Source organism: Ochotona curzoniae, unplaced genomic scaffold (genome assembly GCF_017591425.1).
Source record: "Ochotona curzoniae isolate NIBS_2020 unplaced genomic scaffold, NIBS_Ocur_1.0 contig_3498, whole genome shotgun sequence".
In the NCBI taxonomy this organism is placed as follows: domain Eukaryota; kingdom Metazoa; phylum Chordata; class Mammalia; order Lagomorpha; family Ochotonidae; genus Ochotona; species Ochotona curzoniae.
In genome coordinates, this window is record NW_024465885.1 from 30,514,125 (window position 1) to 30,802,482 (window position 288,358).

A 288,358-nucleotide genomic window follows, 5' to 3' on the forward strand; every position below is an offset into this window, starting at 1 on the left:
GATTGAGTCTGTTGTTGCATTGATCCTCACTGTCCCAGTCCCCAGAACTACAAAAATATTAAAAATAAGAAATTCTGTTGGTTATGGTCTTTGGCACTTTGCTATAGCAGCTTGAACAGACTAAGCTATGCAGGAAACTAGAGGAAAACCAGGAATATGGACCAAAGAAAAACAAATACTCTTGATCCAAAAAGACTGTGGGAGGGGGCTCCAATCAATTCAACCTGCAGTTATGAAATGCGAACAGATTATCAGCAGTAGATCTCACGCAAGATCCCATACTGCAATCAGCAATGTTTTCATGATCAGTAGAAAAGAGTTTAAATCAGTAGGAAGTATATTGGGATAAATACAAAACCATTATTATTGCATTAATTGAAACACCAACACTCATTTCCTTGTTGTACCATCCGTTTTATTCCTTGTAAAATCCAACTTGTTCCTTTCTAATTTTGCCCGGATGATTTGAGTGGAATAGTCTCATTCTGATTGCAGAGTAGGGTAACTTTTTTGTTGTTGTTGATTTGTTTTGTGTTTGTTTGGTTGGTTGGTTGTTTGGTTGGTTCTCTTTTGGTTAGCAAGAGTAGCTTGTCCTCCAGGTGGCAGTGCCTGGGTCCAGGATGAAAATAGAATAGAGCCTGGAAAACCAGTCATTGGACCTACAAGGGGAATGGTAAGTTCTTAACAGTATCGTTTATTTGTAATGCAAACATATGTTCTTAACTTAAATGTGCTTAACTACATGACTATAGAGTGTGGAATTTTAATTCTGTGTATACAACACATACTGATCAAATCTTGGTAATTGGCATGTGTCACCTCAGAAATACACGTGTCTTCAATTTTGGAACATTTAAAACCCCATTAGCTATTTGGGAATATTTAGTCAATTATTGTTAACCTTAGTAGTCCTACTGTACTATTGAACATCAGAAGCTATTTCTCCTGAAGATTTCCCTCCTTTGTATTCTCTACTTCTTTTGAAATCAGCTTTAGCTCCTAAATATAAATGACAATATGTGATATATGTCTTTCTGTTACTGATTCATTTTAGTGTACTCTAGTTCAATCTATGCTGTTACAAATGGCAGAATTTACGTTCTCTTTTATGAAAACTATTCCAATCTATATAAACCACACACTTTGTGTGATAATGGACAACCAGTATTATTGTCTATTGTGAATAGGGAGGCCATGAACGTGAGTGCAAATCTTTTCAGTTGAATGATTCAAAATCCTAAGGATATAGGCCCAGCAATGGGATTGCTTGATAATGTGATATTTCTATTTCCACTCTTATGAGTGATCTCCATACATTTTTTATGGTCATAATTCACATTCACACCAACAGTGTATGAGTATTTTTTCCACATCCTCTGTAATTGATTTGCTATTTTTCTTTTTGATGTTAACCATTATAGCCAGGGTAAGATTATAGTTCCCTGTGGTTTTACTTTCTGTTCTAACTATTAGTGATTATTTGTTTTCTGTTGATCATTTCGTGTTTTGAGCAGTATCTTACATTCTGTGAACATGAGATCTCTTTTTATTAGAGATTTACTTTATTGCTTTGAAAAAGAAAGTTGAGGAGATAGAGAGCAAGAAAATGATATTTTCCATCTGCTGGTTCACTCCCCAAATGGGCACAATGTCTGTGGCAGGGCTAGGGAAAATCAGGAACTAGGAGCTCCATCCAGATTTCCCACATGTGCACAGGGGCCTGACAACTTGCGACATCCTACAGACAATAGCAGAATTGGATCGGAAATGGAGTAGTCATATCTCAAACTCATACCCATATGAGATGTAGGCATTGTGGATGGTGATTTAACAAGTCATGTGGTAGCTTTGTATCCTCTTCATATTATTACAACGGGGCTCAGTGCGGTAGCCTAGCAGCTAAATTCCTCACCATGCACGTGCCAGGATTCCATATGGGCAATGGTTCTAGTCCGAGCAGCCCCACTTCATATCCAGCTCTTCCTGTCTGTTTCTCCTCCTCTCTGTATATCTACTTTTCCAATAAGAATAAAAAGACGTATAAAAAACAAAAAATTATTACAACCCACTTTTTTTTTCATTTTGCATTATAGAGCTCATTTATTTCCTTGGTTAAAGTTATTCTCAGCTATTTTTTAAAGATTTAATTTATTTTTTATTGGAAAAGCAGATATAGAGAGAGGAGGAGCGACAGAGAGGAAGATATTCCATCCAATGACTCACTCCCAAAGAGGACAAAATGGCTAGAGTGTACCAATCAGAAGCCAGGAGCCAGGAGCCTCCTCTGGGTCTCCCACGCTGGTGCAGAGTTCCAAGGCTTTGAACTGTCCTCCACTGCTTTCCCAGGCCACAAGCAGGGAGCTGGATGGGAAGCAGGGCTGCCAGGGCTAGAACCACTGTTCCTATGGGATCCTGGCGCTTGCAAAGTGAGAACTTTAGTCACTTAAGCTATCATGCCAGGCCCTCCCAGCTGTATTTTAGAATTATCTTGCCTAGGAGCAATTTTTAAAATTCCTTACTTAGCATTTCTGTTACTGTGCTTTTAAAAACTAGTAGCAATTATTGTATGTTGATTTTATATCCTGAAACATTGGCTAGTTACAGCATTTTTTTGATTGAGTATTTAGATTTTCCTACTTATAAAATGATGCTATTTACAGTCAGGAATAATTTGAGCCCCTCCTTTTTATTTAAACTTGTTCCATAAAATTGTTCTGGCTGAAAGTTCCAACATCATGTTGAAATATACTAGTGAAAATAAAAAGCCTTTTGCTCCTGATTCTATGGAAAATGAGTTTAGCTTTTCCCATTCATTGCAATGTGTGTCACAGATTTGCCATATCAGTATAGCCCTTAATGTATTAAGGAAAATTCTTTCTACATCTATTTTAATGAAGATTTGTAATAAGTGAAAATAATTTTATGGAATTACTTTTGATGGTTTGTTGCGATTGCTCTATGGCTTTTATCTTTCATTTTGTTGACATGATACATGAGCATCAATTGGTTTGTGTGTCCTAAACCATTTTCTTGCCTGTCTCAGATAAATCCCACAGGATCACAGTGAGCGATTGCTTTTTCAGTGCTATTGGACTCAATTTTCCACTGTGTTGTTGGGAATTTTTGCATATATGTTCATTATGGATATTGTCTGCAGCCCTCTTTATTGTCTGTGGTGGGAAGTTGAGGCTGTTGTGTTTTGTGAGAGTAATTCCAGTGTCATGGAATGAGTTTGTAAGATACCTTACCTCTTTAAGATTTGGGGATAGTTTTAAAAGAAATGGCACTTGTTCTCTGAAAGTATGGAAAAATTTAGAATTGAAGCCACTCATACCTTCGTTTGTTGCATTTGTTGGGAGATTTCATTTTTATTTGGATCTGCTTACTTGTTCAACATTGGTAGATTCTGAAATTGTTTCAGCTTTTTTCCCCTTAAGTTTTACAGTTTGTTAGTAAATAGTTTTCCATAAAACTATCCCATAAAACTAATTTCTGTTGAATTAGCTTTAATGTCTCCCATTTCATCTCTGATTTTGTTTATTTGCATCCTTATATCCTTTCTTTTGAATAGTCTGGATAAAAATTTTGTGATATTTTCTTTTTAAAAATTATTATTAATTTACATGATATAGTTTTGTAGCTTACAAACTCTTCCCTCTGTCTCCTATTCCTCCCTTTCCATTCCACCTGTCCTTGACACACACCATTTTCCTCAAATGATTACAATCGCAAAGTCCTTCAGCAACATTCATCAGTCCAAAATTGTGTATCAAGTCATTGTAGTTATAGGTAATGATAGAAAATCTAGTATCAAACTGTCAAAGTATATTTAATAATTTGATTGGGAGTCTTCCTTTTGTTTGGGAGTAGAGGTGCACACATATTGCAGTATATCTTCACTTTTGTGCAATCTAGTCTCCATTATATAGTTCAGCTATGAGAGTCCATGTATATACATGTTTACCCGTGTTATCTATTTGCTTTGTGTTTTGCATGAAAGTTGCTTTGTGTCAGAAAGAACATTTGTCCTTTTGGAATTGTCATATTTCACTGAGCATGATGGTCTCCAGTTGGGACCCTTTTGCCATAAATGTCAGAATTTCATTTATTTTCATGGATGATTAATATTCCATTCAGTAGCTATACCACAGTTCCTTTATTTGTTCCTCTTTCAGCATGGTTGTTTCCAAGATTTTGCTATTGTGCATTGAGCTTCTGTAAATAAAGGGTTGCAGGTCACTTTCACATATGCAGATTTTACTTCCTTTGAATAGATTCCCAGAAGAATCTGGGTCATATGGTAGATCAAGTTTCAGTTGTCTTAGCACTGTTCATGCTGATTTCCATGGTGCCTACACTAACCTACACTCCCAGTAACAGTGGATTAGGGTATCTTGTTTGCGAAATTAAGTCAGTTTATGCTGTTGTCTCGGTGAGCTCTGTTACCTTGCTGAGTTTCTGTCTTGTTGATCTTTCCATTGATACTAGTTGGGGGACTTAAAGTCCCCTACTATTATGGTATTGGACTTTATTCTCCCTTTACCCATAAACATTTGTTTCATGTAGCTAGGTGCCTTGTTTTTTGGTGCCTAACATTTATAATTACTATTTTTCTTGTAGAACTGATTCCTTAATTGTTTTGTGATGTCCTTTATCATCTCTTTAATGCTTTTCACATCAAACCTATATTATCTGATACTAAAATGGCTTCACCAGCTTACTGTCCTTTACATTAACCTGGAATAACCTTGTCCATCTTTTCACTTTCAGTTTCCACATTTATTTGTTAATGAGATATGTCTCCTGTAGGCAACAGTTAGATGGGTCCTGCTTTTTGATCCAGTCTGTTAAACTTGGTCTTGATTGGTGAGCTTTAGACATTTAGACATTTAGACATTTAGGGTTAGTACTGACAGGTAGTGATTTGATTCTGTCATTTTAACATTGGATTTTTCATTATTTGTTTTAGATTTGACTTGGGTTTTATTATCTGTTCTCCATGTTTGCGTTTGGATTTAGTAATTGTTCCTGTTTTCTCTGTAGCACATCTACATTTTTTTAAGGACAGTTATTTTTTTTAAGATTTATTTTTATTATTTTTTTTATTGGAAAGGCAGATATACAGAGAGGAGAGACAGAGAGGAAGATCTTCCATCTGATGATTCACTCCCCAAGTGAGCGCAACAGCTGGTGCAATGCCGATCCGAAACCAGGAGCCTCTTCCAGGTCTCCCACGCGGGTGCAGGGTCCCAAAGCTTTGGGCCGTCCTCAACTGCTTTCCCGGGCCACAGGCAGGGAGCTGGAAGGGAAGTGGGGCTGCCGGGATAGAACCGGCGCCCATATGGGATCCTGGGCGTGCAAGGCGAGGACCTTAACCACTGTGCCACCGCGCCGGGGCCGGACAGATTTTAAGGACAGTTTTGGTACACTTGATCTTAACCAAAAGGCCAAGAAGCGACAAGACAGTTCTGGTAGATGCAAAATCTCAGTTTTCATTTACTTTGGAAGTATTTTATTTCATTTTCAAATATAAAGAAAAGCTTTAATGTGTATATTTTTCTGATCTGACTTTTATATTATCTGGAACATGACATTACATTCTATTCTGCCCTTTAGGGTTTCCTTTGAGCGGTCCTCGCTTAATCTTACTGAAATTCTTCCATGAATCAATTGACTTCTCAAGTTGCAAGTTTAAGGGGTTATTTTTGTTGTTGTGTTTTTTTTTAAGTTATATTGAAGAGAGGTTGATCATGATGTGAGTTCTACCCTGGTTTAGTGCAGATGCAGCTGGCACTTGCTGTTCCTCCTCCAGCCCATGCCATAGGCTTTGACGCAGAGCTCAAAATGACACCTAATATAATACTGATGCAGTCCTGGAACATTAAATCTACTCTGTTGCCACACCAGTTCAATAGACCCCCACAACTCTTCTGCTTGTTATGTGATTTTAAAAAAACCAGTGGGACACAGTTCTAAGGCTTAATTCACTTCCTTCATTTACAGTGTTCTTCCCTTCCCACCTGACCTCCAGTGGCTCTCCGATTGCCCCGGGCTACCTGTTCAGTGCAGAAATGCTCCATTGTCTGTTGATGCTAGATGGGAGGAGTCACAAGCATCCCTCTGTTGCCTACCCAGTTTTCAGGAATCCTGCCCTTTCTCCAAGCATTGTAAAATGTCGTCATTCTATTCAGGTGTTTTGTTCTTTCCTGTCATATTTTCATCATATTTTCAACAACTAATTGTTTGTCTGATCTTTTTTTTTTTTTGGTCCTGGTTTTGTTTATTTCTGCTCTGATCCTTGTTATTTATTTTACTCTGCTAGTTTTATATTCAGATTTTTTCTTGCTTTTCTGATGACTATAGCTTCTTCATGAGACTTTAAGTCTATTTTTTTTTATGTAGGCTCTCAGTTCTCAATGCTTTGTCTATTTGGTGGTTTCATTTTTCTTTGTTTCAAGAAAGGTTTAAGTTTTCCTTTTTATTTCTTAATTTACTCATTGGGTGTTCAAGAGGATGTTATTTTATTTCCATATGTTTATAGAATTTCCATAGTTCCTCTTGGTGTTGATTTTACTTTTGTTCCATGTGGTCAGAGAAGATACATGTTATAATTTCAGATTCTTTAAACTTGATGAAACATATTTTAAAGCCTAAATTTGGCCCATCTTAAATCCTATTCTCTGTGCTTATGAGAAAAAAAAATCATGATCTATAGTTGTTTGAGAAAATGTTGTGTTAATATCTAACAAGTTTGTTAGTTGGAAGAATAGTTTCTTTGTCAATATTTTGTATATATGATCTGTTCATTGATGAAAATAAGAAACAGGAGTAACCAAATGTTACTGTGTTAGAGTTTCTCTCTCCTCTTGGATGTAATAATGGTTTCTTTTTATGAATATCCTCCAGAACGCCATGGAGTGGGCAGGGGTTTGGTACAGTGATTAGGAAGCTGCTTGCAATGCCTATTTCCCATAATGCTGTATTCAGTGTCAACTCTGCTTCTGATTCCAGCTTCCTGTAAACCCACATACGGGAGGGCAAATGGTCATAACTGAAATGGTTGAGAAACTTCCAACCATGTGGGAGAAACAGATTGATTTCCCAGTTTTTGCTTTGAATTTTTTAAATTTATTTTTATTGGAAAGTCTGACATACAGAGAGGAGAGACAGAGAGGAAGATTTTCCATCCAATGATTCACTCCCCAAGTGCCACAATGGCTGGAACTGAGCTCATGCCAAGCCAGGAGCTCACAGCCTCTTTCAGGTCTCCCACGCGGGTACAGTGTCCATTGCAATACGTTGGACCATCCTCCACTTCTTTCCCAGGCCACAGGCAGGGAGCTGTCAGGACTAGAACTGGTGCCCATATGGGATCCTGGCACAGGCAAGGGAAGAGCTTTAGCCACTAGGCTATTGCTCTGGGTCTCCAGTTTTGCTTTTATAATGACTCAATTTCAGCTCTCACAGCCATTTACCATTAGAGGAGTAAACCAGTAGATTTTGGTATCTCTCCCTTTCAAATAAACAGACAGAAAGATTTTAAGTTCATGAAAATTAAATTGAAATAAGCCAGATTTTCATGGATTTTAAGGACTCATTGTATAATGATATAATTTTGGACACTATACATGGTATAATATATAAATATATATAATAGTGTATTGTATAATTGCAAGGACCCATTGTATAATTTTGTGCTTCAGCATTTAGTACATAAATGTTTATAAGTATTTTATTTTTTACTGAATGAGACAGGTGCATGAAAGAGTGAGGTTCATGCATAAAAAGGAGATCTACTCTCCTCTGTGTCTCTCTCTAAAGACCACAAGTACAGCGACTGGGCCAGGTGAAAGCCAGGAACCTAATTTGTATGAGGGTGTTGTGGGCTAAGGAGTTGATCAGCGCTTATTGTGCTGGGCAGGGACAGGAATTGGGTTTGTGATTAAAAACACCTAGACTAATTGAACTCATCTGTATCCAATTTCCTGGTTAAATTAGGACCGGGGCGGGGAAGAGTATATAACGAGATGTGAAAGAGCAATAAGAGGAGACGTTGCAGAGACTTTTACCATCACTGGTCTCCTGTCGGTGCTTCATCCCCAGACCATCGCCCTGTCCACATTACTGGCTTTGCCAGATGGGGCAAATGGGGCCTAACATGGGACGGCACAAAGGACAATCTGAAGGAGCCCTGGAATACAAAGGTAAGTTTAGAATTAAAAATTTTCAGGAGTGTAAGTGATTTCATCCTCAGACCTTCTCCCCATCCTGGGGCAGGAGGGATATTCTGAGGGACCCCAGAAACCTGGGAGCAAGCTAGAATTAAATATTTTGTAGGGGCAAAAGTAAAAGTTATCATGGGGCAAGAGCTCACTAAAGTGCAGATGATTAAGGGAGTCAGAGATCTGCTCCAGTCACAAGGCCGAAACTCAACTTAAGCCCTCACAGAAGTTTGTTGAAACTGTGACACATCCCCATGGTTTGATCTCTGTGTATCTACCTTTTTTCTCTGGCACTTGGTAAAAAATGCTTTATCATCCTCTCAGGGGTAACCCTTCTTTGTAAAATTATCCATAAGAAGGTACAGGGAGGCACAAGCCAGAGTAAGAAGACAGCGGGGACCCCAAACCAGGGTAAAGGAGAAGGAACCCCAGACCAGACAAAGTCTAGAGAAACTGCGTGAAGATTTGCAGGCCTCTACTTTTCTTTTTTTTTTCATTTAAGATTTGCTTATTTTTATGAGAGGAGGAGAGACAGAGAGGAAGATCTTCTGTCCAATGATTCACTCCCCAAGTGCTGCGCTGATCCAAAGTCAGGATTCAGGAACTTCTTTCTGGGTCTCCCATGCAGGTACAGTGCCCCAATGCTCTGGGCCGTCCTCCACTGCTTTCCCAGGCCACAAGCAGGGAGCTGGATGGGAAGTGGAGTTGCCGGGATTAGAAAAGGCGCCGATATGGGATCCCGGGGCGTGTTCAAGGTGATGACTTTAACCACTAGATCATGCTGCCAGGCCCAATTGCGGTCCTCTTCTAAGGAGGAGGAAGGGGAAAAGGATGGAAGTGAGTTTGCCGAGGATCCTCCACCTGTAGAGCATGTGCCCATAGAGTGTGTGTTGAGCAAAATCTCTTTTGGCCAGGCACGGAGCCCTCTGTGCCACCTGTGCCATTGGTGCCATTAAATCGGCACAGCTGTGACATTTACAGAAGCACCTTCAGCGTTTCTTCATTCGAGGCAAGATTAGCTATAGCCCCAGATAAAATACAACTTGTTTCTCCATTTAATTATTTGGGATTTCAACTTTTTCAAATTGTATTAAACCCCTCAAAATTTCCATAGACACAGGAAAGTTGCAAAGTCTTAATGATTTCCAAAAATCATTAAGTTTGAAACTTATTAATGCCTATTTGAACCTTTGTGTTATCTTAAAAGGTGACTCCTCTCCAGCATCCCCGAGGGTGCTGACTGCGGAGGGATGTCAGGCCCTACACAAGGTTGAGATGGCAATTGAACAAGCCCATTTGACCAGATTGATTAGAGTGCCCTGCTTTTATTGTTGTAGCATTCTCATATATGCCTAGGAGGGTATTTTACCAGCAGGGGCCTATTATATTGTGGGAACATTTGCACATCTCTACTGCTAAGACAATTGTGCTTTACTATTTGGCTACAGCAGAGTTGATACAGAAAGCCAGTAAGAGCAGCTTAAGACATTTTGGGAAGTTCCCAGATACTGTTGTCATTCCATACTCTCAAACAGTTTTTGTAGTTCCAAAATATGGAAGAGACCTGGGCAGTAGTTTTGAGCACTTTAAATGTTAATTTTGACAACCATTATCTGAAGGACCCCATTGTACAGTTTTTATTTTGCATCTTGCTATTTTTCTACTTATAACCTCTTTTCAACCATTGCCGGAAGTATTAACTGTTTTCACTGATGTGTTGTCTAATGGTTGGGTAGCTTTTGTAGTAGATGGCCAGGTTACCACCATCCCCACATCCATTGTCTCCACACAGGTTGTGGAATTGGTGGCAGTTCTTGCGGGCTTTCAAATATTTTCCATGCAGCCCTTTAATTTGTATACTGACACAGGGTATGGTGACTTTAGGACTACCTATAGCTACCACAGAGACTGAACAAATTTGCAGAAGACAGGCCAAGTTATGGAACAACAGAGCGTTATCAATGAACACGTGTGGGTGGGCATGCTTATGTTGTAACAGCAGGTTGATTTGTTGGCAGAGAAGCAGCAGATGCTGTGGGATATGGTCAGGGCTTCTTGTTCCCCATCATATGTCTTGATGTATGTAACACCTGTGCAAATGCAAAATGTTTCCCAAGCCCGGGAACTGCTGTCTGCTTATTGCTACTGAGCTAAAGATACTCCTAGCCATGGAACAGGGTTACCAGTCTCCCCAAATTTGGTTTGCACAGCTACAGCAGGCAATGCATTGAATGGCAGCCAGTGACAGGTAAGATGGACCGGGCACTGACCAACCTATGACAGAGACTCCATCATACTATGGAGACTCCTAATGTTGGGTAGGGCTGATGACCCAAGAGTCCACAATCTAAGACAGGCACATTCAAATCTACTTTAAAAGAAAAAAGGGGAATCTGTTGTGGGCTAAGGGGTTGATTAGTGCTCATTGGGCTGAGCAGGAACAGGAACTGGTTTTGTGGCTAACAACACCTTAGACTAATTGGACTTGCCTGTATCCAATTTCCTGGCTAAATTAGGACTTAGTGGGAAGAATATATAAGGAGAGGTGAAGGAGCAGTAAAGGAAGACTTTTGAGAGACTTCTACCATCACTGGTCTCCCGTCAGTGCTTCATCCCCAGACTCTCTCCCTGTCCACATTACTGACTCCATCAGATGGAGCAATGAAGGATCCCATATTAATGCAGGAATCCAAGTACTTGGTCATATTCTGGTTTCCCAGGTGCTTTGTCAGGTAATTGAACTGGAAGCAGAACAGACAGGACTTGAGTAGGAATTAAGATAGTTCCCAATACAGTGTTCCTCCCTTCCTCATAGTAGCCATCTCTTTGCCTCCTTAGCTAGGACCCCTTAAGCATTTTCTTTGTGGGTTGGTTTACTGATGATTCCCCTATTTATACTTGTCATGAAATTTTTAACTTTTCCTTTCCTTAACGATAGCTTTCCTGGGCATAGTGTCCTTAATTAAAATTATTATTTTTCTTTCATCATGTTAAACATCTTATGTTCTGTTTTGGCTTCTAAAGGCCTTTTGGATTGTGGAACTTAAATAAATGTATCTGCATACATTTTTTGGAATTTTTCCAGCAATTACTTTGTTGAATAGGTTTTACATAATTTTTGCATTCTGTTCTGCAACAATCTTGATTCAAGTGTTTACTTGCTTAACGATGTCCCATAAATCTTAATGCTTTCGAGCATTCTTTAAAAACATTTTTTTGTCTCTTTCTCTGGCTTTGCTATTTCAAGATGTGTCTTCAAACTCGTATATATTTTCTCCTTCTTGCTCAATGTTACCATTAAGTTCTACTTGTTGAATAATTTAGCTCTAACATATCTCATTGGTTCTTTTTTATCTCTACTGAATTTCTCATTTATATAAATTGTCTTCCTAATTTGGTTAAATTCCATCTGTATTAGCTTGTATTTTCCATGAAATGATTCATTTGATCAGACAGAAAATGTATTAATATTCTGTTTGTGAGTTGTGCCACAGAATCCCTTTTTCCTTAGGATTTATTGAATTGTGTATTTTTTTTCATTCTTCTGTGCCTCCTCACTTATTTTTGTGGATCTGGTGGGATCAACTGCCTCTTACTGGTTTTACAGAGCAGATTTTGTCATAAAAGATGTTCTGTTGACAATGTGTCCTAAGTTATTGGTTGTATATATTGGGTTGGATTTGATTCTGACTGGGTGCTTCAACGAGTTTTCAATCATCATTGGTGACATCCGAGGGTATTTCAGTGATGTAAGTGCAGGGATTGTGTGATTTCTACTACCAGCTGAGATGCATGGCCATTAACTACAGAAGACTTACTAGTCAGCTGTGATAATAGTATACATTGTGGGTACAGGGCCTCTGTCAGTCTTGGCAGATTAGATGAAGATAGGGTGACTCTGGTAGATCAAAATGACTTTGGCAAAGTGTGCTCAGAAGTGGAATGGGTTTCTGTTAGTTGTTGGGAGTCATACCGACCCAAGGAAAACACTGGTGTTTCTAGATGGGGGCACGTATGAGTGTCTGAGTGTTGTTTTAGGCAACTTAACATGATCACTAGAGCATAGCCTACGCATGCTCCCATGGACATAAGGTTAATGTGTAGGATCAAGCACATCCGTTTCAGTGCCTAAGAGAGCCAACAAGTATCTATTCAAAAGCCTTCTTAGCGAACCCCAGGAGGAAGGACAGTAATGAATGGTTGCTTCCCATTCTGCCTGGGCAGTAAGAGTTATTCATGAAATTCTGCTGTGATACTTCTCAAGATTGTGAGTTACTCTCAGTTAATTACATGTGTTCTTGGGCTTCTTTGAGTTCAATCATTGTAGCTGTCTGGATAAGGCTAATTGAGTATTTCTAGGCTATAAGGAGCCTGGGGGGCCCTATCTGTCTGCTTTCTGGGACAACAGTGGGTTGGGGAAAAAACTTTCAGGAATTTCCAGAGCAGCAGATGAATGGGAAGGATCACCTGTTTTCTGGGAATTTCTGAAGGCTGTCATGCAGAATGCACTGCCTGCTCTTCTTGGGGATGAGGGGAGAGTGGACAATGCCTCCAGCTGTTTTGTAGTGCTGGGTCATGTGAGTTCATTCCTGGAAAGCTAATCTGTGGCTTCAGAGGGTTTCATGTGGATAATGCCTCAAGGTAGCTTCATGCAATAAGAACCTGAGCTAGCAGGCTGGCTTCTGTCTCTAGGGCAATTCAGCAGTATAGTAATTTGGCAACTCTCCATATTGAACAAAGGGCTTATGTGGGCTGAAGACTTTCCCAGCAGTAAATACAAGAGGTGTCCATGTCATGAATGAAGACTTTTGGGGACACTCTACTTACCTCTCCTGTCTGAATATATTCCTTCTTTGGTTCAAGGTTAAATCTGAAGACACAGAATAGAAGATCATACATTGTCAATACCTTCTATTGCTGTAAGTCTACCATAACAGGCTACCTTATCGCTTTGGTGCACTACAATATCTAGGCATTTACCCACATTGCTGCCTCACTCATGCACAGGTGGGGACTAATTTTGTGGTGTTAGATTGGTGTAAGGGCGACGGTCGTTATTTGGCTTGCATGATTCCAGAAACACTGAGCATGGCTACTGCCCTGAGTATGAAGGCAATGGGCCTCTGCCCAATATGGAATTTACTATGATGAAAATGGCATTCCCTAGGAGTAGACAGAGTGGTCAGAGAATCTGGTCTAATGATTTTCCTTTAATTACTTAACTAATTAATTTAGGTTAAGCAGTCCTCAACATATAGGTTTTCTGCTATTCCTGGACTTAGAGGTTACCTGATATTCCTGAATTTTGTAACATCTTTGGTAAGTTAATTTTTCTCTCCAGTTGTTCAGGTAGGTTTAGTCCTTGTTCAATTGCAAAGTCTCACTTCTTTAATAAATATGTACTGCTAGAGTACAAAGAAATACTTGTTTAAAAAATTAATTTTATGGGCCCAGTGCATTAGCCTAGTGGTTAAAGTCCTCACCTTGAATGTGTCAGGATCCCACATGGGCATTGGTTCATGTCTGGGTGCTCTGCTTCCCATGCAGCTCAGTGTTTGTGGCCCGGGAAAGCAGTAGGACAGAACAAAACTTTGGGATCCTGCACCCGTGTAGGAGACCCAAAAAAAGCCTCTGGCCACTTGGGGAATGAATCAGTGGATGAAAGATCTTCCTCTGTCTCTTCTATCCATATATCTGACTTTACAATAAAAATAAACATATCTTTAGAAACGTTAATTTTCTTTTGTATATAAAATATGTACACATTTATTCCACATTATGTGGAAATATATTGACACCCCCCATGCTAATCTAATTCCTTGAATATCTTCCTCATTATTCCAGTAATTTTACAATGATCTTTTTCGTTTCACTTTGCTATCACACAAATGGAAGAAAAAAAGCAAAACACACACACACACACACACACAGTAATGAGAACTACTATTCCTCTAAACTATAGACAAAGATTGCAAACAATAATTAAATCTCAGTATGTTAATCTCACTAATAAGTACATTATTGTATTCTGTGTATTAATCATCACAGATTAGGGAAAACATAATTAATTCTTTTGGAAATTGGCTTATTTGATTACACATAATGGTCCATTTAGCTGAAAAAAAACCCAAAATTTCTAATTTTCTATAACTGAGTAATCGTGTGTTTGCCCGCATGCATGCATATCTCACATTTTCTGGCACTGTGGCACTGTAGCAGGTAAAGTCATGCCCTTGACATTGTGAGATCCATTAGAGAATACTTTCTTTGGTCATTACAAATTCACTGAGTGCAATTGCTGAGAAGCAATGACTCCTTTAGTGTGATTTCTGGACCAAAAGCATTAGCACCACCCAGAAAATTATCAATACACCAGCTCACACATTCAAATAGGAAATCTGAATGCAGCACTTAGAAATTTTTAAAAACTAAATGTCATTTTCAGATGATTTTGAAAGGTTTGGAAAGCATCTTATTGAGAAACCTGTTAAATTTTTTTTTATTTCAATATGTTTTCCAGAATTTGGTTAAATTTCTATTTCACTAGTTTGTTGTTGTTGTTGTTGTTTGTTGTTGTTTTGCCTTATAGGAAAGTAATTCTTAATGATACTTCCTTTCTGGATGAGTATTGTCAGTTTCTCCATTCCCTGACATCTTGAAAGATTGAAAAATCGGGCAAACCAGATTTTCACTAGTTATATGTCCTGGTCAAATTTGAAATTCTTGTACATACACATCTGCATGGTTTAGTCATGGGTTCACCTCTGATGAATGTATCTTCGGGCAGTTTTATTTTCTGAACATCACTGAGGACTACCTACACAAATCTACTTGTTGTAGTGTACCACATACCCAAGTTATGAGATGGCCCAAGTCCTTTCACTCCTATACCCCAGGAAACCATGAAGAACTCTTGGCTCCCAGGTTCAGACTGGTCCAGCTCTCATCAGTTGTTGGAAGAAACATATTTTTTTCTGTTTATTACATACTTGGTTCCCTTTTAACATTTACCTTCTTGGTAATATCAGACACTTATTAAAATAACATTTCCTGGATATTCAGCTATTGTTGACATTTTATAAAACATTTCTTACATTTGGCAAGTAGATATCATAACCCGCATGAAAAGGGTTTTTAACCTGATTTAATTATCTTACTTGAAAGTTGCAATTGGAGAGAAAAAGAGAGAAAGAGAAATAACAGAGGGAAAGATCTTCCTACCCAGAGCTGGACCAGTCTGAACTTGGGAACCAAGAGTTCGTCAGGGTTTCCCGGGGTACAGGAGTGCAAGGACTTGGGCCATCCTCTGCTGCTTTCTCAGACTGGTGTCCTGAAGCTGGGCGGTAAGTGGAGCAGCCAGGATATGAACCAGCACCCATGTGGCTGTCCAGCACCACAGACAGAGGATTCGCTTGTACTTTGCCAGGCCTTGGGGCTTATTTATCACACAGTAGTGAGGAGAGAAATAGAAGAGTAGGATATTTTGGGACACTTTTTCATCTTTCCCAATGTTCACTAGTTCTCTAGGTAGGAAATGATTCCGTTTTGAATCCTGAGTTGAAAAAACTATGACTAAAAAAATAAAACATTGGAGAGAGCATATCTTGATCCACATTCAGGAAAAACCTAAATGAGTTTGTATACCTTCCCCGATGCATGTCACAATCAAGAGAATTAAATACAGTGCTGCCATACATACATTTAGGTTAGGACATGATTAAGGCAGAATGGTTTTAAAAATTCAATAATTCATTTTTATAGATATTTTTCAGGTGGAGGTTTAAGTATTTTTCAAGATCATTGTGAACCTGTCTTGAATATTTTATGAAGTCATTTTTTGGATTATCAGATACTTTGATCTTTGATTTTTTAGTCTGAAAAGTTTTATATATTTATGAAACTTATAACTGTGAAGAATACAAACACTTTTGAGTGAGATGAAGCCGTATCTTAGCATTTCATTAAAGCTAAAGTAAATATTTTGGTTCTTATACAACAAGAGCATATTTCTCATTGTCACTTTTTAAAAATTATATTTTTTGGAAAGTCAGATATACAGAAAGGAGGAGGAAAGACCAGAAGATCTTCTGTCCAATGATTCACTCCCCAAGTGGCTGCAATGGCTAGTGCTGCACTGATCCGAAGCCAGGAAAGACAGGAACTTCTTTCCCGGTCTCCCATGCCAGTGCAAGGTCCCAGCGCTCTGGGCCGTCCTCAACTGCTTTCTCAGGCCACGAGCAGGGAGCTGGATGGGAAGTGGAGCTGCCGCGATTAGAACCTGTGCCCATATGGGATCCCAGTGTGTTCAAGGCGAGGACTTTAATGTCTATACTATCGTGCCAGGCCCCCATTGTCACTTTTTAACGTATGATATTACGCAGTCAGGCACCATAGAACATATTGTCAGTGACAGTCCACATACATGACAGGAAACATATGGTCTAGGTGTATAGTAGAGTTGTCCATTGGGCTTCTGAGATTTTGTTCTGAAATCTCCACAGGATGACAAAAATCACTTAATGCCTTTCTCAGAACACATCATTGTCATTTGATAGATAGTGAGTCATCTTTACCTTAAAATGAACTAAACCAAATTAATTTTATTCAGACGATGGAATGTGCACTTTCCTGAACAGTCATTAAGTATGGGAACTGTTCCTGATTTCAACTCACCATCTGGGTCCTTAGCCTTTGGGGAAATCTTTCCAGAATCCTTCTCCCGATAGAAATAAGTTTTATCCCTCTGCACTGATCTCTAAATTCCATGAAAGAGCTCTAAGCCTTATGGTTATTAGTAACTGTATTACAGGGCCTGGCAGATTGTTGATGCCCCCAAATTTATTGACTCAAATAAATGGAATTGAATTAATATTAATAATGGAATAATAGAATAATAATAATGGAAGTAAGTCACAAAACCAGTTAGAACTCAAAGTATTATTCCATCACAAATTTGACAAGACAATAAATACCTCAGAAATTTTGGTTTCTTGGCTTAGAGGCATAAAAACTGGAGCTAAAAAAGTAGCCCAGGGGGCTCATTTGCCATTTAGAACACTGGAATCCTATATGCAAGCACCAGTTTCAACCCAGACGCTCCATTTCTATTCCAGCTCCTACTAATGCAAATGAAAATGATGCCAGAACCTGGGCCCTGATCTCCATGTGAGAGACCCAGATGGAATTCCAACTCCTAACTTCAGTCTGGCCCAGCAGCAGCAATCACAGCCCATTTGGAGAATGAACCACAAGATAATGGCATCCTTTTTTTTTTCTCTTTTTTGTCACTCTACAATTCAAATAAATGATATTCCTCATTTAAAAGTTAAGTCATAGACATATAGAAAAGTAGCACTTTTACTATATCAAGTTCTCAAGAAATATTTGTACTTTAGGTAATAGATCCACTGAAGATATTCATAGATGCTGGAGGTAGGTGAGTGAAATAAAGTAGTCCAAGTATGTATGTAACTTTAAAGGCAGAAGGGAAGAGGATATTTTGTTACTAGCAATGGCAGATACCACCAGAGGAATACTCATTGTTCCTTTTGGGCACTTCCTAGGAAGCTTTGTAAAGACGCACTCACTGGGACAATCCTTTGGCATCTTTTTCTTTCATATGGATGTCTGCAGAGGAAATCATCTTGCAATCATGAGAATTGAAGACACATTTTCCATTTGGTTTCAATAGGAAATCAGAACAAATGTGGTCCTCGATGACACTGAGCCACGACACTAATTTCAGACATTCTATCCAGGGACTTGTTACATGAAACAAATAAGCCTCTTACTTTTTTAACTCAATATTTGTGGCAATATGCTAAAACTGAACACAGCCCTGATACATTTGCCCTCCCAACAAAAAGGGTAATGCATGACTTCATGTTGAAATTGAACTCGTACACCAGTAAACTCGCTCTACTGAGACAACTCTGTCTAATGCTCTGGTGCAACGACATTGCCTTTAGTAACTTGCAATGTCTGGTACTTTTGTCTCTTTGGCCTAGTGTTGAAAATTTCAAAAATGTTGTCTTGTAAATAGAGGAGTAATTGTGTTTTGGTTTTTCTTTTTGGACATCACTTGGTAAGTGCAGTTAGAATTCATATGCCTAGCTGTGTCAAGAATCAAATAAGCAACATACTTCACATACTATTTCTTTAATTAAATTTTATTTCTCACTGGGTGTGATGCATACTTCAGAAGCATGATGAATGAACATTTACAATTTGGTTATATCATGCTCTTTGTCCTATTTATATAATTTATTGTGTCCGTGGTTCTCAAATGGTGTGCTTCTGCAGATCTTCAGCAGAAAATGTTTCCCAGATGAACCACAATTTTTTCATTAATTTATATATTTTAGTTTTAAATAGAAACACATGCCTGTAACTGGAAGAGGAAACATCCCTCTTTTAATCTCAAAGGATTGTTTGGCCTTGACTAAATTGATTCATGCCCTTCTCTCTCTCCACCCTTATTTAAGTGAAAAAATGACAAACAGAATTCCTGTTGCACAAATTTAGCTGACTGAAAACTAAATGAGAACTGTTGACTATTTTTTTTTTAAAAAGATTCTTAAAATATAGGTTGATTTGAAATACAGTTACAGAGAGAAAAGCAGACAAGGGGTAAGAAGGAGAAAAATTTTAAAAACACACACACAAGGAAGGAGATATATCCTCTGGTTCAGTCCCCATTTAGTTACAATGGCCACAGCTGGTTGGATGGAAGAGATGAACCAGTGGGTCCGGGGCTAAAGCATGTAGGCCATTTTTATTTCTTCTCCCAGGTCATTAGCAAAGGAGCTGGCTCAGAAGTGCAGTAGCTAGGGCACAAACAGTTGCCCATATGAGATGCCTACATCACAGGCAACAGAAAAATCTATACAAAACAATGCCATCCTCTTTTAAAATTTTCTACAAGATATTTAAAACATTTTTTTTTCCTGACAAAAATTATATGGTGTGAGATTCAGATGCATCCCTAAGTGTCAAATTGGGAAATAATTTCATCTTCTTTTTAAAAGTTCTGTTTATTAACTTACAATATTAGATTTTAACAAGAAAAATAGTACAATTTGTATGTTGAAACAAATGTCACAATAATAAAATGTTATACAGAGGAGGACCTAGGTGTGGGATATGGGTATTCTTCATATCATGTCAAAATTACTTTTAGAAATTTAACACTATTCTGGAATAAGTTATTAGAAAAACAACCCAGAGTGAGTGAGAGAAAGTGAGAGGGGAAAGATTTTTCCAATTGCTAGTTCATGCGCCAAATGTCCACGGTATCCAGGGCTGTGCCATATAAAAGCCAGGTGGCAGGAATATAGTCTTATCTGTATGTCTAATTTGGATAGCAGGGACTCAAATTCTTGAGCCATAATTTACTAGTCCCCATGAGCATTATAGACAAATGGATTAAATGTAGAGGTGGGATGCTAAGTTCTAGGCATTCCAATATGGAATGAAGCCATTCCATAAAGAAGCAGAATATCCAATGCCACAAATGCTTGCCACTGGACTACAATTCCAAAGAAGGAAATAGTTATCTCTGCAGTGATGTTTGCCACATCTCTAGTTGCTGAAGTGCAGAAATAGAAACCAAGTCTGTAGCTATGGAACCAGAAGAAGAGGCTTAGAAGTGCTTTTCAAACAATGAAAAGATCTCTGTTAGATGTAGCTTCTATTGTATAGATTTTTCTCTTTTTATGAATTATAGCTTATAGTCTAAGTGCAGTATTTTCCAGGGGGATTTGTGTCTGTGTATGTTTATGGGCACACATCTTTGTATTGTATAATTCATTAGTTTTGTCTAATCAATGTGCTTCAAAAATGAGAAGAAACAGCTATCCCTTGAACATGAGGATTTAGCTTCCTTTCATATCTTTACCGTTTGCTTTATATTGTACATTTCTTCACCATGAAGTATGGACTCTAAAATCAAAACTGTATTTACTAGACTGCTCTGCACCTAAGTTTCTTTGTGATGTTAGGTTTGACCAATTAAATATACTACATTCATCCATAAACAATAGAACTGTAAGATAAAATTCATACAAATGATTAATTGTAGAGCTGAGGCTCCTAGCTTCAGAAAGCCTCAGCTCTTGGTGTTGCAGCCACTTGGGGAATGAACCAGCTCTCTCATGAGCGTGCAGAATCCCAAGGCTTTGAGCTGTCCTTCACTGCTTTCCCAGGCTGGCCACAGGAAGGGAGCTGGATGGGAAGTGGAGCAGCTGGGATATGACTCTGCATGTACAGGGGATCCTGGCGCATACTCGATGAGGACTTTAGCCACAAGGCTACTGTACTGAGGCCATTATGATAGTTTCTATCACACAGTTAATATATCTTCCTAAATGAAAAGCCACAAAACAAAATCAACAATAGGGAGAAAAATAGAAAATAAGAAACAAATTAAAATAAGCAAATAATAGAAAATAATATGCTACTGAATGACCAATATGTCACTGAAGAAATGAAAAATTAAAAAATACCTTCTTATAGAAGATGATGTGACTATATGACCTATGTGTCACTGAAGAAATTAACAAGAAATAAAAACACTTTTTTTAGAAGAAATGGGAATAAAAACCAAAATATCAGAACCCAGGAGATGTATCAAAAATAGTATTTAAAAGGACATTTATAATATCTCCCCTCCATTGTCCCCTGTGTGTTGTAGTAAAATAGTCTACCAAGTGTAGTCTTCACTCCAACTTTCTACTGTTGACATGGGTCATGACACTATTGGCACAGGCAGTGGTAGAAAGCTTAGTATTTGTTGCTCATTCTCAATGGAGATTGCATTGTATTAGTATAAACACGATATTTGTCTCTTTGGAATTCACTCGTTTCACTGAGCATAATGGTCTCCAATTGGGACCATTTGGTTGCAAATGGTAAAATTTCATTCTTGTTAGTAGCTGAATAGTATTCCTAGGATAGATGTACCACCGTTTCTCTAGCCAATCCTCCTTCAACTGGCATGTAGGTTGCTTCCATGTTTGGGGGATTGTTGATTGTGCTGCAATGAATGTCAAGGTGGAGGTTGCTGTATGTATCAGTTTGGAGTGGGAGTGCTGGGTCATGATTTTTTCTTTATAAGTGAAGAGGGATGGTACTATAAAAACTGAAAATTCACCATCCCTGTACACTTATTTTTTTTAAGGATTTTTTGTTTTTTTTTTGATTATAAAGTCAGATATACAGAGAGGAGGAGAGACAGAGAGGGAGATCTTCTGTCCAAATATTCACTCCCCAAATGGCTGCAGCGGCCTGTGCTTTAAGGAACTGAAGTCAGGATTCTCTTCTGGCTCTTCCACACAGGTGCAGGATCCCAAAGCTTTGGGCCGTCCTTGACTGCTTCCCAGGCCACAAGCAGGGAGCTGGATGGGAAGTGGGGCTGCCGGGATTAGAACCAGTACTCTTATGGGTTCCTGGAGTGTGAAAGGTGAGGACTTTAGCCACTAGGCCACCGTGCTGGGCCCCAACCATCCCTGTACACTTAAAAAATCCTCAACTTATGGAGAAGGCCACAATGCCAGGAACAACAGGCAATGTCTAAAAGCTGAGAAACATCCATGCTGGCAGCCAATGAAAGGCTTTGACCTGTTCCTAACCCTTAGGAGCTGAATTTTGTCAACAAAATCAAACTAAAAAAAAAAATTAAACTAAAAAAAAAATAATACTTTGAGCCTTGGACAAGATTTCAAACTTGACCATTATCTTGAGTTTGGTCAAGTGAGATGTGAGCAGAACACTTAGCTGTGCCAAGCCTAGACCTACAGAAATATGGTTAAATAGGAAGCCATTATTGAAAGCTGCTCAATATGTGCTAATTCATTAGACACCATTTGAAAATATACAAGTTACAATTGCTTTCCTTTTGATTGAGCATATTAGTTACCCCTTACTTTGTAACAATTCACTGATTCAGTATCTAGAAATAGGACATATTTATCATTTATAATTTCTGTGGGTCAGGAGTCTGGGGATGGCTTATATGCATTGTGTCATTTAGGGTTTCTCATAGGCCTGCAAACATGTTCTAATCTGAAATGCTCTTTGCCCATGGTCCACTTCCAACCTCACTTAATGTAACTATTGGCAGGATTCAGTTGCTTTTAGATTGTTTGGCACCATCAGATACTGGGTGGCTGAAAACCAGAACGTATCCTGAGTTTGCTGCCATGCGGGCCTCCCCAAGAGGGAGTTTACTCCGTAACTATGACTGAGAGTGTCTGCTAGCCAGATGGTGCAATCTGTAGTAATGTTACAACAAAAAGTACATCCCCCAAAATTTAGATATCTAGTTCAGAAAGAAGGTACTCCAAAAGAGACTATCACACGAGGTTGTAAATATCAGCAAGCTGTGAACACAGGGTTATTTTAGAAGCTATTTACCAGAGTGGATACCACTTCATTATGTGATTACATCAGATTCTTTTTTTGCCCATTCAACTGTACAGACATTTGTGTTCATTTGTGATTTGAGATATTTAGAAAAATGTGAAGTTACCACAGACATTCAATCCCAAATTGTGGTACACATTTGCTTCACTGGCAGGATGATACAGAAACCGCATAAGAAATTTCTCAATATTTCCAAATGATAGTTGCATTTTATACTCGAGAAACGTACAATAATATATCAGGATACCAATTATCTCCATAAGCACTTGATATTAGTATAACCATTGCACGGATGTGTGGGCAATCGCTCCCTGGGCCGCCTGCTATCTGGTGGTTATGGCTTACCTCCTATGACGTGAGGCCCAACTTCATGTGGAATGTGACCTCTGACATGAGTAGGAGGTCAAGGGGACTGCACGTGGAACGTGACCTGTGACTATCAATCACAGTGTCTGGTGGGTGGGGGTAGCTGCTGGAAGAAGCCCTCCTGCCCTCCCTTTCAGTAACCTTTAAAACCCTGGGATCTGCATTGAATAAACAGGCATTCCTCACCAGGTAATCTCCAGTGGTTCTCATGGCCAAAGAACACTGTCGCTTTACCCTAGGTGACCTTGGGGCCTGCTGGCAGGATTAAACTCCAAGATGGATGCATAAAGGCACTGATTATGGTTTCAATATTCTTTTCGCTGATGTTATGAACTGTGTTAATGATTACGTAACACATACTTGAGAATAACTAAGAAGAGAGGAGGTTTATTTTTGTTTATATTTTGGGTATTCACAGTATAATATCAGTTGGCCAACAGATGATACAATATATGCAGAGGGAGGATTTCATGGATATTAGCAAACAGAGAAAAACCAGCTACACCCAATTGTCCTTTATAACCAGTCCCAGATGACAGTGGCTTTCGAGGACATTCCCAGTGACCTTAAAGACTTTTTCTCCAGGTCCACTTTCTAGTGAACTGCGTTAAGTCTTCAGATTTAATACATGAAATCCACAAATCGTGGCAGAGACTATGTTAAGCATGATTTGATATATAAAGGGATCATTTCTATTTTTATGAAACATCTATTAAAAATATCTATTTGGCTTGCACTTTTTATTGTTAGTTTCCTATTACAAGTAATACATTATTTTTTTGTTTCTTACACTTTTATTTTTTTTAACTTTTTATTTTTTATTAGAGACCAATGTGGCTTGCGGTTTTCTTTTAAATTTTTTTGAAAGGCAGATTTTACAGAGAGGAAGAAACAGTCCTTTTATCTGTGAATTCACTCCACAAATGGCCGCAACATCCAAAGCTTGGCTGCTTAAAAACTGGGAGCCAGGAGCTTTTTCCTGGTGTCCCATATTGGTGCCTCAGCCCATGAACTTGGTCCATTCCTCACTGCTTTGCAAGGACATAAGAGATCTGGACCAAATTGGAGAAGCAAGAACACACACTGGTATCATATAGGATGCTGGCTATTGCAGAAGGAGGAGTAGCTGGTCCATATATCATTTTTAATGAAGAGTTCTTGTGGTTATACTCATAAGTGGTCTTTTATTTTTGTTAGCTTGGCTACACCAGAATGATGGTAAATAGAAGAATTAGGCATCGAAATGTTTTCCTTGTTTCTAAAGTTGAGAACAGAACGGTCTTTCATTCATTATGATGGAGTGATTTTATAGACAGAATTAAGATGCTCCATTGTCTCACAGACTTACTGAAATATTATTTCATAAGCAGATGATGAATTTTATCAAATGTTTTTTTCTGAAAAGATCTTACAGTTTTTCCTTACTCTCTTAATTTTTATTGTGATTAGTATTCAAATAAACTTGCACTCCTGGAAAATCTTATATGGTTGTGACAAATTCCCTTTAAAAAGACATATAGAATTCATTTTCTAATAACTGTTTGCAATTTTGCACTTAAATAAATGAGGGATATTTGTGCCATTCACATGTTATATTAGGAAAGGTTTTACTCACGGATCAAGTTCTGGAGTGGTTTGCATAGGGATAGGGTTGTTTCTCCTGAAATAATTCAAAGAATTCGTAACTGAAGCCATCTGATCTAGAGATTTTATTGTGACATTCTTTTACTTGATAGTTCCCACCCGTAGAGCCAAATTTTCCAGCACCATTTATTGAAGACTATCCTTTCTCCCTGGATTGCTTGTTGTTCACTTTTCAAAAATTCATTGGCTTTAGGTGTGTGGGTTCATGTCTACCATTTCTATTCTGTGCATTGATTTGCAAGTCTGTCTGTGTGCAAGTAAGAGGCAGTATTAATTTTAAGTTCCCTGTAGTATGTCTCAAGTCTTGTGATGTCTCTAGCTTTGTTTTTATTGCTTAATTTCTTTAGCTATTCCAGGTCGTTTATGTTTCCATATGAATTTTAACATCATTTTCCTTCTGGATCTAGGAAGAGTTCCAGAGATATTATGATTGTGATTACATTGAATCTGTAAATTGTTGTTGATAGTATGGATAGTTTAATTATGTTAGTTCTATCAATTCAAAAATGCGGTATATTTTTCCATGTTTTATTACCTTCTTCTATTTTTCTTTCATTTTGTGCGATTTTTCTTCCTTAAGATCCCTCATGTTCATCATTAAATATATTCCAAGTTATTTAAATATATTTTTCAGCTATTGTCAATGGAATTGATCCTACAAGGTCTTTCTCAGCCATGGAATTCTTTGTGTATAAAAAGGTTATTGAGCTTTGTGTGCTGATTCTATATCCTTCAACTTCATCAAACTCTAGTAACCTCTAGTGGCTTCAGAACAGTGTTTGTTTACTTATGCAGAGAATTACATCCTTTGCAACTAGGAATACCTTGACTTCCTCATTTTCAATGTGTAGCCATTTGATTTCTTTTTGTTGCATAATGACTCTGGCTAAAATTTCCAGGACTATAATGAATAATAGCAGTGAGAGTTGGCTCCTTAACTGATTCTGAATCTTAATGGAAATGTGTTACCCTTGCCCCATTTCCATTTTAATTAATGCACATCTTCTCAGATTTTCTACTTCTTTTGGAGTCTTTGAGTTCTTCTTACTTTTAATCTGTTAACTTTATTTAATAATAAAGTTTTTGGTTAATTATGATCATAATATTCATAAAATTGTCTTCTCTCGGTGGTAGTTAACTTTAAAACAATATTCCCTATTCCTTTCTGTCACTGTTAAATACATCTCCTTACTTTCAATCACTATATTTTTATTTGTATTTTTCCTCTGGTCAGAATTCATTCTAGATTTTGTATGACAAAGCTTCCGTACATTTTTAAATTGTGAACGTCATGTGTTCGCATGTTCATGTCTTTCTAGGACTTTCTGAGAGCATCTTTACACTTTGTGTTGTCTCACAGTTCAGTAAAATGATGAATTATTTTTATTGTTTCCTTCTGTTTCATTTTAGTGTACATTGGTAATCCTTTGATGTGAGCTTTTCTTGACAGATATTCTACTTTTCGTCCATAGACATTTCATCTTTCTAAATGGTTATTTTTTTATTGATTGATGTATTCTTAGGTAACTGGGAAAAACTAACAGCTATACAAACATTCACATTATTTAATTCCATCTTTATTAAATTACTTATTCTGATCTATTGTGTTTTTTTTTCTCGGATATATGTCTACTTTTCTTGATTTTAGCTCCCCTATTTTTTTTTTATTCTGATAATCTTTAAATAGTTGATTAGTTGATTAGAGCACAGAGGGTCAAGGACTACAGGAAAGTAAGCCCATTGTTTCCACATTATTATGTTTTTTTTTCTAGATCTGGAATAAGAGGAGAATAAAGTAGGAATCCCCACTCAGTCTCCCATGCATCTCAGGTCACTGATCTGGGGCATGCTCTGAGAGTCCTATTCAAGTGGTTTTGTTAGTCCAACAGTTCTGAATTGCTGCCAATCTTGTCATTCCAAACATGATTAAATTCCAGAATCCACTGGCTGACACAGTCTACCTAAGAGTATCTGTTTGCCCTGTTTTCACAGCCAACACATGCTGGCATAAATTTCGATTTGTTCTGTCTTCTTTCCTGTCATAGTACCAGCTGTCCTCCTCAGGTTCTGATGAACTGCCATATCCTCCATGTGCACCTGGTTATGCTGTCCACTGTTCCATCTGAACCTCTGAGGAGGCACAGCTTTGATATTTGCACTCTGTGGTCAGACCGTGGAACCTGCACTTCTCTTCATGGTTAGGGTTCTGATTTCAGCAGGTCTTTGAGGTCATTTCCTCAAAGAAATTTCATCTGAGCTGATCCCAGACCTGATTCCTATGCATACCAGTACAGGGTCCAGAATAGCCTGTCACCCCAATCAGCTTACACATATATTGTTGGTTGCAATTGCTGGGTCAGTTCTGTTTCCAGCCCTGTCTTCTACAAGAACCAATGGGTGTTGCAATCCAGTTTGATTCTGCCCAGCACACACTCAGCCCTCACATAAACCAGTGGGAGCTGCAGCCTAGTCAGAGCGACCCACAATAACACCCACCAGCCTGCACCCTGCCCTGGTTCCCGTGCTTGCCAGTATTTTCAGCAGACTGGTCCAGTCTGTTCCACATCCCATTCAGCTCTCTTACATGTCAGTGGACATTGAAGCCTAGTTCAACGCAACCAGCCACATTGTCCAGCTGATACACATGCTTGTGGGTGCCATTCCGTTCAGCCACACCTGCCCCAGTCCTGGTTTTCATGCTCTCCTGTGGGAGTAGTAACTCAAAAGGGAGGTGCCCATTGTTTCCATCCTGGCCCACTCCTGGATCACGTGCTTTCCAGGTGGTTCTGCAGTTTAGCTTAACAGAGTTAGCCTCCAGTGCCAGCAACTGCTGGATGTGCAAATTTCACATTGCTAACGGTCATTGGTTTTTGTCTTCCTTTATAGAATAGTGACCATTGTTCTTAGAAGGAAATTAAGATCCTTGCAGCTCATTTAACTATTTTTTGAGATAGGTTTTTGCTTGTGGTTGGATATGACTAATGTAGCCTTTACTCTGTATATGATGTAGTTTGCCTATGACACATGCCATTTGGAACATGTTTGTTAAATTTGGGGAGTAACCAGTGAGCTGTTTCTGTTTTGGCAGGAACAGACTGAAAGAATTCCCCACCCTGGGAGAGCTCTAAGAATTATTCAGGTTTCTAAACCTAGCCAATGTTTCACTGTTCTAGTGAAGTTGGTTCTGTACAAACACATCTTGATATTAAACTATGTCTCCACGGACCTTCATTAGCTTTTATGCTGTTCATTTGCTTCAATAGCATCATCTTCTTGGGATTTGGATTCATTACTTTCTCTTTTCTCAGACTTCCTAAATGCAAATCAGTTCTTGACTTGTTGAGACAGATATGATCTGCAGAAAATCGTGCTCCTTGGTCCAGAACATAATGCTTGGTACAATCTCAGAGCAGCACAGGACTCCCCACTTGTTTCCTTGCTCTCAGGAGTCCTATTCCTATGTAGGCTCTGGTCCAGTGCACACAAGCAAAAAATTAAATTATGATTTTGTGAAGTGTTTTATTTCTTATATAAAAAGGCAAATATAATTTATGTCATGCATACAGTTTTAGGAGACTAATGGTAATTCTAACTGTTAAAGGTAAGGAAGAAATTCTAATTTCAATTTCATTAAGGATCTAGAAACTCTCTACCTGACTCCTTCTCTTCCTCTTTTAACCCCCACCCCTTTGTAGCATATCATATTTACAGAGAAAGAGAAAGTAAGAAAGATCTCCCAGCTATTGGTTCATTCCCCAAGTGGCCACAGCAGCCTAACTTGAACTGATCTTAAGTCAGGAGCCAGAAGCTTCGTTGAGTTCTCCCACATGGGTGCAGGGTTCCAAAACTTTGCACCATCCTTCATTGCTTTTTCAGGCCACAAGCAGGGAGCTGGATGATAAGTGGAGCAGCTGGGAAATGAACTGGCACCCATAAGGGATCCCAGCGCTTGCAAGGTGAGTATTTATTCATGGAACCATTAAGCTTTCCCCCTTTCCCCATGCTCACCCCTCACTCCCGTTCCTAGTTTTGCCCTTTTTTCATCTCTTTATGTACTTCAAGTGCCATCATTCCTCCTGGTAAGAATGCTTAAAAAGCTTCTGTTTTCTAAAACTTCTTTCCCATGTTTGATTTTATTTTAATGGGTCTTGAGATACAATCATGGCACACTTATTGTTTTGGTTGCTGTTGTGTGGTATGGGGTTCTATGCAATGCTGGTCACTCAATGATTACTAGCTAATGCCAAAATGTGTTACTCAATGCTATTTTAGTATGTCTTATATCTTGTTAAAAGATAAAACAGGATATTTTCTACCTCTTTTCTTTCCAATGCATTTCTTCCATGTAATTGCTAAAATATGAACATTAGTGTACTGCAAAATTAAATACTGGAATTTTAACCCCTATGCTTACAGTATCAAGGGATGTGGTCTTTGAAACTAACAAGCCATGCAGCTCAGTTTGACACTTTTATGAAAGGGACACTGTATATGATTAGCGCCGATGTGAAACAGGTCCTAGAAGCCCTCACTGTGACAACACAGCAATTTACAACCATCTCTGAACCAGGATATGATCCTTCAATAGACAATTCTGCAAGCACCTTGCTCTTGGAATTACCAGCATAGAGCTGCATAAGTATCCATTCTTTATAAAGCTCTTAGTTTGTTGTAACCTGTTACATCAGCCTGGGAAGTTAAACTCACAGGTGGTAAGCAATTTAGGTTTTGAAAATATAGTAGTGGTTCTGAATTTACTATATGTCATCCATGTGGCACTAAAAACAGGAAGTAGTTTGCTTTATCTGTTATAAAAAAACATTATGAATTTGCATATTTAAATTTAGGGAAATTTACTCTTACATGCTACAGACCCAAAGTTTGAATCCAAGCTGTCAATAGGGTCTTTCTCACTCTGAAGGCACAAGGGGGATTTTCTTTCTTTTCTCTCTCAGTCTGGTAACCTCTGGCATTCCCTAAATGCATCTGCAAAGGAACATTTTTCTAAATAAGGTTATATTCTGAAGTTTCAGGTGACATATCTTTTGGAGGCAACAATTCAACCTACATAACATGAAATGAATGCAGTGTCATTGAATACTGTCTTATTGAATTTCATAGTAGAAGTTAAGAAGAGATGAAACTGAAACATCCAACTTTCCAGGATGCGATTATAATACCATGAAATAAAACATTTTTCTTTCCACGTGTTTTTTACTAGATTTCTTGTGCATGAGAACATACTTCATGCTTACAGCAGTTGTAAAAGAATGACAATATTCTCCCTCTGGGAGAGTTACTGTTTTTCAGAGTTATAAATCATACATTCACAAAGAGAGGGAGCGCGAGAAATGGAACTTGGCTTCAGAGAGCCAATCAAGAGATGCCCAAAGGCAGTAACTGAGCGGCTATAAAATGGAGGGGGTTCATCAAGTTAGAGACTGAAAGTTTTGGCCTTGGAAGGGGAAATGGGGAAGGTATTTGGGAACATGAGAAGCAAAAAGCAGGGAATTTCAGTTGAGTGCCCCATAGGAAAACTCTAAAAACATACAGACAAAAAAAAAAATTGCATACAAAAATATCTACAGAGGAAACATCAAAAAGTATGTAGAAACTAGAATTAAAAGATAAGTGCTTCCATACAAACTTCCTGTATTTGAAACCCATTATATGATTTTCTATCAACATTTTGAAGCCATTTGTAGGTATTGTTAACATTTCCAAATGAGTCATTTCTGGAAACAGAAAAATGATAATTGCAAATGTACTACACTTTTATAGTGATTGTAAGATGATTAAAGCAGCTTGACCACACAATCAGTAGAGTCGTGATGGGTTGTGCATTTTTAGTGCCCTTGCTGAGTCTTTTTCGCCACAAGTCACCAGATTGTTCATAACCAAGCATCTCCCACATCTGTAGGAAGCATTTCATAAAGTCCCACATCATGGTGTTTGACAAAAGTCAGAGGAGAAATATCTCAATACTGACCAGTTGTGACAAGAAAACATTTCCAAAACCATTATATTTAGAGGGGAAAAAAACAAAGTTTCATACTGGCCAGCAGTATCTGAAGTACCTTCTCTCCATTAAACAAGGAAAACAAAACAAAGAGTGACTGATAATTTTGCAGAACCCTTGTTGATCCATTTTTCCAACACCCAATATTATGTACTTCTCTCTATCGACCAATCCTTCTCTGAAAGGTAAGCAATAACAACAACAATAAAAAAAGACTCCTGGAGGACTGTGTTTCCATCTTCACTATCATAAAAGATAAGATCTCAGCCTACCAAAGAGCCTGTGGACAAAGAGAAAGCAGTAAGTGTGGACATCATCTTTGGATGTGAAGGGGAAAGGAGCTTATTCATTGAGGATAAGGAGTGTGACTAAATGAATCCTAGTCTTGGTGTGAATTTTAAAGAATCCAATAATTTTACCAAAGCTGCTGCAGTTATATGGCAAAGTTGAGACCTGTGGAATAAAATGTTTGGATTGGTGAATTAAATAATTGTCGATTGCATAAATTAAAACAAGGCTGTCAGTTTGTTTCTTAAAGGGAGCAGTTACCAAATGTTTTATGCTTCAGGGATCAGGATCTGTCACAAAGATGAAATTGACCAGTGGGGCAAGAAGGGAGCCATAAAACACTTGGGCATTGGGTGGTTTCATTCAGATAAGTTTCTGCAGACTACACATGGCCAGCTTCTGCTGTAAATTATTAACATAAGTTACCAGAATTGAGCCAAAGCATGATTTGGGAGAGTGGGAATTAAAATGACTTATCTTGGAATTTATTGTCAAAATGAAAAGTTAACCTCCAACCCACAAAGCATCTATTAATAAACATTTTCTGTAAAGAAGAGGTTTGCTGGCAAAATTTAGAAAGCATCAATGCAAATTCCATAGACCTTTGTTCAACTAGACTGCTCCATGTTCTACTTACTACACATTGTGAAACCAGCAGGGTACACAAGACGCAAAGCATGTTTATCTAGCAGAGAGAATGATTAAGGTGTCTTTCCTGAAGGTGTGAGCCTGAATTACTGCTTCTCATATGTGAATCGTAATGTGCCAACAGTTTCAATAAAATTGAAATTAGATCAGTAGTTTTCAAGTGGAGTTGATTTGTTCCCTTGAGAGCCATTTGGAAACATTTGGAGACATTTTTCTGTTGTAACTTAGGAGGAGCTGCTATTGGCATCTGGTATTTAGAAGGCAAAAGGGTGCTGCTGAATCCCACAATTCAGACAGTAACCCTTACAACAACGGCTCACCCGTCTCAAAAATGTCAACAGTGCTAATGTTGAGACATTCATACTAATGCTTTACCAAATTCACCCCTTAGTGAAACACAAAATAAAAATGAATTCTCTGAAAGAATCCTCAATGCTATCATGCACAAAAACGTTCGCAGAGAACAAGGCTTCCAAGCGGTTCACAGAAAGAACTTGTGAAAATATTTTGCTTCAGTAAATGAATGCAGGAAGTAAAGGAATGTCTCCTATTTTAAGATCTGAATGCAATATCCTTCAGAATATGATTTGAAATTCTTGCTTTGAAGGAGGTTTCTCTGAATTCAGTGTGTTTTGTAGTTTAATATCTCTAACCCTGACACTGGATCTAAAGTGCCAAAGTATTTCGTTTTTCTATTACATGATATAGTTTCAAATTACATCAAGGCTGAACAATTATTTACATGATTAATGCTGAGGATTGGGAATGGAAACAGAAAAGGCATAAAGCATATGTTAAAATAGAAGAATGCTTTTGTTGAGTAGGAAAGAGATTAGTTGGGGCTTAGAACTGCCTGAGAAATATGAGCTCTTCTGTTGAGAGAGCAGGAGCTGAGATGAAGCTGACACGGGGCTGGCAGAATTAGTTCAAAGTGTTTGGATCTGTTGTGGTGTGTCTGAATACAGAGTTACTTGGATGAAGTTAAATTCTAGAACTCTTGAGTCTGGGGAAAGAAGAACGGCTTTGTGCCAATATGGAGTTTCCACCAGTAGCAATGTTTGGTGGTTGTATCACTTGAGGTTATCCTAAATAATTAGAAGGTGTTGTAAAGCACAGAGAAGCATCCAGTTCTTCAAAGATTATGTGTTATGAGCTATGATGCCGACAATTGTCTTTCCACTGAAATAAAACAAGCTATAAAACAAGCTATACATATTATTTACAGAAACAAAATCTCTACTGCTGGATAATTTATTTAGTTAAATAAACTTATGATTTATAGATGTTTCAACATGGTATAGTTAGTTGCAATGCATGCTACAGCCTGTTTCTCGTTATTAACACCCTGCATTACACCAGTAATTCATTAATATGGTAGAATTGTCACATCTACTTACCAGTACTGATACATTCTTAGTAACTAGATTCCATCTTAATCAGATTTTCTTAGGTATTTCCTGAAATCTTTTCTGTTCCATAATTTCTTGCAAGATAGCACTTTGTTACTACATCTCCTTAAACAATGCTTGACTAGGGTAAATTTTCCAGACTCTTCTTGGTTTTAATGTTTTTTTGAGGATCACTGATCAAGTATGTTGAACAGGAAGTGACTTCCCTTTAATTGGCATTTTCTGAATTTTTTTTTTCATAACCAGACTGATATTGTGCATTTAAGAAGATAAGAAATCCAGTTTGAATTCTTAGAAATCATTTCCAGGCCACCTGATAACATAATGCTTGTTTGTTATTAACATCGAGCACTAAGTAAAGGCAATGCACGTCATCCAGTTTCAAAGTGAGTTTTATTTACATATTTAATAGCATTGTATAAAACATCTGGAAAATTTTGGGGGCTTTCCCCCCTTATTCCTTTAAGTCAGTATGTTGTTTTGAAAAGTATAGCCACACGTTAATAAGCAATGGGGATGTATCCTCAGAGGTGTGTCTTTACTTAATGTCATTCATACAGGAACTACATGGAGTCAATGTACACCAATACCAGATGTGCGAACATGGTACTAAAGCTACACGAAACAACGTTTTACAGGGAAATGTTGTAAAATAATCCTAAAATATAGTAAGTACATAAATCAGTAACATAGTTTATTGTCAAGTATTTTATTCCAGGTATTTGAATGTGCTATTTTTTTATGCAACCAATACTGCATATTTATTTAGAGTAGCATCTGTAGGAACAAATGATTAATGAGGCACTGTTATTACTTTATAGTGGCTAGGATTTTATGAGGGATATGTTTCATATGCCAATAAAACATACTTAAACGTCACAAAACCAAAACCAAACACAGGAAGAAGAAAAAAGAAAAACCTACAACACCATGAAGTTAAATAATATGCTACTGAATGACTAATGTATTGTTGAAGAAATGAAAAAGAAAATCAAGGACCTTCTTGAAGAAAACTATACTACTGCTTGATCTATGAGTGAGTGAATAATTTAATCAGAAGAAAGTGTTTTTGAACAGATGAAACTAAAAAAAAAAAAAATCCCATGAGATAGAGTTACCGCTATCTTTGTTGGTGAAGTGTGTCTCCTGCAGGCAACAAATAGATGGGTTTTATTTTTAAATCCAGTCTACTAATCTATGACGTGTTAAGGGGATGTATAGTAACTGTGTAATGGAGACTATCATACTTCATGCTGTTAATTTCTTTTTTTCTTCCTGTTGCTGATTTTGCTTTGTGGCTTTTCATTTAAGCGGATGTACAGTAATTGTGTAATGGAGACTATCCTATCCAGATGTGAGGATACAATGCAGTATGCATCTCTACTTCCAGATCAAAGATGGACTCCCAAAGAAACTGTTTACTATAACTTGACAATAGGATGCTTGACTCTCTGCCGATTATCCATGCCCACAATGATGGACATAGGACTGTGTATGAAGAACTATACTATAGCAATGATGCAGGGGAACTCAGCTAGGGGTGAGGGAATTGGGGAGGGGATAAGGGAAATCCCAGGGCCTATGGAACTGTATCATAAAATGATAATAAAAAGAAGTAAAATTAAAAAAAATTAAAAGCCAAGCTGATCTGGTAATTATAACATAAATATAATCTATACCATAATTCAAACTGCTTTAAAATATGATTTTAAAGTTAATATTGATTAGATATATGAATATAAAAGTATTAATTTCTGTAAGTTTTTTTTAAGATTTACTTACTTTTACTGGAAAGGAAGATTTACAGAGAAAGAAAGAGATACAGAGAGAAAGATCTTCCATCCACTGGTTCACTTCCCAAGTGAATGTAACAGCTGGGGCTGAGATGGTTCAAAGCCAGGAGCCAAGAGCTGCTTCATAGTTTGCAAAGCAAATGCAGGGTCCCAAAGATTTGGGCCATCCTCAACTGCTCTCCCAGGCCACAATCAGGGAGCTGGATGAGAAGTGGAGTAGCTGGGATACGAACCAGCACTTCTGTGGGATCCAGGCATGTTCAAGGGGAGGATTTAACCACTGAGCCATTATGCCAGACTCTTACATATAATAATTTTAAAATGGTTTCTACCATTTAGGCAAAGACACTTAAGTACATACTGGCATACTAATTCATGTCTGGAATTTAATTTTTGGTAAATGCTGCATTTGAGAGAATTGATTGAAATTTAAAAAAACATAGAAAATAATACTACATCATCAGAAAAAAAACTGCTATCTTAGCAAAGAAGACTTTAAATGACATGTAAAATATTCATATTTTGTACGTATCCTTTTGGGTTGAATACATTTTTCATCATGATGACTCCTATTTCAAAGTCAGAAGATTGACCATAAAATGCCTCCTGAAAATTATTTAGTAGTGGAAAAACTACTTTTGAAAAAGTAGTACATAAATATTCCTTAGAAGTTTTAAAAGTGATGTTGGTTTGATCTTGAAGCCTTTAGTTGTAGAAAATGGCTAAGCCACATGAACGTTAGCTAGCATCCAAAAGCAATAAATAAAATTTTTTTATCTTGGTTAGATTGTAGCTGTGCTTCTGCTTCAGCTCTTTACTCCATGAATTGATGATAGGAACAGTCTGGTTGTGTTTATTTACTGTCCCATCAATATATGCTTAATATGGGTATAGATAAAAATGAATCTATGGGAGATATAGGAAGTAACATTATCAATAACCTCAATTATATCCTTAATATTACTACACTCTTGTCTGAAATTAATGACCCAGAAATAGCTATAATAATAGACCTCTTATGTAAATTATGCTGTGACTTCATAAGGGATATAGTGTATATGTTGGAGCTTGTGAGCAGAGATGACTCCATCTTCCTAAACTACTGGTGAAATGGGGCCACCTCCACTATCACTCTTGTCAAGAAGCTCCAATGTACCTAAGCGCTCTCCTATCACTCCTGTTAAGAAGCTCTAATGTACGTGAGCATGTCATGAAAAACAAGTTATGGTAAAAATGATAAAAGAAGAAAATGTGTCTTGATAAATATGTAAAAAAACATGTTTTTCAGAACTAAGAGAAAGCAAGTGTTATTGATAACATGTAATAACCGATCAAAACATTGTGACAACTGCTTACTTGATCCACTGAATTGTATAAAACCCATGCCTTGGTTTCAGTCACTGAAGCCATCAGGCTTCCACTTGACAGGAGCCAAAGACCCAGCAGGTTCCCACTAGGCCAGAACCAAAGCCCAGCAGACTTCCATGAGACTGAAATCTGTGGCTTCCCCCGTCCTGTTTGGTGTGTGCTCACTTGAATAAATGCTCCATTGCGAGCATCCATTCTTTTGACTCGTGGCATTTGTTCGAGTAACCGGGCTCAGTGTTCACGACAATTGATCAAATACTGTCCTTTGAAAAATTTTCACATTTATTACAGAAATAAAATTATAGATGCTTTATACTTATAGATGCTCTACATTTTTAAAATGTAATGGAACTTTTCTTTGTAATCCTAAATTGGCATTATCCATTAGATAAACTGGAATGTTTGAATTGACTCTGTGTAACCTTTGTATTTCTCAAAAGTTCTTGGAAAACATTTCTAAAAGCAGTATGACTTTCCAATTGAATTAGAACTAAGCTCTCTTTAACAAAAAGATTTAGTTAATTCAAAAAAATTTTTTATTGGAAGGGCGGATATACAGAAAGGAGGAAAGACAGAGAGGAAGGTTTTCTGTCCGATGATTCACTTCCCAGGCAGTGTTAATGGCTGGAGTTGAGCCATTTCAAAACCAGGAGTCCACAGCCTCTTCCAGGTCTTCCAACGGGTGGGTGCAGGGTCCCAAGGCTTTGCGCTAACCTCAACTGCTTCCCCTAAGCCACAAGCAGGGAGTTGAATGGGAAGCAGGGCTGCCAGAATTAGAGTGAAAAAATTTAGAGTAATTGTTTAAATCCCTTAGTAATGAAAACTGTAGATTAATAAAGTTAGTAGAGTATTTTGAAGTTAATTTTTGGGGGGATGGGCTTGGTTGTTCTTAAAGACTCCCCAGAGAATCAAAATTGGTGTGGGGTCCATTGACAGTTTGTACGACAAATCAAGTGTCTGACCTTTGAAGAGTGTTTCTTAAGTCGATTTAAAAATTGTTATTAGCCACTGTGTGTTGCATATGATATAGCCAGATAATAGGGATATAACACAGACAAAATTCTATGTTTTTATAAAGCATTTTTTCTATTTGGATCAGCTAATAACTGTATATTTGCATATACATGCTATCTTTATATATGAGAGAGCATATATCAAGATAATCATTTCCCCAATTCCATGTTTTGCTATATGTACATTTGAGATTATCACATATAGACATAGGAAAATAGTTTTCTATTACCTGACTACCCAATCAAAAGTAGAATATATGTTACAGATATTTGGCTACTGCTTTTTTCAAGTTTGCATGCAATTGGGCCCGGCACAATAGCGACGGGCCTGGCACAATAGTGTAGTGGTTAAAGACCTTGCCTTGCACGTACTAGGATCCCATATGGGCAATGGTTCTAATCCCAGTGGTTCTGCTTCCCATCCAGCTCCCTGCTTGTGGCCTGGGAAAGCAGTGGAGGATGGCCCAAAGCCTTGGGACCCTGAACCCACATGGGAGACCGGGAAAGAATTTCCTGGCTCCTGGCTTCGGATTGGCTCAGCTCTAGCCATTGTGGTCACTTGGGGAGTGAACCATCGGATGGAAGACCTTCCTCTCTGTCTCTTCTCCTCTCTGTATATCTGTCTTTCCAATAAAAATAAATAAATCTTTAAAAAAAAGTTTCCATACAATTGAATCTTTCCTTATGCATGCTGATATTAACATGGGATCTTTTCCAGAGAAACTTGAGAATAAGCCAAAATGATATTTATAAATTGCTGTTTTCTGTGGCATCTACATACTGCACTTTTAAAAATTATTTTAATTATAACAAAACTATATGTATTTATATGTTTTTGATAAATGTTTCCATTTTGAGGCAGTTATGAGCAGAATTAAAACCTTTGCATTTGAAAGTTTAGTCCAGCCAGTAGGCCTTTTACTGCATAAACAGTAAATTTCTATAGACAGTGAATAACAAATTCATAAAATGGCATAAAATGCCTGATGGAGTTGGAGAATCCTCATTTTTTATCTAAAGAAACAAGATGGAGAAGTTTTCCGTTCTTTTCTTTTTGGAGCTAATATTCTTTAATTTAGGAGCTCTTTCCCTGCTTCTATGTAATTCTGGAAGGAAGTCAGTGTTCCTCTTCAGCATATCCCAGAACATAGGAGAACACACATGATATAACCTGAAATAATTCCAGCATTCCGTTTGACAGATACTGTGATCAGGACACACTGTGGCGAAGTGACTCAGACTAAAAGAAACTGGAATTCCTTCCTTGAATATCTGAATTCCTTATAAAAATTTAGCTTCCTTTTCCTTTGTGAGCTTTAAATATACAATTGCAGAGCCATCTGTCCAAGTTTCGTAACATATGGAAAAATCCACTCTGCCATGGGAAATGAGAACAAGAGGAAAAAGTGGAAATGAGAAAGAGGATCATGGATGTATACGTGCCTGGGAGAAGAGAGAGGAATGTACAGGGAAAACGGAATCACGGAAGACATTTATTGTTTAATTCTAATTCTATCACTTTGGTTTCTTTCCAGCTATAGAAACCAATAAAATATTTTTTAAAAACTGATTTTAAGGTCTGCAATATGAACAGATGGTATTTCCTAAAGTGGAAATTTGGCTAACATGAGGTGGGTTGAGTTAGAGAGATGACTTATTGTCTTGGAGAGAAAACTAGCAACTTTTTAATGCCCAAGAAGTGAGTTTACAAATTACCTATTGAAATTCTGGTTTTCACATTCTCAGCAAGGATGAAAGCATAGAACACTCACTGGCAAATACCAGAATTTTGCAGTTGCTTTAGATCCTTCCTAAAGGTCAGACCTTAAGCAACAAAAGCTCTCTTTTTAAGATTTGTTTATTATATTTTTATTTTAAAAGAAGAGCGAGAGAGAGAGGGAGAAACAGATCTTCCTTTCACTGGTTCACTCTCTAAGTGGCTACAACAGCTGGAGAGGGGTGATCCAAAATCAGGAGCCAAGAGCTACTTCCAGGCTTCCTCTGCAGGTGCAGTAGCCCAAGCACTTGGACCATCTTGAGATGCTTTCTCAGTCCAATAGCAAGGAGCTGAATCAGAACTAGAACATCTGGGGCAAGAACTGGCACCCATATGGGATGTTGGTTCGTCAGGCAGAGGCTCACCTACAATTGCCATGATGCTCGTCCCAGCACAATATTTTGTATATTCCTGCCTGTCCAAAATGGGAGGGGAAATGTATGCTTGTTATTTTATCAATCTAAGCTGATAAATCTCAATTCATATATTTTTTTCTTTTCCCTTAGGCAATGACATTTATACATTCTAGGGTGAGTGTGGTTTTATATTTGGGGAAAAAGTAAGGAGCCCTTATGGGATGATGACGTCTCAGGCAGAGGTTACTTATGCTATACTACACACATACTTCTTGATAATTTCTTATGTATGTAAACAGAAACTTGACAAACTACCAAAAAGTGAATCAAAATCTTTCAAACATTCAAGAATCGTACATTAGGGGCAACCCCCCAATAACTCCACCAGGTCCTGCAGTTTGCATGACAGATGAGGCTGGAGCAGGGCTAACCAGGTAGCTGCGTTCACCAGTACATGCGTTGGCTGGTGAGATGATGGACTGAGCTGTCTCTGCACTGGGTGGCATACAGAAGCCAAGTCCAAGGTCATGCTAGGTGAGGATTCTTGGGGACTTCCCATGGAGATGGCTGGACTCAAATGACTGCCCCCCATCCCTGGGTACTGATACAGTGTAACAGTGGAGAGTGGCTCCATCACTCCCCTGCTTGTTGGATACTGGAGAGGAAAAATCTGAAACATTTCTTCCACTCACCCTCCTCCACCCCTTTTCTCCTCCCTGATCTGAGACCCACATGGGTGTACATCCCTCTTAATTATGTGAACCATGTTAAAAATAAAATAAAATTGAATTTAAATGAATCCATATATTAACAGCTATAACGTTTTATTTGTATTTAATAAAATGTAGAAATAAGATGTGCTTTAGCATGGAACTGGACAAAGAAAATTAAAATATTCATAAAATGTAATTTAGCTCATTAATAAAAAGCAGCAAGTTACGAAAGAAAAAATATGAATAATATGCTTACATGCATTTTCACTTATTGAAAGAAGTCAGATCCAAAGTGTTACACATTGTGTCATTCCATTTGTATGACTTTTGGAAAAAGAACAAGCTATGAAGATGGAAAACAGATTAGTGCTTATGAGGCACTGGGGAATCAGGGAGTGGTTGATTACAAATGGTACACATAAGGTAATTTTTAGAGTGAAAGAAACTGCTCACTGTAGCTCTGGGTGGTGAAGTCTATATGCTTACACAGGTTTGCATCACCAGGGGTGAAACTTTTATAAAAGAAAAATAGCCTTTAAATTAACAAAAATGTCAGGGCATCCTGCCTGCAGATTGTAACAAATAAGCTTAACAATTGCAACTTCATTGCAAAGGCCAAGGAGAGGGAAAAACACTCAGATAAATACGTTTGGCTTGATATTTTAAAGATAGAGGCAAAAGGAAGTAAGCATAAAGTATATCTTGGTTGATAAAAATGTGTCTTCAAGAAGTAGGGGTTAATCATCTCACATGTCTGTCTCCATCTGTATCTCTACACACACACACACGCACACACCTGAATCAGACTAGTAAAGATGATAGAGGTGGACATGAGGTTTCTCAATAGTAGAAGGTTGCACATAAGAGGGGACAGGAAGAAGGCTAAGATTAACTTCATGATACTGGACGAAAATTGAAAATGTCAGTATGAAGCCATTTTAACTTCATTTGTATAATATATATATGTGTGCAAGATATATATAGGATTTATATGTATAGCAAAGAGATAAATGGATACTTATAGAAGCAATTGTAAATATGCATATGCTCCCAGGCTATTGCAAATACGTACATTACCTGACTCTGATGACAGTCTTAAAGCAAAGACTTGCCAGTAGTCACAAGCATCCTCAAAGCACAGTTCTAAGTTTATATATAATATTCTTTTGGGGGTGATTTATTGATGTATTTTTATTGGAAATCAGATTTACAGAAAGAAGGAGAGAATGAGGAAGACCTTTCATCTGCTGCTTCACTCTCCAAATTGCCACAAGAGCTAGGAAAGAGCCGAGCAGAAACCAGGAGCAAGAAGCTTCTTCTGGGTTTCTGACATGGGTGCAGGGTCTCAACGCTTTGGGCCGTCCTCTACTGCTCTTCCAGACCACAGGGACTGAGCTGGAAAGGAAATGGAGCAGCTGAGACCCGAATTGGTGCCCGTGTGGGATGCTGACACATGCAAAGATAGAATTTAGCCACTAGGCTACCTCACTGGATCCTATATATAATATTCTTCAATGAAACATAGCATTGATGACTTATTCTTAGGAAATTCAAGACAAGAATACAGCATCTTGCAGTACAAAAAGTATGGACATGCTCAAAATTGAAAAAGAAGGCGGCCTTATCAAATGATAAATGAGCTAAAATAAAATGATTCCGTGCAGAAAGCAACACAAAATTTAAGCTACAAATAACTAATGGAATATTTGATCATAATACCTAAATAACGGCAAATTTATTAGGAAATAGAGGCATAAACAATTCTACATTACAGAATTAAGAACATAAGATCTCCTTTTAGCAGATTAGGCTTCAATGTTTTCTCATCCCACACACCTGAGGGTGGGATGGAGTAAGTGTCTTGTTTTGCGAAAACTGGAAGGAGGAGAATAGCAAATTACAATGGAGAACTCCAGTTGGCGTTTCTTATCCACATGATAAACATTAATACTATGAATGATTTCGTGTGAATATCATTTAATATCAAACATGACATGATAAAAATGATGCATTCACTTTGCTAGAATTTTTTTTTTAAGTCACAGTCACTATGTCTTCATGAGAAAAGCATTTAAGCATCTCAGGACATAGTCACTGGGAACCTGCTATTTGAGAAAATCAGAATCAAGAATGACTGTGAAATACTCAAAGACCAGAGGAGACTTAGGAGACAGGCGGACTCAGTGCAGAGTGAAGCCTAGGGCTGGGTCCTTGAACACAAAGAAGACATTATAAAATTAAGGAAAATTTTATCGTCCAAATGAAGAATGAATTTTGTTTAAAAATTAACAAACACGCCAGTGCTACTATAAGCGCATCTTTTTCACAAACGTGTGGGAATGCAAATGTTAACTATCAGAGAAGTTAAGTTAGGGTTGCAGTGCATTTAAAAAATATAACTATAAAAAGTAAAACTATGTTGAGTATTCCAAAAAGCATTAGGAATTTATAACTTCCCACTTGGGGATTGCAAAGATGTTTCTGTTGGAAGATAAAAGTATATTTATCTGCTAAGCTTCTTCTTTTTCCATCATGAAAAACAAAGGCAAAATATATGTTTTCATCCTTTATGAGATTTCTTAATTTACATTTCAAATCTGAAGTCAGTAGAGACACAAAGGACTCACTGGCATTTTTACTGTCATAAGCACTAACAGATGCAGTCAGGGGGCCTTCCCAGTCACAGTCAGTGGGTGGTTTCAGTGTTTTTTTCCCAGCAAGATTTTCTTTGAGCAATGGTGGCAAATTATATATGACTTTATTAAGCATGTCACACTTTTTAATAAAACCACTACTTTTCATTAAATGTAAAATAATAGTACTTAAAGCACTAATGGTGTCATCTAGCCATCATAAAAACCACATTTTCTTATTTGCTATACAGATTACTTCACACTGTAAGAAGAGTTTGGAAAGTCTAAATGCAACATACATTATCTCTTATATGACATTTCTAAAAGTCAGAGTGTGGCAAAAATCAAATCCTCACACTGAAAGACTCAAATCACAAACCTGAAGAGAATTCAAGTAAAGTATTAGCAAGAAAATATTTTATGAAATGTTTGACAGGACAGAATGAATAGCTCCTCCACATACATTTGGGCAGTTGAGGCCCTGTGTTATAATCTCTTGTCTCTCTCACAGTGCTAGTTTAGTCAGATGCTCTTTAAATATGAGTAGTTGATGGGAGACAAATATTATCTAGGGAATATTATTATTTATGAGCAATAACAGGAATGATCTTCCAATTCTCATTTTTTGATACAATCGAAGAATGGCAAGTATGGACATGAAAATGCAATTACCAGGGAAGATGTATGATATAAAAGTGAAGATGCAGCTTCTTTGGATGCCTGTATCCCATATCACACTGCTGGCTTTGATTCCTCACTTCTCCTCCAATTCCAGATTTCTCGTAATGTGCACCCTGGGAACACAGATTGTGGCCAAAGTCTCAGTGTCCTGGCCACCCACATGGCCGACTTGGAGTGCATTCCTGGCTTCTGGCTTCAGTTGAACCCATCTCATCCATGTGAGACATTTAGAGAGGAAGGTAGTGGGTGGGCTCATTTTTCTTTGTCTGTCATCTTGCCTGCCATACCCCTCCCTGCCTCTCTCCCTTTTTCTCTATTCATCTGAAACACAAAATAAATATAAAGTGAGTGCATGAATAATTGTTCTTCAAGATAGTCCACCAAGTAAGAACATTGTGGTATATTTATGCAGGATATAAGAGTATGATGATATAATAAATTACCTTGTTTTTCTGCAGAAATCCGGCTGTTAAGTTTAAGCAAGTTAAAAAACAAAAATTTGGTTAATACTCCTGGTTTATAGTGAATACCCTTATTCATAAAGTAGTTAGAGTGTTTGATTAGAGACTGATGGAGTTTCTCCTCCTCCTCCGATTTAATCCCGAAATTTCTCCAAAGCAACAAAGATACAGATGAAGATGAAGAAGAATATGAAGAAGGGGGAGAGAAGAAAGAAAAGGCAAAGTTGGAAAATTCATTCGCAGCCAAACAAGAAGCTAACTTAAACCCTAAATTACACAGTGGAATGAAGGTCTACCCAACTCAATTGCCTTCCTAATGAAGTTTGTGAGTAAGATAGCTATTCATGGCTGCAGAGAAGCCAAGAAGAAATTCATGAAAAGCACATGCAAGCCATATTTGCAAGAAGCAACTCATGCCTGAAGCTGTTGGAGATGGGAGAAGCTTAATCATGAGGAAATCCACAGATACCAGTCTTGACTAGCTACGCCAATGGCAGCGATAATGGCAATGGCTAAGAGAACTCATTTGATTAAACAATCTGGATTAACAAGAATCTTTCTTCTTGCCTACCATGTGACTCTGGCCCTTGTCTGTTTAAAATCTCTGGAAGCATATAGCTTAGAGGAAAAGTACTCACTGTTGCTCTAGCAAGGTAAATAAAAATGAGGCAAAGAGAACACACACAATAGAAGGGCAATCTGAAAATTTACACTTACAAAATGATGCATATGTAGTTTAAGTAAAGATAATAAAAATTAACATATGTTGTATTTTAGCAGAAAAAATGATTGAAGTAAAATGTAAAGTAAATAAGTATAAATGTAAATTAAAATGGAAATAATTAATATTAAATGCTAACCAATGTCTTTGTTAATCCTGGAAAAACTAGAGAATAGTCAAGGCTCAGTAAGACCTAGAGACACCTAGAGACATGTTACTCGCTGGAATAAAATCAGCAAAAAACACTGAGCATTTAGGCATTCAGGAAACATTGTCAAAACTTTTTGGAGAAATTACTAGAACATCAACATCAGATGACTTGGATATGCAATAAGAATCAACAGCAAATGACTCATGCACAGCGTTAGGATAAGAAAATCAAGGCATATTTATGGAAAGGAATGTTAATGTTACAAACTTAACAAAGCCAAAGTTATGTAAGTAGTAACATTCCATCCAAAAAGAAAAGAACTAGACCTAGTTATGTAAGTAGACTGATCCTTTCCGTATTCTATGATTAAAAAAAAATCCAGAGATCATTTATCACTTCAAAGTCAAGTAATGAAATTATAAAACCAAAGATAAATAGTATGTTCAACTAAAATGAAACATTGGGAAAACAAAAGAGAAGAGAAAGAAATAAGGCAGTACAAAACTACAGCATTACCTAGTGTAGGAAATGAATAAACCCTACCTAAGATGGAAATCTGTCTGCGATCAAAATGTTAGCCAGTCACCGAGATGAATTGCCATGAAGTTAATGAAGCTCTTGCTTCTAGGCTCTTGATTGGCACAAACCTTTTCCTCACAATGTTGTGACTTCTGTTTTCATCATTCTAAAGAAGGTTTGAAAATTTCCTGCTTGATTTTATTTAACTTTTTTCTATTGTTTCAGGTGTTTCTTTGATTCAAGAAAACTTGAATCCACACTTGGGGTTAGGAATAAATATCATACACACACACGTGCAAAAGCAGAAACAAAAAGCAAACCTAAGAGTCAGAATGGCATGTGATTATTTGGAAAATTTTAGGGACAGAATAAGCACATATATGAGGAAAATCTATAATGAAATACACCATTTCAAAATAGAAATAGACTTCCCCCTTTATAAAATCACAAAAAATTATTTGGATAATTATAAATACTCATTCACATAGTGTATATAGAAGAATAATCTTAAGTCAGCTTATTTTTTTAAATATATTTATTTTTCTTGGAAAGGCAGACTTTACAGATAGAGAAGGAAATACAAAGAAAAAAAATCTTGCATGCATTGGCTCACTCCCAGGACAGCTGCAATGAGCAGAGCTGAGATGATCTGAAGCCAGGAACTTCCGAGTCTCCTACATCGGTGTAGGGTCCCAAGGTTATGGGCCAGCTTCCACTGCTTTTCCAGGACATAAGCAGGGAGCTAGATGGGAAGTGGAGCAGCTGGACATGAACCAGCCCACATCCGTGATCTGGTGCATTCAAGGGGAGGATTTAGCCACTAAGCCATTGTGCCAGTCTCAGCTTAATAAATAAAAAGAGAGAGAGAGAGAGAGAAGAAAAGTGATAGACAACATGTCGGAGAGAAATCAAAATTAGAAAGAAGTCTGGGGTAATATTTTAGTTCCACCGAAAATAAAATCCAAGAAACAAAGCACTGAAAACTAGAAAGCATATCATTAAATAATAATTTCTGTCATCAATTTGGATTGCTCTTACAAAATACTTTAGATTTGATGGGTTAAATGCAACAAAAATCACGTCTTGCAGTTGCAGTCACTGGAAACCCAAATTGAGGGGCAGATTTGGATTGTGTTGAGGGTCAATTATAGGGTTTTAACTGGAGTTCCCTCCTTGCATCTGGACAGCTGAAGAACAATAAACAGGACCCTGTACTCCATCGTTAGGATGTTTTACTCAATTAAAGGAGGTAACCATCTGTTGAATAACCTGCCACCAAATATTACCATTTGGAGTTATATCATCAACAAAGGAATTTAGAGGCAAGGGAACATAAACGTGCAGATCACAGCAATAAATACAAAAAACAGAATGATCATCTAACATCATCTATGCCTTGTATATCATTAATCATAAAAGGAAACATAAAATCCTTGAGCAAAATAATGTGGATAGAGGTTTGCATGGTAGCCTAGTGGCTTAAGCCCTCATCTTACACATGCTGGGACCCCATATGGGTGCCGGTCCTAATCTCAATTGGCCACTTCCCATCTAACTTTGTGATTGTGGCCTAAGAAAAAAGTTGAGCATGGCCCAAAATTTTGGGATCCTGCACCCACGTGGGAGACCTGAAAAGGCTGAGTTCCTGGCTTCAGATTAGCTCAGCTCCAGCCATTGCAGTCACTTGGGGTGTAAAATCTTCGGGTGTAAGATCTTCCTCTCCTGTCTCTCTTCCTCTCTATATGTTTGCCTTTCCAATAAAAATGAGTAAATCTTTTTAAAAAATTATGTGGATATATTAGTAATATTATATATTAATTATATATTATATAACAGTATATTATGAATAAGTAACTTACATTCACCCCAACATGTAAAAATCAAGATGGAATTCAAAATGATATATATATGCTTTAACAGAAAGAGTAATTTTGCATTTATCACGGAAGATTGATATTAACACACAAACATGTTCCTACATTTGTCATGGGCTAACATCAGAGTAATGAATGGATAGAGAGCTATGATTATTCTGAGGATCAAAGCTATTACAAGGAATCCTGACTTTGGGAGAAATTTGTCACCAATTTTTTAGATTCTCTCCAAATATGCAACTGAACTTTGTAGGAATGAGTATTACTATATATATATACATATATATAGTATATATACATATATATATATATACATCACATATATATATCATATATATATATACATATATATATGATACCTACATATAATGTTCTATATAAATAATAAAACCTCTGTGAATCTTGCTTTAAACAAAAATAAGCATGCCAATTGGAAATTATGAAAGACCCATCTAGATAAATAATGTCTGTTTTGTCTCATAAATAAAAACTTAAAAAAGAAAGAATTTATGCAGTCTGACCAGGTCTAGAACAAGACAGGTTGAGAGATTAAAGTTTTTTGCCATTAAAAAGGAAAACCTCAGTTTTTCTCCAGAGATTCTGAGTCTATTACTACAGAATTAGCAAAAGTTAGAAAATAAGAACTCAATAAAATCAGCAAGAAAACAACAGTTATGTCAGATACTGAATAATTTGAGAAAAAATATAAAACAAATATGAACAAAAACATTTAGGCTAACAAAATAGATGAAAATATCCAAGCATCAAGAAAATGTAATTGCCAAAACATATAGTTAGTTATGGAGACTGAGTAACAGTTTGCCAAATCCTTGATTTAATGTAGTTTAATGCTTACACGCAATCATTAAGTTAATGGTAAATATGGGATACAGCCTAATATTAAGCACATTTCAAAAAGCAACACAATGAAAAAAATCAAACATACTTTATAAACTGAATATATAGAAAAATCTTTTCGTTACAACTAGACAACATTTCCTTTCTGCTGTTTTCTTTCTAAGAGGAACTGGTAATAACCAGTTCAGAACTGCTCTTTGAGACTCAAATGCAAATGTCAGCGTTTGCTTGCTCTTGCCAAATTCATCTAAGAATTGTGCAAAGGTCGTTTTGACGTTTGCAATGAGATTAATGATAGACATGTATATTCTGGGCTATGATAACAACCACTATTGCCTGGTGCTATATTTTCAGGTTTTAAAAATGATTCATGATCAAGTTATCTGTCCTACAAATGTATTTGTTAGCAATGTACTATGTAAACATAACAGTTGATAGAATTTTTAATATAGACCTTTGTGTAGTGAGATTACATGGAAAAGGATAACACTTGTCTTCTGGACCTTTTTCCTATGGTTTTTCTGAGCAAACATGAGCTTGAGTAATTATCCAAACTTTTTCACCCAACATGAATGTCCTATTTAATTTAGACCCTAGGACAATAAGTAAAACAACATGTTTGCAGCCCATCTTAGTCATTTTATGAGTCATAACACAAATTGGTCAAATGGAATATCTCTAAATCAACAATACAATCAATGCAAACCATGGTACCTTCATATCTTCTCTAGAAATGCATCATTGAATTTTAAACAACTGCGCATTGAACATTATTTCCAAAAGTAGCACTATGATTACATCTTGGAACTCCAACACTAATTGGTTCTTGTAGAAGACAGAGCTGGAGACAGAACTGACCCAGCAATTGCAACCACCAACATATGTGTAAGCTGATTAGGGTGACAGCCAATGCCAGACCCTGTACTGACATTCACTCAAAAGAGTCAGTCCTGGGATCTCCTCAAAGTTTCTTTGGGGATCCATCCGACTGAACATGTTGATATCAGAACCCCAACCATGAAGAAAAGTGCAGATTGTGTGGCCTGACCATGGAGTGCATGTGTCAAAGCTCAGCCTCCTCAGAGGCACATGGAGGACATGGCAGTCCATTGGAACTTACAGATAATACCTGGTACAGGATGGAGAACAGAACAAATCTAAATCTACCACAGCCACGTGTTGGCAGGGAAAATCTGGGTAAACAGAGACTCTAAGGTGGACTATGTCAGCTAGTGGATTCTGGAGAGATTTCACTATGCATGGAATGGTGAGATTGGCAGCAATTCAGAACTGTTAAACTATCAAAACCTCACAAATAGTGCCCTTGGAGCATGCTCCACATTGGGGACCCTGGGATGGGTGGGAGGCTGAGTGGGACTTCTACCTTTATCTCACCCCTTACTCCAGATACAGAAAAATAATAATAATAATGATATTGATGATGATGTTGAAAATGGTCACACCCACTTTCCTGTAGCTCTTGAACCTTTGTGCCCTAATCAACTATGTAAAGATTACAATAATAATAATAACAACAAATAGACAATGGAACATAGCATTTTGGATTTTTTAATATGAAGAAAAATATTAAATGTTTAAAGAGATAAATGCATCTGTACTTATTAAACATAAGACAACATATATATGTGCACTGACACATCACATAATATCCTATAAGTATGTATACTTTTACATATCTGACAATATTTTCATAAAGAGATAAAAATCATCTTGTCATCTTGATGGAGTGATATATTTAGCTTTGGTCATAGGTACAGTAGCTGTGGCCTTGACATGTTAACAAGACATGACAGTGGCCCAAATGGTATTAAAGCCAAATTATTCTGATGATGAGATTTTGGTTTTTCCTGTCTACCTTTACTTTTCTTTCTTTGTTTTTTAATGTTTCTACCTACTTGGTGAGCACACCATCAGATACATATTAGTGAGTTCTTTTTGGCCCAGACTAAAATCATTTTCTATTCCTTGCAAATAAAATGCCTAGTGCTTTAGCATCTGAACAAAAACATCCATGATGAAGCTGATTTTGACTTTTTAGAAATAGGTTGAATTATGCTGTGATTCAGTTTGTCCTCCAAAGGTTCGTGTGTTGGAAGGTTGTTGCTACAGGGAAGTGGAATGAAATCTTCAGGTAGTGGGAAGAAGAGATGGGCAATGCAACCGGTCACAGCAGAGGATGACCCTGTGGAGGGATACCTGCAGGTCCCATGGCATAAGCGACTTCCCATATGGCTGGGTTGTGATTAAAGAGGAAGACAGTCTTCTCCACACTCTCCGGCTGTGTCTCACCTAAGTTTGCAACCCCCAAGAATCTGCCAAGTTGTGATGCAGCCAGAGGGCTTTTGTAAGAGCTGGTGCCTTGCTGCATGTTGGTCTTTCAGTCTCAAAAACTGAGAGTCAAATAAACATCTTTATTTTATAGACTACCCAGCCTCAGGTAATTTAATAAAGTAATAGAAAATGGACTAATACACATACAACAAATTTTCATTTTATTATCCTCATCCCTCCCATGTTTCCCATTTGTTGTTTTGCAAATTAATAAGGCAAAATTAAATGTACTGAGCATATATTGAGTTTGTACTTTCATTGTTGTGAAACTTACCTAACACAGAGGACACAGAGTAGAAGCCTGAGGATAGCAATTACCAGGATTAAACCCTTATCTAGTGTTCTCCAAATGCATTTCTTTGAGGCAAAATGAAAAAAGCTAGAATTTTTTTTCACTGTGTTGGTGAAGTCTTGGCCTCTGTCAAAATTAGCGCCTATGGGAAAAGATAAAATATGGAAACAATGGCAGAATGAAAAGTAGTAAAAATGGTATATGGAGGTATGTAGAAGTATATGCATGCAAGCCTTTTTCCAAGTATGATCTCTTTAATGTTTACATGTGATCCTTTTATAAATTATTCAGAAACATTTTTTTCTAAAATTCAGTTTTGTATTGTACAGCGGAATTGTTTGTTTTGAGGGAGAGGCAGTCCTGTACATTGCAGGATGTGGAACAAGGTCCTTTGGCTCTGACCACTACATGTCAGTTGCTTTTGGACACATTCATGTACAGACTCAAAAACAAACCATCAATGGCAAGCAAGTGTTTTCAGATCCAATGATTGTTGCCTTGCCTGGAATAGGGGAGCATGGAGGGAAATCAGCTCTGGTTGAGAACCACTAACTAGAGATGACAGATTCATCCAAAACGATTGTGCTCAAGTGTTACTTAAATTGAAAGACACATTGAATTTATCCAAATATAAAATTCAGGAAAATAGTACCCTTTGCTTTTGTCTTCTAGTTATTTATTTACAGGAATCTCCCCTGACAGTCAATGCTGGCAACAGAGTCACAATAATTAAATTCCAAATTGCATAATCACTCCTGTATTTTAGATATATTTAAATTAATCTTTGATGGGAAAAATAATCAGAAACTGAGTTTGAAAGACACCATTAATATATCCTAAAGTACAACTAGTAGCACCCATTTTCAGTCTTTCCTTTAAGTGTACTGAATGGGATGTCTTAGTATCAACCCAGTACAAATCTTCATGACGCTCAAGGCTGTGTTTGGCTGTAGAAATCTCATATAAATCCAAAATAACAGCCAAGGTTTTATGTGAAAACTCTCTAAATTGAAAAACCTATTGATTCTGTGGGAAGAATCAATGTTTTTCTTACATGAATTCAAGATCCTTCCTCACAGGATCTAATGTCATCAGAACAACAGCCAGAAGCCCTAAGTGGTCCTCAGAAACAGAAGAACAGTAAATTGCCTTCAGAACTCAGGAGGCAAGCTTTCTCTGGTCCTTACTTAGTTCCAACTTTGGACCCCTACCCTCTCTTGCATTGACCTATAGGGTCACGCTGGAGCCCTCCCCCAACAAAAAAATTAGATCAGATGGACAGAGACCAATAAGGAAAGCTTAGAACCAGACAGGGAACAGTCAGCTTGGACTCACATATACCTTACTAGGAAGGACACAAAGATTAGTTACTCCTCACTAAGGTATTGAAGATTTTGCTGCACAGCCCTCCTAAAACTGTTCTGCGCCTCAATTATTAACATATGCCTTGTTAGAGTTATAAGCCTGTTTGGACTATCCAGTAAAAATTTTTCATGCTTCAATACTATAAACTGCTAAATATAAACATGAAAATAGACACGAGACAGCTGAACAGTACCGTATAACCATTCTAAGGTGCATAGCAGCCAGTTGTGCATAAACTAAAATTGAAATGTCAATGAAGTAGTCACAGGATGTGGTTAAGAACTTGCATTTGCTAACATATTGGTCACTCAATACCATGTCAATTAACTCCATCATGTTGTAAATTGTTGTTGATGCTATGTTGTGGCTTTTCGTTTGATGGGATGATATTCTACTAACTCTACTTTCAAATTAAGGATGGTCTTCCCAAGAAACTGTTGAATTTATCTGGACAATAAGATGCTGGACTCTATGCATGGTACATGCTTGCAATGAATGAATCATGACTGGATTTGAACTGTGTTACTGCAACAATGTGGAAGAATTCTCCATGGGGGAATCCCAGAGCCTATTAAACTGTGTCATAAAATAACATTAAATTGTAAAAAATTCTTAAAAATTGATTAAATGATATGTCAGTTTATTTTTATAAGTTACAAGTTTGTTTCCCCTCTATCTGCCAAACTAGAGGGTATGGGTAAAGGAAATGAATGAAATATGGAGAAGAAAAAAGGATTACAAGGAAAGAAGAAAAAGAACTAAGAATGAAATTGTTGCTTGAAACAAATTTTCTCCTGCATAACTTTAAATCTTTAAATGCACGCATTAACTGTAAGTTGAATGATCATAATAATTAGATACACTGTATAGAGATTTTTACTTTAAGGAAACTAACAAATCAATAACATTTTTCTTACTAAGATATTTGGTGAACATTAAAGTTGGACTTGCTAACCTATATTGTCAACAGTTTTGTTACTTGGCTAAGACATGAAGATGGGGAATGAACTGTTCATGTAATTTTATAAGAATTGGTTTATTAGAGAAGTAAATTCCAAATGGTTGGTAAGGTTTAATGAAACTCAGTGCTTCTGGATTCAGCACAGGTCATAATTGAGTTTTTATTTGCCCTTCGATGACTTATGCAAAGCTCAATCCCTTAGCACAGTACATGCAAGGTGACATTTTTCAACAGTCTTACTTTTCAATTATGGATCTCTTGGAAAGCTAATGATTTCTATATTGTTAATACTGCCAACATTATGTCAGAACATTCAAGAACCTGTGATATTAAATACATTCATCTAAAAATATATGTTATTTCTGTTCAGTCGTGTGCAAACAATCTGGGTGAGGTGCCAGAATCACAGGGAAATTCTTTCCATAGATAAAAGCAGAATGAAACTTTGTTGAGAGCAGTTAAAAGCTTTTGTTTTGAGTGGTTTCCTGTAGTTTGAGGCCAACATTTTAAAGGATAATTACTGAAATCTCTCACTCAAAGTAAAAGTAAGATATTTTTCCATATTAGTCTTACTCTATGTAACTTAAGTAATCATCTTGAGTTTTAGAAATTCCATTCAAATTGGGTTTTTTTTGAGGAAATTGATTGATGATATTTAAAATGTCATGAGTGGCAATAAGATATTATGAAGCTGTAAGACCAAATATGTTCCATTATATAATTACTAAAACAAAGCTAGGATCATATTCTTAATCTTTGCTCTTCACAGTGAACTTTCATTTTACTGGTTAGGAGAGTAGGCAATTGTTCAATGTGATGAGTTCCAGATGTTTGCAGTGACAGTACACTGATAAAATGAATATGCAGACTAAAAAAGCAAACTCAAAACATATTATTCACAAAAGTCGAAGGAATAACAAATGTGATATTTAATCATATATTTAAGATATTACTCTTCAACAGTCTTATTTTATTTCTTATTTTTATTACCGAGTTCCATATGTCTTGCTTAATGTGTTTCTTTTAGACCTTAAATTATATTAATTCTTGTATTGCCATGTATTAAAATATATATTTCACAGAAAGAAACCTTATTTGGGAAGAAATTACAGTGCTTGCCACAATTAAGAAAAGTTTAGTTGCTGCTGATGTCTAAAGAGAGTGAAGTTGGGGTGCAGGATAAAAATCATGTAATAACAATTAAAATGAGAAACAAAAGTTTTATTATAAAAGAATCCCAAGAATAGCCTTTTTAAATAGTATAATCCTAACCTTCTAAATAGTATAATAATATTTATTTCTGAGGCAGTTAAGAAAAATATGTGTGCCAAAACAATATAACTCAGCATTTTATCACCAAAAACTAATGCCACAATACATTCTTCAAGACAATTATTTAATAGAATTTTTGTTAAGTTTTAGTAAATAGCCTCATTCTCTTTATAGCACCGAAGTACTAAGCAGCTCTTTTCCATTTATATAACATTCTATGGTACATTTGCTGTGTAGAATTTCCAAATAACATTAATAAAATACGATAGATAACAGTATTTGTACATAAAAGATAAAACCAAAGCAGAAAGAAGTTATTTTTTCCTTGGAAGCCAAGCTCTATAGTATTTGCACATATTGATCTGTTTTGCATTTTTGCAGTGAAAATGAGTGATGAAAGTACAAAATTAGAAATGAAGGCCTTTCTAAAGAAAAAGTCTCATTTGCCTCATTTATTACTATCTCAAAAAACGGGTAAAAGCAAATGAGCATACGAAAATGAGCAAAACATGTCAAAGTATTATGAGGAAGAATTTTTGTTCCTTTTTTTCTCAATCTAAAGAAAATCAAAGATTAGCTTTTAAATTTTTTGTTGTTGTTGTTACTGCAAAGTCAGATATACAGAGAGGAAGATCTTCCCTCTGATGATTTTCTACCCAAGTGACCACAATTGCCAGTGCTGTACCTATCCAAAGCCAGGAGCCAGAAACGTCCTCCAGGTCTCCCAAGTGGGTGCAGGGTCCCAAGGCTTTGGGCCATCCTCCACTGCTTTCCCAGGCCACAAGCAGGGAGCTGGATGGGAAGCAGAGCTTTCAGGATTAGAACCAGCGCCCATATGGGATCCCGGTGTGTGCAAGGCGAGGACTTTAGCAGCTAGGCCACCACGCCAGGCCCAAAGATTATTTTTTTTTTAAATAATCACAAATATGAGAAATGCTGTAAGTAATTGAGTTGATAAGTAATGCAATGGGCAATAGAAGTTTTGTAAAACATTAGAAATGTTTTCCTAGGAAGGGGACTTCTGGGAAAGGAATGCCAGGTGCACCTAAAGTTTTTCCTAAAATTTTCATGATTCTCAGTGGTAGCAGAGATTGGATTACAGCAAAAGCCCTAAATCCACTAAATAATGGAGCAATGCGGTAAATTTTGTTCCTTTTTTTGTCTTCTTTTAAATGGCTAACAACACCAATTTTGTACAACTTATGAACTGCTATTGAGGATAACTCAAAACAGGCCCGTAAAGTTATGGAGGCAATTTTTCCTTTGAATCAAGTTGCATGCTTAACTAATTTTCTGTTGCTGTGTAACAAATTCCATAACTTGAGCAGCATGAAACAGCATCCAATAATTTGCTTGCAGGTCTGCAAGTTCAGTTGTAGGAAATCGCATCTTTGGTGTTTCTACTGAAAATCTCAAAAGGCTAAAATCATGGAATCATCTCAGCTGTTTTCCTCCTTAGTACTTGACTACTTCTTGTAATCATTCATCTTTTGGGCAGAAAACAGTTTCCTACAGTTTGGGGATTGAGATTCTTGTTGACAACAAGACATCATTGGCAACTCAGAGGTGTGATCCAGGTGGCCAAGTGTTCCCTCTTATCTTCAAACCTAGTAATTCTTTCTCATCGAATGGCTCTCATCTGCAGACCTCTTTATCTTCAGCAGAATGTGTAATCTGAAAGATTCTATGCCTAGGTCTAAGTCAGTCAGGATCATCCCCCTCCCCCCACATTAAGATATAATAATTTAAGAACTTATATGTGTGAAACTCCTTTGAAATATAACACAACATTATTATATAGGGAGCAGATCTCATAATCGCAATACCTACTCACTTCCACATTCAGGCTAGCAAAGCTGGCTATTCTACAAACGACAGATCCAATTGATTATTTCAAAAATGGATTTGGGAAATGCATGTTATTATTTAACCAGACAAATTTTGTTTTTGAAAAAAGACAGATATCATCAGGAGTTAACAATCTATTCTTTTTTTACCCTTATGATATTGCTTCTGTTTCTTGTATGTCACTTGAAAGGAGTCATGGTATGAGACATGCGGTTTCAACATGATCACAGAGAGTACAATGATATTGGAAGTCATTGTAGCTGTTAGTCTGAGCTCTGTATTAGAAACAACCTGCTTGTACAAATTACTGGTCTGCCGCCTGTAATGTACAGTCTGAAAAATTTTGGTTTTGCTGTAAGAGTTTTGGTGAGTGAGGGCCAGAGCTTATGACATACTCTTAAAGGGAGAGTGCCTTTAGTCTTTTTAGAACTTGGCCAACTGCCGGTCACAAAATTGAGTTCTTTCTGCAGTCTCTGTTCTGATAAATTGAGTTCATTTTTCCCCCAAATGCAAATGAGATCAACTTGATGCCTGAATCCAAGCTTCACTCCCACCCCTTTTTAAAAGGCTTGACATATTTTGTTGAATTTCAGTTCTTCAAGTATTTTCTGCTCTCTGCAAAATCTTTATATACAATGCCATGGATGCACTAATCCAGTTTCAATGTTGTTTTGGGATCTGTCTTCCCTACGTACCTTCTCCCAAATGCTTAGATATTTTTTGTTTTTCTTTTGTTTTAAGGCATAGGTCAGGATGCTAATATCCCATGTAAGAACATCAACTTATGTCCTCGCTGCTCCATTTCTGATGTAGCTTCCTGCTAATGTGCTTAGAGAAGCAGTAGAAATGATTCTTGAGAGCCTGCCAACTATGTGGAATTAAAGAATAAAATTCCTGACTCCTGCCTTTAGTCTAGCCCCTTTCTGAATATTGCGGACATTTGGGTAACTGAACCAAGGGATGTAAGCTTTCTGCATTTCAAAGAAAGAAATATTTTGAGAAAATTATTCTAACTTCATCTAATGAAAACTTACTCAAAAAAATTAAGATGTACGTATGTTGTATCAGATTATCTGGATTAGACTCCCAGTATTGACTTCCACTTCTCTGGTAATGTACACCTGAGGGGCAGCAGTGGTGGCCAAAGTGATTAGGCTCCTGAAACACATGTGGGAGGTCTAAATGCTCCTTGGCTCCCAATGTTAGCACTATCCAAGTCCTGGCATTTGCAATCATTTAGGGAAAATTTAACTACCTGGTAAGAACCCAGATTCTCTGTCTCTGCCTCTTTTTTTTTTTTTTTTTGACAATCTTTACATAGTTAATTAGGGCACAAAGGTTCAAGTGTAAGACTATCATTTGCACAGTTTTTTTCTATATCTGGGGTAAAGGAGGAGGTAAACAGAGAAGCCACACCCAGTCCCCCACCCATCCCAGGTTCCCGATGTGGAGCATGCTCCGAGGGTCTTGCTCAAGCGGTTTTGATAGTTCAACAGTTCTGAATTGATGCCAACCTCGCCATTCCAAGCACGAAGAAATCACTGCAGAATCCACTGGTTGAAACAATTCATCTTAGAGTCTCCATTTGCCCTGGTTTTCACTGTCAACATATGGCTAGGGTAGTTGATTGGACCCGCCCAGTTCTCCCAACCTCTCCATTTGGTGTACTTACCATGAAGGGACCAACCTCTGCAGCCCGGGCAGGCCCAGCGACAGCTCACAGCATGTAATAGTGGCTGTGTCTCTGCCTCTTAAAAACAAAAGAAAACATTTCAAAAACTTGATTTATCCTTTAATAATTCCTTAAGAATACAAATAAAAGCATAAATTAAAAGTGTCCAAGTTATGCTGCCCCCATTTTCATTACCTTCATTCACTCCGGTTGCATGTGATTCATTTGACTCTGCTAATGTCATTGTCCATGCTGTCTATGGAACAGTGACCTTGTCCAGGAAGAAATTTACTGAAGTTTCTTTGGTATAGCATTATTTCATTTCTAATGTTGAGCATAATACTTGTGATTAAAATCTGGCTGAAATAACAATCACAAGAGACAAAAAGAAATGAATATCTTACATTTTGATAATTTTGGTTAGTAGTTTATTTTTGTGATCTTAACTTCCAATAGAGCTACTTGCTGTAGAATTCCCCATTTTATAACTGAAAATAATTTCTTAACTCCATCTAAATTTTCTTAGTAGAATTAATAAAGCTGAAGCGGAGAAAGAAATGCAGAGTGACAATGAGAACCCAGAGTGAGAAGCAATAAGGAAGTAAACCTAACAAAATTACAAAATTAAACAGGTTAGCATTGTGTCTGAATTAAAACATGATATTTATTTTAGCTGCATTTTTACTATTTTATTTAAATGCCTACTTCAAAAACATTCCCAGTGTTAGAAAATTCCTAAAGAGATTGCACACTTACATTTGTATAAGCATCTTTATTCTTACCTTTCATCATTGTTAATTAAGAGGACATCATACAGCCAGGGATCATTTGCCTTGTTCCAATCCAACCAACTTTAAAACAAATGACATCAACATATAAGCATTATATTACTGATGACACTGAGGGGTTATCTTTAGTTTTTGTCACAAAACATGTATCCTCCAAAGTAGATGATAGCATGAAGGGTGAATAGCATTGCTCTTTAAACTGAATCATTTTATGTGTAAGCAATTGGATGTGTTTCTGGAGAGGAAAAGTAATTCAAGCACTAGCATGAGTAACTTAAATTATAAGAAACAATGCATCCAGCATTGACACAGCAGGTTGATAAGCTCCACAGGCAGAAGCATCGAGTCCCAATGCATAAGTGTGAAAAATATTTATAAGCATATACCTGGCTTATCTCTGAATGTATTATCAAGTTTTCATAAGGAAAAGAAAAACAGTACAAAACGATGGGGTCTTTAAACAGACTTTTCTTCATTCCATCTTAAATTAACTAACATCTAATACTAATTATTAGAAGACTTTAAAATTATAATTAGATTAAAATGTATACATGATTTTAAAATATCTGACAAAAAGTAGCTTTTCTCTTCTGCATCTCATTTTATTTATGAGTAATAAAATTGCCCCAAGGACTAAATCCATCATCATACATGCATTGGAAATAATTTATTTAATTTAGAGGTTTATTTTTTTACCAAGTTTTTTCTTCAAATAGAATAACTTTGACCTTGAATTCTCCACTTTTACAATACAATTAGATTTTTCTTCAGGGAGATTTTATACTTAATTATCAATTAGTCTCTGTTCTAAGTTCATTAAACCAAATTTTAAAAGTCAATTTCAAGACTTAAACATTCCAAATGATGCATCTTAAATTCAATGTGAGAAGTTTTATCACTGTGAAAATTGTATTGATCTCCTGACCCAACAAGGTGATGAAATGATATTCTCAGCCTTTGCTTTTTCCTGAAAGCAGTTGACAATGGAAGCAAAGATCATGATGTTTTGGCAACACGTTACCTCAGTTAGATGAAACTTTTGTGGGGAATTTGCCTCAATATTTTGAGGACCTCCCAGAAGTTTCCAGTTGACAACTAACATTAAGAATCAATATTCTAAATTACTGTTTTTCATTGTTTTGCACATCAGCATGATAGGTGACACACTGAAAACATCTTAAAAATCCCAAACCAGGCTCAATGGCAATGAAATCAGGTGGAGTGAAAACAGACGACTCCAGCACTCAGTAACTTTGCGCGTTGCTGCTTTAGATGGAAAATCACTTCAGACATAAAGTGCTCCTAGTCTGTGTGTTGGTGCTCAACATCCCTGTCTTGTTTTGGTATCATGAGACAGGGAATTGGTGGAAAACAAAGCAAAGAGGAAAAAAAGCCTAGGGGACAGTTCATTGGGTTCTGTACATTTAAAGGTAATCGAATGAAAACTCAGCCTTTCGTCTAGATAAGACACATTCACAAAGATTACTGCATGGAAATGACATATAAGTGTTTAATAAATATTCGAAAATTTTCACCAGAATTGGAAAGTAGAATATGGATAATTATATAATTTATTACATTTCTCTTTTTTAAATGATTTATTTATTGCTATTACAAAGTCAGACATACAGAGAGGAGGAGAGACAGAGAGGAAGATCCTCTCCCCAAGTGAGCACAACAGCCAGTGCTGTGCCAATCCAAAGCCAGGAGCCAGGAACTTCCTCCAGGTCTCCCATGCTGGTGCAGGATCCCAAAGCTTTGGGCCATCTCGACTTGCTTTCCCAGGCCACAAGCAGGGAGCTGGATGGGAAGTGGAGCTGCCAGGATTAGAACCATTGCCCTTATGAGATCCCGGCGTGTTCAAGGTGAGGACTTTAGCCGCTAGGCCACGCCTCCAGGCCCAATTTATTACATTTATTAACAAGGAAATAGATATTAAGGTAAGAAAGCATACTAAAGAAATTGTTATTGAAAATTTATGTCTTTATTTTACAAATTGTACATTTTGTTGAAAACCAAAGGTATATGTATGAGCATTTCTTCTGTATATCCTTAGATGTTTTGAATGGTAATTGGATTCTTCCATATATAATTACACTACTCATTGTTTCAATTACTACTTAAAAATAGAGTTATAATTTTTCCAAAAAGAATTCAAAGAAAAGTTACAGTCAGGTCAGTTTTGTTTAAAATAGGCTCAAGGTAAAAGGTAATATAATGGTGAATTCTCTCCTTAAAAAGCTTGTGCTTACATATGATCAAAAATACTCCAGGTAGTTTATAATCAACTATGATAAACATGCATGGACAAACATGCATTATTCTTTCTGTAGTGAGAAAATTTTATCACTTCAATACATTGTAAAGATTCATAAATTTTACAACATAGGATAAATAATATTCCAAATAAGTTCTTACTCCTTCTTGAATATGGGCTATTAAAATTATGTGCTACTATCCAACACATAGAAGACTAACACCCAAGAAACACAAAGACCTCCAGAAAACTCATCAACAGCAAAACAGACATCCCTGTTAAGAAATGGACTAAAAAATGAGCTAGCATTATACAAAATATTAAATTCAAATGAATAATAGACATAAGGGGGGAAAAAAACCACTCAGATTCCCTACGTCTTGGGGAAATGCAAATCAAAGCCACATTGTGATTCCACCTAATTCCAATGAGTTTGGCCCACAAACAGACATCAACTAACAATACTTGCTGGCATGGATTTAGGGACAAAGTTACCAGACTCAACTGTTGGTGGTAGTGTAGAGTGGTGCAGCCACTGTGGACGTCAGTATGAGTGCTCAGACAACTGAAAACTGGTCCACCATATAACCCCACTATTCCATTCCTAGGAATATATCTGTAAATGAGAAAGTGACCTAAAATCCTATATTTGTAGCAGCACAATCCACAATTGCAAAAACATGGAAACAACATATATACCTGGATAAAGAAACAGTGGTACACCTACTCCATGGAATACTACTCAACCATTAAAACAAATGAATTTCTGACATCTGAAACATGATGCATGCAACAACTACAGACCATTATGCTCAGTGAAAAAAAAGGCAATTTCAAAAGTACAGTTTTCATATGTCCTCTCTGATGTAGACATTTTCATGCAAAATATAAAATAAATAGAAGTATAGGTAAATAAGTAGATACATATATTCTCACAAATGAAATATGTAAGGAAGATTACTATACTTGGAGGTGAAGATACATTGCAGTATTCATTTTACTCACAAATAAATGGGGACTCTCATTAAATCTGTTAAATACACCTTGACAAAGTGGTATTGGATTTTCTACCATTGACTATACCTACAATGCATTAATGCATTTAAATACCAGAATGTTAACCGTATAACTGTTCCTAAAGGACTATACCACCATGATAACATGGGGGGATATGATGGGAGGGGAAAAAGAAGAGAAAGAAATGGGACGGGTTTGAAGGAATCCCTATACCTACAAAAGTGTATCTAGGAAAATACCTAATAACAATAGAAAAATTATGTGTTGAAACCTAGGATGTGAGCTTTTTACTAGATAGAGGATTCATGTTCTTTAACATTTATTATCAAGTTTGAAATAAAAATCAACACTGAATCTGCAAAGAAATGTTATATCTATGTAGAAGCAGACACCATGTGCAAGGCACACAAGTCATATACCAACCATAAATTTATATACAGAAACCTACACTAGCCTAAATATTTCTGAACAATCATTTCCCTCTTTGCCTATGAAATTATGGGAGTAATTACATCATTATACTATAATAATGCTATTTCAGTAATATCACATATTACAAACAGAATCAAAACATCCCATGCATTAATCAGAACCATTCCCTATTTGAGCTATTATATTCACCCATCAAGTGTATGACTCAGTTTGAAAGTCATTTGGCAGACTAGAGTAACTCTATGAAATAGCATTATATTAATATCACACAAGAGAATTCAAGAACAGTATCAATCCTTAAATTCATGTGATTTAATCACAGGGTTCCTAATTTCTGTTGGACACACCAGAATCTTAGCAGTTTTCCTCTTTGTAACGTGAGAATAGAACATTTGGCTTCAGGGAGCCTACTAACTTCAAGACTGAAGAAATATGTAATGTTTTTTAATAATACATAAATAAGTAATATATAATAATAAAGCAAAAATGTATGAAGTCGGAGAACCTTTGCAACTTTTATTTTCTGTAATCACTCTTCCTTTCCTTTTTGGACCCATTTTCTACTTGCTGTTTTCATTTATCTGGATGCTTGTAATGTCTTGTATTCAGCCTAACTGTATCCCCAAATATCTGCTTTTGCTATAATGATTGCAAATATATAAACTTTGGATCAAAATACACTCATACATGTTTACATATAATTGGACATCTTAAATGTATTTTTACACCTATATGCAATGACAAGTATGTGATAAATTGAGAAAATTGAAAACCACTGGCACATTACCAACTCTTTGAAAAGCACACATATTCACAGTTCTGATGTGGTTATGTAAACATGTCACCATCCTGCTTCAAAGCAGAAGGATATGTGCATGGCAATTCTAGAAGGATTGAAAATGTTAAGGGATCAACACTGATCTCATAATGAAATTCTCCTGGGGTTGTTTAACATTATAACTCCCATTTTCGCTGTAAGGTTAATGTAGTGATACTTTTTCTCAGAAAAAAATATGACTCAAAATGTTATTAGATTTACTTTATTTTACTGCAGATGTTGTCAAGTATTCATTCACAGGGTGAGTGACAAAGCAGGAGATCTAGAAATCACTTACATGCTAGTACACGACCCAGTTGCCCTTTGCCAGAGTTGGTCCTGGAACCTGGAACTCCCTTCGGGTTTCTAGATTGGATGGAAGCGGACCAATTGCTTGGGTCACTATTAAAAAAAAAAAAAAAAAAAAAACCTACAGCAGAAGCTGTAGTAAAAGCAGAGGACTCAGGTCTCAAACCAGCACTACTCTGGGGGGTCGTCTGAAATTCCAGGGAGCATCTCAACATGTTGAATTCCAATGCTAGCCCCCCAAAAAAGGCTGATTTATTTTTAAGTTTCTTAGAACACAAATCTAAAACATTTTCCTTACGTCATATTTAAAATAGTCTGTATGTTAAAATATCTCCTTGTCTTTTTATACTATACTAATATGTTCTGTAATTCTAAAACTTGTAAATTTGAAAACTGATTTTAAAATGTATTTTAAACTCAAATCAGATAACTGATATCAATTTGAAATCACTTAATACTATTCAAATTTAAGTAACAATTGATTTTTTGATGATTCAGTATTAAAATATCTTTGTCTTTAACATTCACTCTTGTTATGAATATAACATTTAAGGAGGAAATGAAGGCAATGTATAATCAAGGGTAAAATGAGGAGATAAAGAAAAAAAAGAATGATGTTTAGAAGTACATGCTCAAAAAAAAACAAGAATTATTCTCAAAAAATCTTTCAGAGAGATAGAACAAATTTCCCTTAAAACTTTGTACAGTGTTTTACTCTATAATATGCAGCCACTAGCACCTGTAGCTGCCAAAAACCTGAAATATGGCATGAACCACTAAGAAGGGATAAAAATGAATGTTTTATTTAATTCAAAAAATAAATCTGGTGTGATTGTTTTCAAACTGACTCATTTTCCCCTAAGCCTATTTTGCCTTTTCTTATGAGTTACCTGTCTTAATTTATTCTTCTTTTTAAGGTATATTTCTTTCAGTTTAAGTGAGATCTTTAAATAAGAGGAATGAGAAAAGTAGTTATGAAAAAAAAGATATCATGAGGAGAACTTGCCTTTTTTATGTCTTTGATCATTCGGATTGAATTTTGTACCTTGCGTTTTACTGAGTAAATTGTGATGAATCTCTTATAGCTTAACTTTATTTTCACACCAATACCTTGACAGGAACAGATTTAGACAGGTGAATTGGAATTATGATAGAGAAATAAATGTTTTCATTCTTCTTTACAACTCTTCCTTGCTTAAAATAATGAAGACCTAATGAACTGGATTTGGGTATGATGAACTGGATTTGCATAGGAGCCCGATATAGGTACTAAACTATTCTGTATAAAAGAGATATCAGATGAGAAAATTTTCCCCCATGTAAGCTTCCCATCTCTAACTTTAAAATTGCCTAAAAGAACAAGCCCAAGAAACAGATTATAATAATTATTGATTACTCACCTTCTCATAAGGAACCACTAGAAATAAGTCCATTAAATATTACACCATTCTGATATTATTGACCAACAAAAACATCATCCTCAGTGGTCATTCATCATTCACTGGACACTTATACCTGAACTTTCTCAATATCTCACCACTAATGGAACCTATATTCCCTCCTTGTCAAACGCTGTAAATACTTCCATTAAAGCTCCTGAGAATGCCCAATTGTTCATCAGCAAAATTGCCCGTACACTCAACAGATTCTCTAGGGATTATCTAAACTTTGTTTCCTGCTCTAATTGTGAACTGGTTATTTTTAGGGAGTGCCTGCTTCCTCAAAAACCTCCCAAGTGGAGAATGGTCTTCCTCTGGCACCATATAAATCATAGAGCAGTGGTACTACCCTTATTTCTCATTTTTGATAATAGAAGGTTTATCCATCCTTATCCATCAGCCAATCCCTGCTTTGAAAACAATGCCATAAAGCCACACCAACTGTTATTTTTCCTGTATAGACATTTTTCAAATTCCCAGATACTCATTCTCATCTATTGAAGATTTTGTCAACTGGTATATGGAGTACCCATTCTACAACTTAATGATGTCATCATTCTCTGAAATATCAAATCCCATGCAGAAAGTTAATCTAATATTGAGACTCAATATTTGCAGTTACAATCATTTATCTGACTAGATCTTTTTATCATTCAACTTTTCCTGCATCCCATCCCAGCAACTCTTTCAACCCATCAATGACACAATGTCTCTCATTACTGAACTGATATCAGTGTTTGATCAGTGGGAACACTGTGTAACCTTACCCTTTAACTTTCTTATTTACACTTTTCTCCCACCATATTCATTAGAAAATATCTCATTTAAGATTAAACCTAACTTCCTTACATAGTATACCTGCCTTCAAGAGGTGGTGAAAGAAGCTGGCATCCCATAGAATTTTGCTTCAGGTCCTAGCTGATTTCCTATTCAGCTCCCTGCTTGTGGCCTGGGAAAGCAGTGGAGAATGGCCCAAAGCCTTGGGACCCTGCACCCATCTGGGAGAGCTCGAAGAAACTTCTGGCTCCTGGCTTTGGACCAACTGAGCTGCAGCCATTCTGGCCATTTGGGGGTGAACCAAAAATTGGAGGGTCTTTCTGTAATTTTGTAATTCTATAATGCTGCCTTTCCAGTAAAAACAAATAAATAAATCTTAGAATAAGAAGTAATGCCAAACAGAAAACTGAATTGGTAATCATATAGTTTATGATTCTAAGGTGATCGTTTCCTAGAGTTTGGCAGTCATAATACTGCTTCTCTGTTTCTATGATTCCTCTAAAAAACACATTGACTTTCTTTGAATTCTTTTTTTTTTTTTTTTTACCATTTCAGACATGAACCACTGGGAGGGAAATCTCACCATGTCTTTGCACACTCTCAGCCCAGTAGTTTGTGCATGGTCCCTGAACCTGACATAATTTTTTCTGTTTGTATACATGACTGTTCTCGCTTTTTCCTACACAGTTCTTTGCTCTTAAAATTTATATATGTTTATATGTGTATTTATTAAAGTTTACATATATGTGTGTGTATTAAATCATCAATATTAATTTTCCATATACTGGATTTTTTTTACTCTCAAAATTGTATATGTATTTCTTTTTCTTATTTTATATTTATATAAAACGAGTTGATTTTGTGTTTTGCACAATAAAGATTTGGAAGCAAAAGGCCTTTTCTCTCCTCCCTTTCCCATTATTCCTATCTCCTCCAGTCTTATTTTTTCCCAAGTTATTATAATGACATATTTACTTCACAATAACAAGCTTAAAATTCCAATATATAAATATTAAAATATATCAAGTAGAGAAAGAAGGAAGTAAAAAGTGAGTTTCTCACTATTATTCACAGGCATATACACAGATTGTGAGCAACAGTTAATTCCCAGGACGCTAAGCTCACTTGTAGAGATGTGTGTGTGTGTGTGTGTGTGTGTGTGTGTTCTGTTTGCTAGTAGTCTCTGAGCAGAGATACCATACACCATTTATGAGGAACTGGATGATTTCACTAAGCATAATGGCTTTCAGCTGTATCTATTTTGTTGCAAAAGATAACATATCCTCATTTTTATGGCCATATAGTGTTCCAGAGTGTGCATATTTCACATTTTCTTTATCCAGTTATTAGTTGAGTAACATCTGGGTTGGCTCCATATCTTAGCAATTGTGCATTGCACTGCTATGAACATGGGGGTATAGATAATTCTTTCTCATGCAGCTTTCATTTCGTTTGGATACATTCCTAGTCGTTGGATACTAGATCATGTAGTAGCTCTATTTTTCTCAGATATCTGAGAAAAACATATATGTGCTCCACAATGATTATACTGGTTTACATTCCAATCAGCACTGGTTTAGGATGTCCCTTTCCTCATAATATTGCCTCATTTCTTATTTTTTGACTGCTGTTTGTTAGCCACGCTCACTCGGGTGAGGTGAAACCTAATGGTGGCTTTTTGATCTGCATTACCCTGATAGCTAAAAAACGTGAATGTTTTTTCATATCTATTACCATTTGAATTTGCTCCTTTCAGAAATACTTGTTTAATGTCATTTGCTCATTGCTTACTAGATTTTCTGTTTTGTTGTGTTTCAGTTTCTAGAATTCTTTACAAATTATGGATTTCAGTCTTATTTATTGTATAATTTGAAAAATGTTTTCTTATTCTGTTGTTGGCTTATTGTATTTTTGTATAAAGAAAATATAGTCATAGCATATTGGTGTTGAATATTAGGACCACACAATATACTTGGTGTTGGATTTCCACATTTGGTCCTTATTGTTTGTTAATTTGTTCTCCTTCTACGTTTTCTATCCACATATAAAACAATGGTTTTATCTATTTTCAAAGAAGATTATCAAGATTCTTAAATCATATTTCATTTAAAGCTCTTAGCAGTGTTTTTTCTCTATGAAGCACACAATAGATTTTAGTTATCCATCTGCAAATAAAAAAATTCAAAAATCTATCTCTTAAGTTTTTGTTTGAGAGAGAGAGAGAGAGAGTGTGTGTGTGAGAGAGAGAGCAAATGAGCAAGAGAGAGAAAGGAATTGGAGAAGGGAAGGGAGAGAGAGAGCAAGAGAGAGAAGGAATGAATGTAGGAAAGAAAATTAGATAGAAACAAAAAGAGCTCTCATCCTCTGCTTGATTTCTAAGGGCCAAGGCAAAGCTGGGAGCCAGAAACACAATTCACTTGTATGTGAGTCAAAGAAATTTAAACACTTGGACCATCATTGCCATCTCCTGAGTCTGCCTTAGCAAGAACTAGAGTAAGAGACAAAACTAGGAAACTCAGTGTAGAATGCTGGAATACCCACTGCTGTAGGAAATGTTTCCTGATGTAAAATGCCTCTCCAGTCACAAATTGTTGTCTTGTTAGTATGAATAGTTAGAAACTTGCATCCGTTATTATTTTCACTAGTCCATACATCTCCTTTCATCTTTTACCCACTGTAATTGAACTTTCATCCACACTACGTTTTTGAAGTCATTTATATAAAATCAGATGTGTTATTCATCTTGAAAACTTAAATGTTCAATTGCTATGACTTATCATAGTCAACTTCTTAGTCACATTTGAAAAATGTTATCTCCCTGGCTTCCAAGGCAATGTACACATCTGGCCTATTTTGTTTTGCATGAGCAGCATACTTTTAGGTCTTTGCTCTCCTTTCCCTTCCCAACCTAAAAAAGTTAAATGATTCAAGCATTACTATCTGATCATTTTCTTCATCATCTTTATTCATCCCTTGATGACTTGATCCAAAATAATTCATATGTATGTAGAAGACACCCAAATTCATAATCTCTGCTCACATGTCTGCCTTCTGAATTCTAGAGTTTCTCATCGGCCTCCTTGACATCTCTTTGACGACAAATGCAGTACTCATATTCAGCACATTCATTACAAGCTCTTCTTATCACTGCCTACCAATCTAAGTAAGTGACATAAATACCACCAGTGTTCGAAGAAAGAACCAAGATACTGTCTTTAACTTTCCTATTGACATTACTCCTGTCTATATTACATAAGCAAGTCCTATAAACACTATCTTCAGAATATACTCTAAACATACACTCCACATCCCCTCCAACACTAATGCTTCAATCTCTATCTTGCTAACCTTAGCCAACACTTGTCTATTACAATTAAAAAAAAATCCCTAACTAACTGTCTCCATTAAAGTAAATTTTCCACATAGCAAACACTGACACCACAATTTTTGTGGAATATATTCACTGTTAATCTCCCTCTAAATACAAAAATTGTTATTACATGGAGACACAAATGTCCCACTTTTCACCACTTTATTCTGAAGCCTTATTCTAATACTCTCTGAATCATGACGTGCTACTGGACTGCCTCTAATATCCTGTTCAAGACCTGAAAAAAAATGCTTTTCCCTGTTTGAAACATTTTTATAGCTATTTTATGGGTTCCCCTTTCATATTATTAAGGTTTTTCTCAATCCCCCCACCAAAGAAATTTCCCCTGACCACTCTAAACCACTCTGCCAGTAGTCTCATTGTCTTCTCTTTCAACCAGCACTGTTACTCATCACAGCACTATTAGCTATTGGAAATTATATGGTTAGTTATTTATGAATTTAGGGTAATCAATGTTTAGCAAGAATGACAGTGCCTTGAAGCCGAGTCCTTTATATCCCTATTCATCTATCCTTGTTTCCAAGAAAAGTATCTAACACACTGTAAGATTGAACTAAGGTTGGCTAAATAAACAATCTGTAATATCATATAGGCCTAAAAACAAAAACAATAAGTTTGTGAACCTCCAATAAAGAGGGTTCTGTTCATACAGCAATAAAAATCGGTGGGTGAGAGCAGTGACTCAGTGTTGGAAGATAGGGTTCAGAGTATGGCACGTTGACACCATGTAGTCTCGCTCAGTGCCTGGTACTTAGCAAATTCTGGAAATTAGAGAGAGAAAGCAAAAATCCGTGTACTGGCCTCTAGCTTACATGTTGTCAAATGATTATTGTTGTCAACACACAATGGCAGCCCACAAAAACAAACAAACAAAACACCAGGAGCGACTTTGGGATAAGGATACTCCGAAAGTTATTGGGATTTTACCAAATTTTCTTTTATGTTTTAGGATTTTGATGTTATTGTTAGGAAATAATAGCTTAACCAAAAATCAAGATTTTTTTCCTACCTTCCTTTAAAGGGTTGACAGTTTTTTGCCCTTAAGTTCAAATGTGAGGGAAAGTTCAGGGTATATACATGACTAATGTATTTGCATACTGACATTCATTTTCTTATTCATGACATTAAAAATAACACTTTTCCCCATTTTTAAGATACTTAACCATAAATTAGTTAGCGTATTTAGCAACTATCTGAATTGTATAGATTATATGTTTATCTAGACATGATAATTTTGATGGAAGCCTTGATAATGATGTAATTGGGAATTAATATAAATTCTTCAACTTTGTTCCTCTTTTTAACTTAGTTTGAAGAATTATTTCCTTCTTATTTCCATTTAAATTCTAGAGTCAATGTACCAATTACTGAAAAACGACAATTTTTCTTCTTAACATGTTTATTAATGTTAAGAGAACAGAGAAAATAGATTACATATCTCTTCGCTCTATAAATCTGCTTTCAAAAATAAATAATGCTTAAAAGCTCATGAAAACATATCTGAAGAGCTCCAAAATACTGTTTGTCTTCATGTACGTGTGTACAATTCCATCCTTTTGTGTGTGAACAACCACAAAATTTAGCCAAATTTCACACTGGGTTCGGTACTTTTGTGTCTTCAACTCTGCTACATCATTAGACTCTAAGTTCATCCTTCTTACATCTGGATCTGCAACTTGTTCCTTGGCAAATTTTGACTCGCACTTTTCTTCCCTCCTGTTGCCACTATTTCCCTCCTAGTAGAGGTCACAGTTTTGCATTGCTTATATTTTAGTATATAGAATCAGTTGTTTTATGTTTATCCAGTTTTATTAATGTTCTGTGAAAAACATATTTCCTTTAATAGTGACTCATTTGTAACTCCTACTGGGATCTCTGATAATTTAATGTGACAGTGAGGATTAAGACCTTTAGAAAGTGCAGGTATTGTGGTTCAGTGAACAGAGCGGATGCTTGGGATACTCTCCTCCTATTTGCAAGTGCCTGTTTTGAACCCAACCTACTGCATATTGCTAATCCATTTTTTTACTAAAATAGTGCAAGATTGTGTTGCTACCACTCACTCACGGAACTCAGATGAAATTATTTCCTTTGTCTTGGTCTGTCTCTAGATGTAGCAGGAATCTAAAAAGTGGACCAACAATAGAATATCTATTTTCTTTTTCTCTGTATATCTTTCCTTTTCTTTGTCATTTTTGAAATAAATAAATAGATATTTTGTAAAGAAGAACATCTAAAGTAAGAAATATGTCCCAGCGGTAAGCCAAGCATAATACTGCTGGGAGAAAAGCAACCAGTAGTTGGTGCGCATTCTTGACCTGGTTAGTGCCAAATTTGTTTTAACAATGCAAGTATGACAGCACAGTTGCTAATTCTTCTCTCTCTCTCTCTCTCTCTCTCTCTCTCTCTCTCTCTCTCTCTCTCTGAATAAGGCACGGAACTCCAGACAAGGACATACCAGCCTGGCCCCCAGGCAGGAGGGCTGTGGATAGGCTGGAAAAAGGCTCTGGGGATATATCAGAGAGGCAGTGCTGAGGGCAGATTGGACAGGTAAGTAATGAACTATGGGTTCTTCCAAGGACCAGGACACTGCACTTGCAGGTAGCCAAGGGAGCTGAGATGTAGTGGTTTAGAAGGAGGAAACAGAAGGGCTTGTTTTGGTCAGGCCAAGGAACCCAGCCACATGTGAGACTAAATAGGATCAGTTATCACCCGTTGGCACAAGCACAAGGTGGGGCTAGGGGACAGTGCCTGGCTGGATTAGGCAGTACCTACCCTTAAGTGTTGGAGCAGGGGGTGAGCTATATTAAGATGGGCCACAGCACCCACCAGGATGGGACAGATCCATATCTGAGGGCAGATTCTGTAGGAGAATTGTGGGCTTGCCTCTGTTTGAATGCAGCACCCACCAGTGATTGATGAAGCCAGGCTGGACCACAAAATTCACCTGACAAGAACCCACCAGACATTCAAAAGAGCTGGGGCTGGGAGGAGACCAGAAAGGATCATTGTACCAGCAAGCACATGGGAGTGCCAGGAGTTAGGGCAGACCACTCCAAGCAGGTCCTTTGCCTCATTCACATGCATGAAATCTGTGGCTGAGGCTAGGACTGGTCTTGGAGAGCCTCCCTATGAGGCTGCAGTTCCTGTTGAGGAGCACAAGAACCAGGACTCGGGTTGGACCAGGCTGGACAAAGCAGTATGAGGGCCAAAACTGGGAATGGGGCAGACTGAACTAAATCACAGCACCCACAGGTGTGGATGAGAGCCCATGGAATGGGGCTTGGCCAGGCTTGGCCACAGCAGAGACCAGCACATATAAAAACCAGGCCTGGAGATGACCCTGGTGAAGAATATTGGCATTCCCCCAGACTAGACCATGGCACCTGCTGGTATGTGTCAGGATCAGGTTTGTGGTGGGCTGGCTGGATTGACTTACAGCATCTGTCAGTTCAGATGAGATGCAGGACTGGGGAGGAATTGATCAGGCAGCTGCATCCATGCATACGTGTGTTGGCTGTTACTGGTGACAGAACAAACTTGATCATGTACTGGCTGGCACATGCAAATCAATTCAGGGTCTTCCAGGCAAGGTTTCTTGGTGGTATCCTCCAACTATATTCCTGGACTCAGAATCTAGCCACAGGGAAATTTACAGGATAGGCGGTTCAATCTTGGAGTGCATGTATTTTGACTGTACTTCTTCAATTCTGATGCCTGTGCAGTGGAGACAACGTCCAGAAGCACAAGCGGGACGTGATGGCCAGCTCCTCTAGGCAGTTAAGGGACATCGATTGGCTTCTCAGAAGATGGAAAGTAAAACAGGTTGGACAATTCTCCTGGTCAAGCTTTGCAACGTATTGCTGGGTCTTTGGATGCACCAAGGTGGACTTGGTGAACTAAGGACTTTGGAAAGATTTTCTCAATCCTAAAACAATGAAATGAACAACTTCTCAGAACTATCGTAATCACTCCACTAACACCTTTGGAACACCCTTCCCCACATTGGGATTTCTTAGGCATTGTATGACTGCCCCCTCCATCCCTGAGTGTGGATGTAGTTTGACAATGGACGGCGCTCTTCCCAAACCTCCCTACAGAGACAAAAGAACAAATAGAAAATAATACAACTGATACGTGCGTCTCACCCACCTTCCTTCATATTTGACCGCTCACCCTAATCAAGGCCCGCATGAGCTTGCATCCCTCTCAACTATGTAAACAGTATTCAAAAAAAGAGAGACGGAGAGAGAAAAAAAACTCTTAGATAAAACAAATAAAATGATAAAAAAAAAATAAAGAAGAGAAAGAAATGTGATTGTAATGGAAAAACTATGAAGAACTGAAGCAGGAAATTCAGAGATAGTAAAGCATAACAATAAGGAAGACAAAGCATGTATTTTACTTACTGCCAGTTTGTCAAGTGGCAATCCTGCATTTAAACCACGCCTATCTTCATAAAATATTCTACAGAGTATTCGTCAAAGCTCTACATGGAATTATTTTTGGTCTAATTCCAAATTCACATCTGCAGCAGGACAGGAAATCTTGGTTTGGGGTAAAGAAGACCTCTCTGTGTTCAGTTGCTTCCCTGCTTCCTTCTGATGCTGCATTTTCAAATGTTTTTCGCTCAATGTGGTGCCTCCCATTCTTGCTGCCTGTGCATTCTTGTATTTGAGATATATGGCAACTAACAAAGTTTATTACTTCTAAGCTTCTTAGTAACACATTTAAAATTATGTATTCTCCAATATTCTAAATGCATATTATGCTTTTTTTATTGTAATATGCATTATACTTTTAATAGGACCTATTGGGCAGATATTTTCAAAATGGATTATTTGAGTTAGATAGTATTTTCATTACTTCAGATGCAATCTGTGTATTGAGAATATCCAAACCAGTAAGTACACCCAAGGTTTTACTTCTACACTTCAGATATTTACATACCAACACTTTCTCAACTTTTTCAATAGGACTATATGTTTCAAAGGGTATTACTCAACTTTCTTAAACAAATTTGCTGTCGGTGATTGTCTTTAAGAATCAGAACAAGAAACCAAGGATAGGATACTTAGGAGATTCCAATGCAAGCATTCGAATAAGTTTAAATTTACATTTTTATTATAAAATTTCAAAAGTAATTTAACGGTAAAAAAATTATTTTCTGCCTTGATAAACAAAGTATCTTGAGTGGAAAAATAATCTTAGCCCTGTGAAGAAACTAAACATTTCACAGAATCTTGAACTACAAACATGGGCAAACAGAATGAGTACTATTTTCACTTTCACTTCAAGTCTACATTTTCTTCTTTTACAACAATCTAGTACAAAATAGATTCTCTCTATAATTTTACTTAAATGTGCATGTTAAACTGTGTTTTATGGAAAAAGAGGCAAACATCATACTTTACCTTGTCTAATAATCAACTGCCAAAAAAAATCAACACTTTCTAAACACTTGCATAATGAAATGTATGACATGATTGATAATGAATGATCGACACTGATGAAAACAATTTTGAATGCAGCGTGAGACTGATTGTTTTCCTTGCTTTGATTCATGTAATTAAATTTAAAATACCCCTGTATGGTGAAGGGAATTGTACTTTTAATTTTTTAATCTAATGCTAAGCATATTTAATTAAGGTTGTCAATGTGGCCAAGCTGAGGCTCTACTTGATATTTGAAGACATGCTATTGCATGCCTTGAGAAAATTATACGCTGGTTCAGGAAGAAGATTTGTTCTATTAGCTGTACAAAGACATGAGGGAGGTTAGGTTTAAGAACTTAAATATTCACTCTGCATATACTTGCTTTTAAATGTCCATGTTAAGTAGGTAGGTGTATTTTAAAGCATGGGTGATAATTCTGTATAGTTAGATTGAGACTTTCTACAGTTGTATTCCCTCTATTAATCTCAGGAAGATGGATAGATACCCATTTCTCTCCGTAGTCCCCATTATAGAAATCAAATCATATCAGTGGCCAAAACTGTCCTGGCTTTCTCTTTTGTTTTGATTTTAAACTGCATTCTTGTGGTCACTGAATTTCTGTGTCTATGATTTTTATTTCTCGTGAAAATGACACTGATTGCATTAACTTTTTAAAGTTTATTCTCACCAAAATATTTGTTTTATTCTTTATATTTTGAACAAATTCAAGCAAATTCAAGCAAATAGACCAAAGATTCAGCACCCTTTCTTCAATGGCTTGATGAACTGACAAAGGTTTTATGCTGACATGTTAGTACTGGTTGACACATCTTTGTTTTGAATTATAAAGAAAATAAAACAAAGGCTTGCTGTTTTTTTCTATTACATTACAGACCCAAGGTTTGTCAATTTAATTCAAGCTACAGAATAGATGAGAGAAGGAGATTTGTTTCAAGATTCTAAACACCACTATTCAAATATTTAACCTTTAAGAAGTGGTTGCCTTATACACCATTTTTCTATGAAAAATTGCTGTGGTGTGAGTGTTTGGCCTAGTAGTTAAAACAGTTATTTAGACACCTGCATCTCATATCAGGGAGCCTGATTTTGGTTCCAGGCTCCAGTCGGATATTCCGTTTCCTGCTATATACCCTAAAAGGTAGCAAATAAGAACTCAAAGACTTGGGTTCCTGCCACCACATGGTAGATCTGGACAGAATTTCTAACTTCTTCCTGTGACCTTCCCACTGTCTGACTGCTATGAAACACATGATGAAACTGCTTTTGTGCCACTCTACCTGTTGTTGCTCCATCTCTCTATGCCTCTTAGAAGAGCAAATAAAAATAGAAGTAAGCTGTATAATTATTGAAGAAGTAATTATAAAATAAGTAAGTGATGTATTTGAGGTATCTTGGAGAATATATGGAGGATCACATAGAAGAAGAAACAGGTAAGACTGAGAATTTTTCATCTCATTTGGATTTATGGCTCATATCATGAGCTACCTATTTGAAATAAATAGAATATTTGCAATTTGGTCATTACCCATGTATAAAAAAAAAGACTAACATAGATGGAAAACGTTCACCGAGTGGCCCAGTCTGTGTGTCCCAGAGAGCATTGGCTATGGTGATGAAGACTGAAAATGCCATAATATTGTGTACATTTCATGAAACCAAGAAACTTTATAACAGAATAACCATAATCCACACGTCTATGGTGAAAAAAAAATTATTTGAAAGGAAACATAGGACAAGCAAAAGTAAATGACCTGGATGGATTTGTGTGTATGTGTGTGTGTGTGTGTTGTTGTTAGTTTTGTTTTTAAAGGTTTATTTATTTTTATTGGAAAAGCAGTTCATATTTACAGAAAAAAGGAGAGACAGACATGTGGTGCACTCCCCAAATGGCCTCAATGGCCATAGCTGAGCCAGTCTGAGCCCGGAGCTGCTTCTGGGTCTCCCACGTGGGTGCAGGGTCCCAAGGCTTTGGGTTGTTCTCTAATGCTTTCCCAGGTCACAAGCAGTGAGCTGGGTTGGAAGTGGAGCAGCTGGCACATGAACTGGTATCCATACGGGATCCTGGTAAAAGCTAGCTGAGAATTTAGCCATTGAACAATTGCAATGGCATGTGGATGGATGTTTAAAATAAATAAATAAATAAATGATAAACAAACAAACAGCTGTCATATCATCCTCTCCTTTGGTTTCTGTAGATACTATTGGAGAAATTCCATTGACTGTGATTTGACTTCAGCACTTTTTGCAAAACCGCAAGGATTCTCTAGTAAATAACATTTAGAATTTTTTTTTCTGTATTAGCCATTTGCTGCTTTTAAGATAAAAATTCAGTTCTCAGTTAAAAATTTAGAAAGCAATTATTTTTTCTGCTTTTAATTAATTCAAGCACTTAGGATCTATATTTCCTCAATTTTTAGATAAAACTGGACATTTTAATACTGGAAAAATAAGTCATTTAAAATATTATTCAGATGCTTTGCGTGATATAGTTATAGATGTCTGACAATATTATTTATAAAGTTCTTAATATTTAAATGTGTATGTATGTAAGTGACACAGTATCATCATTTTTTTTTTGAAGATTTATTTTTATTATGAAGTCAGACATATACAGAGAGGAGTAGAGACAGAGAGGAAGATTTTCCCTCCGCTGACTCACTCCCCAAGTGGCTACAATGGCCGATGCTGCGCCAATCCAAAGCCAAGAGCTCTTCCAGGTCTCCCACATGGGTGCAGGGTCCCAAGGCCTTGGGCCGTTGTCAATTGCTTTCCCAGACCCTAAGCAGGGAGCAGGCTGGGAAGTGGAGCTGCCGGGATTAGAACCAGCGTCAATATGGGATCATGCAACATTCAAGGAGAGGACTTTAGCTGCTAGGCTAGCAAGCTGGGCCCCAGTATCATCATTACGTTCTTCAGAAGCTTATTTATCAAATCAAAAAAATATTGAAAGAGCCCAGTTCCAATCCTGTACATTTTTATGAGAAATATTTTAATGTGATGTAATATTACCACCAATGCTCCACCATTTATTTCACATTTATAAAGAGCATTGTAAAATATAAAAATTAAAATTTCTTATTTCAAATGAGCAAATTTTAATTATTAAGAATAAAGTGATTTTTCTCAAGCTGACAGGACTAATTGGTAAACTGGATTGATGTTTTGTGACTTTGAGCTCAGCATTTTTTTCCAACTACTTGAATTCTTTTTTGAAAGATTTTGATAATGATTGTTACATTTCTGAAAGCATGAAAGCAGATTTAAGATTAAAAAATGTGTTTTGAATAAGAAAAATAGGGTTTGATATTAGGATGATTCTAGGATGATCATCTAGGATGATTCTATTAGGATGATATTAGCAACATTCCAGGTTTGTACTCTCAGGACACTGTATGTGTATGAATGGTAATTCTGAAAGGAGAAAAAATGTGTATTGTAGCTCTGACACCATGGCATAGTAGTCAAAGCCACTGCTAGGTGAGCCCTCATTCCATACTGGATGTGTTTCTCTATCCTGGATTCTCTGCTTTCAATCTTGCTTCTGCAACACAAGTGAGTCATTATTCCTAGCCGTGGGGTTTATTGTCTGGTGTTGACAACGTGTAAAGACATGCACACGGACGAGTAGGTGAATCGTGTACAAAGTTTAAAGAAGAGAAATATGCCTAATCAACAAAGCAGGCATCTCAGAAGTAAATTGAGAAGCCAGATTTCAGTCGATGTGGGTTTTCATGAATAAGGGTACTGACACTCTGCTTCTCCTCCCTCCTGGTTGTATGGGGTATTTCCCTGAATGGAAAGCTTCCTGCATATACAACTTTAAAAATTCTTCCCCAAACTTCATAATGGAGCACATAGGCCCTTTGCTGTTTGGGTGGGGAAGGTTCCCCTATGCTGATGCTAGGAAAAACCAGGGAGCCACACGCAGAAGTTGTTAAACAATGACAAGATTTTTGATACATAATTCTGATTTGCTGCTACATTTCTTCGATCATTCAACCACAAAAAATTTCTAAAAAGTTCTCCTTTTCTTTGGATCCTTGTACACACATAGGATAATTTATACCTAGCTGTCATAATACTTTCAGGTAATAAAGCTGGAAAATTGGGGAATATTAGCCCAAATACTTGGTTACTAAATGGTTTTTCTGGTTCCCAGGTGTACATATAAGCGAACCAGAACATGGGAGATGATTTCACTCTGACTTTCAAATATCTTTCTCTGTTTTAAAAATAAATGAAGGGAATACAGAATAAAAAGACCTCAAGACTACACATTTTTACTGGAGATTAAAAATGCACTAGACAATCATATCCCAAGGTGACTATTTCTTACATTGTTTTGTGTGGTGTATGTTAGCTAACACATAAAAAACAGCATATTTATTTATAAGACTGGCTAATTTTGCCTAAGCATAGTGACTCAAAGTGGCATCCTTTCATGTTGCAAAGGATAGGATTTTATTCATTTTTTCTGTCTGATTAGGTTCCATGATATTAATAGACCACATTTTCTTTGTCCAGTAATCTTTTGATAGACATGTATGTTGAGTTGAGTTATTGTATATTGAGCTGCGGTAGACATGGGTATATTCTCATATATGTTAATATAATTTCACTTATTAAATTCCCAGAAGTGAGATGGCTGGATTATATGACAGATTTCTCTCCAAATCTCTAATAAATCACCATGCTGTCTTCCATATATTACATTGTAGTCTCACTCATGGTTGCTATTATTTATGATCCTGAATTGAGAAGAAGAGGTTTTGAACACATAGGAATAAAACATACCTCAGAAATTTCAAAATTTCAGTGATTAAAAAAATTATTCTGGCTCAGAATATTCTCAGTACTGAATGCGAATCTGTGGTATTTCTTTACAAAGAAGGTTTTCTAAATCAGTAAGAAGAGCTATGATTGCCAAAGAATTCTAAATGTGAAGTTAGCAAAATTTCTTCCAGCTCTAAAAATACCAAGAAATCCTCTAGCACTTCAATTTTAATTTCTGTTCATGATAATTAGATGAAAATGTAATCTTAGGAGCAATTGTACCACATTTTGTTTCTCACTTAATTGAGTTTTATTCTTGCTTTAATGACAAGGAATGGCAATTACAAGTATTATACTGAAGTCTCAGTCTAATCCACCTTGGCATCCATATCACAGGACCATAAAAGATGAAATCAGATTATCTCTTATTATGTCATAGTCAGAGTATTCATGCTATTCAACATTGCATGTTGTCCTTCTTGTTTCATGCAGAAAAAAACTTAGAATTAAGAAAATCTTCCACCAACCTATGCCCCATATTATACCACAATTTCATTTGAAACCTAACCATTTCAATCTTGAGGAAACAAGTCTTCCTAAGGTGGACAGTTGAAATTCTCTTTCCCATGATCACTTCTTTGCATCAAAAACTGTACTATTAGATTCAAGCATAGTAACATATGAATGTTTCATGCTTCCAAAAAAACTGCTTTCCAAGCATATGACTTAAATATTGAATTATTTCAGTCAAAATTGTTATAAGTGATTTCTTTCAAAAGAATTCTTAAGTAATCTCTATCAACTTCAGTTTAGCCACAATTTAAAAAGCAAATAAAAAATTCAGTGTATGCATGTGTTTGTTATAGTTTTTAAGAAAGTGAACTGTAATATAATTAAAAAAATATTACAATCAATTTTTTTCCTGCATTTTCTATTTGGAATTTTTAGAAAGATTATTTTATTTTTATTGTAAAGGCAGATATAAAGAGAGGAGCAGAGACAGAGAGAAAGATCTTCCATCTGATGATTCACTCCCCAAGTGACCAGATCGGCCGGAGTTGAGCCAATCCGAAGCCAGGAGCCAGGAACTTCCTGCAGGTTTCCCATGGAGGTGCAGGGTCCCAAGGCTTCAGCCACTAGCAGGGAGCTGGATTGGAGATGGAGCTGCCAGGATTAGAACCGACACCCATATGGAATCCCAGTGCATTCAAGGTGAGGATGTTAGCCACCAGGCCACCGAGCCGGGACCAAAAATTATTTTTATATATTGCTTAATTATAATACTGTTTCTTTAAGATGTAAACACATACATTTTGAGTTTCAAATAATTTTACATACTCCATACAAAATAAAACTTGCTTTTGTATAAAAATATCATTTTTAATTAACTTTTTACCATTTATATTTTAAAACCTTGGAAGCAGATGCTTGGCATGCTGCTTGGAATGCCAAATTCCCTTATTAGAGGACCTGGGTTTGAGTTCCACCTTCTAGCTACCTGCTAATGAGCACCATAGGAAGCACCAGGTAGTGGCTCCAGTGTTCAGGTCCCTATCACCATGTGGCACATCTGAGTTAAACTCTTGGCTCTGGGGTTTAGCTTGACCCAGCCTAGGCTGTTGTGGGCATTATAAGAGTGAACTGGTAGATGAAATCTCTCTCTCTTTCTCTCTCTCATATGTACTAATATAAATTTGAAAAAGAAACAGTAAAAGTCTGATTTATGCAAAAAAAAAATAGACCTGGTAGATAGGTTTGCAGGAAGAACTTTCCCTGTAGCCCCTGTGCCCACATACTCATTCCTGAAGTGCGAGTGATGTGGGAATTTGTGCCTATAGTTTGTATATTGCCTATAGAGGAGGCTGTAGAGAAAGCTTAATAAATTGCACCTGTCTGTTAAAAACGAAAAAGCAACAGTGCACGAGAGTGTTAATCCATTTAATAGTTTAGTTAAGAACAGTTCACTTTAAGTGTTTTCAGAAAGTATTCTTGCCCTTATTACCTTAACTGGTCACTTTTACAAAATAAGCTGCCCAGAATAAATCATGAGCTGCTTCTTCCAAGGATCTCAGTGGCCTCTAAACTTTTGTGAAATTTCTGTTTAGAGCTGTTAAAAATGGATCACTTTTTTTTTTGGCTTAGTGGCCAATGTAAAACATTCAAGAAGAAAATGAAAAGGAAAAACTGAAAGTGTTTTGGATCTTGTTTGGTGGTGCAGAGGGAAAGGACTTGAATAGATGTGCAATGCTAGTAGAATGCATGTTGTTTTATGCTAAATGCTAAAATATTTGCAGTTTTGGAATTGGAAAAAAGCACTAAAGTCGAAATTTGATTGTATGTCACCAAGTGACAGAACTGATGCAGAGACAATCCCTTGCCTCATAGAACAAAAGACAAAACTGGTAATTCTGTCAGTGAGAACTAATAAGCAAAGATTTCAGAGGCCTGCTATTATAAAAGTTGTCATTAATTACAAAAATCTTATTGTAAAAGTGGAATTACAGTAATCAGAGCAAGATCAACTAGCCACAAATAGCTGAAATACATATTCAATATGCCTTCCTTATAATTATTCCCTAAAATTCTTTGGAACATTTTCTTTAATTCTTGATTCTTTTCTCTTCTTGATGTTTTATTAGCTGTGGTTTATGAATTGAATAGTGAAGAAAATATTGTGGTATGAATCAATCTTTGATAAGTTACAGAGTTTACTAACAAACGTACCTCGCGTAAATATTGGAGCAAAAATAAGAGTAATATATTTCCTAGACACTTGGTAGTTGAAGGAGGAAGATACTATTCAACTGATGCATGTCATCTTTTGATGCCTGATGGACCCACACACTTCCATCTTGTATTGTGTTTGTCCAGAGATAGGGTTCTCCGTTTTGTTTGTTCTTTTGTGTCATAGACCTATCTATTATTCTCATAAAAACTAAAGGTTTCCTTTCTGTAATTACAATGCACATGAATCATGCAATGTAACATTTAGAATTTCAAAGAAAAAATGATATAAAAGTTGAAAATAATTTATTACACAGTAATAAATGTGCTTTTTTCTTTTGCATATAGTAGTTTACTTTCTTCTTAACATTTTTTGGTCATTATTTCTGATTTTCCATGATACAGTTTTGGAGTCATAGGAACTCCTCCAATTTCCTCCCGTTCCTCTCTCTGCTTTTTCCCCTCCCACTTTTTCCCCCATGTTATCACAGTAGTATTGTTCTTTGAAACTCTTGTAAGTTTAACAATTTGCGATTTAACTATGAATAAGCATGTCCATGAGCACTGTTGTAATAATATAGCTTTGAAGCAGTGAGAAGAGTAAAGCATGGTGTGAGACAACAGATAGAAAAAAGCACACATTCTGGGGAGAAAAAAGATTTTTTTGTAGTCTAGTCATTTCACAGAGCTGAAAGAGGGAGCCTAATTTAGGACCTATTAATTCTGCTATGATCATAATGGCAAACTGCTTTAAAAGACTAAATTAAATCATTCCCTAGCATTTTCTAACTAATGTTTTGAGTTTTAACTTCCATGTCTTTTTATCCATTTATTGGTAATCTTAAACATTTACACTGACAAAATAGGATGTAGATAAATATAATAACAGTATATGAAGCAAACATTTTCTTTCGCTAAACATCGTGGAAGTATTTCTAAATGAAGGTGTTTACCTAGTAATCTCCATTGGTAATTCCTGTTCTTTTTGTAATCACTGTGACTGCTGCAGAAGGAAGTGTCTGATAGAGCACAAACAAACCTGAGATGATCCCAAAAGGGACAGGATGACTGTCTTTGGAAAAAGAACAAATCACCAATTTTAGGTGAAACGTGGGCCTGGATTTAAGGAATGAATGGAATTTCAGGAGTCGACCTAAGGAAGTGGAATTCTACAGAACATTGTGAACTAGGGAATTGTAGTTTGGGAAGTGACAATATCCCAGGATGACTGACTATTGCACAGAAACTATGAGGGGGGAACAGAATGAGAATCAACTCTGAAAATAGTGTGAAAGATTGAGGTCATAGGCGGTTTTATTCTGCCAAGGTATTAGCACTTACACACATTGTTATTGCAGCTGTCATCATCATCACCACGAATGTAACTTGACGATGTCGTGGAAGAGACAAGAGAAGAAAGAGCACATAAAGGGAGATGAGCGCATTAATCAGATGAGTTATATTTGGAAAAATACGCAGTTAGGGCAGACATTTAGTGTACTGGTTAATTGGCTGCGGAGGAAGCCCACACTCTGTGTTGGAGTGCCTGCACTCGAGTCCGGGATTTGCTCCCATTCCAGCTGCTCACTGAAGCGCTTTCTAGGAAGCTCAGAGTGACAGTGTGTTTGAGTCGCTGCCACACACACGGGAGATGCAGATAGAGTCCCTGGCTTCCAGGAGTCTGAGGAACGAACCAGAAGATGGGAGATCTCCGTCTGCACTTCTTCATACTCTGTCCTTACATATATATATATATGTAATGTATATATACATATGTATATGTATTATATATATATATAATAGAAGATAAATACTAGTTCCTTACAACCCATATTGCTTTTGCAATAAGTTGTTGAACCAGTGGCTTCTAGTCTGGTTATATTCTACATGCCAGTTGTATCAAGTAAATAATTGTCAAATACAAAGGCAGTGGGTTAAACGGAGGGAAGCAGAAAGATAACTGGCTGAGTTTGATACATTTTAAGCTTGCTGAATGGAAAAAGGCCTACATTTTACAGTCACGGAAAGAGTTGAGGATATAAATCTTTTTTTTTTTTAACAATTTATTTATTTTTATTGGAAGGGCAGATGTACAGAGAGGAGAGACAGAAAGGAAAATCTTCCCTCCAATGGTTCACTCCCCAAGCAGCTGCAATGGCTGGAGCTGAGCCAGTCCAAAGCCAGGAGTCGGGAGCCTCTTCTGGGTCTCCCACGTGGGTGCAGGGTGCCAAAGGTTGGGCCATCCTTGATTGCTTTCCCAGGCCACAAGCAGGGAGCTGGATGGGAAGTGGGGCTGGGATTAGAACCGACGCCAATATAGGATCCCGGAGCGTTAAAGGTGAGGACTTTAACCACTATGCTATTGCGCCGGGCCCAAGGATATAAATCTAAAGCAAGGAGTGGCCAAGGTTTAAGCCATATGTCTCCTGAGAACTACTTGAAAAACACAGATAAATTCAGTTAAGAAATGTCTGTCAAGCAGTACATAAATCAATTTTGAATCTCCTAGAAAGGCATCTCCACTGAGCAATCGAGACCTTCTCATACCCACCACATCTTTTCATTATTATTATTATTATTATTATTTAAGTAAATGTTAGATGAGAACAAAAGAAACATCAAAAGATTTTGAGGAATGTTTTATCAAACATGTTTTCACAGACAAGACTAAAGCAGGACTGTATTCTCTTTTGTGTATTTATTTTGTTTTTAACTAATGGCAAGTGTGTCATTATCTACAACTTTACTTAAATATTGAAGAGTTATTTGAGACCTCTACAAGAAAACGCCTAATAAATCAAAATTGGTTTCTAATTCTATTCTTAAACCAATCACTAGGAAGGCAAATAGGATTATCACTAGGATTATGAGTCTCTTCCTAGAGTAAGAATGTGATTTATCTCATTGCGATACTTAGTTCTATGTGGGGATAGTTAGTGATTAACGAACAATATTTAAAAAAAAATAAACAGGAAATTCTTGGACAGGCATGAACTAAAGTGGCCTGCATTGCCATGTAGCAGGCAAAGCCTCCGCCTGTGTGACATTCCATGTAGCTGCAACACTTCCTATCCAGCTCCCTACTCGTGGTATGGGAAAAGCAATGGAAGATGGCGTGAGTCCCGGGGCCCCTGCCATGCCCATGGGAAACCTAGATGAAACTCCTGGCTTCAGGCTGTCTCAGTTCTGATGGTGCAGCCATCTGGGCAGTGAATCAGTGGATGGATTTTTCTCTTTCCAAGTCTAATCATTCTCTCCCTGCAACTCTGACCTTTGAGATAAACAAATCCTAAGAAAAGAAAGGAGTAATAGATCTGCTGAGAATAAAAGTAAAATTTTGATGATCTAACGAAGAAAATAATATCAACAAAATGTTTTCTATGTATTTAAACAGTTATTATTGCATCACATTCAATAATGCTCTTCCTATCTGACTAAGTAGTTCTTAAAGGATTATATCCTCAACATTCTGATTTTGGGCTTGCATAAATAATCATTAAAAATTTTCTCACATGAAAATTGAAAATTGGGATAAATAAAACTAGCATAAATAAAAAATTGGAATAGGTAAATGTATTTGTGTGGTATTTTCTATATTAAAAATGTAAACTCTCAAGCAAAGACATCGTTTATTTTTTCCACTAATAAATGTCTAGTGCCTGAAATGATGATTCACACACAGCAGGGTCTCAATAGACAACCGTGTGATGATTAAACAGAAAAAACATTTTACCATCTTTATTTAGAACAAAACTGTATTTCTTTACAAGATGGAAGCGAGAGCACAAAGGAGAGAGACAGCAAGGGAGTACAAGAGCCTAGTGGCTGAAGCCTTGCCTTACCCTAGTGCCAAGATCCCATATGGACACCAGTTCATGGCCAGCTGCTCCACTTCCCTTCCAGCTCCATGCTGGTGGCCTGAGAGGGAAGCAGACGATGGCTCAAAGCCTTGGGACCCTGCATCCACATGAGAGACCTGGAAGAAGCTCCTGGCTTCAGTCAGCCTCAGCTCTGGATGTTGCCACCACTTGGGGAGTGAATCGGCAGAGGGAGAATGTTTCTTTCTGTCCCTCTTATCTGTAAATCTGATTTTCTAATGAAAAAAATAAATAAATTTTAAAAAGGGAGTGAAAGAAAGAGAAAACAAGACCGAGAGAGCAAGAAGGAAATCTATTTTCTGGTTTACTATCCAAATGACTGCAATGGCTGGTGTTGAACCAGATTAAATGAAAGAGCCTAGAACTCTATCTCACTCTCCTGGTGGGTGCCGCAAGTTCAACCACAGGTCACACTCCTCTGCCTTGCCAGGTATATTGGCAGTAAGCTTGACAGAAAGAAGCACAACAGTTAGGATTTGAACCCATGCTCAAATAAGAAATGCCATTATCCCAGGCTAGAACTTGACACTCTGAGACATACCTTAACCTCATTCTGTCACCTTCATTGTGATTCTTACACTTTGCTGCAAATGGAATTTTCCAGAAACATTATATTTTGGTTACTAGGCATTTAATCTTTCCCTGATTCCAGTAGTCCATTTTACAATGCTTTTTTGTGTTGTTGCTATTGTTTAATACATGTAATCTTCTCTTTTGTCTTTCAATTTCACCCAAAACTGTGGATCCCGTCATATGGGCTTCATGCTTGCCTTCTTGGATTTCCTGTACAATTTGTTTTGAGTGGGTAAAAATATGCTCTTATTGGCAGCCAACTTCCCTGAACTCCACCTTCTAAGAAATGCTCACGGATCACAGTGCTTTTGTTCAAATTTGACGAAGTTATTTTCCTAATCTTTTTATTTTTATAGTTCTATCTCTTTAGGAAGTAGATTTAGTTTCATCAACTTGTAATTGTTTTCTCAAGGTTTTCTTATATTGTTACAAGTGCATCTAATTTTTTTTTCCTTTAGGCAAGAATCATATCTGTTGTCTTCCCTGGGAAATTTTTTCCTTAATCCCCCAAAAAATCACAACCTGAGACCTCATTGCTTCAGAACAGCCCTCTCATGAGTAGTGTAATTCAGCTGCAAGCCTGCAAATGTTTTTCTGTTTTTATGTAAAATTGCTTTAAGTTTAATAAAGAAAACATCAACGACCTACTTTTCCTGCCATGACAGTTTTACTTCAAACAGTGTCAAAAATTTATGGGAAGAAAGATTAAACAAATTAATTTACTGGGAAATAAACTGAACATCATGCATGTTTTCAGAATATGCATTTTCAATAGAGTAGACATACCACAGTTTCCTTATCCATTCTACTTCTGGCAGGTATCTGGCTTCTTTCCTTGACTTCACTGTTATGGATTGTGTTGTTATAAATAATGCGTTGCAGACCACTTTCTTGTGTACAGATTTCATTACATTTGGATATATCCCCAGGAATGGAAGAGTTGCATCATATGGTAGATAAATGTTCAGTTGTATGAGCACACCCATATTGACCTCCATAGTGGCTGCACTAGTCTACATTTGCACCAACAGTACAATAAGTACTTTTTGCCTACAACCATGCCAGCAACTATATGTAGATTTCTGAATGTAGCCTTTCTTACTGGGATTAGCTGGAACCTCAATGTGGTTTTATTTTGATTTACCTAGTATCTAGGGAGCCTGAGAATTTTTCATTACTTATTAGAATTTACTCTTTTGAAAATTGCCTGGTCATTTCTATTACTTATCTTTATTTTTTGTACTTATTTAATGCTGATATTCTTTACATAACTGATTAGATCACAAAGGGTCAAAGGTTACAGGAAAGTGGGTAAGATCATTATTTCCACATTATTATTATTACTATTTCTGTATCTGGGGTAAATGGGGAGACAAAGGGAGAAATCCCATCCAGCCTCCCACCCTTCCCAGGTGCCAGATGTGGGGCATGCTCCAAAGATCCTGCTCAAGTGGTTTTGATAGTTTAACAGTTCTGAATTGTTGCCAGTCTTGCCATTCCAGGCATGACAAAATCACTCCAGAATCCACTGGCTGACATAGTTTACCTTAGACTCTCCCTTTGCCCAGATTTTCACTGCTAACACATGGCTGAGGTAGTTGATTGATTTGTTCTGTCCTCCATCCTCTGTTGTGGTACCACATGTGTACTCTGCAGGTTCTGATGGTTTGTGAAAGGATCAACTATGTGCTGGGTAGGCACTTTCTTGTGTAAGCACTTTCTTGTGTAAGCTCTCACTGGTTTGTGTAAGGGGCAGGTGTGTGCTGGGCAGAATCAGATTGGACTGCAACACCCACTGGTTCATGTGGAAGACAGGGCTGGGAACAGAACTGATGCAGCGATTGCAAACACCGGCATATGCATAACCTTTGCTTATTTTTTAACACAGTTCTTCATTTTCTGTTAATTGAGGTTCTGGAGCTATTCGTAAATCCTGGATATTAGTTCCCCATCTGCTGTGTAGTTTGCGAAAACTTTCTGCCTTTCTGTTGGTTACTTTTCACTTTGTTGATCGTTTCCTTTGCTGTATGGACACTTCTTAGTTTGATGTAGTCCCATTGGTTTACATTGGTTTTGTCTGCCTTTGTTTTTGATGATTTTTCAAAGTTTATATTATCTGATATTAGAAGGACTACAGCAGATCGCTTTTCCTGTTACCCTGATTTGTCTTTTTTCATAGCTTCACTTTCAGTTTTCACGTATTTATGCTGGTGAAATGTGTTTTTTACAGGCAACAGATAAATGGGTCAGATAAAACACAGATGCTAATCTGTCTATTGGTTGATGAGTTATTTATGTTTAAAGTTAATTTCAACAATTCTGGCTCTGTAATTTTAGCATTATTTTATATATTGTTTGATTTAGTCTTTTCCTCTTTTTTTTTTTGTTATTGTTGCTGTGGAGATGTTCTGCATTTTTGTCACCTTTAAATTCAGTATGTGTCTTTCTTTTTTCCTGTCTGTAGTTCAGCTATAAGCCACATTTGGATGATCTGGCAGATGTGAAGTTTTCCAGTTTTACTTTGTTTTGGAAATGTTTCACCTCATTTCAAATACAGGTGAAAACATTGCTGGGTATGTCATTGTGGGCTGACTACTTTTCCTTCAGGTTCTGAAATATGTCACTACTCTTTTGTGGCCGGGCCTGTGGCATTTCTTCTGGGAGGTCGTCTGTGAATAACTGAAGCTCCTCTATAAATTGTTTGAGATTTGTCACATGAAAATGAAGTATCTTTTCTTTATGTTCAACCTGAGAGAGCTTGATTATGATGAGCCATGGTGATGACTGTTTCTGGTCAAGTTTATTGAAGTAACCTCATTCATGTCACCTATTCCTCTTCTTTCTTGGGGCTGATTTTTAAACTGTGGCATTCACAAGTCTACAGATCAACTTTACTCATCCTGCTCAGTGCCTGGTTCTCTGTGTCACGTATGCTACTTGCTCCAGTGAGTTTCCAGAGCTCCCATGCTGCACTCCTGCCCACAGCCTCTGCAGCTGCGGCACCTGGGTCGTACCTTGTCACCCTCTGTGATCCTGTGTCATGGCACAATGTTTTCTGTTGAGCCTTTCTCCTGCTCACAGGTACAGCAGTAACTGACATTACAGAGACCCCAGCTAAGCACCATCAGCAGTGCCTGTCTCTGTAAGTAGTACATGTGTTTTATTTCTTGTTTTCTTCTTGGAATTTGCTAGCACCTAGATCTGGCGTGCAACCTAGACATATTTTGGATGGAACCCATGGGATTCCAGGTCATTATTCTTTTCCTGATGGGACCAGCAAAATGTGTTGAGTCAGATATGGATTCTTTGCAGGACTAGTGTATGCACAATTTTCTGTTATTTTCCAGGTGTTTTGTTGAACGTTCAAAATGGTGCCTGATGTGCCATTTGGGGTTGGGTTGTAAACTTCACCTGCTCCGACGCTCAACTGCATTAGATTTACAACATATTTTTCATGTGTTCTTGCCGTATATATTTATTCTGGATTTATGAAGATATTAAATTCAAAATAATCATGGAATGCTATCTGTGGGGCATTATAATAGTATCTGATTATATCTGAAGAGTATCTGAATAATAACTGATCTTGGGCCATCAGACAATCCTGATGAATTGCATTCTTCAATGATTATATCAGAATAATTTACATAGTTATATGATTATTTCATCACAAACGGATAAAATCCAGGCTCTGTCATTATGGTCATCTGGGTAGTGAATCAGTGGATGAAAGATTTCTCTCTTTCTCTCAATGTCTTTTCCAATTTTCGTATTACTCCTCAAAATAAATAAGCACTTAGTTTTATTGACATAATACACAGATAGTAGTATGCATTTTAATCATTTTGTGTGGCAGATTTAAATTTTTCCCTTTATGCTGTTTCTAATTCTTGTTTTAATTCATATTCTCTGTGAACTTTCTAAAATTCTCTGGGAAAGAAAAAACTCATGTAATTGAAACAAAGTATTAAATACATGATCAACATTTATTATTTATATCTTATAGTTTAAAGAGGCCGTAAAGGATATCAAAAAACACATATTTTGGGACTGGCGAGGTAGCCTAGTTGCTAAAACCCTCGCCTTGTGAGCGCCAAGATTCCTTATGGGCACCAGTTCATATCCTGGCAGCCCCGTTTCCCATCCAGCTCCCTGCTTGTGGCCTGGGAAAGCAGTCAAGGACGGCCCAAAACCTTGAGTTCTTGAACGCCCGACAGAGACCTGGGAGAGGCTTTTCATTCCTGGCTTCAAATCGGTGCAACTCCAGTCTTTGTGATCAATTGGGGAATGAATCAATGGATGGAAGATGTTCTTTTCTGCATTGTCTAGCTTTCCAATAAAAGTGCAATAAATATTGTTTAAAAAATATTTTTAAAAAAATACACATAATCATTGACTTAGTCAAATAGAGTTATATGTTCTAGTGTACTAACAAGCATGCAAACTCATAATAATGGTAAATAACACTTGTATTTTTACAAATAGCCATCAAGAGCAAGTAGGCCTAAGGGACTACACATAGTCCAATTCCTTTCCTAACAGAATTATTAAACATTTTTAGGCCAAAGTCCCCTTTAACTTTGAAATCAAGTAGCATCTGCTGAAAGGCAGAATGTGAGGAAGAGCTTATCATTATTACCATGGATTTGTTGGTACTTTCAGAGCTAACAGATGGAAGGCAAGCAGATGGATTAAAATGTTTAATGCTGCACCTGAGCTGTCTAGACTATGATAAGGTTAGGATGCCACAGTGGAAGAAATCACAGCACCTGTGCAGCTATGAAACTATTTTTCTTTGGAATAGGATGCACAAGAATGTAAGACTGTAAAACAAAGAGTAAGTGATTAATAATTGACAATTGTGAAAGTTTTAAAAAGGCACCTGTAAATAAAGTTGAAAACCGTCAGCTTAACCAAGATTGGTAATGGAAAGCTGACAGTTTTATTGTGATACTGTACTTTTTCTAAGGAGCTTGGCTCTACTCGAGTCTAAAATGTCAGTGAAACTCAGCTAAGAAAAAAATTTCATAGATCTATGCAGTCTCATGGAATCTGGCCAGCAAGAAACTCTTCTTTGGCTAGACTTGCTCAGGTAAAAAGCTGAACTCAACGTTAATAAAATTACTATTTGTTTATTGAATAAAGGATTATATTTTTTTTAAATTTTAAAATAGAAATAAATCTTTTGGAGGAAATCATGACAATTAAGTAGTAGTTATTTCTGTTTGACTAAAATTTATTTTTAAAAGTTTATTTTCCTTTATAAAAGCCAAATGATAGAGACAGAGCCTGGCAAACACAACCCCCATCTGTCTAATGTATACTTTGGATAGATGTGCATGAGGTTAAAGCCTGCATCTGGGAACTCAACATTTAATTGTTCCAAATAGATGGCCGGAATTTAACTAGAGCTGCAATCGCTACTGCTACTTCTCAGGGTGCTCAGTACCAGGAAACTGGAATCAAGAACAAAACTAGGACTCAAACCTAGGCACTCGCACATGAGAGACAAGCCTCATGTGGCTTTTTTTCATCAACTTAAACACCCACCCCTGAAATGTTTGTTTCAAGTTTTACTTACAACTTCCATTTCAACAATTCTACATCCACAAATGAAAACACCAAGTGACACGAACAGGAGACTAAAGAACAATCACTAATCGATAGGTGGTGACTTTCCTCACTACCAGCTCAGAGTTTGAGTCAAGAACTTTTGCCTGAGTGCTGACTGCAGAATTCAGGACTGAAAGAAAAGGGAAATGGAGAGAATGAGAAGGAGCTATAATACATGTCTGTTGTCAAAATCAGCAAAGGAGAGCCTGCCTTAGATCCCTGTTAAGCCAATGGACTGCATCTCAGAGCTTAACTCTTTTTTTCTTTAAAGATTTATTTTATTTTTATTGGAAAGTCAGATACATAGAGAAGAGGAGAGACAGAGAGGAAGATCTTCTGTCCTTTGATTCACTCCCCAAGTGGCCACAATGACTGGAGCTAAGCCGATCTAAATGCATGAGTCAGGAGCTTTGCCTGAGTCTCCCAACACGGGTTCAAGTTTTCAAGGCGTTAGGCCATCCTTGACAGCTTATCCAGGCCACCAACAGGGAGCTGGAAGGGAAGTGGGCTGCTGGGACATGAACCACGGTACATATGGGATCGGGACTCAGGTGCGTGCAAGGAGAGGACTCTAGCACCTGGGCTATTGCGGGAGTTCAATTCTTAAGAATCAGTGATGAGACACATTCATCCATGAAGACTGAAATCCCATGGGTAGAGAGCTACTCTGTAGGCATCACTTATTCTCCACTCCCTCCCCACCAGTCTTACACTCTGTGTGGATTCCTGCCAGGTCCTGATGATTCTTGGACACGTAGTGAGAAATTCTGTCAGTTCGCTGTGAGCTGAAAGCAAACAAAATTATTTACTGAGACTGTTGCTAAAACCATCAGTGAATCTAGACTGTGGGTAAAGGGGAAGTGTGTCAGAGACATGGGATTCATACATTATGGTGATAATATCAGAAAAATTATTATAATTTGGAAAACGATCCAATTATCTATTGTACATAAAAACAAACGTTAGTTGTTATAATGGTTGGCCAACTTAAGTGACAAAATATCTGATGCCACTTCAATATATTTTAAAAGAAATTTTAAAGTTAAAGAAATTCCTCATAATGTCAAGTGAACCAAATAGATAATAAAAGATATGCACGGGCCCGGCGCGGTGGCGCAGTGGTTAAGGTCCTCGCCTTGCACGCCCGGGATCCCATATGGGCGCCGGTTCTATCCAGGCAGCCCCGCTTCCCATCCAGCTCCCTGCCTGTGGCCTGGGAAAGCAGTCGAGGACAGCCCAAAGCTTTGGGACCCTGCACCCGCGTGGGAGGCCCGGAAGAGGCTCCTGGCTTCGGACCAGCATAGTATCGGACTGTTGCGCTCACTTGGGGAGTGAATCATCGGACGGAAGATCTTCCTCTCTGTCTCTCCTCTCTGTATATCCGCCTTTCCAATAAAAAAATAATAAAAATAAATCTTTTAAAAAAAGATATGCACGTGAAACAAAAATGTATGTGCATAAAAGTTGAAATGTAATTAAAATATTAACTCTTTTGGGAAAGCAGGAATTATGATTTAACCTCATTTTTTTCTTCTTTTCAATTCTCTAAATACCTTGTAAAATGATAACATTTCAGTAACTAAAAGTTTACTTTTAGTAGATGCTGTGGCACAGTGAGTTAAGCTACCATTTGTGAAAGCACCATCCCTTCCGAACACTGGTTCTAGTCCTGTCACTCCACTGCTGACCAAGCTACTTGCTGATATTTGAGAGTGAATCAGTGGAAGGAAGATCTCTACCCCCCAACCCTGCCACTGGTAAAGCAGTCATCAAATAAGTAAATATTCATATAGATATAAATATATTTAAAGATGAGGCAAAAAATGTACCTTGAATATAGTAGTTTGGCAATTCCATTGTCTAGAAGTCTGTAGAGTTTGTGAACCATGAACGTTCTATAAAGTTTTTCTCAACTATCCAATGTGTTCCCTAAGAAATCTGCAAAATTGACTGTGATTTGATGATGTCACTTCAGCTGTAAGCTTTGCTAACATTTACCCAACAGTAATGCTGAGTGCCTGGAGACAATCAGAAATTTCTGTGTAGACAAGCTTATATTTATCTAAACATATTTTTAATTATTTGCTTGCCCAGAAGAGATACAAAAGTCAGAATTCATTAAAAAAAAAACAGAGTGCTGGGCCTGGCACAATGGCTCAGTGATTGAATCATCATCTTGCCAGCACCAGAATCCCATATAAGTGCCAGTTCATGTTCCAGCTCCACTTCCCACCCAGCTCCCTTCTTATGGCCTAGGAAAGCCGTCTTGGCTAGTATAAAGTCTTGGCATCCTGCGTCTGTGGGGGAGACCTGGAAAAAGCTCCTGGCTTCGGATCAGCTCAGTTTCGGTCATTGCAGCCATCTGGGGAGTGAACCAGTACATGAAAGCTCTTTCACTATGTCTCTCTTTCTCTCTGTAAAATCTGACCTTTTTTTCCAATAAACTATTTATACACCTTAATAAGAAGAAAGAAAAGAGATAAATAGAAAGAGAGATAGAAAAAGAGAAACAGAAACAGAAGGAAGAAAGAAAGAGAAAGAAGGAAAGAAAGAAGAAAGAAAATGAGAAAGAGAGAAAGAGAAAGAGCAGAGGGAAGGAAGGAAGGTAGGAAGGAAGGAAGGAAGGAAAAAAGGAAGGAAGGAAGGAAGGAAGGAAGGAAGGAAGGTAGGAAGGAGGGAAGGAAAGAAGGAAGGAAGGAAGGAAGGAAGGAAGGAAGGAAGGAAGGAAGGAAGGAAGGAAGGAAGGAAGGAAGGAAGGAAGGTAGGAAGGAAGGAAGGAAGGAAGGAAGAGGTGAGCATTCAAGAGGATATCCTGCGGTAAAGCAGATGAAAAGGATTGATTTTGGGAGTAAACAAACTACATCCCAGCTGAAAGCTAATAATAATAAGAAGAATAGTAATAATAATAATGAAAAGTATTGACTTTAATCGGGTGAAGAAATAACAATGGGAAGGAACCCGTTTTGTAGCTTTGGAAATCAGTTGGGTTTTCTTCTGCAATGTTTATTTTGATGGTGAACTTTGAAAAAAATTCAAATGAAAAATAATTAGGATAATACCAAGCTGAAAAGTATAACTGAAAACATTTTATTTCAAGATCCAATTCTTTGACGTTACAATATTATATTATAAATTTTACTTTTTTATTGAAACCTTAAAAATTATCTTCCTTTAACATGGAAGTTTCCCTAGTCCAAATTATTCATTTATTCAACAAATATTATTGCACATCTATTAGGCAAGAGATAACATGCCAGATCTGAAAACAGTATGTTAGCAAAGTTGAATAGATTATTTTGTCATGAATCCTTGATGTAGAAGTGATGCTGAAAGATATTATTATATTATATATATTCCTACAATAATATTTTTCTTTGTGTGTATATATATATACAAAATATATGTGCATATTTTATATGTAGATATAAACAAAAAATATAGAGAGAGACATATTTATAAACACACACACACAGAAGACAGGCAGAAGACAGCAGTTGCTAAAAGCATGGACTCAAACCATTTTGTCTGTGTTCAAAGCCTCTTATCACAGTTTCTGTAAATTTAAATTAAATTGCTTAAATTATTTCTTCTTCAGTTTCCTCATCTCTAATAACAAGAGTACATCTTCTTTTTAATCTGAATGAAGAGAAAAATAATGTCATTTATATTTGTAAATAAATATATGTGGAGAATGCTATCTCAGCTAAAGTGTTAAATGCGGATGAGGAAAAAGAGAAGATGGTTGGGAAGATTGGACAGGAAAAGTTCCATTGAGGAACCCGATAGTATTACACAGCATACAGGCCATTTTTAAAAGCAAATGTACAAAATTGGAAGAGTGAAAATCTGAGAACTACTATAGGTGTGTGTGTGCGCGTGCGCGTGTGTGTGTGTGTGTGTGTGTGTGTGTGTGTGTGTGTGTGTGTGTGTGTGTGTGTGTTGGAGAACAGGAGAAGGCAAGATGTTCCAGGCATATAGAATGTGAGTATATTGCAGCCAGCTCTTTCACTGATGAAGTCCAAGATGCAGATTACTTCATGTTCACTAAGTTTCACAATGGTGTTTTAGCTTGCTTCCTTAAGGGTTTCCTACATCTTTTTCAGTCTGAGATTGACAGCATATCAGTTATCTAGTCAGTACATAAGCAAATTTACTGAATTTGTCTCAGAATTTCTATAAACAGTGACGCAGTGCAGGGGGCAACTATGCTAGCTTTTATTAAGTCTATAAGAATTAGTCCCTCATGCAGCATATTGGATTTAAAGCTTATCAAGGACTCTAATTTTGCTTTTCTCATCTTAACATTCCACTCCTAATATATCCATGCAACGCTAAGTACTATATTATGTACATTTTAACATATCAGCTATATATAGAAAAGGTGTTAAAAGAGTGTGAGTTATCTGAGCTGCTACTTGGCGTTATGCTGATGAATGTGTTTCATTACTGCTATCATTCCTCAATTATTTCTAGTTATTTTGATGATTATGGGATTTAGAGTGTAGAAAACTAAAACAAAATAGACCTTAATTTAGACCCACAGCTGGTGGTTACACATGTAATTAATAGGGAAGACTGTTTACTGGTATTTATTTTAGAATTGATCCTATCTCTGCCAACGAAAACGGCAGCACTGGAACGTCACATCTTCAGACAGTCAGATTCAGTTCCATGATCTTGCAGTTACAATATACTTATTTAATTTTTATGCTGCACATGTTAAGATTCAGTCTTTCATAGTTTTGAGAGTTCAATTTTAATTTCATAGTAGTCCTGTGGTTTTGGTCTAGACTACATGCAATAAATATGTAAATTCTAAAATACTGTTTCCCACATAGTGCAAAACATTAATAACTTAATAAATGATATAAGTTATCCTAATGAAGTCATACAATACAAATGGATAGTGTTTATTACCTGGTCTGTGGAAATTTGATATTTTCATAATTAGCCCATGTCTGTGATTTCAGATCTAAGTGATTCTGTTGTCTAATTATTCTGATATTGAGTGAGATTTTAGACTTTAATCTTTATATTTGATCACTTGGCTTCAGTAACTAAAATTGTGATACTAATACCATTCAATTTCTGGCGTTTCTTGAGAAGGGAATAATTTCTATAATATAAGCTGCCCTTTGGCAGTTTTACATGCAACTATTGTCTTTGAGATTATACATCTTTCTTTTTCCCTGACTTTTAGCTTAAACATTACTTTTTAAAAGATTTATTTATTTCTATTGGAAAGGCGGATATACAGAGGAGGAGGAGAAAGAGAGCAAGATCTTCCTTCCGATGGTTCACTCCCCAAGTGAGTGTAACGGCTGGGGCTGAGCCAATCCGAAGCCAGGAGCCAGGAGCTCTTCCAGGTCTCCCACATGGGTGCAGGGTCCCAAGGATTTGGACCATCCTTGACTGCTTTCCCAGGCCAAAACCAGGGAGCTGGATAGGAAGCAGGGCCGCCGGGTTAGAAGCGACAACCATATGGGATCCTGGGACGTGCAAAGCGAGGACTTTAACCACTGCCCCACCTTGCCAGGCCCCTTAAGCATTACTTTTTAAAGGCCTTTCGTAAAGCCCTATAGGTCTCCAAGCTCTATTACAAATTACTTGAACTGCTCACAATACATCATGAGTCTACTTAACCTTTGTTTTTAGTGTACCTCAGATAGATGGAAACTATCAATAGCTCTTGCTGTGTGATTTGGATAATTGTTTATTAACATTTATTAACAAATAAGCCTATGGGATGTTAGAAAATATTAATGTAAACAAAGCAAATGTTTCCTAATTTTTAGATGCATATCTAAGGTCAAAGAACTTAGACAACTCTGATTTATTTATATTTTGATATATGATACTTTATATAAAAAGATTTTCAGAAGCACAAACCTTCAAGACCTTTATTAATACTTTATCCACAAGTACATTCTTATTTTTCCACTCAGACTCAATGTAACTCTCCAACTTTGTTGTTCTGTTATCTGTTATTGGCTGTCACAGTGACCTCTGAAATCATGTGTCTTGTCTTTCACACATACTTGATGTGATATCTTCATTGCTATCTCTTTGAAATGTTCTTGAGGCTTTATTTATTCCCATCAGCCGCAGTGTGCATTTGAAACTTAGTTAAGCTGTAGCTTCACCAAAAGTGAATTTTTAAATTTCTCTATTGAGATGACTGCTTTCTTCTCCACAGCATTGTGAGTACCCTATCAGTATTTGTTACTCGGTATTTATTGCTGTTTTTCCTTCCTCTTATACAAGGTTATAAACACATTTAAAATAAAGATGATCTTATCTCAAGTTCTTATACATAGCGTAATATCTGGGTCAAGTTTTATGCTTGACATATGCTGATGAGATTTTTTAAATATTTATGAATACAAAGCACTGGCTTCTACTTAAAGAAATATGTAATTGAGAAAAAAGTAATATAAACATGGATACAAAAAATATTTGCTTTGGATTCTCATTTCTGTATATCAGAAATGTATTACAGGTCTTTTGAATATGGTCCTTTTGGACAGTGCAACTATCTAAAAATGTGTTATCATTTTTCATTGTCACCTTGAAAATTGAGAAAGAGAAAATTTATCTGTTTTCCTGTTTTCTAAGCCGTGGTTTTATTGAGAGCAGAATTTGAATAAAACAGTAGGAAATGAAACTGTATTAATAATACAAAGTAGGGAAACAAGAGTGGGAAAGCTATAGCTAGAAATTGGAAAATAGAGTCATATATGGTAGCATCACTGAGCTTATCGGAATGTCATATCAAGGTACTTGATCTGGAACTCCTGGATCCTCTTTTAAGAAGCTTTATAATGAAAGCATTTTATTTTTATCTATTTAAGCAGAGAAAGACGGGAGAATTGCCCATGGGCTCATGTAACCTATTGGTCAAATGTTTTTCCACATATGTTTCAGGATTGAGTCAGTAGGGTGTACACTGGCGGAGGGATGCAAAGTTGGGTTTATTTGATTTTCTTTGAAATCATTTGAAGCATGCAGGTAGCTCATGTTGCCAATAGTCCTGCAGGATGGGTGGTAAGACTATTTCAGAGACTAGTGAGACAAATTTGATCTTTGTAATAAGTGGTGAAATTCTGATTCAAATGCCGGCTGTTTGGTTCCAGATGGGCAAAAGAAAAATTCTGTAAGGAGGAACACTGATTTTGCTCTTCCAAGACAAAACAATTAGTTCAAGTAAATTTTCTGATACTGCGAATTTTCTAAGGTAGATAATTATATTATTTTTGTGTATGCCCAAATATTTTCTGGATTTCTATTAATATAATTTGATAGCAATAAAGAAGTTTTGAAAGTACTGTAGATTTGGAACAGGTATGGGTGCTCAGTAGGCTAATCTTTTACCTGGAGAGTGGCATCCTATATGGGTTCTGGTTCTAGTCCTGGCTGTTCCACTTCTGATACAGCTTCCTGTCTATGACATAGGAAAACAATAGAGGACTTGCCCAAGTCTTTGGACTCTACAGTGCCATAAGTGTTCCAGATGACTCTCCTGGCCTCAGATTGGCTCAATTCTGACGGTTGATCTGGCCTTTTGGGGAGTGAACCAGCAGAGGAAAGTCTCTCTCTCTCTCAAATGTCTCTCAAATAAAATTTGTAAAAAATAAATTAAGAAAAGAACTGCAAAGTTGCCATTCTTTCATGTATCATCTCTTGCATGAAAATGTGATGAACTTGTGGCAAAGGATAAGCTAACAGGACTTGGATCATTCTTACCTCAAATGCCATTCTTTGTCTTCCTACTGAAGTTAATGTGAGGGCAATATCTTTCCAAAAACACTGTCAACTGGATACCACAATGATTTTTTTAAAATGTAGTCTACCACAATTATGATTTAAACTTTTTATATTCAATGGAAATAGAAAGACTTTATGGTGTCCCATTCCTAATTTCCCCATTAAGACCAAAAGGAAAATATATGGCTGCTATATCACCACCTTGTGGGAGTTCTCTAATAGAATTAAGTCCATTCCAAAAGACAAAGTAATGATTTTAATTTATTTGACAATCATATTTTCATCTTCAATTTCATCATAGAGATTTCTTGTACAATTTTTAATTCCATGTTGTGGAAATTTTAAAATTTTAATCTTTTGCATAGTAAAAACAAAGCTATATTTCCCATTGCGTTCTCTTGAGTCATGCAAAATAATATTTCATTACTCAAAACCCTATGTTTTATTAATTATTTTTATTTTTGATTTTTACCTGATTGATTAGGGTGATAGGTGTCAAGGGCTACAGGAAGGTGGATGAGATCACCACTTCCACATTCTGTTTTTCCTATCTGAGGAAAGAGGGGAGACAAGGTGAGAAGCCACACCCAGCCTCCCAAATGCCTCTGCACCCTGGGATGGAGGACAGCCATCTGATACCAGCCTAGGGTCCCCAATGTGGAGCATCCTCTGAGGGTCCTACTCATGAGGTTTTGACAGTTCAAAAGTTCCAAATTACTGCTGATCGTGCTACTCGAAGCACAATGAAATCTCTCTAGAATCCACTGCTTGACATAGTCCACCTTAGAGTCTCCATTTGCCCAGGCATTCACTGCCAACACTTGGCTGGGGTAGTTAATCAATTTGTTCTGTCCTCTGTTGTGGTACCAGGTGTCCTCTGCTGGCTCCAATGTATTTCCATATCCTCCATGTGCACCAGGATATGCTGTCCATTACTCCATCTATGGCATTGAGGAGACCCAGCTCTGACAGATGCATTCCATGGTCAGACCATGGAACTTCCAATTCTCTCCATGGTTGGGGGTTCTGAGTCCAGCAATTCAGTTGGGGGAATTCCCATAGAAACTTCATCTGAGGTGATCTCAGAACTGATTCTTATGTGTGCTTGGCAGTACAGGGTCCAGCACAATCTCTTGCCCAGTCAGCTTATGCATATGCTAGTGATTGCAATTGCTGGGTCAGTTCTGCCTCCAGCCCTGTCTTCTACACAAACCAATGAGTATTGCAGCCCAGCCTAATGTCCTTGTAATGTCCTGGGGAAAATAATGGACAATAACTCAAGTTTTTGAGCCCCTGTCATCCCCATGGGAGATCTTTATGGCGCTCTTGATTTATATTTTTTCACCTGACTTGTCCCTGGTCAAGGCAAAACTGTAAACAGATCAGTTAAATAGCAATATAGGACAGATATAAATATATGTGTATCTAATGCCAGAGTATTCATTTTTATAATACAAATGTCATTGAATCTAAAAAGATAACACAAAAAATGGTAAGAGTGAGGAACACCAGTGAACAAATACTTCAAGCAAAATCAGGGTTAAATTATACCATAGTCCAAATGGGCCTTACAGACATCACGGAGCATTTATCCGAAGTTGCAGAGTGCACATTGTCCTCCTTAGTAACTGGAATATGCTCTAGGGTAGACCTTGTATCTCACAGTACATGTCTCCACAAACCTTTTTTTTAAAATTAATTTTAAAAACATATCTTAATTCATAAAACAAAATAAAATATAAAAACTAACAATATGACTTTGGAAATTATACAAATCCATAGAACCTGAACAACTTGTTCCTGAGGAAATAGGACATTGTTAATGAGTCAAAAGGAAACTTTAAAAAACTATATTAACTTGGGATAGGTCACCTCTTAATGTTAAGCTACTACCGGTAGTGCTGGCCTCTCATATAGACACCAGTTTCAGATCCAGCTGTTTAATTTATGAAACAGTCCCCTGCTAAAGCACCAGAGAAAACAGTAGTAGATGGCCAATGAAAATTCTATAATGAAAATTATGAAATATTTATGAAAAATTGCCCAAGTCAAAAGCAACTGGAAGGAACCATCATGTCCTTGGATTGGAAGATGTTAAATTGTTAGACTGTTAAAATGTCAGCTTTGCTAACAGCAATGTACAGGTCACACCTAATATTGATTAAAATACTAAGTATAATCTTCACAAAAATAAGAAAAAAATCCTAAAATTCATATGGAAATGTCGGGCTCTGAGTATCAAAATGTTACCTTTTTTGTTTGTTTTCTGATTATGCTTATTTCATTTTAAATTTATTTGATTTTCATAAAGTAAACTAATGATTTTCACAGTACAGATTTAGGAGCAAAGTAATACTCTACAACCTAGCCTCCCTTCCATATATGTTCCCATCAATTCTCCTTTAAAAAAATAGTTTTTTATAATGACATGCTCATTTCCATTAACGATTATAAATTCAACCTTCCATTAGTAAATAATTTAACAAATAAGAAGTGGGAAACAGGCACAGTTCGTCATGCGTATAGATTAACAACAGTCAAATCGCAAAATGCCAACGTCACACATATAGAAAATGCTTTTCAATACTTTGTAGTTTTTGAGCTAGCTTACTTTACTGAAATTCATATGGTTTGGTTTCTTTAACAAAGTAAAACTACCAACAGGGTAAAATACACTTTGTAAAAAGCCAAATACCATGCAACAATGCCATATTTCTATATAAAATGTATTTTCAGTGAAGTCACAAATATGTTCCTGATGCTAAGTTCCGACATGGGAAAAAAACTAGATGTTCCAAAATGGAAAGTTTATTAAAGTCTTGGAAACATTGCTGTAATTGAACTTGATCTGGTATAAGTGGAATCAGGACAGCAGCTGGGAGGAAGAGCACGCGGGTGAGGGCAGTAATTCTCACCCTTCTGGCTGAGTTAGTTCTACACAGTGTACTTTCTACTGCCATTATTTGAAAGATGAGTAAGAAGTCAGGACATTCATGAAACATATCTCTTACATAATCCTTTTTGGTGCCAGACACATACACATATTTTTTCTCCAAGACAGATTGACCTGGTAATCAGGACAATGTATGACATTTACTTAACCTTTTTGAGCTATAAATATTGAGAATATTTGGAAAAACATGAAAAATTTTCAAAGAAAATGTAATAATTTGTCTGGAAAAGATATTGAAAATTCATTGTGTGTGTTTAAATTTGCCTTTTAAAAAGGCATACTTTTATGCAACTTGATTAGTCTTCACATATGGTAAGACGACACCATCTTCACAAGTAAGCAAATAAAGTGCTCAAAAGCTCAAATGATTCCCCTAGCCATTTTGTATTGTTTTGTGGTAATAGACCTTAACAGCAAATATATCTTAATAGAAAATGTATATTTTGGCTTTTTTTTTTTTAGCAGAGGGGAAAGAACACTTCCAACCCCATCCTGAGTTTGATTTTGTTATGTTTTACTTGTGCTACCTTAAAGACCAGTGGTGTTGGCATCTTCTCACTGGCACTTGATGTCTCTTTAATGATTACTACTCTGTCTTCATTGTGTTGCTTTTGTTCCTGATTTCATGTGAGAATCCATGGTCACAGAAATATGTTTTGTCCAGGAGATATTGTAAGAATTGTGTAGGTTTTTTTTTCTAAATAAATCCTGCTTTGCAAGCTAAAATTAATAAGTAAAAAAAAAAATCTGTAGGTTTTTAACTCCCAAAGTTAGCTCTGTGATCCATTTTAAGTTAGATTTTTGTACATAGAATGAGCTATTTCTTAGTATGAGTGTACTGTAATACTTGAATCAGAAATATATATTTGGTAATTTTCCACAGCTCCTGGCATAGAATAGGTAAAAAATTCAAGATCTTCTGAGGAATGAATATCCTTTTATTGTGACTTTTACATTATCATTGCCCCATTCCATGCTTGTCCAACTGCTCTTCTTCCCAGTGGCAAGTGAGGGAACATTCGGATCATTATATTTCTCAAACAGTGTCTATTTCAATAATCTTGAATCATGGAAATTTGGAAAAATAATATTATTTAAAAAGTAGTACTAAGTAGTCACCTCTTTTTAACCAAATAAAAAGCTTTCATAATTTCATTGTTTTAATGAACAACTTGGCTCATTTTGCCTATAACATTCCTGAGAACACTTTGATTTATGAGTTTAGGAGAGTAGATATTTGCTTCACATTCGAACTCTTTGACCAACGTGCTGTGTGATCATTACGCTCACAAGGACATAGCTGACTGATAATTTCTATAGGAGAAAATAATGAAAGAGAACACAAGTTCATATTTGATTCAAAAGATGCATTTCTGTTTTATGTCTAAATAAATTATAATTCATCAGAATGAAAATTGAACACTCCAGAGAAGAGTAAAACTCACTTTTTTTTTTTCTCCAAAAGCCTAAGTACACTTGTGTGCAGCTGTGGGGAAAAAAAAAAGAAATTCAAAGACTCTGAACAGGCATGTCTCAATAAGACATCCTACTGTTCCAGAAAATGCCTCAACAGAAAGGTCAGTTTTTAAGAAATCACTCAAAGGAATAAGCCAAACTTAAAAGAAATTTGTCTGGGATCCTAGGTAACCTCACTTTGCCCCTTCTGAGTTGATTCTGTTTCATGTCAGGGACACACTAGACAAGTGGGTGTGAAAGGCAAGGGTGATTGGAACTTCATTGGCTGATCCATCACGGCCATTCTGAGTTATATTTTGTCTATTGTCAACACTTCAAATAGAAATTGTGATATGGGGATTGCCAGTGAGAAGTTTGGAAAATGCACAACATCAATGGCTCCCTCCTTTCCCCTCCTCTACTCCCACCCTCTTCCCAAGAGTATATAAGAGCTTATTATCAAGATACTGTACGGGAAAGGGTGTTCAAACTAAGAGTCCCCTCCCAGCCGCATTGTTACCTTATTCAATGGTATCCTGGCACTTTTCAACGAAGCCTTTGATGGTTAGTTTAATTTAGTATTCCAACTCCAGGAAGTACAGTAGAGCATTTAAAATACAAGTCATTTATTTCACATATTCAGCACATTTGCAATATAGTCTTTTTTAATATTTCAATATACTAGGCAACTAGAAAAAAATCTGTCAATTTAAAAATGTTAAAAAAAAGGCAAGTTTCCTCTTTATAGCAATACAATGTTTTAAAAGAAAATACATTCTTTCAATTCTTTCTTTCTACTTGCAATTCTTGTCTCTTACTATGAAAATAACTTTCATCTAATCTGGTACAGATTTTGGAGATTTTCTCAATGTTATTAATTTTATACTATGTTAATACAGTGATTTAAAGCACTGTTTCAGGGCTAGAGTTTTGTTACTCTTTACAAATACTTACATGTATAGCTGGAAAACACAAACCTGCATATACAGTAATTTGTCCAAACCCATGAGCTCTGCAAGTTCAAATCATGTGGGTCAAGAATATTAACTATAATAATGCATCAATAAAATATGAATACATTACAATATAAAGACTACTTCTAATTTATACTCTAAATTTAGAAATGACCTAAGTAACCTAAAGATAACCTAAAGTATTTGAAGTGAAATAGACAGATAAATATTTGGATTCTATTCAAATATATACTTCATGTTATATACAGGACTTGAATAATTGCAGATTTGTAATTTGTAGGGGTTCTGGGAGCAATTTTATGAATATTAAGAGATATATTTTTAAATAAATATTTTATGTGACTCTGGTCTCATACCTAACTTAACGGTATTTTCAATCTAATTGTTAAGTTAGAAAATATTAAGAAATGTATAATTCTGGTTTTAAATTCTAGTTCCATAGTTTATTAATTTGATAAAAATCACTTTATTCTAGTGACTAATTTACTTCATTTTTAAATGCCTTGCAAATTGGAGAGATTTATTAGGTAACAATGATGTGTCTAATATGCTGACTAGGATAATACATGTGCAACATGATCATTAAGTAACGTTTAGTGGACTATTGGAAAAGATACAACCATCCCAGTCCCTGGGCAACACTCACCCAATATCCCTGGCTTATCCTTTCAAACAACCTCAAAACTCATGTTTAGTGCAGTCATCAGAATGCTATACCTGTTCTAACAGTTAAAACTCCATGCATCTTAACACCTCAACCATTTGTTCTCTACGTTAGGCTAAGACTACATTATTGTAAGCAATCTACTCCTCCCGAAATTCTATCATATAGTCCTCAGCTGTACTTCGGAATCAAAGCATTTGAGAGGGAGGAGAGGAGATGTTTGCAACATTTTATATTTGAAATTATGTAAATATGAGTTCTAGCTGGTAAGTAGAGCTGTGAGTTATTGTTAGAAGAGCTGTGTAGATTAGTAAAGGTAACCTCAGGGTTGCTGAATATGTATACTCCTGAATATATACTCCTGAGTGTTTGTATACCACTGGAAGCCTAACCTCCAGTGTGATGGTGTTTGGAGTTGGGTCTTTGAGAGGTAATTAAGGCTAGATGAGAACATTGTAATGGAGGCCCCTTGTAAAAGATGACAAGCCCAAAGATCCTTCTCATGTCATGTGGGGATGCAGAATAAAAATCATCATCTGAACACATGGACATGTTCCTTCACCACTAACGTGACCATGTAGGAACCCTCATCTTGAACTCGATTTCAAAGCCTGCAGAATTTTGAGACATAAGTTTGCATCATTTAAGCCATTTAGAATACACTATTTTATCCTAGTAACCTAATTTATAACAGTTGTGTTTTAAAGGCCCTACTTTGGCAATCTCTTCAACAGATCTCCTGGTCCCAGTAGATTCACCTCTCTTGTACTGCCTTGAGACTCTCATTTTAGTTTCTATCCAGAAGTTGATCTGCATTCCCCTCAGCTCTCCACATTCCCTTTATGAGCCCAAAATACATCTTAGTAGACCAAAGGTAATTCTTTACCAATGTTCTCTTTCAGATGGCTTATAGTAAAAGTCTCAGACTTTGATTTTTATTTCACCAAAATAAGTCAAGTCCATTTGATCCCCTGTACTTAGCTTTGGGGTTTCTAAATTAGAGTTAGAATTAAGCCTGTCTACTTTAACTTCCTCAATAATAAATCAGGCAATAGACATTTGTGTCTTCCTGAAATCCCTACCTCTTACACAAAGAGAAGGGAGGATGATGACATATCGTCACAAAAATTTTCCTCTCTGGGGCCCGGCGCGGTGGCGCAAGTGGTTAAAGGTCCTCGCCTAGCACGCCCGGGATCCCATATGGGCACCGGTTCTAATCCCGGCAGCCCTGCTTCCCTTCCAGCTCCCTGCCTGTGGCCCGGGAAAGCAGTCGAGGACGGCCCAAAGCTTTGGGAACCTGCACCCGCGTGGGAGACCCTGAAGAGGCTCCTGGCTTCGGATCGGCATAGTATCGGCCCGTTGCGCTCACTTGGGGAGTGAATCATCGGACGGAAGATCTTCCTCTCTGTCTCTCCTCTCTGTATATCCGCCTTTCCAATGAAAAAATAATAAAAATAAATCTTAAAAAAAAAAAAAAATTTTCCTCTCTAACCCCGTTTTAGATCCTTGATCTGAGCGATCCAAGACACACAGACACGGCTCTCACAGCCATTTAAAGCATACAAAGAGGGCAATCTGTGGGGGCTCACTGTGGCACTGCATCATTAATACTGAACTTCAGTCAAAATTGAAGATAAAGATTGCACTCTAGAATCATATTAAGGTTTGGCACCAGACAGGGCTACATAATCTTAAAAATCTAATGCAACATGAAAATGTATATCTTCCTTATCACACATTGCTAAGATTTTCAAGATGATAACAGCAAAAAATTAACATGCCATCTTCACGTGCATTCCTGTGTGATAGCACCGGCTAGATGCCAATAATTCAGCTCTAAAAAAACAGATGGAAGAAGATGTTATTGTTGTCAGTCCTTGGTTCACTTTTCTTAGTGGTGCCTGCCTGGCCTTAGCGTCACTAAGACCATTACTAATAATCCATTATGAAAATTCCCACTGTGGAGTATTTGCATGTATCTCAGAATTGATTTCATGAGAAAGTAAAAAATAAGTTAATGTAGACAAGAGTAGGCTTTCCCTTTATTAAATGGCTAGTTCTCTCAGAAAATTCAGTTCTAAATATCTTTAATAATTTATTTTTCCTAATTTCATTCAATGGATAAGTAAGGATGGGTGTAAAGGTCATAAAAAACCTATTAACTCTTTTACTTAATTTGTTTTAGCTTTGAGAAAACAAGAGCAGCAATGAGACAAAAACTTAAAGCGGTAGTAAAGAATACTGAGGGTAAAAGTAAACTGATCTTTATTAAATATATAAAGTCTGTTATTACTTCCATTAAAGCATTTTGTAATGGGAGAAAATAAGATATTTCTTGGAAGGGGATGTTTCTAATTCAACGGCACAGCATCTAACACCCTGGAGGTCAGGTTCAGCAGGAGCTCATTGAGCAGCATTGGGATGCAGACACTGCAGATACCATCCATCTCTCTGACACACGCAGGGACTCATTGTGCGGCTGCCAGAATCAGTCGGCTGGGATGAGAATGTCACAGAATACAGAAATGATGGCAGTGATGTCGTTGGGCTTGTTATTGCTCTTATCTATGAATAGCTGCGTAAAGCAGCTTGGCGAATGTTATCTGGTGAAGAAATGAAGGTTTGGCCCATGATCATGACAATCGATACAGGCAGTCAAGGAGTTAAATAAAACATCTTCAAGGAATTTGGGCACTCCATGTGTTAGTCAGTGTTTTTAGACAGTGTTTTTTATGTAGACGCTGAGTCATCAGCTCAGCTGCCTCTCAAGATTGATGATATTCTTGACTCCCCCATTCCTTGAATTCTAAACCAAGATGATAACGCATGCTTGATAGACGACTTCCCTGCAAGACACGGTTAAAATGTGGAGTGTGTACCGGTGGGCTTTTCCAGGCAAGAAACTCCCACTTATGGTTTCATGCTGGAGGCTTGTAATGGACAAAAGGAGAAAAAAACAGAGTACATATCACAAATGTCCTGAGATAAATCCTCTAAGAATCAGAGGGCTGAGCAGATAAACAGAGCGAAATGGGGCAGTGTACAATCACCTTTGGTTCTATGACAAGGAAAATGTGAGTTCAGTTCGGAATGAGGCTATGCAGACTGATACATTTTCTCACTTCATTTCCATATCTGTGAACTTGAAATTTATAAAACATTGATCCAATCTTAAAAAGATATCATACTGTATAAATTTTCCTCCATTCATCTCTTGGCATACAGTTTTAAAAATTACTTTTGGGGAAGAAGACAATTAGTGTGAAATTTATCAGAAGGCGTCTCAACCTGTCCTCCAATCTCTAGCCAGGAACTCCTTGGAAAGAGGCCATGCAACTCTCATTATTTGTTAGGCCATGGCCTATTTTTCCAGGCTGTTGTATAAGGCAAATCCATTGCCTCATTTCTCATAGCCTCTCTACAAAAGAAAAAAGCAGACGGATCTTCCCAAACTCAGACAGAATGTTATGCACAGCCAAGTGGGCTGAAAAAGCATGCTGCCAAATTGGCTTGCACTGCTTCATGGATCTCTCTCTTTCCAGAGTTTCAGCAATAACAACAAAGATGCTGACCCCAATAAATGCAAGAGGGGCCTTGTGTGCTTCTATTTTGATGGAACCAAGGCTCTGAAAAGCAAGCAGAAGATATTTTCCTCGACACACAGTGATTCTTCAAAGTATCACAGAGAGGTCTGTAAATCAACATTTCAAAAATACGTATCTGAGCCAGAAGAATTTTGTGAGAGAGATAAACATTGAAATGGCCCAATTTACCACACACAAGTCAATTCACTTACGTGTGCAGAGAGGTCCTAGAACAAGCTGTACTGCTAATACATCATCAGCATTCCTCATAAGCATGATAGGATCATCAAAAACCTAAAAAATATTTATTAATAGCCATCCTTTCCTGAGCACTAAGTTTCTGGCATTGCTATTGGTTTTACATAGTTTATCTTATTCTTACCACAATTCTGAAATCATTCCAGCTTTAGAAATGAAAACATTGAAGTTCACAGAAGTTCAGACACTTGTTCCAGCTGAACATGGTCAAGTCAGTACTTGACCTCAATACATGTTTCTGTTACTACTCTTTTCTTTGCTACTTCTGATCACTTTCTTCTCTTGCTACTTGGATCACTTTCAATTGCCTTTAAAATGAACAGTGTATTGCTATTCATTCTCACAGTTTTCATCAGCGCTTCCCATGTGGAAAGCAATGAACTTCAATATATTGATTTGCATTTGGTGTTTAGAGAATCAAAAAAGTAAACTTTGAGGTTTTAAAATAAGAGAAACACTGTAACAGGCTGTTCATACTTCAAACATTTCCCTTCTCCTAGTGGTATTCATTCTGTTTCTCAGCAATCAATACTTCCCCGTCCCTCTCCTGGCTCTCTTTTCCCTGTCCCATCACACTCTGTCATTTGATCACAGAAATCCTTATGTTCATGCAGCACGATGTGAAGCCAGGCTCCCATCTGCCCTCTTTTCTCATAGACCGATAGCAAGGCTTTCAGATTGTAAGAACCATATTCCTAGTGGCTGCAGGGCCTCTGACAGTGGCCAGGAGATTGGAAACTCTACAACCTCAAAGCACTCCATCAAGCCATTCAGCCAGTGGCATTTCACATAATGCTACATGATTAAAGACCACGAAGGTTAAACATTCTAACCAGACACATATGTCTAGCAATAGTCTTTTGAAAGCCACCATTCTGAGGAACCATCTGGACATTCCAGGTGATCTCCATGCCTACTGATAGTAGTTTATTCCATTGTACATAACAGTTTGGGCAAACCAGCAGAGTTTGTTTGATGGCCCCCTTTGTTTTAGTTTCTTTAAGAGGAGAGCCAAAGATTGACTTCATTTCCATCAAAAGAATATTAAGTTACACAAAACAAGATTGCCCTGGCTCTTCAAGAGTGTTAGAAATTAGAACTTGTTCTTTAACATCATAAGGTTTCACATTCCAGTTGGGATGCTGAATACTAAGATATAAAACAGGGAGCATATTTTGAAATTATACAAAGACAAGTTTTGTGAAACCTAAAATAAGAATATTCAAATAGCAGCAGCTGTAAAAGATTTGAGTGAATACATGGCTTTCAAAGAATGAGATACTCATAATATCAGAGATTTAAAGGAAATGTTAGTAATTATTTTTCTGCCAAACTCTTTACTTAGAAACGAAAAAGAGACAAAGGCTTACAGTTTGAAGCTTCACTCTAAGAGTCTAAGAACTCTACCTTGTAGAACAGAACATTTTCATCGACAAAGACAGAAAAAATTGCTTGGAATGATCAAGTTACAATTCAAAGTATAGATTGGAGAAGGAAAGTTAATATTAACATTATTTATGTTTAATTTTTAAAATTTATTTGAAAGTCAGAGTTAGGGGTCGAAAGACAGAGAGATCTTCCATGAATTGATTCATTCAAGATGGCCAAAACAATTATATTTGAATCAGGCTGAAAACTAGTCTCCCACATGGATGATATTGGCCCAAACACTTGTGGCATCTCCTGCTATTCATCAAGTTCATGTGGGAGGTCTGAATTGGAAACGGAGCAGCTGTAGCACAAACCAGCACTCACGTGGGTTGTTGGTGCTGCAGGTGGTAGTTAATCTGTTATGCTAAAACCTTAGCCCCACAAAATTAATTTTTAATTCCAATGGTTTATGATTTCATGTCTAACTACTCAAGGAAAATGTCATAATCCTGCTCATCAACAACATACAAACCAACCTAAGGGTTCATTCCCTAAAAATCTGTACAAACAGAGGTTATCATTTGTGGAAAAGAAATAAAAATCATGCAATGGGAGACATCTGATATGTAGTTAAGGTGTCTTTTGTATAGCTAAATTCCACATCAGGCATTGCTAAAGCTTCACTACTGTCTCTGGAAGGCAGCACTGATGGCTGGATGGTTGTGGCCCTGCCAAGCACATGGGACACCTGGATTGAGTCGCCAGTGCCAGATTTTGCTTAGTCCTTCTACGGCTGCAGTAAGGGAATGGGAATGCACTAGCAGATAAGAAGTCAACTTGTCTCTGCTTGTCTCTGTCTGATGAGTAAGAAAAGAAAAATATGTTAGCCAAGAAAAATTACTCAGAACACAAACATCAGTAGAGACCTACAAAACAAATCCATTTATCTGCATATATGTACATTTCTAAATAAAGCTGTAGATACATAAGTCAAACACGGTATTACCCAGATAATTTTATTTAATTAAACCAAACACTGTACCAAACACTGGCTCTACTTTAAACATATTTTAATACATGTATTTTCTATGCAGTGCACAACTTTAGTTTTTTGAATTTTTATTTTGAATTTTTTAATTTTATGGTACAATTTCATAGAGTCTGGGATTCCTCCCCCACCCCTGAGTACACTGATTTCTTAAGAACATTTAATTTCACTGGAGCATCACTGATTTTTTTTTTTTTAGTTGCAAAATGTACTTAAAGTTCTCTGTAGTAGACCACCCCATTTGTTGATTTAATATTTGAGGTTATGGAATCTTTAAGCTAAACCCCGGACAGAGAGCATTAATACTATTAAGGATCACTTAATGAATGGAGAATATTTTATTCTATCTTATGTGAAGAATTAGATGCTCTGTTGGAAGTTGTGAATTTGAGGCTTACTAAATAGAAATTTAACCTTTGTGAAAACACAGGGCATGGAGTTAATAGAAGAGTTGTGAACTGAAGAGCATATTCTCACGAAAATATTAGGTGTCCCATTCATACACAGTGAAAGCTTTTACTGTTATCTCTTCAAAAATTATTTATATGACTGTATATAAATGTCAATATTTCTTGAAATTATCAGTCTCACTCATTCTGATGATAAATCTCATATTTCATGGTACACATTTTTACTTTCTTTTTCTATACATAGGATATCTTTACATTTTACCTAATTACTTTCATAGGGTAAGCACAAAGCTTTGTCCAATTTATACTAAATGTTATGATCCACATCTTCAAAAAATATAAATTGCCTAGTTTGGGTCATAGTTAGTCACTGTATTTTTTTTTTTAATGAGCTAACTTAGCTCTGATGACTACAGTGTCAAGAAAGTTCTAATTCCATAGTTATGGATCATAAAAAGCCTTATCTCCTTTTAGACTGTGACCTGAAAACATTACTTCCTCGTCCTATGCCTATGTGCTGTCATAGTATCACCAGCCTCTCCATTTACAGTCTCAATTAATTTGCCAGTTTGGTCAAAAAGCCCTGTCTCTTTATATCAATCCCCTTCCTCCTTTAATTCCAACACACAATGCCAAAAAATGTGGATTACATCAGGTTCCAAAAAAAAAAAAAAGAAAAGAAAACCCAGGTAATAACCCTTTGGATGTAGGCCCTGCTGAGAACAAGAGCTTATAGGCCCAACTGCCTTTGATGTTTCAATAGGTATTCAAAAGACAATTTAAAGCTCCAAGATGTCTATAGTCACTACACAAGTTTCCTCTGTGAGTGCCAAGTCTGAAAGCTATGACAGTTCATTTTACAGTTTTGTAATTTCAAGGAAAATATAGACAGCATTATTGCTAGTCTGTAATGGCATGATCTTTGCAAAATAGCCAAATGTTTTAATGCATTTGATTATTTGGCTTTTCTCTAGATACTTTCATTCTTTTGTTAAAAATTAATTGAAAAGTAAGAACCAAATTATTAATAGATTTTTTTTTTCTTTTCCTTATGTCTGAAGCCAAATGGCACTACACCCAAGAGGAACTAAGCCCTGGTTATTATTTAACTAGTGATCCTAAGAGTGTTTGATAGCATATCAATTTTAAAATAACAGAAACTAATCTTGCTTTGTTTATTATTTTGCATGACTATATGGAGTAGGGCTCAAAATGATTAATTTAATGGAAATGTTTCATTCCAGCTCTACTAGGTCTTTCAAAAGTGTACTGTTTATGCAGATCCACATATTATGGTATAATAATATATTTCTTTATTTCAAGGTTGGTACACTTGCATAAGCAACGTTTCAAAATCAATCAGATACACTCAAAGTGCACTGGTGTAAGAAATGCTGAAGGCTTCCTTTATGCAGTATTTTAGCCGGAGTAATGAATATTGTATGATCCTTTAATGTTGAGGTAGTTTTCCACTATTCTTGTGCCTATTATTCTTAGAAAAACCTTAAGTAATGTAATTGAGCTAAGCTTAAATGCTATTTTGCTGTCTAGGCCATTATTTTTCCCCTTCTGCTCCATTTCATGTAATAGAAAATCCTGTCTTGCCAAGAAGGTACTTTAAAGGTATTGTAGAGTAAGCACTGATAACTTTGAACATGAATCTTTTCCTGGGAGAAACACAAAGCACTTTCACTGATGGTTTCTAATCTTAATTTAGGTGTTTTTATATTGCTAAAAAATGGATTCATTGCATAAATAATCAGTCCTTATTTTTTCAATGAAGAAATTTAGGGAGCATTTTAAGAAACCGGTTTAGAAACACATAAATATGTCAACATATACACATATACAAAGCATACATTGGCTAGCTTTACAATACATGTACATGTATGTAAGATGCAGTTGGCCTTCTCCATGAGACAATTAAGTGTGCATCAAAATGTTTTCTTAAATGTCATCTGCATGAACACTGAAACAAGAATAGACTTTTCTTGTCAGTTTCTCCCAAAATACAGTTTATATAGCATTCAGCTTGTACCAGGTATTATATGTACTCTAGAGATAATTTAAGATACATGGGAGAATTGCATAGGTTATATGTAAACATTACTATGTGATTTATGTAAACGATTTGAGATTCTGAAAATTTAGATATCCATAGAGTTGCAGGGAGATTCCTATAACTTAACTAATCCTTAAGGATGAAAGGAATTATATGGGAGTCAGTGCGGAGTCATAATAATGAATCCTCCACCTGCTGGTGTCGACATCCCATGTGGGTGCTGGTTTGTGCGCCAGCTGCATTACTGCTGATCCAGCTACCTGGGAGATCTGGAAGAAGCTCATGGCTCCCAGCTCTGGTCATTGCAGTCATTTGTTGGGTAAATCAGTGGATGGAAGATCACTCTCTCTGTCTCTCCTTCTCTCCCTCTATAACTCCAAATTTCTAAATAAAATTAACAATTAACAAAAAGAAAAGTAATTAGATAGTAGCTTTCTTTCAGGTGCCAAAAAACGTGTATATGTCGTAAATGACATTTCATATTGACCTTCATCCATGAAGTATTTATTGGTTTCTTTAAGTAAAGCACACTTGAAAAACAGGAAGCCTCTGAAATCAAATTGTTTCATTCATAACCCATAAATTCAGCCACTTTCCCTTCCAACCAGGCAAAGGCATTGACACGGTACCTCACCAGGGAGCCTAAAACCCTCTCCAGTCCTACTCAGAAGTAAATCATTTTACCCTGTATGTTACTGGGATCTAAGAATCTCTTGTCGCTTTTGGTTACATTCTCCCCCACTGTCTCTTTTTGTCACTTTCCTGTCTACCTGCAGTTGCTCAAATGATGTTCATGTCATGTGGTGATCTCTTCATTATTTTTTAACATATCTATAGCAATAATAGTTATCTAGACATTTATCTGTTAGAAGAATAGAATAACAAAAGTCCACATAGTTTGCATCCATGTAAAATATTTTTGTGCGCATGGATAAATGCTTTTATTCCATAATCATTGTGTGTGACTCCAAATGAAGATGATTCTTTTTCTGGCTCTTTTCTAGATTTTTCTGTAATGTTTCACTTACTCACTTTTCCCAACATAGATCTTTATACAAATGCAGCTAAAGTCATATTTTCACTTGGCACAGATATGATGCTGTCTTATAACTGAATGATTTTATAACCCGATATTACCATTTATTTGAAACTAATATTTGTAAACATCTCATATACCCTGCTTTTATTATACTTCAAATATACTTTATATACTTGGTTTTAATTGCTATTTGATTTTTAACAGATGAATTAAGACTTCTGCATTGTGTTGATTTTCCTTTAGCTGAAATGAAAACTTTTTAAATTCAATTTATGCCTAGAAGGGCTCCATCATATATAGGAATCTACTTTAGACATTTTTCCTGTCCTCATTTAGAATGCATCTTCACCCTTTTAGAAGGCAATTGTACATTGGCATGATGTATTGATGTTAATCGGGTAGTGAATAATTCTAGAAGCAGTTTATTAGATTTCAGAATTTAAAATAATGAATGTCTCTTTTTCCAGTCATTCGCTTTTTTCCTTCATACATAGACTTTAAATTGACTGGCATCTTCCTTTATAATTCACTGATTCTTCTCATATCACACCCTTTGCTGCATATTATTACTTTAAACCACGTGCTTGAATGACAATTTCCCTCAAAATCATATAAACTATTTTTTGCCATAAAACCGAACTTTATTTTTCCACACAAAAATAAAGGAATGTGTATGGCAGCTCCCTTTCCTGACTGTTTCTTATCCCACTTGAGTAACACCTTGAAGCATTCTTCCCCATACTGGGGTCTCTGAGGCATCATCAAACTGCCCCCTGCCTCCTAGTGCTGATGTAGTTTGACATCAAGGAGTACCCCTCCTCTTCTTCCCCATCTGTGAACCCAAGATGACAAAAAAAAGGAACATTTGTCCTACCCACCTTCCTCCATGCCCCTACGTCTCCTATCCTAATCAGACACCCACATGGGCAGGCAACCCCATATTAAAAATTTTTTAGTTAAAATATTAAAAAAAACAGAAAAAATGACCCAAATACAATGACAGACAGCAAGATTATGCTGTCAAGGAGTTTAAGCAGTATGATCCCAAGCTAATGAGAGTTGCAATATGAGAGTACACGCTAAATGTGATAGATATGTCGCCTAGCTTCTTTTCTCTTGGGATGCATAAGGCAAACATTCAAAAAAATTCTTCCTCTGTGCTCTCATCCGTAGAGTTCCCTTTTACTGAACATCAAGAACATAGATTCTTCTAGTTTATATTCTCTTTGCAGCTTCCCTGGCTCTGTGTGTTTTACTGCCTGAATAAAACAGTTACTAATTTTAAAAAGTAACTTTTATTCACATACTCAGAGTGAGTTAAAAGTAAATTCACTAGTATAAGTAAAATCCAGAATGAGGGCATTTCAATAAATGTATGGAAAATTGAATATAATTTGTGTGTGTGTGTGTTTGTGTGTGTAAATTTTATAGTCCTTGCCCGATGCACTAGCTTAGCAGCTAAAGTCCTCAAATTGCATATGCCAGGATTCGATATGGCCGCCTATTTGTGTCCTGCAGGCACTGCTTCCCATCCAGCTCCCTGCTTGTGGCCTGGGAAAGCAGTCGAGGACAGGGCAAAGCCTTGGGACTCTGCACCTGCATGGGAGACCCGGAAGAAACTCCTGGCTCCTGGCTTTATTTCAGCTTAGCTCCGGCCATTGTGGCCACTTGGGGAGTGAATCAGCTGACACAAAATATTCCTCTCTGACTCTCCTCCTTTTTGTATATCTGCCTTTCCAATAAAAACAAATCAACCCTGTCTAGATTTCAAATTTTGTTACACCAAAACAAACCTATCTTTCACATTTACTTTTCCATGAGATTTCTGAAGTATCAATTCTGTGCCTCACAGTTGCCTGACGGTGTTGTTTGTTTTGTCTAGCTTTGTTTTGTTTAAGCCTAGAGAACTAAGTTAGTTTTGATGGAATCTTTTCCCTCATTTTTTTTTCTTCTTTCTCTCTTTCCCAATTTCAAGAATTCAGAGCTTCCTGACAAGGAAAGGAAAGTAGTTTGTGATGAGATTCCTCAAAGCTGAAGGAAGTCAGTTGACTGCCTACTGAAGACAGAAATGTAGCAGGCCCATGTGGAAGCTGACAAGTAGGGCTTGGTACTGCTATTTTAAATCATATAAATTAAATTGGAGAGCATTTTGGCTGCTGGTGCTTTCCTGGTGCTGTCCAGATGAATGATAAAAGACAAGCATGGATCTACAATGCTGCATGTGCTACGTCTGTCTTTTATGAAGAACATTTGGAAAGAAAACCTGTTAGCACTTGTTGTTGGTAGGGAATCACCACAGAGCATTCAGTTGTGGTTTCCAACTGCGGATACTCAGCAAGATGCCAACTGTTTGGTTCCTGAAAAATATATGATTTATTTTAATGTTTCCATTTTGCCATTGACATTGTAGATTTAACATTTATTACTTGAAAAACCACAAGAAAAAAATCGTATTTCAAAACTGTCCAAATAAATAAGATTAAAGCAGAAACCCTTTCAAACAAAAGTAACTGAGACTATTTCTCAACCAAAGAATTATTTTACCAGTTGGTTACACAAGGAACAGGAAAATGTTTAGCCTATAAACATGCTTTGATATCGCCAGCTTCCCTTTCTCCAATCACTCCCAGGGGAAATGTGTTTTTATCTGTTTCAGAACAAAATACAGTGTATGTTGCTTACATACCCGTTGCTTGGTTATCAAATGCATAATACTGTTTAAAAGGCAAAAAAAAAAAATGAAGTTAGAGCAGATAGAGGAAATTATTAGAAATCTAAGAGATAGCATTTGAGAAAGAGAAAATGCCTAGCAGATTGATACTTTAAACTTAAAAGCACAATGTGTTGGTGACTTAAAAAAAAAAAGAGCTTTGCCACCAAAATGCCATACAGGATGTTCTCTCTGGCCAACAAGGAAATAATTGGCCACAACTGTCCTGTGAAAAACTGTGCTAATGAGAAAGCAAAAAGTTGAACTCCTGGGGCATGATTAGAAAGCAAAGTTTTACAGATGCTTGTATTTCCAGGGAAACTGAAATGGAAAATCTGTTTGAATGATCAGAGACTACTTCAGGATTGTCAGAGTGTCTTCTTAGTGGACTATAGCACAAGACTTAAACATTATAAAACATCTCTGGTTTGAGAACCTGGCACAGTAGCCTAGTGGCTAAAAGTTGTTGGCTTGCGTGAACCGGGATGCCACCTGCATGCCAGTTCTTGTCTGGTCTGCTTCAGTTCCCATTCAGTTGCCTGCCCATGGGTTGGGGAGCCAGGGAGGATGGTCTAAGCCTTGGGACCCTGCACCTGCATGGGAGACTCAGAGGAGGCTCCTTGACCCAGCTCCATCCACTGCAGACGCTTGGGCAGTGAGTCAGAAGATGCAAGAACTTGTCTCTTTGTCTTTCCTTCTCTCTGTAGATCTGACTTCATATTAAAATTAATGAATCTAGAAAAAAAATATCTGATTTGAGATGCAACTTCATGGATGACACACCATGAAAGTTCTTGAACTTGACTAATGTTTCAATTTTTAGCACTTCTGTCTCCTGCAAGTAGAACTTTGCTCTTGAACAGAAAATTATTTCAAAATTGAGGCTTCAGAATAATCTTTTCATTCAATTATAAAAAGTTCATTCACAAAACACAATTTGTTAAGCTTTGAAACTTGGAAAAAATAAGTCTGAAATCTCAAAAGCTGCGTAAGAATCAGGTATAAGATATTTAATGCCATCCACGTTGTCATTACTTTTTTCTCCCTCTGTTTCTTTCATTTCTGTGGACACTTTTATAAGCTATTAATTCAGAGCATTTAAAATATAGATACATTTGCAGGGCCCGGTGTGGTTGCCTAGCAGCTAAAGTCCTCTCCTTGAATGTACCAGAATCCTATATGGGCACCAGTTCTAATCCCAGCAGGTCCACTTCCCATCCAGCTCCCTACTTGTGGCCTGGGAAAGCAGTCAAGGATGGCCCAAAGCCTTGGGACCCTGCACCCATATGGGAGACCTGGAAAGAAGTTCCTGGCTCCTGGCTTCGGATTGGCTCAGCTCTAGCCGTTGTGGTCACTTGGGGAATAAACCATCGGATGGAAGATCTTGCTCTCTGTCTCTCCTCCTCTCTGTATATCTGCCTTTCCAATAAAAATAAATAAATCTTTAAAAAATTATCTTCTTTCTAATTTTTAAACATATAAAATTTGTATTTTTCTCACATGTGATTAAGTCAAATATTTTTATTTGATGTTTTAAGTTTTCTAACAGTAATACAAATTAATAGTTATATAATAATTGATATCAATAGTGCTCATCAATAAAACATCATAAGTAATGAGAACTGAAGGATATTTTTAAATTCACAAAGATTAATAGAAAATATGTTTTCCTTTTATACTAAAGTTCAAGGAGGAAGCGATGATAAACTTCTGAAAAGTTTCTTAAATAATTCATTTCCTGACATTCCATTTTGGCAGATTCATATTAATGAAAAGGAAATTAAATTGAGATAATTAACATAAAAATACATTATTTCTGGGCCTTGTGCTGTATCCTACCAGCTAAAGTTCTTGTTGAATGTTCCAGGATCCCATATCGACACTGGTTCTAATCTTGACAGCCTTACTTCCCATCCAGCACCCTGCTTGTGACCTGGGAAAACAGTCTAGGACAGCCCAGAGCCTTGGGACCCTGCACCCGCATGGGAGACCCAAAAGAGGCTCCGGGCTCCTGGCTTTAGACTGACACAGCTCTGGCCATTGCAACTGCTTGGTGAGTGAATCATCCAATAGAAAATCTTCCTCTTTGTCTCTCCTCCTTTGTGTATCTGACTTTCCAATAAAAATTTTAAAAAAATAAAATACAGTATTTCTACTTGTTAGAGTTATTCTATCATGTATAATAATTGAAAATTGACATCATCTTTAATAGCATACTAATTTTTTTCTTGAAAACATTACATATCAGTATAGATTCAGAGATGAGAAAATGTTTATAATTATACAAAATAGAACTGTGATATCATGTCACCTTTAATGTTACATAAAAATAGAATGAGCTGAAGGGTTTTTTTTTTTTTACAATAATCATTTTACCTCAGAGTAAAAAGTCTATAGAAGGGCACACATGTTGCATACCAAGAAAATGTTAATTTTACATTGATTCCATGTTGTGAATACTAATAAACCACTGAGTTCTAGGAAAAGAAAACATAAAAATTGGACAAATTTAAATATTGCAGATAAAGCATTGTACTAATTGGTCTATATCTAAAAATATTGCTATGCTAGTGTTTATTCTGTGCATCAAATTATATCCAACAAGGAATCTCTCAAATGTTATCATTATATGTAAGCACTAATGTGAACATTTGTAGCCTACCAATAGTAAGATTCTAGATTATGTCTCTACAATTCAATACAATCTTTTAAGAGGTAAGTGTTGATCAAGTTAGTAGATTTGAATGGGCAAAAGATTCTTGAGGAAGTGGAGAATTGCTTAGATTTTGTGTACCAAGAGAAGAAAAAAAAAGTCATCACTATTTTAATACATAATGTTCATTATTTAACCACCCTCAGATTCCATACACTAAACTGTAATTCATGGGTTAGTGTTGTAAGCGTTCTATGGGATGCAGGAATACAATTTTTAAAAAGATGAAACATAGATTGTAGGAAGCGATGCGTGAAGCATTCTACAGAACACTTAACTTCACATAGTGTTTAACATGACATGGGGCTTCTTCATTTCTTAACTGAAAACACATTACTGTTAGAATTCAGATTAGAAACGAGTATGATAAATACGTGCCTAGCAACCACTTTTCATCTTTCTTCTCAGGGTTCATGCAAATGCCACAGTTTTAAGGCTCCCACAAAGTGCGTTTTTCTGGAAAACAAAGAAGTGGAAATTCAAAGTGTACAATAGAATTACATATTTGATTTACAGATAGAAGTTACAATGGAGAAACTATGGAAAATAATCTTAGAGTTCTAAACTTGCTCAGCAGCAGCAAATTTCAGTAAGAATGAGAAAAGACATATTTCCTGAAGGTGAGTGTCTTCCTGTCAATTGGGGCATTACATCTCTTGTGGCATTAGCAGGAAAGAGAAACGGTCTGGGCACAGCTAATGACAAGACTGCTGCTGTCTCCGTGCAAAATGGTTCAGAGGCATAGGCACAGGAGAGGAGCTACATTAAACAATGTCCCAGAAGAAATCTGTAATGATACTTATCAGAAAAGGAATGTAAATCTGAGCCTTAAATGTGAAAGATACTTCAGAATACCTAACTTGACAGAAATCATTTGCAAATGCCATTTCCAGCAAAATTCCAATTCATTCATGAGTGAGTAACGTAAAAAGAACTGGAACAGCATTTATGCAAAGAAAATAGACAAAATGCAGCATAAAGCACAGCATAGAGTAAAGGCATGACACGAGTACTTAAGGAAACTCTGAGCAAATATTTCAGTGTGAATTGAGAAAAATAACCCCGTAAAACAACAGTCTCTATATTAGGCTAGAAACAAAAATGAAGAAATGTCAGGAAAACATATGAGTTGAAATATGAGCTGACTTACCTCAGCAAAAAATGCAATATGTAAATTTTATAGAAATATAGAGAAACCAAAAAAGTAGGAACTGTCACACATGCATATACACGCACACAAACAAACCTGGAAAATCACGAAAATGAGAAATAAAAGATGAAATCTGAACATGGAGTGGCAGTATCTATAACATGCGGTATTTTCTCTCATGTATGCATAATTGGAATCGATATTGAACAGAGTATATATATATTCAATAGCCTACTTTTTAAAAATCTATAAACCGGATCTGACATTGTGGCATAGTGCGTTAACCTCCTGCTTTGGGTCTCATATTTTAGGCCTTGAGATCAAATCTCAGACCCTTCTCTGATCTGGATTTCTGCTAAAGCAGCTGGAAAGCAGCAGATGATGGTGAATACTTGCATTTCTGTCACGTGGGTGACCCAATGGAGCATCTGGCTTCTATCTGCCTTTGTCCTCCCTTGGTCATTGTGGGTGTTTGATGAATGAACCAAACACCTCTCTCTCATGTCTTTCTCTTTCTTTGCCCCTTTTCTGTCTTTCTTTCTTTACCACTCTGCTTTTCCAATAAATAAATAGAACTTTAAAACATCATGAAAGGTCACAAATAAACAGTGTGACTGCACTTAGGTGATGTACCTAAAAAGTCAAATTCATGGCAACAGGAATCAGAAATCTGTGGGGGAGAACTTTTTAGAAACTGAACCAATAGACTAGTGGATAAGGAGTTCCTTCAGGGAAAGAAGAATATTGCCTTAGAAGGGTGCTGCTCAATATTGTGCAACAATGTGAATATCCTTACTAACAATGAACTGTGCACTGAGAGAATTATCAATATGTTAAATGTTATATTAAATGCACTTTGCATCCCCAAATTTTTGATAGAAATATTGACGCTTCTTAGCAGAGAGGAGAAATTTGTGCCATAGTAAATTGGTGGAGAACAGGAAAACTCATTGTCAAACACGTATTGGACTTTAAGGAAGAAACAGGCAGAAATATGAAGACATTCCTAAAGGGTGGAACAAATAATTCAGGTCTGAAATTCTGTAGAGATTTCCAGCACCAGAATCATTGAAGCCATACCTGAGTCAAATACATGAAAACATGAAGAAAAGATTTCATATGCAGATATATCATCTTCAAATACGAAGTTGCCGATAACTGATTTATACATGTGAAGAGCTGGATTTTCATTTTCCAAAGAGGATTGTATGAAAAATACTAGATGAATTGATCTCAATTAAGGTTGGTGAAATATGAAAAAAAAAAACCCTGACATTACTAAAAACTAAAATCTGGGTACTAAAATTAATCCCTTTAGTTCTAAATAACCTAAAGTGTGGCTAGGGTACACATAATTTGAGAAGAAACTATGGGCCACCAAATCATCCCTCTATGTCTACAACCATTTGGGGGACAAGACAGTTACCGATGTATGATTGTGGTCATGGGACAGGCTCAGGAGAGTAGGCGAAAACATAGAAAGCTTTTTGCATCTTAGCATCCAAACAAGCCTAGCTAATCTCTTTGTGTTTATAAATGTGTTTGAAATTCAGACAGAAACAAGCATATCTATCCATCTTCTAGTTCATTACCTAAATGTCCACACCTGCTGGAATTGGGCCAGCATGATGCCACACACAAAAATGCAATCCCGGACTGCTACATGTAGGGCAGGGACCTGCACACTTGAATCAGCATCCTCTTTCTCATGTGAGATGCATCACTAGGAGACAGAAATCAAACCTGGTCAATCCAATATGGAACATGGGCCCAGCATCATCTTAACTGCCATTCAAAGCACCTTCCTTGAGCTCATCTGTTTCTCATGTCGCTTAATTAAGCAGATGAACTAGGATAAAATGTGCTTGTGACACTCTGTCGGGAACCAATTGTAAAATTATAAGATGCTAATAGTACTTAAGTCAATTAAAACATATTAAGTTTGTAATTGTGGCAATAGAAAAAGAATACATATTTTAAAACATTAAATACTTGAGTTCCAATGCATTACACACACACAAATATCAAATACATACAAATACACACACCACATCAGAGAAACCTGTTGTTAAAATGTTTAAGAAACATGAAAATGAAATCCAGAAAGTGTGATAAAATAAATTTTAAAAATGAGCAAAATATATCACAAAATAAATTTGCTTTTAAGCATGGGTATGATTTGTGTCAGTTAAGATAGAACTTGTGGTACCAAAGGAAGACTAAAGAGCATTGCAACCCTATTCAGAAAGCAGAAAAAAATGGAATGTTCAGGGAATTATATATTGAACACCTCAGCAGCTAAAACAGCTGTTAGCATTAACTATTCGATTGAACTCAAGATAGAAATAGTTATTGTTCACTAAGCACTACTGCTATGCCCTTATTCTATGTATATTTCCCTTCACTATAAAGAGAAAAATAGGGCCTGGCACAATGGCCTAGCAGCTAAAGTCCTCGCCTTGAACGCGCCGGGATCCCATATGGGAGCCGGTTCAAACCCCGGCAACCCCGCTTCCCATCCAGCTCCCTGCTTGTGGCCTGAGAAAGCAGTCGAGGATGCCCCAAAGCTTTGGGACCCTGCACCTGCCTGGGAGACCTGGAAGAAGTTCCTGGCTCCTGGCTTTGGATTGGCGCAGCACTGGCTGTTGCGGTCACTTAGGGAGTGAATCATCAGATGGAAGATCATCCTCTCTGTCTCTCCTCCTCTATATCTGACTTTGCAATAAAAATAAATAAACCCTTTCAAAAAAGAGAAAAAAGAAAATAAGAAGCAAATAATAGTTTGGTAGGAGATAATCAATTCAACAAATAAACTAGGGGAAAAGGATTGGAAATCACTTGCTACTTGGGTTTGAATTTTACATCAGATGGGCTGTGGAGATGTGCATGAGACAGGGATTTTAAGCAATGCTTCTGTAAGTTATCTAGATAGGAGAGTGATCAGAATAAAGGGAAGGAAGCCAGTCATTTAAAGAGACAAAGTAGGAAAAATAAACTATTAGAAATTGGAAATCTTATGATTATATTCATTTTTCAAAAAGTTGAAATACACTATGTTGAGAACTAATATCATCTGGAGAAACAAACCGAACCATGAGGCAGAATATTTGGGTTTTGGTTCAGGTTCAGTTACTTACTTGTGATTGTACGTGAGCCACTTAATCCCCTGGGCTTAATTTTCTGATCTATAAAAATGATGGGACTGGATTAGAAGACATTCAACTTTCTTCCTCCTTTAATATCCTGTGAGTCTATGATTTAATACAGTGTTCACTAAACTGTGGCTTAGGAAAATGATTTTGAAGGCCAGCCATTTTCAAACCTTTGCATAAGTACTTCTGACCTCTGACTCCACCAATACACAAATAACGTTTTAAAAGTTTCTCCAACTTGAACTTTTTTTTGATTCAAATTATGTAAAGAATAGATGACCACTTTTTAAAAAGTAGTGTACTGTGAAAGGGATCCAAAACAAAATGACAAGTTACCCTGAAAACTAACATTAAATCGACATTTTAGCTATGATAGAAATGATAAAGCCAGTCACATGCTTCAAATGCATATTTAATAAAAAAAAGCTTTAAAATAATTATCTGTACAAATACAAATACAAATCTGTATTTGTAGATTGTGATATGATCTTGAGGAAACCTCAGATTTTTTTTCTCATTATAAAATTAAGCTCAGCTAAATCTGAGAATGCAATATTCTTCCTTTCCTTTATATTGTCTAGAAATTCATGATGTAGCATGACATATTGAACTTATAGCTACAGATCTCAATTCTGCATCCTATTTTAATATTATTTCATGGCATTAACTCCTTAGTGTAAGATCCTACTTACTTCAAAAAAACTTCTACATGCTAGCTACAGGGTTTTGTACAAATATGTGTTCAATTCAGTTCTCTTTTAAGTGATGAAAACAATCAGATGTGATGTCACGTGCAGCATTCTTAGAGGGTAATGACTGCAAAGTTCTCTAGTCTCGATGTGAAAGAGCAAATGGGGAAAGGTAAGAAAGCAAAGTCTATTCTATATACAAGATCAGAAGACCAACGTTAAGAGAATGAATGGCCCAAGTTTGAGACCTGCTACTGATTGAAGTAAAATGAAATAGTTCTAGATAAAACTGGAGTTAAACTTTATTCAGGGTAAAAGATAAGTATATTGACATGTGAAGCCAGCCTAGCAAAGCAGTGTGAATGACTCCTCCAGACATGTAGGTCTGAAGAACATGTTTTATTCCCTGTCAAACAAGGAATATGCGCAGGAAGCCTGTGTGTGTGTGTCAATGTGTACCAGTTATAATTTCAAAGAAATTTTCCCCATTGTAGAAAATCAGCCTGACCAGTGCTGTGTTTGCAGAGGAAGAAAAAAACAGCAGGGTGGCTAGCTTTTTAATTAATTTATTTATTTCTTTTTATTTCTTCAGAAGAAAGAAAATTTTTATTTATTTTTCATTTCTTCCCGAGGTGTGAGGCCCAGGCTTCCATCCTTTTTTACTGTCCTCCTTAAGCTTCAAGCTGGGTTTCTTTGGCTGTGGGCTGAGAGGTTGCAGGAGCCTTGCTGACACAGCGGAAAACCCAGCTATGTGCCCTCTGCATAGCACAGGATTAAAACATCCTAACTGACCTTGCTCTCTGCAGCCTTTCTGCACTGCGAAACCACCAAGGAAGCTGTAAATCCTCACTGCAGTTTATGTAATGAAAATATATTGTGCTATTGTTCCCCCTAAAAAAGAGAATTTGATCCAGATATTTTCCTTTAGTAGCAAGCGAAAGAGGACCATGAATCCTCTTTGCCTTAAAATACAGATGGGATGAAACTGCTTGCAAACACATCTACAACAATCAGTACAACCTCCTTGCCTCCTCTGGAAGCAAGGACCAAGGCTGGTTGGCATGCCATTGTGACAAAGTGTCTTGTTAAATTTCTTATTTCATTAATTCAAACAAACCCATTATTTGCATAAGAAGCTTGCTGAAACTGGTTTTCTCATCTATGAAATCTGGAGACTATTCTGGAAATAAATGCCGCCACATAGCTCCACTCCTTTATGGTTGCAAGTTGTTCTCTAAGCTTTAAAATATATGTTTTATATTTTTTTCTAAGACCATCTCCTATAAGATTGTCATGCCCTAAAAAGCCAGAATGGTAGAATCAAGTGCTTATCTTAAGCCATGGAAGGATGATGTTAATAAATCAAGATGCAAAGATGTCACTTCTTGGCAGACCTCAGATAACTGTACTATCCCAGGAGCTAACAGAGATAGGCTTATTCTGGCAAGAACTTCTATTTTAATAACTTTAGCTACTGTAAAAATACCTGTCATTAATGTCTTATTTTTATTTGTGTTTTATTTAATACAATGACTTAAAATTGTATCTTAACATGTTTTTATATTTTCCTTCTCTATTTTTTTAATATTCTGTAAGATGGCTGTATTATTGCTTGCAAGGATTCATTACGACTAGAACAAAGGTATTACATGAATTCCAAAATAAACAACTCTGAAATAATTATTTTAAAATTATGTCTTATCCTCTTAACTTTATAAAAGTTCCCCACCAAGACCAAAAAGAGAGCCTAAAATATATTTCTCTACTCTTTTCTAACTATAAGCATTTACACATATTATACAATCCAATGAAATTTTATATTTATGTAGATAAGCAGACACATAGGAATGAAGGCAGTAAAATACCAAAATTTAGATTAGTTCTTGAGAAGCTGAAATCCTACAACCTGAAAAATTCTTGGTTTTATTCCTGGGAAATAATTAAATCAAGACTGTTCCTTATTTTTTTTTTTTTTTGCTTAATTTAAATTTTTACTTTTTTTGTTATGTTTTTGACAATTTTACGTAGTTAATTGGGGTAAAAAGGTTCAAGGGCTATCGGAAAGTAGGCAAGGCTATTATTTCCATATTGTTTCCTTCATGTTTAAAAGTGGGTATTAAGGGAGAAGGCCCACCCAATTTCCCACCCTCCCCAGGTCCTGCATGTAGGACATGCTCTGAGGTTCTTGCTCAAGTGGTTTTGATAGTTCACCAGTTATAAATTGCTGCCAATCTTGCCACTCCAAGCACTATGAGGTCTTTGAAGACTCCACTGATTGACATAGAGTCTCCGTTTGCCCTGTATTTCGCTGCCAACATATAGCTGAGATGGTTGATTGACCTGTTCTGACTTCTCTCTTTACTTGGTTAGGGTTCTGAGTCCAGCATTTCAAATGGGGCGATCTCCAAAGAGACTTTGAGGTGTTCTCAGACCAGATTCTTGTATGTACTAGCAAGTACAGGGTCCGGCACAGTCCATGGCCCTGATCAGCTGGTGGTTGCAATCGCTGGGTTGGTTCTTTTTTCAGCCCCGACTTCCAATGGAACCAATGGGTGTTGCAGTCCAGCCTGGTTCTGCCCAGCCATTCTTGGCCCTTGCATAAACTAGTGGGAGCTGCAGCCTAGTTGGAGTGACACACAATAACCCTCCACCAGGCTCGCCCCCTACCCTGATTTGCCAGTATGTGTAGCAGTAGTCCAGTCTGTCCCACACCCCATTTCACCCCAGCCCCGGTCCTGGTTTTCGTGCCCTCCCATGGAAGCAGTAATCCAAGAAGGATGAGCCCACTATTTCCCTCCCAGGTCTCTCCCACTCCCAGATTATGCACTCTCCAGGTAGTTCTGTGGTTTGACTTGACAGAATTCGCCCCCAGTGCCAGCTTCTGCCAGCTGATGCTGTGGCTAAGCCCAAGCAACCCTCACCCACTCTAATTTTGTTTGCACCAGTAGGAAAAACCAGCCCAACCTGGCTTTTCCCTGATCTATTCCACATGAGGCATACAGTTGTTGTAGCTCTGCTTAGTCTGGTCTGCCCCCATCCCAGCTCATGCTCTCCAGTGGGAGTAGCTATCCAGCAAAGGAACCACCCCTTATTCCCTTGCCGGCTCCGCCCCTTCCCATCCTGGTTCTCACATGTGATGGTTGGGCACTTTGGTCACTTCTGGCACAGGCAACCTCACCTTGGCATTCCGTATTGTGCACTAGTTTTTGTTGTGACCAAACCTGACTCAACTCATACTGTTCTGGTGCCTGGATTTTTTTTTTTATTAATTGCATTGCATTATGTGACACGGTGGTATAGGCACTGAGATTCCCCCCACCCCTCCCCGAACCCTCTCCCCATGGTGGATTTCTCCACCTTGTTGCAATACTACAGTTCAAATTCAGTTGAAGTTCTTTCATTGGAAGTATTTACCAAGCATAAAGTCTAGTGTCTTATTATCCTAGTGAGTTCAATGATTTCTTCGTGCGATCATCTCTGTTCTGAAGGTAAAGCCAGCAAAGTATCGTCCCAATCAATTAAAAGCCCCAAATTAACATCAACAACAATTTACAACATTATGGCATTAATTGACATGGTATTGATTAACCAATATGTTAATAGGAAAATGCAGGTTCTCAACTGCATGCTGTGACTTCTTCATAGATATTTCAGTTTTGGTTTATATTCAACTGGGTTCTATACACCTCAAAATGGCTATAGACTACTATTCAGCCTGCTCGTGTCTCTTTTCATTTTAGTATTTAGCTGTTTATACTGTTGAAGCATGATTTTGCTGAACTTGGTTGTTTTTTGGATGGTCTGAACTGGCTTATAACTCTAGCAAGACATGTGTCATCAGTTTAGGTACAGAACTTTTTTTTTTTTGGAGGGGTGTGCAGAGAAATCCCCAATACCCCAGTGAGGCACAACTAAACTTTGTGTCCCACCTAGTGAGGTATGAATGAATCCCCACTGAGTTGGTGCCTGGATTTGCCAGGGGATGATGTGTAATGATTCAGCCTGGTCTGCCCCCGATCCATGCCAGATGTATGCCCGTGGGTAACTGTCTATGGCCTGTTCTGGGCTGTTTCCTATTATGTTTCTTGCACTTACCTGTCGGGTCTGTGTCCTGCCAGAGGAGTTGCCCAGGGTCCTCCATTTGAATCTCTCCCAATGCCAGATTTTGCACATGCCAGGTGTTCCATAGCCAGCCCTACTCAGTTCACCTCCTGTCTTACAGGAACAGTGACTTTTCCTGACTGGCCTTCAACCCAAACTGGTCCTTGCTGTTGGATGTTTCAGCCCAGCCATGGCTCGTCCATACCCACGTATGGCTCATACATATGGCTCAGTAGGGGTTAAGACCTTGCCTAGTCCATCCCACATCTACCCTGGTCCTCCAGGACATCAGAGGGTGTTGGAGTCTGGCCCAGTGCAGTGCATCCATTCCCAGTCCACACTTGTGCCAAGGGAGACTACAACCATATCCGGATCAGAAAGCAGCCCCCATTCCAGGTCACACACCCCTTGGTAGGAACCTCAACCCCGCTAGTGTTGTCCCCTTTGCTCCCCAACTGGGCCTGTTCCCAGCCATAGATCACATGCATGCCAGTGGTTGCTCTGACTCAGCTTGGCTTAGTCTTTCACCTGTCCCGACCTCTGCCTTCGACACAGTGGCTTAGTGTTCCTGGCTCATGCAGACCAGTAGGTACAAGAGCCTAGCTTGGCATGACCTGTGCTCCCTCCTGGTTTCTAGTTTTACTTGTGGGCTAAGGTTTGTTCAGTCCTGCCTGGTCCACCCTGTTCCATCACCAATTGACACATTTGCCAGCTGTTGGAGCTACTTTTCCCAGCTTGTCCAACCCCCAGGTCTGGACCACATGTTCACCAGTGGGAGCTATGATTCACCAAGGGAGTTTCCCAAGTTCCTCCACTTAATCCACTCCCAGACCCAGTTTTCATACATGCCATTGGGTTTAGGCCAGGTTCCGGCGAAGTCTGGCCTTCCATTTGGCCTTGTATGAGCTGGTGAATGTTGCAGCCCAGCCCACCCCACACCCTATTCAGGACGCACATTTGGTTGCTGCTGCCCTGACCAGTCCAACTGTTGCGGGTTCCTTTACCTGTGATTGATGGCAGGCTCCTTGGGCATACCTAGCTTAGTCTATCACTACCCCATCTCTTGAGCTAACCAGTGGCGCTAGAATTTCCACAGGGTTTGGTGCACACATCCCACATAGAATCTGCCCCCATTTATTTTAAATACACCCTAATGTTTCCTGAGGTATTAGTCCTGATTCAAATATCTGAAAAATTGTTAACCGACTTGGAGCTTGTTCCCAGTATCAAATCTATGTTTTTTTGGATTTCAGTGATGACACAGCTATGTAGCAATCTTAGATATTAGTTATTCTACCTTTAGGTCTCTTTCCATGACACCCATGCTTAAGCCAGGAAACTAATCTTATCTGCCCCCAGCCCTCAATTTTCCTCTTCTCACAATTTCTTCAACACACATGTTGCCACCCTGATTCAGTAGCTTCTCCCACTTTAGTTCTCATTACATATTTCAATATAACAGGAGTTATATCTTTTCATCTACACAGTTATCCTCAAAAAAGTGTTTAACTATTTGCCTTTGCACATGTTCATAAATTTGCAAGGCCTTTTGCCAACCCATTTTATAACTTACATGGTCCTGTATGAATTCTTACTCATCCTTCACTTATAAAATTTTTCCTTGTGAAATATTTCATAATGCTAATTTACTAACATATCAATACATCCATATAAGAGAATCTGTTGTTGAAACTTCCAGGTTTCTTAAAAATCACATTTTAACACATCTGTCTTACTTAATAATAACTGAGATTTCTTAAAGGCAAAAGACAATCTGAGGGATTTTTAGCCCCCTCTCTTTATCCTAAATTTTAATGCAATACAGAATATGCTCAAATCTCAGTAGCAACTAAATTTTGAAATCTAAGCACAAAATAAAGCACATGACTAAATGGGAAAACTACAGCTCTAGTAGTTATGGCTAAGATGAGATTGCGTCAAGTTGACTATGTTGGAAGAAATCTAATGGGGTAAATTTTACTTGAGCCAACCATAGAACACACAGAAATTTCAAAATTTCCAATGAAAGGGTAAAATACTCAGCATATGAAATGGAATGCTCAGTAATAGAAAAAGAAATTCTGATATAGAGACAAGATTGGTTGAAGCCATGAATACTCAATTCAATAATAATAATTCACTTTGATCTCTATGAAGCACAATGCATATGTATTAAGTGGTATTAAGTTCACACACACACACACACATTTTCCAGGAAAGGGGAATAAGAAAATTAGATTAGACTATGGTAAGAATGTCCATATAAAATTTCTCTTCTCCATAAAATATAGACAGATTAAAATATAAACAAATGGTACTGCAATAGCTGTAGATATAGAAATAGACATTAATATTGATAGCCTGACCAATTTAATAGCAAAAGCTTAAGTAGCAGGCTAAGGACACTACCGAAGATTGGTTCTGTCTACCTAGCACTGATAATTGCATTCGGAGTGCATACATTTTAGAAACATAATCTACATAATTAGGCATCTGTTCAGACAAAATAGAATTATGTGAAGATAAAGATGGGATAAACAGATATGAGTCAAGAGACCATCGTTGAACACCATGTATCTTTCATATCACACCATTAATTTGCGCTCCTAGCATAAATTAGATAAATTTAATGAGTGTAGAACCCTTCACTATCTATTTTGAAAGCCCAGCAATTGAGAGCATGGTTTATCTTAGATAATCAACAAATCTGAATTGATTTAATCACAAATGGGTAGTCACTGAGACTGTTTTATGGTTTATCTCAATAGGACTGTTCCCAAATTAAATGCACACTCTGCCCTAGGAAGATCTGAGACCCTAATACCTCAATCATGCTTTTATAGTTCAGCAGTCTCTGTGGTTTAATCTAACTACAGGTGGGGGGGAAGTGACTAGTCGAGGAACCTCTCTATTGCTGTAGTAAAGTATAATATTTTATGTCAAACCTACAAGGACATAGTATGTTTGCCAATAATGTTTTCTTAGCAAAATGGCAGCAATGATGCATATACAGCTCCAAAAAGCACTACATTGATTATTCAAGAAGTGAAATGTAGATTCAGAAAGCCAAGGCAAATAAGACACTGATTCATTTATGCCTTTTTAAAAAAATTATATTCTTTCTTTGTGTAAAGCAAGCTAGGTAATATATATGACTAGCACTTTAAAAAAATCCTATTAGCTACTACAATTTGCAGGTTTGTTCTCTTTTCTTTCCCAGAAATTTTTATTTTAATTTTGATATATACAGAAATTACCTCTTGGAAGATTTTTACCTTGAATATTGGCTACTATACCTGAGATAGCCACTGTACAGCATTTTAAAAACCCTTGTAATTTCTAAAGTGATTTTTAAATCAACTTTTTCAACTTCCCCCTTCTCTTTCCATTACAAATTCTAAAGTAATTGGACAGCATTAGGCCAATAATTATCTAATTTGAATTGTTAAAATATTAAAGTTGTTAGGGAAATGTCTTTCAGCGATGTGGAACATTGAAATGACACTTGTGAATCACAACCCTTCTCTTTGGTATCGATACAGAATCTACCGTTCCTACAGTCAATTCAGTCAAAGAAACTATTTGATCTAAAGGTTTGACCAAATGACCAATGGTTTGACTGAATGCATAGCCCTCGTGGCTGCTCTGCCCATGCGTGTCCACCCGGGCTTTGTTTGCTGCCTGGCAGTCTCCACACAGAGAACAAACAGCATATGCCAGGTGGCCATGTGTCAGAGGCAGAGGGAAGGGAGAACAAAGAAAAAAAGACTCCATTTGGATAGAGCTCCTTTAAGCCATTAGACTGCCAAGGATGTATTAAAAAGAAAAGGAAATGCAATTATGCTTGAATATATTCAACAGTAAACAACTTCAAGCCGGAGATTCAGATCACAAATCTCCCTCTGCTGCCCTGACAGGCTGAGGTTTACTGTGGTTGCAGGAGACAAAGGAACAGGCTCCAGAAGAAAAGGGAAACTCCCCAGCCAGATTTTAATCTGTCTAAGGTAACTGTTTCAGGACCTGTTTTAGCACGATCATTCTCTTCTCATTTCAGAAACCTGTTCTACGAAGGTGAGCCTGGGGGTAATAAGGTTCTAGAATGGAAAAAAAAAGCAAGAAGTTGCTTCCCATTTATCCATCTCCCTTGTTTCAACTCTACTCAGCACCTACAGCAAAGCTCACAGCCTCCTTACACACAAACCGTGTCTGAGAGAATGCAGGCCCTATGCCATCTCAGGGTTTCTGGAGACTACAGAATACTCTTATGAAGGAAGAGGAATTGATACTTTTTCTCATATACATACATGATAGTGCTGACTCCCAGCTTCATGATATAACATTTTTCCTCCTTATCATTTTCCCATTTTCTTTAGTGGGTAGCTGATTTTGACTGCCATGTGTGATGTTAAGCCTTGCCTCTCATGTTTTCAGTCTTTGCTGTAGTGCTGCTGAGTTCCATTATGTTCACTGCACATGTGAGAATATGTACTTTCATAACAGTGTGTTAACTTACCCAGGTTCACTTGATCCATAACTGTGAATCAGACTTAGAATCAAGGTGATCTGATTCCTAAGCCTGTACTAATCACATTGACCAAACTACAACTTCATGAACAATCCATTTGCAAGGATGGCTCCTAGACACCCTCCACCTCTATAGACTGTGCCTATTTTTTTTTTTAAATCAACTCAGAATGCATCCTCTAGTAAATTGTTACTTTTATAATTTCAGCAAACAACTAGCCCAAGGCAGGGTTAAAATTCAAACACGTGAGTCTTCTCCAATGTAAATTTAGGTTAGTCCCTAGACTCCATTGACCTGAACTCAAGAGAACGTAGAGTGTCGTTCAGTTAATATATAATTCTCAGAACCAATCAGATTGGGGCAAATGTAGATGGACTTTATTGTCATAAGATGGTGTTAGTATGCTTCCACACATTGTACTCCTTCTCTGGAATATGTACCACTTCCTATTATATTTTAGAGACTCCATTTTGTTTTCAAGATTTAAATATAGAGTGCTTGTTTGGTGTCTCTTTTAACTCCAAAAGGCAAAAGCAGTGCTCTGTGGTGTTTTTTTTTGTGTTTTTTTTTTGTTTGTTTGTTTTGTTTGTTTTTTTGCTGCACCTCTATTAACACAGTGGGCCATGCTGTCCCTGATCATTCTTTGTCTCTGGGTGTGTGTCCTTCAGGCAACTCTAGTCACCAGAGGATACATTTTCTATCTTGTTGATTTTTGGACTTCTAGCTTCCAGTGAGTACCTTGTTGTGGTACAAAAATGGAAACATTTGATATGAGACCATGTAACTAAATAATATAATAGATAAAAGTCACTAGAAATCCATCTGTATGTGAAAAGGCAGGATGGAAGAGGAAAAAAATGTCATGTATAGTGAGGGGACAAAGTTATATCATTTCCCATCTGGCTGTTTAAGGGGATTTTGCTGAGCTAAAAATTCTATATTCACAGAAAGCCTTTTTCTGAGAAGCCAATACCATCTCTGATTATTAAAAGAAGGATTTGAAAGATCTAATTTACCTTTTGTCACGCACTGCTTGGTATTTGCATTCTGCTCTGGTTGAGCATAGAAATGAGAGGAGCCTTTAACACCTTTGTGTCTGGCCATGTCTGCTTCCCAATCTTCCGTGCTAGCACAGTGCTGCAGTTCCAGGCTATAAACACAGCAGAAAAATGACTCAGGAGAAGCAAACAACTAAGAGGAAAAAAAGAGAGCTGCTCAGCCTCTCAATTGTATGAAAACATATTTAAAGAAAACATTTCTATTGGATGCGGGCTTTTTATAAAACCTCTTGTGCTTCATAATTGGATTTTCTGAAATTTAGACATTTGGCACTGAATACCTCATCAATACAATACTGGCATCAGAGCAGTTCAATTTGTTAGCCAAGCTTAAAAGGGAAAGCAAATTGTGGAAATACCATGATCTTCTAATTGTTATAAAAGTAAGGAAAGCATAGCTTAAACAAAAGCCTCAGTAGTTGGTGTCTAAGTAAGCCCAAGGAGACACTAAAGTATATGGTTTCAGATTGAGCACGACCCTAAGAAAGCTATGTGAGGTCTATTTTAGTTTTCCCTAACATAACTATACATCTATCTTAGCAAACAGATGTGCCAAACATGAACTTTGTGTTCATTGGCTCAGGAAATGGAAGTGAGAATTTGAACTAATTTCCATTTTTATTGTGTACCATGACTTTTGCTTCTTTGTTCTCTCATAATCAACTTCAGTCCCCCTGAAAATACCCTAACCGATTGTCTCTAACAGGGTTAGATTGTGTGAGCTGAATTGAGACTTGTTTCTGGCCATCTTATCGACATATGCACCTGACAAACTTTCTCTCAGGGGAATAACAAATTAGATTTTTCAAGAGTACACACTCTCCGTAATAAAGTAAATATGATACCACTTGCGTGTGGCAGAATCTTTTGAACTGAATTAAAATTGCATTTCTGAGACATTCGGCACGGAAATCTCCAGCATTGCTGAAGACGAGCTTGTGCTGTGTTCCCAGGTTGTGCTGAAGAGGACTACATCTGAGCGTTTGCATGTTCTCATTCCATTTTCCTCACCTTTTGGCCTCTCTTTGCTCCCGGGGCCCTTTGCTGTGGATGGCAGTTTCACAGCACTTCTGCAGGCTGAACTGTGCGAGATCTGGTCAAAGGGCAGCAGCAGGAGAGGGGGCTGGTGGAGAAAAGGACCTGCACTTTCTCTTTCTCACTTGTTTTGATGCCACAGCTGCAGTGATGACTGTATCTCCGCTTCCGCATAAGCAATGCTTCTGTCAGAGTGTTGCCCTCCATGTTCTGCACTCCAGGGGCTCACATGTGTCCTCCTTGGATTGTTTTTGTCCCCGGAGTGACCAGTTCTCCTAACATGGTTAGTATTTGGTGTCTCAACAATTCCGTATTTGTGCTCTTATTCCTGTTCACAATCTTTGTTGTTCCTCTGTTTATAACATTCAGTTTAACATTTTGAACAAATCCAATGCACTGCTGGGCCTCATTGATAAATAATACAGCTGTTTTCTCCCTTCCTTCCTTCCTTTTCCCTTCCTCCTTCCCTTACTTCCTACCTTTCTTCTTTTCTTCCTTCTTCCTTCCTCTCATCTTTCTTTCCTTTTTTCCTTCCTTCTTATCTTTTTCCTTCCTTCCTTTCTTCTTTCCTTCCTTCATGTTCCCTTCCTTTCCATTTTCTTTCCCTTTCCTTCTTTCTCTCTTTCTTTTCTTTCATTCAGTGTGAATTCAGGAATTCTCATTGCGTGCAATGAGTTATAAACGATTACCACCATGTATATCTTGATAGAGTTAATAATCCCGTTAATAATCAATGGATTTTCAAATGCTTGTTAAAAATGTGATGAAGAGTAGGTCATTTCAGGACCTCAAAATATCTCCTCCACAAATTGTCTCACTTCTAAGGAAAATGTAACAATTCCCCATAGAGAAAATTGCCAGATATCACTGACGAATGGCAAAATATGCCACCTGAGATACATTACATTAGCAAAGGATTGTTTTGAGTTAAATGCATTTTAAAAGAATAAACAATCACAGGAAACATGATCTGCCATCTTGTTCTTCCTGAAAACATGAGAGAAATCCCTGTACAGAAGTTGTCCTCCCTGTAGTAGCAGGAAAGTAAAATCCTTAGCATTAAGAATGAGGAGTTGGCACCAGAGGAATTCTGTACAAACAGACCTTGTTAAATGCGTCATATCTTTCTTTTCCCCTCCACACAGTTGAGTTACTATTGTACAAGCATCTTCAGTGTAATTTATAAAAATGGTTTAGGTTTATTCTCTTCTTTGAATATAAGGGGGCCTCTGATGCCACATATAACATATTAAATAAACACATAGATGTCTCTTTTGCTTCTTTGATTCAGCCAAAGGACACTAACAAGATCAATATAAAATGTGTTTATGCTTCACCACCTTCATCAAAGGATCATTCAAAGATAATATCACCATCACAGAGAATAATATGCATGTTTGTGATGCTCTTGCCAAGTCTAAGAAGCAAACTCCGTGAGCTCGGGATTCTCACTGCAAAGATGGCACCCTCACGTTGACATTCCACAGATGACAGAAATTTCAATCTTCTTTGAAAAATTCATACCTGCTGAAATGTTGGAGGGTGAAACAGCTGAAAGGAAATCCTCAAAGGCTCTTGGCATTTCACAAAATGCTATGTCTCATAGGACACACATAATCAGTAACATACAGGAAATAAGTAACTGGAAGAAATTTCTGAAGGGTTGAAAAGAAAGAAAATGCTTAGAAGACAGAATACATTCACAGGAGTCCACGACTCTACTCTGAAGTAGTTTTTCTTCCCATTTCAATTATTACTATTCCAAACCCTTGCTTACATATAATATTTTACTTCATTTAGAATCTATAGTAAGTCTATTAAACCTTTACTTTCTATTTCTCATCTTTCAAGTCTTCTTTCAGAAATATTTTGAAATCTCAATCATCCTATCAGAAACTTAAGCAGCCAACATAAACCAGCACCCAAGTATGTTGTCAGCAAGAACAACTGGAGAGTTAACCAGTTGAGCTACCATACCATATCATTTCTTTCTTTCTTTCTTTCTTTCTTTCTTTCTTTCTTTCTTTCTTTCTTTCTTTCTTTCTTTCTTTCTTTCTTTCTTTCTTTCTTTCTTTCTTTCTTTCTTTCTTTCTTTCTTTCTTCCTTTCTTTCTTTCTTTCTTTCTTTCTTTCTTTCTTTCTTTCTTTCTTTCTTTCTTTCTTTCAGATGACTTCTCAGTGGAAACCCTATGTGCCAAAAGAGAATGGAGTGACATATACCACCTCTGAAAAGAGAAAGAATTGTCAGCCCAGGATAACATACCTAGAAAAACTACCCTTTGTATTTGAAAATGAAATAAAATACTTCCAAAACAATGAAAAACTGAAAATCTTTGCCTATACAAGATCTGCCCTACAAATGTTGCTTGAATATGTGTTAGACAGGAAAAAGATGAAGACTCACCAAACCCAATGACAAAGGTGGAGAATATCTTAACAAAGTCACAAAAGAAATCTAAATCAATGAGAATTCCATTGCTTAAATGACAACATAAATCACTCCCTGTCAATATTAACTCTGAAAGAAATCAAACATCATGGATTAGCAGACTGGATCAAAAAATAAAACCCAGCTATCTGTTGCCTATGGGATATGCATCTCATCAAAGAAGATTCATGGAAAATGAAAGTGAAAAGACAGCAAAAGATATCCCAGGCTAATGGATATCAGATAATATGAAGTTCACTATGATAAACAAAGATGTGAAGAAGGCACCACAAAATGATCAATGGATCTATTCAGGAACAGTAAATCACAATAATTAATGTATACACACCAAATGCCAGGGCACCTAGCTACACAAAACAAATATTGGATTTAAATAGAAATAGACTTTAATGCAATAATAATAGGGAACCTCAACACCCCACCACCCTTAATGGGAACATTGGCAAGACAGAAATTCAAAGAAGCAATAGTGCTCATGCAGACGAGAGAACAAATGTACTTAATGGATATCCTTCAGACACAGAATATACTTTCTTAAATTCATCTATGCATGAATCCTTCTTCAGGACTGATCACATTATATTCCTCAAAACAAATCTCAGCAATTTAAAAATCATGAAATCATACTACGCACTTTGTCATACCACTACGGAGTGAAAGTGATCAAAAAGTCAAGATCATATACAAATATCTGAAGACTGAGCAACATGCTGCTACTGAACAGTGGCTTCTAGAAGAAATTAAAAAGAAAATTAAAATTAAAATTAACAAAACCTGTTCAAAACAAATAAAGGCATCAATATAACATTAAACTTTGATGGCACAGTCAAGGCAGAGCTAACAGGAAATTTTATTGCAATTAGTGACCATGTCAAGAAACTAGAAAGGCACAAGAAAAATAGATTAACTATAGATTTGAAGGAGCTAAAATGAGCAGCTAAAGAATTCCTAAGATTAGCAGGGAAAAAAAGAAATAATCAAAACAAGGGAAGAAATAAATCAACTATACTAATAAATACAGATTATAACAAATCAATAGAGATAACAAATACAATACACAAATATGCAAATCAATAGATCAGAAAATATAGCAAGAGATACCTCAATTATACATAAAAGAATCAGGAACTTTATAAGTGATTATATGCCAACAAATCAGAAGATCTAAAAGACATGGATAGAATTTTGGCACATATAAGTTATCAAAATTGAATCATGAGGTGTCCTGACGTGCAGGACAGGACACTCAAACCCTGAGGGTGGACTGGGAATGCTGGGCTGCTAGCCCCCGGGCTGCTGGCCCAAAAACCATACAGACACACATACTTGGTGGAAAAGAGTGCCTCAAGCTCTTTATTTTACTCCTCATATATATACCTTCTTCTCTAGGGAAGGAGGGGAAAGGGGGTTTCCTGGAAGTAGTTATCTTAATTGAAGCAGGGAAAGAACTAATCATCTATATTGAAACAGGGGAAGAACTAATCATCTGAACAGGAACAAGGGCAGAGGTTCTATTCTGCTTGCTCTACACAGGATGTTCTGGCCTAATATCCTGCTTGTTGTGGCCCTGCTTGCCCAAGGCAGGCTTTGCAATGCAACAGGCTGTCAGGTACACCAAGTCTAAGGCCCATAGGTCTGTGGCTTCTAACAATGAGGCAAGTAATATCCTAAATAGCCCAGTAAGCAGAACAGAGATTGAATCAGTAAGCAAATATCTGCCAATAAAGAATATCCCAAGATTGAATATCTTCACCGTTGAAATCACCCAATTCTAGGAAAAACTTATCCCAATCTTGTGTAAGTCATTGAAAACAGTGGAAAGGGAGGCAATCCTTCCAAACTCTTTCTATGAAATCATTATAGCCTTAATAGCAAAACCAGATATAGACACAACATAGAAAGAGAATACAAATCAATATCCCTGATGAACATACACACAGAATTCCTCTACAAAATGTTAGTCAACAGGATTCAACAATACATCAGAGAAATCATTCTCCCAGATCAGGTAGGAATCATTCCTGAAATTCAGGAATGGTTTAACACATACAAATCAATAAGTGTGATACACTACATTAACAAGTTCAATAATAAAAACCATATGGACATCTTAATAGATGCAGAGAAGACATTTGATAAAATCCAATATCACTTCATGCGAAAAACCCTAAAACAAGATAGTCTTAGAAGGGACATTCTACAACACATTCAAAGCAATATAAAGAAAACCCAGTATCAGCAGAATTTCTTAAAAGGTTGGAAGCTTTTCCACTAAGATGTGGAACTTGACATTGATGTGCAATTTCAGCACTTATATTCAAAATAATATTGAAAGTCCTTGCTAGAGCTACCAGGCCAAAAAAAAAAATTAAAGGAATTAAAATTGGAAGCAAGGATTTAAAATTATCTCTGATTGAAGAGTACATGATTCTATACATAGGATAACCAAAAGACAGTAAAAACTGTTGGAACTTGTAAGAGAACTTGAGAAAGTAGCAAGGTACAAAAGTAATAAATGTAAGTCAAAGACCCAATCCATTTCAAAATAGCAGAAAACATTAAATGTCTTGGAATACACCTAACCAAAGACATGGAAGACATCTAAGATAAAAATTACAAAAGATTTTAAAAAACAAATCGAAGAAGACACTAAAAAATGGAGGAATTTAAAATGTTGGTGAGCGACCCTGATGGTCATTGCAAGAGAGGGTGGGGAGCCAAAGTTGAAACTAAGTAAGGATCAGAGAAAGCTCCTCTCCTGAGTCCTGAAGGAAGTTTACTGTTCTTCCATTTCTGAAGACCTCTCAGGGCTCCTGACTGTTGTTCCAATGACATTAGAACCTATGAGGAGGAATTTGGGCTTCTTCCATCCTGTGAGACAGCTGAATAGTACCCCTATAACCATTTTAAGGTTTATAGCAGTCAGTTATGTACAAACTAAAATTGAGATGTCAATGAAGTAGTTACAGGATGTGTTTAGGAATTTGCATTTCCTAACACATTTGTCACAAAATACCATATCAATTAAATTCATGATGTTGCAATTCCCATGTTTCTTCCTATTGTTGAATTTGTGTTGTGACTTTTCATTGGAGGGGATGATATTCTGCCAGCTTTACTTTCAGACCAAGGATAGTCACCCAATGAAACTATTGACTTTATCTGGACAATAAGATGCTGGACTCTCTGCATGGCCCATGCCCTCAATGATGGAATTATGACTGGTTATGAGCTGTACTACTATAATAATATGGAGGAAATTAAAGGGGGGAGGGTTTGGGGAGGGCTTGAGGGAAACCCAGAACCTATGAAACTGTGTCATAAAATGAAATAATAATAAAAAAATTGTATCAACATTATTCACAATATCTAAAAGAAATAGCCTTGATATAAATGAATGCCTATCTGTGTATACATCAAATTCATCATTCAAAAAGAAATAAAATGTTGATGCTTGATGAAAAAGAAAAAGTTCCTGGATTGGTAAAATCAGCTTCATCACAATATCCATATTATCAAAAGTAATATACAGATTCAGTGTGATCCTAATCAAAGATCCCCAAAACATTATTCTGTATGTATTTCTAAGACTGATCCCTGCCCCTCTGAGAATCATTCGTGACTAGATACTCTCGGGAGCTAAATGAACTTCACCCTTCTATCATGTAAACCACATAAAGCAATGCACTCTAATTCTCAGAATTTTCCTTGAAATTTTCATGTTGAGAATTTTTGAAATTTTCTTTGCTATTGGTAGTTTTGTTGCTTTCCTTGCAGAAAATCTACTGTATATGTGTTTACTGTGATATGCATAAGTGTATAACATAGATTTATGCACATACTCATGCATATGTATACACATATGTATAATGCCCTCATGTATTAAAGGAGATGGTTATAACAATTTTAGAAATTGATTTAACTTTAATTTTACAGATGATTATCATGAGAAGGAATAACTGTTATATCTGTGATAAAGTGGATCTAGGTTCAGGGCATATAAGGTGAGAAGTGTTATATGGAAGCATATTTGAATAAAACTCAGCCCCAGCCCCCAGCTAATGAATGTCAAAGTAGCACGATTTGAATAAAACATAAGTTTAGTTTGAAAATCATAAGTAGGAATCATTCCTCTGAGATAGCTCATAACAGTTTTCACATTACTACAATTTGTCAGCCAAGTTCAAAGATTAAAGCAGATATTGAACTTATTAACTATCTCTTAAAAGGTAAAAGTTGCATTTTGGAGATGTTTGGATTTCTGACAAATATTCTTATAAATGGATTCATAAACTTCATGCTGATTATTAAGCCAGGATTGTGAAGGCCCATTTAAGAAGTTCTCCTTACTATGGGAATATTTGTATTGACAACCTTATCAACTGTTACGGAGTACAGCTAGTGATGGTAGAAGTCTCTGCGAAGTCTCGCTTTATTGCTCCTTCACCTCTCCTTGTATACTCTTCTCCCCACGTCCTGATTCAGCCAAGATATTGGATAAAGATGAGTCCAATTAATATAGGTGTTTTTAGCTACAAGCCCAGTTCCTGTTCCTGTCCATCCCAGTGACACTAATCAACTCCTTAACCCACAACACTTAGGTATTCACTCCTGCCCATCTGTGACTCACCTATCAACTGAGAGGAGACTGTATTGTGTTTTATGTGTAACCACTACCCTCACAAGCCCCTTTAAAAGGCCTGTGAAGCAGGGGCTCACTCTCTTTCTGGTCAGGTTCTTCTGTTATTCTGGCACCTCAACTCTTTGTTGACCCAGGATAGGTAATCCCCTGAGCATGGTCCCTGTGTACTGCTTAGATGGGACAATGGACATAATAATGTTGTTTCTATTTGTGTGCCTGAGAAGTTCCAGGAGAGATGAGATCTAGTAGTAGTGGAATGTGGGCAGAGAAGCCAGGGAAAGGTGAATGTCTGCAGATTTGTAAGTGTACCAAGGTTATTCATTGCATGTCCCTTAGGATAGCATATATTGCTGGGGAAGCTGAGACATAGGTCTTCAGATTAATGGATGGATTTAAGAGTAATGACCATTTGTTCCCCTTTGGATTATGTTCAGTTGGATTATGATTGGTTGGATTGCTATTTGGACTTGTGATTTGCTATTTCTAGTATGTTCTGTTATCATCAAGCTTGGTTAATAAAACCTGAGACATGTGATCTCGCTCACACCCCATAACATCAACTAACTTCATTCTCCATTTAACTCGCCTTGTACTTGGAGACAGTTTTTCTTTTTTTTTTTTTAAGGTTTTTTTTAACTTTTTTATACATTTTATTATTATTATTATTTTATGATACTGTTCCATATTCCCTTATCCCAGCCCCAATTCCCTCCTCTCCACCTAGTTCCTCTACATCATTACTAAGTATAGTTCTTCATACACAGTCATATGTCCATCATTGTGGTCATGTACAATGGCAGAGAGTCCAGAATCCTATTGTCAAGATATAGTAAACAGTTTCATTGTAAGTCCATCTTTGTCTGGAAGCAGAAATGCATACTACACTGCATCCTCACATCTGGAAATATTAGTCTCCATTTCACAGCTACTGTACATCCCCTTAAATGAAAAGCCATAATACAAAATCAACAATAGAAAGAAAAATGGAAATTTACAATACCATGAAGTTAAATGACAGTCTCCATTACACAGCTACTATACATTCCCTTCAATGAAGAACCACAAAATAAAATCAATATCAGGGAGAAAAAAGAAATTAACAACACGAAGAAGTTAAATAACATGCTATTAAATGATTAACGTGTAGCTGAAGAAATGAAAATCAAGAACCTTCTTGAAGAAAATGATACCACTGCATGATCTACGAGTCACTGAATATTTTAATCAGAAGAAAGTGTTTTGAAGAGATGAAACTAACAGAAAACAACGAAACCCATGTGATATAGTTTCCGCTGATATTTGTTGGTGAAGTATGTCTCCTACAGACAATAAACAGATGGATTTTGTTTTTTAATCCAGTCTAATAATCTATACTGTTTGATTGAGCTTAAGCCATTTATATTCAGAGTTAAATATACATGGGTGGTACTTTGGTCCTGTCATTTTAGGAATGGGTTGTTCATTGATTTAGTCTTCTGTTGTCATTTTACTAGGATGTTCTTCCCATTTGCCTCTGGTTTTAGTAGGTGCTATTCCTCTTTGTCAAGAGAATATCTTGAAGTATCATTTTTAGGGCAGGTTTAGAAGAGGCATATCCTTTTAACTTTTCGTTACTATGCAAGAATTTTATTTCATTTTCAAAGATGAAAGAAAGCTTTGCTGCATATGTTATCCTAGGCCAACAGTTTTTTTCTTTTAGAATCTGGAATATGTCACTCCATTCACTTCTTGCCTATAAAGTTTCCTGTGAGAGATCTCCTGTGAGTTTAATTGGCATTCCTTTATATGTCAACTGATTTTTTTTTCATGTGCACATTTAAGGATCTTTTCCTTATGTTCAATTGATGAGAGCTTGATAATCATGTGTCGTGGTGAAGATCATTTTTGATCAGGCCTGTTTGGAGTTCTGTGCCCCTCCTGGATCTTGTTTTCCAATTCTTTCTCTAGATTAGGGAAATTTTCCTTGATTATTTCATTAAATACAGTACAGACTCAGCTTCTCTTTCTACACCTTCTGGGACTCCCATAACTCTTAGATTTGGCCTCTTAATAGTGTCTTTCAATTCTTGAATACTTCTTTTGGCCTGATCCAGCTCTGCTTCTAGCTTTTTGGTTGCTTCCTCCGATGACAGGAAATATTTGCCAATTCTGAGATTCTTTCTTCTGCTTGCTTCATTCTATTTTGGAGACTCTCCACTGTACTTTTCATTTGTTCTACTGTGTTCTTAATTTCTGATATATCAGCCTTGATTTGCTTAATTGCTTCCTTAAATTCTTCGAACTCTTGCATGAGCTTCTCATTTTTTTATCATAAGCTTTAAAATGAGTCTTATGGATTCTGTGTCTCCCGTTTTCTCGATGTCTTCCTCAGTTAACGCTGAGGTTGGCAAAGGGTTTTGCTCCTTTGCTGGGGAGTTTTCAGTAATATCCATTGCGCCTTTGTGTCTTCTTTCGCTCTTGATCATTGTACTTCTGGTTAGCAGAGTCTTCTCCTTGGGACAGGTTTCTAAGCTCTAAGCTCTGGTCTACAATGTGATTTTACTTATTGCAGTTGGTACACATTATTTTGCTTGCAGCCACTTGTGCCACAACCTCCAGCAAGTTCCAGGTCTGGGTTCTTATGTCAGGTTTCCACCGTGGTCTCCACAGCTCCAGCTCCTGGCTCACCACTCTCCACATCCTGTGATACCGGGCTGAGGCTGCATTGTTGTCTCTGCAACCTTTCTCCCCCTTCCAGTTGGAACAAGTCCCAGGATTAGAGAGACACCAGATGTCCTATATAGTTAGGTTGTTGGTGGCGCTGATCTTGCTGGAACCTGTTGGATGCTAGGTCTGGGTGCCACATGGACCTATTTTGACCAGTAGAATGCCACAATCGGTATTATTTTCCTGCGGGACCAGTGCAATTCACGGACCTCAGCAAGTTCCTGCAAGCTCAGCACATGTGCAGTTCAGTTATCCCCTGCAGTCCTAAAGCTATTGCCACAGAGTGCAAAATGACACCTGACATACCACTACTTCAGTTCTTGACCTGCTGGCTGTCAGGCCTGAGGGCTACCTGGACCTGTCTTGGGTGGAACCTGTAGAATGCCACGTTGCTGCAGTTATTGAGTCAGAAATGAGTTCCCTCCCAACTCAGCGTAGGCTCAGCCCTTTCCCTTACCTTTCCTTCTGTACTCAAAATGGCACCTAATTCAGCTCTAGGGGGCTGACTGGGCTATGAAATCCACTCTGTTCTCGCACTGTCCATCTGGGATCCGCTGCTCTGTTTCTGCTCCTGTTCAAATAAAATGGACCAGCAGGACACACAGTTCTTTGTCTGGGTTCACCTCCCCAGCTCCCAGTGAAAGTCCCTTCCCACCTGGTTACTGGTGGAGTTCCGGCTGCTGGTAGAGTTCAGATCGCTGTTAGCTGAATGCCATTGGAGTATCCATGACTGAAACACCACACCATTGTGTCCGCTGCTTTCTCGTGTCTGTCAGTCTCCAGGTACCCCTCTGTTGTTGTTCTGTCCTGTCCTATTTCCTGAAATATATCCTCTCTTCTTCATCCTGATTAAATGTTTCTCTGTCCTTTTAAACGTGTCTTACCCTATTCCACCATCTTGATTCTCCAAGACAGTTTTTCATCAGTTTTTGATGAATTTTGCACCTTTCCTAAAAGTTAAGTTAAAAAAGTGTAGAATATTTTCTTGAAGAAAACTTGCCATAATTTTTACATATTGTGCTTCAGCCAGCAAATTGCAATGTCCTTTTTTCTGTTGCTTTCTTAAACATATTAGCTTAAGACTATATTTTTACAATGGTAGTAGTCATTGGACACCTGTCGCAGGCAAAATTTGCTCCTCCAGACTGAGACAAAATAGATTTTCTATAAGAACTTTACATTCACACTGAAATACTAAAATTTCTTTCATTACTTTTATTAATTAAAGTACCACTTATTTGCAGTACTTTAAACTTTTTAACGATTATGAAAGCAAAACAATTTCATGGGGCTATGCACTTATTCTACAAAATCCCTTTTGCTTCGTTCTCCATCTCATACTGCAAGCTTTATTAAGCTTGTGTGTTCATTTCATCAGTGGGCTATTATTATCTAATCAGTGGAATAACTGGAATCTTGCTCAAGGGATTTCTCCAACTTTTATTATAACACAGTTTCTAACTTTTCTTCAATATGTGTATGCAGTTATTCCAAAATTCTGCTTCCTTAACAGTTTCATTTTTATTCTGTGTAGCCAAGCGAAGGAAGTAAAAAAGCCAGAATTATATTTCAGACATTTCCAACTGTCAGTTTTGTACTCAAACAAACTAGTCATTGCTGTCCCTCAGAAGGAAAGCTGCCTCTCATATGTGAAGAACTTTCTTCTTGGAAGATTCTGTATCTCAAAAGGTTGTTTTGAAATGTTGATGTGCCATATAAGAAAAAAAAAAAGAAAAAAAGAAAGAAACTCCAGGCAGATTAAATCATATGTAAATTATAATAGCCCACTGACTCCAGTTGGCAGAGTTAAGCTTTAGGATAAGATAAGTGGCAAAACACTTTCCAGAGAAGTTTGGAGACTCTTTTCTGTCCATATGCCAAATTCTCCCCACTCAGTCTTGCACTCTGACTAATGCATATGCTTGTTTGTGTATGGTTTCAGGGAATGGTCCTTACCAAGGCTGGTAGGTGAGAAAACCTGCAAGCAAAGAGCATCTGGATTTCTGAATGAGACAAGTTTGGCCTACTGCAATATTGCTGATGGTTTTCCTGTTGTACAACCTCAACAACAGCAAAAATAAAATCTGTACCTTTCAATTCACTTTCAGTAGAATCTTAAATATTTTATAAATCTTAATTTTTCTTAGAATATGACTCATATATAATTTTAAAATAAGTAGAATAAAACTATTAGCTGTTTTAATTTTTGGATGACTTAATAGTACTCTTACACTTCACAATTTTTTACTGATCCATAAATATTGGAAACTCTTTATTTGCTCACTTATATAACAATGAGAAATTAGAATTCTAAAAGTTTCTATCTGTACTTAATGACCAATAACTTCTATCTGCCAGTTTTCTTTCTGAATGCTGTAAGAGTTCCTAGTTTTGCTATACATTCTTTTATATAAATCTACCAAAAGTATTTGTTCATTCTCTTTCTTATTAATGATCAAGTTGTCTTAATTTGGGGCTTTAATAGATAATGTTACTAGGAAATTTTTCCATATATCTGCATTGATTAGAGCAATCATTTTTAAATGCTTACATATTTTTGTCTTATTCAAAAGACAGAAAAAGAGATTCTCCATCCACTGGTTTACTCTGCAAATATCTGCAGCAGCTATATAATTGTTCAGACTAAAGTCAGGAGCCTGGAACTTTATATACATCTTTCACATGCATGGGAGGAACCCAAATACCTCTACAACAGCTTCTGGCTGCAAAGACTGTATTAGAAGCAAGCTGGATTCAGAAGTAAAATTGACCCAAACACAGGGCTTCTGATAGAAAGTACAGTCATCCCTAGTAGCATCTTAACCACTGAAGCAAATGCCTGCCCCTGGAAATTATTTCCATTATTTATTTTATTAATATATGTTATATATTGTCTGTTCTATATATAATGCAGATCACAATTAGTTATTTTTAGAGTTTATATATACAGTCACTTTTCCAACAAAGTGATTAATGAATTATGAAGGGTTTTTTGCATTAATTTTTATAAATCTTACTAAGACATAACCACATTAACAGTTGACATTTTCAGTCTTTTGAAAATATGGTAATTCTGCTTAGGGTGCAACAAGTGGCATTCTATTCATCTAGTGACTATTATTCATATGGTTATTTGAAAATATACTTTGGGTGAATGACTATTCAAGTATTTTAGTTATTTTTATGTTTAGCTTACTGATTCATTGGCTTTATCTATATCTTGCAATTAATACACATATGTGCATTGCAAAAGTCTACACAAATATAACTATATGTCCATGCATATATACTAAGAGTGCTTGTTTCATATTGTACTGACTTAATGGTTTTTCAGCTTTATGAGTTTACAGAAGTACTATATATTCATTAGAAACCATACTTTAATTTTTGAATTTCAAACTCTTCCTGAGATAGCAAAATGTCCTATGATTCTATCCCATTGCAACTATCAAACTATGTAATAATGAAGGCAAGAATTTTAAGGTATATAGCAGCCAGTTCTGTGTATAAACCAAAACTGAAATGTCAATGAAGTAGTCAGAGGATGCGGTTAAGAACTTGCATTTTTAAACATATTTGTTATTCAATACCATGACAATTAATTCCATAATGTTGTAAATTGATGCTGATGTTGATGTTATTTTGGGGATTTTAATTGATCGGGATGATATTCTGCCAACTCTGCTTTCACACCGGAGATGGTCTCCCCAAGAACTGTTGAATTTATCTGTACAATAAGATGCTGGACTCTATGCTTGCGATGAAAGAATCTTAACTGAACTTGAACTGTAATACTGCAACAAGGTGGAAGAATCCACCATGGGAGAAGGGTATGGGGAGGGGTGGGGGAATCCCAGAGCCTATGAGACAGTGTCACATAATGCAAAGTAATCAATAAAAAATAATATAACAACAAAAAAATAATGAAGGCAAGAAACTGACAACATCACAGCGTACAATGTTGCTAACCTATGATGTTCAGGAGGTAAGGTCTATTAAAATTATTCTCAATTACAGTGTCTTCAATCTAGTATGAGTTTATCAGAAAAGAAGCACATATAGGTCAAGCTGATCTATCTGTATATGTCTAGTCAGATAGAGAAAAGGCATAAGAGAAAGAGAAAGCAGGAGAGTGAGAGACAGAGACAGAGAAAGATTTGTCTGAGTACCTAAGGTAATTTTGGAAGTCAAGAAGTCTAAACTCCATAGGGTGGAGTAGCAGGTTAAAGACTAAGGGAGCCAATGCTATAATTCAACTCTAGAGCCTCTGCTTTAAAATACTCCTGTAATCTGAGGGGCAAGTCTTCCTCTCCTTTTTCGAACTTCAACTGATTGGCTGTAGGGTACCTATTTCTCCTCAAAGCCCACTGACTTAAATGCCAACAAAAACACAGAAACACTCAGAATGGTTGATCCAATACCTGAATATCCACAGATTTAAATAATGGACTGTCACATCTACCAACAAGACTCCATGAAATTCTGATTTCAGAAAATATTTGGATCAAAGCTGTAAAAGCTGCATTTTTCTTCTCCTTGGTTACAAAAAGAATATACAAGTTTAATAAATTTATGTATCACTCTAATCAGATCAAAAATATGGAAAAATATAAAGATATAGATATAAATATGGCTATAATAAATCTACTATCTTGAGTTGGAATCTTCTGTTTTAATTTCTTGAATAGGGAATAATAGTTTAAAAATATAACATTCACATTATTATTGCAAAGGTGAGGTTGATAGGTAGATTCCGGTAGGGAAATAAATTCACTACTTTAATTGGGGAAAATAAATCAAGATTTGCAAATGCTTTTTTTGAAAGATTTATTTATTATCATTGGTAAAGCAAATTTACAGAGACAAATATTGCTCTCCCACTGGATCACTCCCAAAGTGGCCACCACGGCCAGAGCTGAGCCATTCTGAAGACAGGAGCTTTTTCCAAATCTTTCACATGTGTTTAAAGGCTTTGAGCCATTCTGTACTGCTTTCCCAAAGCAGGAAGCTGAATGGGAAGTGGAGCAATCAAGACATGAACTGACACCCATATGGGATCCCAGGATTTGCAAGGTAAGGAGTTAGCTACTTAGCCATCATGTTGGGCCCATAAATCAAGATTTTAATTATTTGAGTGAGGCCAACTATACACTTCTAGTTTCAGCCCCAGTCTTCACAATGGAAATGCAAACTTTCCTGCATTACAATACTGTTCTGTGGCAAGTAGTGATTGGGCATGTTGAGAGAGTTGAGAGTCACTGTGGGTTACAGAAACCCGACAAGGATCTTACTTATAATGCAGATGAAGTCTTCTATTTTGCTGTGTCCCAGAAGTCACAAATATACATCTCCAATATTACTGGAATAATTATCTGTATGCTTTTATAGCAAACGTATAGGCTAGTACGAATCCTGGTACATTCTTGAAGAAATATGTCAGACTTATGAAAATCAAATATAAAACCCTAGAATGTGGGATCCCAACATTGAGATGAACAAAGCTTGATACAAAATACGCACTAGATTCCACATATGATCTCCCATCCAAGTACTAACCAGGCCCAACCCTGCTTAGCTTCCAGGATCAGACGAGATCGTGTGTGTTCAGGGTGAAATGGCCATAGAAAAGATTCCACATATGATTGGGATCATGCAACATTTGTCTTTTTGTGATTGGCTTCTCTCACCTAACAAAAATCTCTTTCATTTATGTAGGAATTGAGCGACAGTATATATAAATTTTATATACATATGATCAATTATTTCTTCCTGGGATAAAGATACTGGGAATCTTCAGTAGGAGGAAGGCTTTTCTTTTATTAAACTCCAGTTGACACACTAGGCCTTATTTATTTATTTATTTATTTATTTATAAGTAATCTCCAAATAAAATTCAAACTCACTTTTTAAAAAGTGAGTTAGTTGGGGCCCGGCGCAGTGGCGCAAGTGGTTGAGTCCTCGCCTTGCACGCCCAGGATCCCATATGGGCGCCGGTTCTATCCCAGCAGCTCCGCTTCCCATCCAGCTCCCCGCTTGTGGCCTGGGAAAGCAGTCGAGGACGGCCCAAAGCTTTGGGACCCTGCGGCGCGTGGGAGACCCAGAAGAGGCTCCCGGCTTCAGATTGGCATAGCATTGACCGGTGCGCTCACTTGGGGAGTGAATCATCGGACGGAGCATCTTCCTCTCTGTCTCTCCTCTTTGTATATCCGCCTTTCCAATAAAATAAATAAATTAATTAATAAAAAATAAATAAATAAAAAGTGAGTTAGTTGATCCTTCCTGGAATTTTTTTCTGGTCTAAGCACAGACATTTTGTCTCTCCAGCAACAGGTGGAAGAAGGAGCAAGTGAACACAGTGACGCAAGATCTTGACCATAGATGCCGCTAGCTGAGACCCAACAGATTATTCCTAAGTACAAGATTGATAAGTAGGTAAGCTTCCCGACTCCTGAATAAAATTCATGGAGAGACTTTTTAGAGTTCTTGTGCCTCTTCAATGTAATTAGCTGCTGTGGTACAAAAAGGATAAATATTTATTGTAGCAAACATATTCATCTGGTTAAATCTGGCTCAAGTTATTGAGAAATTATCAGCATTTACTATTTTTAAGTAAGCAGAACTTGCAAGTGAATTATTTATAAGCTTCTGTCAATTAGCTTTACTTGTAGAAAGCATTATATATATCTATTTTTAGTAGTAGTAATTTTGACAGTCTTGACATAATTAGGGTAAAAAGGTTCAAGCACTACAGGAAGATGGGTAAAACAATTAGTTCTGTATTTTTTCCTTAATGTATCTGATGTAAAAGGAGATTTTAAGGGAGAAGCCCCATCCAATCTCCCACCTACACCATGTCCCAGATGTGGGGCATGCTCCGAGGGTCTTGCCCAAGTGGTTTTGATAGTTCAATAGTTCTGAATTGCTGCCACTCTCACCACTCCAAGCACAATGCAGTTGTTGGAGATTCCACTGATCGACACAGTCCATCATAGCATCACCGTTTGCCCAGTACTTTCATTGCCAACATAGAGCTGAGGTGGTTAATTGACTTGTTCTGTCCTCTGTCATTGGATGGTTAGTGTTCTGAGTCCGAAAGCTCGATTGGGGGAATCCCCAAAGAAAGTTTGTCTGAGGCGTTCCCAGACCAGATTCTTGTATGTGGTAGCAAGCACAGGCCCCAGTACAGTCCATTGTCCCGATCAGCTGGTGGTTGCAGTTGCTGGATTGGTTCTGTTTCCATCCCTGTCTTCCTCTGGAACCAATGGGCATTTGCAGGCCAGCCTGGTTCTGCCCAGCACATACTCAGCCCTCACATAAACCAGTGGGAGCTGCAACCTACTTGGAGCGACCCACAATAACCCCAACCAATTATATATGTTTTAATTGTATTTTAAATGTCTTTAATTTTTTCTATCTACCCTACTGAAATAAGTTTTCTTCAAGATTATAAATTAACTTTAACCTCAAGACCATTTGTATAACTGCTTTAGGAATTTGTCAACGGCCATACCACCCTGAACACACCCAACCTTGTCTGATAACTGCTTTAGGAATTTAACTTTAGAAAAAATATTCCTAAATTTTATTGTAATCATTCCAGAAACAATAGAAACAGAGATGACTCTTTTTGCCAATGCATTCAGGGTTCTGGTATGAAATTTCTGCCATTTGCACTGTACGCTAATGACAAGCTGGATGTTTCCATGAAAGCCAATATGTTCTTACACTGCTTTTTGAGACAAGTAATAATCAGTCTGTCATCAATGTCATTCTGCAATCAGGCTTTGACAAGGTTTGCAAATAACTTGAAAGGAACTGCTCATCCCTGAACACTGCAGATCAAAACCAGCCCTGAACAGAAACTAAGTCTGCCTTGCATCAGCTGCACAGTCCTTGGAAACTTGGTACGTATAAGCAGAAGCAGCAGCGGAAGGAAAACCAGACCTTGTGAGGTTTTGATCTAATGGACCACCTCACTCACAGTTCAAATATGTGTGTGTGTCAAGGAGGAATTTCATTTAATCACTGCTCCTGAAAATTCACTATTCAAACCAATGATGTAGCTGCTGAAGTCTCCATCCTGACAGTACCATATGTACCATTCCTGAAGATACTGAAAAAATAAAGAACACACCAACCATTGGTGTGCTTTTTTTCTCTCAACTCAAGGCTGAGCACTAGCTGAATTTCTAGCCAATTCTAGGACTCTTGTTGGTGAAGAGATTGCATATCCAAAGACTGAGCTTCCAATTGTTATCTTTTCTCTCTTCCTTTTTAATCCTTCCACTCCATTGAGGGTGTGAAATTGTTGTTTGTTCAACACTGCTCCTTATATCATTAGTCTGCAGGTTTTCTTTTTACTAAGAAAGAAGAAAATATTCATATAAGATTTTAATTATGAAATGTTTTACTAAAAATAAATGCATTTTTCAAAAATAATAATGGTAACAATTTTGCTCAAAGTTTTATACCATGCTTCATACAAATAGATGGATAGATGTATAACATACATACAGGCTCAAGTACTGTTAAAACACAAGTACATATTTGACAAATAAATTAATTGTTGATTTTATCTTAGCATAAGAAAATAATTTAGTTCAGTCTCATCTTGATATTCTTCAGAAGCTGCCTGAAAACCAGGCACTTTTGAAAGAGTTTAGACATCAAAACTGAAAGCATCAATAAATCAAAGTGAATGTACTGTAAGTGAAAAGTGAACATTCCAAAACAGGAGATGTACTATGCATTAAGATTTGATTTGTGGTTCAGTGTAGTGGTACAAGAAGTTGGGTATCCACTCATATACCTACATACCAAAACAGAGTCCTAGGACCCAATATCATCTCTGCCTTTTATCTAAGATTTATTTTTATCAGAAAGGCAGATCTGATTGTTGGAGAGGAGACAGATCTTTCATCCACTGATCTACTCCCTAAAATGCTGCAATGGCCAGAGCTGAGCTGACTTAAAGCCAGAAACCAAGAGCCTTTTCTGGGTCTGCAACGTGGATGCAGGATCCTAAGATTTTGGGGTCATCCTTCACTGATTCCCCAGGCCATAAGCAGGAGCTGGATGGAAAGTGGACAAGCAGGGACATCAACTGTGTGCATAATGTAAAACCTGAAATATAAGACCTGAGCCATGCTTGAATGACATTGAAAACTTTCAACAAATATTAAAAAGTGTATCTTCAAGACACATTTAACAACCTTCAATTTTCCAACTTTTCTGAAGTTAACCTTTCCCATCTGATTAAAATCCACAGAACACTTTCCTGCTTACAGCAAATCTGGCTCACCCCTCTGCTTTTTCTGAGGTCCCCAACACACAACTGTATTTTTCTATCTAGGTGGCCAACTGTTATCTCTCTTTTTGGATCACAAAGATGGGATTCTTCAACATTATCTCCACCCGTTCCATTAGTGGGTCTTGGCTGGGACTGTTTTAACTAGGCAACTTCGGTTTAGGGTATGAATATATACTGATTCTTTGTCTTCCTTACCACAAGTTGCTCAAGACTATATTGGTTTAATTAACTGACCTGCAGTCTTAAAAAACTGCATTAAGAAATTTTAGAAAAACAATAGTATTTATTTTAAGATAGTATATCCTACAGTGGTGTTTATGCCTGTAAGACTTCATGAAATTACCATCATCTGCTGTAATCTGATATATTTCTTTCCCAACTGCCAAACTCTTCAATCTCTTTTCCCGAGTTTCTGCTTTGGTGAATTTCAAAATCAATCAGTTTTATAATATCCCAGATGGTTGGGCTTACCCAAAATGAAGCTATAGAAATCCTTAAATTCACTCAATTCAAATACTTGGTATAGGGCAAGCCCTGGTATATATATAACATACATATATATATAGAAAACACATATGTAATGTATTATATATGTGTAATATGTATTTGATATAAATATACATAGTTATATATGATATACATTTAATATACAATCACATACACATATTATATAATATAATAAATGTATATGTTACCATATATAATATATGCATGCATACATAACATTACAAAAATTATACATAATATATATGTATAAAGTTATATATAAACTTCACATATAATATAGAGTGTATATGACTTTATACATATGTATATAAATCTCTGATGCACTGCAGAGAAAAACAGACTTATTTCTGAGGCTCTAATAACTGATTAACAAGGTTAGAGAGATGCTGCAATCACAAGTCTTCAAGTTTGATTGACAAAATTGAAAACATTATTTGTGGAAACTTACATTAAAATTCATTAATAGTCATGTATTCCTGATGTTGATCAAATATATTACAAATCTATATGACCCATAGAAATAATTTACTCACTGCAGGGTAGGATGCATTTGACCTTTTAAGTTATTATTTGTTTTAGCGCTGGGACTCGAAGTTTTTCTCTGCAGTTAATTTTGAAACACTTTGCATGCCTGAAAGCTGTAGATTCTCATGCAGTGACAAAATTCGCAGTATAACTTGTGTTTTTCGTTTACTACAAATGGTGGTATACATGTGAACATCTACTATTGGTATATGTATATACTAAAGGCATCTTCACTTCTACTTGTGTGACAATATTGAAAATCTTGTTAAACTAAAGTTGCATTATGACATAGGGAAGGTTAGAGCCAGAGTAGCCAGGCCCTTCTTGGTGACTTATCTGTTCTGTGTATCCAGTTGCACCAAACAAGCACCACCTCCCCTTTTCTGTAACCCAGCTTTCACCAGATAAATAAATATAAACAAATTAATTAATATGACAGTTGGCTGTATCGCTGCAACAACTGTAATAATAAAAATAGTGCGCTTAGGAGTTTTCCAAAAACAGAGCAAGGATCTCAGCTTCCTTTGGATATGCAATTAAATCCAGACAACACCTACTGCTCCTTTATATGATGGAAAAGAGGAACCCCGGTTCGTGTTAATTGCCTCTGTCTTCAGCTTTGTCACACTCCTTTCTGAAAAATTTTCATTTTTCATGAAAATAAATCTTTATCTTCATTTGAATTCTACCTTCAGCCTTGAGTACCTCTTTGCATCTGAGACAAGAAGAGCACAATTTCCCCTATAGAATACTAAACTGTAATATAAATTAAATTCTGGAGAAATCGTAAGGAGTAGTAATTTTAAAAACTAGATGTGGTTTTCTTTGTAATAGTGGGTTTCTGCATTCCATTTCAAACAGTGCAGCAAGCTTTAGCAACATCTTGAAGTATAATTATTTTATAAGACTCAGAAATAACTGTTCAAGGACAGAATCCCATGACAATATACTAGAGAACTCCTAGTGGACTCACATTGCTCTATTAAGTTACTTGTTCGACAAGTTATCTGTTGAATGCCTTCTAAGGAAGATACTGTGTTGGGAATTAATGCATCATGACTTGTTATTGAAACAGAAAACAACAACAACAAAAGACCTTTAAGGAGCTCTTACACAATAACAGGAGAAATATAATCAAAGACAAAAGTAAAAAAAAAAAAAAATCTAACCTTGTATTGAGTGGAAGGAAGGAGATACATAGTTTTATTCCAGAATGAAAAAGAAATTGAAATATCCTAAAATATATAAAAATTATCAACTCAAAAATAGGAAGGATACATCCATTAAAAGTACTAAAACAACACTTTTACTCATCTATCTGACAAAAATATAAAAGTTTTATGGCATACTCTATAAGTAAAATTTAAGGAAAAGGGCATTTTGATCACAAATGTAAATAAGTTCATTCTGTATGTAAAGCAGTCTGGCAATATCTAGCAATATATTAAAATGCGTAACTTTTGATTCTTAATTCAGAAATAGGAATATTGCCTAGAAATTCAGGCTTACAAATATGCTCTCATGTGTATAAAAATGATATGATGAAAAGGGTTATTTACTACCCATACATAATTTACTAAAATGAGAGGGAAATATCTATCTTGAAAGACCACAGGTTTTGTTTCCATGGGCCACGCCTCTGAGCATTACTAGCATCTTTGTCTTGTGGGTAAAGTCTGGCTCTCTGGTGTCTACATCAGTTACTGAAACATTGGACTACTACAGAGTAAGTCTGTGTCTGTGTTTTCCTTCCTAGCACACACCTGCCCACACTTTCATTTCTCTATCATAAAAATAAGCAGCACAAAGCCCTCAGCAGATTTGCCCCCAGCTTGGACAACCTTGATTCCAGAAACAAGAAACAAAACAGTTTATCCTTATAAATTACTTAGTGCAAGGTATTCTTTTATAACAACAGAAAAGGGACTGAGACAAGCAATTCAACAAGTTGTACGAAAATATAAAATAAAATTCAACGTAGGTATAACTCAGAATAAGAACACTGCTGTTTTTTGTTGTTGCTATGGTGGTGGTGGCTGGAAGAACGGGACAATGTTAAGCTGAAGAAATTAGGACATCATATGAATAAAAACATGCTAAGAAGATGAACATTTTTGTTCGGGTATGCCAAAGGTATCATCTTTCGAAGAAGAGTAGAAGAGAAAAATTTTAATGTACATGTTTTCTTTAATTCCTTTTTCATTTTGAATTGTCTGAATATATTACTTCTTGGAATAACTAAATATTTTATAAAGACAAAAGCATCTTAATAGAGTCTATTATGGGATTCTCATTATCCACTGTATAAGCTGTAGGATTTGAGTTAAATTCTTGAAAAACTTATTATTTCAGCTAAAAATACACACATCAGAACAATTAGGTTCAAGTCACATTAAGGTCTTTGAATATAAAATTAAAATAATTTGTAATGTAAGAGATATAACTTAATGGAAGAATGAACTATTCATTTATAAAAGTAAATTAGTAGCAGAACAATGTTTTTTTCCTATATTTTTATTTGTAAAGTATTGTTTTATAAAATTATGAAAAATTTCCAATATCTTATTTGTTGCTTATTTTACTTAAATACCTGAAATTATATATAATATAATGTATATATTATATATTAAATTATATATTACATAAATATATAATTATATATTTTAACATCATTGGCATTTGTGATAAAAACTATTCATTGAAATCGTGTGAGAAAAGAATTCTTAAAAAAAACTACTTAATTTAATAACTACTTAATTGCTATATTGCTAACATTTTACAGAAACTTTTTGTCAGTCAAAACTCAGTTGTTACCTTCAGACTGCACATAAAATAGACTCCAAGCAAACATGTTAGCAGATAAATGAACTGTTTTTCAAACAATGCTTGATCTCTCCTATTTATTTTATATCATCTGCCATTTCATTTCCTGCTCACACTTTTACTAAATGGTTTCCAAAGTGCAACGGTGCATACAAACAACACAGCTTTTTTACTGCTGTTTAAATGTGAGGAAACCTGAGATTGATGAAGAATCTTCAGTATCTCCCTAAATAAAATCAAGAGAGGCATAGATGAATATTCAAAAACAGAACTGCAAGGTTAGAAATCTTACTCTTACAAAAATAATATAATAGCAATGGCAGGGGACCCCTCCCTTTTGCTTTAGGAATGGATTTAGTTTGTGGAGCTTGAAGCTTACATAAACCAGGGAGAGGCTTAAGAATAAAAAATTATCAATTTACAAATACAGATTTCGATACGGAGCTTTTAAGGGTCTCTTGTAAAGGAAAGTCCCTGAATATCAATCTTATTTGCTTCAGAGAAATCCATTTTATTTCTTTTATGAGAACAAGCTTCATTTAACTTCTTCCTCTAATGTGGTCTGTACATGTATCTGGGATCGAGGTGAAGGACTGTAAATATCAGTGAAGTCACACTTGTTTTTTAAAAGTTTCATACCATCATCTAGAACCTAGATCACAGCATCATGTATTATTTGTTTTTTTTAATTTAAGACAATAAATTAAAGCTGTCATATCAGATTCAATAGAACAATCAAATTTCCTTTCACAGAGCATCTTACAATTTGTTTTTCATACTGCTCTTTTAGCCTACATGTGAGAATCCAACAATGATTCTATAAATTCTTCTTGAGTGGTTTGCGGCAGCAATCTGACACTAGTTCTATCTCTACTCATTTATTTTGATCACGTACAGTTCTTGATTTGGACAGACCCTCCCCTCCATTAAGTTCTGACTGCATGGATACGCAGAATCTCCCAATACTAAGAACATGGCAGGCATCGCTAAATTTACTTTCTTTCATTATATCGGGGGAGGGGGGGAACCAGCTTCGGCTAATTCTGGTAACCATGCTATCTAACCTTCCAAACAGGGAAAGTCATGGGGAAGAGAGGAGGCAGCCATTCTGAGAATCATCCCCTGGTTGTTGTTGCTAGGGCAACTGCTCCTTGGCATTCTCCAAACAGCCGTCGTCTGTCACACTTGGGGTAAAATTCACAGGCATGCAACACTTTTGAATGGAGTTTTAAAAATGGTGAGGGAGGGATAAGGACTCATGTAAATAAATCAGAGAATTTGAAATAGGCCCATAAATAATAATGATGTATGCCTAATATTTAGAAAGAGAGAGGAAAAGCAAGAAGAATCTTTTATAGCAATAGTGTCAGCACTGAAATAGTACTTTGTTTCTTAAAGCAAAAATTAGCCTGTACCTAATTGCCTAACCATCTGTCTTCTCTTCAAAAACAAAAAATCTCTTCTCCTTCCATTGTAGAGTCTTATGTAGCTGGCTTTCTGAATATAGGCAAATAATCACATTATCATTTTACTTTCTCCAGAACTCAACAAAGCAAAGAATATTTAAAAAAATTTTTTTTTCATTTTTTAGTAGAACATCTGACCAAGTCCAACATGGCATTGTTAAAAGAGAAGATGAAGTGTTTTTGTCTTAAATAATCATTGACAAAAACAGCCATGATCTCTGCAACGCACTTGGAGATGTCAACATTGTAGTATCCAGTTCACTTACAACCTTGACTTATAGAGTTAGGGTCTCTGCTTTAATCTTTCTAACCCCTACTTCTTAAACGTTACATGGGTATTACCACACACAGAGAGACATCACTGCTCAAATTTATCTAGAAGAGAGCCTTGAGAATACCCTTCATCAAAGTCAGATAAAACTCCCAAAATTTCAACCTTCTCTTGGCATGTGCTAGTGTGTCATCATCGAAATTAAAAGGGGACCCACATCATTGTATCACATTTGCCAAATTGGTTTAATAGTGAATGCATTTTATGAATGTAAGTGGACATAAGGAAGAGAAATTTTAACCAAATTACTCTAAATATATATGGAAAAAAGACATCATGGATTAAAGGAGTAAAAATGTTTTTTTTAAAAGTAATTTCAGATAATGTCATCCCCAAGACCTTCTCACTGACATTTCCGAGAATTACTGAAGAAACCTCATAAAATCCAAATACGTACTTTTATAGGGACATGATAATAAAACTAGGTAGGCACCAAAGTAAATAAAGTACTTCTTAGTTACTAGATTCAACATTTCATTTTGGTCAACCAAATCAGGCTAGCTTCAGTACAAATTTATATGTTTTTTTTCTAATAATCCTCACATTTTTGTGAAATAAGGTACTTATTGCCTAGAATTCAGGATAAGAAATCTAATAGAATTTAAAAGACTGCTTTTGCTGGGCATTTATTATATATTGGTGGGTTTGTGTGTATATGCACACACATATACGTGTATATATACATACATATATAAACATAGGCATATAATAAATATAATGTAATATACATGTATAAATATTTCTACTTATTGTTATTGAAAATGCAGTTTGGGCCCCAGTGCGAAAGCCTAGCAGCTTAAGTCCTCACCTTGCAAGCACTGGGATCCCATATGGGTGCTGGGTCTAACACCGGCAGCCTTGCTTTCTATTCAGCTCCCTGCTTGTGCCGCCTTGGGACACTGCACCATCATAGGAGGCATGCAAGAGACTCTGGGGTCCTGGCTTAGGATCTGCTCAGTTCCAGCTATTGCAGTCACTTTGAGAATGAATCATCAGATGGAAAATATTCTGTTCTGTCTCTCCTTCTCTCAATGTATCTCACTTTCCAATACAAATAAATAAATCTTATAGTTTTAAGATTTAAAGGCTGTCTTTAACATCCTGTCCAGAAGAGACACACACATTCATTCACTCACAATGTATTGAGATTATATACCTATATATGTGATTAAAAACATATATACATATATACATATTTATTGTGATATATATACATATATGTATATGCCTATGTATGAGTATATATATATGTGTGTATACATATGTAAAAATGGCGACCTTTGTCATCCAAAGGGCAGAGAAATACAATTGCAGTAGTGACCATCTTGGCAAGAGAGTTGAACAAGAATATTAGTAAGCATGTCTAATGACTATGGCAAATTAATACCTGTTCATGATTTTTCTCCAGAATGACTGTTTACCTGATTGCAAATGTGGTTAGTTTATTATCATGATCTCACAGATAATGTATTAGCAGTGAGAAGATAACATTTGAAGGATTTGCAATTGTAAAGGCCCTCTCAAGATCATGCAGAGTAGCAAACTCAGAGGGGTGAGCGTCAGGACTGTAAAATGCTGTCAACTTTAGTAATATTTTATAGGCCAAAAAAAAAAAAAAAAAAAAACCACACAATGCCTTCTTGTTGGCTCTCAAGATATCTGCAATGGCTGAGCCAGGCTGAAACCAGAAGCTAGGAGCTTAATGCAATTTTCCCACTTGGGTAGCAGAGACCCAAACAACTTCAGCCATATTTCACTGCTCCTCAGAGGACATTAGCAGGTAGCTGGGAGAATATACAATGGCCGGGACTTGAACCAGCACTTCTGGAGCATGCTAATATTTCTGGCAACTGCTTTAACTGCTGTGCTGCAGCAGACTCACTAAAGATTTTTAAAACACATTGATCACACATATCATGTAAGACATAGAATGTGATTATGTGGGACCGGCACGATAGCATAGTGGTTAAAGTCCTCGCCTTGAACGCCTGGAATCCCATATGGTCACCGGTTCTACTCCCGGCATCCCTGCTTTCCATCCAGCTCCCTGCTTGTGACCTGGGAAAGCAGTTGAGGGTGGCCCAAAGCCTTGGGACCTGTACCCTGGGAGACCAGAAAAAGGCTCTGGGCTTCTTGCTACAGATTGGCTCAGTTCCAGCCATTGCAGGCACTTGGGGAGTGAACCATCGGATGGAAGATCTTCCTCTCTGTCTCTCCTCCTCTCTGTAAAAATCTGACTTTGCAATAAAAATAAATAAATCTTTAAAAAAAAGAATAATTATTTATGCAAAATGCGCCTTTCCTGAGTGAAACAAGAAAAGTCATTATCTAATTTTTCCTTTCCTATTAACAATTATCTATGAGATTACAAAATCAAGTATTTAGCTTGTACCTGTCCTAAAATTTCATGATATGTTTATGTTACAAAGGCCAACAGTATATATGAAAGAAATAATAATCCTATGCCTAAATCATGTATTCTAGGTGAATGCAAACTAAAATTCCACATGAAAATTCTCCCAATACAAGCTGTAATGATTTGCCAACCAGTATTGTTTAGATGCAGTCTGTTCCCATTTTATAATAGAATAGTCAGAGACTACGTTGCTACCCACATGTGATTCTTTCTCATAAGAAGAGCGTCACCGATTCCTTGTGATCTTACAAACACTGTGTGCATTGTAGAAATGACAAAGGACCAGACACCTCGCAACGTTTATCTAATTAGCATTCCTCACTTGAAAAAGTAATCAAAAATAGTTTTATTCAGTAGATATTCCAAAAATGGTTTGGCTAACACAGCTAACTAGATAGATAGATAGATAGATAGATAGATAGATAGATAGATAGATAGATAGATAGATAGATAAAACACAAAATTCAAATACTCAAGAATAATTTCACAGTATCACAGTTCCACAAAAGCATTACTTTTCTTCTAACTTTGGGCTCTGTCTGGTTGGGATTACTCCTGGACATTCATATATAACTGAGAATTTGTAATAGCACAGAACTTAAGGTTATCCACTGAGCGTCTTGTAACTTATCTCCCCTGAATAAGATATGAGAGACTATTTTACACTTATAGCTACTTCTACAGTACATTTAAAAATGAACTGCTGAGCTTCTCTTTCATTGGTAGGTTAGCGAAACTTTCTCCACTAGGTTGCAATTGGTGCCCAAAAACCTACACTCAGATCTCGCACTGGAGGGGACTTGTCTCCAGCTCCTTCACGAATTCCACGAAGCTTAGAGATCCCACCGGCTGGAGGAACAACTGGAAGGAAACGTATCTGTTCAAAGGAAGAGAAACTAGTACACACTTTGCAGTAGAACCAGTTCATACCAGAGCATGCTACACCAAAAGAGGAAATCATAGTGATTAATTTTCTGACATGGCAGAGTTACCATTCAGAAGGGAAGTGCTGGACCAGAAGAGAGCAGAAGATGGGCATCCGCCAGCTTAGCAATCACACACGCTGTTTGGCTGATGGAGTCAGGGTCGTCTTCAGAGGATGAGCTAGTTGGCTCAAAACAGGGTTAAGAGGAAGTGGTAAATAGTTAGTGTCGGGACCTCCAGACCCCTCTCTTTCTCTCTCTCTTTCTTTCTCTCTCGCACACGCACATATGCATTCTTCTTTGTCTCTCTCTGTATATATATATTCAGAATTTCAATGGAAGCCCAAGTATCTCTGTTTTTCAGAATTATGAAAAAAAAAATAAACTAAAAGCTATCAGGAATGATTTAACAATTTTAAATATTATAAATTATAAATTATCAAAAAGATGTTGAAATTTTAAAACACTCATTACATACTTAAAATATAAGAATTTCAGTTTATTCTTGAGAAAACTTTTCACATTCCACAGAATGCTAAATAAAATGAGAAGACTGGTTGTCATTCCAGTAATCTCCGAGAAAACCTATTACTCTGTGAGGTTTAAGATCATTACCGAATACAAAATATAAAGCTTTCTTTCTTATCCATATGAAATCACGAGCTTAATAAAATTTTGAGAACAGTAAAAAAGCATATCATTTGTTTTGTAAACAAGAAGCAACCATTGTGAATGCACTCATTTGTTTTTTATAAAAGTTATGATGGAAGGATGTTGACTGAACTTGCTTTCAATTCTGAACAGTAATTAAAATGGTATTATGCTGCACGGGGTTCCTAGTTCGAATCTTTGAACCTGCACACATTCCATGAGATCTTTAACTACCTTGCATTCCTGCCTGGAGAAATTCTCGAAACTAGGTCATAAAAAAACGTATTGATTACTGAGATTATTGTGATCTGAATGTTTGTGTCCCTGAAATTGTATATTGAATTATATATATTGAATATAATATTGAATATAATATATATACTATATATTGAAAAGTAATGCGATCTTTGATGGAACCTTTGGGAAGTGAATAGATCGTGTTATTGGAACCCTCATGGATGGGATCAATGATTTATGAAAGAAACTGTTAGGAATTTCCTTGTCCTTCTTATCCTATGAACCAGGAAACAAGATATCATCAAACACCAGTCATCTTTGTTCTTTGAACTTACATGTTTCTATCCTCCATAAATGGAAGATCTTGAACTTTGCTGTGACAACACATTGCATTCCTGCCTCAAGTTCCAGTACCCTATCTAGGTGCTGGTTCATATCCTAGCTGCTCCAATTTTAATTCAGCTCTGTGCTAATGTGCCTGCAAAAGTGGCAGAAGATGGCCTAAGTGTTTGGGGACTTGTCATGCACTCCTGCCTACTGGCTTCAGCGTGGTTCAGCTCTGCGAACTTTGGTCACTTGGAGAATGAATCAGCAATGAGTCATCTCTCTGTCTTTCCTTTCTGTGACTCTGCCTTTGAAATAAATAAGTACTTTAATGATATTTCTGTTGTTCGTAAGTCATCTGGTCAAAGGTAATTTGTTATGGCAGGTAAATTGTCAAAGACACATAGCAACTAAAATTCTGATCAGTCACTAGAAAAGTTCTGTTTGATATTATTTTGTATGAATTAAACTTGAATATACACTTTAGAAAACTAATTCCATTCTTAGTATTTATCTAAGTGATAAAAACATTTATCAATTAAATATTCTCAGATAATTTGTTAAAGATTTTTTTTTGAAACTCGGAGTTACAGGGAGACAGTTATAGAGAAACAAATCATCCCTCTGTTGGCTCACTCCCCAGGTGCTGCAACTGTTAGAGCTGTGACAATCTAAAGCTGAGAGCCAGGAGTGACTTCCTAGTCTCTTATGTGGGCACAGGGGCTCAAGGCCTTGAGCCATCCTCCACTTCTTTGTCAGATCATGAGCAGAAAGCTGGATCAGAAGTGGAGCAGCTGTGTCTAGAACTGCTATCCACATAAGATGCCAGCACTGCATGCAGAATATTACCAAGCTATGCCAGTGAACGGACCCCTGGGAACAAAATACATGTATCTTAACAGTAAAACATATACATATGTAATTCTCTATTCAAAAAATGGAATATTATTTAGTAATAAAAATAATGAATTAATAATGAATATAACAGGATGATTTCAAAAATCCCTTTATAAGTATTTCTACCACAAGCAGATCAAATTGATTATGATTCAAGTCAGACAATAGCTGTCTCTGAGGAACTTACTGATTGACAAGGGAGAATGCAATTTCTGGACTGGCTGAAATGCTCTACCTGAAAGATGCTGGCTAACACAGGTGCATGTGTTTACATGCACTCTAGAAATAAATGCCTCTGTACATACACTTAGTTTATGGATTAGTTGATTCTGCTATACTGAAGCAATGCATCAAGAAAATAAGCAATAGGTTGCAATATTGCTCAGCATCAACAACAAATGATAAATTTGTTATTTACAGTGGTCACATAACTCAGTTTCTTCCTGCTTTTCTTTTTTATAAAATGCTCCTCTTTTTCTTGTCAATTAGCCAAAAAATATTTAACAATCATCCATTACACACCAGGCACCACAATCTCAAACTTCCTGTGTCTAAGATGTCAGGGAAGACAGTCATTGAGTTGATTAGGTTACAAGTTTAAACTTAGTATGTTTGTTTTTATTTAATAATTTTAGGAACATTGGAAAAAAATGTTATCATGGAGGGAAAATAAATAAACTTTTAGTTTATCTCAGTGATAACAAAACTGATAGATTTTGCTTTTTTTTTTTTGGCATATTCTCTGGCCTTTGTAAGTAAAGGTTTTCATTGTTTTAAGTTGCATTCTTTTAATTCGCAAAGTTTTTTAATGGAAACACAAAAAAGCATATGAGCCAATCCCAAAAGGACAAATATCGCATATTCTCTCTGTTATAAGGCAACATTCATGCAAGACACAAAACACATAGATATAGAGGTAAAATCTTTGTATCTATATTCTCATAAATGAATTGTATGCTCTGAAGTGAAAATATGTTATAGTACGCATTTCTACTCCTTTGATAAATGGACGACTCCTAATGAAACTGTTAACTATACCTTGACAATATGATACTAGATTTTTTTTGCCACTGCCTGTACCTACTTGATATTTATTACTTCGGGACAGTCTCATTTCACTATGCATAGTGATTTCCCAGTGCTTTTTAATTCTCTTTACATTAGCCCTTCTCAGCCATGACTAATTCGGCCAGACTGTGCCTTGGTTATAAATTTATTCCTTATATGTTTCTTCCCATTAGATTGGCCTCAGTATTATCATATAGCCTCAGTATGATCCTGAGCTGCACTGCACAAAACACTACATTCAGCTGACCTGCAACCAGGGGCTCCTCCTTGTCTGAAAAATCTTTATTGGGGCCACGAGTATATGTGGAGAGGTCGTTATGACATTAGATAAGATATTGTTCGGCATTCTACTATTCTTCCTCTGTTCTCTACAAATTCTTTTGTGTATTTACATATTTTCAAGTTTTGTCCCTGTGCTTTTAAGTTCTACTTCATTAGACTATGCTCAGCACTATTTATTCCTCTCTTCTTTCTATGAAAACAAGACATGACCTATTACTCCTGATATTTACATTATTCTTAATGACAGAATTATTTGCTGACAAAATTATCTGAAGCATTTTGCAGCCAAAGCATATGTTTTCTTTTTTCCAGGCTGCCATATGGTCTCTCTTCTTGCTTTATCATCATCTATTCTCTTTGAGACCTCTTTACTGTATTCAAAAACTAAAATGACTAATTCATTAAAGAACATAAATAGCTTCTAATAAGGGTTTCTCCTCTTGATTTGCTAAAAAAACAAATTCAGGAGTATATTGTGCAGAAGAGCAGCATACATAAGTTTAGGCAAAAACTGGAAAGCTATTCTACTCCCAGGTTAAATGCCTTTTTTGAGATCCAGTTATGTCTCAGACAGAGTTTAAATGTTAAGAAAAGTAGGGGGGAAAGATAGATTATTGATTCTTGATGGTTCCTGAAAAGAAGTCAAGAAATTTTAATAACAACTTTATCTTGGGCCAAAAAACTCATACATTTTTTAACCTAACAAATCAAGAGTAACAACAATTTTACAATTATAATGAGGAATTTTAGCATGCTTTTTTCCACAAAGATCAGCACCACCAAAATGATTTGAATTATATAGGTAAATATTCTGTATTCAAAAGCAATGCATATTCAGTTGAAATACATCTTTAATTTTTACCAAAAAATGTGACAACACAGGCTTATGATGTAAGGCCATCAAAATAAAATTGCATAAATCCATGAGTCTTTCATGCATTGACTTTATATTCACTATGAAATCAAAGGAATAAATTCAATAATCTCCACAGTAAACAAACTGAAACAAAATTTAGCAAAAACCTACAGAAAATCTGGCCACATAGGAAGATTACAACCCTCTTGCTTCCATCACGCGTATGCATTGGAAACCTGGGGAGAATATCATGTATTAAAATGATAATAAAATGTTATATAGTGTTCTATTACAATAAAAGTCAAGGTAGCAACCATGGCCACTACGGCACTATCCATTAATAAAGGTCATAGTCAATGCAAGAAGGAAAGCAATTAGCTTAAAAAAATTTCACAAATATTATAGATTACTGTGCCATGATAAACATATATCTGAGGAAAACCCTTTATAGTAAGTGAACCTAGAAATGTCACAAAATTATATTGTGCTTTACAAATAAGAGTAGCTTTCATAAATCCTGCTTATATAAATCAGAAATAATCACTTCACAACAATGAAAAAAATAAAGTACTTAGAATATATATCAAAAGAAAGGTAATAAAGTGGTGATTAAAGCATTCAGCTTATTGCAGCAGACAAAAAAAAGAAAAAAGCAAAATAAATGCTAAAATAATATATTCTTACATATGTTAAAGTGAAGAAAATTTTTAATTTAAAGATAATCCAAAAGCAACCTTGAATTACATGAAAAGATCAACATTTATCCAGCAAATACTTAATAATTCTGTTACAAGAAAAATAAAAGAAGGCTTAAATAAGATACTAAAACAAAAAGAGATTGTAACCCCAGATAGCAATGAAAACTTTCATACAACTTTTAAAAGCTGTAGTCAAATTTGTGTGGATTATAAAACTGTTCAAAGAAACTTACTGATCCTGAAAAAAATGAGATATAGAGCATTGCAATTTATAAAGCTTTATAAGAAAAACAATGTTGCATCATTATAATGAAAGACCTGTAGATCAATGAATCACAAGAGATCCTAAATGTATACTCCAATGTCTACACCTGATTGGACTGTGACCAAAGTTCTAGGAACACACATTGGAAAAAGGACAGTCTTCAATAAATGGTGCTATCATTACTACGCATTCACATTAACATGATGAATCTAGAATATTTACACTTTCATCATGTTAAAAAAAAAGAAGAAGACATGAAATGGACTACAGATTTAAATGTAAGAGCTGAAACACTGAACTACTACTGGGGAAAAAAACTGAGACCCTTTCAGACTTAGAAGAAATGGAAGTCACTAACCTAAATACAGTAAGTCATGCATGTGATCTCCTGCATCAAATAAAAAAGTTGATCTCATCATAGAGTTTAAGTGAATGATGCTGGCTACTTGGAAGTGGGGTTCAGGATGGGACTGGCAAAAGTTTATTAATGAGCTTCATAGGAATAAATTTTGATATTCCATTACATTGGGATATTCTACCATGGATAAGTGCAATATGCTACATATTTCTCTTTGAAAAAAAGACAAATGATGTTGAATGTTTTCAATGCTAAGTAATACTAAATGTTAGAGAAGATATGTTTAAGTTCACTTGGCAACACACAGAGAATATCACAAAAACATCACATGATATTCCATAAATACATACAAGGTTAGGTGTTGTTTAAAAATAAAAGAAAAGCTGAACAGAGATATAGCTTAAGGTAAAATAGAATAAATATTTTTAAATATTGGAATTATTTTCAATTCTAAAATAAAATTGCAAAAGTATATTGAATTCCACACCCAATTCTGAATAAGTGAAGAGATAGAACAGCAAAGTCTTAAAATAGGTTTTCCTACTTATTATGCAAGACAATTGCTGTGTAAATCACCAACTAATCAGATTTTATAAAATGTATGGGCAATTATGAACATTTTATATAAAATCTAATTTAAAAGGAATGCCTAACACATATTTGAAGCACAAAAAAGAAAATCAAATGGACCAAATGCAACCAAAGTTACTACATGTTCATAAAAGCAGCCTGATCAAAGATCCATTGTGTTGATACTATATTAGACTGGAACAACAATAGCTTTTGAGGTCTCAGCAAGGAGCAAACACTAGCACTTAACAGAACTCAAATTTTGTTTGTTTAAGAGTTATTCACTTTTATCAGAAAGCAGATCTACAAAAAGAAGGAGGGATGGAGCAAAAGGTGATTCATCTGCTGGTTTGTTCCCCAAATAGCGGCAATAGCAGAAGCTAAGCTGATCTGAACCCAGGAGCTAGCAGCTTCCTCCAGGTCTCTCCTGCAGGTGCAGAATCCCAAGGCTTTGGTGCATCCTCTACTGCTTCACTAGACCAAAAGCAAGGAGCTGGATGGGAAGTGAAGCAGCCAGAACATGAACTGGTGCCCATATGGGATCCTGCCACATAAAAGACAAGGATTTAGCCACTGAGCCATCGTGCCTGGACTACAACTCAACTTATGTACTCAACAAAATCCACAGAAGTAAATAAAATACTCACAAATAAACCTATACTTAAAGTATCTGAAAATATAACATTTCAGTTTAGTGAAGTAAAGAAGCACCATGTTAAATGATCTTAGACTGCCTACGTTTTGGAAAATAACCTATGTTTAACCTGTTATCATCATAAAATCAATTTTAGATGAAATTAAAAAAGCTAATTCAAGGTGTTATAATGTTACAAATGTTACAAAGCATTTGTAATGTGTATAATGTCAAAATATCCAAAGTGGTGCTTTTCGACCTCTATCTCTGGTTGAAAGCCAATTGTTTTTTCAGCTTTAACATTTTCTTAATCATTACAGCTACTTAGTACAGAAAAACATTTTACCAGAAACATAAAGTTGAAGAGACATACAAAATGTCTTATTATTATGCTATATTGATTGGTCATGTAATTTATTCACACACAGTCAGTTTCTCTGTCTCCCTAGGGTTAGATCAGTAATAAATGCTGGTGAAGCAGCTGAGATCTGAAGCATATTCTGACCTAAACATATATTTATGTGTTCTAGAGACCAATCCAAAAAATAGCACAAAGTAAACTCAAAAGTGAATTAATTATGCTGAAAAAAAACCAGAAGGTACATGTACTCACCACATCAAAGCACAGTAATAAGTCCTAGTAAGATCTGAATTGAGGAAAATTCTCAAAAATCCAGAACTTCACACTTTAAGGAGATAAGCATACATCATTTCTGATTAGACTATAAATGTGCAGAATTATTTTATGCTAAAATAATCAAATTCTAAAACATACACTTCTATTTCCTATTGTGCTGAGAAAACAAGTGTGAACTTGACACCTGTACACTATACAGTTTTTATTGCATGATTTTTATGAAGTGATAAATTGCTGTTATTTAACTATCCAATCCATTAGCCAATATCATCTTTTTTTATATGTAAATATATTGTCTCACATATCCCTTTAAAGGGTTCGTGGTTTCCATTTATGTTTAAACTACCATCCAAATTCCTTGCTAAATGTACACATTCTTCAGGCCTAGGTCTGTCTCTTTAACTTGACTTTTAATTCATTCTTTTTGTGCTGTTGCCCAGCTACAGAGTTTCTGTTCTAGACTCTCCACTAATATCTGGAATTTTAAATTTTAATACTGCGAGCTGTTTTTTATTTTTTCATTATTAATGTAAAAACAACTTATTGTTGTCAGTTGAGTCAATCAATCCATATCAGATAGGTGTGATCAGTCTGCAATTTGTTTCATAACCATATTCCTTTACAGTACTTATCACAAGTATGCTCAACACACAATTTTATACTTGCTTTTTTGAAAGATTTATTTATTTTTGTTGCAAAGTCAGATATATACAGAGAGGAGAAGGAGAGACAGAGAAGAAGATCTTCTGTCTGATGATTCACTCCCCAAATGACCACAATGGCTGGAACTGCCCTGATCCGAAGCCAGGAGACAGGAGCTCTTCCAGGTCTCACAAGCAGGTACAGAATCCCAAGGCTTTGGGCTGTCCTCAACGGCTTTCTCAGGCCACAAGCAGGAAGCTGGATGAAAAGCTGGGCCACCAGGATTAGAATCGAAGCTCATATGGATTTCTGGTGCATTGAAGGCAAGGACTTTAGCCATCAGGCCACCACGCAGTGCCCTACACTTGTTTTTGTGCTTGCTTTTCTTTTAGTACATACTACACTGAGGGCAACAGAAAAGTAGTGATTTCCTTATTCCCAGAACCTAGCACAGTGCTGAGCAACTAAGAGATACTCAACAATTATTTATCAACCAAATAGTTGAGTACAAACAAAATGGAAGATAAGAAAGGATTTCAAAGATTAAAAAAAAGAACAATCATAATAGAAAATGGAAATAAAATTGGAAGAAGTGCAAAAGGTTTTCTCTTGAAAAAACTTTAAAATAAAATTGGCAAAAACTTCAATATTTGATTTAATAAAATCAAAGAACTGATTGGCAAATATTTCCCATCATCATTCTTAGTATGAAATACATTAACATATGCATATTGTATGTCTTTTTTCATTATACTCTGTCATAATGTGATAAACAGAATTTCATATTCTCCAAGACCCTTTCTTGAGACATTGAAAGAATCTCATTTTTCTCTCAAATGAGGCAAACCCAGCTCATATTTCAATTTACCCTTAAAATTAAAAACATTAGTAGAGAATAAGAAAAATTTAATAACTTGTTTTGATGTTTATTTGTGAATTGATGGGAGTAATGGTGAATGTCTTGTCATTCCTGCAAGCACCATTTTGTGTCTGAGACACAAATTTCAAGACTCAAAAATTATTTCTTTGTAGATATGTGAAGTGAATTTTCGTGTCTGATCTGACGTTTTGCTCCATCTGCATCAGTCAATTGTAGCTTGCAGAGAAATGAATTTGCTCTAGTTTATTAGATAGGGGGTCACTTTGTAACATGAAATGTCACAGGGGTCTTTAAATGTCACTGTGGTCTTTGTGATGGCTGAAGACCTTGGCTCTTTTTTTTGAGTTGCCAGGATTCATCCCAAGGGCTATATGTGGAAGTGTGCCCCCGATCCCGTCCATCAGATGCTGAGAACCCCAGAACTCCTACACTCTCAGCAGACTGTGATTGCCAGCAGGAAGCCGACTTCCTGCGTGGGACTGTGGTTGCTTCCCATGAAGCATGGTTGGGGATGAGCAACGTCTCCCTGTGCCTCCTTGCTCACTAGTTGCTTGTACCCAAGCGTATCCCCTTCCTCAGTTAATTGGCTTAACCATCAGAATCCATTCCTGAGAAACACGTTTACTACTTTGACGCTATTAGGTCTGGTGGTCATTCCTTCATTTCCTTGTTTTCTAGCTTTAGAGGGGCTTTACGTGGTTACATAGGTAACCTGCCTAGTTCAATAAAGTGTGCAATGCTTCACTTGCCTTGCATCCCCTATGTCCTAATCTTTCTTTGTGTGGCGTTCGCAACTCGGGTCCCTGTCTCCTCATGGGGGATCATCCACAGCTACATTTCAGAATTGAACAAGAAAGAAGGAGTTCTTGCCATCATCAAGAAAATAGAAAAGCATGAACATGCATGTGAAATCAGAAATATGTAGTCACAATCCTACTGCAAATCCAGGACTACGCTACACCTGCGAATATTTATGCAAGATTTATAATTGATAATTTTCTGACTTTTAGCAATATGATTTAAAATCAAAAACTCATGTTCATTCATCTAATCACATCTAGAACACCAGCAACAAAGAGACTATAAAATGCATTGTGTTTATTTCTGTTCGTCACATATGCTGAAAGGAGGTTTGAAGGCCTCTTGAGCAAAACATTTATAATACTTATCCGAGTACAAAATATGCATCTTTTCTTTTCTACAAACTAAGAAAGAATACAAATGTGACTTAAAAATGGAGAATTTCTAAATTCTATTCCTTTTGTGGTAATTTATGTCCGGTCTGCAAATGTTTTAGAAAAGTGATTAATTGCTACATAAATTTTAAATTCCAAAAATAATACAAGAAACCACATTAAAAGGTCTTTTTGTTTCTCTTGGCTTTCAAAGTCAATCTTAGACTGTGATACCTGCTTTCTCTTCTTTTACTTCTGTTTTGTTTTGACATTTCCTCTTTTGATGTAGATAGGATGATTTATTCTTGCCTTACTAAAAAGGAAAACTAATGTGCTTTTGACAACTTAAGTAATAGAGAAAAGAGAGAGGAGGAAATGAGATCATCGAAAACAAATGCATATGGCTTAAAGATGAAAACCTGTAATGATGAGGTGACAGCAGGTCACACACATAAATACTAACCTTACAGAGATCCTGTTACATGGGCATTAGAATTTCCAAATGGATTGCACTCTGTCTCTGTCCCCAAGCCCAGAATGCTTCCAAATTCTCACCTCCTCCTTTAGCAACTCCACTTAGCCCTTCTCTTTCTCTACAGTCCTGAGCCATGATCTTAAAGCCACTGTAAAGACAGCCTTTACTGTTGGTGGGCAGGTACAAACATTCAGAATATACACAAACTCTGCAGAAAGACATCATGACGATATCAAAATATATCTTCTCATTACTAAAGAAGTTAAATATCCACAGTTTGTATTCATGTACACATTAACTCAGAAGGAAAATCGAAAACTACTGATAGTGAATTCAGGAATTCATTAATAAGCAAAATGTCTTCAGGTTGAACACTCAGATGAAACAAGAAATGCTTGACAAGTTTTTAAAGTGACAAAACAAACATTAAGATCACAATTTTGAAAATACTTTGGAGAAACTAGGACAAATTTTCTAAACTTTGTAAATGCAACTTTGCCCTGGATGGACAAAGTGATGTAAGTTTTATAAATAGTTAAATGAAATAATAAACATGAATTTGAACAGCTTGTTCAAAGGATTCTTTAAAAAAAATAATAACAAAATAAACAGTGGTTGGCAATATGGTGTAGCACGTAAAACTGCTCCCTGCTATGTCAGCATCGCGTATGTCCTGGCTTCTCCACTTCCTCCTTTATTTAAGACCTATTTAAATGTTTGTTTGTTTGTTTTATTTTTAAAAGGCAGGTACACAGAGAGAAATATGTATGTAGAGAAAGATCTCCCCTCCACTGATTCACTCCCCAAAGTGCCACAGCAGCTGTAGACCAAGCCAGGAGCTTCTTCCAGGTCTCTCACATGGGTGCAGGGTGCCTAAGCTTTGGTCCATCCTCTACTGCTTTTGCAGACCACAAAAAGGGAGCTGGAGGGGGGGGGGGGGGGGAGAAGAAGACAGGAATGAGCATTTTGCCCAGTAGTTAAGATCTTCTTTGGGATGTCTGGATTATATATTAAGAGTGATTAGAGTTGCGTCCCAGTTCTGCCTCCCTATCCCAGCTCCTTCCAATAATAATCTGAAACAAACAGAATATTGCTCATAGTGGCTAGGTCTCTACCATCCACGTGAGAGCTAGATTGAATTCCTAGCTACCAGATTTGCTGGCCTACCCCGAGATGCTTTAGGCAATTGAGGAATGAATCAGCGTTAAGGGATTCTCTGTTTCTATTCTCCCATATGCTCTCATTCTCTCTCCCTCCTTTTTTTTTCTTTCCTCTCTCCCTAAATATTTTATTTTCATTTTAATAAAAATTATAGTGATATATACTTCATTTTTCTTTTGAATAATGTGCTCTTTAAATTTTTTTAAAAAAATCAAAATGAAGCTGAAAAACATTTCCTTGAGACAAATGGAAATAGAAATAACATACCCAAAGTTATTGAACATAGCAAAAGCTATACAAGTAAGTTTCATTCATATTCATAGATATCAAGACACTTATTGATATCTCTTAAAGTTGCAATAAAGGGGCTATGTCTCCACAGGCTAATCTTCTGCCTTCAGGTACTGACATCCCATGTGGGCTCCACTTGCCATCCAGTTCCTGCTTATGGCCTGGGAAAGAAACAGAGGATGGTCCAAGTCCCTGGAACCTCGCCTCCATGCAGGAGAACCAGAAGAGGCTCCTGGCTCCAAGCTTCAGATCGGTTCAGCTTCAGTCATTGAGGCCATTTGGGGAGTGAAGTAGTATGTGGAAGATCATTCTCTCTTTAACTCTCCTCTCATTGAATCTGCTTTTCCCATATAAATAAATAAATCTTTTTTAAAATGTTGCTATGAATATTAGCTGGATCATGTTACAGGAGCTTAAAAAAAGTGCTGGCATATAAAAAGTGCTATAGAAGTATTAGCTATTTGCTTGCCATCATCAGAACATCTTCCTCACTGAGCATATTGAATAGTGTTATACACCTGCTCAGACTCCCTTTTCAGTTCTCATCTATCATGTACAGCCCTACTATTTATTGGTCACTGTCTTCAGGTATTTCAGCAACCCAGTACAAAGTGATACAGTGCTACTTGCCTTCCACAGTACAGCAATGATTGGCTGATATGGGGGACAAATATGGATCCTCTTTAGCCTAAATGTAAATAATTCTGAATGGACTCAAAATCCAAAACTATCTATATTTTAGAAAATTAAGATTTATTCATTTCCATACAGCGAGAAGGAAATGCAGAGATAAAGAGCTTCAATCCATTGGTTTACTCCCCAGGTAGCCACAATGTCTGGAGTTGAGCTGATTTGAAGTCAGGAGCAAGAACCTCCTCAGGATTTCTCACTTTGGGCCATCCTCCACTGCCTTCCCAGGCCACAAGTGGGGAGCTGGATGGGAAGTGGAGCAACTGAGACATGAGCCAGCAGCCATATGGGTTCCAGACATGTGCAAGATGAGGATTTTAGCCACTAGACTACTGCACTGAGCTCTCAAAGCTATCAAATTATTTAAAATCTATTGCTTTTCCTCAATCCTATTTTTTTGCCTTCCTTACAGTTAGAAATGTAAATACTAAAATCGCAAACTTTTAAATGTGCTGTGTACAATTTATTATTTGATGTTTGTTTCCAGGAAACCCTAATCTGGAACATTGATTCTAGAAGTGGACTTAGGCAACATAGGCTAAAAAGGAAACACTACTTGGATTTACCAATAGAATCGTAGACCTTATCACTGCTGATGGCGAAATGAAGAGAGCCTTATCTGTATTGCGGTAGTATTTTGGTGCTTACACTTTTTCTATTGCCAAACAGGATGTGATGGCAATGGAAAATGATCTATTATCAGATGAGAATTTGCTTGGCTTGATGAAGGAGGCAGAAGATGAAATAATGATAAACTTAGTGACCCCGATTGACTGTCATTGAATTTTATTAATTAACTAGAGATAAAATGATTATTTAGTATGATAAATAAGAAATTCAAAATAAAATGTGAAGGACTACAAATACTAAAAGTAGCATCTAAAGAAACTCTAACCATCTGTGTCTGGAGGGTGGAGAGAACTACCCAACACTTACATATAAATGGAATGACAAAGAAACTTTACTTCTCCATCCTAGATGTTTTCTTAAATTAAATTAAGGCATTTCTCTCCAGCTGTGGAAGGAGTGGGACTTCAAAGTTTGCAATGCTAATTTCTGAATGGGTACATTCAAGAATTAAAGTTCACCCCAAGATTCTCCTGACATTTGCTTTCAGAAATGACCCACTCCATGTCAGTAGAAAGTAACAGCACTCCCATCGCAGGCTCCGCATTAAGATCATGCAAAGGGTTCAAATAAACAGAGAACATTTTAAGATAACACTTACTTGTTTAGAGGATTTTCTAACATTCAGATCCATGCTTAGAACTCCGTCCAAATAGTGCTATGGAGACAGTGTGCATTCAAAGGAAAGACTGCAACTCTCTATTTTAGCACCAACATCTGGTTAATGGACTGTGGAAGGAGGAGGAATAGTATGCCCTATAATATATGAGTTCAGAAAAGTTCAAAAAGGAAAAAAGTGCTGACAATTTAGGATCCACATTTTGAAATACATAACTTAATGCAGCAACAAAGAGATGACACTAATGTGCTAGGAAGGTGATTTCTTAAAACTGTTTATTTGGTTTTTTTTTGTTTTTTTTTTTTTAAATAAATTCTTCAGCTTTGCTGATCAGAAATATCTGGCCTTTTAACTCTGAACTTTTAACTTGTTTAGTTTTTTATTTAAAATGCAGAGTAACAAAAAAGAGAAGCAGAGGGAATGATTTTGAAAGACAGATGTTTAGAAAGAGAGAGAGAGAGATAATTGGAGAGTGGTAGGGAAAGAGAGAGAGAATGCTCTCCCATCTGCTGGTTTACTCCTGAAAGAATGACTTGTGCTGGGCCAGAGAAAAGGAAGGAGTCTGGGATTTCATACAAGTCTCCCAAATGGGTACCCAAGAACTTGAATCAGTCTTCTGATAACTTTCTCAGCCATATTAGCAGAAAGCTGTATTGGAAGTAGAGAAAGCAGAATTAAAACCTCCACTTACATGCAATGTGGGTTACTCAAACTGCAGATTAATATGCTATGACACAAAACCAGCTTGGAAGGTTCTTGAAGGTTTGGAGAAACAGAAATAGAACAAATTTCTGTGACAGCAAAGGAAGCTATCAAAAGAAAACTAAGCATGCTAAACTGGATAGTTCTTAAGGTCAAAAATCTTACCAAAGGAATGACCCAGGAATATTTACTACCAGAATAAAGATTGTGCTGATGAGAGGGTTATTGACATTACTGTGATCTTGAGTGATGGGAATCTGTTATTCAAGATGAAAGTGGATGTTGCTGTACAACTGAACTTCATAGCAACAATGAGGATAAAGGGATTTCGAAACCAAAGTGGTGGGGGTAATGTCATGACTACCAGAAGCCAATTATGTGTAAATATCACATTAAGTGAGAAAAACAAAGTGAAGCCAATGGGCAGGATAGCAGAGTCATGGACATGATAAATTAGAGTAATTTTAAGAAATATAATCAGGAAATACAGACAGTGTCAGAATTGCTATTGGAATCAAGTCTATATTTGTAATCAGAGGTCTGAAAACTGCTAAAAGGAATTTGTGCTTATTTTCTGATGTAATCATGTACATAAGTCTGAATTGACATGATATTTAAATATCCACATACTAACCTGGCCCATATTAGTTAAATATGGAAGAAAGACAAATGATAACTGAAATAACCTTGGTCAAAATCACAGTGGGCCCGCTGCTTCATAGACTCAGCCAGCGACTTGCTTCTTCCATATATAATTGTAACAGACATATTTGATTATTGGCATAATCTGCATACTTGTCACTTGCTCTAACTATCTTCAAAAACCCAACAGGAAATTATTTAAACTGTTCATCTTTTTTCTCAGTAAAACATAAAAATAATAATGATTTCCAAGGCAAATGCAGAAATTAATACCATTTTCAAAAACTTAAAGAGTACAAGAGTGTAAGCTTCTTTCATTTCACTGTTTACCTCATCAGATTGATTGTAACAGGAAGATAAAAAGGATTTATCCTAAGAAAAAAAATCATGGATTATAATGAGCTCAACCTACATCCCAAATAATATTCCCTTATGGCATTGTTTACAGAAAAAGAAACTGCACAGTGACAGTTTATCATATATTACTATATTTCCCTTGAAATCAACATGGCTGGTCCAGCACGGTGGCCTGTTGCCTAAAGTCCTCGCCTTGAACATGCCAGGATCCCATGTGAATGCCGGTTCTAATCCTGGCAGCTCCACTTCCCATCCAGCTCCCTGCTTGTGGCCTGGGAAAGCAGCTGAGGACGGCCCAAAGCCTTGGGACCCTGTATCCGCGTGGGAGACCTGGAAGAAAACTCCTGGCTCCTGGCTTTGGACTGGCATAGCACCAGCCGTTGCAGTCACTTGGGGAGTGAATCATTGGACAGAAGCTCCTTTTCTCTGTCTTTCCTCCTCTCTGTATATCTGACTTTGCAATAAAAACAGATAAATCTAGCTTTTGCTAGAGCAGGATGACAGCAATATTAAGGAAACAGAATAATACGTTGAATAGATTTTAAAAAGAGAAGACAGCAAACAAATTGATATGCAAATTGATGTCTGTTATAAAATTAAAACACAGTAAAGAAAAAGTAATTTTTCTTAAATAATTTGCTTATTCATTCAACAATGGTTATGAGCCATCTGCAGGTTGTACATGTTGACATAATCTATGTAGGCACAAGAAAGAATTAAAAAGTTGCTATTGTGTGGGTTTTATATTATAGTGAGTAGAAACTGATAATAAGTACAATAATCTGCTGTGTAAGGGGAGAAAAATTTTTAAATGTTCAGGATGGCAGTTTAGAACAAGACTTCTTAGTTGAGAAGGTCCTCTAAGCTGGTCTTTGAAGGGGTGAGGAACTAGAGTATGCTAATTTGTGGGTCTAATGGAGGTTAAGATTTTTTTTTTTTTATGGGAACCAAAGCAATGTCGAGGCATGTAAGCAATACAGGTAATTAGTTTCAGACAGAAAATCAAATAGAGATAAACTTCAGCATTTGTTAAGATATATATGTGTACCTATATGTCTGTGTGTGCATATATGATATATTGGATATATGTGTATACATATGCATGTATATGTGAGAGAAAGAGAAAAAAGAACAGTAAGTAAATATCAAGTTGTAGAAAATGTACTGGTCAATTAGCTTAGTAGTTATCAGTTAAGATGGCCCTGTACCATATTCAGGTACCTGGATTCAAAACCTGGCTCTGGTCCCTGACTGCTAATATTCATCCAGGTTGGCAGAAATGACAATTTATTTGGTGCTGCCCTTCCTTTGGGAGACGTTGACTGGGTTCCTGGTTCCTAGCTTTGGTGAATCAGATGATGGAAATCCTTTGCCCTGTCTCGCACTTTCGTACGTCTACAAAAAATAAAAACGGTGTTGTTCTAAAGATTGTATAGGAGCAGACTTAAAAGTGCGTAGTTATCTAAACTACTAAAAACTAAATGAAAATGATTCCTATATATCCACAGTTACATTTATAAATTAATAAAGTGATTATATAGAAAATGAAGATACATCAAAAAAATTATGGAAAGTCTAATTAAAAGAAGTCGATTTTAATGCAAAGGTATTTTTATTTTATTATTTTTTTTAAAGATTTATTTTTTTATTATTTTTTCATTGGAAAGGCGGATATACAGAGAGGAGAGACAGAGAGGAAGATCTTCCGTCCAATGATTCACTCCCCAAGCGGCCACAATGGCTGGAGCTGAGCCAATCCGAAGCCAGGTGCCTCTTCCGGGTCTCCCATGTGGGTGCAGGTTCCCAAAGCTTTGGGCCGTCCTCGACTGCTTTCCCAGGCCACAGGCAGGGAGCTGGAAGGGAAGCGGGGCTGCCGGGATAGAACCGATGCCCACATGGGATTCCGGGCGTGCAAGGCAAGGACCATAACCACTGCGCCACCGCGCCGGGCCCCAAAGGTATTTTTTAAATCCATATATTATAGGAGTCTTCACACATCTCATGAAAATGTGGATTTGGGAATTAGAAACTAGGAGTTTCAAAATTTCTTGCACAGAACAAAAAAAAATCTCTATGTAATTCCATTTTCCATGAATTTGTTGATACTCTCTCATTTATGCAAATGCAAAGAAGAAGCATAATTGTCTGTCTTCAGAATCATTGATGAGCCTCCCGATAAGGGCATGGGATTAATTCTCGAGGAAGGTATGTGCTGATTTGTTTTTAAACCAATTTTTTCCCAGCCTCTCAATAAATTTTAAAATATGCTCTTTTTACATCTTTCAAAAATCATGCAGTGTGAGGGTAAAAGACAGAGTAACATGTTCTCAGCAGCTGTGCAATGCTTGCACATTGTGAATATTCAACACATATTAAGTGACATTGAAATATGAATTGATAGATAATGAATCACTTTAGGGAATTATCCTGCCAAAATGTTTTGGAAGAGCCATGAAATGTTTGACAAATCCAAGAGATCCCAAGCTCTGCCTTCATTGAGAATTATTTATTTATTTGGGGAGATGGAGAGACAGGTTCTTATTTTTCATTTGCCTCATTATTGTCTTCTGTTAGTGAGTAATTCGTGTTCAAATCATATTACTTTAACTTTTGTTAGGCAATTGATTTCTTAGTGGTTATATAATTGGAAAAACAGAAGATCTAGTAAAATTGCCTCTTTTTATTAAGTACAGAAATAAAATTGATTAGGCAGAAATTTAATTACACTAATGGGATTGACCCAGAGGCGGTGAATGAACATTAGAACAAGACATGAATATTGCATTTCAAGAGCTTATAGCTAATGGCATTACCTAATTTAGAATTTCTTCTTTGGATGACAGATCTACAGCTGAGAAAATCTTTCTGTATCTTCTTCTGAGTATATTAAACTTTACCAAATTTTTGTTTAAAATTTGTTTACTGATTTTAACTTAAGTCTATAATAATCATCTACCTTTCCTCAACTGCTTTAGCATTTAGCTCCACAGTTGTTTTGTGTGTACCTTTAATAGTCCATCATTCTCACAGTGTCTATAATGTGAAATGTGCATGAATTAATCAGAATTATTGTGACAAACGCTGTCATAAGGAAAAGATGAAATCAATCTAGTACACAGGAATTTCACTTTTTAATTTAAAATTATTATATTTTATGCTGACACTTTTATATTAAACTATAATCTAATGCTTGTCGCTCAATAAAATAAAGTGTCTAACAAATAAAAAGTGATAAGTGGTAGCTGAAGAAAATAATGCCACTGGACTGGCACAAAGACTCAACAGGCTAATCTCCCACCTGCAATTGCAAGCCTCCTCTATGGACACTGGTTCAAATCCCGGCTGCTCTGCTTTCGATCTTGCTGCCTTCACATGACCTGGGAAACATTGGTGGATACCCAAAGCCTTGGGGCCCTTCACCTGCGTGGGAAACCTGTAAAAGGCTCCTGGCTCCTGGCTTTTAATCAGCTGAGGTGTCACTCAGCAGATGCAACCTATTTCCTTCCTTCTCTCTGTGAATCTGTCTTTCAAATGAATTTTTTTTTTAAAGATTTATTTTTATTATTTTTTCATTGGAAAGGCGGATATACAGAGAGAGGAGAGACAGAGAGAAAGATCTTCCGTCCGATGATTCACTCCCCAAGTGAGCGCAACGGGCCGATACTATGCCAATCCGAAGCCAGGAGCCTCTTCTGGGTCTCCCACGCGGGTGCAGGTTCCCAAAGCTTTTGGGCCGTCCTCGACTGCTTTCCCAGGCCACAGGCAGGGAGCTGGAAGGGAAGCGGGGCTGCCGGGATTAGAACCGGCGCCCATATGGGATCCCGGGCGTGCTAGGCGAGGACCTTTAACCACTTGCGCCACCGCTCCGGGCCCTCAAATGAATTTTTGCAAAAGAAATTATGTTAAAAATAAAATAAAAATAAAATAGTGCAACCAGTGCAGGAAGGAGCACTAGAAGGCTTCTTTCAACTTCACCATTCTTTGCCATTTCTTTTGACCTCACCTCTCTGGGCACTTATTGCTCATTTTGGCTGACCAGTTTGTTTACTTGTTTTGACTTTTGCTTCCAATCAATCTGTGCGGGAGCAAAAGCATGAGAATACAACTATATGGAGTAGGAGTCAAATCATGTTGCATGAAGGAATATGTCATTCAAAGTTAAGAATTCCTTCATGTTTAAAGGGGAGTATTAAGGGAGAAGGCCCACCCAATTTCCCACCCTCCCCAGGTCCTGCATGTAGCGTATGCTCTGAGGTTCTTGCTCAAGCGGTTTTGATATTTCAGCAGTTATAAATCGCTGCCAACCTTGCCACTCCAAGCACGATGAGGTTGTTGAAAAATCCACTGATTGACATAGTCCATCATAGAGTCTCTGTTTGCCCCGTTTTCGCTGCCAAGATATAGCTGAGATGGTTGGTTGACCTGTTCTGTCTTCTCTCCTTTCTTGGTTAGGGTTCTGAGTCCAGCATTTTGATTGGGGAGTTCCCAATCAAAGAAACTTTGTCTGAGGTGTTCTCAAACCAGATTCTTGTATGTGCTAGCAAGTACAGGGCCCGGCACAGTCCATGGCCCCGATCAGCTGGTGATTGAAATCACTGGGTTGGTTCTGTTTTCACTCCTGACTTCCACTGGAACCAATGGGTGTTGCAGTCCAGCCTTGTTCTGCCCAGCACAAAATAATAGTCTTACCCACTTTCCTGTAGCCCTTGAACATTTTTACCCTAATTAACTATGTAAAGATTGTCAAAATATATATAAAAAAAAAATATAACCACAGTTGACCACAACCTCTTGAAAAAAAAAAGTTAAGAATTCCTAAATTTCAAGGAAGTAACTTAGATCCAAACTAGGTACAGTCTCAACTCCTTTCGCAATGACAGAGTATTAAGGTGTCACTGAATAAACAAGGCTGTTCAATGCTAATTATATCATGAAGATGACTGGAGTGAATAGGTTATTTAAGTAATTCCCAGCAAGTTGAGAAATATCTCAAAGAGCCCACTATATTACAGAACTGATTTTGTCCAAAATCTGTATCTCATTTACCTTACTCTCCATATTCATTATATTTAGGAAAACATGTTCTGATCATTCAAACTGTATTTTCCAACCCAGTACTTAGAACATGTAGTTTTGCTAGTTGAGGAAACAGGATAACGAGGGTGAGCAGAGAGAGTGGAAGGAGAAAGGAGAGGATCAGAGAAGGACCTGGATGAGTGATGTTCTAGCCACTCAGTGAGTGAGCAGGCAGAGAGCAGCTCCTAGCTGTGAGCCCACTGCAGGCATGCCTGTTTGCACTTGAGTCCAACCAGCTGAAATGCCTGATTCAACAAATGCATAAACATGTGTTCGAACTATGTAACAAAATCCAGATTTTCCTTAACATCATATCTGATTATCCAGAATTCCATCTAAAGCCCATACAAACAAGCAGAGAATTGTGATACAGTCTGAAGAAAAAGATTATAAACAGACAACAGATGAAGCGAGTAGATATTAGAAATAGTAATAAATATTTTAAACGAGCAATGGCAATTATGTTTGCCCATGTCATAAAGATAACAAGATGTACTGCATGAAAAGATAACTCCAATTATTAGGAAATTCAGAATTTTAGAACTATTTTAGTATTTCGAATGAAATATAAAGGCTTGACAAAAAAGAGAGAAAAGTGTCAGTACATTAGAAAACATTTACAGGAATTAACCACATTGAAGAGAAACAATTCTTCATAAACAGCTAATTAACTTCAAAGAAAAAAATTAAGTTACGGTGTATATGCTGATAAACACTACAAGCGGTAAAGTTCATATCACCTGTGTCATGTGAGACATAGTGGCATCCGCATCCTATCTCACCTACTGAAACTGATTATAGAATTGACTCTATTTTTCCGTAAAGATGAATAACCTGAATTTAATAGCAGGAAACATTAGACAAACCAAGATTGCAAAATATTCCACAAAACAGCCAGCCCAAACTCTCCAAATGTGTGGGCGACACTAATGACAATTTTAGGAGCCTTTGACACTGAGAGTTTAGGATATGAACTAAATGAAATTTAGGATTTTAGGTGGAACGACGGCCCAGAAAGCTGACATTCATGGAAAATAGACATAAGGTCTGAAAATTAGCAGGTAGTATTACATAAATATTACTATTATAACCTTAGTAGGCATACATGGTCAGACACTCACATGTATTGTTAAGAAATTTATTTTATCCAAATGATTTTATGTTTTCTTTTTTTTTTTTATTAATAAATTTTATTTTGACATTCTTTACATAGTTAATTAGGGTAAGAAGGTTCGAGGGCTACAGGAAAGTGGATAATACTAATATGTTTTCCATATTGTTACCTTCATGTTTAAAAGGGGGGTATTAAGGGAGAAGGCCCACCCAATTTCCCACCCTCCCCAAGTCCCAGGTGTAGGGCATGCTCTGAGGTTCTTGCTCAAGTGGTTTTGATATTGCAACAGTTATGAATCGCTGTCAATCTTGCCGCTCCAAGCACTATGAGGTCTTTGAAAAATCCACTGATTGACATAGTCCATCATAGCTTAGATGGTTGGTTGACCCGTTCTGTCTTCTCTCTTTTCTTTGTTATGGTTCTGAGTCCAGCATTTAGATTAGGAAGATCTCCAAAGAAACTTCTTGTATGTGCTAACAAGTACCGGGCCTGGCACCGTCCATCGCTCCAATCAGCTGGTGGTTGCAATTCCTGGGTTGGTTCTGTTTTCACTCCCGTCTTCCACTGGAGCCAATGGGTGTTGCAGTCCAGTCTGGTTCTGCCCAGCACATACTTGGCCCTCACATAAACCAGCGGGAGCTGTAGCCTAGGTTGGAGCGACCCACAATAACCCCAACCAGGCCCACCCCCTACCCTGGTTTGCCAGTAAGTGTAGCAGTAATCTAGTCTGTCCCACATCCCATTCCACCCCAGCCGCTGTCTTAGTTTTATGTCCTCCTGTGGAAGTGGTAACCCAAGAGGGATGAGCCCACTATTTCCCTCCCAGGCCTCTCCCACTCCCAGATTCCAGTTGATGCTGCCCAAACAAACCTCGCCCACTTTAATTTTGTTTGCACCAGTAGGAATAATCCGCCCAGCCTGGCTTTTCCCTGATCTAGTCCACATGAGGCGCACAGGTGTGGTAGCTCTGCCTAGTCTGGTCTGCCCCCATCCCAGCCCATGCTCTCCTGCGGAAGTAGCTGTCCAGCAAAGGAACCCTCCCTTATTCCCCTGCCAGCTCTGCCCACTTCCTTGCTTGTTCTCAGGCTGGTTGGGCGCTGCGGTCCCTTCTGGTACAGGCAACCTCACCTCGGCATTCCATAATGTGCACTAGTCTTTGTTGCGACCGACCCTGGGTCGACCCACACTGGTGCCTGGATTTGCCAGGGGATGATGTGGACAGATTCAGCCTGGTCTTGCCCCCACGTCTGCCAACTGTATGCCAGTGGGTAGGTTTCCATGGCCTTTTCTGGGCTGTTTCCTATCATGTTTCTTGCGTTTACCTGCTGGGTCTGTGTCCTGCCAGAGGAGTTGCCCAGGCTCCTCCATCAGAACCTCTCCCAATGCCAGGTTTCACGCTTACCAGTGGGTCCATGAGCCAACCCTACTCAGTCCACCTCCTGTCATAGCAGGAACTGTGGCTTTTCCTGACTGGCCTTCAACCCAATCTGGTTCTTGCTGTTGGATGTTCCAGCCCAGCCATGGTTTGTCCATACCCACGTATGGCTCACACATGGCTCAGTAGGGGTTTGAGACCCTGCCTAGTCCATCCCACATCTGCCCTGGTCCTCCAGAACACCAGGGGGAGTCGGGGTCCGGCCCAGTTCGGTGCATCCAATCCCAGTCCACACTTGTGCCAAGGGAGACTACAACTGTTTCCAGATCAGAACGCAGCCCCCTTCCAGGCCACGCGCCTCTTGGTGGGAACCTCAGCCCAGCTAGGGTTGTCCCCTTTGCTCCCCAACCGGGTCCGTTCCCAGCCATAGATCACATGCATGCCAATGGATGCTCTGACTCAGCTTGGCACAACCCCTCCCCTGTCCCGAACTCTGCCTTAGACACTGTGGCTTAGCGTCCCAGGCTCCCACAGACCAGCAGGTACAAGAGCCTAGCTCGGCATGACCTCTGCTCCCTCCTGGTTTCTAGTTTTACTTGTGGGCTAAGGTTTGCTCAGTCGTGCCTAATCTACTCTGTTCCATTACCAGTTGACACATTGGCCAACTGTTGGAGCTACTTGTGCAGGGCAAGCCCCAAGCCATAGCTTCTGCATGACTGGTATTTGGTGCTCAGAATTATTAGTGATTACAAGTTTTGCTAAGGAAGAGTTACTGCCTCTTTCAGGTCCAAGAAGCACAATGGGTTCAACCTGGAGCTAATTAAGCAGCAACTCAAAGAACCAAATCCCCAGAGCTCCCCAGCCGGGCGGCCAGCAGGCGGAGCCTGGCACCAATGGCGCACTGGCCGCCCGGGGAGGACGGCTCACCATGTGCCCATGGCGGCCGTCCGGGATCCAGGCATGAGACGCCCCGTCCTGAGACCCACCAGCTGCCAGGAGGCAGCTGGAGGTTTAAATAACCCAGGCCCAAGGTCGCGCCCCTCCCAAATCCCATTCACCGCCCCATGAAGGCGGCGGGTGGGCCCCGGACCTGCCCAGTCCCGGAGGCCTCCCCCCCTCGGTCTACTCACCCCGAAGGAAGCGGCCCCCGAAACCCAGCAGGCCTGGGGAGGACGGCTCACCATGTGCCCATGGCGGCCGTCCGGGATCCAGGCATGAGACTCCCCGTCCTGAGACCCACCGATTTTATGTTTTCAATGCACTCTACGTCAAAATCTTAGCATGCTGCTGCAGAAATATACAAAATATAAAATAATATGGAAATGTAAATAAATGGGAATAGCAAACCAGGTTCAAAAGTGAAAGAAACCTGCAAAATAAAAATAATCTCATAACTAACAAAAAAGTATTTAAAAACAATAAAATAAACAGATATGTGAATAGATGAAAAAATAACAGAAGGCCCAAGGGCTAGCCGATATTATATGAGTGATTAAGCAACATGTGGTCTTTGAATGCATGGATTATGGCTTTGCTTCTCACTCAGTTCTCTACTGGGAAGCAACAGTTTAAGTATCAAATACTTGAGTCTCCGCCAGGCACACGAGAAAACCGCATGGCTTATGCCTAGCCCCGACTTTTAGGGAGTGAACCAGAAGATGAAAGATATGTGTGCGTATGTATGTGATTTTCAAATAAAAACAAATTAATAAACAAACTTTCTAAAAACGAAAATCCAAGTATAGACTCAAACATAATTGGTCAAAACATTTTTGAAAACTAAATAAAGGCCTTCAATGTGGCAAAGGAATGTGTTTTATATTTTGGGGGCTCAGATTTTATTTTTTTCATTGTCAAATGGCTCCAAAGCAATTTCCATTTAGCATTGAAAAAAATGTTACTTCTTGAGTTATGTTTGCCTGTGTCTTATAATACTTTACATTCGGGAATTGTTTCTAAACTTAACGTTTAGAAAAGTTATCTACTCAATATGCACAGAATCCTCACCACAAAATCATGTGGGAGTCATTTTCATCAAACACAAAGAGACTTGAAGGAGACAGAAGAAAATAAATAATCTAGTTTCATTTACTCATCATATACCTTTAGCGCAGACAAAAATTCTCACAGAGTATGCACACACACACACACAGAGACCCACACACACATGTGCACACACTCAAACACAGGCACACACACACACACACACACATGCACACGCATTGAAGACGTTCCTCTCACTGGAAAACCAAGAAATGAGGCAGCAAATGACCTCATGATGTTCTAATTTAATATTCCAAGGGTGAAACATGAATTAAATCTTAAAACAGCTGGTTCATATTCTTGCCCGCAAATTTCTGGCAAAGGGCAGCACACTGAACAAAATTCCCTCGACAACTCTGATACCCTCAAGGTACATTTTAATTGTTTGTTTCAAGACTCAAAGTATCTGAAAAAGTCATCTTTTAGTCTTGTAATATTGGTAAAGGTATACAGAATTCCCATTTGTTAAAATTCTCTGTAAGACACCAAGTGTAGGAGTTTAAATCTTAAATAAATAAATTTTAATCTCACAGACCCTGCTGAGTATTTCATGAAAGTTCACTGCCTTCTTGTTTAAGTCTGTTACTCTGTTTTCCAAACAACAAATCTATTCCAACGTTAAAAGGTTCCAGTTAGAGATGAAACTCCAAACCCATGAATTTCGAGAGGATTTTGAGCTTGCCAAAACAATTTCTTTTAGACTCCATAACTTGGAGCACACAGTCCCACTGCATATTTAAGTTTTTACTTTAAAGGTTTCCTTTAACAAAAGGGAGATGAAAAGATACTGTAATTATTCACAGAACACATTCAAGCTATCATTCCTGATGCAATGTGAGAGCTAGGACGTTCTTCCGTTGTAAATGAGGTCGTGATTCAGGGGTACACTATTCCCAAGCTATATTAACACATAGGACTATAGCTTTCCTATCAGAGAGTTCAGCCTCTCATTCTCAAACATTTTAAATCTAAACTCTGGAAACAAAACTTCAATTGCAGGTTGGTTTCAGCTTGGCACGCCTTCAATTTAAGCAAAAACTTGGTGTTCTGCTCTTAAAATGGCATGGTCAAGGATATGTTATTCCTTCCTGGAAAACGAAAGCTATAAAACTAGCTGCTGGACCCTTATGTGACGCGGAGGACTGGAGAAGGTCCGAACTTCTCTGTGAGCTGTCTTGGCAGTCCTCATGGCAGTCCCATGAGGCATGGATGGCCGTCTTTGCCAACAAGGTTCTGGAAATCACACCAGTCTTGAACTAGAGACTGAACCCGGAAATTAAGCTGAAGCATACACACTATCTGATTGCAGTCTTGAACTTACAAGATAAGGGCTACCCTAGCTTATTCTGAAAACTACAGAAAGGTGTCAAAATGGATAAATGCACGTTTTCCAGCCAGCTGTCTGCCACGAGCAAAACTTTCACAAAAGGAATCATGTAGTCATTTCATCTCTTCATTTAATAAGTCACCTAAGCAACCAGTGTGATTAAGACTTTGCAAGGCCGCAAAAGTAGTTTCAGTGCTCAGAAGCCTTCTCTTTGAATGTATCACAAAAATACCAACATAAAAAATCAGAGTTCGATGGGAAGTGGATCAATACGCCTCACCTCCTGCGCCATCAGAACATGCTGCTGCAAGGTTTTTGTTTGTTTGTTTTATCCCTGCAGCTGATGGTTTTACTAGGCATTGCTTCTCAGACTTAGCAAGCCTGTATCCATCTCAGTCACTGAAAGAGCACACAACTTCTAAAGATAAAATTTCCAAGAGTATATTAAAACAAAACTTGCAAACAGCCAAATGTTCTAGACACTTGGACAGCCTGTAAGCCAATGTTAATATGCAGAAAGTGCAGAAGACAGTAGAACTAAAGCAAAGCTGCTGTGTAAATGTCAAGGTTTTGAGTTAGCAGGGGAATTATTAATGAGTGCCAGCTAGATTTTAGTGGCCACATCAATGATTTCAGCTGATCTGCAGATGAATTTTAGCATCAAAGATTGAAATCTCAGCTTGCTAAGTGTACTCATTTCATTCTCTTTTCCTAAATGGCAAAAATAATTTTGTAAGCGTGGTGTGGATTTCAGAGAAAACATCATGTGCTCCAGCTACCTGAAAAAACTTCATTTTGGATAGACTCCCAAACTGCAAAGTAGTGTATATACACATAAAAATGACAGCATGGAATTCACTGCTTCAGATACCAACAAGCAACTTGTGGATCATTTGATATGTTCTTTATTGAGGCACTAAATTTATATTAAATCAGTTTTTTTCCCATAGTGTTCATCTTCCAAATTCTGTATTTTTAACTCAATATTATCATACTCAGTAGTGTCATTGCCCTATGAGAGACTGAATTCTCTGCTTCTCACACTGAACAACTGCAGGTTCTAAGGTACATACTTTTTCAGCACTAGAGGATTTTATTCCTGTTTTGTATTTTCTTGAACATAAAAATCGTTTCTGTACATCTGTATGAGTCTGAAAGAGTAATCCTTCCATATGTTTTTCTCCTAAAAATCCAGACTATGGAACTTGCCATGGTAGCCTAGTAGTTAAAGTCCTTGCCTTGCATGCATCAAGATCCCATATGAGCAACAATTTATATCCTGTCTGATCCACTTCCCTTCCAGCTCCCTGTGTGTGCCCTGGGAAAGCAATAGAAGATGCCCAAAGACTTGGGACCCTGCATCCACATGGACAACCAAGAAGAGGATTCTGGCTCCTGGCTTCGGAGCAGTACAGCTTCAGCCATTGCGGCCATTAAGGAGTAAGTTAGTACACAGAGGATATTTCGATCTGTCTTACTCTTTGTAAGTCTGACTGCGGGGTCTCCTCCACAGAGTCCTCTAGTACCCCGTTGCTGGTGCGGGTGAGCCTGCTACCTGCCGCCCAGCCTCCTGACGTGTGAGACACAAACAGACAAGCAGGGGTTCTGTCCAGCAGTTCCTGTTTATTTGGGAAGTACATCTTGTTGACTTAGTGACTCTTTTACCCCTGAGCCCCACATCTGACTTTCTAATAAAAATACAGTAAGTCTACAAAAAAAAAAATCCAAATCATGGTTAGATATTAATTCTGAATAAATTACCTGAAATCAAACTTTTTAAAAGTTCAATTTATTTCATAAGAGATGGCCTTGTTATATAAATAGTGTTAAGAAAGCATGTTCATCACTTGACTAGGTACTTCATTTTTAAAAGGAAAAACCATTTTTATAAAATACAGGGTCTGAACCTAAAGGAAACTACCTATTATTCTATTTTCCTTTTCATGAATAAAGGACTTGATTTTTATACCTACCAAAACAGTAATTCTACATAATTAGTATATTTTTAAAACCATTCTCAATAATGGGAAGAACATTTGCAAAGAAAAATAGAAGAATCTCTGGTGACTTAATATGAAAATGACAGATTTAAAAGGTGGATGATTAATGAATTCAAAATTTAGCAACTAGTATTAGCAGTGTATTAATGATCTTTATGCTTAAGATAAAAATGTGGAGTTTTAGAAACCTAGATTTGTGAAATTTAACCATGCTGTGTGAACGTCAACAACCTAAAAAGACATAAATTATCAATTTAATCATAATGTGCTTTCTAATCTACATGGCAGGGTAGGATAGACTGATAAAACTTCAACCAAGACAGCTGAAATTATAACAATTCCCATATAAGATGTGAATTTATCAGGGAACCTAAAAATCTGCTTTATGATTGATTCCATCACTAATTGTTGACTTCGAGTAATCTTGTACTGCCTGTACTCTTTCAACTTCATCAGTTACTGGGTTTTTTCCCTTCTTGCCTTGAGATTCTGTGATTTTAAAAAGCACCATAATTCAGCTTGGTTCTGAAGGACTTACTGAGTACCATTAAATGTAATGTTTCTGATTATAATGCTCTTGCTTTATGATTAAAGCATTGGATAATTTACCAGATATTTTTACAAAACTTTACCTGAAAAATGCAAAATAGAAAAGATATAGGAAATACTTTTGTTTCAGGTCACCTGTCTCTATATATAGGTATATAGATGCTGTAGGATTTTGAACCCAAAAGTACATTTTTTAATTCAATCCTGCACATATTTTTTGAAAACCCTCATATGTATGCAATTTGTATGTTCTTTTATTTCTTCCTCTGAGTTTTTTGTTTTGTCTTTACTTTTTTATGATCGCTAGCATTTCTTACTTTCGTAAACTGTCATGTGCCAGAAGAACCACAACTGTATGAAAAAGGAAAAAAAAAGTGTTTTTTTGGAACATTACTGGCAACCTTGTTTGAAGCTGGAGTTTACAAAATCTTCTTCGAGCCTGTTTTAATGAGCTTTCCAGCTTTAATGACGAATGCACTGGCTTAACTGAAATGACCTGCCAAAAATCTCTCAGTTTCATCCATGGTTTCACTGAATATTAAAAATATTGAATAATAGACTGAAATAAGAACATACATTTCCAACTAGAAAGCAAAACAGCTGTTCCAAACTTTTACATATTGAGAACTAGTTCTCTCTGAGAAAAGTATAGAAATGAGTAATAATTCTTACTAAGCAATATTTGGCATAAGTTTGTGGTAGTATTTTGCAAAATAAAACTTGTTTCAAGTTTTTATTAAAAGTATTTATTTCAGGCTTATAAATGAAAGCACTTTAAGAAAAATTATGAAGATTTTGTAAGCTCCAGAAATAGGCCAGTTTTTATTCTGAAAAGATGAATACATAGAAAAGCATATTTGTTTCCAGAGAGAAGATAATTAACACAAAAATCTACTTTATACATAAATATGTTTCCTTTTTAATTGCAGTACTTTTACCAAAATATATGAATTCTGTTGTAACAAATTCAAGTAAAATCAGTATTTGTGAAAAATTAACCAAGTCTAGATTTTTATCTTCCTTTTATTCCAAGCAAGAAAATGTGATTCTTATATGCTGAGAAATTGTTATTTTCACGATTTCGTTGTGCAAGGTGTTTGTTAGAATGAGAATCAAGCTGTCTATTGACTAAAATATGTGATAATCTGCATAATTATGTTGCAAATGTGTGGGGCCAGTTTGGAACGATTGTGTTGTTGTTCAAAGTTAGAATGTCTGTGTTTTAGAAAAACCGGTGGCTGTGAGATGAATGAGATTTTTTTGGTGGCATCAGGAATATTTCTAAATTGCAGATTTGAAATGCCAGTTTCAAAGGAACTGAGGCTGAGTAACGTCATTTGCCTCTCTCCGTTAGCGAAAGGAGCAAAAAGAATTGGTATTAACACGGCAGTGTAAGTCACTACTAAGTATGGTGTAACTTAAATTATTTCTGTTCAAGTGCATTTAAAGTGTCAATTAATTGCCTCCATTTCAAATGCACACCTTTTCCCCAATTATCAAATTAAAATTTGAGTTGACTCAGTGATCACAATGATAGTTTAATTATATTAAACCACATGAAATAAACAGTGAGGAAGTGTTTGTGCAGATGGCCACCTGAGTCTGTCACCTCCAGGCAGAGTCAATGACAGGCATTATTCTTCTGGTAAATAAAATTGCTTCATTTTAAGTCACTACAACATCCTGACTTCTAAAATATAGGAGAATGGGTTGAGATAGAAAAATTTGAGGGAATTACAGAAGGAGAAATTGCAAACGCAGATGTATTTTTTTTTCTAAGGGCACCAGGTGTTTTAAATGCCACCAGAAGGGTGCTTCAGGCAATTCTGTGCTGTCCAAGATAGCTTGGCATAGATTATCTGAAAGCTTTTGTGTCTTTTCAGCTTTTGAGTAAAGGCCAGTGTCAGGACTCCTCTGGGTTTTGCTTGGTACAGTAAAGCCGAGGGATTTTTTTTTAACTTGCTGCCAAAAAGATGCCAGTTGGGATAATTACATTTCAATTTAAATTGGTAATTTTATGAAAATTTAAACCAGGATATGTGTCACCCCAGTCTCCTTACTTTTATTCCTTCCAAACAAGCACACACACACACACATACCCCTCTTGTTTTGGGGGAGACAATGACAGCAGTCCAGCAGAACCTTCCCATGACCCAGCAATGTGTGCCAGGAATTAAACAGATGAGAGAAAATTGAACAGAGCCTGTTTTCTCCGTCCAAATTTATTTTCTCGCCTGGATTTATCACTAGTGTACATTGGAACCATCCCAGGGCAACCAAGCTTCTAGTATCTTTTTGCTGTGAACCCCAGCAAAAGAAGCTTTGGACCATAACTGCAGTATTTAAGACGTTGTTTTCCATTCACAGTGGAGCTTTGTGTTTATTAACAGGATGCAGAAAGGGAATCCAACCTACTTAGAGTCTCTCACCCTCTCAGTGAAAGGAGTAAGGACACAGTGGCCAGATGAACCTTGAATTTTCTGTCTACCACTTTCTTTTTCCAGGACGCATACGCAAGCTTGGCAGCACCAACAAAGTGGAAGTAATGTTCCTTTGTTTAGAATGCAGTGTGTATGAACATTTACATAATAAAATACACACACAAATAACAGATGGTGAAGAGCCACTCATTTCGCCACATGTTGTAAGCACGATATCGTTCCTTCATGATCTCATTTCTCTTACTTCTGCCTACAGATGTCTACCAGCTATTTAACCTCAGGGGTTATTCAGATGATGAAAGGTTTGAAGGCAGAAACAAATCTGTCTGCACAATTTTCCTTCTTCATCAGGTACAAATGTCTTTCCCAGGTGCAGTGATCAATGCACATACCTTCTTTCTTCTCAAAGAATTAAATATTGAACTCCAATTCTCTTAACAGTTTTTGGGCAGATATTATTGTCTACCAGAGACAATAAAGTACTGCTAAAATGGTGAGCTTGAACGAGGATTTTCCATCCAACCTTTTGTTCTAATCAGAATTTGACTTATTATTAACTTTCGATATTAAAACAGCCTTCCTTTATAGTTGTGAAAAAAGGCCTTCCTAAATGAGTAGAACTCCCCCAGATGCTGTTTACTCACATGTCCAATTTGTAATTAGAGTTAAGCCTCTAATGTGTGGTAATAGATATGTTGTATAGATTTAACTGCCACTAGTTTCCCTAATTTGCACTTATATAATGCTTCTACCAAAAGCACAAATTATAGTCCTTCCAATTAGCTCTCATTGTACTCCATTAAAGCAAATTGAGAATGTACTTTTATTAATGTATCAATTGATAAATTTACATTATGCAAAAGCACATTATTTTAATTTTGCAGCACATAAGAACACATCATAGAACCCATTTTAGATATTTGAATGTTTGTTAAGTTATTTGGTCAATGGCTGATCAAGGATAAGGATCTCTAGCAGTCTGTCTCAGATGAATTATTTTGTCTAACAGGAGATCTCTTTCACAACCTTATTTCTTCCCATATGTAATTACCATAATTTGTAAGAAAAAATGTTTTTTAAGAGTGATAATTTGGTTTGTGGTGTGCTATTCTGTGGTACCAGAATCCAGTGTGAGTATTGCATGGTATTTAAGCTGCTCCACTTTTAGTCTACTTCTGCTCTAGTGCATCTGGCAAAGTGGCAAAGAACAACCGAAGTACTTGGGCCTCTTCGCCTATTTGGGAGTCTCAGATGAAACTCCTGGCTCTTGTTTTCACCATGGCCTAGCACTGATCATTTGGGGAGTGAACCAGGAGATGGAAGAACTCTCTCTGTCTTTCCTTCCTTCTCTTCCCATTTCTGTATCTCTCGTTCAAGTAAATAAATCAAACTTTGAAAAATAACACATATAATTCAATTAAAATTTTGTCCTTAGGAAATCTCATTTTTTAAAGACTTATTTACTTTTATTGGAAAGCCAGAGATATACTAGAGAAAGAGACAGAGAGGAAGATCTTCCATCCACTGATTCACTCCCCAAGTGGCTGCAATGGCTGGAGCTCAGCTGATTCAAAGCTCGGAGCCAAGACATTTTTCCTGGTCTCCCATGCAAGGGCAGGGTCCCTTGGCTTTGGCCTTTTCTCAACTGCTTTCCCAGGTGACAAGCTGTGAGCTGGATGGGAATTGGGGCCACCGGTTTTAGAACCAGAGCCCATATGGGAGCCTGGCATGTGCAAGGCGAGGACTTTAGCCATTAGGCTATCACACCATGACCAAAATCTCATCAATTACTCCAAAAACCAAAAGGAAAATCATTCATTTGAGTAGTTTTAAGTATTTAGCAAATATACAATAAGAAAGAAATACAAACTTACTTGCTGTTCTTTATTTCCCTGGCTGAATTTTTTATTAGTATTATCATGCATTTAAAAAATTTAATATAAGTTGACAAAATTTCATCAGTTTCACAGCACAAATTTATGCACATGGTAATACTCCTATTCTACCCACACTTTCACCTATCCTCAATAGTCCTTTATTCTCCTGATTTCTTTTATTGTTTTAAGTGTTTACACTGATTTGCATCATTTCACAATCATAGGCTTCATACTGCACTAGTTAAAGAAATCATCAAATAGCTTGTAGACAAAAAATAAGAAAATAAAAGAGTCCTCTATGATATAGAGAAAGCTTTAAACAAAAATTAAATCACAAAATGTGAACCTGATTCATATCATTTGTCTTGTTTTTCCTCTGTGTATTGGTTGCCACAGATCAGGGAAGCCACATAATATTTATGTTTCTTTGACTGACATTTCTCTCAGCATAATGGCTAGCTAGTATTCTGTTGTATATATAAACCACCTTTTCTTTATCCACTCAGTTGGCTGATAGCTATTGTGACCTGAGCCATTAAAAATCTAGCAGTGCAGATTACTCTCTCATTTGCTGATTTGTTTTTGTTTGTGGAAATTCCCAGGGATGGAATAGCTTGCTCATGATATTGTCAGATCTCCAAGAAATCTCTATTCTGTCTTTCACAGTGGTTGTACTAGTTTTGTACTCCCATCAACAGTGGACTAGGGTACCTTTCCCACTAGACCATTGCCAGCATTCACTGTTTTATGATTTCTGTATGATAGTCATTCCAAGGGGTAAGGTGAATCCTAATTGTACCTTTTATTTCCATTTCTTTGATGCTTACTAGTCCTGAGCATTTTTTTTCCATACCTGTTGGCCATTTTAATTTCATCCTTTCAAAACTGCCTGTTCATGTCTCTTGCCCATTTCTCAACTGGATTGCTTATTTTGCTGTTATTCAGCTTTTGGGGCCTTCGAAGATGCTGTCTATTAAGCCTTTTTCAGTGGTAAAGTTAGAAAAAAATCTTTTCTCTTTATATTAGTTGCCTCCTCACTTTGCTGAGGATTTCTTTTTGCATTGCAGGAATTTCTTAATGCAATCTGTTCACTGGGGTTAAGAGGGCGTTAATTTCTCCCACTATTGTTGTTTTGGAGTCTATGTCTCCTTTTAAACCCAATAGTATTCATTTCCCATAGCTTGGCTTCTGGCATTTGGAACATATACATTTATGACCCTGGTTTTCTCTTGCTGAATAGAACCCTTAGTCATTATGTGGCTGGATTCACCTCCAGTGCTTCCATTGATTTCCTTTTCTGATCTGACTGCTGATGGAGCTCTGATCACCACTGGGCTATCTATTCACTGAAGCACTGAGCCCCCTCTGCCATTGGCCTACCCTCTCCTATTTCCTGAGATTGTACCCTCTATACTTCTCCTCTGCTAATCCCTCTCCATCCATTTTAACATGTCCTTAGCCTGTTCCACCATATTGCTCTCTCCTAACATTGCCTTCCTCCTGGACATTTACCAATACTGCTATCTTTTCCTTAACATAGTAAATTTTCCATCCTACAGACCTATTTAAACGCTGACCATTTATAGAGCTATGTTGTAGATAGAATCAAACATTTTTTTAAACATGGAGAAAGAATAGTGACAATTAAAAACTAATTCAGGCCAAGACAAAGACACAACTCTCATTTCTTCTGTGCTGCCTGATTTTGATAGTCTAAAAGGATTATTTTCACAAGTTATTATATCATTCTTCATTTGATCTAATAAATATTAAAATAACATGGTTTCTAATATTATTTATTTATTTATTTACTGAGAGGCAGTAAGACAGAGAAACTCAGATAAAGAGCAAATCCTCCTCCATATCTCTGCACAGTGGTGCAGCTGGGAGCAGGAACTCAGGCCCAGCCTCTCATGTGGTTGATAGGATCCCAGTAACTGGAAACATCACTGCTATCTTTCAGAATCTACATTAGATGCAAAGATAAGCAGAAATCATAATCAAGAGTGAAAATGTTTATTGAATCCTCGTTCTCTAATATAGGATATGAGAATCTTAATCCCTTGTTTTCATTTCTAGCCAGTATCTTACCACAAGGCATAGCTATTAATACAAACTGTGGGACAAACTTTTTGTCAAGCAGGTTGAGCTTGTACCTGTGTCTCCAGCATTCCATCTAAGTGCAGTTCAGCCCCAACCTGCTTCATTTTGAATCAAACTCCCAACTGATGTGCCTGAGAAGGCAATAGAAAATGGTCCAAGTGCTTTTCATTACTTTTCAAGAAAGCTAAGTTACTACACATCAAAATAATATATATGGTTATGCAATTTATCTTAAACTTTAAAATGAGAGGGCCTGGTTAGGTAGCATAGTGGCTAAAGTTCTTGCCTTCAATCCCCAGGATCTGATATGGGCTCCAGTTTGTGTCCCATTGCTCCAATTCCCATGCAGCTCCCTGCTTGTGACCTGGAGAGTCAGTTGGGGATGGCTCAAAGCCTGGGAACCCTGCATCAATATGGGAGGCCCAGAGGAACCTCCTGGCTCCTGGTTTCAGAGCACCTCAGTTTAACTGTTGCAACCACTTTGGGCAGTGAACCAGTGGACATAAGATCTTTCTCTCTGTATCCTGCCTTTCCAATAAGAATGAATAAACCTGAACACGTAAGTGTGAAGGGAGAATATCTAAATGGAATCAGTTTTCTAAATCATCTCAGCATAATTCAGCCATAAAACAGGTGGAATGCTTGGAAGCAAATACTCTGCATGTTTATTTGATTAAGAACAGACCTTTGTAAAAGGACTTTGAATTTCTTTTAGTCCTTGAAACTTTCTCAGAGGTTGAATTCTGATAGCATTACTGAGTAAGTATTCTTCAAGGATTGTGTATATTTCTTCTTTTCATTGAGGAATGATGAAGAACCTTCAAAATGCTTCTTTGCATGTGGGCTTCTTAAAAACAATTGCAATCACTGAAATGCAAATGTAGTTGTCACATAAAGAAGTAGATTAAATGGGAGAAAACAATGAAAGAAACTGTCTTAGTGTTAAGGCTCTAAGGTTTAGGCTTCTGCCCACTACAAAGTATCAATGTGAGAAATATTCTTCCACATAACAACCACCTTTCTGTCTTCACTACCTTTAACATACTGATGTTTCTGTATTTGTTCTCTCCATATTCTTTGTCTGCTTTGTTCTGAATTATGCTCTCTCCCAGACACTAACTCGCAAAATGGAAACACCTGAGCACCTTCTCTGGTTTCTGAATAAGCAGTAGGTGATTGGAGGGTTCAGAGCAGAAGGGACCTAATGTGTCGGTTGCCCCTATTCCCTTAACTCCGCAAGGTGGTATCAGTGTAAGCCTATGTGGCCTGTGTCTTGCCAAGCAGCATTTCTTGATGCTATTAGCACGCACACTGCTTTGTTAATATCTTCTGCTTGTCTGTACGGGCCTAAGTTGGTGATGTTCCCCACTATTGGAAAGTTAACATTTCACGATTCTTTAACCCCACTCTTGAAACAGTCTCTAGAATTTAATTTAAACAGTCCATTTTGAGGAAAAAATGCTGAAGGGATAATACCCATTTACCTCCTCTGTGCTTTATCCAGCTTTGTGTTCACAATGCTTGCTGCTATTGATAAGTGTTATAATGAAATTAGCATATTTTTTAAATTTTACCAAGTAGTATTTTCAGATAAAGGTAAAAACAGGTGATTGCTCAGTGTCTCTGGTATAGGAAGAAGTAGAAGTGGGGTTTCATTGTTGTTTGTTTGTTTTACCAAATTACATTTACTTAATGTATGCAATAAGTTTCCTAGTACCTATGGCCTTTAACCATCACAATACCTCATAACTATTGAAATAAACAGGGCAGTCCTACTGCGGAATTATAAATTATATGGTCTTTGGAGAGTATGTATCCAGAGGACAGCTTCAAAATAAATAGTTTGTCTCCTCCCTTTTCTTTTCTTCTCATCAGCTCCTTATTTTTAAGTAGTCGGTATGAGAGATGAAAGAAGGCAAAAGAATTGGTGTTGGCATTGTGGCATAGTAGGCTAAATTACCCTTTGTGACACGGGAACCACATACCAGAACCATTGGATGGAAAATTATTCTCTCTCTCTCATTCTCGCTTCCTGTCTCTCTCCTTCTCCTTTCCAATTATTACTGCAGTGGAAGAGAAAGAAAGAGAAGGGGAAAGAACTGGAGGCACATACTTGTTTGAAGAAATGAATACATGAGAAAAAAGGCCAAATTCATGTTTTTGGAAAAGGAAAGCCTGTAAAAGTATAACGATAGACACTGCATTCTGCATTAAGCCATTTAGTGATAGCCTTAATTATGCTTCATTCTTTTAGAAGAAATGTGTGTGGTAGTTAAATAAAAGAATACAGTTACACAAATATTTCTTCTCTCCTTTTACTTTGTGCCATAAACAGGCTGAGGTCAAGGGGCCTTCAGATTACAAAGTTACATCTGTCAGTTCATTATAGGTCTAGGTGAATCAAAATACAGAGATAAGCACATTCAAGGCAAAAATGGAGCAGCAAATCTCTAATGACTGTTCTCGAATATATGATCTTCACCTATATTACCAGCACCTACCATCATCACTTTTGTAGTTTTGTTTTTCCTTTTTTACCTGCGAAGTGTGCTGAGGTTCACAAAAATCCTCTTTAATACTGTATCGCCCATTGATATTTGCATTGCCAAGCATAATTTGTTCCATTTTCTTTACAGCAGTTATGATATTATTGATCATTCAGCTCTGAAAATACAATAGCACAATGTTCATTCCATATAGTTATAAGGTTAGTTATGCCCTGCAGAGTATAGGAAAATCACACATTGAAATCTTAATGCATCAACACTACTTCTTAGAAGAGGTGAAATGTAGGATATAAAACCCAGTGTCTGCAATCTTGCTGCTTGTTACTTGTTAGATTTGTTGTGTGAAGCAAATCACTATTTTTATGAGTATAATGGCACCTGAAATTGGAAATGGTGATATCATTTGACACACAACTGCATTACAAGTTTTAAGTTAGATATATATGTATATATATATATCTTAAAACTTAAAACTTAAATTATATACATACATATATATATCTTTCTGTATGCACACAGACAGACACATACAAAAAGAATACTTAAAATGTTTCTGGTAAATATAATTGGATGAATTTACCTTGATTCCAAAATATTTTGAAGCCTATGGATTATTATTTATAAAATGCATTTTCTTTTAATTTCTTGAAGATGTTCATATATATGAATGTAATTTTTGTGCCAAAATAAATTTAACTTTCAATTTCATTTTCCACAAATTTCTTGAAGTATCATTGTATGTACAAATGTAGGTATGTGTGTTTGCACGTACGTTCTGAGCCTTACACCAACTCCCCGTATTAATTTTATTATTGGTTTATAAAATTTAACCCAATAGACATTCCAGGAAATAGAAGAGGACAGAACAACAGCAGAGTGACACCTGGAGACTGACAGACACAGGAAAGCAACATACACAATGGTGTGGCGCTGCAGAGACCAATACCTCAGCAGCATTCAGTGAGCTACAATCTGAATTGCACTGGCAGCCAGAACTCCACCAGCAACAAGGTGGGAAGGGACATTCACTGGGAGCTCAGGAGGGGAACCCAGACAAAGAACTGCCCATCTTGCTGATCTGTTTGATATGACCAGCAGCAGAGATGGATCGGCACCTCCCAGACAGGCAGTGTGGGAACAGCGTGGATTTCATGGCCCAATTCACCCCCTAGAGCTGAAGCAGCCACCATTTTGTGCAGGGAGGCTAAGGCTATGGACTTTGCTATACATGCACTGAGCTGGGAATGAACTAATTTCTGGTTCAGTGAATTGCAACAACATGGAATCCTATGAGTTCCACCCAAGACAGGTCCAAATAGCCCTCAGACCTTATGGTCAGCAGATCAAGATCACTAGTAGTGGTACATTAGGCATGGTTTTTACAGTATGGCAAAGGCATTAAGACTCCAGGGACAACAGTGAGCTATGCAAGTGCTGAGCTGGGACCAGACTCACTAAGATCAGTGCAATGCACTGGTCTCACAGGGAAAATAATACCAACAATGGCATTGTCTGGGCCAAAATAAGTCCATGTGTCACCCAATGGCCAACAGGTTCTGTCAAGATCAACACCACTAAAACCTAGTTAAATAGACTCCTGATGTCGCCCTAACCCTCAAACTGGAAGTGGCAGAAAGTTCATATGGACTCAGCACAGTATCACAGGAGATGGAGAGTGGTGAGCCAGGAGATGGGGCTACAAAGACCATGGTGGAAGTCTAAAATAAGAACCCAGACTGGGAACTCTCTGAAGGGAGGGGCATAACTGACTGCAAACAAAGAGTCATGTGCCAACTGTAATAACTAAAATTGAACTGTAAACCTGTGTGTGACACAGCTTAGAAACCTGCCCCAAGGAGAAGAATCTGATAACTAGAAGTACAATGACCAAGAGCAACAGAAGAAACAAAGGCACAATAAATATTACTGAAGACTCCCCTGCAAAGAAGCAAAAGTCTTTGCCAACCTCAGAGTTAACTGAGGAAGACATTGAGAAAATGGAGGATATGGAATTCAAAGCACTTGTTACAAAGCTTCTCATCAAAAATGAGAAGCACATACAAGAGTTCAAAAAAATTAGCGAATATGTCACACAGAAAAAGAATCAAATGAAAGGTGATATATCAGAAATTAAGAATACAGTGGACCAAATTAAAAGCACAGTAGAGAATCTCAAAAATAAATTGAAGGAGGCAGAAGAAATAACCTCAGAATTGGAAGATATTTCTCGTCACCAGGGGGAAGCAGAGCTGGGTCAAGCTAAAAAAAAAATATTCAAGAATTGAAAGACACTATTAAAAGGTCAAATATAAGAGTTATGGGAGTCCCAAAAGGAGCAGAAAGAGAAGCTAGGTGTAGTCAATGACATTATAAGGGAAAATTTCCCAAATCTAGAGAAAAAAATGGGAAACAACACCCAGGAGGGGCACAGAACTTCCATCAAGGTTAAGCTCTCTTCAATCAAACTTAAGGACAAGATGCATAAATGTCCACATTAAAAAAAAATCAATTGACATGTAAAGGAGCGCCAATTAAATTCACAGGAGACCTCTAACAGGGAACTTTATAGGCCAGAAGAAAACAGAGCAACATATTCCAGATTCTAAAAGAAAAAGATTGCCATCCCAGGATGAGGTACCCAGCAAAGCTTTTCATTTTCTTTGAAAATTAAATAAAATTCTTCCACAGTAAAGAAAAGTTAAAAGAATTTGCCTCTTCCATACCTGCCCTACAAATGATACTTAAAGATGTTCTCTTGACAGATGTTCTCTGTCAAAGACAAATGTGAAGAACATCCCAGTAAAATACCAACAGAAGACTAATAAATCAATGAACAAACCATTGCTGAAATGACAGGACCAAATTACCACCCATTCATATTAACTCTGAATGTAAATGGATTCTACTCATCATTCAAATGTCATAGATAAGTACACTGGATTTAAAAAACAAAACCCATCTCTTTGTTGCCTACAGGAGATATACTTCACCATCAAAGATCAGCAGAAACTATACCTCATGGGTTTTTTTTTTTTAATTCCATCACTTTAAAACACTTTGTTTCTCATTAAATTCTTCAGTGATTCATAGATTATACAGGACCACCATTTTTTTCATTCATTCATTTTCTTGATTGTCTTCTTCGTTTCTTCAGTGACACATTATTCAGTAGCATGCTATTTAACTTTATTTTGTTTTTAATTAATTTTTTCTTCCTGTTGATCATGTTTTGTGGCTTTTCATTCAAAGGGATGTTACAGTAACTGTGCAATGGAGACGATTATATCCAGTAGCATGTTATTTAACTTCATGGCATTGTAAATTTGTATTTTTTTTTCTGTTGTTGCTTTTTTATGGTGGCTTTTCATTTAAGGGGATGCATAGTAACTGTGTAATGGAAACATTCATATCCAGACATGATGATACAATACAGTATGCATCTCTACTTCCAGATCAAAGATGGACTCTCAATGAAACTATTAAATATATCTTGACAATAGGATGCTGGATTCTCTGCTATTTTCCATGTCACAATGGCGAGTATGTGTCTATGAAGAACTAAACTATAGTAATAATGTAAGGGGATTCGGGAAAGGGAGATTGACTTAGAAAGGGGGTAAGGAAAGTCACCTGGCCTATGGAACTATATCATAGAATAATAATAATTTTAAAAAGAAGAAAAATTTTACCCAATAAACTAATTTTATCAGCTAGAATTTTCAACTTTCATCTTTTGTGCAAATATTGAAAGAAAAAGCTTGGATACATTTATTGTACCTCAACATGGCTGCCACAAATAAAACACAGCATCAGAGAGGGCAATAAGCATACAAGCTTAGGGAAGACTATCCTGGCATCTTTTCTGATTTTCTATACCCATTATCAAAACCCTGGTTATAAAATATTTAGAGATCTGTATGAAAGATTAACAAAATACATGTTAATATAGTATATATTGTATATTAATAAGTTATGAATATTTTTTCCTAAGAACAATTTATCTATTGAAGTTTCTTAGTTATTATTTGGAAATAACATACTTGCTCCTTCAAGAATCAAGGAATAGCAATGCCAAGGTAAGAACTTCGGTTGCAACAAGAGGCTTTGAGCTCATTTTCCTCTCTTTAACATAACCTCATCAAGTTATGAGAAGAATTGAGGCCATTGTACCTGTCTCTTCCTACTGCCTGATTAACTGCAGGACATCATATGAATTGAACTTGGAATAGTGCTTACGTTCAAAGAATCTGCCCAGGGAAGGTTCGCATTTCATTGGCCTGTTGATTTGCCTGGGAGTTAGGAGGAATGACTCACCTACAGATGACTAGAAAATGCAGAGCAGCATATTTAAATTGGGAGAATTCACTTTCCCAAGAGATAATATCTTAAAAACTGAAAACCTGGAAATAATTTCAATAGGTTGCATATGAATGCAATAAACTCAGTAACATAATATGAACTCAAAGAAGAATTTTGCTTCATTGTGCATGTTTGGAACAAACCATATAAAAAAGGTTTATGGTTCTGATATTTATATATTATTCTGCACCTCAGAAAGGTAATAAAAAAGATATACATCGTGGATGAAATTAAAATACATAGAATAACACACAAAATCAGACTGAAATATAACCTATGCACTATGACTATGTATACATGTGTGCGTGTAGGGGAGTATGATTTGATTTTACATTACCACACATTGTCTTTATAATAATGTAATTTTTTAAATAAAAAAAAATAAGATGAAGTTCCAATCTAATTGAAATAACAAAGAAAAAAATACAAACATAAAGAAAGATTTAAATTATGGAATTCACTGAATTTCACTGAATTCTATGTGAATAATCAAATTTCCAGAACAATGGCCAAGGCTCAATTTAATTTACCTTTATAAGATAGTACCAGGATATTACCCACAGCAAGTTGATGAAATCATTTGAACATTCAGGATAGTGCTTTAACCAAATAAATCAATACACATTACTCTGGAGCAACAAGTTGGATAATGTTCCAAAATAAATTATTCAGATTTACTTACACCAAGGTTTCATGTCAAGTAAATGTAGTATGAAGGAAAGGAAAGCACATTTTGAAAAAGCAGGAAAGTACATCAAGCCTTGAAATATGTTAAAGGTCTTCTGGTCCTGGGGCAATGGCTCAGTGGCTAAATCCTCACCTTGCATCTGCAGGCTCATATCCCTGCTGCCAACCTCCCATCCTGCTTATGGCCTTAGACAGCAGTAGAGCATGGGCCAGTGGTAGGACTCTGCTTCTGCATGACAGAACCAGAAGACTCGTGACCTTGGGCAGGCTTGGCTCTGGACGTCAGGGCCACTTGGAGTGTGAAACAGTGAACGGAACGTCTTCTTCTCTGTCTCTCCTTCTCTTTGTAAAGTCTGCCTTTCCAATAAAAATAAATAAATCTTTAAAAAAGCGAAGGTCTTCTGCGGTGGACAGACACATGTCCCTTCAACCCATGTGAAAGGCCCAATAAGCATCTGTTAGTAATGCAGCCCCTTTGAAGTTCTGTCATGCAAAAAAGCAGCTGTAGTGCCCTGCACTGCACAGTTTGTAACGTCACTCGTAAGCACACTGGTTTTCTTACCTAAAACTAATTGGATGAGACTTTCCGTATCTACTTCTTCATGCCATTAGAAAATGAAGGAATATTTATGGTGCCTGCTTAGTGAACATACAGATTTTAAATGACAGAAAATCAATTTAGTGCATGATCTTTATCTCATGTTCAGAAAGAAATAGACTATTAATGGATAAGTATTAAATTATGCAACTGGAGCTTGGAATTTATTTTTGTTTCCAAACAATGTTTGCATCTGGTGTTGTAAATCATTAAACATGGCCAGAAGTTGAGCGTGAGTTTTAAGTAGCAGTGGACATTTATTGCTTGTGTAACGTAAGAGTGAAAATTTTAAAGAACAGGGGAAAAAAGGAGTTTTTTTTTTTTTTCTAAAAAATGTCAGTCTAAAAAGAATTGGTAGCAAGGATTATCCTTAGCATGCACAAAGAGGGCTTAGTGCAATGCCTGATCTTTAGGCATCATTTGCTAAAGCTTTCAGTGATTTCCACAACGAAATCGGAGGGAAATGTCCATGGATTGCTCAACTGACGGAAGGATGAAAATGATACACACCCAAATAGGCAAAAAATTACCAAACTCTGCACCAGCAGGACCACCTAAATTAAATAGATTTCTTTTTCTTATGGACCATAAAACTGTTTTTTTTTTTTTACCTTATGCTGGTTTTTAAACAGTTTTTCATGAATATCTCCTTAATATTCAAATGTAAAAATAAATTGTTCTCATTTCAGCTCCCAAGCACAATTATTCTTAGAAAAAGATATAGCTGATGAAAAAGCCAAGAAGAGTCCATGGTATCAGCCTGTATATTCACAGGGTACCAATCCAGTTACTCAGATACACCAGACAGGAGATCGTCATGGCCTGTCCACGTGGGCATCACAGCCCTGAGATTCACCTCATGAGAGACAGTCATAGCAGGCACTAAAACCGAATTAAGAAGGCTTGCGTTTCCATTTAACGCAATTATTTCATACAGGCCCTTTAAGACTTTATAACACAATAAAATTTATAATAGATATAGATTTTGATTTTTGAAGAAAATAACTACAGTTCAGTCTGAATTTGGAATACAATGAAACTAAGCTTTTTTTGGTTTTATCTATTGCTCTTGTCTGTGTTTATTGCAAAATTAAATAAAATACAATGTCTCAATTATTTTAATGCAGAATCCAGTTTTTCAAAGGATAGTCACATCATTCTACAACAGTTTCTCAGCATTTTTTTTCCTCCTGGAAATCTGGACCTTGGTACTCAAACTTGCATAAAACCTCTGTTAAAGCTGTAGCATTCTATTTCAACCAATAATAACTTCAATCATATGGAAAAACTATATCCAAAACTCTATGTATATTTTGTGTTGCTGATGTCACAAAACTGATGTCTATATACTTACTGAATACCACTAACCTACACTTTGAGATTTAAAAAAAGATGAAGTACCAGTTTTACATTTGCCCATCATATTTTCCTTTACCAGAAAAAAACTTCTGTTCTCTTGTAGTTTACTCTTTCTGTCTACCATCAAGTTAGAGACCTCCAGCTAACATTTCTGGCAGAACAGTCCTTGGAGTCATCCGCCCTCTGAACTTCTCTTTAAAGTTTTAATATAGCCTTTATTTTGAAAGACAATTTTGCTGGATATAGCATTCTTAGTTAACAGATTGTTTGTCTCTAACAACTTTGAATATTTAATCCCTTTCTCTTTTGATCTGTGAAGTTTCTGCTGAGAAATCTGCTATTAATCTTACATAAGCTCCGTTGGATGTGATGAATCACATTCCCTTGCTGCTTTCAAGATTTTCATTGTCTTTGATTTTGCACTGATTATAACGTAGCTCGTTGTGTTTATCTTTGGATTTATCCTGGAGTTCTTTGAACCTCTTGAACCTATATGTCCGTTTCTCCCTTCACATTTGATGACCATTCACAATATTCCTCAAATAAGATCTCTGTTACCTTCCTCCTCTAGAATGTCTACAATACGTATATTGACCCGATAGTATCCAGAACTGTAAGTGCCTGAGATGCTCTTCACTTCTCTTCGTTTTCTTTCTGTTAGCACCTCTGAACTGATTATTTCGGGAAATCTGTTTTAAGTTCCATGGATTATTTCACGTTCTATCTGATGAAGCTTGTTATTGGAACTGCTGATATATTTTTCCAATTGACTATCACACTTTTGCAGCAGAATTTGTTACATTCTTTTGATGTTTTAATTTTATTCATATTTGTTTTTCTGGAAAAAATTGTCTTCTCGATGTCTTATTTTCATTTTAATAAATGCAAGGATTATTTGTCTATCCTTGCTCTTTTAAACACACTGAATATCTTTCAGGTCATTTAAAAAATATCTTTCAGGTCATAAAATTTTTTGTCAGGAAAACTCCAGAGCTGCGTGGTTTTAGAGGTTTGGTTTTTTTTTGTTTGTTTGTGTTTTATTTATTTATTTATTTGGACTTTTTTGTTATTCCTTTGATTTTACTGTGATTCCCTGGTTACGGTTTCAAATAAGCTTTCTTAACTTGGGGAGTGGGAAGCAAGCATTAAATAAATTTTTAAAAGCAAGTATTTATTTGGGACTTTGCTAAGATTCTGGGACCTTTCAAAAATATCTTGTTGCCTTAGCACACACACACACAGAACTGCCTTTTATTCAGCCAGTTTGCCTCTATTTTCAGTGATTTCCAAATTCTGGCATCAGTTCTGTCAGTGCTCAAAGTCAGGCAAGACAGACTGTCCTGTGCATTGAACTGCGGTTTGAGTTGTTCACTCCATTGTTCATTAGCGTGCCTTACAGTAGTGGAACAACCAAGGGCACAAACGATGGGCAAGTTGCTGGAATGTGTTTTCTCTTTGGCTAGAATTCATTTTTGGTTTTACAATGACCTGGATGTTACAATTTTTCATTGCCCTCTAAAACTTGTTGGAAATGCGTTCCTGTGCTGATATAATTACTAACTTTCTATCTCCATGAGAATAGGTAGGCCTGTAGCTCCTCAGTCCTTCGTTCTTCTGATCTTACTCAAGTTAATGTTTTTAATATGAAATTATCACTAGATCAATAGGTCTACTGAGTAGAAAATATCTAATAGTTTTTTTTTTTCATCCATGTGACAAGAAGTTCCAAGTGGTCAATTTATGGAACAGGCTGTAGTAAAAAAAATGACTATGGTCAATTTTACTCACATGAGTATTTTCAGATTTTTGAGTAAAATTGTCATCTATCCCACAAGGTTATGAAAATACAAAACATGATTTTCCTACAGCATGTTTTTAAAATCCCCTATGAAAGCACTGATTTTAAAAAGTTGATAGCTGGGCTCCGTGTGATAGCATAGTGGTTAAAGTCCTTGCCTTGAACGCACCGGGATCACTTATGGATGCCAGTTTTAATCCCGGCAGCTCCACTTCCCATCCAGCTTCCTATTGGTGGCCTGGGAAAGCAGTGGGGGACGGCCCAAAGCCTTGGGACTCTGCACCGACGTGGGAGATCTGGAAGAAGCTCTATGCTTCTAGCTTCGGATTGGCTCAGCTCCTGCCACTGCGGCCGCTTGGGGAGTGATCCTTTGGAAGGAAGATCTTCCTCTCTCTATTTCCTCCTCTCTGTATATCTGCCTTTCTGGTAAAAATAAATGAATCTTTTGGGGCCCGGCGGCATGGCCTAGTGGCTTAAGTCCTCGCCTTGGGCGCACCCCCGGGATCCCATGTGGGCACCGGTTCTATCCCAGCAGCCCCACTTCCCTTCCAGCTCCCTGCCTGTGGCCCGGGAAGGCAGTCCAGGACAGCCCAAAGCTTTGGGACCCTGGACCCGTGTGGGAGACCCGGAAGAAGTTCCTGTCTTTGGACTGGCATAGCATTGGCCATTGCACTCACTTGGGGAGTGAATCATCGGATGGAAGATCTTCCTCTCTGTCTCTCCTCTCTGTATATCCGCCTTTCCAATAAATATTTAAATCTTTAAAAATAAATAAATAAATGAATCTTTTTAAAAAGTTGGTAGCTAAATATTATAGATATAGATTATAGATAGAAAACAATTTTCATAAAACAATAAATTATGTTATTAAGACAATCATTTCTGAGTTGTGTGAAGAAACCATGTCATTGAGAGATGTATATATAAATAAATAAGTCTGAGTTTTTGTTTCATCTGCATTGAGATAAGCACCCACTGCTCTACTCTAACAGTTCCATTAGGTTCAAAGGAAGTAGTGTGTGAAATATGTGATAAAGTATGGCAGTGTTTTCTGTCATATTATCTTTAGCATTTAACCTCTTTGTTAAATCCCAAGACTTTTTTATGCTAGTCCTCTTAAATCTTGATTCGCAAAATTCTGCAACCTCAAAGAAACCAATGCTTTCTCATCACCTGTGATGAAGAAGAATGTTATCATATTAAACTTTTAATTTTATATTTCACAAAGCTTTGGGGGTGATGTAAGCTCTCGGTTAATGACTTTAAGACTGAAGCAATTAGCAATTGTTAAATTTAGTTTGGTGGACAGTTTTAGAAAAGTGAGACAGGTACTTTCTCTTGGAACAGCGTTATGACACAAACACTATCAAACCTATGTTACTGAAGACAAAATCCTATTTTAAAAAGTAAAATCATTTATTCAAATTCCATAAATATACTTAACAGGAAAGAAATATTTTGAATGCTAACGTCAGTATGTATTTTGATTACATTTGTTTACATACCAAAATTTAAATTTAAATAATTGAATTTTGTATATCGGAGCTATTTCTCATTTAAAATATTTCTAGGGCCCGGTGGCATGGTCTAGCAGCTGAAGTCCTCGCATTGGGCGTGCCGGGATTCCATAGGGGCGCCGGTTCTAATCCCGGCAGCTCCACTTCCCATCCAGCTCTCTGCTTGTGGCCTGGCAAAGCAGTCAAGGACTGTTTTGGCCCAAAGCTTTGGGACCCTGCACCCGTGTGGGATACCCAGCAGAAGTTCCTGGATCCTGTCTTTGGACCGGCATAGCATCGGCCATTGCACTCACTTGAGGAGTGAATCATCGGATGGAAAATTTTCCTCTCTGTCTCTCCTCCTCTCTGTATATCAGACTTTCCAATAAATAAATAAACCTTAAAAAATAAATAAAATATTTCTAAAATGAGATTTAATTAAACAAACAAAACATGTAAGGCATCATAAATTTACACTTAGAAAAAAGATCACTGTGAAAAATTCAAACTAAGGACTTCAACTAATACTGCAACAGTCAACTTAATCAAATGTTAAAAATAAATACCTATTGTTAAGCATTATAAATAGGTAATTATGTCCATTAACAAATTTGGGGTTTTTTCAAAGGTTTATAGACATGCATATCAATGGAACAGAACAGACATGTCAGAACTAATCTATACATCTTCAGTGAACTAATTTTGACATGCAGCAATAATCTGCTGATAAAAGCAGGACAGTTTCTTCGACAAACTTTACTGAGAACATAGGATTTACATGTGCAGAAGTTTAAAGCAATATCCTTATTTTATGCCTTGCACAAAAAAAAATTAATTCAGAATGAATCATGAACCTAAACATATGACCTGATACCATCAAAATACTAATGGGCAGCATTGCGGAAAACCTACAAGACATAGCCATACTCAGAAACTTATTGGAAACAACTCCAGATACAGGTAACCAGAGCACAAGTAGGAATGTTAGATTGTAGCAAGCTAAGTACCCCTTACACAACAAAAACGAGGAGTTTGACCCAGTGTCTCAATGGCTAAATCCTCACCCTGCAGGCACCGGAATCCCATACTAGTGCTGATTCGTGTCCCAGCTCTTCAACTTCCCATTCACCCCCTGGCCTATGACCTCAGAAAGCAATAGAGAATGGCTCAAATGCTTGGAGACCTGCACCCACATGGTAAACACAGAAGCTGCATGCTAATGCACATGGAAAGCAGAGAGAGCGATCCCAAGTCCTCGGGCACCTGCACCCATGTGGGAGATCTGAAAGAAGCTCCAGGCTCCTGGCTTCAGATCAGCCTAGTTCTGGCCTTTGGGGAAATTGGGCAAACAGCAAGTGAAAGAAACTCTCCTTTCTCTTTCTCTCTCTTTCTCTTTCATAAAATCATTCAAAAATTTGAGGACATATTCTTTAGGAAAGAAAAGTGTTGTAACAAAAATGCCTGCACAAGAACTCTTCTCACATGATTGTTCCAAATGAAAGTACCCCACAATTGTTAGTCTAGCTGTTTGACAAAGATAAAAACATTTTGGAAAATGTAAAAAATCAGCACATGTTGTCAGACAATGTTACATAACGGCTATAACCTATAACTTTATTGGCCCCAAGTAATAAGAGAATAATTCCAGATCAGATTTTAAGTTGATATGAAAGTATTTTATTACTTCTTGCATCTTTAATAGTTTACTAAGAGTTTCTACCTATAATAGGAGACATTCAATATTGTCAAACACCTTACCAATACATCTGCCGTAGGTCTGCCATTCATTACACATTACCATAAAGAAATCAAGATACTCTATGTAAAAATCTGAAAGCAGAGTTAAATCCTCTCCCTGAGACATGGTGTAAGAATGTATAGTTATATTAATAAACTAAAAATATAGCAAAATAACCAGATGTATGATCTGTTCTTTTCTCCAGAGCTGACACTGAATAGGAATTATAATAGAAACTATTACCTCAAAGGATTATTCTGCACAACTAATACAGATACCTCAGATATATTACAGGTTGTGTTCCAGATGATTACAATAAAAACATGTAATTATAATGAAACCAGGACATAAGATAAGTCACATGAATATTTGGTTTGCTCATTCATCTAGAATTAGATTTATACTTCACGGCCTCTTAGGATGTGTAAAATACATTAAACATCATCATGCAATTTTTTATTTAAAAATGCAAATGATCATCTAAGCTGTTGAATCAATAGCACAGATATTGTGGCTTGACATATGGTTGCCATTACCTTCATTTTTAAAACAAAACAGCACAACCAAATATGATATCTGAGGAGTAAAGTAAAACAAAGCAGTATATTAAAGGGAATAGTACCATGTGATTTTTGTTTAGAGTACTAAAACATAATTGATCATTTGTGATACTCAGATACTTACCCCTGAATTCTCAGCCTTTGTTTATAAGTTCTTTGGGGAAATTCTTTTATAGGTATGAAAAATATCAGTGCATTTACATAAAAATGATTTGTAGCAATCGCTGTGCAAATTCAGACTCAAAGTTCTGAGTGAGTTGACTTTACCTTTACTTGGTCAGGGATATGAATGGGAATGCTCTTCCCAGATTTCTCCTCGCTACCATGATCCTTTGCTTTTCCAGATTTCCACTATTTCATAAAATACCACACCAGTCACTCCCCATTCCCATGCCCTCTGATGTCCAAGTGAAGAAGCTTTTAACATAGAAGTCCTAACTTCAAAGTATCTACTCCATATGATTAAGAATAAAATACATAACTTCATATTTTTGGATACATCAACATTTACATTTCCATACAATGAAATACTCATGTACTGGTGTGAAATATAATCAATTTTTCCCTCTAAAGGTTTAGCACCCCCCATATTGAACACCCTTATTTTCTGTTTTTTGCATGTTTGCTTTCAGTTCTTTGTAATTAGTGTTGCTGCTTCTCTCGTAGAATTTTCCCATTATTCGCTGGAGAAGGAAATGTGTGAGAATATCACTTAGCTAATCTGATACAGGATATTCAGACAGATGACTTATAGCAAAACCTACTAAAAAAAAGAATTAAAAAAAAAAAAGCTGTGGTGCTGCATATTAAGCACTGACTGCAGAACCCATGTGGGTGTTGGTTCAAATCCAGACTGTATCACTTTTTTTCCAGCTCTGTACTGAATGTACCTAGCAATGGAGCAGAAGTTGGTCCAAGTGCTTGAGCCACTAGATCCAGATGGGGAACTCGTAAGAAACTCCTGGCTCTTGTTATTGTGATCATCTCCCTCTCTCTCTCTCCCTCTTCTCTCTCTCTCTCTCTCGTTTTCTCTTATTCTGTCTTTCAAATAAATAGTAAATATATATTTATTTAAATAGTAACAATGTTCACAGTAGAAGAGTACAGGTCATAAAGGGCCTAAACCTTTATAGAATACTATACTTTTATGGGCCTAATTTTCTGGCATTTTCATTATAACTGAATAATGGAGACATCACATACAGATGTGAGGCTATAATACAGTATGCTTCTCTACTTCCAAATCAAAGACGGACTCCCAATGAAACAGTTAAATATATCTTAACAATAGAATGCTGGACTTTCGGCCATTGTCTGTACTCACAATGTCAGGATGCACTTCAATAACAGAATGATGAACTGGTGCCTATTGCTGAAGGAGTAGACTATCATAATGATACAGAGGAAATCTTTGGGGTGTGGTGTGATAGGGAGCGGAAAATGGAAGGCCCACAGCCTGTGGAACCGTCTTGTAAAATAATAAAATACGTGTCCGGCATGGTAGCCTAGCAGGTAAAGTGCTCTTCTTGCATGTACCAGGATCAGATATGGGCACTGATTCTAATCTCAGCAGACCTGCTTCCCATCCAACTCCCTGCCTATGGCCTGAGGAAGCAGTTGACAATGGCCCAAAAATCTTGGGACCCTGCACCCGCATGGGAGACCCAGAAGAGGTTCCAAGCTCCTGGCTTCTGATCGATTCAGCTCTGGCCGTTTTGGCCACATGGGGAAAGAATCATCTGATGGGAAATTTTTCTCTCTTCTCCTCTCTATATATCTGACTTTGCAATAAAAATTTAAAAATGAATCTTTAAAATAAACAAATAAACAAATTTAACAAAGAGTAATATAATGGGCCTAATTTTCTTTCTTAACATGATTGGTATTCTTCATGTGCAACATTGCATGTCAAAGCTATATTTTTCATAACAGTATAAAATAGATGTTCCAAGTGTCTAAGGAGTTATTGTGGGCCCAGTTGATTTCATGGTCTTGAAAAATGCAAGTGAGAGACTTGGATGGAGCTCTGCAACCCTGACCCAACTTTAACTCTTATGGCCATTTAGCAAATAAGGTAGTGAATAAAAATTCTCTCTCTCTCCTTCTCTCTTTTTATCTCTGTGAAAGTCTTCAAAATAAATAAATAAATATTTCAAATAATAAATTTAAAGTTTGCTTCAATGTTGCTTAACTTATTACACACGCTGTTACACAGCAATGTATTGAGCAACCTGTCTTCAGAAAAATGCATTTGTTAAATGATACAGCCATTTAAGTGGTAGAAATAAAATATTAATATAAAATCTTTTAAGGATATCAGCTACTAATTTTTTCAGAAGTCCAAACTAATTTAAATGAAAAGGAATTAATCTCAGTGGTTTATCTTCCTTTAAGGAACTGTTATTGGATTTAAATAACCAATCAGCGTGTCTTTTTTCAAAGAGGATTTAAAGAGTCTGGTGATAAATGAATGGCATAACCCTATCATAGGGTTATGTTTTTTCAGTTTATGAGATTAGATATATAATCTCCCTTACATTGCTCAATTTTTACATAAATAAACAATGCCTGGTAGTTAAATAAAATGTGAACATACTTTCTGCTTTTATTTCCAAAGCATTTTTTGGCATGACATGTAACCTATTTACCCAAACTAGGTCATCCCACACATAAACTAGACAAGAATCTGGTTCCGATTCTAATTACCTTGTTTTCATACTGATCTCAAAGGTATGAGGATATGTATACAGATATCCAATGTTTGAAAGCAGAATTAGCTGTAGTGTCTAAAGCAGTGTCTTGAGCAGTGAGAATTGTAAGCCAATCTAACTTTAAAAGCCTAAATAAACAGATCATTCTCTAACAGGAATTTTTCAGTGTATACTTTCTAGAATGTATATAATATTATTTGCTCCAAAGTACTTTGCATCATGAAAAGTCATTTAAAACATTCACTTTACAGATTAGATTGTATAATTTTTTAGTATAATGTTGGAATTTTGAGAAGAATCTGGTTGCTCTAAATGATAAATATTTAAACTGAGACTCTAAATCATAGTCCACGAGAAGGATCCAGCTAAGTTGAATGCCATCCCCTTGCCTTCTAAGACTTAACAGTGAATAAAAGGAGGGAAAATGAATGTAGTTCTAGAACAAAGTTAAGGACAATCAGAATTGCTTACTACCAAAGGCAAGAAAATACCAACTTTAATGTTAGCAAAGACATTCTGACACTAGTGTGAATAAATCTATCATTTCAGAAAGCTCAATCATTTCACTTACAGACCAAGTAGAAACAGAACTTAATTAAACACTAACCTGAACACAGCTTCTCAAAACAAGAATTGTAGAGAGAATTACCTAACGAAAAATAATAGTTAAATTCTGATGGAAATGTTTTATTTCACATATGTTCTAGGCCAAAAAAAAATGTGCAACACTGATATGAACAATTTGATTGAGAAGAATAACCTTATAGAGTCTCACATTCTCAAATTTAGAAGCAAAATAGAACAAAACTCACCCTTAGGAATTCCTGAGGGCAAGTGTCAGAAATGGAACTGTCATTAAAATAAAAGTAAATAATAAACAGGATATAATACTTTCAAACATAATACCTTGATTTAACTCAACTTTTTAGACTGTCTTTTGCTGGTGTTCAGTATGTCTCAAATCCATCTTATAAATTTATAGCTTTTTAATTTTTTTTAAAGATTTATTTATTTTCATTGGAAAGTCAGATATAGAGAGAGGAGGAGAGACAGAGAGGAAGATATTCCATCTGCTGAATAACTCCCCAAGTGACTGCAACAGCCAGGAGCCAGAAACTTCCTCCTGGTCTCCCACGTGGGTGCAGGGTCCCAAGGCTTTGGGCTGTGCTCAACTGCTTTCCCAGGCCACAAACTGACTGCTGGATGAAAAGTGGAGCTGCCGGGATTAGAACCGGTGCCCACATGGAATCCCAGCGTGGATTTTAGTTGCAAGGACTTTAGTTGCTAGGCCACGGTCCTGGGCTCTATAGTTATTTTTAAAGCACAGGTATCACTATTTTAAAATAAAACTGTAAAATGCTCATTCTATTATGCAGTGCATAGAGTCATGTTCAAAATTCTATGGACCTACTAATTACAGTGTTAATAGAATATCTAGCAACTCTTCCAAACTGTTCACTTTTTAAAGAAAGTTCCATAAAACTTACATGTTAATTATTCTGTTATTTAAGTATATCTTGACATTCTAGGTATGGACAACTGCAGAGTCAAGCATCCTATTGTTAACACATATTTAACAGTTTCATTAGGAATCCTTCTTTGATTTGAAAGTACAGGTGCATACTGCATTGTATCTTCACATCTGGATATGATAGTCTATTACAGTTATTATATACCTTTAAATGAAAAGTCATAAAGCAAAATCAACAACAGAAAGGAAAATAGAAATTTTATAACAACATCAAGTTGAATAACACGCTTCTGAATGACCAATGCATTGCTGAAAAAATGAAAAAGAAAATGAAAAATAACCTTTTTGAAGAAAACGATGCTATGTTTGACCTATGTGTCCCTGAGGAATTCAATAAGAAAAAAAAGTGAAAAAAGGAAAACAAAAACAAAAATATCAAAATCCATAAGATGTACCAAAAAACACTATTGAAAGGAATGTTTATTGCATCAGATGCTTACCAAAAAAATATCTCAACTAAATGATATAATAATGCATCTCAATGGCATATTAGAAAAACAATAAAGAGTAAGCAAGAAATGATAAAAATCACAACAAAAATAAATAGTTCAAATGTTTAAAAAATAAATGGAACTGAAACTTAAAAAGTTAAAAAAAACAAGTAAAAATAAAATAAATCTTAAAAAAAACAAATAAGTAAAATTAAAAGTGAAAAAGAAGACATCCTTGGAAACTAGCAAGATGACCTCTTCTTGCCAAATAGAGGCTTTCACCATCATGTGGTGTCCTTCATCTCTTTTAACACATTTTACATCAAAACCTATATTATTTGATGTAAGAATGGCTACAGCACCTTGTTTTTCTTTTCCTTTAGCCTGGAATATTTCCATCCTTTCACTTTCAGTTTCCTCATATCTTCTGTAGGCGACAGACAAATGGATTTTGGTTTTCAGTCCCATCTGCTTATGATGTTTAATTGATGCGTTTAAGCCATTTACATTCAGGATTAATATCACAGGTAGTAATTTGGTCTTTGATCATTGTTTTATTTAGTTCTTCTTTCATTGTTTTATTGAGATGTTCTATCTTTGGTTTTGGCAGGTGCTAATAATTTTCTTTGTCAATCAAAAATCTGTAAGTATCTTGTAGGGCAAATCTGGAAGATATTTCTTTCATTTTCAAACACAAAGGAAAGTTTCCTGAGTGAGGTATTATGTGCTGACAATTTTTCCAATGTAGAATCAATACATAAAATGGTGGAGCTCTCAGCCTGTTGCCAGTTAGGTCTCAATGATAGCAGAATCTATTTTGGGTGGAGCTTGTTGCATGACAAGTTGATACTGTTTCCCTTTGGGACCAGTGCAATGTTTTGAACCAGACATGAGTTCTCTCCCAACTTAGCACACATGGAGCACCATGTTCTGCCAGTCTCCCTAGCCCCCATACTTTTCCTCAGTACACAAAATGACACCCAATGTGTCACTGATGGGGGTTTGAGCCATGAAATCCACCCTATTCTTGTACGCATTTGCTCAGTCTCTCCCCCAGTCTGCTTCTGCTCTTAGCTGAATCAAGCCAATCAGCAGGATAGGCAGTTCTATGCCTGATTTCAGATCCTGAGTTCCCAGTGAATCCCCGCTTCCCAGCTGGCCACTGGTGGAGCTCTGATAGCCAATCGCTGACCTCTGCTGGGGTATCTGATCACTGCAACACCTCCCCACAGGTTCCCAAGTGTCCCCGTGTCATCAGCCAGTCCTCTCCTATTTCCTGGGATCTTGGTCTCTCTTCTTCACCCTGGCTAATTCTCTGTTTAAATGTGTCCTTACTTTATCTTGCCTTTTTGCCTTAATTTCCCACATTGTTTGTGATCAGAAAAGATACTTTTAGGATTTCAGCTTTTTGAACTTTTTCAAACTTGTGTTATGACATCACATACAATCTATGCTGGAGTAAGTACCCAGAACTAATTAAAAGAATGTGGATTCTGCCATGTGACATGAAACACTTTGTTAATTTTAATTATGTCCATTTGAAACATGGTTTAGATTAGCTTTATATTTTGTTGTTGTTTTTTGTTGTTATGTGTCTAGTTTGTTTACCCATTGATGAAAATGGAGTGCTAAATCTCCCCATAGGTACCAAATTGTGTATGCTCTATTGTGTATGTCTCCCTTTAGGTCTATTTAAAAGTATTCAACATGCACATTCTCTTTCTATTAATAAAGTTAGCCTCTGTCATAAAAATAGTAAAGTAATTAATATTCCAGTAAAGTGAAAATTCATTTCACACTAAAAACATTTCAAGGGCTGAGATAGTGTCCACTCTGAGGTTAGTCCCTTCTAATAGAACCGTAAGTGGCTGTCTTTTCAAACTAGATTTTCAGGTTACAGAGTGGGACACATTAGGTATGTGTCAGTAATTTAATTAGAATAGAGGGATAATAATGAGTGTTTGAAAACAATGCATTTTAATTGGTGTGATTCAGGTATACCACACTTTGTACACATGTTAGAGTGTCACTACTTTCTCCATAAACCAGTTCAGTTATAATCTGTCCATATCCAACAAAAGTACTAACGATAAAAGTACACATTGTTTTTATACATGTTTAATGTAAAGGAAGACACTTTTGACCATTATTTCTTGGAATATGTTTAATCACAGAGTTAATACTACAGGAGAAAAAACATAAGATTTAGTGGATCACTAAAATTATTTCATTGTAGAACCACATGCCTGCAGTCAGCATACAGTCAATAAAGTCTGAAAGTTAGGAGAGACAGTAAGTCAAATCTGGTCTTGAATCTAGTTTAATATACAATAACATTGCGTTTTTCCATTTTTTTAGCTTTGATTTTGTCAGTGCTAAAGTGGGGTTATAGTAGTATCTCTCACTTTAAGTAGTTTGAAGACTTACCTGGTATAATGCATGCTGTTGACACTGAGCATATGGTCTTGTTCATTCCAAACGTCTTGATGAATTTTGGACTTGATAGTTTTATTAAAAACAGTTTCCATGTCAAATATTCTCTATCATTGTACAGAAATCCTCTTTTTCATTATATAGTTGACATGTTAATTCTTTCGATCACAAGTATCTTTGTGCAAAATATTTTCATGTGTAATTTCCTGGTAAACAGACATTATTGTCATTTCCAACTCACCCATTGCACAGGTAGTGGCACAGGACTCTGAAACTGGAAATGTTCTTTCAGTTGGTACAGGGAGAACCTTACCAACTTTTTGTTGTTCTTGTTGTTGTCATTTTGCTAGAGGATGTCCAAAAGCAATTCTCACAATGGAAATTCTCGGGCAATCGATTACTGATGAGAATGTGCCCAAATAAAATGAATGTAAGAGCAGAAAAGGGAAACAATAGGGAAAAGGTGGAAGAAGCTAAGTATTGATGCAATGTAGGTGAAGCGTATCCCAAGTCTGATCCTATGTGGAGCTCTGAAATTGAAACTGTGCCACAAGGTTTTTGGCACAGCCCTTTAAGTAGGAAAGGAAGTCTTTTGAAAGTCTTCAACATTCACGTGCATGTCAAGATTTTGGATAAGACTTGTCTCTGCTTGACCAAGACCATAAGCAGCAGCACCTAGAGCAATCAGTACAATAAATTCTGGGTATCAGAAGTAAGACCTCTAGTATTTGCATTTGATGTTCTGCATACTTATTTTTAACTCTTTGTTTGTTTTTTGGAAGGCAGATATACTGAGAGAAGGAATGATAAGGTGTGACAGAACTCTTCTATCTGCTGGTTCTCTCCGCAATGGCCAGAACCAAGACAGGTCCAAAGCCAGGAGCCAAGAGCTTCTTTCAGGTCTCCTGGTGAGTGCAGGGACTCAAGCACTTGGGCTGTCCTTAGCTGCATTCCCAGGATTATCAGCAAGTACCTGATCAAAAGAGCAAAATCTAGAACTGGAATCACTGCCTGTAAGGTATGCCAGTGCTACCTGTGGAAGTTTCACTTGCTGTGTCACAGTGGTAGCCCAATATCCTGTATATTTAAAGCATTTGCACATTAGCTGTAACTCTTCATAAATCAACTTCATTCATGGTAGGACTTCATCTCCTGACCATCTTATGTTCCACCATTTTAAAAGTATTTATTTTTGTCTCTTTGACCATTTTTGAACATACAGTTATAAAGTTCTACTCTATTATCCAAGGATTTCAGATTCTTAAACTGCTTTTTTTTTTTCTTTCCATCATGAAATATTCTTACATTTACATTCTAGGGCATTGTCTTCTTTCTCTAGAGCAGGCATAGATTTTATCACAAGTATTTATTCAGGCTAACAAGTTATATTTTAGGTAAAAACTTGAGATTTCACTAAGTAGAGAAAGAAATGAGAAAATTAAAATTAAACGAATCATTTCAAGGCTATTACTTATTTTAACATAGCCTATTCTCTGGTTAGATATTTCATGGTGTTTCACTGGTTACTAACTTTCAACATGTCCTGTATGATGATTATGGCCTAATGTAAACATTGGGAGACTATGAATCATTTCCCTTTTACTGTTCTGGAACAGATCGTTCTTGTGTTTCAATTCCTTGGAAATAACTCATGTTATTTTCAGAAACTCTTACATTATTTCCAGAATGTCTCCCTCTTAGTACTGATTTATTTCCATCACCATGGCAACCAATAGTAAATTTCAAAAGTTAAAAATGTTTGCATGTAAAATGGATTACTGAATGTTTTTCCAATTCAGGGGAACTTCATTCTTATGTTGCCACCTTTTTAATGTAAGATTCTCTATTAATGATTAAAATGAATAAAATTTTGAAGCAGATAAGATTATACCTAAATGTGCACAATACAATTCTGATATGGCCTTGGGCATAATAGACTTAAATAAACTTCTTCATATGTTCTTTGACTTAAGCAAATTTGTCTTTATTTCCTTCTTACCTTCCACCTCTCCTTCCTTTCCCTTCTCTTTCTTTCTTGCTTCCCTTCCCCTTTCTTTTCTTTGTTTTTCATTTTTCCTTTCTTTCCCTTCCTCATTTACTTATTTTTTCTGTATTTTTTATTTATTTTCATTTGCCTTCTTTCTAACCTGAATTTGCATGAAATCTGCTAATGCTGTTCAGCTGTTGGGTTTGGTGAACGCTCTCAGAGCTTGGGAGTATTCAGCAATGTATTTCATTTCATAGTCTATGGACAAAAGTGATTTTTCAGAGTTACCTCTTTAAGTATGATTTTTTTTCTTGTTGAGCATTTTTAATAAATTGAATCCTCACAATATATAGTTAATTTTTTCTTTCTTAATAGTGTTAATTTTATTGTGATTGCTCAATCCAAATGATCCCCCTTGTAATAACAGAAAGGGATAATTTGAAGATATAGGTCATGATAAAGTTTCTATGCCCTTAAAAAAGTCATATATATTACTGCAGTTTCAAAATGTATCCCAAATTTCAATAAAAAGGACTCTTTCATTTTTCTTTCCCTTCAATCTTGAATTGAGAAATGGAAAAAAGAAATATTTTTCCCCAAAATACCACACTGCAGAAACAAATATGCTGCATCGGTTTCAGCTGTCGTGGAAGGAGCCTGAAGGATAATGCATTACTTCAAATTTCAAAGCTGACAGTCGATTCTCTATGCTGTGGAGCAGCGACATCCATGTGTAAAAGTTTCATTTTGCAGTGATGTTTATTTATGATTTTGGGGGGGCTCAGTTGAGCTAGTGAGTGTATGAACTCTACTGAGGCAATTACCTCCCCAAATCAGAAGGAGCTGTTGGGATCTGTCATGTGAGTTACCATATTGCCAGCGGGTTCTCTAAGCACAGATCATAACAGAAGGCATTTTGGTAGTTTATTTGGAAAGCATTCTCATGCTAAATTCCATTTTTCTATGTTTTACAGTTTCTTCCAAAGCTTCCTTTAACCCTAACGTGATGCTAAGAATAATGAATTTAGCCTTTTTTTTTTTTTTTTTTTGAGAGAGAGAGAGAAAGAGAGATTGACATAAGAGAGAAAGTGTTCTTAGGGTATTTGATGATTGGATAATATCAAATTGGACCATAATAAAATGTGCTCAAAGCCAGCACTTTAAAATGAAGGACCATATGTAAGCACTGAATTTAGACATTTAGATGTGGAAAAATACACTGGAGATATTTTACGTTCATATTGAATTTTCTTTCCAAGATCACCTTTGCCACATTATCTATTCCCAAAATGTGTGTATGTGTGTGTGTGTGCGTGCACACACACACACACATTTTTTTGAAGTATGTGAAGGTGAAATCAAAGCATGCGTGACCCTAGTTTATGCCTATGGGTATGAGTTTAAGAAGAAATCTTGAGGGTGTTTATTTCTATTAATATGCGTAGATATCACTGTCTTTTTCTTTTAATGTGCGATTCAAGTACTCAATCAAAGTGGAGTCACTACATGTTTATATGTATGTACAAACATACCCAGGAACTTAGCAATATAAATATATAATGTACTTATGCTGCTGGCAGAAACAGGCAATTAAACAATGTGCAATTGGGCATGTAAAATTGAAGTCCAGTCAACAGATGGAAATGTGTTTTAGGGTAAATCTGCCAACTCATGGTATAATATGCTTACTCTCACAAAATTCACCATACATGAAAAAAGAAAGGCTCGTTTTCTTTGTTCAATTCCAAAAGGAGGATTTTGAGGGTATTGTTTTCCTTATTAAAAAATGATGATCTAATTATAAAGCACATTTGTAGAACATAAGATGGGAATCTGGGTTCTTGAAAACCATTCCTATAGATTTTTTCCTAATATCTTTAGTTTCAGAATATTTCCCCTGCCCCCAAAGTATCTCCAGAGCCCTCAGCTGTTAACCTTCATGTGATCATTGTGAAGGAATCAGGTGGGATCAGACTTATGTGGATTCCATGACTGAAATTCACAGACAACGGCTGCTGGAGTGACTTGAATGAAATTATAGAACAAGTCAGGGGCACAGCTGGTGTGAGCAAGGATGTGGGTATGTTGTTTGCCAGTACTTTCTTCTACCCGATGAAACATATTGCCTAAAGCTGAGAATCCCACCGTGTCCTTGATTACGTACTTTCAAATTATAGTTCACTTCAGAGATTCCTATTAAAAGTTGGATATGACAGCAGGCCTGGAAATCATTTAGGAAACCCCAGGTTTCAAGCGGGTGGTAGAATTAAGAAGCAGAGCTGGAGGGCTGGAAGAGCTGAAACATGCATGACAACCAAATATCTAAACAGCTGTCTGCTGAATCTTTTCTGTATGAAAACCATCGTGCTAGATGCTGTGCTAGTTAATCAGAAAATCACAGAAGGTGTTCCCTAGAAATGTGCCTGTTTTGTTGTTCTTGTTTGGCAAGTGGCTGATTGTGAAAGCCTCACTTCTGCTTGTAAGTTGCTAAAGAAGACAGATAAAGAATAGGAAGATATATAGTCTTTTGAAACCCACAAGCAGGTTGAAATGAACTCCTTCTAAAACAGAGGAACGCATTTGCCTCCTGGAAAAGATTCAATAGGTTCCCTCTCTCATTTTATTTGGATATTTAAGATGTAGGCTAGTAGAGATAGACTTTTTCTTCATGAATTATTGATACCCTAAAACTGTTTAATAGTTTTTCCTCTCAATGCTATAAAGAGAAACCCAGTACTGATTCCCATCATGATAATAATATCTATTTTAAGTGGGTGAAATTATTAAGAGAAATACGTAATTTTTTCTGAAATTTTCTTTAACTTAAAGAACTATGATTTACATTAGCAATGAAGATAAGAAGTAATCTAACTTAGATTATTTTTCTTCCAGTACTGAAATAATCAGTAGGAAAATAAGAAAAACCCAAATAAATTTAAAATTTAATTAAATAATCTGAAAACCTGCTTAAACATTGAAATGTGGGACTCAGAGAACATACATTTCAGCAGGACATAGGACCTTTTCTGTGTCACAAATATAAAAATATCAGGTAAAATGTCTTAAGCTATATAAATATTTGAAATAGATTTTACCATACATATTAAATTACACTGCGTTTCTAATAGGTGAAGAGCTTAGAATACTTGTGTAAGTATGGCAATTTTCAGAAATTTTGATCTTTAGACTCCTTTATATTTTTAAAACTTATGAAAGGGCCCATATTACATTCATGTGTATTTTATCCATAAATATTTATTAAATTAGAGATGAAAACTAAGAAAAAATGTTTTTTAATTGATTAAAATAGAAGTTGCAAACATTTGTTAAACACACAATGCATATTTGTGGAAAGACAGCTGTTTACCTAAACAAAAACAAAAACAAAAAAACTTCAGAAGAAAGACCTAATGGATAATTTTACACATCTTTTTATTAGCTGTCATAATCATCCGGCTCCTTTGTCACATCTGATTTTGCCTTTGATCTGTTGTGAATTCCACCAGCGTGTAGGCTGTGGACAGTTCCATTATAAACTCAGGAGAGCATCGAAGTGTGAAACATTGCCAACATGCAGATCGATTTTAAGAAGAGTTTGATTTCTCTGGCGCTCTTCAAGGGCCTCACAAAAGCCCCGATCTCACCTTGGAATCAGCTAAGGAAAATATCTCTGGTAAGAATGCTTCACACTGTTTCTGTTTTGGGTGACACTGCTAGCCAGATTGTATCCTCTCTGCAAACACTGTCTTGGGCAAAATGAGAGTATTTTGTCAGTTTACCTTTAAAGATGCTTCTATATTTTCATGTCTTTAAAACTTGCATCATTTGGTCAATGCATATTCACAATAGTTTTGCTCATGAAAAATAAGTCTAATGAAGGTATAAAAGAGTATTATCATTAAATATTGATATATTGAATACTAACTAACAGGTTTATGTGGATGTTTATTATTAATCTAGTGTTGTCACAGTGTTGTCAAAGTTTTATTCCAGAGCTGGCATCAAGTGGTTTAGCTTTGATTCCTTCTGCTGTTAATATTATCATTAAAAAGTGATTGATGAGGGCCCACCACAGGAGCCTAGGGGCTGAAGTTCTCCCCTTGTTCCAGCCAGGACCCTATATGGGCGATGGTACTAATCCCGGTGGTCCTGCTTCCCATCCAGCTCTCTTCTTGTGGCCTAGCAAAGCCGTCGAGGACAACCCAAAGCTTTGGGACCCTGCACCCATGTGGGAAACCCAAGGATGCTTGGCACCTGGCCTCAGATTGGCATAGCTCCGGCCGTTGCGGCCGCTTGGGGAGTGAATCATCACACAGATCTTCCTCTCTGTCTCCAGCCCTCTCTGTATATCTGCCTTTCCAATAAAATAATAAGTAAATAAATGTTTTAAAAATTGATTGATGTGCGTTCCCTCTGCCTTGTGTCTTTGGGTGTCCTCAGTGGGATCAGACTACTTTCACCATAAATCTTGTGTTTCTTATTCAGTAGTTCTATGGCATTGAGCATGTTACCTAGTTAACTTTGAATGTCTTGTTAGAGGGAAATAACAATAACCATTACTTATATGATTTTGTAAAGATTGGATAATATAAATCACAAAAAGAATCAAGCACAGCACATTACCTAGGAAAAATTAAGCAAGCCAAAATGATAATGCCATTTCCCCAGGTATTTCGCCACAACTCCATTATTATCAACTGTTGAGTGTGGTTTGTAATTGACATAGGTTGAATATTCTTTGACTGTGATAGTTGGTATGTTATTGATACTAGTATGAATTTCATTTATGCTTCACACATATGGTATATAAATAGCTTAAAGATTTTTATATGCCATAATATTTTAAATCAATTTTGTACTTGAAATAGTTTTATGTAAGCAATTTTCCACCTTGTGCTGTACTGTTGGCAATCAAAAAACATCAGTCCTCAGATTCTTAGTATAGAAAGGCGAAATGATTATTTTACATAAAAGATTCAGTTTACATTTGTCCAAAGTATGATTAGGGCAAATGTTTCGGATGATCCTCCCTGAAACACACACACACACACACACACACACACACACACACACACACACACACACACACTTTAATGGGTTTGAATTGTTTGAAATGAAGTGAATTCTTAACCAAGTTTGGCAGAATTCAGAAGTTTATAATAAATAAACAAATAAAACAATCATTGCTGTAAACAATTCTAAAATCCATCTCTGCACCAATGTGAAAAGCATCCCCTAATATAGTTCTGTCAGTCACTTGATTAGGTTTTTTCCCCTCTTTTCTGGGAGTGATTTGTCTAATCAACTAGAAAAGGGTGTCTTGGCTTCATTTTGAATTTTCATGTTTTCACGTAAGAAACTGTCGTAATTCTCGGCCTTAAATGTTGACACTTCAGGAATCTTTCTTCTTTTGAACAGTTGCAATAATTTCAGTGCAATTAGACAGTGCATATTGCTAGTATAATGATATTAAAATTTTTATGGATAGCACATGAGTCTGATTTAGATGCATTTTATGTAGTTTGGAAAATTCCCTATTCCTGAATTACTTATCCAGTTCTTTTCAAAACATTCTTCTCCCTACTTTGCCCAAGGCAGGTTGCTGTGAAACACAAATGCCCTTGGGGCTGTTAGGGTCCCCTTTGCTTCACTGGGGATTAAAATGTTGAACAGAATGTTCAGAACAATGTTCTGTGAAATATTAATTAAAATATTACAAATTATATTGATACATGTAGAGAAGATTAAAAGAAGCACCACACAGACAATAATGTTGTCATTTTTATGTAGTCACTTCAGAAGCGAATACTAAACATACACATAAATACATATACATTTATATACATACACATACTATTTTGGCAGGGGTGGTCATATTATTATCATACTGTGTGGGATTTATGATGAAGACCCTAAATCAGAAAGTGAGCATATACTATTATGTAAAGGGTATAATTCAGTGATGAAAGCTTTATATAATTATCCATATAGCAAATAAGATATATAAATATATGCATGAATATACATTTACATATATATAATTACATATATGTAATTTCACATATGGGAGAAAACTTGATGTATTTGTATTTCCAGCTTTGAAGTATTTCACTTAGCAGAATGATTTGCAGTTTCATCCATTTAGTTAGAAATTTCAGGGTTTTATTACTTTTTAAAGGGTTTATTATCTATTTGAAGGATGATGTTAAAAAGACGAGAGATAAAAAAAAGAGAAGAGACGCAGCTCCCACCTGCTAGTTACTCGCCACATATTGCAATGGTCAGTGTTGGCCAGTACTTACAAACCCCACCCTGGATCCCATGAGGGTGGCCATCTCTTGCTTTTTCTAAGGCACATTTGTAGGGAGCTGCATCACAAGTAGGGTCACTAAGAAACAAATTAATACTTAAATGGGATGTTGGAGAGTCTATTGGTTCTTAACTCACTGTACCACAACAATGCTTACTGTTTCATCATTCTTTTTAAAGTGGTGAAGTATGAATCCTTTTGATAAAACAATGCCAAGTCTTTCAAATAAATACTCAGCAGTGGGATTGCTAGATTGCATGGAACTTCCATTTATTTTGTTTACATTAAATTCCAGGTCGTGCATAGAAGTATAGCAGCTAATCTGCCTGTGGCACCAGATCCTATTTAGGCACCAGTTCACATCATGGATGCTCCTCTTCTGATCCATCTGCCTGCTAAGGCCATCTGAAAACAACAGAAGATGACCCAAGCCAAGGCCCTTGACCCCACTAAGGAAACCCAGAAGAAGCTCCAGACTCCCAGTATTGGATTATCCCAGATCTGGCTGTGGTGGCCCTTTGGAAAATGAACCAGAAAATGAAAGCAGTACCTGTATTTCTCCCCTCCCCTCCCTCTTTCTTGTAACTGTGAGTTTTAAGAAAAAAAGAACAACAAGTAAATAAAACTCATACTGTTTTCCATAGTAACTATATTAACTTACATTGCCAAGAGTGTATAATAATCTCCTTTACTCCACATTATTGCCTGTTATATGTTTTTGATTTTTTTTATTTCTTTAAAGATTTATTTATTTTTATTTGAAAAGCAGATATAAAGAAAGAAGGAGATCCAGAAAGATCTTCTGTTCGCTGCTGTACCCCTTAATGGCCAGAGCTGAGCCCATCTGAAACCAGTGGTTAAAAGTTTCTTCTGGGTCTCTCTTTGAGGAAAACTACAAAAAACTCAAAAATGAAATTGAGGAAGACTTCAAAAGATGGAGAAACACCCCATGCTCCTGGATAGGTAAAATCAATATCGTTAAAATCTCCATACTACCTAAAGCAACATACATATTCAACACAATCCCAATCAAAGTACCCAAAACATTCTTTATAGAACTAAAAAAAAAAATGATACAAAGGTTCATCTGGAAATACAAAAAACTACGAATAGCTAAAACCATCTTGAAAAATAGAAAGTTAACAGGGGAAATCACAGTGCCAGACCTCTGGACATACTAGAGGTTGGTGGTTATCAAAACAGCCTGGTACTGGCACAAAGATAGAGAGGAGAATCAATGGAGCAGAATAGAAACAACAGAAGGGAGCCCACACAGATACAGTCAAATTACCTTTGACAAAAAAACAGACAACAATCCATGCAAATGGGAAGGTCTCTTCAATAAATGCTGTTGGGACAACTGGTTGATAGCCTGCAGAAACCAGAAGATAGACCCACATCTCTCACCATACACTAAGATCAAATCAACATGGAGAAAAGACCTAAACCTAAATACAGAAACGTTCAAACTTTTGGAAGAGAATGTTGGAAACACCCTGCAAGATTTAGGTGTAGGCCCTGACTTCCTAAAAAGAACACCAAAAGCAATAGCAATCAAGACCAAGATAAACAAATGGGACTACATCAAACTAAGAAGCTTCTGTTCAGCAAGGGAAAAAAATCAGCAAAGTGAAAAAACAACCCACAGAATGGGAGAAGATCTTTGCACACTACATAGGTGATAGGGGGCTAATCTCCAGAATATACAAAGCTCTCCGGAGAAACCAAAACACTAAAACAAACAAACCACTCAAGAAATGGGAATGGGCAAACAGCTCACAAAGGAACAAACCCAAATGGCAAACAAACATATGAAAAAATGTTCAAGTTCCCTGGCAATAAGGGAAATCAAAATTAAGACAACAATGAGGTACCACCTAATACCAGCAAGAATGGCTCACATCCAAAAAACCACCAACAACACTTGCTGGTGAGGATGTGGGGAAAAGGGAATCCTACACCACTGCTAGTGGGACTGCAGGTTGGTACAGCCTCTATGGAATCAGTATGGAGAACACTCAAACAACTGAAAATCTGCATACCATATGATCCAGCAATAGCACTCCTAGGAATATACTCCAAACACCTGTTACATGAGAAACCAACATGCACCCCTATGCTCATAGCAGCACAATCAGTAATTGCAAAAACTTGGAAGCAACCGAAATGCCCATCAACAGAGGACTGGATGAGAAAGCTATGGTTCATTTACTCCATGGAATACCACTCAACTATCAAAAAAAAATATGAAATGCATTTCTTTGTGGCCAAATGGGCCCAATTAGAAACCATTATGCTAAGGGAAATGAGCCAATCCCAAAAGGTTAAATACCACATGTTTGCCTTAATTTAAAATAAAATGATGTCAATCTAAAAATAGTACCTGTAAATTGTAATATTATTTCAACCTCAGGTAGTCTGTACCAAATGCAATGATTTTGTGATGTAACCAATGAACCAACAGCCAATGTGAGTCAGACTGCTTATGACTTACATCAAAGAATTGTAAAACAGATTACTCGGTAATGGGGCGGGAGGGCAGAGAACTCTTCCATGTCCTAAGAGTATGTGAGGATGACACAAAATATAACCTATCAGGAACAAAACAGGTAACTCATAGACAACAGACTCGAATCAGCATTAGACAATAGTAAAACTACAAAGACATATAGAGGGAGACAAAAGCGATCCTGACAACCTCTTAACAGGAGGTCATATGCACAGAGCAGGGGAGGGGGGACCACAGAGTGGAGCAGGTGGACAGAAGGAGGCTTGTATCCTAACTCTGGAGACCCCTGGATCTACAAGAATGACTATCAGTACATGCACCAAGGACTACATCCCAACTGCCAAAGAGAACACCAGGAATTGGAGTGCCTTTGGGGGCCGAGGACTCTGAGGTCACCCACTCCAGTTGGAATCTATCACATGGGATGAAAGAAGCCCAAATCCTTCCACGCAGGACCGAAGGTCATTGGAACAACAGCTAGGAGCCCTGAGCGGTCTGTAGAAACAGAAGAACAGCAAACTTCCTTCGGGACTAGGAAGAGGAGTTTTCTCTGGTCCTTACTTAGTTCCAACTTTGGATCCCCACCCTCTCTGGCAATGACCATCAGGGTTGCTCCAGAGCCCCCTCCCCAAAAACAAATAAACAAACAGAATCAGAATAGATGGAGAACAATAATGAAAGCTTAAAACCACACAGGAAACAGTCAGTGTGGATTCACATACACCTTACTAGGTAGGACACAGAGATTAGATACTCCTCACTGGGGAATGGAAGATTTCTCTGCACACCCCTGCTAATATAGTTCTACACCTCAACTGTTGTCATATGCCTTGCTAGAGTTATAAGCCAGTTTAGACTACCCTAAAATCAACCAGGTTCAGCAGAATTATGCCTCAACACTATGGACTGCTAAATACCAAAATGAGGATAGACACGACACAGCTGTACAGTACCCTATAGCCATTTTAAGGTGTATAGAAACTGGTTATATATAAACCAAAACCAAAATGTCAATGAAGTGGTCACAGGATGAGGTTGAGAGCTTGCATCTTGTAACATATTGGTTACTCAATACCATGACAATTAATACTATAATGTTGTGAATTGTCATTGATGTTAAGTTGGGGCTTTTAATTGATCAGGATAATATTCTGCCAGCTCTACCTCCAGACTAGAGATAGTCTCCACAAGAAACCGTTGAATGTATCTGGACAATTAGATGCTGGTCTCTTTGCTTGGCATATGCTTGCAATGAAAGACCCTCGATTGACTTTGATTTGTAATACTGCAACAAGGTGGAGGAATCCACCATGGGGGGGGGGAAGGGTTGGAGGAATCCCAGAGCCTATAACACTGTGTCACATAATACAATGTAATTAATAATAATAATAATAAAAGAAAAAAATTTAATTAAAAGAAAAAAGCTTCTGGGTTTCCCATGCAGATGCAGGGTCTGAAGGTTTTGAGTCATCCTTGACTGCTTTCCCAGCCCACAGGCAGAGAGTGCGAAGGGGAAGTGAAGCAGCAAGGATTAGAACCACTGCCCATATGGGATCCCAGCGCAGGCAAGACAACAGTTTTAGCCACTAGGCTATTGCGCTGGGCCCTTTCCTCTATTCTTATTAAGATTTTCCTAAATATGTTTTTACTGAGTGATTTCCTATATGTCTTGAAGTGTTTTTTGTTTTGTTTTGTATGATGTTTTTATGGTTGATTGTGATGGGAAGGGTCACGGATTAGGGGAAAGCAGGCAAAAACTTTGTTTCTGCAATTCCTTTTTCTTCTTCCTCTATCTGTGGGAAAGGGAAGACAAGGGGAGAAGCTACACCCAGCCTCCCAACTGCCTCAGTACCCAGGTACAGAGAATGGCCACCCAAGGTCATCCCAGGGACCCCTATGTGGAACATACCTCAAGGGTTCTGCTCAAGTGGTTTTTACAATTCTCAAATGCTGTCAATTTCACTGATCCAAGGATGAGAAAACCTTTCCAAGGTCCATTGGCTGACACAGTCCACCTTAAAGGTTCCATTTGCCCAAATATTTTCTGTCAACCTTTGACTGGGGTAGTTGACCAATTGTTCTGTACTTCTTCCTCTGCTATCATATCAGATGTCCTCTGCAGGCCCCAATGGACGCCATATCCTCCATGTGCATCTTGGTAGCAATCCACTGCACATCTAAACCACTGAGGAGACCCAGTTCTCACATATGCCATCCACAGTCAGAGTACAGATCCTACAATTCTCCCCATGGTTAGATTTCTGAGACCAGCAGTAAAATTGGGGTTCCCCAAAGAAATTTCATCTGTAGCAATCCCAATCCATCTCTCAATCAGCCTATGCACATACTGGGTCAATTCTTTCTTTAGCCCTAATACATAAACCAATGAGTGCTGTGACCCAGCCCAATCCTGCTCACCACTCACTTGGCCCTCATGTACACATGAGTGTGAACTGTGCCTAGTCAGTTTGACCCCAATAACCTTCACCAGTCCTGTCCCCAGCCCTGGTTCCTGTGCTTGAAATGTGCATAGCAGACCGGTACAGTCTGTCCCACATTCCATTCAGCTCTACTACATGTCAATGGGCCTTGAAACCTAGCACAACCCAACTGACCCCACTATCCAGCCACATTCATACCAGCAAGCGCCACTGCCTGTCTAGATAGGCCTGCCCAAGCCTTGGTTCTCATACTCACCGGTGGATGTTACAGCCCATCAGAGAGGGACCCACGGTTTCCCTACAGGGCCCACCCTCAGTTCCAGTTCTTGCACTTTGCAGGTGATTCTTCAGTCTAGTTTGACAGGATTTGCCACCTGCCCCAGCACTTGCAACTCACCAGTAAAGACAAACCAGCCTGCACTTAATCTGACTGATGCTTGCACCAGAGGGTACAGTTGGTTAGCCCAGCCTGGCTCTCTGTCTCTCCTTATTCACATGCAGGCCAACAGGTGTTGTGGTCTTACCCGGCCTGGTCTCACAAGGTTTCTTTATTCTTTTTTATTCTTTTTTATTTCCTTTTGTCTGACTATACCTGAAAGATCTTGCTTACAAGATCAAAACTTCTTCTACTACATCTGTTCTATTGATGAAGTTCTGTTGCATTTTAATGCGTTAATTAAAATCTTTCACTTCAAACTTTCTAATTTTTAAAATGATCTATGTCTTTGTTGAAATTTTTATTGATAGTACTCATTGTTTTTCTCACTTCTTGTTGTCTATCTGTATCTCTTGAATCCTGAGTTTTCCTAAGATCATCACTTTGAATACTTTTTCTTTTTATAGATTTCCATAAAATCAATATATATTCATACAAAACCATTTTGTTCTTTCAGAGTGTTATGCTTCTTTGCTCTTCATTCGCCTTCATTGTTCTTCATTCATCTCTCCATTGATGTCTGTGCAATGGCTTGTTTATGGAGTAGCTTTTATCAGAAAAGTTCTACTTAGATGGAACATGGGGCCTCACTTGTATAACCACTTTGGCTTTAATTCAAAGTGAATCCAGAAATATACTCTGCAAGAGATTTCTCCTACTCTAATCAATGTCAAGAGTATTTGTGAGTGCCGTCATTGTTTGTTCTATAGCAGTTAATGGAGGTAGTACAGTGACTTTGAAGTAGACCTGTTATTTCAAAGGTGTGTGTCTTCAGCATCAGAGTGTTGCGTGTAAATCGCACCATGGACTGTGATGAAGGATGCTGTAAAATGTTGAGGAAGTTGTCCCAACAGGCTAGCCCCAGTAACGTCAATACTTGAGGCATTGGTAATTAAGGCCCTGAAACTGTGATGTGGATGGGACTTTTCACAGAACTGCTGTGATAATATGATTTTTTTAAAAAGATTTATTTTATTTTTTTGGAAAGGTGGATATACAGAGAGAAGGAGAGACAGAGAGGAGGTTCTTCCATCCAATGATTCACTCCCCAAGTGAGTTCAACGGCCTGTATTGTGCCCATCCGAAGCAGGGGGGCCAGGAGCTCTTCCGGGTCTCCCCCACAGGTGCAGGGTCCCAAGACTTTGGGCCATCCTCAACTGCTTTCCCAGGCCACAAGCAAGGAGCTGGATGGGAAGCGGGGCCGCCAGGATTAGAACCGGTGCCCATATGGGATCTCAGCACATGCAAAGCAAGGACATTAACCATTGTGCTATTGCATTGGGCCCTATAATACGATTTCACAAACAAAATTTCTGATCCCAGAAGTTGGGGATCTAAAAGGACCCTTGTCAAGAACAGAGTGTGAAAGCATATTATACTCATACTAGGGATTCTGCCCTGGTATGTATGGCCCTGGACAAACGCTTCCTGGCTAATCCTTCCTGGGTAAGTGATATGCAAATAGTCCTCCATAGCTCCTTCAGAGTGGCTTCTGATGATTTTTGATATGTCAATTTGCCTAAAGCAAAAAAAAAAAAAAAAAACATTTTTTTAAAAAATTCAAAAGTTCCGGGCCCAGTTTGGTAACCTAGTGGCTGAAGTCATCCCTTGCATCCACCAGGATTCCATATGAGTGCAGTTCTAATCCCAGCAGCCTCGCTTCCCATCCAGTCCCTGGTTGTGGCCTGGGAAAGCAGTTAAGGACTGCCCAGTGCCTCGGAACTCTGCACCCACGTGGGAGACCCAAAAGATCCTGGCCTCGGATGGGCTCAGCTCCAGTCATTGCGGCTACTTGGGGAGTGAATCAGCAGATAGAAGATCTTCCTCTCTGTCTCTCCTACTCTGTATATCTGACTTTCCAATAAAAAAAAACTTTAAAAAAATTCATAAGTTAGATAAAAGAAACAACCCTATTGTTGGATAAAACCTCAAAGCTTCATTACTAAAAGAATTGCACCCAGTGCAAAATTTCTCACCTCTTTTGTGCTGAAATTATTTTATTTAGGTACAACTTATTGTTAGTCTGAATTTAGAATTTGCTAAATTTCTTTTTGTGCTACATTTATGGGAAAGGTTATTGTTTCCCAAAAATAGTGAAAGTTGTTAAAATATAAAAATGTTTTTCAATAGAGTTATAAATAACATTAATACCTTTTACAGTAATTTGTGAACTGGAGCCAGTGTTGTAAATCATTTTAACTGTCACATCACCTACTTTATCTTAATGGAATTATACAAGGTTAGGCCTCCAACAAATATTTGATTACAGTTCTGATGGTGCTATTCTGCAAGATCAATTTAAATGAAATTTCCAAATCATTAATTGACTTTAAGACCTTGGGCTAGTATTAAATTAAGTTAATGAATCAATAATTATAGAGAAAAATTTAACATGTACAGCAATTTATAATACGGTCATAATTTAATATCTTGAATCTAATACTGAAAGTGCTGGTTGTCATTTAAACGTTTGTGCCTTTATGTCCAAATAATTAGACAAATAGAGATATTGAAGTTCATTACACAGTGTGCAGATTGAGAATTCAAAACTGAAAGTGTATTTTCAGGGATCACTTCCGTAGTTTGCGACTAGAGAAGTTTCTCTAATCATGTAGAGAAATCAAAACTGTTCTTAGAGTTATTGGCATTTTCTTTAAAAGATATTGAATTATTCTCTGCATTAAGCCCATTCAGCTCTTTCTGTAACTCATAAGAATCATATGATAACAAACAATAAAAGTTTAGGACTTCTTGTAAAACTAAACTTTGGGCTGGTTCTGCGGAATAATGGACAAAGCCTCTGACTGAGGTGCCAGCGTGCCACATGAACGCTGACTGTCCAGCTGCTTCACTTACACTCTTATGTGCAAGGGAAAATACTATAAAACGGCACCAGTACCTGTGCCCCTGCATCCACACAGAAAACCTGGAAGAATCTTCTTGATCCTGGCTGCAGCCTGTATTAGTCCTTCGTTTTGTGGCTGTTTGGGGAGAGAAACACTAAAAGTGAAAATTGTGCCCTCTCTCTCGGTCCCCTTCTCATTCCATTCCCCAACTCTTATAAAATAAAATCCTTCTAAATGAATGCATAACTACCAATTCTTAATCATATTAACTTTTGCTTTGTAATTCCAATGTATCTTCTTTCCATTCAGTAACACACACGGTCCCTAACATGGATTATTTGACAGCTTATTTTATTTTATTGCTTTATGATGGTGCAAAAAAAGAATACATGTAAATATTGTAACTATTTCCCTACTAAACACTAAATTATGTACAAAATTTAGCACATTTAAAAATTTTTTTTTAATTAGAAAGTCAAATATACAGAGAGGAAGAGATAGAGAGGAAGATATAGCGTCCACTAATTCATTCTGCAAGTAGCCCCAACTGCTGGACCTGAGCCAATCGGAAGCCAGGAGCCCAGAGCCTCTTCTATGCCTCCTATAAGGGTGCAGGGTCCCAAGACCCGGGGCTGTCCTCACCTGCTTTCCCAGGCCACAAACAGGGAGCTGGATGGGAAGTGGGGCTGCCAGGATTAGACCTGGCACTCATAGGAAGTTCCAGTACATGCAAGGTGAGGACTTCAGCTACTAGGCTACTGCACTGTGCCCAAAATTTAATAATTTATCATCTAATAGACGTATGACATGATTTTTGCCAAATGTAAGCTAATGGAAATATTCTGAACATGTCAAAGACAGGCTTGTCTAGGCTACTCAGCAGCTTAGCTATAATTTTTTTTAATTTTGTGATTATTTTCTATTTCAACTTGTGGATTGTAACCACATTCTATGTAAAGGAATATTTTTAGTGAAGACTAATAATATATTCATCTTCTGATACACTCACTGTATTCATATCAGTCTTTTTGGTAAAACCTTTCTCAAATCACACAAAAAATCCACAACTACACAAAATTGTAGTATATCCCTGCTTTCTAGCAAAATATTTACTCATGTAGGCTTTAAAGAAAAGTGACTAGAATTAATCAGATGGGTCTGTATTTTCTGTGTATTAATTCGATCAATGTTATGATAAAAGAGAGCCATTCTAATTTTCAGGGTGACAGTATAGGAAGTGTTGTCATATCAAACAGAGAATTTCACCTGCCTCTGGGTTAATTACATACATGATATTGAAATGAGGATAATTTCCAGTCACATCATTTCAGCATAAATTGAAGTATCTCATTTCAGCTGAAAAGACTGCCACAGTATTGCTAAACCAAATTGAATGAAACCTTTTGTCTCCAGGTTTTCAATACACTCCTTCGCAGGTAACATATATAACACATGTTTTACTCGATGGTTTGAACTCATGGGATGCTTTGAGTGCCATAATGCTCTGATTATGTTCTCACACTCAGTGTAAACTTTAACTTGATCCTCCCAAAGGATTATGAATTATTCAACAAAAAGCAAACTCCAGTCACCTCTATTTATAATATTCCAAATTCTGTGGGCCAAATGAAACAAATCTTTTTCATCTTTCATTCATAGCTAGCTTTACTCTTTGACAAAATTAATTTGTAAAAACTGGAATGAAACACTTTTCACTGGATAATTTCTTTCAATTAATCATTCACAGCTCAAGAAATGTTTTATGTGTAAAATAAACAGACATTAGGAAGCAAATAATAATAATGGTGCGGAAGAATAGTAATTATCAATAATTTCATCTGGAAGGCTGTCTTATTCAATTTTCTAAACTTCCCATGGTGTAATGGTGTTGTTTTGATATCATTATTGCCCACTGCATACAAGGATAGAAATAAACAAAATAATAAGAACTACCCCTTCTTTGTGTTTTTGTTATTATTTTCCACGACACAATTTTGGAAGTATAGCCATTCTCCCTCTACCTCCCCTTTCTCCTTCCCATTCTCCCACACAATCATTTTCCTCTGTTTTATTAAAATACAGTCTTTAAGCAACAATCACAAATCCAACATTCTGCTCTTTAAGTATATCATGGCATTATAGGTATTGGCAATTGTAGAAAATCTAGTCTCATATTATCAGTGTATATTTAGCAGTTTCACTGGGAGTCCTCCATTTATTCAAAAGTAGAGATGCACAGTTCAACACATCTTCCCTTTCCAATCTGCTAGTCTCCAATGCACAGCTCATCTGTGAGAATGTATGAATGTACATGTTCACCTGTATGTCTATTTGCTTTTCCTTTTTCATGAATGTTGCATTATATCAGAAGGAACATATGATACGTGTCCTTGTAGGATTGGCTTATTTCACTAAGCACAGTGGTCTCCAATAGGAAACATTTTATTGCAAAGGGGAGAATTTCATTCCTTTTATTGGCTGAGTAGTATTTTATAGAGTAGAAGTACCACTGCTTCTTTATCCATTCATGTTTTAATGGGCATATGGGTTGTTACCATGACTTTGCTATTGGGATTTGTGCTACTGTGTATACAGGGCTGCAGGTCTCACACTCAGACCTATGGGAGTGTCTCAGTGTTCTCTCTGCTGTGTCTGTGGGTTCATGGGTCTCCAGGAGTCCCTCTGTCTTCATCCTGCCCACTCCTGTTTTCCACACTTGGGACCTCTCTGCTTCTCTCCGTTCATACTTTGCCATCCGTTTTAACATGTCCTCACCCTACTCCACCATCTTGCTCCCCTCTAACAACCACCGCATTTTAAGACATCTTATTTAAATCCTTATGGTAAATTCATAACCAAATGAAAGTGATATTATTAATTTGCCTATTTAAGAAAAGCTTCTTTGAACAAAAGGTTATCTTTATTCACTGATAATCAAATCCTATTGAATTTACTGACTGAAAGTACATCTGTGGCTTGTGTTCTAGTGTTAGTTCTAATGAAGACTGCAACTTCATATGTGATTAGGATCCACAAAGGTGGAGATTTGAAGGCCAGAAGTAAGAATGATTTTCCTGGAGTTAAAGGTATTTTGATAAAATTAATATAGCCAAATTAGAAGGTTTATGGTTTTATCCTTGGAATACAAGAACTAATGGGATCAACAAATTGTGTCTTACATAATAAATGGGGTTTTTGTTTGTTAGTTTTTTAGGAGGCAAGGGTAGAACAATGGTTCAGTGACTAATCCTTGCATTGCAAGAACTGGTATCCCATATGGGTGCCAGTTTGTGTCCTGGATGTTCCACTTGCCATCCAGCTCACTGCTTGTGTCCTGGAAAAGCAGTAAAACATACCCCAAAGTCATGGGACCCTGCACCAAGTTCTCTGAAATCAGGTATTTTAAAGCCTTCAGCTCAATTTTTTTTCACTCAGGATTGCTTTGATTCTCCTGGGATTTTTGGAAATTCCATATGAATTTTTGTAATCTTTAGTTGTACTGGAAATATATCATTATATTTTCACAGGGATTGTCTGAACCTATAGATAATTTCAGGTAGTATGCATATGTAAATCATGTTAATTTTCTCCATCCATAAGCAAGGACTACTTACCCAGATTTTATATTCTTGCTGGTTTCTTTCATCAATGTTTCATAATTTTCTCTGTAGAAATATTTCACTTATTTGGTTAAATTTATTCCTTAGCAGTTGATTCATATGTGACTATTGTCAATGGAATTTCTTTTTAGATTTCCCTTTCAGTAAGTTCATTATAAAAATAAGAAAAAGCTAATTTTACTGAACTGGTTTATCATTTCTAACAGCATATTGATGGAGTGTTCCAGCTTTTCCATGAACAACATGATGTCACATGCAATCATGTATATTTTTGAATACTTACTTTCCAATTCTGATGCATTTTATCATCTTTAATGAGTCTTCCAAATACTTGCATTAGTGCATGGTTTCAAATTTAGTATATGTGCTGCCAGAGTGAGCACTTCAGAAGTGCATTGAATAAGCATATTGAGTGTGAATATCTCATCCTTGTTCCAAATCTGAGTGTGATGTTGATCATTGGTTTTTCATACACAGCCATTATACTTTGCAATATTTTTTATCATATCATGATGCTAAATTTTATATGTTTTCTCCACATGCATTTAAAATGACCCCATGGTATTTGTTCTTCATTATGTTTCTCTCATTTATAACATTTTTTGATATGAAAATGGTGAGCTGTCCTTGAATCTCTAGGATACATCCCATCTGGTTAACATGTATGATCTTTTTGATGTTGTTTCAGATTTGGCTTGCTAGTATTTTGTTTAGGATATTTGCATCTACATTCATCAAGAAATTCGTTCTTGGTTTTTGGTTTGTGTTGTATGTGTTCAGTTTTGGAATCAGAGTGATATTAGCATATTGCAGATAGTGTATTGACATAAATTGCATCTCCTACATGTGTATCATTTATGCATTTCTTTGTGGCTATCCCATTTGTCAGGATATAGTTTTTCTGGTTCCTTTTTTAAAGGTTTATTTTATTTGTTTGAAAGGCAGAGGTACAGCCAGAAAAGGACAGGCAGGGAGATTTTCCAACTGCTGGTTTATTGCCAAAATGGCTTCATAGCCAGATCTGGAGCAAACCAAGGGCAGGAACCAGAAGTTTCATCTGGTTTTCCAAAGAGGGAGCGATGGTTCCAAACACTTCGGCTATCATCCTATGATTATCTCAGACACAGTACTCTGGAACTAAATTGGAAGTGGAGTAACTAGAACTCAAGATAGCACCTACATGGGATTAACCTACTCTGCCACAGTACAAGCATATACATTTTTATCATAGCTTCTTAGCATCATTTGTATTTCAGTGTTTCCACTGGTACTATCTCCATTTACATCTCCAATTTTATTTTGTTAATGATTCTGTTTTGTCTTTATGAATATGATTAAAGGTTTGTCTCCTATGTTTATTATATCAAAAAATCTTTTAGGTTTATATTTTGTATTATTATTTCACTTTTAATTTCAATTATTTGTGCTCTAATATTTAGTATTTCTCACTTCCTGTTAATTTGTGATTGAATTTATTCTTGTTTCTGTACGTTTTTTAGATTTACCTCAATTATTTGAAATTTTGTTTAGTGTAAGTGCTTAAATAAGTTTTCCTTAATACTGCTTTTACTGTATCCCACAGATTTTTATGTTTTCATTTTAATTTAGGAAAGTTTTCAATATCCTTTTAATTTCTTCATTGATCATTTATTACTAGTTTTATTTCTTTGTGGTCTAAAAAGATATGTGGTATTATTTGCTGAAATGTTCTCTGAGGATCAATTAAATGCATTTGCTCAATTATGTGGCTCAATTCTGTTTCCGGTGTTGAAGGTCATCTGCTGCCACTGTTTTGGAGTCTATCACTCCCTTTAGGTCTGGTGTTTCTGAAGTTTATCATGGTCGCTCTTGTGTTGGGAGTTAATCTGTGTATGATTGCTAGATATTATTACTGAATTGATCATTTCATCAATCTGTAACATTCTTGTTTGCCTCTTTTTAAACTTTTTTGATTTAAACTCTGTTTACCTGATAAGAGTATTGGCACTCATATTCGTTATTGGCTTCCATTTGTCTGCATTATCCTTCACTAACCCCTCATGATTTACAAGCTTCTTCACGTACTAGTTTCTCATAGCACATAGTGAGATTTTGCTTTCTCCTTTGCAACCAACCTAAATCTTAGGTATGGAGTAACATCTATTTACATTTGTGTATTTGTAAATATGAACTTACACCTGCCTCTTTGTTATTAACTATACCAGTCTTGTCAGTGAATTTGGTAGTCTCATCTGGTTTGATTTTTTTTTATATTTAATTTTAATATAAGACATCCTTCAGAATTTTTAACTGATTTGGAAGAAGTGACTTTTAAAAAAAAATCTGGTTTAGTAGTAGTACAAATCTTTTGGATTTTACTTATCTGGAAAATATTTTATTTCTCCTTTACTTCTATAGGATAACTTTTTTTTTCTGGATATGATATTCCTTGTTGTTAGCATTTTTGAGACTTTGAATATACCGCCCTGTTTTCTTCTATTCTGCAGGGTTTCTGATAAGAAATCTGCTGAGTTTAATTGTTTTTACTTTATATGTAACTTAAGCCTTTTTATTTACTGTCTTTAGGATTCTCTCCTTGTTGTTAACTTTGTACAAATTGGTTAAAATGTGCTTTGGATAAGCTGCCTATTTTATTAAGTCATTTTCCATTGGATATCCTATATCTGGATTGTCCATATTTTTCATGACCCAGAAAATCTTTAAATATTACATCAATTAAGGCAAGTTCTGAATGACATTTTCTTTCTCTTCTCCCTCAGGAGCATAAATAATACAAATAGTGAGTTGTTTAATGTTACACAATATTTAATAAGGAATTCCTTTCTTCTTTTTAATTGCTCCCTCTTTGCTTTTTTCTGCTTGGTTACTTCAAATGCCTTGTCCTCTATATCAGAACTTTTCCCCCTCCATTTGGTACATTGTGTTTTTAAAGCCCTAAATGGTATTGTTATCTCATTGACTGAAGTTTTCATCAACAAAATTTTTATTTGGTTTTTCTTAATGTTTTCTAACACCTTAGCGAACTTTTCATTCATATCATTTTTTGATTCTCTTCTTTAAGTTTTCTGTGTATATTCTATACTTATTTTGAATTATGTTTTTACCATTTTATAGATTTCCTTCAAGTCAGGGTCTAATTCTCCAGCCACACCCCCCCCCTTTTTTTTTGGAAGTATCATCCCTGTGTCCCTTTATTGGTAACTGCAAATCCTGTATTGACAAATGCTTTTATTTTTATGGAATAGGTCTTAGTGAAAAAAAGTTTATGGTTTATTTGGATTTATAAGGCATCACTTGCCTTATTGAATTGGCTGTGGGTCTAGGTGAGTCAGAAATGTATGTAATTTTTGAATGGTTTTATTGGTCTGTTTTAACAATGCCAGCTGTGGTAAATACATGACACAGTGGTCTACTCTGCAACAGTCCATGGTGGTAGAAGTCTGACTTTAAGGTCAGTATGAACTTGCTAGTGTATCTTTAATTTCGAAACATCCAGTACTAAATTCACTAGGTATTATGCTAGCCAGGGCCTTGTTCTTTCTGCTGAGTGATGACAAGGAGGTTGTCTTTTTATCCTACTGGCAGGCCTTCAGGATGATGGATCTTTTGGCAACAATAGCAGTGGCTCACAAACTGATATGGATTGTGCCTTCCTCATGTCCTTCTCCTAGCATCAAACAGGTGTTTATTTAACACCTACAGTCCTAGATCCCAGGACTGGATAATGTGAGTTCAACTAGTTCTTGTCTATAAAGGAATGTTGTGCTGCCAAGTGTGGATCCAGAGAGATGACTTGCTCCCTGTTTCTTTCCAGTACCTTTGAGGGATCAGTAGTGATAATCCTGCTGTTTTGGGATACATTGGAGTCATTACCAACATCTTTCAGATTGGGAACCATGCTTTGAAAATGTTGGTAGCCATTCTCTGAAACAGAACCATCTAGCTTGAATACTCCAGATACTATGAGTAAGTGCTAATCATCATTGTCACTGTCCCCTGGAGTCATTCTTCTGTCACCTCTGTTTTGAAATTTTCTGTCATGCAGTCCCCTGGAAACATAGTGCTGCTTTGTTTGTCTCATACCATTCTCTTACTGAGATCAGTGTGGTTTCTCATTATTGAACCTCCTTTACTCCATTTCAGCTACATAATTCTAAGAGTCATGACAATAAAATAAAACTGTATCCCCTTTCCTAAAAGACACTTCACAAACAAGTCCATCTTGTCCTGCTTCTCTTTCCTTGCCACCTGTTCTTTGGTTAATTCATGCAGCAACATCAAAACTCACTTATTGAGAGAAGTCAGATTTCACTAACCAAAGTCTTTGTACTTGTGAATCATTTGTCTCAAGTGCTCTTTCCCTAACATTTTGCCAGTGCCATTTCTCATTCTTCAAACTGAAGATGAACTATTCTTTCAAAATAAAGCTTGCGTGAAAATCACATTGGAATAGTTCCTACCCATAAGCATTGGCAGGAAGCTATACTGGAAAAAGAATTCCCGAGATTCAAGCCAGCACACTCATATGAGATAAATGTTTTGTGGAGGATTAACATGATGTGTCACAAAACTGGTACATAAGATGAATTTCTTACAAACACACAGATACAGAGCATTATTGCAGTATCTTTGTTATTACTTTATTGTATTCATTGCTATGTGATGTTAACTTATTCTATCATTTTCTTCACTTTATTTCTTACCCATACCCCTAGAAGGTAGGCTCCTCAATATTGAAATCAAATTTTCTTTGCATGCAATTATGTGTACACATGTACATATGAGAAGCTCCCAGATTAGACAAATAGACAATTAGACAAATAGACAAAGTGCTTCAGCAATTCCAAAAAAAATTGTCTCATTCAAATCATCGCATGATGGTTGTTTCCTCCTGTTTCTTGAACATGGTCCTCACTTTATTCTCTTTGCTTGCTTAGACACTCCACTGCAGTCTTTAAGTAGGTTTAGGTGTGAGTATCTTCCTAGAACCTTTGCAGACTGTTTACTTTTATTTTCATTTCATTTATTTCCAAAAAAAAAACCACATTGGCTTTATGAGCATTTGTTTATTTTCATCTACTGGTCCACTCCTCATATGGCTACAACAGCCAGGGCTGAGCCAGGTTGAAGTAAGGAGCCTTCAGTACCAACTGGTCTCCTATGCCTTCTTATTCCACAGGTATTTCTACATTGTCTGGTGCAGTTGGTTGACTCATTGCTTCAAGATGTGATCATTCACTTAGCTTCACGAATTTTAGAAGTTTGGGTGATTTTGTGGAGATTAAGAGGACAAATAAAGCTCCACACAAATATCCAGTGATGGCACACTCCTTCATGTAGCTATTCGATGTGGCTAGTGAGGACTTGCTCATATTACCATAGTTTCAGACTATTTAGATGTCATATATGGTAGCTGAATTTAAAGGAGAAGACAAAAAACTACAGTCCTCTTGAGGTCAAGACCCAGAATTGACCTTTTGAAATGGCCCATCTACTACATTCTGCTGGCAAGTGAAAGAAACAAGCATGGTCCAAATTCAATAGCAAATGTGATGATTAATTTTGACTGGATCTTAGGGTGCTCAGATAATTTGTCAGACTTGCTTTGGGGTGTCTGTAAATGAGTCTCGTTGAGATTAACATTGGTATTGCAATGCCAAGTAAAAAAGTTTGCATTTATAAAAGTGAGTGGGTGGAATATAATCATTTAAATGCTCTAAACACAGTTAAAAGCTAGACTGCACATCGACTTGGAAGGAATGCTGTCAATCACATAGCAATTGACCTGGAATACAAACTTTGTTTCATACCTTACTCTGAGTCTGCAGGCCTTCATCCAGAAATGCAGTTCTGGGCTCTCCTCTGTGTCCAGCTTGCCTAACCACTGTGCAAATTTAGGACCTTGACACATTCCAGAATTTTGTGATTAGATGTCTTCCCTTATACAAAGCATATAAAATGTCCTATTTGCTTTGCTTCTCTTGAGAACCATAGATAGTAGAAGAAAAGCCAACAGTTCCTTAAAAGATATAACACCAATTGTATTTAAGCATGGAAGAAAGCATCTACAGGCTTCTTTGGAGGTTAAATTAGTGCAACCATGTCAAATAGCTTGCTTTTGTCTTTGCAGAGTCACAGAACACAATGTGATTTCATACTTGTGCCTACAATTTAATAACTGCTTTTTTAAACTGAAATTTTAAGACATCCAGGGTAGTAATTGGAGCTCATTCATCACTCTAAGTCTACAGCCTTATCTCCATATATTATTTAGTGATACTTCATAGATGACTGAATGGTTAAAGAAAAATCATGTTTATGATTTTATTCTGACATTTTAATAAATTTTATTATCTCTTTAGCTATTGTAACTTTTCCTCACAAATACACTGCACTATTTACTAGAATAACACCCCCACCTTCAAGATCTCCAAATCGAGTAGAAGGATATGGAACCAATATGATTCAATGATTATCTTTCAACATCTGTTTTTAAGTTGACCAAGGAATACAGCTTTACTATTTCATGCATATCAGATAAAACATTTCAAGAAGTAACATTTAAATCAATAGACCCAGGCATATGGGGAGTACAAAAGCAAATTGCAGGTCTTTCCCTCTCTCTCATCTGTCTTCTTCCTCTATTTTTGGCAGTTTTTCTTCTTTTCTTTCAAACAAATTAAAAAATAAATGTTTAAAGTTTAAAATGATAAAATTGGCCTTTTAACTTTCAAAATCAGGCTCTGAACTTGTATATGAAATTGGGAGCTCTTTTTGTGAAAGGATATCATGTTTTTTTTTAACATTGATTTTGTGCTGAATTCATGCTTTCTATGCCTTAAATCATTACAGAGTTCAAAACTCTCATGTGGTATAAAGATTTAGGTGCCTAGCTCTTGGAGATACTGCAGTTGGCTCATTCGTTTTGCCTCATTCCCTTCCCTCATTTTGTTTGTGAACTCTGCACCTCTAACAAAGAAAAGACTGCAAAGCATTATTTCAGTACTCTGGAAGGATCTAAAGTTTGCCTTATCAAGAACAATACTGGCAACTTTCCAGAAACCTGGAGGCCATGGCTCATTTGCAAATCATGTACATATATTTGCATGAATTTTATTTGATTAGTAGCCTCAATCCATGATGGCACTTGGAATGAATGAAGCATTTTACATATATGAATAAATAAATTTAGCAGTCTTATCATTGCTCATGGCTGAATTTTCCTCATTCATCCCTTCTTGTTATTCCTCTTTATTTATTCTGTTTTTTATTTTATTCATTTTGGAGATGCTGCTCTTTTTCTTTTGCCATTTCTACATTTTGATTCAATGTAACTGGTAGGAGAAATTCTTTTTTTTTCTTTGTTTTAATTCACCTAACCTAGATTAAATATGACCAAAATTGCCACTTAGTAATTTTTGAAAAAAATTAACGTAATTTGCATCAACTAGCACAGTTTTTATGTTAATTCAATGCAAGATTTGAGATTTATATGGTTTTATTTTGAAGAACTTGTCCCTAATATGATAAACTAAAATATGGTTTTAAAAGTGTATATATTAAAATAAAAAGCTAAAAGCAGAGGAAGAAAAGAATTATTACTTTATTAATAGTGTTGTTTTCCCAAAATCTAAAAATTCTCCCAAATGTGATTTTGTGTGTGCATGTGTGTATGTGTCTCCGACTTGAGGAGGAGGAATTTGTGGAGAGACCAAAAAAGGATCATCAGTTAATAAGAATAAATACTGCTGGTTACACAGGACAGCTATCGCAAGTATAAGGAAATAAGAGGAAGATAAACCATAACTTTCAATGAAATCATAGAAAATTCTCCAGCACATATAAGTGATCAAGTGACGTGAAATTGCTTGAATGTGCAGATGTTTAACAGGAAGTACAAATTTACTTGTTTCTGCTAATGAGTGATAAAATTATTTCTCTCTTTAACATTCATAAATTGAAATTAACTCTAGAACAAGGTGAAAATGAGGTGTTTTCTTTTTCTATTTTGTGTTAATTTTTTCCTTTTCTTTTATCCTTCATTTTATTTTTCTTCAGTCCAAAACGTGAGCCCTTTCTGGTATTTGAATAAACAGATATTCTACAAACATTTATATATTCATTTTGTAATATTCATCCATAGTAATTATGGAGTCCAGTTTATTTGTGAGAAATAATATCACATGTCCCTCACTTGTCTAGAACAATTAAATATGTGAAATAATTTACAGTATGGTTCATAACATTAATTTTGAAATTATAAAAAATCATTTCCTAACATTTAAGACCAAAATATTTTTTAAAGATTTATTTATTTCTATTGCAAAGTCAGATTTTTACAGAGAGGAAGAGAGACAGAAAGGAAGATCTTCCATCCGATAATTCACTCCCCAAGTGACCACAACAGCTGGTGCTGCTCTGATCCAAAGCCAGGAGCCAAGAACCTTCTCCAGGTCTCGCACGCAGGTGCAGGGTCCCAAGGTTCTGTGCAACCCTGACTGGCTTCTCAGGCCACAAGCAGGGGGCTGGATGGAAAGTGGAGCTGCTGTGATTAGAACCGCCGCCCATATGGGATCCTGGTGCATTCAAGGCAAGGATTTTAGCCACTAGGTCACTGTGCAGGACCCAAGACCAAAAATATTTTAAAATTAAACAGAACTAAATTGATGTTATAAGGAAGAAGTCCAAACTCTGCAGTGCAGAAACCAGTGCCATCGGAATGACGGCCAGGAGCCCTGAGCGGTCTGCAGAAACAGAAGAATAATACACTTCCTTCGGGAATAGGGAGGTGAGCTCTCTCTGGTCCTAGCCTGGCTCTGGCTCTGGCTCTGGGTCCCCACCCTCCCTCGCAGTGACCATTAGGATCGCTCCAGTAACCCCTCAAAACAAACAAACAAACATACAAACAAACAAAAAAATCTAGAATGGACAGACAACATGGAAAGCCTAGAATCAGACAGGAAACGTCCAGCATGAACCCAAACATGCCTCACTAGGTGGGACACAAAGATTAGGTACGCCTCACTGGGGTATTGGGGATTTCTCTGCACACCCATCCTAAAAAAAAAAAAAAAAATGTATTGTACCTAAACTGATAACTGTATGGAATCAGGTTGAATACAAACCAAAATTGAAATGTCTATGAAGAAGTCACAGGATGTAGTTAAGAAACCGCATCTTCCTATCAACACACTATTAATCAATGTCATGTCAATTGATGCCATAAGGTTGTAAATGGCTGTTGATGTTATGTCGGGGCCTTTAATTGATTGGGATGATGCTTTGCTGGCTTTACCTTCAGATCAGAGATGGTCTCACCAAGAAATCGTTGAACCCACTAGGATAATAAGACACTGGACTTTATGCTTGGTAAATACTTCCAATGAAAGAACCTCAACTTAATTTGAACTGTGGTAACACAGCAAGGTGGAGAAATCCACCATGGGAGAGGGTTCGGGGAGGGGTGGGGGGAAATCCCAGTGCCTATAACACCGTGTCACATAATGCAATGCAATTAATAAAATTTTAAAAAAGAGAATAGCATTACTTATAATAGTTCAGGAATTTACCTCAAATTAAATTCTGGCATTAGATAAGAAAGATTCATGCAAAGAGATTTTATGAGGATTAGAATTACACAATTATAAAAGAGTACAAGGATGTTATTAAGGGGGTGCTTCTTCTGTATTGAATATTGTGCCTGAATTAATTGTATGGTTATTAGTGTCAGCAGCTGGAATAGGAATCCTTACTGGATGGAATGGGGTAATGTGGAGATTAGCTGGAGATCATTTGCATGAATACGTACTCATTAAGGCAAGTTAGAACTCACGTTAGATTTTCACAGCCTAACTTAAAATAAGTGACTTATGGAAGTGAAAAATGTAGCATGATCTTAGGTCTTGTCAGCGTAGCTGTCCACACACACACACACACACACACATGCACCTGTGAAATAAGTCAGTGTGGTGCCCAAACATGAGAAAGTTGCCATGTTACCTGTTATCCCTCTGTGACTTTCATGAGGTGGAGCCTGCCACTTTACTTCCGCATTCTAATTCTCACATAAAATATTCTTGCAAGCAAGCTTAACATACCAAAAGGTACTGTCTTTCAAGGTTGTTTGTAACATAAAGATGGCAATATTCTGTGATGGAAACAGACATTTACTCCTTTTCTCTAGTAGATGATTGTTCCACATAAATAAAATAATGTTTTTATATAGATTTGAATATTATTATTTTTCCAGGATATCCTGCCATATCCACATTCCCTTCCTATAATGTTGCTAAAACAATAATAGGTGTATAATCCTCTCAATACATTATCCTGTATACCTTGATGATTGAAGATCAGTGAGGCACAAAGCTGTTACTGAGGCCAGTTTTACTGCTATAAGTAATACACTGTTCTCTGACCCAGTTATTTCATATCATCTCCCAGTATCTAGGCACCTAGCTAAATAGATAGCTTGCTTGTAAGATAAAATCTAGGAATGGACATGATTGCTCAGTGACAAAATCCTCACCTTGCTAAGCACGAGGATTCCATACAAGTGCCTGTTTGTGTCCCTGCTGCTCTGTTTCCCAACCAGCTCCCTGCTTGTGGACTGGGAAAGCAGTCGAGGATGGCCTAAAGCCGTGGGACCCTGAACCTGTTTGGGGTATCTGGAAAAAGCTCCTGGCTTCTGGGATTTGATCAGTTCAACTGCAGCCATTGGGGTCACTTGGGGAGTGAACCAGCAGATAGAAAATCTTTCTGTAAGTCTGCCTTTCCAATAAAAACAAATAAATCTTAAAAAAAAAAAGATAAAAATCTAAGTGCCTCAACACTTCCTACAATAATGATATTGTTAATTGAAATTAAGACATCAATTTTAGTTTAACTTAAATAAGGATAAGAAATGGAAAATACCTAATGAGACTAATGAGGCAATATTAATACTATTACAATCCTTTTTTTTTTTTTTTTTGCAGCTGGTCTCAAGGCTATAATTGGTATTTATGTCTTTCTTGCACCATGGTTGACTTCATATTATCTTTGTCTTCAGAAATCATTTTTTTTTTTGGCTGATGTCTGTCACTGTCAATAATGGAAACATGGCTGTCTTTGTAAAATGTATCCATAAATTACATGAAATCCATTATGTTTGTATTGTAAAATTATTTAAAAAGAATGTATCATGGGCCAATTTGCCTTATTTATACTTAACTCATAGAAACATACACACATACATACATATATCACATATACTTCTGCTTTATTTGACAAAATATGCAACAATTCTGGGTCTAAACTAAGGTCTAAAGAAGAATGAGTCAGATAAGTGATTATTGCAAAGTTTGATGCTTAAAACAGTTACAAAATGAATAGTTTAATCTTTTATTTTAGTGTACAAAACCCTGACCTATTTCTCCTGTTACTACTCCAGGATGTTCGTGGGTTATAAATGCATTGTATTATAAAGCCCTTAGTCCAGTATTTCATTTTTCAGTTACATTTCAAGTTAACCTCTTTTCAAAACATTTGGGAGAATATAGAAAAAAAAGGTTTATCCTTGCTTATCTTCTGCCTAGATATGAAGTGCCACGTTAATTCCATTTTGAGCTTTCCGTGCTTATCATGATTAGTGAAAAGAAGGTTGTTCTAATACAGTGTTCTGTACACAGTGTCCTGTCTATAAAATAGAATGTTCCACACTAATAATCCATTATGACACAAATAATTATCTGAAACTTCAGCATACAAAACCTGATTCTGTGAAAGTACAATTAGATAGTCTAGGGGCATCACAAAATTAAATGTCAGCTGGCCTGAACCTAGCCATCTATTCAAAATTTGACCAGCAGATAACCCACATTGAAATGAAAGAGTAGATACACGTACACAGAGTTAGAGTACATTATCAGAGCCCCTGAACTGTCTCGGTGTCCTCAAGGAGGGTATCTGCTGCATAATCTGCTAAAAGTCAAATGCTTTCTTTCGAAAGCAGAGTTTTGGATCAAATTATGACACAGGGAAAATTTGTCATTTATTTTGAATGTTGGTGCTTTAAAACTAAAAATGGTCAACTTTTGATTTGGGACTTCAAGCTGAAATAAAAACATGTGCTGAGGTCATCATTTTAAAGTTTCTCTCTCACTTAAAATCCATGACATGCACAATGCATGGCAGAGGGTTAGCCAGTTGAATTACCGTGCCAGCCCTACCACTTTTTGTGTATTCATTTATTTATGAATGGGCAGATAGGTTGTTCCCATATTTCAGCTATTGTGAATTACACTCCTATAGATATGGAATTGCAGGTGTCTTTCTCTAAGTAGAGATTTCCTTTCATTTGGATATATTCCCAGCAGTAGGGTGGCTGGGTCGTATGGTAGATGCATTTTCAAATATCTGATAAGTCTCCACATTGATTTTCATATTGGTTTCACTAGTTTATATTCCTTCCAACAGTGGATTAGGTTATCTTTTTCATTACATACTCCCCAATAATTATTGCTTCTTGCTTTCTATATGTAGGCCATTCTCACTGAGTTAGGTGAAACTTTTCTGTGCATTTTATTTTCACACTGAAGGTCAAATAAACTGAACATTTTTTTCATGTGTCTTTAGCCCTTTGAACTTCATTGTTTGCCCATTTCTTAACATGGCCATTTTGTTTTGCTGTTATTAAGTTTATGGAGCTCCTTGTAAATCCAAGATATCAGCCTTGTATCTTGTGTGCAATTCACAAGTATTTTCTCCCATTCATTCATTGTTTCTTCACTTAATTGACCACTTCTCTTTCAGTTTCGAAGCTTCTTAGCTTGATATTCTCTCTTAAAAGTGAACTATCAGTCTATCACTTCAAACTAGCTAGGCTGATATTCATCAGAAGCAGAAGAAAGCAGGGGTAAATTTCTCCTACTCTATATTCAGAGTTACTCCTTTCGTGTTTGTTACTTCCTCTTACCAGAAACGCTTCCATGCTGCAAAAGTGACTGAATAGAAAGCTATGTGTCACCAATTTAATTTTAAAGAAAAATATCTGCAAAATGAAAAAAATATAAATAGAAATGATAAAATATAAGATGTTTAAAAAAAAAAACATTGAGTGAATCTTCTCCAAGTCCCCAAGAAACTGGTGAAGACTGAATACAGAACTGTCCATTGTAATGGTCACAGAGGCACCAACAGTCTCTGTGAAAAGCTGCTGTGTTGGCATCCACAATGGTGAGCGATTGGTAATCGCTAAGGGACAGAACACAATGGCTCAGTGGCTCAGTCATCACCTTGCACAAGTTGGGTTCCCATGTGGGTGCCAGTTCATGAACCAAATGCTCCACTTCTCTTCCAACTCCCTGCTTGTGGCCTGGAAGGGCAATAGAGGATGGGATTGTGAACATGCAGGGAGACCCAGAGGAAGCTCCTGGCTCCTGACTTCGGATGGGCTTAGTTCCAGTCATTGCAGTCACATGGGGAGTGAACCAGCTGACAAGAGATTTTTCTCTCTCTATCTCCTCTTCTCTGTAAATCTGTCTTTCCAATAAAAATAAACAAATCATTTTAAAAATTAGTCCATAATCCCTTTTTTCAAAGAAAACTAATGTCTGTGTCTTGATTTGTCCTATATGTGCAGAATTACAAGGACAATTAAAAATATATGTACAAATGAAGTAAAAATAAGTTTACTTGATAAAAAATTGGAATCTATGTATAAAGGGTGTTTTATGAAACATCTTGGCAAAGCAAATCTAAAGTTTAATAGATAAGGCATGAAAGAGTAGGTGTGTGATATGGTGGTTTAGAAGGCACTCATGATGCCTGTATTTTATATTGGAGTGCATGAGTCCAAGTCTCTCCTGATTCTGGCTTCTTACATATACCCTGGGAGACAGCAGATGATAATTTGGCAGTTAGAACTACGATCTAACACCTGTATTGTAGACCTACATTGAGTTTCAATTTCCTGGCTTCAGCATGAATCAGCATACTTTGCTATGGGAAATTAGAGTAAAGCTGATGGATGCATGCTCTCTTTCCACCTGTGTGTGTGTGTGTGTGTTTCTCTCTGTCCATTTCTTTCTCTGCCTTTCAAATAAAGTTCATAAAATATTCATTTGAAAATGTAGTATGTAGGGCCTGTAGCAGTAGCCTAGTGACTAAAGTCACTGCCTTGCATGCACCAGGATTCCATATGGGCACCAGTTCCTGTAACAAGGGCCCCACTTCCCATCCAGCTCGCTGCTTGTGGCCTGGTAAAGCAGACCCAATGCCTTGGGACTCTGCACCCACGTGAGAGACCAGCAGGAAGTTTCTGGCTCCTGGCTGTTGGGAAGTTATTCAGCAGATGGAATATCTTCCTCTCTGTCTCTCCTCATCTCTGTATATCTGACTCTCCAATAAAAATAAATAAATCTTTTATAAAATGTAATATGTAAAAAGTAAGGTGTTTACATAAATGTATATGCACACATCCTTGCATTCATACACTCTTCTATAACTATAGTTACATGCAATTTTCTACTTCCTAAATCTGTTTAAATACACTTCATTTGCACTACATTTTATTCAATCAATATGAAACATATTTATCTGTATATTTTTAATCTCAATTTTTCATACATTTCCTCATTTTCCTAAATTGGGAGTTGGAGTAGATAACTTTTGTTCTTTCCCATTAGATTGTAATTATGTATTTAATTTAATTTTTAAAAGGTGACTTATTCAAAAGGCAGAGCTACCAAGAGAGAAGGGAGATAGAGAAAGTAAGATCTGCCATTTCCTGTATAAAGGAATACAGTCTCTGGGGTTTGGTCAGGATAAAATATCTGAGTATTTCACATGTTTCCATGAGCTGAATTCCACTAATTTCCTCGATGAATTAGCTGGAAGCAGAGTAAGAAATGGAGCAGCCAGAACTCAAGCCAACACCCTTACGGTGTCAAATGCCAAAACCTAATGAAATTTTTTAAAAAGAATGAATTCTTAGAATCACTGCCTTTGTGAATGTCATGGGCTAGGCAGAGTAGCCTACCAGCTAAAGTCCTTGCCCTGCACTCCAGGATCCTGGCTACCCTGCTTCCCACCCAGCTTCTTGCTTGTGTCTTGGGAAAGTAGTGGAGGACAGTTCAAAGCCTTGGGACCCTGCACCTGTGTGGGAAACCCTGAAGAAGCTCCTGGCTCCTGGCTTTTGATCGGCTCAACTCTGGCCATTGCAGCCACTTGGAGAGTCATTCAGTGAATGGAAGATCTTCGTCTTTTCCCCCTTTCTGTATGTCTAACTTTCCAATGAAAACAAATATTTTTTAAATGAATATATGAATGATGGGTGATAGTTTAATAAATCATCACAATATTTATCACCAAGACTTTAGAAAAACATTTTCAGGGCGTGAAGTCTGGTGGTATAGCTAACCCTCTGTCTACAGGGCTGGCATCCTGTATGGGTGCCAGTTGATGTTTCTGCTTCTCCACTCCCTGCTTATAGGATGGAAAAGCAGCAGAGGATGGTTCAAGTCCTTGGGCCCCTGCTCCCATCTAGGAGGCCCAGAAGAAGTTCCTGGGTCCTGTTTCATATCAGTTCAGTTCTGGTCCTTATGACCATTTGGGGAGTGAATCAGCAAATTGAATATTTTCTTCTGTCTTGCCTTTTCTCTGTAAAATCTGAATTTCAAATCTAAAAAAGGAATAATTTTTCTTAAAAAAAAATCACAAGGCACAAGAAAAAAGCATTTGGGGATGAACCTTCCTATAATGTCTGTAAATAACATATTTCAGATTAAACTGCAGATCATTCATTCAACAAAATTTTCTTAACTAATAGGAACATTAAAACATTTCATAAATTTTGTTATGTGGTTTTCTTTAAGATATACAGAGAGGAGGAGAGACAGAGAGGAAGATCTTCGGTCCGATGATTCACTCCCCAAGTGACCACAATGACTGGTGCTGCGTCAATCCGAAGCCAGGAGCCAGGAGCTCTTCTGGATCTCCCACGCGGGCGCAGGGTCCCAAAGCTTTGGGCCGTCCTTGACTGCTTTCCTAGGCCACAAGCAAGGAGCTGGATGGTAAGTGGGGTCACCGGGATTAGAACCAGCTACCATATAGGATCCCAGGTGCGTGCAAGGCGAGGACTTTTAGCTGTTGGGCCACCATGCCGGACCCTATGTAGTTTTTAATTTAAGGGGATGTATAGTAAATGTGTAATGGGGACTATCATATCTAGCAGCATGTTATTTAACTTCATGGCTTTGTAAATTTCTACTTTTCTTCCTGTTACTGATTTTGTACTGTGGCTTTTCATTTAAGGGTATGTATAGTAACTGTACAATGGAGACTACCATATCCAGATGTGAGGACACAATGCAGTATGCATCTCTACTTCTAGATGGTCTCCCAATGAAATTGTTTACTGTATCTTGACAATAGCATGTTGGACTCTCTGCCATTGCCCATACTTGCAATGATGGACATAGGACTGCATGAAAAACTGTACTGTAGTAATGATACAGGGAACTCAGTGAGGAGGGAGGGAATTGGGGAGGGGATAAGGAAATCCCAGGGTGGATGGTACTGTATCATAAAATAATAATATTAAAGAGAAGTAAAATTTAAAAAAAAATTTGTATAAACATGTTGTTATTTAACTTAGTTGACCTTCCTCTCCCATAAAAATCAATGTATAACGTAAATTGAAAATAAATATGTAATAGTACTTCAATCTATGCTTATATAACAGAATTGAAAAATAAATTTTCATTGGTGCAAAGCAGTTTGAATGAATGCATTGTCTTCCTTGTGAATATTTTTCAAGCAAGTCTGAACACCCATTGCATGAATAGATTTCAACTTTTGAACAAATAATTAATGTAGGTTATTTATTAGACACAGAGGGACAAGCAGAAACATTTCACGTCTTCCTAATGACTCCCCAGTGTTCACAGTGGCCTGTGTCAAGCTGTACTCAAACCTGCCATCTGGAATTGTAATTCAGGTTTTACATGTGAGTGACAAGAATTTAATTATTAAGACAATTACTCCTGTCTCCTAGGATCTGTGTTAGCAGGAAGCTGGAGTCAGGAACTGGAAGTTGAAAGCAAACCCCGAAGTTTCATTATGGGGCAACAACATCTTAACCACTAGTCCACAAGTCTTATTCAAACTTAACTTTTAATTCCATTTTGATACAATGTGTTCAAATATGCTTTTCAAAGCTTCTGGTAAATGATGCCAAAACTACTGGAAATAATATTGAAAAGGGACATCATTAAAGTTCCCCTTTGTTGAAATTGAGCTATGAGTATGTTAGTAAAACTACTGGCTTTGAACTCTTGATTTGTCATCCAAACCTAGTACCAATAACAGCAATACAACATGATGTTTATTTGCTGGGAGGAAAAAGTAGTGTCAACAACATCAAATAATCCTTGCAAATAAGACTATTTATGTGCACTTTAATTTCTACACCATGAACTCTTAAAGATCGGGGCCTTGAGTTCTTCCATGATTACACACTGATGGAATGTATTTCAAAGAAATACGTGCTGAGAATAAAATAAACAGAAGAAAATTTTTTAACAGATGAAGGAACTGATACAAAATCATATACACTGTATATAAAGGAAAATAACTTTCTATTCTCTTACCTTTCATTATTAAGCATTGGTTCTCATTTCTTGACAGCAAAAAATTTTAAAAAATAACCTAATTGCTGAATGAGGTTCTATTACAGAAAGTATGATGAAAATTATAATATATGTGCTTGCAGTCATGTTAGTGTCACATATATTAACTAAAAACATCAATACTCATGTCTCATTTTTCAGTTAATAGCACTCAAGACTTAAAAGGGGATTTATTTGTAGATCATTTTTATATTAATTCTCCTGACCTGAGCACTCCTGCAAAACTGCATATATTATACACAAGAAGTCAATAAGTGTTGAGGTAGTTGTTTGCAATTTTCTACTCAATAGAATTTTTAAAACACATATACGTTTTTCAATTTGAAACAAAAAATTTACTTAAATAATGAAAGAGTGCCTCCTCATTATAATGTGCTTGTCAACAACTATTCTAAAATGATAAAACAGAGAATCAAGTTGGTGGAATAGTACAGGGACATGTTTAAACAGATGGAGAATTAGCCTGTGTGAGGCAGAGAGGGCACATTCCGGGACATAGGAGAGAACAGCAGCAGAGGGGCACCTGGAGACCAACAGACACAGGAAAATAGCATTCCTCATTCCCCACCTTAGCCTGTAACACTACTGGCCTTTTGGAGATGTGGAGAATAAATAAGCAGATGGCAGGTTTTCATTCTCTCTCTTTCTCTCTCTCTTTCTTTCCTCTGTGTCTTGCTGTCATGTTTTCTTTCAAATAAATAAAGGTAAATGAAGACTGTAAAAAAAAGATGATGATGATGATGATGATGAACATAAAGAATAACGGAAAGAAAAATAACCATCTATAGGCCTGGAATAAATTCCTCAACAGAAACCAAATTCCAGAAATCGATCTAGGAATTTCTGACCTCCAGAATTATGAGAAAATGAACTTAAATTTTCTTTAAAGTTGTTTTGCTATGTTAGCCAAAGCAGACTAAAAATAACAGTATAAATTAAATATTTGTTCAGGAAAACATAGGTTAAAGCCTGACATTGAAATAAACGTCTCAGCTATAGTCACATAGGCAGCAATACAGATTTAATAATTAAACAAGCTAAAGAAAATTTTATCTTTAATCTTGTAACATATCTTCAAGACTAAAGAAACAAATAAAATTTTTAAATTCTATCATGAGTAGGAATTCTGCAGCCTACAGGTCCTGTAAGGCCCATTGGCTATTTTCATACACCTCATGGAAACCACAGGTTTAAATTAAAATTCAGTAAGTCTACAGCAGGCTACCTTTTTTTTCTTAACTACTAGCTTTGTATGACCCACAAATAATACTATAAATATTAAAATGGCCCTTAATGGGGAAAAAGTCTCATAGTACTGTCAATTAACCATTTCTATTTTTTTGAAACTTTTTTTTTTTAAGATTTACTTATTTTTATTACAAAGAGATATACAGACAGAAGGAGAGACAGAGAGGAAGATCTTCCGTCCGATGATTCACTCCCCAAGTGGACGCAACGGCCGATGCTATGCCAATCTGAAGCCGGGAACCAGGAACCACTTCCGGGTCTCCCACGTGGGTTAAGGGTCCCAAAGCTTTGGGCTGTCCTCAACTGCTTTCCCAAGTCACAAGCAAGGAGCTGATGGGAAGTGGAGCTGCCAGGATTAGAACTGATGCCCAGATGGGATCCCAGCGTGTTCAAGGCAAGGACTTTAGCCGCTAGGCCACCATGCCGGGCCCTGAAACAACATTTTCTATGTATTGTAATAGGAACAGTTTTCACACAGATATATAAATTGATTTTTAGAATTTACAACATTGACTGATGGTCATTAGGAATTTCAATTTAAGTGGAATATTTCACATTTTTCTCTCCTTAATATTTTTCTATTAAATTTCAGAATGAATAAACGCTATATAATCAGCCTGGATTTGAAAGTCTTCATTTTATCATATTGAAACCCAGATGTATTGATATTGGACTGTGAAGAAAGGGAGGTTGATAAAATGGTTGATTTTGAAAGAATAATTTTTAGATCATTCAAAAATGCAGAAAAACAAGCTAAATAAAATTAGAAAATCAATACATGGCATGAATGACAATTTCCTTAAAGATATTGAGAAAGAAAAATAATGTAGAATTTAAGTATTCAGTAGGTCAAATAGAAAAACTTCAGTGGAAACCCATAACTATAACCACAACAGGGCAGAAGAATGAATACACAATATAAAACAATGATCTTTTGAAACATATCAGTCAAGCAACAAAATAAGAAAGAATAAAATTAATGTTTGGCATTTATATGATGCTACCTAACAATTAAATATACAAATATTAGGAGTTCTTGAACGTATAGTTTAAAAAAAAAAGTCTTAATAAAATCTATTCAATAAAATAGTAGCAAAAGTTTTCCCAATTTGTACAAGGTTATGGCCATGGAAATATAGGATCCATAGAATGTAGAGGAAGGACAATCTTCAGCAAATAGATTTGGAAAACTGGATTTTCATGTCTAAAATCTGAAGCAGGATTCCTATCTTACACCTTATACAAAAATCAACTCGGAAGGATCACAACTCAAGGATCTACACCTAAATCCTGAAATCAAGTCTTTAGAGAATAACTTAGTGGAAACACTGCAAGACATTAGCATTGGAAATAGAATGGAGACGATCCAAGCTGCACAGGCAATAAAAGCAGAAGTACACAAATGACATTACATTAAGCTAAGACGCTTTTGTGTGGGGCCAGGGTTGTGTGTAGCACATTAAGCTTTCCCCTAAAACACCGGAGTCCCGCATGGACACCAGTTCACATAGCATTTGCACAGTTACAATCCATATCCTTGCTAATACGCCTGGAAAAGCACTGAGAGGTGAATTAAGCGATGTGGGAAAGCCAGAAGCAGCTGCTGGCTCCTGCTTCCTGGCTTCTAGCACCTATCTGTCTCCTGGTCCAACCCCAGAAGCTGCAGGCATTTGAAAGAGTTCACCAGCAGAAGGAAGACCTTTCTCTAGATTTCTCTCTTCCTGTCTCTTCTGTAAGTCTGCCTTACAAATACATAGAGGAATATTTAAAGGACATTTCATTATAGCAAAGGAAAATTCAGTAAGGTGAAGAAAATATTTTAAAGTTATCCCCCCCAATAAAAGATTAACGTGTAGAAAAAAAAAAACTCAAAACAACATAAGCAAGATCTGAAAAAGAAAATGATCATACATTTTTTTCAAAAGCTGAAATACAAATAGTTACCAGACATGTGAAAATGCACAGGTTCACTAGCTGAGGAAAATATGAATATAAAACACGAAATGCTATCACCTCATCCCAAGATGGAATGGATATTTTCCAAATATAAAATATATATGTTGATCTGATTGTGGAGGAGGATGTGCTCTAATGTCCTTTTGGTGGGAATTCATAATAACACAACCATAATGGAAAACATACACGGATTCCTCTGAAGTGCAAAAATTGGTCTACCATATGATCGAGCTATGTCACTCCTGGGAATATATCCAAAGGGAATGAATAAATCAGAATATAACAGAGGTATTTGCATTCCCCAGTGCCCAATAGCAAAGACATGGAGTCACTTTAGATGTTCATTGACTGATGTCTGATAAAGAAAATGTACGTAAACCCACTGGAATATTATTCAGTCTTAAAAATAATGAAATTGTGACATTTTAAAAAAATGGGAGGTACTGGATATCATTATGCTAAAAAAATAAGCCAGACACAATTAGATAAACAAAACACATATTCTTTTACTTGTAGAAATCAAAATAGACTATAAAAATTAGTTATAAATAGAGCTTCAATGAACCACATCTTATGAATGATAATACATCCTGCCCCATGTTATGATTTGGCTATTAATTGCTGACTCTTTGATATTAATAAATGCCATTTCAAGAAGAAATATAGTTGCTGTGTATCTAATGCATACATTTAAGGTGAATGTGACAAAACATTTTTAAAATGTCAAATAAAAATCACTAATTGTGGAGCTGAACCTATCAATCAATAACATAAAAGTGCAACTGAGAACTTCAGCAAAAGAATAGAACGATAAAATCAATCTGAACATGAGGATAAGAATTCGAAATTGTTCAATCAGACAAAATGCAGAAAAGAATTTTAAAAGAATGTAAGGAACCTATGAAACATATAACATAAGCAAACAAATATTTATATTGCATGTATACTTGAAGAAGAAACAAAAGAATTGACAACCTACTAATGAAAGGATAATTGAAAGCTTCCCAACTGTAGAAGCAAATGCAAACATGCAGATGCAGGAAATTTAAAGGATTCCAACCATTTCAGCTGAAACAGCTTCAACAAAGCACGCAGTAGCCAGAGCCTCTATTTCTTATCGTCTGTTTTCATTGTATGTCACCAAGTTGTTTCAAGTAGCAATTTCAAATCCTTGGACAAAAATCTGAAGGTTTCAACTCAGATTCACACTATTGATATTCATGTTGGACTCACAGAAAAATATAGAACTATAGTTGTCAGTTTCTAAATGTAATGTGGAAAAGGAGAACCTCTGTGACTTGCATACATTATGGAGAAGTTATTTCATGTATTGTGTGTACCTAAATATTTTTGATGCCCATTCTTGGAGTCAGCATGCTACTTTTCTAACTGTGCCCACATTAACCCCATAGAACTCTGCAAAATGCTACACTTTAATTGACATCAAAGCAAGCTCTATATGCTGATGTTTTCTAAAGTTGGGTTAAGGAGCTTCAACAAAAATCTATTCTCACTGTGAATACTTAAGGAGACAAACCTTCTTATGGTTCATTATTATATCAAACTATTTTGAACTACAAAAGTGAACACAGGGAAAGTAATCTTTTTAAGTGTTTTATCAATACCAGCTTTTCATTGTCACCAGATGTTATAAAAATTTTTAGGACTCAGATTTCTTCGTTTTATGGAAGCTTTGAAACTGAATTTGAATTATTGTAATACATTTGAGGACTAGACATTGTTAAAAACTTGAGTTATCATTTCAAACATATTAAAAGAGTATACACATAGATTTTTCACATTCCATGTAATTCTAAGAAACAAATATCATTGTTTTGCTCCTAACGGAACTATCAGAATTATTTCTGAGCTGCCTTACCCATGTTTCCTTTGGCATTAAGCAATGCTGAAAAGAATATGGGATGAAAAATAATAATAAAAAATGCATTTTTACAAACTAAGCCCATGTGTTTTGCCCAAAGGAGAATACTAAATGTTGTTTCAGGAAACGCTGAATATTTTAGTATAAGCTAAGAAGGAAAAATAGTTCAAACAATGGAATTATATACTGGGATTATAGCAGTCTATACAAACATGGTCTTAATTTTTTCCTCATTTTAATGCCAAAGATGCATTTATTGAAAACACACACACATTTATGTAGATTGGGAATGTATTTTTTAAATAATATTCACTTAAATTATTTTTAAATGCAGAAAAACAAGCAGTGAGTAAATGGAGATGGGTTAAATTTGAATTTAGCAAAATAATTCCCAGAGATTTGAAGGAATTGTCTTAACCATAAGAATACAAGATTTGCTAAACACTGACCTAGCAGAGTGGAGTAAAATAAACAACATATAAAAGGGAAATTTCGTCCTGAGTCAGATGTGGGAGTCATACAGGCAGTTGTATCATAGCCAGGAGTACTTTGAAACAACTTCACGGAAAACAGAATTTATATATAACTGCATTAGGTGCAAAATATAATATTCATGTGCATGAGGGGCCTTTAAAAAGTTCATAGAACGCATATTGTGAAAAAGCTTTCAGAGATTTCAAATTTTTATCACCAAAATAAACCTACTTTTTGTTTTTTTACAGACTTGAAGTATCCACATACCAACAGAAATTTCTATCTTAGGAACTAAAAACTAAATTATTGAAAAATTTAAGTATACAATAAAGAATCATCTAAAATACACAATTGCTAGTCCTAATCCTTGGGCTGAGCATAATCAGCAATTTGTTAATTTTCTTTACAGAAAAAGATTCTCCTGGAGCTTGACATTCTGATCCTGTTTGCCGACCGACAGCACAGAGCAACACTGAAAATCGCCACAAAAAGGCCTCACTCTGAATCTCCTCTCCTCTGTCCTTCTTTTTTATTTTATTTTTGATGATTACATAGTTGATTGAGGTGGAAAGGGTTGAGGATCAGGGTATAGCCGGTGATGTACACATTTTATTTTTCCTGTATGTGAGGGAAGGGAGATTAAGAGGAGAAACCCCACGTAGTCTCCCAACAACAACGACCAGGACCGCATTACCCAGGGGATGGGGAACTGCCGCCCTATGTCATCCTGGAGTCCCGTTTGTGGAGCATTGGCTGATGGTTCTGCTCCTACAGCTCCCAGAGTTCTGAGATGCTGCTGATATTGCCGTTCCAAGAATGAGGAAACCCTTCCAAAGCTGATTGACTGTCATAGTCCACCTCCGAGTCTCCATTGGCTCAGCAATTCGCTGTCAAGCTTCACTGGGGTGTTGATCAATTTCTTCTTCCCTCCATCTTCAGCAAACCAATGGGTACTGTGGCCCAGCCTTGCCCACCACACCGGCTGCCTTCATGTAGGGCAGGTGGAGCTCCAGCCCAGTCACAGTGATTCCCAATAACCCCAATGAACTGGCCTCCTAACTCTGCTTCCTGTACTGCCAGCATGTGCGTTGGACCAGCCGGGTCTGCCCCACATCCCATTGAGATCTCATGTACATCACTGGGCATTGAAACCTAGCTCAACCCAACCAACTCCACCTCCAGCCCACACTCATGCCAGTGAGTACAGCCGCCTGTCCAGCCAGACCTGCCCTCAAGCCTGGTTCTCATGCTTTCTCTGTCCTTCTAGCACTGAGTTTATACTTTAATCACTATTTCTCAATGTACACACTTTTCAACTAACTCTAGGTTTAGGTGATGCCTTCTCCATTTTCTACATCTAATGTGTGACCCATAGTGGTGCTTCATTCAATATTTGTTGAATGACTGGATGTAGGCAAACTCAGGGAAAGAGATGTTGTATAGAAACTGACATTGGTAGTTTGCCTACCAGGAACCAAGCTTCATGTTAGTATTTACTTCACTTATTTGTTTCTCACCTGAATGGCATAAAGTGACTATGTTGCACATGAAAAGAGACTAAATGTCATGCCAGAGCTTCACAACCAATATCATAGAGTGTATCTTCCATTCTAAACTTTAGGATCAATGACATTTTACAAATACTCAAGTTGATATGTATGCATTTGCTGTATGGTATATATGGTTTTCCTCTAGAATAATTTGTATCTATGCATTTCCAACTCTCATTCATCTTACGTTTCAAAACCTGTGGAAGTCAAATAAGAGGAAAAGAAAATCAATATCAAGTCATTGTGGAGAAGTAATGCAAATTTTATTTAATGTATGATATTAATAAAGTATTTTGATTGTCCTTATGCTACACATGCTCTAAACATTCCCATATTCATACTTACTTATACATGCAATGGGAATTTTATGTATATAATCATAAAATCTGAGATACAGAATGTGAGAGAATGTGAGAGAATAAAACAAAATGAAATGAGGCTATATTACTAAGAGGCAGGAAGACTAAAGTTTTTTTTTCATTAGTACATAGCAATCTTTATTTTTATGTGTAAAACTTTTTTCAGATACTCATTTATAATCTCCTAAATTTTTTCTTCTTTAAAAATTCAGTTTACAGAGAGCTATAACACTGCAATTTTTATTTAAGCAAGAAGCTAGATGGGAACTGAAGCTGCTAGGACTCGAACTGGCACCCATATGGGATGCTGGTTCTGCAGGTAAAGACTTAGCCTACTGGGACCTCCAGCCACTGCATGGCGGCTGGGGAGCCCCCGGACGGTGGTGTCTCATGCCTGGAAATCACAGGGCAGCTACCACGCTCACATGGGGAGCTGTCCTGGGCCTGCCGGAGGCCTGTGGACTATCCTTCTTTCCAGTAAGTCTCGGAGCATTGTGAAGTGGGTCTGGGCCATCCCCGTGAATGCCCAGGGCGGGGCTGGAGCTGGGAACAGGACCAGGAAGGGGCGGGACTTGGGCCTGGGGGGCTGGGCCTCCAGCCACTACATGGCAGCTGGGGGGCCCTGGGATGGTGGTGTGTCATGCCTGGTTCTCACACAGGGGCTACCACGCAGGTGTGGGGAGCTGCCACCCGGTGGCCAGTGTACCATTTGGCACTAGGCTCCACCTGCTGGCCGCCTGGCCAGGGAGCTCTGGGATTTTGGTTCTTTGATGGCTGCTTGGATAGCTCCATGCTGAACCCTCAGTGCTTTGGGGACGTGAAACAATCCTAAAGATTCCCAATGAGAGTAACTCTTCCTCAGATGAACCTGTAACTAATACGATCTCAACACATGCGTTTTGAAAAATTGTAAAACCCAATATACTTTCAAAACCTTGTGCTACTCAGAAATGGGATGGGAGAGCAAAGAAATCTTCCATCTCCTTTTAATGTGTGAGAAAGCCGTGTAGCCTAACCTATCAGGAACATGACAGGTAACTTATAGACAATAGATTCAAAACAGCAATAGACAATAGTAAAAACTACAAAGACATACAGGGGGAATCAAAAGCGACCCTAACAATCTATTAACAGGAGGTCACTTGCACAGAATAGGAGGGGGTGGGGCCAGAGTAGAGCAGGTGGACAGGAGGATGCTTGTATCCCAACCCTGGAGACTCCCAGATTCCCACCAAGGACTATCAGTATGGGCACCAAGGACTACATCACAACTGCCAAAGAGACCACAGGGAACTGGAATGCCTTCAGAAGCCGAGAACTCAGAGGACATCCACCCCCACCCCCCTTTTTGGAACTACTACACAGGATGGAAGAATCCCAAATCCTTCCTCGTAGGATCCAAGGTCATCTGAACAACAACCAGAAACCCTGAGCGGTCCTCAGAATCAGAAGAACAGTAAACTTTCTTCGAGACTAGGGAGAGGAGCTTTCCCTGGTCCTTGCTTAGTTCCAACTCCAGGTCCCCACCCTCTGCAATGACCATCAGGGTCACTCCAGAGCCACACCCCCCCCACACACACACACAAACACACAAATTAGAATAGATAGGCAGAGAACAACAAGGCAAGATTGGTCAGCATGGACTCACACATACCTTACTAGGTAGGACACAAAGAATAAGTACTCCTCACCAAGATATGGAAGATTTCTCTGCACACCCCTCCTAAAACTGTTTTGCGCCTCAATTCTTAAAATGTCATTGAAGTAGTCACAGGATGTTGTTAAGACTTGCATTTAATTTTAACATATTGTTTACTCAGTACTATGTCAATTAATTCCATAACGTTATATGTTGTTGCTGATGGGGCTTTTAATTGATCGGGATTTTACTCTGCCAGTTCTACCTTCAGACCAGAGAAGGTCTTCCCAAGAAGCCGTTGAACTTATCTGGACAATAAGATGCTGGACTCTATGCTTGTATATGCTTGCAAGGAAGGAATCTCAACTGAACTTGAACTGTGGTTACACAACAAGGTGGAGGAATCCACCATGGGGGAAGGGTTAGCAAAGGGGTCGAGGGAATCCCAGTACCTATAGAACTGTGTCACATAATACAATGTAATTTAAAAAAAAAAAAAAAAAGACTTAGCCTACTACATGATGGCACTGGCCCCAGATGTTATTATTCTTACAGATAAATAAATTGATATACCTAAATTGCTTCATTTTAAGAAATATGAAAAATTTGTATAACTAAGACTAGGTAGATACTGACTGAAGTGTAGGTTTGAGTGAACACTGCCTTGGGTCAGCAACACCAGACTCAAATCCTAATAGGTACTTACTAATTCTGTGATACTTCATCTATTACCAACAGTCAATATGCCTTGTCTCCTAATTTGTAAAATTATTTACTGATGCTATCTGAAGAGATACTGTGAATATTAAATACATTACATAGAGAGTCTCTCTGGATTGTCTGTAATATAGTTCACACTTATTTACTTTAGTAGGCCAGCACATTTCATGACAGAAATGGGATTTGAATCGAGACTTTTGGGACGTAAATTTAGAACTAGTTCCAAGAGACTAATTATGCCTTTAATTGCTCAATATATAATACACTTGATCCAAAGCATCTGAAGCTGTATTTTGTGTCTTTTCTAGACTTATTCTTTATTATCAATTCTATTGACTACAGTAATATTTTTTTTTGCTATACTACCAGAATAATCATCTTTTTGACTTTGTGCATTGATCATGTCACTAATTTTTTCAGGAAAGCATCAGATTTAAAACCCTCCACCAAATAAACTTTACTTACTTTGAAAATCCATCTTGGTATCCAGCTTGGGATGGGTCTAATTTATATCCCATTTTTAATTTTATTTATACATTTACTTGTTTCCATGTGGCCATCTCTTGCATCTTTATATAAACTATTTTTTCATTCCTCAAGGTCCATGAAGACATTTGTCTGTCCCCTAACAAGGATGAAAATCAGAGCCTTTTTGAATGTTTGAAATCTGGACATTTTTTTCTTCTCCCTCTTACATGATATTTTCACACATCTTTAAATTATAGGTTTTCTGATTCATTTCTTGTCTCCTTCTCCACTTAGCAGATAAGACTTTGCATATAACTGAAGGTCAATATTAGGGTAGTTGTCCTTCTGTACCCAGGACCCTAGACATCAAATCTACATATGACCAAATCTGTTACATAAAATGATTCTGTATTTGCTTAAACCCTTCATATTCCCATATGATTCAAATAATCTCTGGGTTACATACAATAGTATAAATGCTCATAGAACATAAATAGTGTATAAGTAGTTTTTATATTAGGTAATAATAACAAGAAATAAATCTATACAAGTTCAACACAGGTGCATTTTTTTCAAGTAATTTTGACCCTCAGCGGATTAGATATGGAATCCAAGGATCCAAAGAATTGTTTTTTATTAATTTAATGCAATGAATAGCTTTCTTGTTTTTCTTCTTGGCTTGTTAGAACTTAAATTACTTTCTTAAACTAAATCAGGCTTCTAGATAGCATATATAAAGTCAAAGCTTATAATCAAGATCATAAGGGATAATTGATGAATAGAAGCATTAAGCTTTAAGAAAGCAATAGCTGCCTGCAATGACAAGGACAGATCCAGCGTTAGACAATTAAAGGTTATTTCAGTACGCTGGGATATTTGATAAAAGAACATTGAATATTACGTTGCATGAGCTCTAAATCATTGCACCGCAATGGGTTGATGCATTTTCCACTTGGAATCCAAGGCAATTTAAAAGGGATATTGATTTTTCCCCTGCTTATAAATGAGACTCACATATTAGGAATGAGAGCTCCAGACATAACATAACCACATTTCCATTTGCTCTTTTCCCTGCTAATGTAAACCGAATCACTTTCAGCGGTTAAGAGGACATTAAATAGCCAGTCTTGTAATTCTCTCTCTGTGTGTGCGTGCGTGTGTGCGTGTGTGTGTGTGTGTGTGTGTGACTGCCTATACCTTGAGAGCAAGGTTAGCAACTACAATTTTAATTTGAAACATTTAGAACTATTTAGTTAGCATTAGAAATAGCAACAACTAATTGTATGTTTTACTTGTCTGATGTTGAAAGTCTTGTGTCTGACTTCATGCCTCGGTGCTAACACATAAATTCACAGAAAACAATACCTTATTTAAGATCAAAAACTTTGCTTGATCACATTTTAAATGTGGAACAAAATAATTTTATTGCTTCTTGTCACATTATTATAAGCAACAAAAACCAAACATAAACAGTGGGAAAGCCCGTATTAGAAATGACTCAAGCAAAAGCCATGCTGTTAATGTTATTAAGGTCAGATTTTGCTTTTTTGCTTGATGCATTTCAATTTCATTACTTAATTAAAGACATTTTTTCAAATTGAGGTCGATGCATTTTGTCTTTTTGGGTGCTAATTTCTCTCAAAAAATGTTTATAACAACGCTGTAGTTTTTCAGTTTGTGGAGAGGATTAACTATTTGTGTTGTTTGTATCAGGACTTTGTACTCGTGTGATTATTCATTCATTCATTTTTTTAATTTTTAAGAATGTTTTATTTATAAAAAGAGAGCAAATGCTGTGGATTTTATACAAATAATTTTAAGAGCATAATGAACTACTATTCCTTTTAACACTATAAAGATAATACATTCCTGTGGTCATTTTGACCATCTCTCTGAAATGAAGCAGGGGAGCATTTTTCTTTGTATTGAGAACTATCCAAAAATGTTTCCTCTGTTTACAGTATGCATACACACATGTACTAAGTGCCACCATTATGTCTGAAGAATGAAGAGCCCTTAGCAACTCAGTCTAACACTTATCATTTTATATGTTTATGTTTCATAAGCAATAATATCTACAATATAACTAGGATTAAGTTATTTGATGATAACAGAAGTAGATATCCAACACATTTATTCTCTTTTTTTACCCTATACCGTCACTAAGTAAATAAATATTAGACTCTTCAGTTTCCAATTGAACAAAAAAAAAAGGTTAGGGGAGCAGTGATTATCAATTTAGAAGGTCTTGATTTCAAACCCGTGTTCCATGGACTTCTGTCTTGTTTAGAAACACCTCAAGTATTCATGTGTTCTGGTTGCCTTAATTTTGAATACAAAGGCTTGGGAGAGTTGAAATAGCAATACAGTTTTCTAAACCATTGTTTTAAACCTTTGGCAAAAGATTACTTTGCAATTTACTATAGAGGGGAAAAATGGTCATTTTCAAAATTTAATTATTGTTCATAGCCATCGTCTGTATTTACACTAAACTAATATCTTTGTGCTTTTTACTTGTTAAACTTCGTATTTGGTGAAGTATTAAGCTTTTTTCTGTGGTGTAAGTCTAGAGTATGTTATGTCATAGAGAAAAAGATGTTGGAGTAAGGAAAGGAGGGCAATATCACTGGATGGGAATGTCATTTTGTTCTCAGAATTGCATCTCATCTGTTGCATATCAATTAAAAACTAAAATGAAAAAGTTAAAAACTACATAAAACTAAAAGAAAGCATTCTGAGAAATAAAGTTTGACATAACACAATTCCTTGTAATTACTTCAGGTCCTAGCTACACTCTTTGGTCATGGCTCCCTCAACTAAGCAATAAGAGATGTGTGTCATAAGAAAACAAACAAAGAAAAACAGAAATTTATCTTCTCACAGCTCATCCAAGTTTAACGTACAGTTTGTAAGGTTTGCTTCCTTCTGGAACCTCTGCTGAATTCAGATGGCTGCTCCCTTCCTCTATCTTGATCTAGCCTTCCCATTAAACTTGCTTCTGCCCTAACCTCCTTTTTACAAGACCATAAGTTGTATTGGATGAGAGCAACACAACGAGTTCATCTAGCCTTCATTGCCTCTACAAATCATATTTCTAAATCTATTCCCATTCTAAGGTTTTATGGGTTGAAACTTCAACATGTGAGTTTTTGGGGTAAACAATGTAGCCCACTCACCCTATAGATACATCTTCCTGGTGGGCAGGGAATCAAGTTTTGTCAATTGAAGATGCTAGAGGTAAATAGAAAGAAATAGAAAGCTTCTCTTCCTGGGTCTGCCATGGTTTTGCTGGACCAGCCCCTGCAGCCCATGCTGTATGTAGCATGTAGCTCTCCAGGAGCACATTCACGTACATCACCAGACAACAGAATGCAATAATGCCTCAAAAACAGCTACTGCAACGTACTTTGCTGGGGCCTTTCAGTAGGATTACCAGTGTGGCAATAATGTAAACACCTCCTCTAGGGCTATTGAAGTGGCTTCACAGTGAACTCCAAGGCCCAGCGCCTCTCCACGGTGACTTTCCACAGTATCCCAGAGAGGATATTCCCAACAAATGTGACACCTTTTGTGGAAGATGTTTGCTGGAACTCACCCAAAATCTTCTCACTATCCCTGGAGTCTTGATGAGCATATTTACTATCCTGGAAGTTAGACTATTTGTCCTGAGATTGCCATCTCTTCTCAGTGCCCGGGTGAGAGGAATCTTCCATATTTTCCAGTTTTGCGGATACTTTATCTGATCCTAACAAAAAAATGTATCATTTTATACCTGCTATTTTTCTATTCTTTAGAACATTTTAGTTCCTAATAATTAATAACCTACTATTCCCAGCACTGATTAATTGTATCTTTTTCAGTTTAACTCTAAAAAAATAGGAAAATCTATGCCATTTGTTTCTCCTGATAATACGTGTCATATCCAATCTAACAAAAGCAAGAATATAAATAGATGTTGCAAATCATGAACAGGAAGTATAAAATTTATACTTTTCAGAGCATAACATCTGTTTGGTAAGTCCAATAGAACTATCAGAACAGTGGATGGAACTGAGGACACTATTTAATGTACTGTCAAACGTAGCATTCTTCATGTCTGCCATGAACTTTAAAAGTGACAAGAAAGTGCCCTTCTATTTGTATTGCAAAAAATGTGTGAAGAACCCAAGGATTGTGCGGTGGCCTAGTGGTTAAAGTCCTCACCTTGAACGCACCAGTATCCCAGTTCTAATCCTGGCAGCCCCACTTCCCCTCTGGCTCCCGCTTGTGGCCTGGAATAACAGTCAAGGATGGACCAAAACCTTGGCTTCCTGCACCCATGTGGGAGGCCTAGAAGAAGCTCCTGGCTCCTGGTTTCAGATCAACTCAGCTCCAGCCATTGCAGTCACTTGGGGACTGAGTCATTGGATGAATGAGCTTCCTCTCTGTCTTTCCTTCTCTCTGTATATCTGACTTTGCAATAAAAATAAATAAATAAAATAAATCTTTAAAGAAAGAACTCAAGAATGATGTAAGAAGGAATGTCTGATATTATTACAGATTTTTTTTCGAATGACGGAGGATTTAAAATATGACATGACTAAAGAGAAGTGTATGTGTTCATGACTTAAATTAATAAAATAGTAAAAAGAAAATGTGTCTCTAATTAAATTTAATACATTCCATCCAGAAACTCAAAAGAACATTAAAGGGCTTTGAAGAACTGTGCTTGTGTATTTCATAAATGACCACCCATACTTGAATGAAGAAAGCATAGTAGGGACAGACTTTTACAAGTTTGGCAAAACTGAAATCCAAGAATATTATTAAAACCATGTGATAGTGCAGAGTAGACAAGCACATCACTGAAGAGGAAGTAGGAATAGGAAATCAAATCATGGATATATAGAAAGTTAGTATGTGTTGAAAGGAAACCAGAGAATGAAGCAATAGGACAAAGTTTTACATAGATAATTTTGGGAAACCCGGCACACTCAACAGAGAAAATACAACTTAACCCATGCTAATTATCACATACAATGAAATACTGATCATTACTGAGCCACATGTGAAAGATAGTATTCAATGAAAGATGGATCCAATAAAAGCAAGTTTAGTGGATTATTTCCATGATCCATGGCTGAAGCCATACATTTAGAAGTACAAATATTGAAAATATGCTTTGAATACACTGAAACTTATTCTCCTATTCAAAAAAGGCCATTTTAGATTCTCTTAAGCACACACCTTATGACTGAGAAGATACTTGTAATATCAATAACTGACCATAACAGCTAACACACAACAGAAGTGCCAACAAACAAAAATGATAAAAAGACCAAAAATTAAAGAAAGGGCAATGTGCAAACAAATCACAAAAAGAGACACTTGTATATTAGAAGACATTTAAAATTGTTAATTATCAGAAAAGTGAAAACAAAGGGATGATGGCTTATCAATTCAAATATTTCAAAATAGCAAAAATGATAAACCAAATAAAAGCAGACCTTGCTAAGGAGGAAACGGGATGGAAGCTTTCATCGTCAGCCCACGAGACTGCTTAGTCTAGGAGATTCATCTGAGTATTCACTACAATCAGACATTTCCGCTGTCCCACGGAGACAGGGCTCAGTTAAATATTCGTTTTTCTTTGTTGATCTCCACTTTCTATAACAGTCATAATGGTCAACTTCTTATGCATTTCAACTCCCAAATAAAAAGAGGACTTTCAAGGAAACTGTGAATCATTAGATACTGGATTTTCTACTATCGCTTACACTTCCATGCCATGATACATACACTGCAATAGCAGAATGTAACTGTTACTAAAGGACTACACCACTGAAACATGAAAAAATAATAGTATATTGAAAACTGGTAGGTGGGGGAGTAGGGAGGCAGGAAGAAGGAGAGGGGAATTCCTCTGCTTGCAAAACAGTTTCATGGATAATAAGTAAAAATTAATAAGTAGTACATTTACCTATGACAAGACATTCATTTAATTTCTCTAATCTTATTTAAGAATTATTTGCCCTGGATTTAAAATATAGCTTGTCATGTCATTGCCTCAGATTTCAAAGGAATAAATAATATGTATAGTCTAAGTTTTTGAGAAGACACTCCTATTATTTATGTCTCACCTGTATATTCTTTTGAATCATAAATTTAAATTTTACGTTCCTTCATTTTTTAGATTATGTTATTCTCTTGGTGCAATAACCACGCTATGATAGTGATTTCTTGATATTTGTAGTAGGATAACATGCAAAAGGCTTCTTATTGCCCTGATACTAAAATTGTCTTTCTTTTAAAGGCTGAATGCAGTGTCAGAATCTCAACCAAGTAGGCTGAACACAGATAAAAGTTGTGCATAATAATGTAGCTATTGTGCTTTAAGGATAAATTATAGTATGTACTTGTGTTTTAGAATTAAATGTTATGGAAGATAAGAAAATATTGTCTAGACTCTGATGCTCTAAAATTAACAGAAACAAATTTGATGATGTAATGATTTCATTATACAGGCCATTTTTCAGCCTTTCGTGAGATTGAACAATAAAAATCAAAATATTTACAAAAATTTACTTTCATGTAATTGGCCGTTTCATTTTGATATTATATATTGCTATATCTCTTCAAAAAGTAAATATTAAAATTATTGCCTCCCCTGATTAATGTATTTTATTTTTTTAAAAAGTGAAAAATTAACTCTACAGCATTACTTTCCATTGACTCAATTTTTATCTTGACTTCTATACAATCCTTAAGGGCATGCTCTCATTAATGCCTTCCACACATTTACCACTTTTTCATTTTCAGAAATTAAAAAAAAAACATATATGTGTGAATAATATCAGACATGCTTTTGGCACTTCCACAGTTTGATGCTCACAAATGGAGTTCAAGATAACAAACTGCCAGAGACTGCAGGGAAAACAGATAGCAAACAGTGAATGTGCCAAAGCTACTTGTTTGCCATCAGTCATATTGACATAATGTGCATACACTGAGAGAGACATAACAGCATCCTACTAAATAACTCCAGGAAAGGGGATAAACACCTAATGGAATGATACGTGGAGTATTTTTTTTTTCACCCACTTAAAGACTAATTACAAGATGACTTCTCAGTTTAAATGTCTTATTGACTTTGGTTTATTTGCTCTTGCGTTTTTAGTAAACCTGGAGAAAACAGTATATACATTTTTTTTTTCTTATTGAGTGGCAATAATCTCATCAGGGTTATGTTTTTCTTAAGTGATCTGAGATAACCTGAAAGCAATACCAACTGCCATATCTTCTCATGAAAAATATTAGTTTTGCCCACAAGAAATTTTGCAAGAATTTTTAAGATTTATTTTTAATTTTAATTGTAAAGTCAGATTTACAGAGAGAAACACCTGCTGTCCGCTGGTTCATTCCGCAGGTGACCAAAACGGCTGGAGCTGAGCCAATCTGAAACCAGGAGCCAGGAGATCCCTCTGGGTTTCCCACACAGGTGCAGGGTCCCAAGGCTTTATGCCTAACATGGCAATAGCAGACTATAATAGTGTCATTTTAGCATTTGTCTGAATTTGCAGAAGAGTTTCTAACTCATAAGACCAATTCAATTTGTATTGGTTTATTCAATCAGCAACTAACCTTCATGGTCTGAAGTGAAAGCTTAGACTCAACCAAACCACACACGAGAAAGTTACGTGATAGCAGGATAAGGTGAAATTCATCAGGAAGTATTATCTATTAATGAATAAGTTACCTCCACTTGCAGTTTGATAAGCAAAATACTCAGATTAGTGTGGGCATTTCCCACAGTGGCTAAGATGCCTCTCCCATCCCAGGATGCCTGGACTCAATCCCAAGCTCCTGCTTTTTACTGCAGCTTCCCACCAACATAGACCACAGGATGCACTGGGAACTCCTCAGGCAGATGAGTTCTTGTTTCCTCCTGGAATAACTGGATTGCATTCTTTCTTCATAGGGCTGTGTCAGGCGCAGCTGTGCCCTTTGTGGGCAGTGTTTGAAAAGTAAGTTGGAAAACGGGAGCTCTGTTGGCTTGTCTGTTGGACTCTATCTTTCTGTGTTTCTCTGATTCTGTCTGATGTGTCCATGCACTACAAGCACACAGAAAACTGGGTATACCACATCTTCATTCCGAATTATTTTTAGAACCTTCTAAGTTCAAGGAATTTTGACTTTCCCCTTGTATATTCCTATTCCCAGCCCGAGCTGTTAACGGCATTTGCAGAACGAGCCAGTAGATGAGAGCTAGCGCCCTCACCTTTTCTCTCTCTCACCTTCTTTACCTTTCTCTTCACTCAAATAAGTATAAAAGTAAATGAACAGGCCCCGCGCAATAGCGCAGCGGTTAAGGTCCTTGCCTTCAATGCGCCAGGATCCCATATATCACTGGTTCTAATCCCAGCAGCTCCACTTCCCATCCAGCTCCCTGCTTGTGACCTGGGAAAGCAGTTGAGAACAGCCCAGAGCCTTGGGACCCTGCACCTGCATGGGAGACCTGGAAAGAAGTCCCTGGCTCCTGGCTTCAGATCAGCGCAGCACCGGCCCTTGCGCTCATTTAGGGAGAGAATCATCGAAGGGAATATCTTCCTCTCTGTCTCTCCTCCTCTCTGTACATCTGCCATTCCAATAAATAGATAAATCTTTTTAAAAAGTAAATGAATAAAAATTTTAGAAAGTTTATATTCAACAAAACAGTACTGACATACCTATATGTAAAATGCCATGGTGTTCTTATACTCCATAATCTGTCTAAGCTAGAAGCTTATTACCATTCTGCAGTATTTACAATTATATTGTAGGCTTAATTTTCAAAACAAAATTACTTGCAAGAGTAGGATGAGAATATATTCAGAAGGCATCATAGTGCCCCTCAGAACTCCACAAAATATTTTGCGTTGATCAATAGCCATTGAATTAATAATTTTATTTCCTTTGAGACCTATTTTAATTTTTCATTTTTTCAAGTTTAACATAAGTTAGGTTTCCAAAAACATTTCTTTTTATCTTATTTATATATTTAAAGGTTTGTTTGTATTTGAAAGAGTTACAGAGAAGGAGACACACACACAGAACTTTCGCCTGCTGGCTTATTTCCAAATGGCCACCATGCCTGGAGGTGGACCAGTTGTAACGCCAGGAGCCAAAACCCAGGATCTTCTTCCACATAAGTGCAGTTTGTCATGTTGAATTTAACATGACTAATATTTCAATGTGATTTCAATATCTCTATCTCCAGCCAAATCTTTTGAATCATGTCCCATATGAATTTCTTTTCTCATGAGTTTGTTTCTCTGTGATTTCCCTGTGTTTTTTTTTTTTTTTAATAATACTAGGGTTATTCTTTTGAATTCACTGGCAGGGATTTCATTATACCCTTTGTGTTTACATTTGAATACTGACATTTTGCTTTGTTCCCTTTGAGTACTCCTACTGTCTTTCTAGATCTTCTTTCTTATATTACTGCTCTTACTTTTAGGCATTTATGGACACCTTGGTTGGTTTTCTTTTCAGATGTCTTTTATCTTTGAACAATTAGTGTAGTGCATGCTTTTTTGGTGACCATCCATAGGCCTGTGCTAGAGGAGGTAAAACGGTGGGGGATTTCAGCCAGTATTCACAAGTGATGCAAGAGTACAAGTTGGAACCCAAGCTGGACATGGCAGATGTCTGTTGTCAGCAGACTGGAGGACAGGATGTATCTCTTGCATAATTACAACTTCTCCTCTTCTCTGTAAGGGAATCAACACCCACGGTCAGCCACCCACAAAGGTGCATGAAGCAAATGACCTGTGTCATCTTCAGTGTCAATGACAAAACCAGAAAATCAGGGAACTCTTAATCTGTGAGCCTAGACACAGTGATGGCCTAGAGACCAAGTTACGCCTTTTCATAGCTCTCAAGACACCCACAGAGTCAATGTTCAGGGTAGTCACTCCCAGCCCCATGAGCTTATGCTGACTCACATAGAGAGCAGATTCATTCCCATCAGTGTTCTGCCTCGGACATTTCAGCCCAGGAGTCTGTGATAGGGAACATGGGAGCACTTCATAGACCAAATGAGTATCTGCGCCTTTGCCCCCACTGTATCAAACATCCTAAGCCAGACTCAAAGTCAGTGAGTGATGTGAATTTGCTTCTGTGATAAAATATTCTAACCTCTCACACACTTGAGCTGCCACAGCCTCTATTTGAGGGAATATGGAGCTTTCTTCCTGTTTGCCACCATGTGCTCTTTTGGATGGATGGGCAAAGAGAGATAAACATGTTCTTCATTGAATAGGTGGATACTCTGCCTTCTGCCGGCACTCCAAGGTAGACTCAAAGTCCGTGTGGTCCACAAGGTTGTTCCTTAGGCAACATCACAGTGACAGGAGCCACCACAGATGGTTCTTACCTTGCTCTCAGAAGACAGCGTCCCCTCAACCTCCAGCAACTTCATCACGGCTAGTGTTCCATTCCCTGCTGTGTTCCTGCTGTCCATGTTGCTCCATGGCCTCTCTCTTCTTTTTAGTCAATGGAATTTTTTTTTATTATTGTTAATCACATTGTATTATGTGACACAGTTTTATAGGCACTGGGATTCCCCCTACCCCTCACAGAACCCTACCCCCATGGTGGATTCCTCCACCTTGCTGCATATTCACAGTTGAAGTTCAATTGAGATTCATTCATTGCATGCATATACCTAGCATAGAGTTCAACATCTTATTGTCCAGATAAGTTCAGAGGTTTCTAGGGGAGACCTTCTCTGGTCTGAAGGTAGAGCTAACAGAGTAAAGTCCCTGTCGGTTAAAAGCTCCTACAAAACATCAGCAGCAATTTACAATGTTATGAAATTGATTGACATAGTATTGAGTAAACAATATGTTAAAAGTAATGCAAGTTCAATTCTTCAAAACATCTGGGTTGAGACAGTATCAATGACAGGTTCAAAAACAAATAAACAAACAAACAAATAAAATTACTGGTTAAATTAAGGCAAACATGTGGTATCTAACCTTTTTGGATTCATTCATTTCCCTTAACATTATAGTTTCCAGTTGGGCCCATTTAGCCACAAAGAACTGCATTTTGTTTTTTTAATAGCTGAGTAGTATTCCATGGAGTAGATGAACCAAAATTTTCTTATCCAATCTTCTGTTGATGGGCATTTCGGTTGCTTCCATGTTCTGGCAATTACTGATTGTGCTGCTATGAACATAGGGGTGCATGTTGGTTTGTCGTGAAACAGGTGTTTTGGATATATTCCTAGGAGTGCTATTGCTGGGTCATATGGTATGCTGATTTTGAGTTGAGTGTTCTCCATACTGATTTCCATAAAGGCTGTACCAACCTGCAGTCCCACCAGCAGTGGAGTAGGGCTCCCTTTTCCCCACATCCTCGCCAACAAGTGTCGTTGGTGTTCTTTTTTATGTGGGCCAATCTTACTGGTGTTAGGTGGTACCTCATTGATGTCTTATTTTGGATTTCCCTTATTGCCAGGGAGCTGGAGCATTTTTCATGTTTGTTTGCCATTTGGACCTGTTCCTTTGTGAGATGTTTGCCCATTTCTCGTGCCCATTTCTTGAGTGGCTTGTTTGTTTTGGTGTTTTGGTTGTTTTGGAGTTCTTTGTATATTCTGGAGATTAGCCCTCTATCCCCTACATAGTGTGCAAAGATCTTCTCCCATTCTGTGGGTTGTTTTTTCACTTTGCTGATTGTTTCCCTAGCTGTACAGAAGCTTCTTTGTTTGATGAGGTCCCACTTGTTTATTCTATTCTTAACTGCTATTGCTTTTGGTGTCCTTCTTAGAAAGTCAGGATACACCACATCCAAAAACTGAAGAACAAAAACCATATAATAGTATCAATAGATGCGGAAAAAGCCTTTGACAAAATCCAACATCACTTTATGTTAAAAACCCTAACCAGGGTAGGCATAGAAGGAACAATCCACAACATAATCAAAGCAATATACGAAAAACCCAACGCCAGCATCATACTGAATGGTGAAAAACTGGATCCCTTTCCACTGAGATCTGGAACAAGACAAGGATGTCTGCTATCACCACTGCTATTCAACATAGTCCTAGAGGAGCTTGCAGAGGCCATAAGACAAGAAAAAAAATCAAAGGCATACAAATAGGAAACGAAGAAGTCAAGCTTTCACTATATGCAGATGACATGATCCTGTAGATAGAAAAACCAGGAGACTCAATACAGAAACTGCTAGAACTTATATGAGAATTCAGCAGAGTGGCAGGGTACAAAATTAATGAACAAAAATCAACAGCCATAGTGTATGCAAACAGACCCAAGATGGAAAAAGATCTAACCACCAAGATACCATTCAAAATAACAGAGTGAAGTATGAAGTATCTGGGAATAAATTTAACCAAAAGTGTAGGAGACCTATTCAAAGAAAACTACAAACTACTCAAAAAAGAAATTGAACAAGACCTCAAAAGATGGAATAACATCACATGCTCCTGGATAGGTAAAACCAATATCATTAAAATGTCTATACTACCAAAAGCAATATATATTTTCAACGCAATTCCAATCAAATTGCCCAAAACATTCTTCACGGAACTGGACACAATGATTCAAAAGTTCATCTGGAAACACAAAAAACCACGAATAGCTAGAAACATCCTAAAGAACAAGAAGTTAGCAGGGGGAATCACAATTCCGGATCTCTGGACATAGTATAGAGCAGTGGTCATCAAAACAGCCTGGTACTGGCACAAAGATAGAGAGGAAGATCAATGGAACAGAATAGAAACACCACAAGGGAACCCACACAAATACAGCCACATAATCTTTGACAAAAAAACCAATTACAGTCCAAGCAAATGGGAAGGCCTTTTCAGTAAATGTTGTTGGGACAACTGGCTGATTGCCTGCAGAAACAAAAAGATAGATCCACATCTATCGCCATACACTAAAATCCAATCTAAATGGATAAAAGAGCTAAACCTACATCCAGAAACCTTCAAACTATTGGAAGAAAATGAAGTCAATGGAATTTTGATGTGGATGATATTACAGCTGTAAATTACTGTGGGTACAATGGTTATTTTAATGTTAATTATCTCAACCTAGGAAAACTGGGAGATATTCCCTTTTTTGTCTCATTCAATCTCTCTCTGGCGTGAACTCTCAATACAAATATATTTGACTTAATTAATTTTATGTTGCATTTTTATTATCCTTAAGCTCCTGTGAAGAATATGGCTATCAGCAAGTTTATACTATATACAAAAATGATACTGATTTTTATGATACTTTCACATCCTAAAACTAGTGAATTTATTATTTCACAGTTCTATGGTGGCATCTTTAGGTTCTTTCAAATATTGGGTTATTTCATCAGCAGAGACAATTTGACTTTCTGCTTTCCTAATTATATACCTTTCACTTATTGTCTAAAAATTTCATTATTATAAGAGTGTTTAGAGTGAGCAGTTTTGACCTGTCCTGGATTGTAAAAGAAATTCTTGATAGTTTTTCCTCATTCCGTATGATGTTTGCTGTTTCTCATATTATATTATTTTGTTCAGATTAAATCTTTCTATACCTAATTCATTCAAAATTTTTATTATGATTTTTTTTACCTGTTAAATTTTTTTTGTTTTTATTGATATGGTTACTTATACACCATGTATAGCAGTCTGTACATATACGTTATATACATATTATATAATGCATGGATATGATATGTTTATTGATTTGCATAAATTGAGCCACATCCTTAGCATCTGGGATAAACCCCACATGATCATGGTGTTGTGTTCTGTTAGACTTATTTTCTTGTCCAATAGAATTTTGTTGAGAATTTTCACATCTTCTTCCATCTGGAATAATGACCTATATATTTCTCTTTTCAGTGTGTTCTTCTCTGGTTTTGAAATCAAGATAAAATTAGTTTCATCTAATGATTTTGTAAAGATTCCATTCATTTCAATCTTTGGAAATTTGAGAAGAATTGATACTTAGTTGTTCCTTAATACCAAAGTAGATTTAATCTGTGAAGCAAGTCAGTCTCCTGGGCTGTTCGTTTAGGGAAGAATTTTTATTGTACAATATAATTGTCTCATTTAGGTTGTCTGTATTTTCATGATTTGATTTGTTGGTTAAATGTGTCTAAAAATTTATCCACTTCTTCTGTCATTTCCAATAAGTTGGCATGTGATTCTCCAAAACCACCACAAATGAGCCATTGTTTTTCTATGGCATAGGTTGTAATTTCTCAATTATATGCAGTTGGGTTCCTCAAACTTCAGGGTTTTTTTCTCTGCTGTGGTGGAATATACATGGGACTTGCAGGTTAAAAATGTGCAGGGGCTTCTGATCCTCAATGCAGTATCGAGTCTCACAGTGACTTGTTTCTCAATGTTATGCTATAGTAACCTGTGCTCTAGGAGTTGTGAGGTGAGTACAGTGGTAAAGACAATATGAGATCCTTCTGTACACAGCAGATTTACTGTGTGTTCTCCAGGTTGCTACCTGATGACCACTGATCCCACCTATGGCTAGAATTGCCAGTGTCTGTCATCCATGGAAAGAAAGTAGACTTGAGCAGGGAGGGGCAGGGGTGGAAATGTCTGTCCTGCATGCCTTTCCATAAAACGGATATTTCTCCAGACATATGACTATGGTCACAGATTTTGGTGTATGTTTTCTTTTTGCCCCATTGTGCCATTTCCATTTTCTATATGCTACCGATTTCCCATGTCTCTCTTGCAGAGTTCCAGTGCTTCCCACTTAAGTATTCTCCTTGAAATGCAGCTGTATACTTGTTTCCCCATGGAGGAAGAGTTGAGTATTAAACACTTCTATTCATCTGTCTTGATATTTCTTTCAACACATTCTTTCAACACATTCAAAGCAGTTTCTAAGAGTCCAGCAATGGCATCATCCGTAAAGTTGTCACTCAACGCTATTGGTTTCTGTACAACCCAACACTGTGCATCCTCCCTACATGTTAAATACATCCCAGTGTGTGATGGCTGATTTACCGTATTAACTGAGCTGGGTCTAGATGTCTACATTTAGTCAAACACAACCGTGGATGGTTCTGTCTTTGGATGATATTGACACTTGAATCAGTAAGGAATTTTGAGTAAAACAGATTGTCCTTAATGTAGATAGACTTCATTTAATCAGTCAATCCAATTATGAGTGATATATAATTTAATCAATTGAACAAAAAGCTGACCCACAGATTTAAGGAAAGGTTGAATGTCAGTTCAACCTTGACCTTGGTTTTCCTTGGTCTCTATCCTGTCATCTTGCCCTTCAGATTCTGGGCTTTCTGAACTCCACACATGGATCAATTCTCTAAATATGCTTGTATTTAGTATTATTAGTTTTCTGGAAAAGGTTAAGACATGTTCAACAGCACTTTTATGTCATGGCAAGTCAGCATTTATCACATTCCAAATACCAGGAATAGGATTTTCATTGCCTTTGAGAGCACATGATATGGCTAAAAAATTCTGAGTTTGTGCTTGCAAATCCATGTCTGAAATTACTGTCTTAATGCCCCAGAACACATAGCCTGTAGAAAAAAAATGTGCCTGCAGGTAATTTGTGGTAAAACCAAGAAGTTGTTGGTAGGTAGGTAGGTAGGTAGGTAGGTAGGTAGGTAGATAGATAGATAGATAGATAGATAGATAGATAGATAGATAGATAGATAGATACAGTGTCTTTGAAGGAGGGGAGCAAGAAAAGCTAGTACATGAATGAGCAGTAGATTTGGCTATCCCTCCAGGTAACTGACATTTTTTCTTCCCAACCATCGGATAAGCCTTATAAAATGAGTTTACTTATTAATTCCTATTTAATCCTGATGAGGCTACTAAAACAAAATATTGTCTTGTTACAGGAAACAAAACTCTCAGATGCGACGGACTGGCTCAGCTGGGAGCAATCAGTCTGACGGGAACAGGACCCCGGGAACGGTGGGCAAGGATTCGATGAGTGACAAACAGACACGACAACTCAAGGAAGTTGTATCTGAGTGCATTTTGCAAAAGCAAGGCATCAGCTTATATACAATAGATTATTGCAAAGGGACATTTTCTTTGTTTATACATGTGGTTACATTTCTACAAGCAATTATTCCAGGAAGGTAAGCAGGTATGTTGAGAAAAGATTGTTCTCTAATAGTCTGGTGACAGCTTGCAGTTGCTATTTCTGTGGACGCATTTTGGCACCATTTGCACTTTTAATCATTAAGCAGTTAGCTCTCATTGTGTTTTGTGCCTTACACTGGTTTTAATATTAACTTGTCTATATTTTTAATTTTTCTTCCTGTATGGCTTTTTAAGCTATAGATTTCTACTATAATCTTCTTTTTAGGAATTCTCAAAAGTAGTCTCAAGTAGGTTTATTAAAGCTAGTGACTTGATAGTTTTATATCACACTGCTTGCTATCTTTGTCCAGTCTCCTGTCAGAAGGCTTCATAGAACTATAAAGGAACATTGAGCCTTTGTCGCACATGAATTGTATTATTCCAGCCATAAAGATAAGAGCAAAGAGAGTACAGCCAGGAATGCCATGACCACTAGAGATGCAGCCGAATCCAGGAGGCATCCTTCCTTGAAGCTTCCACCTCGGCCTGGTGATTTCTCACACAGGCTCCACTGGAGGTGGTGTGACACTCAGGTTACATCTGCATGAAGCTAATGAAGTCTGCAAATATCTGATGCCCAGGGCACTGCATGGAATTCACTGTAGAGTGAGACTACAACATTGTGAAACATTACACAAGATTATTCTACAAAAGTTGCAACTAATATCAACCCTAACTTTTGGGGAGCTCAATTCAAATAGAATTTGATAGGACCAACATGTTTCTGACAAGGTTTCTTCAGGGTTTATGCTCAGGGACAAGGGCGACAGTGCAGTGTGAAGAGTTCTGCCTACTGGTTCAATGAAGGGATCTGGGAAGGGGTGTTTATGTCTGGGGAAGCATGGCAATCCCTCTCAGAAAATACTTAGCCTGAGACTCTGGCTTATCCCTCTCCACACAGATCATCAGTTTGCAGTTTTCTATGCAGATTAGTGGGATTTTATTCTCTTCACCAAAGAAAGATCACACTTGCTGTTCAGGGTAAGTTCACAAAAAGAAAATAGCAACAGGCCAGGTGAGGATTTGGGGTGGCCATTCAGACAAGGGAGACCCATCAAGAAAAAGGACTAGATTGAGTGAGAGCTATTACTATCTTGTCTCATAACCTTTCCTCAAACTTATACTCCAAGGCCTACAAAGCCTTTCACATTCCTCAAATCTTTCATGTAGTCCCATATTTATTAGATTTTACACATGTGGTGTACTCTCATTCCAGTGCTTTTGTTCTCAATTTATATAGTAAAAAAACAATAGTAATGTTTATTAATATGCCACACTACACACATATTTTGCATGTAATTCTTGCATATTTTTCCATATATATTCCAGGTAAGTCTTTCTAAACCCTTTCTAAACCCTTCTCATTTCCAAATATAGATTAGATACTTTCTGAATGTTTATAATGTTCATAAAATAATTTGCATAAATGTCTCAAAAAACACATTTGCACCAGCTTATGGTTAGTATGTTCTGGTCTCCCCTCACTAAATTTCAATTGCCAATCTTCTGCTTAGAGATTGCT